We start from the raw sequence: 261,645 nt of genomic DNA, 5'->3' as shown, positions 1-261,645 counted from the left end.
TTTTGTAGTGTTCATTTCGCTGGATGAAATTCATTCTGGCTTACATGAGAATTTTTGGAAGTAAGCTTCTGAATTTTGTGAAAAACAGAGTTTGTCTTCTTTGAACGCACATTTTTCAGCTCCATTTTATGCCATAGTGACCTCTAGTGGTGAATTATTATACACTTTCACTTTTAAAGAAGCTGTGTCAGGCTATGGGCTAGATTAGAATGTTACTCATCTTAGCATACACTACTTAATTGGCCGGGAAACACAATTGGTCTTTTATTAACACAAGTTCAATCAAATTATCTCCAATGAATTGATTATGTAATAGACCACAAAGGTGGTCTGTGCAAGACGGAATTTGAGATGATGATTTTTTTTTTGCCGAGGTAATTAATGTTGTCCCCTTGCCAGCGGCATCTCATTTCAAGCCGGAGGTTAATTTCCTGCTATGCTGGCAATTTAATTAACCTCGGCGTGTTTGACTTGGAACGTCCAAACAAGGTGTCGAGATGCTAATCGTCCACAAGGAGATTTATTTTTTTAATATGCAGCACATTAGAGAGTTGGATAACATAATAGTTTTTTTCTATGGCATCCGCCATGCTGTGATTTTGAAACCCCTGCTTTAAATGCTATTAGTAAAAAAAATCAAAATCTGAAGATTCTTACATGATTCAATGTTTGACAGCTCTTTCTCTCTCTCTCGGTCTGTCTCTCTCTCCCTCTCTCTCTCTTACTTTTACTCTCTCTCTTGCTGTTTCTCTTCCTCTCTTTCACTCTCTCTGTTCCTCTCTCTCTTTTACTCTCTCTATTGCTCTCTCTCTCTCACTCCCTCTTTTTTACTCTTTCTCTCTCCATCACTCTTTCTCTATCTCTATCTCTCTCTTTCTCACACCCACACACTTCATTTTACTCTCTTTCTCCATCTCTCTCTTTCTCTTAGTCTTTTTCCTTCTCTTTCTGTCTTTCTCTGTTTCTCCTTCTCTCCATCTCTGTCTCTCTCTCTCTCTCTGTCTCTCTCTCTGTCTCTCTCTCTATCTATCTCTCCCTTTAACCCCCGTTTACTCCTTTTTACTCTCTTTCTCTTTCTCTTTCACTTTCTCTCTCTATCTCACTTTTTCTGTCTATATTTCTTTATCTTTCAAACTTACTCTCTCTCTCTGTTTCTCTCTCTGTTTCTCTTTTACTCTTTCTCTTTCTCCCTTGTTCACTCTCTCCCTCTCTCTATCCGTCACTTTACTCTCTCTCTCTCCCTCTCGATCTCTCTCTTTCTGTCTCTCTCTCTCTCTCTCTCACTTTCCCTCTGTCTCTCACTTTTGCTTTCACTCTTTTTTTTCAATAAAACTAATTCTCAATACACTTGATACATTTTTAACTTGGTAGATTACTATTTAGCTGCTAATGTCTGCTTTGCAATGCAATATCTACTTAGGTGTAGAGAAACACAGGTGATTAGAAAACCATTGTGTAATGATTATGGCACAGCTGAAAACAGCTTTGCTGGTTAGAGAAGCTGTAACACTGACCTTCCCTTGAGATGGTCAAGTACCTGGAGCATCACATTTGTGGGTGTGATTACATTTTCAAAAGGGCCAGAAAAACGGAACGTTCATGTGAAAGTCAAGAGTTTATTCTTGTTTCAAACAATTAAGAATATTCCAGGGAGCAATGTGACAAGTACATTTAAGCCTCTGGTTTAGGCAATAAACACTTTACAGGTCCTCAACTAGCAAATCGGTTAAATAACCATCCATTATCTGCACCGCTTATCTTCAGTAGGGTTGCAGGGGCGCTTAGCCCATACCAGTTATCTTTGGGCGGTGGGCAGGGGACACCCTGAAGTAGTTGCCAGCCAGTTGCAGGGCAGTTTGGTTAAATATCTTCCGTTGGAGGAATCTTCCACACTAAACTGTGGAAATTTGGAGGCCTGTCTCACTGAGATAAAAGAGTGGATGTCACTCAATTTCTTGCGTCTTAACTCTGAAAAGACCGAAATGTTAGTCATTGGTCCTTCTAAATGCCGGGACTTATTCGCAAAAACTGCTGTGAACATTGACAAATGTCACATCACACAGAGTGACTCAGTTAAAAATTTAGGTGTCATATTTGACCCAGATCTATCCTTTGAGATGCATGTAAAGCAAATTACTAGAACTGCCTTCTTCCATCTTCGCAACATTGCTAAAATCCGTTCAATACTGTCTCAGTCTGATGCGGAAACAATAATTCATGCATTTGTTACCTCCCGTCTCGATTACTGCAATGCACTACTCTCCGGTCTCCCGAAGTCCAGAATCGAGTCTCTTCAGCTAGTACAAAATGCCGCAGCGAGGCTTTTAACTAGGACAAAAAAGTACGATCACATAACACCGATTATGGCTAACCTGCATTGGCTCCCAGTTAGCCAAAGATGTGACTTCAAAGTTCTCTTAGTATTGTACAAAATCATACATGGACTTGCTCCCTCTTATCTTTCAGATCTGATCTGCCACTATGTCCCGGTCCGAAGCCTACGATCTGAGAGTGCTGGTCTTCTGATGATCCCGAGAGCAAAGAAGTCTTCTGCTGGTTCGAGAGCGTTCTCCATCCGGGCACCGGTGCTGTGGAATGCTCTTCCCCCTGAGATTCGATCTGCAACCTCAGTGGAAATGTTTAAATCTAAACTTAAAACTCACTTCTACTCCATTGCATACGAATAACCTACTCCTCTTGTCGGTTGAAAATAGTTTGTGTAATATAGTGTAACAATCTGTGAAGCCCTTTGAGACTCTTCGTGATTTAGGGCTATACAAATAAAAATGACTTGACTTGAAAAAAATGACTAAATAGTTCCCTTAAAACACAAGTGCCAACATCTTCAGTGAAGAGGTGAGTTGCTGGTCTTCAAGGCATAGAGGACAAAGAAATAGACTTGTCATCCAAAGGAAGATATCAAGTCAGGCAAAAGAACACAGGCATTGGACTACTCATTAGATAGATAAAAGTGTGACTTTTTCATGGAAAACACAAAATATTCTAGGTGACCCCAAACTTTTGAACTGTGGTGTACAGACGGGGCCCTACTTACGAACGACTTGGGTTCCGGACGATCGTTCATAAGTCAAATTCGTTCGTAAGTTGCTTCAGTGCTATATTTTGTATGTTTAAGGTTTATATAAGTATGTTTAAGGCTTGCATAAGTAATCCTGTATTTTTTGTACTAAAATATAAACATTTAATAAAATAATATGCTCTATAGAGATAAATAAAGATGAGTTTAACTTACTTTTGGAAGATGGGCTTCAAGAGTTCCTCCTTCGTGGTAAAAAGTCGCTGAAAAAAAGCGCACCCACTATTTTCTCTACCGCATCAAGCTTTCTTATTCCACTTTCATTTCAAAAGAAACGGCTCGTCTCTTCTTTACACTTTACACCAACCACATTGAATGGATGCATGGGATATTAAACAGTAAAAATGTCAAGGTTCTTAGCGCGCTGGAGATATTATAGACATAGACAGTATAGAATGGTTACACACAAACTAGGAAAAGGAAGCGTATTTGTTTTCTTCCAGGTGGATGCTGGGTGACCTCTCACAGCGCGGCACGTGGTAGCAGCGCAAAGAAGCACTACAGTAATTTCCTGTACTCGGAAAAAGGTGCAAACAATACGAAATCTAACTGACAGCAATGTCCGTATATTTTTCGACATCCTGAAAAATTGTTTTTGCATCTACCGTTTTACGTAAGTCGAATGGTCGTAAGTAGGGGATCGTCTGTTTATACAGTAGTTACTACTTTGCGTGAATTCACTTAAATATGGTAATATGGAACGGATAAACCATGAAAATTGAGGGAATGCTGCATTTTACTGTTTTTTTTCTTGTATTTGAGTATAGAACAAAAATGTGACTCACTTTCACGCCTCAAGCCTTCCTGATGTGCCTGCAGGTTAAGAAAGCAGAACAAATTAAGCACAGGTGCATGCGGTTGTGTTTGTATGAGCAAGAATGGAGTCCATCAAGCAGGTTTGACACCCAGAAGCCGCCCAAGGCAAAACTAATTTGCCTTCTGACGGCCGCCGTGCAAAAGGTGAAAGAGATCTGTCGGAACGAAGCCACGACGGAGACCAAACGATTGACGGTCCGTCTCAGTTGTGACCGGATAGGAAATGACCTCCGTTGTCGATATCTTTATCAGATACTGAAAATGAGTCGAGCGAGTTGTTTGTAGGAACAGGAACTCAAAACCGCTCCGAAAATTCGGAGGATTTTGTGACTTTCGCCGAACGCTACCAGATATATCATATGGAAGACATTGTCACCGTCTTGCGAAATTCCAGATGTCAAAAACGTTGACGTTTGACGGAATGTTGTAAACGTCTCGCCGTTGCTTTTATCATTCGTCAGCCCGCAAAGGAATGTTAATACTTGACACGTGGAGTATTAATTTTAGGGTTTGTGGGTGTTAGGTTTATAGTTTGGGCTGACGATTCGCCACGTCTTGACTCTCATCAATTGATTTATGCTTACACTTCGGGGTCAATCAACCATTTTGACTAATGACTGGGTTAAAAAAAAATCCATCGGTCGATATTGAATCCTTTCATGTGGAGTCAATGAATATTGATAATACCATACATTGATCAATTTAATGTCTTTTCTCATCTAAACTTGTAAAAAATACCTTGTGAAAGGCACCCCTGGTCATTTTCAAGATTTTCCTTTATAAATCATTGGTCGTTCGTATCAGCAATTTCAGTTAAATATATCAAATAGCAGACAAACACAGTGATATCTGAGAAGTGAAATAAGTTCGTAGGATTTACAGAAAATGTGCAATAATTACTTAAACAAAAGTAAACAGTTGCATAAATTTGGGAACCCTTGTTGTTTTATGGATTTAAATACCTTTCACAATAATTATTGGAACACAAAAATTGGTTGTTAACCTCATTGACCCTTGACCTACAGACATGATGAAACCAATCATGAGAAAGGGTATTTAAGGCGGCCAGTTGCAAGTTGTTCTCCTCTTTGCATCTTCTCCAAAGAGTGGCAACATGGGAGCCTCAGAACAACTGTCAAATGACCTGAAAACAAAGATTGTTCAACATCATGGTTTAGGAGAACAATACAAAAAGTTAGCTCGGAGATCTCAGCTGTGTGAGGAACATAGTGAGGAAATGGAAGCCCAAAGGCATAGTTCTAGTGAAGGCCCAGAGTTGCAGGCCAAGAAAAATCTCAGATAAGCAGAGGCAGAGGATGATGGCAACATTCAAATTCAACCCACGGACCAGCTCCAAAGACCTACAACATAATCTTGCTGCAGATGGTGTCATTGTTCATCGTTCAAAAATTCAGCACACTTTGCACAATGAGATGCTGTACGGGAGAGTAATGCGACAGAAGCCTTTTCTGTGCACATGCCACAAACAGAGTCGCTTGAGGTATGCTAAAGCACATTTGGACAAGCCATCTTCATTTTAGAATAAGGTGGACTGATGAAACTAAAATTGAGTTTTTTGGACATAACAAGGGGCGGTATGAATGGCGGAAGAAGAACACAGCATTCCAAGACAAACACTTGCTACCCACAGTAAAATTTGGTGGCGGTTCCTTCATGCTGTGGGGCTGTGTGGCCAGTGCGGGTACTGGCCAATCTTGTTAAAGTTGAAGGTCGCATGGATTCCAGTCAGTATCAGCAGTTTCTTGCGAACAATGTTCTATAATCAGTGACAAAGCTGATGTTGCGCCGTGGCTGAATACTTCAACAAAACAACGACCCCAAACACTGCTCAAATTCTACTATGGCATTCATGCAGAGGAGCTATTACAATGTTTTGGAATGGCCATCTCAGTCCCCAAACCTGAATATTATTGAAAATCTGTGGTGTGATTTAAAGCAGGCTGTCCATGCTCGGAAACCATCAAACCTGACTGAAGTGGAGATGTTTTGTAAATAAGAATGCTCATATTTAGCTAGCCGCAATAGCAGATAGCCTCTCTTTGTGGCTAGCTTCAACACAATAGTTAATACTTAATAATTTAGGAGTTAAGGCTTTAACTGCTATTTCTGTTGTAGACACAGTTGATTGCTGCTAATTTAGTTTATTTTCATCAATGCCTAATGTTAATTTACTTATATATGAATTTAAATAGAACTCAGTAACTAATTATACTAGAGTGGATTTTGTACATAAAACCATTTTCTTCTTTAAACTTTTTGTTCCTTTCTTTTTTTTATCTCCCTTTTCCGTTCATCTTTTCTTTGCAAAAGGCTAGGCAAAAATGGGGGGAAAGTGAGATTTGGTCACTTTGAATCTCCAAAATTTGTACAATTTTTCTTGCACTACACAATGCTGTAACCTCCAGTGGTCACATTTTACACACTGTCTCTTTAAGATTTTTTAGACGGACAATTGTCATCGATTACAACAAAGTGTACACTTCTGCGGTAGCGAGACATCACATCACCTCACGACTGGGCGGAGAGCAGCCGATGATTTTCTGGGTTGTGTTGATGTCTCTCTGCAAGATTTTCCTCAATCGGATACAGATAAAAATAATTTCATAAGAGTATTTTCTGAAGGGTAATGTTCTCTTACCAAAGCGTCTTCCTGTTAATAAATTATGTGATGACATTTTCTGCTTTCCATAACCCCCCTTACCCTCACCCATTTGAATTTACGCCTTGTTTCCTTTTTCTCCCCTCCTTCCTCCCCGATTGCCCTCAGGCCTTCACTGCTGCTAATAGGATAATGGCTGCCATGTTATGCACACTTAAGACTGCCAAAGGCAGAGAATGCCTTTATGAATATGTGCGCTTTCTCCGTAAGCCCCCTCGAAATGCTGAATGTGTTTAAAAGTGAAAGTTCAATTATTTGCAACCATTGCAAATTATTTCAAGTTCTAATCCCCACAAGTGTTTGTGATAAGACTTAAAAATGTAAATGAATAGTTTAACATATTGTAAAACAAGTTTGTTCCCGTAATAAGTTGCAAGATATGTTTTTACAGTTTTGTGCGCTCGTTTAGGGTGGTGACGGCCCTGGGGAAGACGCTGTCTCCGTGCCAGTTTGTCCATGTTTTAGAGGCCTGTAGCAGAGGGCAACAGGTTAAAGAGGTGGTGGTCGGGGAAAGATGAGTCCTTTATAATATTGATAGCTGTGCTGTGGTATTGCTAGCTAGCAATGTCTTCTATGTCTTCACTAATCCGTATCTAGACCACAGGTGTCAAGCAGGCGGCCCGCGGGCCGGATCAGGCTCGCTAAGGGATTGAATCCGGTCCGCGAGACAACACTCAGAGAAGCGCAAGAGAGAAACAGGCTGCAGGTTGAAATATGTCAACTTGATGTTGCCAAAGCCAGGTGCCTCTCACAAAGAGACACTACTTGTATTTCTCTCTCTCTCTCTCTCTCTCTCTCTCTCTCTCTCTCTCTCTCTCTCTCTCTCTCTCTCTCTCTCTCTCTCTCTCTCTCTCTCTCTCTTTCTTTTCCACCCCTTTTCTCCCACTCTGTCTCTTTCACTCTCTGTGTCTCTCTTTTTCTCTTTCTTTGTTGCTCTTCGTCTCTTTCTCTCTCTGTGTCTTTTAACCTCTTTTGCTCTAACTTCCTTTTCCTTTTCTCTCTTTTCTCTTTCTCTCTTCCTACCCTTTGCGCTTTCTTTTCTCTTTTCTCTCCTTCTGTCTTTCCTTAATCATACTTATGTGAATCTTAAACAGACTAAGTATAGCACTGGCGCATCTTACGAAAAAATTCAACTTACGAACGATCGTCCGGAATTTATCTCGTTCGTAAGTAGGGCAGCGTCCGTATCAATAACGACAACAGAAGATTATTACAAACGCTTTTAATGATGGTGATTTGTTGCTGTGTGGTGGAAGAGGTTCTAAGCCTGATTTGGAAAAAAAACCTTTTTGATGAAGACGGAAAATGGCGATGTTTATCTACAAATAGACGAAAAATGACTCATGTTGTGCGGAGGCGCAACACTGGCAGCGCTGAAGTTTTCCAGGATTCGCAGCGATGCTTTTCCGAGTAGGTACGAGTCGCGGAGTTTGTATCTTCTCCCCGTGCTTGCGTGGGTTTCCTCCGGGCACTCCGGTTTCCTCCCACATTCCAAAGACATGCATTTCAGGTAAATTCGCTGGTCCAAATTGTCCCTAGGTGTGACTGAGCGAGTGAGTTGTCCCCGTGTGCCCTGCGATTGGCTGGCAACCAGTTCAGGGTGTCCCCTGCCCACTGCTCGGAGATGGCTGGGATGGGCTGTGACCCTAATAAGGATAAGCGGTACAGCTAATGAGATGAGATGAGATGAGATGAGGGACAAACATTCGTAAGAGAAACATCATTGGGCCAAAATATATATTTTCAACACGCTCAATAGTGATTTCCATTCAAGGTGCTAATGCCTTGTGATTTACTGTTTTATTATATTCCCCAAAACCTAGATACAAATTCGTTTTGGTAATGTCGGCGCAAAGGGAATGCCGGGGGTCCATCTGTCGACATAACGAAGCACAGTTACGCCTATCAGCTACGAAGAACTGGTAAACATCCAGACTTTTATAAGCTTTTAGATCAGCACTTGTGTATTAGGATACTCCGTTTACGATATAATGGGACAGATGGTGTGGACTGAAGTCTGGTAGACTGGACATTTTGTTTAGATGTTTGAATACGTCCGAAGGAAGGTTGTATTGCTTGTTAACTAGCATTGCTAATGCTATCCTCAGTTTCTCTAAATAGCGCCCTTTGTGTTTTCTGACAAGATGAGCCACCTCATCCGACAGCTGCAGAATAGTCTTCGACTAATCATTGCCATAGTCATTGGTGTTGATGTTTGTTGTTGTTGTCTACTGTTTACTGGCCTCACCCACTGATTACCACGGTTTACTGCCGTCTGTCATGGTGTCATGTAGTGGTTAGGTCACGTGTGTGCAAAGGGTCAATAGCCTACCCCTATAGCATCCTGTTTTTGTTGGATCATTAAAAAAATTAAACTCATTGTTGTTGTAATTTAAATAACCCATACATAACTTTCACTTTGGACGGCCCCCATCTACAGTTCACAGCTCCGAAAGCCTCGCCTTTGAACTGCCCCCAAACAATGGGCTCACCAACAGCTTCATTATAACATGCTCATTTCCATGATGATGGATTTAGGTAAGCCGTCGACCCAAAGAGCTGAATACACAGCGGGAGGCATACCAATATGTAATAGTCTTGCCCCTTCTTGGCTTACTCTGTTTGCCTACAATCGCTTTTTTTAACATTCCAATCTTCCAATCTTCCAATCTTTGCTTATTGGCTTTTTATTCAACTCTCCTGTTTAGGCTATTTTCACAAGGTCTCTCTTGAAGCTTTGCACAAGCAGGTGGTCGCTCTTTTCAGGTATAGGTAATTGGTATGAATTAGTTCTTTCCATTTTTTTCTTGCTCTCCCTCAATTTGTTTAAATTTATTTATTCATTTATTTATTCATTTATTTATTCATTTATTTATTCTGCTAGGTTTCCTTCCCCCCAAGCTTTTTACTTTTTCTTGCCTTTTCTTGTGTCTTTCTTGCCTTCTCTCTTTTTTCCTTTTCTATTTTTTCTTCTTCTGATTCTTTTGCTTTTTACTTTTTTTTTTCTTGTTTATTTCTCAATTTCCTTGCTTTTTTCTTTTTCCCCTTTTTTATTATTTGTTAAATATTTGTTTTCTTTATTCTTCTTTATACTTTTGACACTGTACTTCTCAGTACATGTAACTACTTTTTATACTTTTTGTTATGTACATTACTTTTTCATTATTTTACTATATTTTGTGCGTACACATTTTACTTTCGCTTTGTACTTTTCAGTACATTTTGATACTTCTCAGTTAATGTCCTTGTTTTTGTTCTTTTTACACACTTTCTCGTAATTTTTCATCCTTTTTCAAACATTTCAGTGCATTTTTTACATTTCTGTTTTTTTAACATTCTCCAGGAAATTTTCACATTTTTCATGACTTGTATATGTCGAAGTGTCCTTGGGCAAGAAACTGAATCTCTAATGCCCCAATGAGCAGGTAGTTGCCTTGCATGGCTGACACTGCTATCGGTTAAGTTGGTGTGTAAAAGGGAAAAGTGTGAAGCACATTGTAAAGCGCTTTGGGAGGTCTTCATTGACTTGAAAAGCGCTATAGAAATGCAGACGATTTACATTTACATTTTTATTTATCCTCTTTTTTCCCCATTTGTCATGATTACCAATTGAGAGAACCTGCGACTACTCAATTGGCGCCAACAGCATGGACAGCTGATTGGCTGATGCTCTCTTTTTAAACACCCTGCTTTCTCTTGGAAGCCGTCAGATCGTTATGCGAACTGTTGCCACCAGCTCAGTAAGCCTTTTCGTCCGACTCTGTTCCTGCCCTGCTTTTCTCTGCCTGATCTTCGTTGCCAACCTGTTTCCGGACCTGACTTCGCCCCGTTCTGCCTGCCTGTTACCTGACCGTTTTGCCCCGTTACCTGCCGGCCTCCTGTTATCAACCTCCTTTCCGAACTTGACACCGTCTTTGGTCTCCAGTCCCGGCCAACGACTTGTAATTCCTGTTTGTCTCCGATCCTCCCTGCTAGACACGGAAGTGCCACTTCCGCATCGCCCACTCCCCTTGTCCGTCAGCCATCGGATCGTGCAATCAATCCCTATTCTCCCTCTTTATTAATAAAAACTAAGAAAACGAGCGCTATTGGTTCCTGTGTCCGTTTCTGGTCTGTGACACCATTTTCATTATTATTACTATTAAACTATTTTTGTCGTCTTTATTTTCTTCTTTTCTTTTTCAATTATTATTTTCTTCTTTTGTTTTTTGTTTTTTAAAAATTTTTCTCCTTTTATATGTATTTTCCCCCTTTGAAGCCATTTGGTGCGTAATACTACGTAATAATTGGTAATATATTCTTGCAATATGTAACAGCCTTGCCCCTTAATCACCTGATTCCCATCTATTGCTTTTTTGAACATTCCCCAAGTTCCAATCTCTGCTTACTGGCATCTTATTCAACTCTGCTGTTCAAGTTCCTTTCACAAGGTCTCTATTGAAGCTTTGCACAAGCAGGTGGTCGCTCTTTTCAGGTGTTTTTTTTTCCCGACTCTCTGCATGAGCGAACTCGGCTTCTCCGTCCCTCATTCAGTTCTAGCCTCGGCTATTCAGGGAGGCCCTGTTTTGTCAGGAGCAAAACAACACAGGGGGAAAAAAGGAGGGATCGTCCTTCCCCCACCCGACTCCAACTCCTTTTTTTTGTGATTCACTTCAACATACAAGTGCTCCCAAAGCCTCCACTAACAAGCATGCCTCAGTGGAGAGAGAAGCAGCTTTCTGGAAAAGACAACGTTTGATTAATACGGGCTCTTTTTTCCCTGGCTGATGGAATGTCAGTCTGCCTTCTGAGTGGGTTTGGACCTCCTTTAGAATTGAGAGAGGAAATCCATGATAAATAAAGCATCCATTGAATGTGCAGGTGTGCATGTATAAAACCAGGGCCTCATTTAATCATTGTAGTTGTACATTGATAACCTTGCGTGTATTATATATAGTGACCCGTAGGGATGCAAAAATAATTTATTTGTTTGAGTAAAACCCTTTTGATTCACATAATACGAAAAATAATGTATGTGCTATCTCATAAACATAATTTTCGAAATTTGTAATTACTATTCTCTTTGGAAATGTTTGGCTGCCATCGTACTACTACGGAGGCCTGAATGACCATTTTGAAAAAAATATCCCGTGTACCGGTGGCGCTTTTAGCAATTAACGGCATCGCAACTTTCAGTGCTGACCCTGCATGTGACGTTTGCCCATTTAGGGATTTTAAACTTTTTTAAACTGTTTCCTCCTCTAACCACTCACATTTAGCGGCTATCGTTATTGTTAGCTGCTCTTTGGAGTGAACAACATGAGTTGGCTCCCCAGTCAAAAGCTAAATTTGAATTTGTGTATATCCGACTTAATTTGTTGTGGCACTAAAAAGTAAATATTCCTCATTTACAGTGTTTGTGTTGTGTTTTTCTAGGGATTCTGTTGCTTTGCGTTTTAATGAGGTAAAAGTTTGCTGTAGATTGAAAAAAATAAGGACTTTTAATATATAATAGCATTAAACAGTGTTAAAATTATTTGTTACCAGTCATTTATTTTGTGCACATTCTTTAATTATTATCGGTAATATACTGATTAAAGCAACAAAACAATCTAAAGAGCCTTCTGGAAGACGAAAGAGCCGGCTCATTTTAAAGAGTAAGCCGAAAGACAATTTTCTCTTAAAAGCTGGAATTCCAATCATTAGCAGCGATTGTTATTGTGAGCTACTCAGTCAGAAATGTTTTTATTTTTCATTTATTTGGAAACTTAAAAGGATTAATAATTTGGAACTATATTACACAACTTGAGAAGCCCTTGAAGAAGCTGACATGTTTGGCCACCATCTTAATTCTACGAAAGCCGGAATGACGATTTTGTGATAGCAGATTGTCCCGATGGTGTTCTTACCACTTAACTGCTACCTACCTTAATGGTCACAAAGTGTCATGGTTCAGCATCTGGTGCTATTTCCAGAGTTTCCTTCTCTAGCCCATGCCACACATGTTAGCCAATTGGTATTGAATAAAACAATGAAAATTGTATACACACTCGATGCTCAATACCTGTAAAGCTGAAGTGCGGCACGGTAGCTGAGTGATTCGCGCACAGCCCCACGGTGCAGAGGTTGAGGGTTCAAGTCCAGCTACTGCAACATTTAGTATTTTGTTTTTTGGGGGTGCGGCACGGCTGATGAGTTGTTAGCGTGTCTGCGGCACAGTTCTGAGGTCATGGGATCAAATCCAGTTACCTGCCTTTCTGTGCAGAGTTTGCATCTTCTCTCAGTGCCTGCATGGGTTTTCTCCGCGCACTCCGGTTTCCTCCGACATCCCAAAAACATGCATGTCAGGTTAATTGGCCGGTCCAAATTGTCCATAGGTGTGAATAGGTGAGTTAGTTGTCTCTCTCTGTGTGCCCTGCGAATGGGTGGTTAGCGCACAGCCCCACGGTGCGGAGGTTCAGGGTTCATGTCTACCACAGCCTCCCTGTGTGGAGTTTGCATGTTCTCCCGTGCCTGCGTGGGTTGTTCCAGACACTCGGGTTTCCTCCCACATTCCCAAAAACATACATGTCAGGTTAAATGGCCGGTCCTAATTGTCCTAAAGGTGTAAATGAGCGAGTGAGTTGTCTGTCTCTGTGTGCCCTGCGACTGGCTGGCAACCAGTTCAGCGTGTCCCCTGCCCACTGCCCGAAGATGGCTGGGATGGGCTCCAGGACCTCCGCGACCCTACTGAAGATAAGCGTTGCAGATAATGGATGGATGATTTATTTTCTGGAAAATATTAGAGGTGCTATTGCCCAAAAATATTGCGTAATTCCAAACATGGCAAACTGCATAAATGACAAATGTATCACTTGTATGTATTTATTTATGTGTTGACATTTTGTTATTATTTATTTGAATTGAATTTCTGAATTTTGATATCCATTTTTATTTGTTTTCATTTATTAGTCTTATTTCTTATCTTTTAAACTTATTTTTATGTATACATTTTTTTAGTCCTCCACACCTAGCAGTGAAACTTGTGCAATCAATTAGTATCAATGATAAATTACTTGTTAACAATATGCTACAAATTGGTAGAGAGATACAACCGAAATGTTTCCCATCTTTTCAATTTAATTAATTTACCACTTCTGGCCTGTGGTGTCTTTCAAGTTGTTAATTGAGTTCAGACTAGCAAGCCACTCTGATTTAGCCAGCTGATAAAACCACCCAGTAGACGTCTAATTGTGCTGCGCCTTTGTGTAAACCAACCATGTAATTGGGGGTCAGAGGAACAGCTCATATTATTCAATGTTTGGAATTGAAAGTCAAGGACCTTGTAAGCCTTTTCAATACAGTAAACTCTTGGGATACAGCAACCCCAGCTTAAAACATTTTCACTTTATGATGTGTATTTATTTGGCCCATCGTTACAACATTTTCCCCACTATACGACATCAACGACAAATGATTTCGCATAGCCAAAAACCTCGCGATGTTCGTGCTTATGAAGTTAACTCTCTAAGATGCCCGTTTGTGTGTCTGTAAGTATGGAAAACATTTTTGCTCTGTTGTTTTTTGTTATTTTCGTATGTTTAATGTACACAATAGTTTGTGGGTAACACCAAGCTAACGTTGAGCTAAATTACCTGTAGTGTGACGTGATTGCTAACCATAGCTAGCGCTAAGTGATTGCTATGCTAAGTTAAGCTAACGTTGAAATTTTCTGTGTAAACTATTTTCTTTGTCAGTTGGAACATGGAATTAGGAAGGCATTAGCTAATTAACATAGGTTTCTATCCCCTGCTGCACTATATGGCAATTACACATTGCGATCCCGTCTCAGAACGGATGTAAAGTAGTATACTGGGGTTATACTGTTAAACATCCTCCACTTGAATGAGAAATCAGTTAAGTGAATATCAATGTTATAGTAAACAGTCCTGTAATTATGAGAGCCAAACAAAACCCTGCGTTTGGCCGCTCCAGATGTACAAAGCAGAGGTCACCTTTCAAAGGGTAAAACGAGCACATTCCTCTCCTTGAGCGGAACAAAAAACAGTTCCAGGCCACCGCTCCTTTTATGAAATATTCTATTGACGAGGCTTATTAAAACAAACACGGACTGAATACGCGAGAGTCGTCCACCCATGCTTGGACGTTGTCGGCGCCGTGTTGACATAAGCAAACACCTGCTGAAAGGACGTGGAAATCAAGCGGTGTTTTGCTCGTACTTGCAACAATGCATACCTTTATCGTGCTTGACACCTCGGCTTACGTTGTTAACATAGCAGTGCGGGACATCGTCTCCACCCACGTGATAGAACAGGTCCGGTTAGGGACGTGGAACCATGCGTTTCTCATCACTTTTCAACCGCTGTGCGCGATATGACTAACTAATGACAGGAACTTGGCACTGGGAAGCTTGACAAACACCAAAACAAGTCTTTTCTTCTCTGATTATAATGTTGCAAGCAAAACAGCCCAGCAGGATTGGATTTGGCAGCTTGGAGTGATCGGTGCTCGTGCATGCAGTACCCAATTGGGCCTTTAGAAGGCATAAGTGGCCCAAGGGAAGCAGACCGAATGAAAGATTCAGATTCAGATTCAGATCTACTTTATTGTCATTCTAGTACACGTGTATACAGAACGAAATGTCGATGCATCTGACCCCCACAGTTTCCTTGAATGTACAGATATAAATATAAAAATATAAAAAGCAGATGTTATCAATTTTGTCCGTTTTTATTGCGTGTGCCTTGACCTAAAACCTAGCCAAAGACACTCACGGAAGCTTGAAGTGCAACTGTGTAAAATTTTGACGGAGACTATGAATCACATACAAGCACACGCACACACGCAATTGTTTTAAACTGGTTTTGTTCCTATCTCACAGACCGACATTTCTTTGTAGGTATGGATGCATGTTCCTCCAAAACCTATTAAATTACACGTGGGGTTCCCCAAGATTATATTTTAGGCCCAGTACTTTTTAATCTGTATATGCTTCCCCTTGGGGATGCCATCAGGAGACACGTAGTCAACTTCCATAGTTACGCTGATGACACATAGCTCTACATTGCCATGTCCCCTGATGACATAAGGCCTATAGATATCCTTTTGAAATGCATTTTAGATGTCAAGTGATGGATGGCAGAAAACTTCATACAGCGCAACCGGAACAAACAGAGGTTTTACTCAGTGGTCCTGAAAGTTGGAGAGAGAAACTTTTAGCAAAACTACAAGATTCCACACTTTTAGATTACATTAAAAACTTGAGCTTTATTTTCAACTCAATTTTACTCCACATATCAAAAACATGAATAAAATTGTTTTATTTATCATCTCAAGATTATAGCCAGAGTTCGCCCTTTTCTCTCTCAGGCAAACATGGAGGTAGTGATGCGTGCTTTTATGTACAAAACTCAATTCCAATGAAGTTGGGAAAGTGTGTTAATTGCAAATAAAAATTGATCCAAGTAAATTGCAAATTCTTTTCAACCCATATTTAAATGAATGCACAGCAAAGACAACATATTTATTGTCTTCACTCATAAACTTTATTGTTTTGGGAGAAAATCATCAACTCTGTAATTTGATGACAGCAACACGTGCCAAAATAGTTGGGACAGGTGTCAATAACTACTCAGAAAGTGGATGAATGGAAATCAACCAACTATTTGCAGGTGAACAGATGAATTAGCAACAGGTGAGAGTTGTTACTGGGTATAAAAAAGGGAGACCCGAACAAGCTAAGTCATTCACATGCAAGGATGGGGCGAGGTTCACCTCTTTGTGAACAACTGCGTGAGCAAATTGTTGAACAGTTTAAAAACAACATTCCTCAAAGTACAATTGCAAGGAATTTAGGGATATCATCATCTACAGTCCATAATATTGTGAAAAGGTTCAGGGAATCTGGAGAAATCACTGTGCGTAAACGGCATGGCCGTAAACCATTATTGAATGCCCGTGACCTCCGAGCCCTCAAGCGGTACTGCATTAAGAACCGACATCAATGTGTAAAGGACATCACCACATGGGCTCAGGAACACTTTGGAAAACCACTGTCAGTCAATACAGTTCGACGCTATATCCGTAAGTGTGGGTTAAAACTTTATGTTGCAAAGCGTAAGCCATTCATCAACAACATCCAGAAACGCCGCAGGGTTCTCTGGGCCCGAGCCCATCTAAAATGGACTGATACAAAGTGGAAAAGTGTTCTGTGGTCTGATGAGTCAGTTTTCCAAATTGTGTTTGGAAATTGTGGACGTCGTGTCCTCCGGTCCAAAGAAGAACAGAACCACCCAGACTGTTATGCACGCAAAGTGCAAAAGCCAGCATCTGTGATGGTATGGGGGTGCATGAGTGGCCAAGGAATGGGTAACCTGCACATCTGTGAAGGCACCATTAATGCAGAAAAGTACATTCAGGTTTTGGAACAAAGTATGTTGCCATCCAAACAGAATCTTTACCATGGGCGCCCTTGCTTCTTCCAGCAGGATAATGCCAAGCCACACACTGCACGTCTCACGACAGCGTGGCTTCGTAGTAAGAGGGTGCGGGTGCTTGACTGGCCTGCCTGCAGTCCTGACCTGTCTCCCATTGAAAATGTGTGGCGCATTATAAAGCGCAGAATAAGACAAAGGAGACCCCGGACTGTTGAACAGCTGAAGCTGTACATAAAGCAAGAATGGGAAAGGATTCCACTATCAACGATTCAACAACTAGTCTCCTCACTTCCTAAACGTTTATTGAGTGTTATTAAAAGGAAAGGTGATGTAACACAATGGTGAAGAAGCCCCTTTCCCAACTACTTTGGCACTTGTTGCAATTATAAAATTCTAAGTTTATCATTATTTGCTTATGGAAATAAAGTTTATGAGTTTGAACATGGATAATCTTGTCTTTGTGGTGTATTCATTTAAATATGGGTTAGAAAAGGTTTGCAAGTCATTCTATTCTAATTTTACTGACATTTTAAACTTTTTCCCAACTTCAATGGAATTGACTTTTGTATTTTCGTTTAGATTCTTGTAATGCCCTGCTCTCTGGTCTTCCCAAAAAGAGTATTGCTAGCTTGCAGCTATTACAAAACTTAGCAGCACAGATGCTTACGGGCGGGAGAGGGATCACATTACACCAGTTTTAAAATTGCTGTGTTGGCTCCCTGTGCGTTTTAGGATCAATCTTAAGGTGCTTTTACTAGGTTTGATGTGTCTTGACAGTCTTGGGGCTTCCTATCTGTCTGATTTCCTATTATCATATTAGTCCTTACGGTCCCTGTGGTCCTCTGGCAGTGGCTTGCTGACTGTTCCCAGGTCGAGGACTGAAACCTATGGTGAAGCAGCATTCAGCAACTTTCGTCCGACCAGTCTACCGCAGGATATCAGGTCTGCAAAGACCCTTCCTATTTTTAAGAGGAGGCTCAAGACCCACTTTTTTAATAATCTACATATCCATTTTGTCATATTTTTGTCCCCTTTTTTAAATGGGAATCAATGGTATGGTTATATTTTTGGTAATTGAATTTAGATCTGTTCCAAAATTGTAGCAGTATTCCTTTGTTATTCAACACTAGTGCGTTACTATTGAATTGTATTTTCTATGTGGCTGAGAATTGCTATTGAATGTCAGAGAGTGATGGGCGCCACCACAAGACACCACAAGAAATGGTGCCACTACGACCATAGTGGTTAAGGGATCCAACAAACAAACCACCAACGAACCAACCAACCAACCAACCCACCAACCATGTCAACTAAAGTAAAAATGTGAGTCTTCTTGATTGAAAGCTTGACAGTGCTTGAGTAACTTTTCTTTGGGTGTGAGCGTGTACCCACACTTTAAAAGCACTATAATAGTAAGAGATTGGTGCATCTTTTTTAATGGTTGATTTTCTGATTTTTTTCAAAAGCAGGTTAACAACAAAATAAGAATAGATATGTCCATCTTCACAACGAGTAACCAATGACAGGAACTTGGCACAGGGAAGCTTGACAAAAAACAAAACAAGCGCTACCAGTTATGAAAGGTAGAAAATAAAGACGGCGTGAGAAGAGAGGCCGGCGAACTTTGTGTTTGGACACCTGCGAACGCTGCCGAGGACTTGTTGTCACTTTGGGATCAAGTCAGTCAAGACCAGTTCTCTGAACCAATTGGATTCACGAAAGACCTGTAATAGAACCTTAACATTGGGACAACAATCTCGATGTTTTTCTCCACATCAACATGGAACTATAAACAGGATTCGTACGGGTGCTTGAAATCCTTGAAAATGCTTAAAGTTGTGCTTTCAGCAAAATTCGTGCCATGTTTCTTGTCAGACACTGCATTTAAATAAAAAAATTAAATATAAAGACGGCTTCAAAATTACGCTGACTAGGGAGCCGATATTGCAGTTGTGAAGTGCACCATAACAAGTAAATCACACACAGATGCAGAGAGGTTGGAGTTTGAATGAAGGTTGACTCAAAAAAGAAATACAAACCAGGGTTTAAAACATGGATCACATCCACGCACAACATACAGCAAAGTGTGCACATAAGAGATCCAACTCTTTACAATGGGAGAGTCAGGGCTTTCCAGCCAGGTAACTGAGGAAAATGACGAGCCTGTGTTTGCTACATGCTACACCTAAACAGGGCACTATTAAATGTGTATCAGTGAAAGGATTATGTATCACTGATGGGCATTTCTTATGGGCCATGTAAAAAACTAAGGAAGTGTTTCCCAGTGGTGAATTGTAATAGGAAGAACTTTGTGAAACTGAAAATGTAAGCATCATATTACCGTCATCTTTACCCAACATCTATGTGGGGAGAGATTTATCTCAAAGATATACAGACACGTATTGGTAAAGGGACAGCATGTCATATTTAGTGACTCCTAGTGGTACAAAAAAATTAGAAAAAAGATTTAAATACTACAAAAACATTCATGAACAATTATACCAATGTTAATTTTCATAAAAAAATCATAGACCGTATTTCTTTTACTCCGTGGAATCCATAGCTAGAAGTCACCGTAATGTTTGTCTGGGATCTCACTGCTACGGGAAACCAAAGCAACCAAAACTCGCTATATGTTTTGAATGTTGAGAAAAAAAGCTCCCGATTCATCTGTTCATGTCACACAACAGCAATATCAAGAGCAAACAGTCAAGGATGCCTGGAGGAATTCCTTTATGGTCAGTGTAAAGTAGCGATTACCTCGAGTAGTTTAGCTTTGCGTACAACAACTACAAAGAAAAAAAATTCGACAAAGAATTAAGTAGTATAATATTCAAAAAACGCAAAAAGAAAACCTACTTCTACCAGTGCCATGTCTAATCTCGTTGCATACGTTTCACAATGCTAATATAAATGACAATAATCCATCCATCCATTATCTGCATCGCTTATCCTCAATAGGGTCACAGGGGTGCTGGAGCCCATCCCAGCCATGTTTGGGCAGTGGGCAGGTAACACCCTGAACTGGTTGCCAGCCAGTCGCAGGGCCCACAGGGACAGACAACTCACCCGCTCATTCACACCTAGGGACAATTTGGACCGGCCATTTAACCTGACATGCATGTTTTTGGGAATGTGGGAGGAAACCCGAGTGTCCGGAACAACCCATGCAGGCACGGGGAGAACATGCAAACTCCACACAGGGAGGCTGTGGTAGATGGACTTGAACCCTGAACCTCCGCACCGTGGGTCTGTGCGCTAACAACCCAGCCGCCGTGCCGCCCTTAAATGACAATAATGACTATTCTAATTCCACCAGCTGAAAAAAAACAAGACAAGAGTGCCTATGAGTCCCATTCATTGGGAAGAACAAAGCTAAAAACACGGCTAGCAGTAGCAGTTGGAAAACAATGCTAAAAACATGAGTTGAATAAAACAAGGTGGCACAATATTTTCTTCAAAACACAAATGCACAATATTGTTTACCGTGTGGCGACTCAATGGTTTGAGCAAAGACCCAAAATATTTCTTCGTAGTAGTATCTCCAAGTTGCTGACAAATCGGGAGCTTAACCCCTTCATTTAACATTAAACACATAGCGAGTTTCTGTCACTGTGGGTGCCCGTATCAGTGAGCCTAGAGACAAACATGGCGGCGACTTCTAGACAGGATCCCACGAACCAAAAGAAATACAAATTTCTTGATTCATGACATTTTAATGAAAATTAACATTGTTATAATAGTTCATGTATTTTTGCTTCAATATTTATATAAATCAATATTTTATTGAAGATAGATTGAAAGTTTTATTTGTACCACTAGCAGTCACTTAATATTACATACTGTCCCTTTAAGATTCACAAATATGTTCGTGATTTACTCAAGATCTAAAAATAATATGTGTTTAATATCGCACACGCAAAATTAAAAATCACATATATAAATTTGTGGCTCTGCAAAATACTTGATTCACAATGGATTTTTTTTTTTAATGGTACTGGGAAAGCGGCGTGGTGGTTAGCGCGTGTGCGGCACAGTTCTTAGGTCATGGGTTCAAATCCAGCTACCAACCTTCCTGTGTGGAGTTTGCATGTTCTCCCCGTGCCTGCGTGGGTGTCCTCCGGGCACTCCGGTTTTCCCCCCCACATTCCAAAAACATGCATGCAAATTCTCCCTAGGTGTGAATGAGCGAGCGAATTGTCTGTCCCTGTGTGCCCTGCGACTGGCCTGCAACCAGTTTAGGGTGTCCCCTGCCCACTGCCCGGAGATGGCAGTGATGTGCTCCAGCACCCCCGCGACCCTACTGAGGATAAGCGGTGCAGATAATGGATGGATAGATAATGGATGGTACTGGAAAAATGGAAAATTGGCCTTGACAGTGTTTTATAAGTTCTTGAATTTGAACCCCATACGAATAATTTTAAAAAACACAGTGTCTTGCGATTACACAGTCGCACTCCGTCAACTCGCAATATCGGTCAGATTTGGGTTAATCACGCCGCCCTATTAGGCGGCCTTTCACGCCTCTTTGTTTCACAGCTGACGAATCGTGGAAGCAGATGCTTTATTATCTTTGAAGATTCCACAAAGTCAAGCATGATTAATCCCCGAAAGGCCTCGCTCATCCATCAAGCCTGTACCCGACAGTGCGCACCTGAGTCGCAGACGTTCGTGCCAGTTTTCCACTGCATTAGAGAACGGTACGTCAATTCCAGCTGTGAAAACACCAATACGGTGGCTGTCAAAAACTGCCATAAAGAAAACAGACAAGGGCTCATCTGGCACGGTCATAAACTTTTTGACTGGGCACCGTCATGCAAGACTCTCATCCGTCATAATTTGGCACGGCAGCGCAAAAACCAGGACGAGTGGAGAGCAACAAGTAATGGTAGCAGATGTTGTTAATGCATTCCTTTCCATGACAATTCTTTGCGGCACTCGTGAAGGTCATAAATCTATGGAAGACTGATCCTGGCAGATGTGGAAAGAAATGTATAAATAGAAAAATACCTACAAATGTCATATAAATCCCTGAACACATAAATAAATCACGTAATGCCTAACAATGGAACATAAATGCAATTTATTCATTTATTTATGCATTTTGTCTTTCTTTTCATTTCAGTATTTAATTTGTCATGTATTTCCGCGTTTATTTTGTTGTGTATTTTGTCATTTATTTTTACATGTATTACTTTGTGTATTTTGACGTGTATTTTATTGTGTATTTTGTCGTGTTTAATACGCGACAAAATTTGTCATGTATTTTGTAATTAGTTTTTTTTCATTTATTGTTTTCTGTATTTTGTTGAGTATTTTGTCAAGCATTATGTTTTTATTTTGTCGTTTATTTTGTCATGTATTTTGTTGTGTATTTTGTCATGTATTTTGTCTTCTATTTTGTTTTCTATTTTGTAGTTTTCCTGTACTGTATTATGTCATTTATTTTCTCAGTTATTTGTTTTGTTGTGTACCTCTTCACGTATTGTTTTCTTTTGTTTGTCGTATTGTTTGTCGTATATTATGTCTTTTTTCATTTATTTTTGTTGTTGTGTATTTTTCCGTGCATTAGGTTGTATAGTTTGTCTTGTATTTTGTCATTTGTTTTCTCATGTAATTTTTAGTGTATTTCATTTTTTATTTTGTCGTGTATGTTTTCATGCACTATGTCATTTATATTCTCTGTTATTTATTTTTTTGTGTCTTGTCACGTATTGTTTTCATTTGTTTTGTCGTATTGTTTGTCGTGTATTTCGACATTCATTTCTTCATTTATTTATTTTATTGTGTATTTTTACGTGTATTTTGTATATATCGTCCTGTATTTTGCCATTTGTTTTGTGGTTTATATTTTTGTATTTTATTGCGTAATATGTCATTCATTTTTCATTTATTTATTTTGTTTTAGTTTTTTCGTGTATGGTTGTTTATTCCATTCTGTATTTTGTCATTTCTTTTGTCGGGTCTTTTCTTGTGTATTTTGTTGAATATTATGTTGAGTATTTTGTCGTACATTTCGCCGCTTATTTGTCACAACAAAATATTTTTAAAATGTGAGGACGGGTCAAACAGGCTAAGGTATTCATTCACCCATTGGTTGATTTTTTTATAATGCAACTGAATTATTTGATTGTTTTGGACTCAGAATTACGAAATGTTGAACTTTTGTGGTTCATGCGGTGCGTCCGATCGTAGAGCTCCGTAGTTAAAATACTTGTCACATTTTTAACCCAGTGGCCTGCTAAATGAGTTTGGTTATTTGTGCGCAAGGCAAGTCACCATGCAAATAAATCACACTTGCAGTTTCCTTAAAAATAGATCGCAAAGCACCGGATCCATCTGTTGGAGGCGGGGGGACACCCTACAATTGTGTCAGGCATATTTGGGACAACTGCAAAGGAGGACCACTCATTGCATGTTGCCCATATGGAACTGGGAGACATTTATTTGTAAAATAAGAATAATTGTATCTAATGATTACGATAATGTACTAGACGGTTGGATGTCATATTATGTCATTTTTAAATGTCACGTTTCATTTTCCTAATTACTAAATGTTTGACTTATTTTTCAATAACAAAATTATTACCTACAATTAGCAATGTATACATTTTAGAAAAAAAAACAACCATCTACAAAAGAACAAAACAATATATATTTTTTTTAAAACAGTCACGTTTCCTGCCAATTGTAAAATTTGACAATTTGGCAGTTTTTATAATATTATTTGTTATATTTCAGTTTCCCTTATTTTACTATTATAGTGATTTTTATGCTTGAGTTTATTCTAATAAGACAAGAAAATATACCTGTAACTTAAATGGATCAATATTTTTCTTTTCGAAGAAGTTTTTTTGGGGCTATTATAGAATAATAATATCTTAAAAATCAATGACAAAAAAATATTGAAAACAGAAAAATGTTTTAATACCAATGATTTTTGTTGCGGGGCAGCACGGCGGCGCAGTGGTTAGCGCGTGTGCGGCACAGTTCTGAGGTCGTGGGAACCTCCTACGTGGGTGTTCTCCCCGTGCTTGCGTGGGTTTCCTCCGGGCACTCCGGTTTCCTCCCATATTCCAAAAACATGCATTTCAGGTGAATTGGCTGGTCCAAATTGTCCCTAGGTGGGAATGAGCGAGTGAGTTGTCTGTCCAATTTGTTTATTGTATGGTATTCATTTCTCTTTTTTATTACTACTGTTTCTAATTGTTTGGAGAAGGATTTATTTTCAAAAATAATCATCTTTCAAAAATAAGAATAAAATATCTCTTTTATAAAAACAAGAAAATACTACTTAAGATTTGCATGTTGTCTAAATAAAAAATATACTCTTAAAAAAAGAAAACAAATGCTAATCACAGCCCAAAAGTCATGGTTTACAGCATTCTATTCCCTTATTTAATTCTTATTATTACTTAACTTTACCTATTTTATTGAAACAAAACTTACAATACAAAACACCATAATAGTAACAAAATACAGGATTTTTTTTTCAGAAGCAGAGGGTTGAAACAAAGACACAATAGATCTGTATACACAAGTTATGACATTAAAACACTTTTGATTTATAATCTAATTAATGTTATTTATTTTGCCTCGAATGAAAGCCAAATGACATTTTAAACCGGTTTTGTGATTATGGCTTATTATAAAGCGATTAGCTGGCCCGAGTTTGGCGGCGGCGGCCCCTTTAAGAAAAACAGCGAGAGTGAAAGGGGGCGCGGTCTAAGCTTTCACACCCCGGGGTGGGAAACTAGGGCGGGACTTGACACCGCTGACTGACAGCCGCTCCAAATGCTCCTACTCGGCAGTGCGTCTACAACCTGAACTCACCAATCAGCAAGGCGAACTGCATCCACGTCATATACAATCAACCAATCAAGACCAGCTAAAGGAGCCTCCTGGAATCACTGTTGTGCTTCCAACGTGGGACTAGCAAAGGAGAAAAAAGGAAAAGTAAACCAGAGGACAAAACTCATGGTGGCGGTAGACTCATCAAAAGGAGGAGGACTCTTTCTTAAATATACACAACGACTCAGATTCTTGAGGTTTTGGGAGTTCATCCTGCGAAAGTACCCCTGATCGGGTTCCTCATTGGAGTTTGGGGGCTCTTTTTGAAAGTTGGACTGAGATTGGGAAAGCGATCCTACGCCCGGTTGGAGACTACGCTGGAGATATTTTACCCTGGAAAGAAGTTTTTTCTTCATTTTCTCCCTGCTCCGGACAGTAAATCCCCTAAAAGCGAAGTAAAGTTTGCAACCCGCAAGTTTGCTTGTGAACCGGGTGCACTCTGACCTTTACGCGTCTTTTTGATGCAAATATGTCGTAGCAATTGTGATAATGCAGCGCGAAATGTTACAGCAACGCTTTATAATCTCTAAATTAAGTCAACATTTCAACAAGGTGACTTTTTAAGTTTGTAAAGGAAATCACCTTCCATTCGAAACGCGCGTCGGACACCGACAAGAAAGTTGGGACGCGCGTCTTAAATGACTTTCTATTTTTACCACTTTTTGCAACCGAATTGAATTAAAATCATTTTTTATTATGCTTTAAAGTGTGTCTAACATTCGCTGTGCTGCATTGCTATTCCACTTTTGGAAGGGAGAACTCCGCAGCGGCGTTTAAAAAAAAAACTGGATACAAAATGGCGGCGTCGCCGGGACGTTTTGGATATACTTCACTTTTTGTTTTTTATTTATATTTTTCACTCGAACTTTTTATCGGACATGGGTCGACTTCCGAGTTGAAATGTGCCCAGAACTGTACCTGCGAAGGGGATTCGGTGGACTGCAGTAATGTGGGAGCACTGCCAGAAGATCTGCCTGTCAGGACGATTTCCTTGTAAGTGAATCACTCCATTCCTATTTAATAGTTTAATTCCTTTTATAAACATTCGTATTATACTTGCATTATACATGCTCATTTCCCAAGTATTGCATGTCAAAGTGAGATTTCAATTAAGGAAGAGCACCTGTTATCAAGTTATGGACTAATTTACTCCAACTTTTAAAAACCCAGTTTTAAATATTTTTCAACGTGAGGATGAACGCAATTGTTCACAATAGGAAATTTAGGAGCATATTTAGCACTGCTGGGTATATTCCTCCATTGCATCATCTCGAAATGCTGTCACGTCTGATAAATGATGCAAGTTGCAGGACATGTAATATACCAGGGGTCACCAACGTGGTGCTCGTGAGCACCAGGTAGACCCCAGAGAACCCCCGAGTAGCCTTCAAACTGTTTCTGAAAATTGGGCTCACAAGCGTTGGCGATTTTTCTCAGATATTTGATTTCTTTATATACATGATCCGGCAGCAAGGCGGAGCAGTGGTTAGCGCTAGTGCGGCACAGTTCTGAGGTTATGAGATCGAACCTTCTGTGTAGAGTTTGCATGTTCTCCCCGTGCTTGCGTGGGTTTCCTCCGGGCACTGCGGTTTCCTCCCACATTCCAAAAACATGCATGTCAGGTTAATTGGCTGGTCCAAATTGTCCCTAGGTGTGAATGAGTGAGCGAATTGTCTGTCTCTGTGTTCCCTGCACTGGCTGGCAACCAGTTCAGGGTGTCCCTTGCCCACTGCCCGAAGATAGTAGGGGTGGGCTCCAGCACCCCCGCGACCCTACTGAGGATAAGCGGTGCAAATAATGGATGGATCGATGGATATACATGATTCACTCTTCCAAAAATCTTTTTAAAATTATCTTCCAATTTATATATGTCAATCACTCAGTGGCCTTGATCATGCCGGATGTTTTAGTGGTAGATTCAGTTAATAATTACAAACTGGCAATAACATGAGAGCATACATGTCAATCTTTTGACATAATGCGGTAGATCTTATTAAGCCCTCTATTTCAACATATTGGTTTTCCAAAATACATTTAACAAAAAGGGCAGAAAACCTAACAGAAGTGGCAAAAACGGAAATCTAATGTGATTGTTGGAGCAGTTTATTCACGCTTGAAGACTTTCTTGTTTTGAAATAAAGCAGCCATAGACTAAAATACTCTCTTTCGATTCAAGATTATGTTGTGGCTCTAAATTTGAAATGGGGAGACATTAAACAAACTAAAAGGTAAGTGTTTTTAAGGGGAGAAAGGTGGTAGCCTAACACGTAAAGAGGTAGTGTTGGTGAGTATGTAAGAGTGACAACATAGTAAATCAATTATGGGAAAAAATCAGCTTTAAAAAGATTGATTTACTATACTTGACTCTTCTCCATCGATTTAATTGGCAGCCTTCACTTAAGTTCAGATTCTACAATTAGATTAATTTATTAAACAAGGTACTTCCTATTTAACATCGGAGACTATCGTAACTTGTATTCATTTATCAAATAAAGATCAACAGGTGATAACGTAATATCTTTTTTATGTAAATAGATGGTGAAGCTGCTACGGAGTGTGTAAACTACATTACATGTGTCTTCATCTTTTATTTTATATTCCTGCCTTTACTTCCTGTGTCATCCATTCTGCACACTTGACAGTTTGGAACCATGTTTATGAGTTGGGGCAGGTTGTGAACAGAGTATTTATTCTTAGTTTCACGTGACTTTTTAAGCATCCACTATAACTATATTGGATTTCAAAGGATGATTGAAGAAGATGCAAATACAAATTGTATCACCTTCTTTCCAAGTTTAGATGGGATTTTCGAAGACTAAATATTAGGAAAAGTTGAAGGTGATTAACAATATAGGCCCGCATTTTATGAAAAAGTTGTCATCGGAATCGGCGTTGTACCTGCGATTTCATACCCGGACATTGTAAACTACTTATTCATTAAAGAAGGAAACAGTGACCATTGATCTGAGTTGATTTTGTATGTCTTACTTGGCCATTAAGGAACTGCTTCTATTCATTGAGGCTTTTATTGCATTGAAGGATAAATCAAGAAGTTTACTATGTTGGGGTTTCGGGGTAAAATGCCTAGATTTGACAACTCATTTTTCATTTAATACGGGTCTATGTTGTTAATTACTCTCAACTTATCCTTGTATCAAGTCTTCAAAATCCCATCCAAACTTAAAAAGTACGCAGATCATTTTCTTCTTGTAATCCAATATGGCGGTTGCTTACAAAGTCACGTAACCTTTGGAAGCACCTATAGGGAAGTTCGTAGTTTATTTGACCAGTACTAACGTGCAGGCCCATATGATTTTATTTGCTGTGTAATCAAATGCCATTGTGGTTGTTTTCGATCAAAGTGTTTGTATAAAGCGATTGTTTTTCTGTTTCAAGTGAAACAACATGCTTTTCTCTACACCTAAATTGTAGTTTTGAAACTCAAAGCAATGTGTTTTGCCACTTCAGATTCATCAGGTGTTGATGGACTGCTTAAGAAAATAAGTGTTTCTGTAATTTGTGGAGCTAGCGCTCACTTCACTAGCCCCAGGAGAGTATTGATTGTTTCCAAAAACTGTATGCAAACAGTGAAATAGTTAGTGGAAAATTACATCTTTTAGCATATTAAAACTAGGCTTGCACTAATACTTTAATAATACCAGTTCACATGACACTTTATCTACAATCAATGTAATTACTTTACCTTTACCTTTCTCTATGCTAATTCATATTTTAGACTAGGATAGAAAAAGGTTGTCTTTATTGTTATTGGTTTCAACAAAGTATACATTGTTTTTAATGTGATTAGATGTGGCACTTTGCTGTAACTTGCAATAAAAGACTGAAAAAAAGATAAAACATTAGGAATTATCATATAATGAAGGCCGAATACTTGTCCAGAGATGGATTTTGCCGTCTTACATGAGCAAATGCCCCGTCCTGTAGATACTGTGATTATCTGGATGGAGTCTCGTAAACACGGATTACAGCAGTAACTTCTTGTGTGTCTCCTGCTTTAGGACAAAAGTTCACTAAATGTTAATGGCTGTAAATTCAGTAGCTATGTGGTCTGTGTGCTGTTTTACTCTTAAGTAGTTGGCATGTTTGATCAGAAACCAATATGCAGAGAAAACGAGGCTTAATGTCAAGTTAATCTGATTTTAGATTTTACTTTACAAAAAATGAAGACAACATGAACGAAGGTCACTCCCCCTGTAGTTAAAATGCATCAATTTTTGTACTTTTTCCATCTCAAGACCAGTTAAGACTTATGACAAATGGGACCCCCACCTTTTGTTGCATCAATTTGATGCTATTATGTCATTCAAAGCAGGTTTTCTTTCATGAAGTCACATTTTCTCTCCCGGGAGTGGTGCCTCATTTGATTTTCAGCCACAGTAAAGTGCATAAAAAATAAAAAGCACTTTACCCACAGCGCAACCAAGATAATGGAATTTTTTTCTTCTAAGTAAGAGGATCAAGCACAAGGATTATTAATTTTGGCTGTGATTTCTTTGATGGGCTACTGATAAAGCCAATAGGTGCATTTTTATTGAAGTTTGTAGTGCAACTTAAGTAGCATTTGTATAATACTGATAAAGAAGAATTTTGATGTACAGTATAGTCATATCCTTTCAAGAGTGGTTAACCTCAAGTTTATCTAAAATTTCAACGAGGTTTGCCAGCTGAGTAAGAACCAAAACAGAAAAAAAACTTAAAATAAGGTTACAAACAAAAGACCTAGAACTGGTTGGTGTCGACCTTTTTTTGCAAATACTGTGCTACTTTGTCAGTTTTTGAACAGAAGATGGAGATAATGTTTTATCGTTGTTATACAAAGTCCATAGTCAGTATGTCAGTCAGAACACTGCAAAACAATAATTTCTGTTGTCTTTATGCAGTACAACCTCAATTTTCACGGTTAATCGGTTTCCACATATATAAAACTGCGTAGCACATTCAGTTTACTTATGCACAGTTTTCCTTGTCTTCAATATTTTTATGTCTCGAAGCACTCTAGACTTGTTGTACAGAAACGAATGATTCACGCAAACTCTGTCTTACTCTTGTATTGTTGATTACTCTAGGACATTTTCATTTTTTTTCCGCCACCAGAGCAAAAATACCACAGTTATACCCATCTATATATATATATATAGCGATACCACGGTTGTATACATCTATTTATAGTTTAAGTCTGTGCTATTTATGAGAACACCTTGTAATAAGACAAAATGGAGCAATGGAACACACTTTGGAGTAAACAAGCATGGTACAATGATTTTTTGTTTTTAGTTTTCTTAACTTGAAGGAAATCCATTTACTGTCAACGGTTACATGCGCAATTGAAGTCTATTTGCAAAATCACATCGCTCTTGCTTGCCCCCCGATCAGTTTGCTTGCTCGTATTTTGGGTTATTAGATTCTCACTAATTTTAAAAACTATTCCCTCGGATTGCAAGCGAAAACCAAGAAACAGAAGAATGTTCCCCGATTGGTTTGTTAGGAACGGTGCTTGTAAAGTAACGCAGTAGTTTAGCGAATTATGCATTTTCCTGTAGAATGAAAACAAATCTAGGATGGACAGAGGACGCAAAAGTCGAAGCTCGAAATGGCAAGGGTATACTCCATATTTTAGATTTTATTGTCATATCAAATGGTTTTCAAAAAAATGACTGCTCATTGTGACTTCTGACGCATGCATCTTATCTAAATTAGTCACATGATGCCTGGAATTGCTAAAAAACTGTTTCCAATACAATGTTGCGAAAAAGAAAGTGCGGTGGATTGTGACATTACGTAGTCCTCCATATTCTCTTCTACACAACAGCAACAGCAGCTCAAAGCAAGTCTGGTCCCAAGCCAGCGGAAGCCAACCACTGAATGATCCTCTTTGTAAAGTGGCATTTCCCAAGTGGTTTCCCCAGTTCCCTAATGTGCTTGGCATGCTCTGCTGCTACTTGTCCCATAACCATCGCCACAAACCTCACAGAGTAGACTTATTAGTAAACACCATCCTTAACACTTGGCTTTGGCCTCCGGCCTCAGGAAATAGATTCGTGTCGGTGGTTTCCTGATTGGGGAGAACACTCTAGATTGCCTGGTGTTGGGGAATTTGAGGTAATAGCGGCTGAGGACGCTAGAGGCAGCCTATAAATGTTATTCGTGTGACGTCACCCATATGTACATAGTTGGCCATACTGGATGGGATGTTATTATGGGTCTACAGTCTACTGTTAGGTTGTTGGCTGTTCAAACGAAAGTGGGAGGTGTAAGGCGATGAACATAGTTATTGATGTTTAGTAGAGCAGACCTTACTTAGTCTGTTTGGAACATTTCATAGACTGTAGGTGATCAGGGAACACAGTTATTTAAGCATGAATTACAGGGAAACATGGTCATATTTCTTGTTGACTTTTGGGTAAACTGGTAACTTCATGTAACTTGTCCCCCGAAAGAAAATGTTGTACATTTCTAATTCCAATGGATCGATCTGGTGCACTTTTGGAGCAAAATCAAGAAGCTAGATTTACGATCAATGTGTGCCCCTCCATTAGATTTTTCTATTCTAAGCATTGTCAGTGACGCATTTATTTGTCATTGTAACATGTGAAACGGACAACAAAATTAACATTAATCTCTGGTTATTAGAGTTCAGTGCTCTCACTGCTGCGACCCAGGTTTGACTTCTGTCGCATCCAACAGCAAAGTTTGAGCTGCGAAAAAGTTTGCAACAAAAGTTTATACCAATTTTCTAATAAAAAATGAGTGTGCGTCATACAACTTTAAAAAATGCATATCTAAAAATATTCTATTAAGACAAATAAATACAAGTTTTTGACTCTGGTGGGACCAATTAAACCCTGGTGGCCCGCCAGATTTTTCCTATTGCATGGCAAACACCGCATACCCATCCAACATGATTGGCACCATTCGGGCTGCTCTGATGTAGATCACGTGATTAGGAACCATCTTTTCAGGCGAGTGTTATGTCAACGTCACGGTTCGGCCCCAATCACGCCTTTAGGCCTGTCTCGCTTGTCGGTGAAAGTCAGCAGTCAGAAACCTCAACTGCTCTCATGCATGTTGTGCAGCTTGAATGCCAGTTTGACAGAAATGGCCCAATTCCCACCCTCATCACATGCTTATTAGTTATCTTGGAACATTTGCCGTCGAGCTCTGCAGACTGGATGACTGCTAAAGGCAGACGCGCTTGAGGAACATTTCGGCAGACGAGCAGCAACAACAGCAGCTCCCAGCAGGTTTATAGCGCTTGCGGTTTCATGGCAATTTCACACTGCGCCACTTTGTAATCCTGCGGTATTTAGAGTGATTATATACCAAGTTTGTTTATTGCCATAGTTTCCCTAGCTGTGTGCCTTTGCATGTTCCCTGGCAGAGGTTTTAAAGTCGCATTTTGAGCATGCACGGTGGGTCCTGGGTGATGTTTTACTTGGCGTTGAGGTTTATCAGCTGTTCTTCATGTAGTCTTTCCATAAGAGGTTATTTGATGTGAGGTTTCACTGTCAAACTTGCAGTCATTCCAATTTTAAAATTGGTCAAGAGGGAGATGAGTGTGGTAGCAGCAACTACCGATTAACTGCCAACTAATCGGGTAACCGATTCATGATTCGGAAATATTTTGGAATAGAATTTCTCAAAGTTCCTGAAATATCTGCTTCAAAATAATCCATCTACTCTGGTCATATCCCTCGAGTGGGGTGATTGACAGCAAGATAAAACACATACACAAAAACAAAGAAACAAAGCTTTTTGCTTTTTCCTTTTTTCTTTCAATATAATAAAAACGGTAAACCCTCCCTTCTAACTCTCTTCACTCATTACGTTCTTGCTACTTCACCGATTTGCACCGTGCATTGTGTTCTGCATTTTCTTTGGGCTAAACAGTCTCTCCTCTTTTTACATTTTGACGGTGAAGTAGTTATTTGTAAAAATAAATTAAAAAAATAAATGTATAATGAAGTATTATATTGCAAAATAATTGTAAAAATAACATTTAAAGTTTCTACCCAACATAGTCCGCCTATTACTGGTTCCTCTACGTTAAATGAGGGTTAATTGTATTGGCCAATTTTCTTATTGCATTTCAAGATAGAAAACCAATTACTTATGCGTCTGATCCAAAAAAATGGTGATCTTGGTACCAAAAGTTTTTTGTTAAAATTGTAAATCAAATGTTGTTTTAGAAATGCATATCAACCTGGTAGATCTCTGCGCCAATCGATAACAAAAAAAAGTAACTCTTAACTTCAAAAAGGTCGATGACCCTGCTCTAGGCCAAGTGCTATTTAAATATGGAGTTCCACAGCTATAAGGGCCTGCTGTGCCTCTTGCTACTGCAGACCCCTTTCAACCAATAGATTCGGTTGTCCTGAGTTTTCTGTCCTCAGAGGACCCTTTGCACTTGGCCCCAAGATGTGCCTTAACATCCCTTATGAAATAACCTAAGAAACTCACTCGCTCTCCCAGTTGGAATGATCTCATGACTTGAGCAACTCGTCCATGCAATGGGTTAACAATGAGCACTTGATTCCGTACAACCTCACAACAGAGAATTTATGATTTATTCGAGAGAAAACACTATATTCCAAACTATTACAAAAAGAAGAAAAGTAATGTGTCGTCCCCAATTCATTGGCAGATCACTAATAATACACAATTAGGCAAAACGGGGTGATAAATTAGACGACTGATAATTCGGTGCACTCTACTTTATCGGATTTTTGAGTCTGAAAAATGTCTTGACCACCCAAATAGTTTTATCCTGATAAACCGTTTAGATTTTTCAAAGAGTTATCTTCGCATCACAATAAATGTTCGCTTAACCACGATAGTTTCAAAAGACAGCATGTTCCTATGAATTTATGACCTCATTTTTCAGTCATCATAATTTGTTACAGAAATGAAGATTAATGAGCTTCCCTGAAAATAATATATGCAACATCAAGCTTTTTCCACCGTATTTTACAGATGAGTCTAAATGTTAACAATTCAATCAAGTTAATAGTCTGGTCAATTCTTAACATTTCTTTGTTTTTTTAAGGCTTGAATTCCGTCTTTGCCATTTCCAGTTTGATGTTTTTCTAATCATCTCATGCTAGGGCGTAGGTTTGGTGTTGGCATTGGTGGGGACATTGCGCATTGTGCAAGTGATGTTGTAATATTGGTGAGGACATAAAAATGACTGCTCGATAAGAGTGGGCATGCATCCCTTCCTTCCAACTTATGGTATAGTCCAGATCTTTGAAAACTTAAAACAATCTAGAATATAAGTGCATACGATTTGATAACATTACCAGTATGTACACATGTAAAGGATAAATGAAATTGTCCTTGCCTTTGGTATGACGTCACTTGAGCTGGTACATTGGAGTAGCAGTTGGATGTAAGGAAGGGTAAAAGATGGTGACAGCGGTTTAAAACTGACTAGAAGATATCCCTTCTTTTTTCGCCTCCATGTCTACCATGTTTTTCCTTGCCCTTTTTGCGTCAGTGCTATCTTTGGAAACTAAAAAGCAAAGCACAAAAATAGAGCATTGTATGCGATAATTCGCGAACTCTTTACGAAGCACACTGTATTTTGAACTGAATAAAAAGAAAGGCGGCGTGGGCGGTAGTTAAGCCAATAGCATATCAGCATTTCCTTGATGCCGTGAAGCAAACCAACATTTGCTCAGCATTTCATTGGACGTCAACCAACAGTTGTCGGACATCTCAGACACGTAGATTGTCATATGCACAATCACTGCAAAGTCCGAGGTTTTTTTTTTTTTTTTGTCATGCAAAATTATTTGTGTTTGATGTTGTACAGTGGACAAAATGCCATTAAGGGATTGTGTTCCACACCGCAAAGTAAAAATGTCAAAAGGGGGAAATGCCATAGTCCAGGGGGTCTACTTTTTTGCAATGACCTTTTTTTTTCGTCCAACTCGCAGCATCCTAGATGGTATCCAGGAGCTCGGCTAGTTTTTGTGTACGACCTCGATGGTGTTACCTGGCTGTAAAACTGACTCTGATGACCGAAATAATTGTGTTTGCATTCATTTCTGCATGTAACCGTCTGACACTCTGGCTATTTGACAAGATTTATGGCGCTATGAATTGACGTTTGAGGGCTCTTTATATCTGTGTGGAACATCACTGACATCACTTAACAGCTAACACTCTGGATGAGCATCGTTCAGACGACGTCGTGTCATGAATGATATCATCTCTAGGGCAAATTTTTATTTGGTCCATTTGCACAAATGCAAATCGAAGCTATGCTGTTTTTTCTAATGTGTTTAAATGTCAATGAACAGGCATTTGGTGAGCTCCATTTTTCTTATTCTTTTTGCTTTGTCAGACTGTTTTTTGACTTATAATTTTACTCTTAAGAGGGTTACCTAGTGGGCAAATGTTCGATTAGCCACATATCCTTCCAGCAGTTGGGCCACTTAAAATGACAAATTGCGACCTGCACTGTGAGATGAACTTGACTATAACCAACCTTCTGTACACGTCATGAGTCACAAGCAATAACTTAAAGTTGTCTTTCGAAAGACTTATAGGTTTTAACTATCAAGGTGGTTGTAATCAATGAGCTGTTTTACGAACCGTAATTTTCAAACCACAACACACCTAATTACAACCAGTAAATGCTAAATTTAGCGATTCAAAACATGTGTACTTATCTTCCACCTGAAAATCTTGTTCTGTTGGTGTATGATTTGTGCTCATTTGTAATTGTTTTTTTTTCTCATTGTACTGTATTATTTTAGAATGTATTTTTTTTTTCAATTTCAAACTGGACCTTACCTGTTAATACAAGATTACCAACATTATCCTTCATCTGAATTTATTGTTATGTTGGCCTTTATTTTCTGCTCGTTTTAATTATCATACTATTCATTTTATACTTCATGAATTTTCAATATTTTACCTCCTGTATTTTACTTTCTGTATTAAACATGACCTATGTAAAATGTCTTCCACCTAAAATCTTCTGTTGGTATGTATTTCTTTCTCCTTTTATAATATTTTATTAATTACTTTCAGTATTTACCTTGTTTTACTGGACTTTCAGTTCTCAAAAACAAAGTTCCGTCATTATCTTCCACCTAAAAATCTTGTTCTGCGAGCGTATGAGTTTGCTGATATTTATTTGTATGTTTTCATTTTATGACACTTAAATCATACTTTTAACCAGGGGTCTCCAATGTGGTGCCCACAGGCACCAGGGTGCCCCTTAAGGACAACTGAGGAGCCCGAGGACTTGTTCTGGGTCATTGGTTTTTTTTTTTTTCGAGTAAAATTGTGTATTCAGTGGTTGACTGAGTTTATTTAACCCTACTTCCAATAATCGATGTGGTAATAACATAGTAATAAGTTAATTTGTTATTTTAGGAATTTTTATACAACAGGGTTCTGTTTGCACCATTTACTATTAAAAGGTAGCTCTTAGCTTAAACAGTTGGAGACCTCTTGCTTTCAAACCGTATTTTACTTTATTTTTCTCTTGTTAACATAGCCTACTACATTGTAGGGTTGCAATCATTTGAGTAAAAATATTGTAAGATACTATATTTTTTTGTGTCAGAATAAGATAACACTTCAAAAGAGCAAAAATACAAATTATTTTACCTTGATTTTTTTTTTCCGTGTTTGTTTCCTCTTTTCTACAGTTTTGCAAAGTAACCACTTTTTACTGTTTGGACAAAAGGGGCTGTATGCAAAGTAATATGTAACATAAAGTTGTCATTAAATGATTAACTGTCAGTTGGATACGTTTTTGTACGCTAGGCAAACTAAACCGCTAAAAACCAAGAACCAAATAACTTTGCAATTTGTAGTGTAAATATTTCATTTCCATTCGTTCCTGACTGCTTATCCCTTATAAAGCGGAACAACACCCGGAATCCGTTTTTCTATCCCGTGAATCATTCAGAAATGACTCGTAGGCATCTGATCTGTGCACTGCAAATTCCTCTGGGAAGAATTGCTAGGTCACTATCTGGAAAGCATTAACCACGCTTAGTGCTGGATTCCCCCTTTTCACTCCTCAGTGGAGGAGGTAGGGAAGATAAACTACTTTAATCTAAATTCTCATACAGTAGGTGTTAAATTGCCAAAAACCTTATCTGACAGGCGAAAATAAATCAATCTGTAAAAAGCGGGGAAATTCACTGTTAAGTATGTACAGTAGAACCAAGGATACAACATTAATCCGTTCTGAGTTGTGGATCGCAAAGTAAAATGACCGTATAACGGGATAGAACCTATGGTAATGCGTAGCTAATGCGTTACGAACCCTGGTACCCCAGCTAAAAACATTCAAGTCACAAAATAGTACATAATGAGAGAACTACTTATGTGTACACAAACGAGTATAACGATGAATACATATGCACGGTGTTACCAGAAATGTGATATCCTTTTTGAGATGAAAATATAACAGAAATTACATGATTCAGGCAAATGAAATTAAAAAGTTTTCATTTTGAAGATAAAAATATTTTTTTCCTTCTAAATTTGAGTGAGGAATTCAAAACCATGTGGATTATGTGAGCAAGTTCACTAATGTTCAATATGCGCAAAGCCTGGGACACTGCATACGTCAAGTCGGTAATTCAGCACTTGCCAAATACACTGATGCATATAATGGGTCAGTTTCTAGCAAGTTAAAAATTTTTTCTTTTTACAAGCAAATTATCTGCTCCTGAGTTAAAATGGAGGAATACATATTTTTATCATAATTTATTAATATTCAAATGATATCACATTTTTGAAATACCCTGCGCAGTTACAAATATAACTTGTTCTCGGAGTAGCTTCGTAAGCCAAAAACTTTGAGTAGAGAAGGATTGCAAATGCTAATCTGTTCCATGCCCTGCAAAAGTACGGTATGGTATTTAAAAAAGAAAATTCAGAACATGAAACAAATTTACTATATATATATATATATATATATATATATATATATATATATATACCACAGCCATATCTCCCTAGTGGGAGGTGGCTAGAGTCATTTCTGACTCTTTTTGGGAGATTGATTCAGAGGAGGGGATCCCCAGCCCCCTCGCTCAACCCAACTGAGGTGTTGGGAGTCATTAGGTGACCAAACCCCCCAATTCCAACCCCTAATGCTGAACGCCAAGCAGGGAGGCAACGGGTACCAATGTCTTAGGTATGACTCGGCCGTGGCTTGAACCACAACCTCCCAGTCTCGGGGCGGGCGCCATACCCCCAAGGCCACCGAGCTTGCCATGAAACAAATGCATGTTAAAAATAGATTAGCGCACAATTAACCTAAAACGAGAGGAACGCAATATAAAAAGAAAGAACAAAGGAAATAATAAAAATGTTACCTTTTTGCGTCACATTTCATAAAAAAAAAAAAATTATCCAGTGACGTCAGCTTTTGGCAGCTTTTGACCATGCCCGAGGCAAACCTAGCGATAGCCTTTTCACAAATTCAGACACTGCATGGACTTTAGCTAAAATGTCCCATTTGGCCTGATTGAATGATTGCTGCGTCCTCCCTGCTATCTTGCCGGAACCCCTCCTAGTCAACTCTGAACAATTTTTTACTTGGTATTTAAAAACACCTTTGTTACTAGAGGCAATATTTTCCCGTTCAGGTACTTTGTAACCTGAAATTTTCGTATGTAGAGACTTTTGGAAGTTGTACATTTGAAGGAAAAATTATCCTATTTTCCTATGGTGTGGCATTACTTGAGCTGGTCCAGTGAAAGAACAGGTCGATGCAGAGAAGAGAAAAGATGACAACAGACGATTAAAAATAAAAACTGACTTAAAAAACGTTTTTGTCGTGCCCTTAGAAAATGTCACTGCTTTAACCGCCTCTTTAGTTTTATTAATATTCCCAATCATTGATTGATAAAAGCCATGCAGCTCAGTGAGAACAGTGACTCGTGTGCCTTCTTTGTATTTTTTCATAATCTCAAGCTTCACTCTCATAGTTATCATATTTTGCGTCCTTTAACATTGCTACAAGCCCTGGATCCCATAGCTTTTAAATACAGTATAAAAAATACCTTATCGCCCAATTGCAAAGTCTTTACAAAGTACAGGAGCTTATGAACAGAATGAATAAAGAGAAAGGCATTGTGGGAGGTAATTCAGCCAATAGCACATCAGTGTTCAGTAATCAATGACGCAAACCAATAGCAGAATAGGATTTTATATGACGTTGACAAAGAGCAGACATGCTTCTTAAAAACGTAACTCATTATAGGCAGAAACACAGCAAAGTTTCAATTTAATAACTTTCTAGGCATGACAAACTCTTTATTGTTGGTGTCGTATTGTTGGGAAAATGCTGTAGAGTGGGGTAAAAAATCCATCTCATTTCACACCATAAAGTGAAAATGTCATAAAGTGGGTATGCTGTATCCCAGACGCCTACTGTACCAGAAAGATGGTGCCAGGTGGCTGTAAATGTTGCATCAAGGAAAGAGTCCTAATTTTTTCCCTTTCTTTTTACAAGTGGCGTAACACTAACGATGTAATTCCCTCCTGTTGCCGCGGACGACAATTCCGTGACGAGAATTGGAGGTTCCCCATTAAACTATCATAATATAGACGCACATGTTCACCTCCCGTCAGGGTTCTGCCTTTAGGGCAGACAACTGCTCGCCTATTACCTCGTCACCCCCTTCGAAACGGAGAAAGACATGTGGAGGGAAGTGGTCATTATCTGTAATCAGACACAAAAGGAAAACCCTTCAAGGAAAGTACCGTATTTTCCGCACCATAAGGCGCACCGGGTTATAGGGCGCACCCCGAAAAAATAGTTTTTGGTCCTATTTTTGACATAGATAAGACTCACCGGATTATAAGGCGCTACAATGGGAACGTGGACAAAACAGTCAGATAGTTAAGTCCAACTTATTACCCCCTTAACATTCCGAAAGCTTGCAAAGACGCAAATACGTGTCGAGAACACGTGCGGATGCGGTGTCCGTAAGATGTCACTCAAATGCATCGTTCCATCATTCGGAAGGTTAAAGTCTTGGGATTCAAGAAATGCTAACCATTCCTTAGTATCTATTTTCTTTTTCGCTCGCAACTTTACTGTGCATATGACAATAAACACTTGGAATTTAAAAATAGACCCTCCATTCCATCCATTATCTGCACCGCTTATCACAGAAACATCGAGTTCAGTCTGAAACAAGATACAGGGACAATATAAAACCCGAAGTAGCTCACCGAAGTCGTTGTGTTCATAATAATGTGCAGCCAATGTCCTCTTATATCCGTGAGGGTAGTAAATCCATGAGAATAAAATAATTTCAAATACAGAATAGAAAAAAATGCTTTCTCTATGCCGTCAGCCACGTGCCATAAACATTCATCTTTTTTGGCCAATTGCAGGCTTTGTTTCACCCCTTTAACCTATGCGAGCCTGTAAATGATAAAAAGGATCCGCCCCTTGACCTCTGAATAACTTTAGCCAATAGTGATCGATTCAAATGATGATTGACACATTGGTTAGCCAATGAAACGCCGGTAAATAAATCCCAGCACACACCGCATACTACTTGGCGTTCGGGGGAAAATCTAGTCGGCGGCTGCAAGTTAGTTGGAAAACTTTGCAATTTTAAAATTGATCCATAAATAAGGCGCATGGTCAGCTTTTGAAAAAAATAAAGGCTTTTAGGTGCGCCTTATAGTGCGGAAAATACGGTAAATGCTGGATTATGTATTAAACGGCAGTAACTGAATAAAGTATACTGATGGAGAAGGTCGTCTTTTATTTTATTGTGACCGGTTTCGAAAATAGCTCACCAGTGATGCATTATTGTGATTAAAAAAAAAAAAAAAAAAAAAAAAAAAAATATATATATATATATATATATATATATATATATTGATAGTATGTTTTTTCTAATTTGAATTATTCCGTGCAATAAATCAAATTTGATGAGTCATTTTGCAAATCGATTTGAAAATTTGTCTAATCGAGAGCCCACATTCAACAGATTTAACGAGTTGAACTTGTCCAAACATTTAGCACCAAAATAAATGTTTTTTTTTTTTTTTTTTTTTAAATAAAATTCGGTTTAAAATGTGTGCGTGTGGCGGGGATATAGTTTAAATCCAATATAAATACGAATCGTCTGGACAGATTTCTTTTTGTCTTTAACGCCAATCCCAATAAAACACTATTTAGATTTTTGATACACCTGTTTGTACAATGTCATTAACTTGGAGACTTGCATATATTTGTATTTCCTTTAAAACTTTACTCTCTAGCATCTAGCCTAATTAAAGGTCAACAGTAGCAACATGTTTCCATTTCTCATGTGACGGGATGAAGAATGTGGTGCATCATGTAAAAAATTGTCCCTGAACAAGAACTCATCTCTCGGCAAGCCTGCAAAACATTCCTGCTCAGTCTCTCACGTCTGGACAGAGGGACTGGCTGTTGTGGGGGTAGGCTGGGATCTGTGGATTCCCTTTGTCTCACCCAGCCTAACCCCACCGGCAAACACAAATCCTGCTCTCATTGCGGCCCTCCCTCTGCCAAGAGGCTGCGAGCCAGCAAAGCGGGAGTTCTGTGCGACATACTATACGTTGGACTCGTTTATGCGTGAAATTAACTCTATGAATTTGACTTGTAAAGCTTATTGTTAAAAGCAGATGTTTGGCCAGCAGAATAGCTTGTCCTCCCCCTTCCATGTCGTCTGAGAGGACTATACTCCTGAACAAGTCAATCGAGTGTCACCGATTAAATCTGATGCTTGACTCAAGTGCAAATTGACTGCGCCAGTGAATGGCACTTTCACTTTGTTGTCATTGCGAGCAAAGGAAGAGCATTACTCTGTCCATATTATTGATTTTGACCGGCTTGCGTCCAACCGGATGATTTAAATCACAGGTGCTTAAACTGTGTGTGTACACTCATGCACTCTGGTACAGATCTTCATAGAACTTTGGCCATTCCCACATATATTCGATTTCTAGCAGGCTCATGTTGTCAGGAAACCGAAAGAGGTAAAATACTCCACATCAACTCAGCTTTGTGAAAAAGGCATAAATAAAACCCGGAAACCAGAATCTATCATCCGAACTACATATGTCAAAGTTTAGGCCCATGGGCCACATCCAGCCCCTGAGATAATCTTGATTCATTATTATATTTTACCCAAGGAATCCGCGTGTATTCATTTTGGCTGTACGTCACTTCTCTTTGCACTTTTTTTATTGCAGTTTAGCAAATGATAGAAATTTAGTATTTTTTCTCTGGAGTGATTTAAGACCACTTTTGCTGAAATATAAAATATAGGCTACGGATCGTGTGTGAATAATAAGTTTCTTTCATTTAATGTTTATGCAACAGTTATTTTTATATCAAGGGATTTAATTTTGTGCCTGTTGAAAGTCAAAGATTATTGACAGTCATAAGAAAGTTTATTTATTTATCTGATTGTATTGGAATATATACATTAGCTTTCCAGTATATTTATTTAGATATATGCATCATTTTAAAGATCAGTCCGGTCCTTGGTTAGTTCTTTTTCTCTTTCTCAGTTTGCTTTTTTGGCAGTGATTCTGTATCTTATGCCCAATAACGGCCTGAAACTGGTGCTCCATGTTTCCTTTTTTGGTATTCCCTATGAAAGGTCTGTATTTTTTTTTTTGTTTTATTAACTTTATTGCACAGTTAAATATGCTGGTAACTAGGCTGCGAAGAGTCCCTAATAGTTTTCTGCTGTGGACTGGGCAGAGGGAAGCCAATGATTTTTTTTTTTTTCTGTAAGGTTATCCTGTCTGCTGGCGTGCACCCAGCATACCACACTGTGATGCCTTTGCGCTTTTGTCATTGCTTAATTGATCACCTGAATGTCAAATTCCTTTGCATCCGATTGGGTACCCAACATATCAAAGTGGCAGGATGAATGATTGGCCAATGTTGTTTTATGTTAAAATGGTAGAATTAAATAGATAGATAGATAGATACTTTGTTCATCCCCGAAGTGAAATTCACATTTCGGGAGCTGCTGGAGTGGCTGCCATTCGTGACGGCGCCGGAAGAAAAGATTCAATTTGAATCATTTACAAACAAACAAACAATTGAATCATGTACAAACAAACAAACAAAATATTCATGTTTCAATAAGTGGAGTGTTAATAAAATGAACCGTCTTATTCTATAACTTCATGATCTTCTTTTCCAGAAACCTTGGCCACAACAAACTGACCGCTGTCGGCATTGAAGTGATTGCCAACCTACCCAATTTGCGAGAATTGTAAGTATTCATCTGCAGTCTTTCCATGCCGAGTGTTTATTCGTTCCCACGCTCCTATCAAGGATAAAGATGCTTTAGCAGGGCAGTCTTGGCAATTGTTTATGATTGTGGTTGACACTTAGTAGCAGCTTCTTCGTAAGTGTTACCTTGAACTCAGTCCGATTGAGAATAAGTGGTGGTTTTCTATATTAAGCCTCCCCCCTGCACCACCTGATACTGTGGCCAACACCGGCCTTGTTAATATTTTATACTGCGAGAAAAGAACTTGGCTGAGTTTCACAAGACACGTTCACAGTCATAGGGAAGGAAATGCTTCCATTTCCAACATTGTCAGTCCAACCAGCTAGTGTTTTTTATTTTTTTATTTTTCATTTTTTTAGTTTTAAAATGTATTTCTAACCAACCTACCCACTTTTTCAGGCGGCTGGACCACAATGAACTGACCTCCATACCGGATATAGGACAGGCAGCTTCCAAGATTGTAGCACTCTACCTGTGAGTACAGCCCCCTCCCAGAATGATCAGCCTCTTGGTGACTGTATTCTTAGGCCGTTGGCCTCTTTAAAATGCTCTTGAAATAGTCGCGTGGCATCTGTCAAGGATGCAAATGCTTTTACGGGTCCGTTTTAGAACGACTTATTCATCGGACTGCCTGCAAAAGAAGAATGTTACAAGACAAAAGCACGTTTCTGTCTGAAGTATTTTGGTGTTGGTCTAAAAATTGATAAAGAAAAATAGCCCTTGTGTTATATGAGCACGATGCCTGCTTATGTAAAAGTTTGAGTGGTGAATCTGCGCCTGCGGGCACTGCCTGCTATGGCAACTAAATGGAGATTTATTGCCTTATATGGGAGCGAATCTATGTATGTGCTCATGCCCCGCAGTCAATCTGCTGTTGAAATTATGATTGGAAAGTAGTTGCACTCTCTAATTCATATTGTGTGTTCTGGCAATGGCCGTGCTTGCATATTTGAAATGTAAAACCGACTTCTACTAAACTGCAACATTGCATGATGGTCTATAAACATGTGACCTAATTATTCAACATTGCCTGATTCCATTCAGCTCATATTAAAAATCTTTTAAATATTTTTAGTTTCTTCTCAATAATTCGTCAAGTTATGTACTCTGCTCAAAGCAAATCAACAATTCTGTGACTATAAACAAGAACATTGTGGATTTAGAGCAAGAGGCTGAAATTTGCGCCCGTGGGACCATAGTTTGAAGGTTTCACATTAATGCGCCCATACAAAAGTTTGGTATGGATGCTGCCTCTTTGCCAATTAGTTTTTCAGATTTCGATTTTCTTTTACACAGTATTTTTAAGGGACAATAGATGTCATTTGACCACCGTGCTTAGGTGTATTGTGTCTAATAACCCAAAAGGGGTTCTACAAAGCACAAGGAAAAAATTCCACAATTTTTTGGGCCCAGCCCTTTGTGTGGTTTTGGGTTTTCCGGGTACCTTTAGCACCTAATTGGCAGACAATGATTTCAGCCCCCTCAACATAAAGCTCATGACATGTAAAATAAATGCAGATTTCTGAACCTTTTGAGCATATAAAAAATTCACTTTTTATATGATGGTTCATGTATTTTTGCTTATTATTTAAAATACATATTTTTAGTCAGGTATTTTTACGATTCGGAGGAGCTAAATAATCAAGTGAATAGAAAATTTAAAAAAATTGAACTATAACGCACTGTCCCTTTATGTGTTCCTTTATTTGTTGTATACCTATAAATTCTTGCTGTTTTCGTGTAAATATAACAGGAGGATTTTTGAGTACAGTGAGGTTAATGAAAGCTATTTAGGCAAAACCGATGTGGCCCAATTGTACACAAGACTGAGGGTTTTTTTTGTCTCCTCTGACCTCAATTCTGGCTTACAACTCATAAAGTCCAAATTCTCCAGTTTGTCTTTTCTCTACACGTTCAATTTTCTTTACACCTTGCTTGTGCTCAAACCAGTTGGCTGATGGCTTGCAGCTGCTGGTTTCTGCAACCCTCGTGATCGTCACTTCTTTTTTTTTTTCATGCCGAGCATTGCAAGAGTCACACCTTAGACTTCTTGTCATGTGCTTGCTTCTCAGAACTGATCCTGACACATTTTTGTGGTCAGTTTTCTTGCCTTATACAGGAAGGGAGGGGGGTATTATTGACATCGTCACATGCATATTATTCAAATTTCAATATGTTTTTTGACTCAACTTTAAACTGATATGTTTTTCTCTTTTGCTGCAAGATATCAATCCCTCTTTCAGTTCTCTGTACCACTTTCTATATCCTCTCTGCATAAAACTTTTATTTGCTCCAACCATTAAGCACACCCCTCCAAATAAGCAGGAGCTGGCTTTTTTTGGCCTGCCTTGAATCCAGTTACCAGGGAAGAGAGCACGGGTCTGACAGGAGAAATAGGCTAGAGGGCGGGTGGAATAGTTACAAAGCCACACAGCTGAAGTGAAGGTCCACTGAAGCACTTGCAGCTGTAGCTGTCCGTCACGTAGTTTACAGTAAAATGGGGAGGATGGGAGGGAGGAATTGGGAGTGGGAGCATGCGTCAGATTAGAGTGACATCTCTGTGTTTCGTGAAGTTTACTGATAGAGTACGTTGTCAGAGGGTCATGCAGGAAAAGGGAAGTTTTCAAAGAGAAAAGAAAGTTGACACTGTCTTGTGTAATATCAGCAGTGTCTATCTGGGCATGCAAAACCTTCTTTGCTGGCCTGAAAAAAAATCAGAATCATGAGATGTTATTGTATTTCGTCCAAAAATACTCGAAGAATTTCAAATTGTCTCAGCTTCTTTTTGTTGCTGCTTCTCAATGTGCTTTGATATTCAATTACTTAATCTATTTCAGCCATTACTTGTTGCCAGGGTCAGAGATCTACCCGGGGGCCTTCACAATCAAATCTGCAAGCCCTGAGGAATAACATAAGTGACTATAAAACTGTGGATTTAGCCCAGGGATAGGCAACCCGCATGCGGCTTTTTAGCGCTGCCTAGTTGGTTCCCCTCTATTGAAAAAGATCGAGGAGGATATATGTTTTTTTTTTTAAATATGGTTTCTGTAGGAGGGCAAACATATTACACAAACACTTTTACTGTTTTCCAATGCGTAAAGTAAATATCAAATTTCAACCATGGTTACTATAAGAAGGAGGGAAGTTGGTAGGTGCGCATTTCTCTTTCGTTTGTTTTCCTTTCCCGGGTATGGCCTGTGCAAGTGCCAAGCTCTTCGGCCCAAGCCCCGCCCTTTCAAAGGAACAGCGTCACTAACGGGCTGTTTTATAACAAACCCTGAGGTGAAGAGAAAAATTAATTGCACAGAAATCATACTTAAACTGCATTAATGTGATATTATTTACTTTACTTTTTCAAAATGCAGCTATTTTATTTTGATCAATGCATGCATTGTTTAATTGCACTTTTTGTTGCCCACTCAATGGGCATGTTTTGCACGTTTAATTTTGTTAATTTTCGAATCCTTAAACCCAAAATGACATCACAGATTGTATTTCTTTATTGCATTTCTTTAACTTTATCAAAGCAATAAAACATACTATTATTCATTAATATTGTAATTAAGTTAAATTTGAGGCTATATCCTTCGACAGAGTAGTCACTTCGTGCATTATTCTCCACAGGATGCGTTGCACCCAATTTAGTCATTTTGATTGAAGGCTAATATAGATACATACATGCTGTGTTACATTCATTATAAGGCTTAAATAAGGCTTTTTATTTTTTGCGGCTCCAGACATTTTTTTTGCTTCCAATTTGGCTCGTTCAACATTTTGGGTGGCCGACCCCTGGTTTAGTTTACCAGATTCCAAATTGGCCAGTCAGCACCTGCTAGCTGGCCTTCGGAAATGTCACCGATATCACAAACCATGATTGGTTAGGGGCGGTAACTGAAGTATCACAATGTAGAGGTAAAGAAAAAGCTCTCCAAGCCCACTCTTTCTGTCGAACGGAAATTTTCAGCCATAATTTGGATAAAAACTTATGCCAGAAATACGTCAGGACGGGCTTTACTTTCGGCTGTAGTTTTGATGGCGATAGTAAAGAACTTCTTGATGGAACGGAAACGCACCCAATTTTGGTGAGTAAAATATGGCTATTTCACATTGTAATGCTGAGAGAGACTGGCCCAAGTTATAAGAATAGTGCAATGAAGAAATTGTGCATCATAACAACAGCGCAATGAAAAGCACTGCAATAAAATTTTGCAGCAAACAATAAATCCAAAGTAAGTCACAAGTTATATTTTTTAGTTTAGCGTGCTTGTTTAGGGTGGTGATGGCCTTAAGGGAATAAACGCTCTCTGAGCCTGTTTGTCCTCAATGCAAGGGACCTGTTTGAAATACTTTTCTAGTGCCAGTGACCTTAAAACACCTAAACTTCTCTACTGTACAGATCGTCCACCGTGTCAACATCGAAGGGAGATTGTAATAGAACTTGAGAAGGGCTGTGTTACAAGATTTACAAATAACTCTCCTTGCGCCGTGACAGTCGGCGTCCATTGTGAAACGACTCACTAATTGCCTTCGAAGATGTAACTGGAAACTAGAGAATGTTCTTGTTAGTGTAAATTGCTGAAGCGTTGCACACATCAAAAGACGTGTCAGAGAGACCCGGGCTCATGCTAATCAAATGGTCGACGGGCCATGGTAATGAGATTTAAAATTTACCATGAATAAAGCTCCTCCACATCAAAGCCTGCAAGCACCTCTTTATCAGCCTTGTCACTGGCTGCAGGACTATAATGGCCGCCAGTAAAGTTTTCATAAACGCCGCTATTGTACACCCCCACTTCAAACACGCCGAGAGCTCCTTCGCTCTCACACACAGCTGGATTCTTGGCCGTGGGAGGGGGCAAGCCGGGGCGGTAGATGTGGAACGGGCTAAAGGGTCAATCTCTTCCACCAGTCTGAGGCTGATCTGTTTTTCCCAGAAGAGGTCACCAGCTGTTGACCTTCCCGCACTTCTTAACTATCCCCTATTTTTTCTCCTCCCCCGTCATTGCCGTGTGCTCAAAGTAGCCACTGTGTGTTGTGTTATTTCTGTTTGTGTGCTCATCCGGTTCATCCTTAAAGGTATTCAACTAGGCACAGAAAGTGTATGTGTAGTGTTCCTCCCAACAATTATGCAAATATGTTGCGAAATATTCTATACGCTGGGGGACTCGAAAATTTGTTTCAAAGTTGACCCATCTGGCTTGTTTCCTCTGGAACTGTGAAATCATTGAAGGAACACAACTCTGTCAAAAGGGCAATTCCCATTAACACAACATGTGAGGCAGCTCCAAAATAGATGGTGATTGTAGTGAACACCGATAAGATGCCGCTCATTTCTGCTTGTAGAAAATTGAAACTTTGCTTACCTTGTTGCTGGGGGTCTTGTGATTGTTTTGTCAAAGTTGTGTGCTTGGACCTCCAGAAGCTGCGTGGGTTAAGTTGACCTGCCACTGTTAGAGTGGGGGGGGATCCTTGTTTACCTTCGCCTCCTTTAAGGTAAGCGATTATGGCTTTTAGGCTGTGTTTTTTACGGCGTGTATCACGGTTGGTATAATTTTTGTCCGGCTAGTGCCCCGTTAGCGTCGGGGCTCTCAAAGGCTTGCCTGTTTCATTGCTCCCAGTTGGTACTCGTTGGCTTATCCACCTTTTGTTGTTTAGTCGGCTAGCCTGCTGTTGGCCCCAATTTTTTCCTTGTTTCTTGGTTTGTTTATTCTTGGCCGGCTTTGCGTTTATCCCCATAGCCATTGCTTCGTTTCACTTTTGGTTCCCGGTTTGCCTGGTTGCTCACTGCACATTTATTGGTCGAGCTGCCTCTTGTTTTTCCATTGAGGCTCTGGCCAACTCCCGTTAATCGTTCCCAGTTAGCTCTGTGTGTGTTATTTTTGCCTGTTAGTCGCTTTTTGGCTCCTTGCCCTTTGTTGCACCATTTCTGCACCCACCTGTGACACAACGGCCAGGCATTCTCCACCAAAACTACTATAAGCTCGCTTTGAAAACTCGTAACCTTTTTAACTAAGTAACACGTAACACAATATGGCGAGTGGCTTGCAAGCATGAATGACGGTGATCCTTCACTGACATCACAGCTGAGGATGACAGAGACAAGACATGCTGTCTTCAAAATGCATTATATCGTAAAACAATTGGAATATACCTGTGAAATATATATAGCTTTTATGCACAAAAACATCTACTTTTTCCTCACAATTTGCATGTTTAAGAACTTGAGTACCTTTTACTATCCCCTGTTATTCTCTTCCCACACATTGCCGTGTGCTCAAAGTAGCCACTGTGTGTTGTGTTATTTGTGTTTTTGTGCAGCTCCGGTTCATCCTTAACCATTTCTGCCTGTGTTGATTCAGGTGGGCACTGTGCTGTGACCCATTTATGCCCCCACCCCCCTGTTCTCTCCTCTCACCAATAAATGACTGTGTGTGTGTCCGTCTTAGCTGAAGGCTAGAAAGGAATGGAGGGACTGACCTTGTTTGGATAGTTCGACTGGTGGAACACCTGCTTTCTTTTGCTGTCTTTGGCTCTTTTGGTGCATACGATCAAGGGACTATATAGGCGCAAAATTTTGATTTGAATATGACAATGGGTTGGATGAACTTTCTGCATGTTTGTTTTCCCATGCCGGAAAATATGCATGATAGGGTAATGAGTTTGTTCATTGCCAGATGAGTTAAAGGAGGTTTGTTGTTTGTAGTCGTTAGAGACGATGTTAGGTGTTACTGGAAAAGTTTGCCTGTTTAATATTTACATCATAACACGATGGTACCTCTCTATGGAAGTAATTCATTCGGAAAGCCTAATCTACATTTATCAACTTGTGGCCTGCAAATATGGCCCACCACATCATTTGGGGTCCACAAGAGCTTAAACGTTTTGAACATCTCAAAATAAACCGGTCAGAAACCACGCTATTGCGTTCCAAATCCCCAATACACCAGATAAAAACATTAAAATAACAAAATTGTATATAGCAATTACTACTTATGTGTGATACACATGTATATAATTACATGACATTATGAATAAATATACATGTATGGGAAAAATTAAATCTCGTTTACTTCTGATGTAAAATCACTTGAGCTGGTCTGGTTGGGTTGCTGGTGGGTGCAGATGGGGTGGGGGAAATAGATGGCAGTAGCCGATTAAACATGAAACTGATTTCAAACCTTACCCCTGTGAGCATTGTCATACCCTTTTTTGCTTCAATCGCCTCCGTATCTTTAATGATAGTCCGATCGTCAATTGGTTACAGCCATGCTACTTCGCTGGGGTAGTAATTCCTGTGTCTTCTTTGCATTTCTTGATAATGGCAAGATTCCTTTCCATGGTTATCATGTTTTGTGTCTTCATTGAATCATCTCTGCAAGCCTTGGTTTAAAAATAGCTTTGTATCATTGGCTTGATTCTGCACTAAAATGATATAAAGTTATTGTGCGGGAGGTAATTAACCAATGGCATTTAAAGGATTTCATGATCCCAAGATGCAAACCAATGGCAGACAAGTGTTTTTACAAATAATATGTTGACCAATAGCAGACAGGTATCTTGGAGAGATACATGCAAATCTTGGTAAGTTTTTGGGCATGTACAATAGTTGTTGTTTTTTAAATTCACCTTATATTGGAGAAATTACAGAAAGATGGTCTGAAAAAAATATCCCACATTATAAATTGAAAATTTCGTTAGGCAAGAAGCTGCATCCCGCGGGTTTACGGTATTATGAAAAATGTCACCTTTGGATGTGAATGAGTGTGCTATTTTTCCAAAGAGTCCTTTTGTTTGCTTGAAATTTTGTTCATAAATACATTTGTTAGACGTACCACTGTATACATTTTGGTCAAACTTTTTTGTTTTGCAATCCCCAGACATCATAACAAAATCCGTACGATTGAGGCCATAAGAATCACACACTTTGCTTCCTTGGAAACCTTGGACCTGAGCAACAATGACATCACCGAACTACGAGGACACTCCTTTCCTGCAGGACTCCAGATTAAAGATTTGTAAGAATTAGCGAGATATTGAAGTAGGTGCTAAAGCAAAGACCATGTAGTCAGTTTGCTGCTATGTTTTGTCATACTCAGGTACTTAAGCAACAACAAGATCAGTACATTAGAGTTGGGAGCTCTGGACCATCTCGGCTCAAGCCTCCAGGTCCTGAGATTGAGCCGAAACCGAATCGGTCAGATTCCCGTGAGGGCATTTCAACTCCCGAGGCTCACACAGCTGTGAGTATTTTTGGTAAAAAGAAAAAAAAAACAGGCACTTAAAAAGTCCCCCAAAATGTTAGCAATAGTTCTTGATGTTTTCCCACTGAGATAAAGTGTTGTTTGTTCACCCGAACTGTAAAGGAGCTCTTGGAATTAAGGTCTAACCTGTTTTGGCCTGCTCAGGTTTGGCGGATCCCTTTTGTTGGCTCACTAATATTCTGACACAAATGTATAAGCCAATTTGCATATTTTCATGAGAAAAACAGCCCATGCTTACATGACACAGATGTCATTTATGAATCCGTGTATGGAAGTTCAATAATTCCCCTCATTTTATGTTTGTGTCTGCCCAACCCGCAGCGACCTCAACAGGAATCGTATTCGCCAGGTTGAAGGTTTAACTTTCCAAGGTCTGTCCAGCTTGGAGGTGCTGAAGCTTCAACGAAATAGCATCAGCAAGCTAACTGACGGGGCATTCTGGGATCTCGCCAAGATGAAAGTCCTGTAAGTATCTGCAGAAAGATTTGAGACACAAAGAAAACGCAAAACCGGATTGTTTTTGATGAATATAATCCCTACTGACATTTACTTTAACATTTCAAACGATCATATTGTAATCATAAACTTGAGAATATAGTATTCCCTCAATTTCCATGGTTAAATCTATTACATATCCACCTGTTCTAACCATAAAATAAAAAACATAGCCACTTTCTCTCATCGTAGGTATTTTGAAGCTGCCAATAATTCTCTGGTTTACTCGGTAAAAAAGCGTCTTGTTTATTGGTTGATTTCTCAAGAATATTTCAATTTTACTTCCTCCCTTAACAAATGCCACAGTTTTTAAGTGTATGCTTTAGACCAGCCACGTACAAGCACAGCTTGACGGGATGCACCAATGGAGCAGATTTTTTAAGAGAGCCAAACAAGTACAATACTTTGTTGATTTTCGTGAGGGACATAAATGTAATCTCCAATAATACAGAAAATGACTACTGCCTACCTCTCTGATCACATTGCTCTTAAACAGCCTGTATAAGGGGGTTATTTGTATTTCACAAGAGATGTAAACAATTTAGATTGATACAATCAGTGTCCAGGAAATAGAATGCAGTGTTTGATTGGTTAGAGTATAATTGTGCCCGTAAAGTGATGCCGTAATTCTTTGAAAGTACGTATTTATCAATAGCACAGTGAAATTTGAAGCGCCAAGTGGCGCAGGAATACGGTATCAAGCACTCCGGTAGACTTAAATCATCTCTAAGGTTTAAAATACATGATAAGACATTTGACAGCATCAATAATCTACTTTGGCAGTATTTCTGTAATTGATTCCTTCTAATCCAGACACCTGGAGTACAACAGCCTGAGCGAGGTGAACAGCGGCTCCCTGTACGGTCTGACTTCTCTCCAGCAGCTTTTCCTCAGTAACAACTCAATCACCCGCATCAATCCGGACGGCTGGAAGTTCTGCCAGAAGCTGAGGGAATTGTAAGTGTCAGCAATCAAATCAGTTTGTAAACAAAAATACTAAGGTTGTAATATAAGATTTGGCCACGAAACCAAAAATGTGAAACAGCAGCCTCTTATACTGAAACAGCAACAAGTCAAGTCACATTTATTGATATAACCCTTAATCCCAAAACTTTCTTAAAGGACTGACTGCACAGGATTATAACTACACCATTACCTGATCTTAAACCAACATGCGGACAAAGAAAAACTCAAAACCTTAGCATGAGGAAAAAAGAAACCTGGAGAAGGGGCCCCACAAGTGGTAATCCCCTTTCCAGGATGACCAGGGCGAATATATTTAGCATTGAGTTACAGTACACAAACATAGTAAACATCAATAAAAGAGAACACTAGGTAACATGTTGAAATTTGTCCGGAAAGTGCATGACACCAACAACGCCCCAAGCCTATAAACCAGAAAGTCCATAACAGCAAGACCGAAATAAATTACAAATAAATACATTTATTATGCACTGACTTGCCAAAAGGGATAATTAGTAACTCACTGGCATACTGCTGATTTATATAAAACAACAAAACACAAGGCATTAAAGTTCTTTAAAAAAAAAAAAATCTGTCTGATAACAAAGTTTAGAAGATGATGTAAAACTTTTGAGGGATGTAAAATGCAAATAACATAAGAACGTTTGTTTTAACTTAAATAATTAAATCACTTGAGGCAGTCTTTACCTTTCTTTTTTTTAAATACATACATATTTTGGTATTTTAGGTTTTAATAGTTAATGGTAACGAGAAAATAGAAGTAAAATTGATTTGATGATTATGCAGCAGTCAGCGCGGTAAACGGGTTACACTCTCATATTGGCTAAAGTAAAATAATGATAAAAGTAAATTAAACTCTTCTGCCGCATAACTTGTTGTTACCCAATGGACATTGGGAACACACACATTGAATGCCACACAAAATGTACGTGTTTAAGAAGGAAAACTGCTGAACTGTAAAATGTAAGTTCAGTGGTGTTAGCATGTAAACATTACCCAAATTCCGGCTAGCGGCTGACACAAACCTGGAAGCAAAAAGACATAAGAACGCTTGAGAAAATATCTTAGTAAAAGCTTGGGCAAAAGTCCCATTTTGACAGCTTCCTCAATTTTCTTCTAGTCTCAACCTGACTTAAAGCTAGCTTTACACAGCTCGTTCCATGTTAGACGTGGCCAATATATTGTGTATTTTCTCTTCGGGCTGTAACTGAAAATGCACATTCACTCATTTTAGACTGATATATTTTGAAGCAATAACTTGACTGAAATGAAAAATGATAGCTGAGCAACTATTTTCTCCACCAGACAGTTATCATCCGACAGGAAAGGTATTTTTAACATTTTCATTGTCAGGCTCGCCTTTCAGGCACACTCCAGCAATATCATATTTCTCCCTTACAAGGGTTACATGACATCGGGCTTTTACACCCAACATGCTATACTATACAAAGGATAATCCTGTTTATCCCATAATTAGACTCGAGCTCAGCAGCCTTTGAAACGGTCTCATACAAGCTCCCTGTACCCATACACTGTGGCCGTGTTTTTTTTCACTCCGTGTGTGTAAATGAGATCCTCCGCTAGCTCTGTTGTGGTAATTGCACTGAAGGATCACGTTTTGCCCCATTGTCAAATGAAGGGCAAGGTATTACCTGAGAGCCTTCCCTTTTTCTGTTGACATGACAGTCATTTCACTGCTATAAAGTACTCGGCTCAACTGAAGCGTTCCTAAATGCGAGGTAGGCCGGCGTTTCCGTGTTTGGCGATGTGTAACAGTTTGACAAGATTACGAGGGCGATGGCTAGGCTGTCGGTTTGCTGTTCATATCTCGGGACCATATTCTGTAAACACGGCGGTGAATAATAGGTTGCGACTTGGTTGTCTTAACAAATTGTTAAGAGTTATAGCAGTCCGGCAGTTTGTATGTCTAGCATAGATTTTTAATTCAATCAACAAGTGCAGTCAACACGAAGGCTTTCAACAAGAGTGCGAACCGTAATACGAATGAATGTATTGATTTTTCCGTTTTAGATATCTCTCCCGTGGTTAAAATGCTACAAAACTATCTCGGGTTTCTAAGCTACTGTAATTTTTGCATTGTTTGCTCTTGTGCAACGAACATGTTTAGTTGATGGTACAGCCATAGGTTTAGTGGCACCCTTGTTTTGCTTAATAGTTATTTCATAGAAAAAAAATGTATGTAACTGCTTACAAAACATGACATTTACTTTGTATAGTAGACCCCCGGGTTACGTCATTACAACTAATCTGAGGTGGTAATCGCAAAGTGAAATTGTGGTATGGTGAAGGAAAAAAAACAAGGTAATTAACTAATGTGTTTCGAAACTCAAGTACCCCAGATAAAAACAATAAAATAACTAAAGGGTGTCGATTAAATACTTGTTATATGTAATGTATGTTTCCAAAGGTTTTTCATAGATGTTTTTCATAGATGATGTAATGGGCTGCTGTTGACCATTCTCCATGCTCATTGGCTATTGAACCTTTGCGGGTAACATAACGTTGTTCTCCCTGATAGAAAGAGAGCCATGACGGACGGCAAGAGGCACCCTAGCGGACAGCACTTGAATAAGCATTTGAGTTGAAAAAAATACCAATAAGACGGCGATGTTTATCTTGCAAATCAATCGGGGGGACTGGCAGTCCCAAATTATTTAAGAATTTGCAGCGAGTATTATTAACAAGGTATGTTTGATGTTTTGCCGATCAATTTTATGTTAAGTAGGAACAAGTGTTGTGGCAAACTTAGACTATTCTGCAATCTCACTCCCCTTAACGCGAACATGCACTCGTTTTTTCCCTATGCTCCTCAGTGCTGCATTTCTGACTGAACAAATGTCAAGATCGTATTCCAAATAAAGTATTTACTAAGGAATAATAATTTGTGAGATTAAAACAAAAAGAAGAGGGTGTGCCTGCGTGAAGACGGGTGAGATTCTGCAGGGAGGTTGAAATTGGACACAACAAGTCAGGCCAAATACACTCTATCGGTTACAGTCGATATGAGATTTGATTGCACCCCGGATAAAACTCATCAGCATACACAGCTAACGTTAGTGTCTTACCTTTGAAACAATGAGGTGCCTCCCCCCGTCAGTGAGGAATGTGTACCGGTAACCTAAACAGCTACAAAATGGTAAACATTCAGACTTTCATAGGCTTTTAGATCAGCACTGGTGTATGGGGATACTCCATTTACAATATGGCACAGATGGGTGTAGACTGAAGTCAAGCATACTGTATGATTTGTTCAGATGTGTGAATATGTGAGGAGGAAAACTGTATAGGTCGGTAGCTACCCCTGGTAATGCTATCCTCAGTTTCTCTGAGTAGCGCTCTTTGTGATTTCCGACAAGGCGAAGCCACCTCATGCGACAGCTGAGCAATATTCGTTTGACTATTCATTGTCAATAGTGGGTTCATATCCAGCTCCAGACTTCCTGTGCGGAGTTTGTATGTTCTCCCCGTGCTTGCGTGGGTTTCCTCCGGGACTCCGGTTTCCTCCCACATTCCAAAAACATGCATTTCAGGTGAATTGGCCGGTCCAAATTGTCCCTAGGTGTGAATGAGCGAGTGAGTTGTCTGTCCCTGTGTGCCCTGCGATTGGCTGGCAACCAGTTCAGGGTGTCCCCTGCCCACTGCCCGATGATTGCTGGGATGGGCTCCAGCACCCCCGCGACCCTACTGAGGATAAGCGGTGCAGCTAATGAGATGAGATGAGAATAGCTTTTTTTGATGTCTACAGTTTACTGGGCTCACATACTGTTTACTACAATTTACTGCCATCTGTCATTTGCACATGTGTGCAAAGGGTCACTGAGTGCAAAAGTTTTGGTTTGATTCATCCTTCTGTATCTTCGGGGAATGGGAATCATTGTTTCCAACGTGACTGTCGCACAGCCTGTCAGGCAAATGCTTCCCCCTGTGCGAACCACTCTGATTTTAGTTTAAATGTACCTCCTCAAAGCCCCGGTTCTAGTTTAGTTTAAAACATAGCAGTGTCAGCAAAACGATAGGCAAAAAATTCACAGAACTTATTTTCACTCTGTGCTCCTCGGTACCAAACTACCCACTGCCCGGTACCGGTCCGTGGCCCAGTGGTTGCCGACCACTGCAGTAGACTTCGTAAGGCAAGATGTCATATCCCTAAGGTCTATTGGGTACAGAAAGAACCTTCCGCCAAGGCATGTTTGAAAACAAGTTATCTAAACCTGAATTTTGACCTAAGATGAATATTTACGGCATCAAACGTCATCACAATGGAAGAAGTCAAAATCAAGTGGCAAACTAACTGCTGTGGTGTTTGATTCATCTGTTTTTCTCTCTCACTTCGCAGGAATCTTTCGCACAACAACATTACTCGTCTGGATGAAGGCAGCTTGGCAGTTCTCGGGGACCTGCACGCTCTCCGACTGGGGCACAACTCGATAAGCCACATCGCCGAGGGAGCCTTCAGAGGCCTCAGGGCTGTACGCGTCCTGTAAGTCAACCCGTCCTCTCATCCTCCTAGTTCATCCCGGCACTCTTGTGTCTTTGAGGCAGACCTAATCTAATCAGCCAAGGGGAGAACGGCCGTAGTTTGGACCCGAAAGTTAGCCGGGGGAGCTTTAATTGGGCCCGCTTTGCTGGCTGAGCTGGCTTGGCACCGGAGCCTTTAGCAGGGTGTGAAAGCCCCAAACAAGCCCGCACGTCCCCTTTTTTCGGCCACGGGGGTTGTTGGCCCATCTATGGGCTCTCACCCGCCAATGCTCCTTTGCTCTTCAGCCCCCACCGCCAGTCCTTGCTTTAACAAGCCCGGCAACCATTCACATCCAGCCAGCCAGAAAGAGAAGGAAATTGGCAGCTCCAGTTTGACGGCCAGCGGGGGATGAAAAGAACAAGGGGGCGGGGGCTGCAAGGCCATATTATGTTATTGTGAGGTCGGTGACGGGTGGGCGTGGCAGGACAGTGGCCCTAACGCCTCTTGTTTGAAAGATGATTTAGCATCAATGAGTGTGTGTTGTGTAGTCCAGGGTTTCCCAGCCCTTTTTGAGCTAAAGCACACTTTATTTCCTCAAAATATTTCAAGGCACACATTGTTCTATTTAAAAAAAATTGTTCATGGCACTAGTTTTCATGTTATCGTGTTGCCTCAATTGACAGTATAAAGTTTTCGGGATCAACGTAGTTCAGGGGATAACACCGTTTATTCATTTTGGTTGATAATTTTGCCGGAATCAGGGATTTTTCTATACTTTAAACTTTTTTTTCATGTTTTACTGTATTTTTATTGTGTTTTAGTCTAGAAAGTAACGTAAATAATACTTTAAAGTATAAACATTTTTTATTAACTTTTATGTGATAATTTTTTTTAATGTATACTCTATTTTTATTTCGTTATTTTTATTTGTATTTATTTTTTAAATCTATTTATTTTTAATTTTTGTATTTATTTTAAGATGTATTTTTATTTTTTTATATTTTTTTACTAATACATAAAATTAGCAAATATTTGCCAGTAGAAGAAAAAACGTTTACTGAGTTTTATTTATACATTGGAATAAAATGAAATGATCTGCATTTATATAGCGCTTTTCAAGTCAATGACTTCCCAAAGCGCTTTACAATTCGGCACATTCAATGTTTAACAGTTTTTTTTTTTAGATTTTTATTTTTGAATGCAGTTTATGCTTTATTGTATTTTATTTTTAATTCATATTTTTATACTTTAAATGAGTGTCTATTTTTTAATCTTAATTTTCTTATTTAATCATACATTAATACTTTAAATTAGCAAACATACCTGTGGAGTGGAATAAATAAAATGTTTTACTATATTATTTTCATTTTATTTTTATAAAATCATTTAATAATTTTAATCAGCCAAATCAAGTGATTCTTATTTTATACGATGCATTTTTTGTTGTGCAATCTGAAACAGCTTCATCAAACAATATAAGTTATTTATTATTTTTCCATGACTAGAGCAGATAATTATTATTTAAAGGGAAAAAAAAGTAATCTTCTCCCACTTACCTATATGTACACGCTTATCACTGTAAGAAAAGCAAAGATACAGAATGGTAGCATGCTATTTTGCAAAGATAAAATTAGGTAATTTCCTGAAGCACACTAGACAAGTTCTTCTGGCATGGTCATGTGCCCCGGCAAAACTGTTTGAAAAACACTGCTTTGGTGTATTGTGAGAGAAAAACATTCATCGCATGTCAAGAAGTCCCAAGTTGGCTCAAAAAGAAGCTGTCATTTCACCAAATCCATTCTGTCCTTGGCCAGCCATTGCTAAGTTCGGTCCAAAGGGATTTTTTGGAAATGCTGTACCTGCTGCTTGTAGACAAACAGGCCTTATTTTCTGTCTGAGTACAAAACACACTGCCATGAATTTTGCTTTATAAACACTGACAATGCATGCTCCTTTTCCTCGCTGAGGAAAGAATTTTCTCGCTTGGCAGAGGGTAGCAGCAGAGGGGTTCCTTACTACACCAGGTGTAGAGGGGGGAAGAGACCCGATTCTTGAAGATTTGTCTCTGAAAGAACTCTGAACGTGTTCTGGTCCTCCTTCCTTGCAGTGTTTTGATCCTAACCCGCTTTTCACTCATTCTCTGCAGGGAGTTGGACCATAACGACATTTCGGGCACAATAGAGGATACCAACGGGGCCTTCTCGGGATTGGATAGCCTAAGCAAGCTGTGAGTGGCTCTCATCTTTAATCCTCTTTCAATTTTTGGGGGTATTCCTTTTTTTTTGCTTGGTTGGTTGCTTCTGTTCTCTTTAAACCAAAGCAACCAGTTCATAAACGACACAATTTGGTTTAAGAATGGACTAGTTCATGTTTTTGTTTTTTTTTTGTTTTTTTTTGCAGAAATGACACCTGTTTTGTTCGGAACAATATAAAAAAAGGCGATTTTATTCAAATAACAAAAACAAATTATTACCTACATATTTTTCCTACACTTTACACGGCTACAACTAGCATCGTAGATTGGTTCAAGTAACGTAACCCAAATTAGGTTATCTGGGTAATAGCGCCAAAATGTTTTTTCTTGTTGCTGTAATGTAAAAAAACTGCATCTCAATTTTTCTAATTATCCCCCCTATTTTTAGCCTTTATGGAATATTTAAATTGTAAACAAATACTGTTTACAATTTTGTAAAATTCAAAACAATCCAAGTAGCCAACATAGGAAAAAATACAAATATCATGATTATTTTGTTTTTTGTCATTTTATGTTTTGATAAAATTGCTGTTAACAATTTCATAAAATTGTCAAAATTCCAGAAAATCCAAAAAGGAAAGAAATTATTGTCATTTTAACTTTTTTCATTTTGTAAAATTTTTACAATTCCATAAGTAAAAAACAGAAATGTTTTTGTCATTTTTGGGGGTCATTATTCCTCCTATTTTTCAAGAATATTTTTATTATAAAGATTTGTGGTTTACAACAATTGCATATAGGAAATAACTGAGAAAGTGGCGGATTGGGAGTTACATCTTTTGGGGCATTTTTATCATTTATTATTATTATTTTTTTTTAACCGTAAATATCCATGCAGGCAAAAAAGGTAACATTTTAAATCACAAATGTTTACTTTTAGTCTCTTTTGGGGGGCGCTTTGTGATATTTTTATCATAATTACAATTGTGTAGTAATTTAAGCAATACATGTAGGTCAGGGGTGTCTCGGGGGCCACACGATAGAACAAAACATTCTCTCGGGGGCCGGACTAGTATATTAGAGAAAAAGAGAGAAGGGGAAAGTGAGAGAAAGAGAGAGTGGTAAGCGAGAGGGGAAGGCGATAGAGAGAGAGCGAGAGAGAGGGGTAAGCGAAAGAGGGAGCGAAAATGAAGAGTTAAGAGTGAGAGTGAAAACAAGAGAGGGAGAGAGCCAGTGAGAGCGAGAGAAAAGCAAAGAGAGAGGGAAGGGCGAGAGAGGGAAAAGCAAGAAAGTAGAGAGGGAGAGGGAGAGAGAGAGACAGACAGAGAGAGAGAGAGAGACAGAGAGACCTGGCTTTGGCAACATCAAGTGGACATATTTCAACCTGCAGCTCGGTTTTCTCTTGCGCTTCCCTCACCATTGTCTCGTGGGCTGGATTCAATCCCCTTGCAGGCCTGATCCGGCCTGCGGGCCACCTGTTTACACCCCTGATGTAGGTAAAAAGATTAAAAATTCAAAAAAATGTAGAAATTATATTTTTGTGATTTTTATCCATTTTATTTTACTTTTTACGCTAATGGAATGTTGTATTAGTTGTCCAAAATGTCCTAAAAATGTAAAAAGATCCAAAAAGCAAATATGTAAAGAAAATGTAAAAAATAACAAAAAAGGAGGTAGTTTTTTTTTTTTTTCTCTTAATGGCGTTGACATTTTGTATGAATAAATAAAAAGAAAATTGAGTCTTACAGAGAAACAACCTGCTCCTAAATATAGGGCATGTTTTACTGAATAACAAAAATACGGTATCTTTTTTTTTTGGATGGGAGACATGATTATTCCAAACAAAACAGACGGTAATCTGGATCAAATTGTGCCAAGCAGTAAATTCATCCATTTATTTTTGACAACCAGCCGATTCATAAAATCGACAACTTCAAAGTTGAGGAAGTAGAGCTAAGAAAGGATTTCGATTCAATGCTGGCTTTGCGCAGTAATGCCCCATAATCAAGCGTAGGGAATGAAAAGATGATGTCCAGCCAAGATGGTTCCCAGTGTGTGCCCCACTAAAAGAAGAAGAGCATAAGAAAAGAGCTTTTCTTCACATTGGCGGGGGTCCACTCCCCCAATAGGCTTAGTTCCATTTCTCCTCCGTGCCCGGGCTCTGTTTGACCCCTGCTTTCACGCTCTCTGTTGTTGGGAGCCGAAAGAGGGTGAAATTGAGGGCCGCATTCACTCATCGGAATCAAACACCTCACACGCCCCTCAATCTGACCCCTGCCTCTCTTGTCCAGTCTCCATATAAGTGGCTCACCGCATCCGGAGCTTGCTTGCTTAGCTGGGGATACAGAAATGGGAAGGGAATAGTATTTGTTGTCACTGATTACAGTGTTACTTTATGTCAGGAATGGACAATTGCACTCAGGCCACATGCGTCCTCTCAGGCTTTTTAAATCAGCAAGCCAAACAGAAATGTTAAAATAGCATTAAGATGTGTATAGAACATTATATATAAAGTGTTAATATTGTAATATAATTTTTTGGTGCACTCAGTGCCCCTTTGATTACTCTCCTGAAGTAAAAAAGTTTTTTCAGAAAGCAATAATATCAAGGTTCGTAATCCCTGAACTTAGTGATGTGTTTTCAAGGATTGAAAATTGCTTAAATTGCAGGTGAAGTACTTTTACATGCTTGAAATTATTGCCATGTTGGCATGACGCTGACACTACTCTCTCGTGGCCTCGATGTGCCGTTGCACCTCTTTTTTCCTTGTGATTAACGGCAGCTAGCATTAGTTTGCATTGCAATAACCATGTGAAGCATCATCGCCTCTTTCGGGTCGTGCCTAAGAGGACTTGTGCATTCTAGACCTATACAGTGCACTATGACATGTTTATTAGTGCATAGATTATGTATCAATTATGGACATATATTTTGGGACATTCAAAAAAAAAATAGGTGAATCATAATGGGAAGAACTCTCTGTATTTGAAAATGTATGCTACATTACTGTCATTGTTATCCAACACCTACATTAAAAGACATTTGTCCCCAAAACAAATAGATTAGCTATTTACCCAAGATCTAAAAATCAAATGTTTTGACAAATGCACACTCGAGATTAAAAATCGCTGATACATTTTTAGGCTCTGCAAAATACACAATTTCACACCAGATTTGTTTTATTTTATTGATACTGGAGAGATTGGAAAATGGGCTTCGAACGTGCTTGAATTTAGGCGTACAAAGCCTGTTTTATGTACTACGCTCAAGGCCAAAATTCAAATCACTGGCGATAAACAAGTCATAAAAGACATACAAGATAAAAATAAGAGTTACAGGGTAGATTTTCCTAAATTATTAATCCATCAGAAAATAGTGCAATGACATTAGTAAGGACATTGTGCAAACATAAGAGAGAAAAAACCCCAAAATAAAATATTAATTTAAGATTTTTTGTACACAGTTAACTGTTTAGGACAATGATGGCTCTGGAGACAAAATTGAGGCTTTTGTTTTTTAAAGGAACAGTGTGTGTTATGTGACCACAAAATGTCACTGTGTAGTGTAGTGGAATGGAAAATAAGTGCTAAATAGTACAAAGAAGAATAAAAACTACAAAGACTCAAAGTGACCAAAATTTGCCATTTTATTTCTCTATTTTGTTGCCCTGCCTTTTCTAGGTTTTTGGGTATCTGTAGCAGCAAGGTGGCAGACAATTATGTCGGCTACCATTTGATGACGGGTGTGTTGTGTAAAAAAAATGCTAAATAAGTATTTAAAAAATGGCATGCTAGGTCATGTATTTTTGCTTTTTATTAAAATTAATAAGGCGCCGCAATCGGCTTTTGAGCGTGTGTGCGAATGGGTGAGTGTGAAGCACGGTGTAAAGCACTTTGGGAGGTCCTTAGTGACTTGAAAAGCGCTCTATAAACGCTAACCATATACCATTCAATAAATGTAGATTCTTTTAACCACTAGAAGGCAATAAATTGTATACACTGTCCCTTTAAAGCCAGGAGATCAAAGAGGTGCTTGTAGGGGTGAGAGGAGTCCTTGACAATGTTGTCGGCTATGCACCAACAACATCCACCTGACTGGGGAGAGAACAGCTAATGATTTTCTGGGCCGTGTTTATTACCCGTAGTAAAAATAGAATGACAAAGGCTTGCCGGCATCGAAATATCAGCTGTGTGGAATGACAAATGAGTCACATGATCTGTTCGATCATCGTTAAATCATAGTCTGTGGTGAAGGTGAGGATTAGTACATAAGATCAGAAACTAAATGAATGAGCATCTAGCTTGAATAGCACAGTTGATGTAATGCCAATAAAGATGAAAGGAAGTCTCTCCTTTGTTTTTTTTTTTTGTCTACTACCTCCAAGCTCTTATCAAATTCTGTTTCGATAATTGTTCTCCCGACCTCGAACGCTAATGATATTTTTAATGTTTCAAAATGGCAGAACTCTGTTTGGGAACAAGATCAAGTCCGTGGCGAAGAAAGCATTCGCCGGCCTAGAGAACCTGGAGCACTTGTGAGTATTTCACGATGCTTTTATTTCTGTGTCAAAATATGTCGCTGTCAAAGAAACGTTGATGTCAATATTTATTTACCTGGTTGTGGTGGTAAACACAATTTGGTTTCCTGTTAAATTGTTTTTCCAACTTTGAGGAGGCAAACAATCGAAATGTAAAAAGGTTGATTGCTGTGCTTTTGCTGCAAAGCTTGTTTTGAAGTATTCTTCAAATATATTTTTTTAAGGTTTATAAAGAATTTCAATTTTAATTTAGTCTCTTCCATTGACAACTATTCGTGTCATTAGATTTAAAACGGTCAGTGGCGGCTATAAGCGTCAACGGCAGTGAATGAATTAAATTGGGTTTTGTGTTTGTCAACCCTCAATTCAAACTTAGCAAATGATCGCATTGGAATTTTTGTATATCCGTGCAATCTGTATAAAAAATATCCACTAACAGTTATGGTCATTTAATATTTTTTTTCTATTTTTTATTTTTTTTCCAACTATTTTTTTTTTGTAAAAAGAAATGATAAAAATACTTAATATAAATAGGATTTTATAACAATAAAACCATCCATTTAAAATGATTACAGTATTTTCACAACCATAGGGCGCTCCGTGTTAGAAGGTGCAGTCTCTGTAGCGGGTTCTATCTCTATATTCAACACATACATAGAGCGGACCTGATTATTGGTTGCGGGTGCCCTCTGTCGCGGCGGCCTTACAACAGTGCTATGTTTTGTATGTTTATGGTTTATATAATTATGTTTAAAGTGTGTATAAGTAACCTGTTTTGTACTAAAAAATGAACATTTCATAAAATAATATGCTCTATAAAGATAAACAAAGTGAGGTTTAACTTACTTTTGGAGGATGCGCTTCAAGAGGTCCTCCTCCGTGGTAAAAAGTGTCTGGGGAAAAAAAGCGTTCCGACCAATTTCTCAACCGCATTAAGCTTTCTTATTTCACTTTTGTTTCAAAAGAAAAGGCTCGCCTCTTCTTTACACTTTACACCAACCATATTGAATGGATGCACTAGATATTAAACAAAAGAAATCTCAAACTTCTTGTAGCACTAGCGATACAGTACACGTTGTTATGATTACACACGAACCAGGAAATAGAAGCCGCATTTCTTCTACGGGGTGGATGGTGGGTGACCTCTCACAGCGCCATGCGGTAGAAAGAAGCATTACATTGATGTCCTGTACTCGGAAAAAAGGTGCACTCAATACAAAATCCAACTTAGAGCAATGTCTGGATATTTTTCGACGTCCCGAAACAAATGTCCGTATCTTCCGTTTTACGTAAGTCGAATGTTCGTAAGTAGGGGAGCGTCTGTATCTGTATAAAACTGTGCTAAATCTCTATGGTTTGCTTTCTTCCCTGTCAATCTTTTTCTCTGCGGCTCCTTGGCAATGAGGCCGGCCTTTGCGAAGTTTCAAGCAACAGGTAGACACGTTAGCTACGAGCTCGATTTTTAGCTTTCTCCTCTTGCGAACCATCTATTTATCGTCTAGTCTCTTACTTATGCTTGGTTTCCATGTTCCTCAGCGTATCCGAATGTCGTCAGTTTAAATTGTGCTTCACAAGCGTGTCTCTTTGCCACTTTCAGGGTTGTTAAAACATGTTCTGCATAACGCACGAGCTTGTTCTATAAACCGGTACACGCCCACACTTCACCTCACTTCACTCTTTAGGTGTCTCATTTACGTCCGCCTTGCAACACTCGTAGGGTGCGCTGTAAGGAATGTTGCGCTGCACAATTTGAAGAAAATCTGGGATTTTTCGTAAAAATAAGTTCATAGTTAAATAACAAAATACTTTTTAAATATTGATATTTTAAGTTCTTAATCTTTGATGTTACACGATAATTAGATATTATTTGTTCCTTTCAAAGGAATATTGGAATATTTCTTAAAATGAGCAAAAGAATTGGCAAAGTGATCTGACAGTGGTATTTTGTTTAAGGTACGCTAAATATTTAACGGGTTTGTTTAGAAAAATTTCGACGTATTGCCATCCTGCCCCAGTTCAAGATAAAGAATTCAGTTTAAGGCTTCCAGTTTAATATGCTTTTCTTAAAATAACAACTTATCATGTTATTGCTATGTTTTTACTGTGTTATATTACTAGGTTGTGATTTATAGAAGTAGAGTTAAAATACTCAATTAAATGTGCTTAAAAATTGCAATGATCCATCACTGATGATTGATTTCAGAACCAGTCGTGGGCTACTTAAGTGTTTTGGGGGGTAGCAGGCACTACATTGGTGACTCCTGCCTTAGAACAAATTGTGTATCATATGGGGCCTTCAAAACCTGCAATGTAAAAGCAGCACACAGCTGCCGCTTTCTGGTCACCCCCCTCAACTTCAACTATGACCCCCGGTTTCCTGCCGCCTCAAAAGAACAAAGTCATAGAACATGTGGCTGTTCCTATAGGAGCATTTCCAATTCCCATAAGCTTTTTCACAGTCATCTTCAGGCGCACACCTGGACAGACTTGGAAATGCTCGACTAGGTCGAAAAAACGTGTCTGAAGATGATTGTTGACTCGTTGCCGTCTCCCCTCAGGAACTTGGGAGCAAACGCCATCCGCTCCATCCAACCCGACGCCTTCAGCAAGATGAAGAACCTCAAAACCCTGTGAGCGCTTCCCACCCTGAAACATATTTGAATCTATTGCTATTGCGCACGAGAGTAAACATCTCGTTCTCGCTTGTTCCTCAGTGTGATCCAGAGCGACAGCTTCTTGTGCGACTGCCAACTCCGCTGGCTGTCTGAGTTTTTGGTGAGCCGCGGCCTGCAGACGGGTGTTGACGCCACATGTGCCCACCCAGAAAGTCTTAAGGGGACTGGCGTGCTGGAGGCTCCGCTTAGCAGCTTTGTTTGTGGTGAGTCTTTTTTCTTGTTTGTTAGCTCTGTGGCAACAGGCATGCTTGAGGATGTTTTTCTTTGTGTTTTGGAAATTGACATTTTGGTTTGCTCCTAGCAGTTCTTGTAATCATTTTGGCAAATATTCGAATATGAAAAAGTGTATCGGTCACATGTTATAATTCCACCCCAAAACCTGGGGTGCCTTATGTATTGGTTGTGGTTGCGCTTAGTCCTATAAGACTGTTTTTGGTTGGACAAAGGACTCTAGAATATGTCAAAATTATATTTGATACAATTTCTTTGACCAAACTGCTCACTGACAGCTTCTGACTGAAGTGGAATAATAACTTATTTTCATACTGATAAAGTACCGTATTTTCCGCACTATAAGGCGCACCTAAAAGTCTTAATTTTTTTCAAAAGCTGACCATGCGCCTTATAATACAGTGCGTCTTATTTATGGATCAACATTAAATCACAAGGTCTTGCAACTTACGCCACAGCCGCCGACTCGATTTTCCCCCGAACGTGGAGTAGTCCGCGGTGTATGCTGGGATTTGTATACCGGCGTTTCATTGGCTAACCAATGTGTCAATCATCATTTGAATCGATCACTATTGGCTGAAGTTATTCGGAGCCTCGGGTTGGCTAGAGCGCCAAAACAAACCCTGCAATTGGCCGAAAAAGATGTATCAATCATCCGTTGAATCGATCGCTATTGGCTGAAGTTATTCAGAGCCTCGGATTGGCTAGAGGGCCAAAACAAACCCTGCAATTGGCCGAAAAAGATGTGTCAATCATCCGTTAAATCGTTCGCTATTGGCTGAAGTTATTCGGAGCCTCGGATTCACTAGATGGCCAAAACAAACCCTGCAATTGGCCGAGTTTAGCAATGGCGTAGCAAGCTTAGCAAGCTTGCTAAAGTACACCATAAAGAAACATCTTTTATTAGTCTGTATTTGCAAATAATTTACTCTCCTGGATTTACTTCACTCACGGTTGTAAGAAGACCATGATTGCGTATCATTATTGAACGTGAGAACTTAGGTGAGCTATGCGGCTTTATATTTTCCCGGTATCTTGTTTTAGAACGATCTTGATGTTGCTGTGATGAGTTGAGTGAATTAAACTCAATTCCAAGTGTTTATTGTCATATGCACAGTAAAGTTGCGAGCGAAAAAGAAAATAGAAACTAAGAAATGTTTGGCATTTCTTGAATCCCAAGACTTGAACCTTCCAAATGATATTTGAAATGATGCATTTGAGTGACATCGTACGGACACCGCATCCGCACGTGTCTACGACACGTATTTGCTTCTTTGCAAGCTTTGGGAATGTTAAGGGGGTAATCAGTTGGACCGAATCATCTGACTGTTTTGTTGACGTTCCCATTGTAGCGCCTTATAATCCGGTGCGCCTTATCTATGGAAGATATAGGACCAAAAACTATTTTTTGGGGGTGCGCCCTATAGTGCGGAAAATACGGTACTACCTCCAGAGACCAGTACTGATAGGGAGCGACTAGAGAAAGAAACAGCGGAAGAAAATTAAGATAATTGTAACTAAATTTACATGCAAAATCCAAAAGAATGTGTCATAAAGTGGCGATAGCTGCTACTTACTGTAATCCCTTGCTACTTTGCATTTTGTAATTCACAGTCTCAGTACATCGTAGTCTGAAAAGTATCCTGCCATCCATTATCTCTGATGCATATTGCTGCAAGCGGGGGTGCATTTTTGTTGGACTTGGTGGTTTCTTTTTGCTGTTATTTCCCCCTGCAATGAACTGCTTCTGTGCAGCCACTATCCATTATCCCTCATCGTGTATTGCAAGCGGCAAACCAGAGCGCAGTTTTGTTGGGTCTGGCGTCTTTTTCTTTTTTTTCTCTTGCTGTATTTCTTCCTAAATTATTTATGAATCGCTGTGAGCTAGGCCCAGCATAATGCTTCTTTGTCAAACCAGGCAGCTTTTTTTCATAGTTACTGTATTCCTGCCGAAAAAAAACTGCACTTGTGCAGCCTAGATCCATTATCCCAAATCCCATATTGCTGCAAGCAAGGTCCAGCAGAAAGCACTTTAGTCAAGGGGCGTGGCTTTCTGGCCCACTCAAAATGAACTGCACACTTGGGTCTGTAACACATTATCCCTGGTCGACTATAGTTGAGAGTGGGGGCCAAAATAGCAAATTTTGTTGTGTTGCCGTTTTTCACGTTCATTCCTTCCAAAATGAACAGCACCTGTGTGGCTGTTGATGATTACCCTAAGTCTACTATTGCTGTGAGCAGGGACAGGCAGAAAGCACTTTTGTCAGAGTTCTGGCCTGCTTGAAATAAAATGCATGATTGTGGCTGGGGTCCATCTTCTCCGGTTCAACTATTGCTTAGAGCAGGGGTTGGCAGAGTACTTTTTTGTTGTCTCGGTTCACTGAATTGTGCCATTGTGAGCTGCCTCAAATTAATTGCATTGTTTTGTCAGATATCTATTATTCCCAGTCAACCATTGCTGAGAGCAGGTTAAGAGAGTGAAATTGTTATGTGTGGTGCCTTTTTCCCCCTGTTCTTTCTGTCTAAAATAAACAGCACCGAGCAGTGGCCACAATCCATTATCCCCGGTCGACTATTGCTGCGAGCACATGTTACGAATAAGAGGTGCTACTTCACGGACTTAACCGCAATATTCAAGGGATTACAGTAATGTCTAAAAATAAAGAAAGCAAAGAAAAATTGGATTTATTTCTGAAATCTTAAATGCAACCTTCTTGTAATATTTAGTTAGAATTTTTTTATGTGAATCAAAATACTAATCTGGTTTTCACCTTCAGACGACCTTCCCAAACCCCAAATCACGGTGCAGCCGGAAACCAGCATAGCGGTCCTGGGCAGTAATGTGCGCCTGACCTGCACAGCCGCCAGCAGCAGTTCCTCTCCCGTCACTTTCGTCTGGCGCAAAGACCAGGAGCCGCTCCGGCACGCAGAGACCGAAAACTACGTGCGGGGAGCGCCACAAGATGGCACGTCCGACCGGACGGGCGGCGTGATGGAGTATACGACCATTTTGCACCTCCGGCACGTCACCTTCGCTCACGAGGGCCGCTACCAGTGCATCATCAGCAACCATTTTGGCTCCACATACTCCAGCAAGGCTCGCATCATCGTCAACGGTAGGATTTGACTTATATGCTCAAAAGTGCCAAAATAAATAAATAAATGGTTGAAACAAGAAACTTTTTACTCTGTCTGACATTTTTTTTTAAATTGAGTATCATGATTTTTGAACCATGTACTTATTGTTCTTTGAAATATTTCATGATAAAAGTGAATAGCTACATTACAGAACTGCCTACTATTTATCAAAATGTTTCTATTTCAAAAGGCAGTTTCTGTTTCTTGCACCTTGGCACTTTTGCGTTTCTACATTTCATTGTGTGTTTGTTATTATTTACAAGGAAACAGAAGCCAGCTATCTGTTAGTTGTCCAAGTATTTTACCCTGGTGGTCACACACAGTAAATTTAAAGATACAAGGGCTACAGCATATGGGCCATTTTCTTTCTCCAATAACTTACCAAGCATAATTTATAAATACATATACACATATAACATAGTACTCTTTTACTATTTTCTATGTATTATCTATTTTGATATATTTGATAATACTACTATTTTTATTAGTATATTTTTTCAATTATTATACTATTCTTATACTTTATAATTAAATATTTTTTGGGAAAAAGAAAGTGTTTTATATCCATTATATTATTTTTAAATTATTGTCATATATAAATATATATAAACGTGTACCGTAAATAAATATTATATATATATATATATATATATATATATATATATATATTTAAAATTACACTGTATACACACGCTACCGTTAAAGTTTTGGGGTCTACCATTAAAATTTACACTTTTGTATTAATCAAATGGATTTTAAAATAGATAAAAAGTACAATCAAGACATTGAAAACGTTAAATTATTTTATGGTCAACAAATGGAAATTTCGAAGCAACCCGAAACTTTTGGAATGCTATTGTGTATGTAACGTTAATCATAATACAGAAAGACCGCAAGAATTCAAATAAGAATATCATTATAAATCCAATACCTGATTTATTTATATATATATATATATATATATATATATATATGTTTATATATATATATTATATATATATATGTTTATATATATATGTTTATATTATGAATATGTTTATATTATGAATATAAATTATTTTTGCATCACAGCTAAATTTCAAATGTTGTTTTGAGTATATGCTATAAGGTGCTGCTAAAAGATCAGAGGGCCATAAATGGCCCCTGGGCTGTAGTATAGACACTTTGCGTTAACTCGTTTAATGCCATTGACGACTTACGGCATCCAATATTTTGACGGATTTTATGGTGAAAGAGTTAATACGTGTGCAATCACTTCACTTCCCCAAAATAAAACGCTCTTTGACATCGGAAAGATAGTCTTTTCACCGTCTCCGTGTGACCGAGGCGCAATTGACTTCATTTCGACACGCTGTTTTTTTTTCGTCTTTCACCCGCCCAAACAAAAGTCTTCTCTCTTTTGGCACTTTGTAACAAATTGATTTGACTCCATGACAGAAGCCATTTCTCCCACGCCGCCCCGCTTTGTCTATTCTTTGGGACTTTTCCGCTGACACTGAATTATTCTTCCATCCGTCATGCCGGTTTCATGCGTTAAAAACTATGGAGTAGCAATCATTCCAAGTGTAGAAATAAATACCTCTGCATATATAAATACACAAACATATACATAAATCACATTATACCTAAATGACATAAATGCCATTTTTTTCATATATGTAAGCATTTTGTCATTTATATTTTCCCGACGAAATGTAATTCAAATGAGGAGGCAGGTCCACTTGCCTAAACCTTTGATCTATTGGTTGATCAGTGATGAACAAATCAGCTATTGGTGAAAAGCTCAACCAGTTTGACCCACCCCCTCATTTGAATAACATTTTGTTGTAACAAAATTCACGAAGATTACACGATGACATACGTGACAAAATATGTGACGAAATACATGATTAATATACGCAACAAAATACACTGAATCACGCACAAAATATGTGATAGAAACACGCGGCGAATTATTTGACCAAATGCGCGACAAATTCACGCGACAAATTATGCAACATCATACGTGATGAATTACTCGAGGACATACACGAAAAAATGCGTGATGAAATAAATATGTTGTTAATCACACTACAACATGCATGACATAACGCACGACGAAATATGCAACACATTGGATGACATATTACACAAGATACACGACAAAATTCGCGACGAAACACGATGAGAAAAACACAACAAGACACAACAAATTAGGCGACAACATTCGAGATGAAATATGCGACGATATACACGACAAAATATACAACAGAATACGCGACAAATATCAAAATGTATAAATGACAAATACACATTGAAACACATGACAAAATGAAAAAATAAATGAATAGATTGCATTAATGTGTTTTTTGTCCTTAGTGCTGCCGTCTTTCGTCAAGACTCCTCGGGACAGCACCGTCCGAACGGGCCACACGGCCCGGCTGGAGTGCGCGGCCGAGGGTCACCCGGCACCCCAGATCGCCTGGCAGAAAGACGGAGGCACGGATTTCCCAGCCGCCCGCGAACGTCGCATGCACGTCATGCCCGACGACGACGTTTTCTTCATCATGGACGTCAAACCCGACGACATGGGGGTCTACAGCTGCACCGCCAAAAACACGGCCGGCACCGTCTCCGCAAACGCTACGCTCACCGTGCTAGGTAAGGATGATGATATGTTTATAAGTTTAAACTTTAGTAGAGACGGCAATTGATTTTGAAATTTCAAGGAGGACAGGGATAGAAGCCCTCAGATAAGAAAATCCCGTTCTAAAGGCCCTGCAACGTAAATTGGATATGATAGTCAAAACAACAAACAACAGTGCGCAATAACAGTCAAATTAATAAACTAGCATGTAATGTTCTTGGCAGGTGACCAAAATTCAAAACAGAATCAACTTATCAGTTGATTTTTTACTCATCTTTGGCCCCAAAACAAACTATTATATTATTATCTCATTAGTTTTTCGATTACTTATCTGATTAATCAAAGAATGGAGATTTAAAATGCTTTGATTTCAATCCTTGCATTTAAATTTCAAATTACCACTCCAGAAAACGTATTAATTAGGTTCATGATGCATTATAAAATTGGCAAAAACACTTTTATATAAACTTCATACCACCAAAATGGTGCACAAAACGTTTGCTCTGACTCACCAGAACAATATTTTATTTACAATCTGCATTTTTGGGGGAAAAAAAAAAAAAATGCAATCTGTCCAGTTTAAAATGTAAATGGTCTGCATTTCTATAGCGCTTTTCAAGTCAATGAAGACCTCCCAAAGCGCTTTACAATGTGCTTCACAATACCCATTCACACACACACACCCTCGTTTCGTATCATAAGTAACCGTTCCGAAAACAAATATGTATCAATTGTGACGTACTATTCAGTTTTTCCCCGACATTAGCAGAACGTTTTATTTTGACAGTCATCCTCGACTGTCATAGGAATGGGTGCAGAGGGGTTGTGAAAGGATATCGGAATGTTTGGACGCTTTCCAAGGGAAGGGCAGAGCACCTGTATGATGCGGCAGGGGTAAACCAGTGAAAGCTGTCACCCTGACCCGAGTGACACGTACGCTTTCTTGTGTCCCGTTTCATTTGGAGAGACGAAAGCATGACCAACTTGGGTGCTTAACTTCTTTGGGTGTTTAGGCATTTTGGATGTCCATGGTCCAAAAATTATATTTCTTTGCTATTTTTTTAAAAATTTTATTTGTTATTGTATGTGTTTGTCTTGTTGTCGGTCACCCCTCTTGAGTCAAGTCAAGTCAAGTCATTTTTATTTGTATAGCCCTAAATCACGAAGAGTCTCAAAGGGCTTCACAGATTATTACACTATATTACACAGAGTATTTTTCAGCCGACGAGAAGAGTAGGTTATTCATATGCTATGGAGTAGAAGTGAGTTTTAAGTTTAGATTTAAACATTTCCACTGAGGTTGAGGGATATGAACAGGGTAGATATAATATATATATATATATATATATAGATATATAGATATATAGATATATAGATATATAGATATATAGATATATATATATAGATATATATATAGATAGATAGCTGTCAATGTTTACTGTCAAGAAACTGAAATTGTGATTTTAAGATTTTCTAATCCGAAAGGTATTCTAAAAGTCAATTTTAGTAACTTTTGGCGATTAATTTGAGTTAATCGAATATGAACGTTATCATTTGTTGGCTCTGGTATCAGCAAATGTTTGCTGTTGAGAAACAAAAAAAATCGGATAAATATGTTGTTTTAACCCTTTGACTATCTTAAAATAAAGCAACTTTTGTTATATTGGGCAATTAAATGATTTTCTATTAATCGATTTGTTGTTGTCGAACCAAAGTTGATTTCCCTCCACCCCACTTCTTATAAATAACTCACAGACGGTAAGCCTTAGAATGGCCGTCTTTATATTTTTCTTTTCCTCTGCAGCTGCGGCCTTGCTGCGGGTCAGAGGCAAAGGTCGGCGTGGGGGGAGGTCAAAGGGCACAGTTGGGCGAGCCACAGAGGGACGTTTGTTGCGCGGTCCCGAACCATCCCCCCAAACGCACCTTGGACGCTGTTAACCCGAACGCTTCGAAAACCAACCGAGCTCACGGAAAATGGGCAAGAAAACCTAAGATAATATTGATAGTGCGACGCTTCACTCGGGCGGGTTAAGTGAGATCTTTTAATCTGCGGGTTTCTCACTGTGAGAGGAAGTTCTCAGCGGCCTGAGAAACGCTTGCGTTGGTGCGCTCGAACCACTGGCACGCATCGTTGCTGCGGAAACGCTTGAATTATCGCTCTCCGGAGGCTTTTTGTCTGGAGAGGAATCCTCTTAGTGACAAATGAGAGTGTGATCTTAACAATGGTTGTGCGATACCAGGTCTTTTTCACACCGATCCTAGTGCGAGTATTCCCCTTTTTCTGAAAACGAATGGTAGTTTGAGTTTTTCCTCCTTTGCTGGCAAAACCAATACAAACTGATACTGGTATCGGGCATCTTTACAAGTAACTTTAACACCGGGCTGTTTACAACTGCTTTAATTAAAAGCAATAAATGTTTTAAAATATCGGAATAATCTTTTCCAATGACATTTTCTCGTTCCACTTGCAGCACATTGTTCTCATTTCATAAAAAACAGGACTATTGTAAGAATATTTAAAGGGGATTTAAGATGAACATTTTGGATTCTAATAAAAATATTTTTGGAAATAATGACTGGAAAATTAATTTAAACAGGTTATTTTTGTATCAGCAATATATTTGGAATACATTTTTAAATAAAATCGTTTTGTATTGTAATAAAAATTATTCCTCAAATAATCACCTAAATGATTCAAATACACCATGAAAATATTTTCAGTTATAAAAATTATTTTGGCCATAAACTGTAAAATAATTAGAAAATGATCATTAGAAGACATGTTTAAATTATTCAAACTCTCAAAAGACAAAATTCTTCAAATAGTTATATTTAATAGTTTGTGATAAAAATTATGTATGGAAAAACAATGATGAAATATAAAACTATTTTAATTGATACTGTATTTAAATGTTTAAAATCATTATTGTAGAATATCACCTTAAATTTGGGTTTATTTTGATAAATGTTCTTGGAATAAATTCAAAAATAATTATTAAATGATAATGAATAAGAAATGATTAATAAGCATAATTATGAAATATTTAAATGACTAGAATCATTCTAAAGATGCATCGTAACATGACATTTTTTAATGCTTTCAAATATTTTTCGGATAAATTGTCAAAATAATTATAAACAAATGGAAATACAATAATGGAAAATAATTACAAAATGATAATTATGAAATATTTTTTTAAATGATTAATCTAATTATTAAAACATTTAGATTATAAAAATATTTCTCGAAATTAATCGTAATTTTGAATATTCAAATAGTTCAATTACCTGCAATAGTTTTTTTCTTATTTTAAGTGTTTTTATTCATCAAACTGAGACGACCTAGTATTAAACTTCACTATTTTTCCGCTAGAACTTTTATATTTTAGCTTAAGTTAAAGAGAATGTATAATAAATTGGAAAATAATAATTGCAATGCTCTATGTTATCACTCCGTTCTGCACACTCAAGGATCTTGTGAGTGGGCGTGACCACGTTTACTAAGTGCAGCGCGATGAAAATGGAACACATGAAAGGAGAACTGCTTCTGATGGTGACCTTTCTATGAATGTCTCTATTCCCTGTAGAAACCCCCCACTTGGCTCAAGACCTGGAGGACCGCAACGTGGTAGTGGGCGACACGGTGGCCCTTCAGTGCAAAGCGCTAGGGAGTCCCCCTCCCCGCGTGACCTGGTTGCACGACGACCAGCCCCTGGGGCCCTCGGAGCGCCATCATTTCACACCCGGCAACCAACTTCTGGTGATCGGGGCCGCCACCTTAGAAGACGCCGGCCGCTACACTTGCCTCATGTCCAACACGCTAGGCACCGAGCGGGCGCACAGCCAGCTGCTGGTCACCCGGCGCCGAAGCCCCTGCGCCCCCGCCGCCGGCCTCAGCACCGTCACCGTGGGCATCGTGGTCATCGCCGTGGTGACCAGCATCGTGGTCACATCTCTGGTGTGGGTGTGCATCATCTACCAGACCAGGAAGAAGAGCGAGGACTGCAGCGTCACCAACACAGGTAGGACGACGATCCGGAGGGTTCGGGATGGAACAGGAAGTACGTTGGCGGGGTTTGGACGGGTGCTTGAAATCCTTCATATTGTTTTTTTAAGGAAAATGCTTGAAATTGTTGCCATTGCCAGATTTCATGGCGGTCTTACTATAAAGACCACGGAATAAAGGAAGTATTTTTTTTGGTGGGCTGTCATTATGGTGTTGTAATAGCTTCTTAATCACTTAAAAAATGGCTTTCAGCTCCTCAGATTTTTGTTCTCTAATAATGTATTATCAATAATCATAAAGTAATTATTTAGTAATTAATAATTTCATGTTTTGCAGGGGATCCCTGCAAAACACATGAAATGTACATTAAGATATTTACCAAAAAAATGGTAAAATACAAAACAATTTTAGCTTTTCACACTGAACCGATTTAAAGTCGAACAACAACACAAAATCACTGAAAATGCAAAACAATAAAATGAAAAAATATAAATATTCAGTGCCATAAATAAAAAGGAACCATATACAATTCTATTTTAACCACTTTAGAGACAGATCATCGGAAAAACAAGAACAGCAGTCTCTAAGATTACAAGATTGAACGCACTCTGCTTCGGAGCAATCAAGATCTTTAAAATGAGTCCAAAATGGGCTCATTTTTCTGCCTTTTATTATTACAGTACTTTTTTGTTTTGTTTCCTGTATTGTACACAATTTTTACCCATAGAGCCCTTTCTGTGTTTGTAAACAATTGTAATGTAGCCAAGCTGCGCGTTCATTGTTAAAGCATAACGGCAGAATTCATGTCAGTTTACAGCAGCCCATTGACAAAAAATATTGTTGGTTATAGATAGGAAGAGCTCAAAATAGCCCAGAATATGTGCTTAGGACAAAGTTAGGGATTTTATTTTAGTCATCAAAGCCAGAAAAGAACATTCTTTTTGATCTGTGCTGGATACCTTCATTTGAAGGTACTGGAAAAATTGGCCTTGAAAGAAAAAAAGTGCTTGAATTTGGCCAGGAAAAAGGTATACTAACCTTGCATTCTTTTAGGGACCTGAAACTGTGATTTGAGGATGGGTTTTATCAAAAAAAGTATGTAGGATTCATTTACTTTAAAAACGTCCAGTGATTAATTTCAGTTCATCAAATATCAACTTGTCAATTTGTTACACCTCCAATAATTATTGGTGAATGATTTCCGCTAAAGACGGAAACTGATTTGAAGAATTCTGTTATCACAAGGTATCAGAAAGATGAATCAACTTTAATTAATAGCGTCTTGTGATTAATTTCAAATCAAATATTAACTGCCGCTTCATCAACACAGGCAAAGCTACACAATATCTTGTTCAGAAATCGAACATGGAATCCATTTGACGACGTCAACATTTGGTCAATGTTTGTGAAATATTCATCGACTTTAATCAAATATGAACTTCATTGTTATAGCTTTAAAAGTTAGCGAAAAATGTGGACTGTTTTTTTGTGGTGCGAATAATTTGAGTTAATCAAATATGAACTACGTTTGATCCAGATTCAATAACTCTTGGCGAATGTTTTCTGTTAAGAATTTTTAATCCAAAAGGTAACCATAAAGCTTAATCGTCTTCAAAAACATCTGGCAATTTTTTTGAGTTAATCAAATATTAACTTAAATGATTACCGGCAAATGCTGCCCGGTAAAAAACTTGTATTATGATTTAACATTTTTTTTAATCCAAAAGTATTCAAAACAATAATCCTATTAAATAACGTTTGGCAATTTGAGTTAATCAAATATTAACTTTTTTTTTGTTTTTTTACGGCTCTAAAAACGATTAGCAAATGTTTACTGTCAAGAAACTCAAATTGTGATTCAAATTGTTTTGAATCAAAAAGTATCCAAAAAGAATAATTGTCTTTACTAACGTCTGGTGACTAATTTGAGTTAATCAAATATTACCTCGATTATTTATTACGGCCCTAATAATTACTGGCAAATATTTTAGGGTGAGGAACTGAAAATCGGATTTAAATATTTTTTAAAAGTATTCAAAAAAATGAACCCACTGGCGATTCATTTGAGCTAATCAAATGTTAACGGCGACGTCACGTATGTTTCGACAAGTTCGGGAATCGAACGTGGATCCATATTGACGCCCACTCTCCCCGACAGATGAAACCATCGTCCCCCCCGACGTTCCGAGCTACCTTTCCTCCCAGGGAACCTTGTCCGAGCGCCAGGACGTGTGTATTCGAGTGGAGACCGCCGGCGGGCCTCAGGCCAACGGGCACATCGGCAGCTCTACAGGTAGGGTGACTCGTCAGACCGCAATATCAATAGTCCAGAGAATGTTTCCATTTTTAAAGTAGTCTTATTGATTCGAAGGGCTGCACAGAACATTTGCAGCAAATTGGTATCATTGTTGACTAGAGGTCGACCGGTTATCGGCACCCAAATTTGGGAGATATTGTTATCGCGATATTAGGAAGCTGATAACAAGCGAAACAGTGGAGCTGAGCCTATTTTTTTTAGAATAGAAGAGAATATACTTTTATTGTCATTGTTACAAAATGGGTTGAACATATTGTGACAACGAAATTGGACGTGGCACTCCAGTTTACATTTTACAGTGAGGATAAAAGTAAACAAAGAAGATAAAGGAACAAAGAATATGTTTGTATTCTTCTTGTTGCAGGCTTTGTTTTTCTCCGGGAGGGGGTGAGGGACAGACAGAGATGGCTGGATCCAACTAGGTGGGGGGAGGGGGGAAGCTCTGTACGCATGTTTGATGTTACTGTACACACGGTCCAGCGTTTTTTTCCCCTGGCTGCTCAGTCCACGTATTAAATGAATTTGGGAAGTACAGTCCTTAAGCATGCCTGATTGAAGTCGCCGGCGACGATAAAAGCTCCGTCGGGGTGTGCAAGCTGCTGTTTATTGATGGCAGCGGGCAGGAAATGTAGCGCTATGCTAATGTTAGCATCTGGTGGAACGTAAACCACAATCACAATGACCAGTTAGGTCTCTCTGTAGATAGAAGGGTCTACACGATACTGCTAGAAATTCTATATCGAGTAAGCAGTGTGTGTCAATGATTCGGCTGTTATTACAGCGCATAGTCCCCCACCCGTTTTTACCGGAGTCTCAGTCGTGCCGGTGTAGCGTGCGTCCTGCTAGTTGGACTGCGGCGTCGGGGAAGCCTAGACTCCGTGATGACAAAAATACTGCAATTTCTGACGAAGCTGTTGTTGGCGATCCGCAGCTCGAATTCACTCATTTTGTTGACGATGGATCTGGCATTGGTCAAGAACATGCTCTGAAGCGCTGGTCTGTTGTGGTAGCCTTTTTAGCCTAGGCCCGACCGGCAGCTTCGCTTTTACTTTTGCTCCCTCCTCCGTCTCAGTTGTTGTCGGAAGGCAGATCACCCAGGGAGATCCCAGTGGTCTCTGTATATCCCTCGGGATGTTGTGGATGTTATTGTAGTCGTGAAAGGAGTCGAAGGGAAAATATGAGGGATAAAAGAACACTGAAAACAAAAAGTTTTCTTCTCCTGCTTCTGTCTATGACGCCTTCTGAAAGAAACTGGGGAGGAGCCTCTGTCGCAGAAGCCCTTACTCTGCACTGTCTGCAGTCACAGGCTGAAGTGAAAATTAAGTCTGTCACGAATATATTCATATCTGCAAATAATTATCACATTCGCAATTAGCGTCTTTATTTTCTCCACCCCCCTTGTAATCACCGTTGAATAAAATGTCAAGAAACTATCGACGTGTAGCACAAACAGCAAAACATTGGGTTTGCCTAATTTCCCTAAATAATCTGAGGTAAGATCGGGCCTAAAAACATTCAGCCCGACTCGACCCGAGTCGCGGGTATATAAACCAAACACGAAGCTTTACTTCGGCTGTGTGTACTTTAGCGCCGAACCGTGCGTTTCATAATCTGCAGATTCTATGCTGCAAGTAGTGAAAAATTTGCCCAAAAACCAGAAAGTTTGTAAAGCTTTTAAGCTATTGGCAAGAATTAGAAACGACTTCTGACGTGAGGGAGGTGGAAGGAGGAAGCCGCGCGTCATTCACCCCAACACAGAGGAGGAATATTTATTTGGATTTAGTGATTTGGAGTTAAACTGATAGTTTAGTAAGAATTTTCTTTACCTGAATAATTACTTGGGTAAAAGTAAGAACGTGCTGTGCAGATTCTCCTCAAAGGGAAAAACAAAAAACAAATGCGAGAGACAGAGAGAACCCTGACTTAATGATTGACATTTTAAGGGCCCAAGCTCTAATCTAATTCCCCTTCAAACTCAGACTTTCCTGCCCTTCCTATAGAACAAGAGTCGTGATCGTAGTCTGTATAACAAGTTTATTAAAAATATGATTGGCGAGGTTAAAACAAAAAAGCCATCATCGCCAACACTGGAGGCAACCCAATGTAGCCAAACGCGACTCGTTTCACAGCTTTGGGGTGATAATATCGCTTTCCTTTTCCACAGACAACCGCACACAAACATCTTCCAGTCGTTAAACACATTAATTCAGTCATTTAACTATGTAATGACTAATAAAACGATAAACAATCGACCTCCGTGTTCTCAAACACAAGCTGTTTTATCACCAAGAAGATAAAAATTCAGTATCACAAAAATCAGTTTCCATTAATAATTGTTTTAATGGTTTATAGATAATTCATCAAAATATGACAAGAAGCAAATACATAATTATCAAAATACATGATAATGTGGTTCCAGGAATCAAATGGACTGAACCATTTCGAGGCAATGGAGTTTCTCCGACACTGCGTTGTTCACAATTTTTGATTTCAGCTCGCGTTTATCATATTTAAGTTTATCCCGATCTATATTAAGGAAAAGAGTTTAAAAAATGCTCTCATTTTGGGGTGCTTGAGTCTCCCAAAAACGGGCTGGTTACGCTAACATTCACAACCATGACTAGTAGTACACAAGTAGGCAATAAATAGGGTACTATATTAGCCATGTGCTATGATTTATTGCGGGGGTGTCAAACTCATTTTAACTCAGGGGGCCACACGTTAGAACAAACATTCTGTCGGGGGCCTGACTAGTAGATTCAAGGGAAAGAAATAAGAGAGAGAGGGAGGGAAAAGGAGAGAGGGCGGGACAAAGAAAGAAAAAGGGAGAGGGAGAGAGCGTGAGAAACAGAAGATAAAAAGTCGTGAGAGAGGGGGAAAGGAAAGGAAGAAAGAAATCCAAAGAGAAATGGAAAGACAGAAGGAGAGAAAAGAGAAAAGAAAGCACAAAGGGTATGAAGAGAGAAAGAGAAAAGAAAGAAAAGGAAAAAAGGAAGTTCGAGCAAAAAAGGGTTAAAAGACACAGAGAGAAAGAGACAAAGAGCAACAAAAGAAGAGAAAGAGGGACACAGAGTGAAAGAGACAGAGTGGGAGAAAAGGGGTGGAAAAGAAAGAGAGAGAGAGAGAAATACAAGTACAGTGACTTTGTTCGAGGCACCTGGCTTTGGCAACATCAAGTTGACATATTTCAACCTGCAGCTTGTTTTTCTCTTGCGCTTCTCTGAGTGTTGTCTCGTGGGCCAGATACAATCCCTTAGCGGGCCTGATCCGGCCCGCGGGCCGCCTGTTTGACACCTGTGCCTCATTGTAATGCAGGCTTATTGTATGAAGTTGTTGACTAATGGCTGTAACCAGGGCACCTTTGTGACAGAGAGCCTGGTTTTATTGGATTTCCCCGAGTAAACCACCACACCTATTACTCATGTTAGTTAGTTAGTGTTGAAAGTCTAATGTATTTAGAACAAATGTTCTTTGTTTATTTTTGTATTCTTGAAAATTTCTTAAGCCAATTTTTTAGCTTGTACAACAAATGGACATCGACTCCAAATATTGATTATCGGCCTCCTCCGAATACTAATAATCGCTATCGGCATTGAAAAACCCGTAATGGCCGATCCTTATTATTGACTGCCAGCACCTTTTAGAATCATCATTTGTCACTTTTTTGTGATGTACTTTAACTTGTTTATAAACAAAATCAGCATGAAACGTGCAATTTTCGGACACGCAAGCAAATGACATTCAATTTGAACATTTTAATAAAATAAATTTAATTGCCTTATTTGTTTTACATTATATATATTTTTTTAAAAATAAATATTTCAAGAAATTCCATCTTAATTTTTTTTTCTTCAGTGTGAAAATATAGTAACGATTTTTTTTTTTTAACTATTTTTCTTATTTATGAAAAATATACATTAATAAAAATACTGTATATAGTTAAATAACAATCCATAAAATATTTAAGTGAAATGTAGGAAAATAATAATTCGATTTCCATTTAAGTCTTATTTTTTATATTTATGAATACAATTGATGAAAAATATGGTAAAGTGCTAAAAATAATCCTTAAAATGTTAATGATAAATATTACACTTACATTTTAAGGATGATCTTTTCCCCATGATTAAAAACATGTTTATTAATGTGTTGTAAATTTATCAAGTCCGCATTAAAATATTTACGTAAAAATGTAGATATATAGATATAGATGTATAGATAGATGGATATATATATATATATATATTTTAAGGATGATCTTTTCCCCATATTATTAAAAACATGTTTATTAATGTATTGTTAATATATCAGGTCATCCTTAAAATATTAAAACTGATGTTTACATTTTCCCCATTTACAATTTATTTTTCTAAATATAGTAAAAGACATTTTTTATTGAACTATAATACAGTAAAACTAATGGGTGAGATTGTATTGGATTCTTTCATGTATTTTTCTATAAAAAAAAAAAGCTTGTTTTTAAGTTAAGAATATTGTAAAGAATTACTTAAAATGAGCAAGATGATATCATTAGATTTTTTTGTTTACACTGCCTTTATTTTCCAAACCGAACTCCCAACGGACTTTGCAATTTCCTCCCAGGTTTCGAAGGTCCCGTCATGTGCTCGGAGTGCATGGACCCCGGCGATCACTACTCCAAAGACCCGGACTACCAGGTCCAGGCCTTTGCCCCGGGGGTCCTCACCGAGTACCACCAGCACCCGGCCCCCCCGCCTTACTCGCGCTGCCACCCGGAAGAAACCATTCCCGTCCGCAACGGGAAACTTCACGAGGAGCGCCGCGCGCCGCCAGAGAATCCGTTCCACCGGGAAGGTAAATTCCATCCCCGGATTTCTCGCTTACGCGTGGAGGCGGATGCCGGATCTCGGATTCGTTGATCGCTCGCCTCGACTTGTCCTGCTCGCTACAGAAATGCTTTACACTGACTTTTCCACCGTTAGCAATGTCGTTTTTTTTGTGGCAGTACAGCGTGACCACATTAAGAGGTGTACTGTTGTTTTCTTGCAACCATATATATTTATTTTTATTTAATTTTTTTTTTTTTGCTAGAATAAACAGTAAATTTCACTACAATTGCGAGTAATTTAGTTGCAGTTTCAATCCCTCTACTTTTGTTATTAGTACAGAGGAAAGTTACAGGTAATGGACTCAGATTGTGATAGTAAATTTATCCATTTTTAACCAGCATCAATTTTAAATCCGACCGCTTTTGCGAGTAAAAAAGTCGCATGTTCAATCTCCATGCGAATTTCGATTTTGTTCGTGCCGAAGGAAGTTACACGTTGTGCGACCAGATTGATTTCTTTTTGAATAAGCATATACTGTATATTTAGCTGCATTTGCGGGTAATTGAGTCGCATTGTACAGGCCTATACTAAATATTAGTTTTTGCAGAGGGAAGTCACAGGAAATGCAATCACATTGTGTTTTACTGGCATGAAGTATAAATTGGCTGCATTTGCGAGTAAATAATTAAGATTGTGTGGCATGTATAAATATATCGTTATTACAGGCATGTATTGTTCATTTGGCAGCATTTGTGTGTAAATGAGTCACATCATTCAGACCTAGACCAAATTTGGTTTTGCTTATTGTTGGCATTAGGGGTTCGGTGTCTTTTCCCAAGGACACTTTGACATTTGACTCTTGATGAATCAAATCTTAGACCTCACTGGATATCTATCTATCTAGCTATCTCTCTCTCTCTATATATATATATCTCTCAATCTACATATCTCTATATCTCTCTATATATCTATCTCTCTATCCATCTCTCTATATATCTATTTATAGATATATCTATCTATAGATATAGATATATCTATATCTATAGATATATCTATAGATATAGATATATCTATATCTATAGATATCTATAGATATATCTATATCTATAGATATATCTATATCTATAGATATATCTATATCTAGATAAATTTTTCTTTTAACAAGTATAAGATAAATTTAGATGCATTTGCGGGTCAATTAGTCACATTTTCCAGGCCTACACCAGATCTAACTTATCGTTTCTACAAAAGGAATTTACGGGTAATGCACCTCCATTGTGTGGCCTATAAATTTGGCTGCATTTGCGAGTAAACAAATCGGTTTTGACCCTTATTCTCAATACTAATTTTTGTTTTAGGAATGAACTGAAATGCATTGTGTCACCAGATTTATTTATATTCGATTTAGTACAATTTGTAAATTTGAGTTAATATGCAGGTAAATCAGTCGCATTGTCGATAATCCATTTTTTCAAAACTGCAGATGGAAGTTACATGTAATGCAGTCATATTGTGTGAGTAGATAAATATATGATGAATTTGCAAATGACTCGCCGATGGAGCTTCGTTTTGAATCTCGATCCCTGACCCATCTCATTTTTCCATCTTCCTCCCAGCCAACACGACGGTAGAAACGTCCGAAACGTACACGTCGCAAGAGGATTCTTTCCACCCTCCGGTCAAGCTGGCAAGCCGAGGACATCTAGACAAAGTCTCCGAACCTGAACTCAGACAGACTCTGCTTTCTAACGGGCACGCCGTTCGGGACGAGAGCGCCCCCTATGAGGAGAACCGCCAACTCTCACTGGACTCCTTGTAGCTGCATGGACCTTTTTTTTTTTTTTAGTTTTGAATAGTTTGCACTGGGAAACAAACTGCTACCTCATATCGAGGCCAATCGTGGTGGATCTTGGGGGGGCCCGGAGGATTCGGACTTTGAAGGCGGAGCTTGAGTGGGTGGCGTCCCATCTGAGCGTATGTGCTGTACATAGATTAAAAGAAAACCTTCTGTTAGGAGGTAAAGAATTCTAGCTCTGAAAAATGTGACTTGCATTTGAAGCAAATACAGTGCAGTGAAAAAGTGCGTGAACTGTGAGGATTTTTATTTTTCTACCTTTTTTTATAATCATACAGGCCAAGTATTCAATTCTCAAGTAAACAAAGGAAACAAACATTAATACAATTTGTACTTTGAGTTCTTAATCAAAAGTGGGCCAAATGAATAGGAACGTCAATCTCTTCTGTTAAATAATCTTAATTTAATTGCAGGTAATATTAAACATTTTTTGGAGAAGATCTTGAACGGGTGGCAGTTTTATCATTCCTGTCCATGGCATGGAGATGTAAAGCAGCCCCAGATGATTTCTCCTAAAAATTACTCTCCCCCAAAAAAAAAAAAAAAAAAAAAGGGGCATGGTTCCGTCCTCACATGGGTCGTCAGGGAATCACCTCCTGTGATGTGTCTAGGGGGAGTAAAACCTGACCCATCCCTATCAACACTGGTTTTCGATAAAACAACAGATACCGGTACCAGATTACATGGTATAAAGTACCAGGAAAAGCTTTCTAATCTTACTCCGATACAGCATTTTCATAATCTGGTCACCGTTAGTTTTCGTTGTAAAGCGTCATCCTGCTAAACCATACTTCAAACTAGATCCTAAACCACTGGGAAAAACCATTTTGTCTCAGGATTTTGAGTATAACATACAGTACATGCAACCACTTTTTCACGGCACTGTGGACGTAGGAAAGCATGTACAGTACGTGCACGTGCGGGGGACATTAAGACTGTACATAAGAGTTTTCTTATATATCTTTTACAAAAGAATATTTGGATTGATGTGCATGGCAACAAAGGAGTGATATTTTTATTCAAAAGACAAAAACAACAAAAATTGTATTTCAGCATTTACCAACCGTCAGCTGTGGTGCCTTATTGTGTGCTCAAAGAAAACAAACTATAATAATTATGCTCACTTTCACTGACACTGGTACACGATTGCAAACACTCGATTGCACTTGAATGTTTCCTTTCCTCTGAAACGATTTCACCTGTCCAATGATTGACAACTTTTCTTACCCACTGATGTTGTTGTACGAAGGATGATCTTTGTGTCGAGGAGATTGGCGCCAGCCAACGTAAAAGCATGCTAGCTTTCTCCGCGTGCAGCAGTTACGTTGTCACTGCTGTAAAGCGGATTTACAAAAGACCGAGATTGCAAGTTGTGAACTTCAACTGTTAGGGTCACAAATAAAGAAGCGAAGAGTGCCAAAATGTAACAAAATCTTGCTACGCATCTTGTTAAAGGATTTTCCCATTTTTTTTTAGAATAAGGTGTCATCATTTGTGCCAACTATTCCTTAAACAACATTTTCATAATTTAATATTCTATAATCTGAAATTTGGGGGCATCAGAATATACTAATGATTATTTTTCATCTTTTTATTTAAAAAAAAAATTAAAGTTGGGTTGGATGGACGGTGTGATTCTAAAGATCAATTCATCATGTCTGCCCTTTAGTCCCGCCTCCATTTTTGAGAAACATTTCCAAAGTTCTAAATTCAATGGATTCGTACATTATGATACAATGTCATTCCCATGGTTTTATTTACAAGGTGTACGCGTGATCCTGAACATCGATTTGTCATGTCTGTCCTTCAGCCCCACCTTGTTTTAGTAATTAAATATTTTATATTTTAGGGTGTCGTAATTAATAATTTAAATTTCATTCCCCTGGTTTAGTTTTAATTATACATTAAAATTGGTGGGTTGGTCCTGTGCTTGATTTATAAAGCTGATTAGTCATGCCTGTCCTGTAGCCCCACCTCTTGTGCTAATTTCATTTGCACGTTTAAAAAATAGATAAATCATCACAGTTGATGGATTACTCATGTCTGTCCTGTAGACCCCTATTTTTCTTTTGAATTTTTTAGCGCATCATACGTATCAACGACATTAATTTCATTTTATGGTAATTCAAAATAAAAATGTGTGGGGCCCGTAGCTTGATCTTTAAAATCCATTAGTCATGTCTGTCCTATATACCAGCCTCTTAACGTTTGATCGACAGGAGTCATTTTTCCGTAAACCAAATAAAGACGCCATTAAGGATGAAACGGTACATAAAAGTAATGATGTATTAAATACAAATTATTTTGTCATTAAACATTTATAAAAATAGATTTCAAGTACATATTTCATTATAAGGTTTTATGAAGTATTATCTGTATATTAGGCAAATGTTTTTGTTGCGTTTTGTCACTCTTGGGCTTCCGTACGAAACAACCACAGGTGTCGTTCAACGTTAATTTATTTGAAAACACATTGAATGTCCGTCTTACTGCCATGCTATTGAAGTGTCCAATAAAATCTCTTTGGCTTCACCGACGCGATTCCTCGTTTCGTTTTGAGTCCCGGCAGCCGAGTTAGCCTTTGAGTCTTGCCGGTGACGGTGAATTCATCGAACCAAATGGAGCGTAAACGGCATGCCGAGAACGGAAGGCCTTGATCTCGGAGGCGCACACGTAGCGTAATTTCCAAACAGGAATCTTTCCCCATGCCGCAGAGACGTTTTAGCCCCTATGCGGGCCTTTTTTTCGAATCCGAGCGACGGGGTCGGTCGACTCGGGCTCGGTTGACGTGAGGTCCTGCAGGCGGCGGCCATTGTTGTCGGACAACCTGGTGACAAGCGGCGTGACAAACAATCGCACCTGTGCGGTATCGGTCTACAGCAGTGCTGGGAACGTTACTTTGAAAATGTAATCGAGTGACTCACTACTTCTTCCAAAAAGTAACTAGTTTACCAGGTAAAGTGACCATTTCCCTCACTTTTAAAATAAGTGGTTAAATGTCAAAGAATTTTGAAATTTACCGAACAAATACAAAACACCGCAGTGACGTCTTTGACCAGGGTTTGCTTATAAAGATTCATACTACTTTTAGAAACATTTTTTTTTGGCCCGGCTCTTTTGGGTCCCAAACATCTCTTCAAGTTGTTTTTGTTGCTTTAATCCATACCAATTATTTTGTTACAATGCACGGAATGACTGAAAAAGGGAGAACTAAAGCCGAAAAGACAAAAATGTGAATCAAAGTTACAAAAACAAGTGAGATAAAAGAAAAAAAACTCACATTTTCGTGACTCAGCCCTCATTTATTTGCCTTTCTTTTCGGTGCATGAGTAAATACCATCCTCAATCGCCATCAAACTATCGTATAAACTATATATGGTGACCTTATCCGAAAAGATGTCACGTAAACAACTCTGAGGAGAGCGGGAAACTGTTTGTGGGAGCAGCCACCGTGGGCAATCTGCGCCCAAAGTAACTCACCGCTTTTGACCGCTAGTAATGGTGGAAAAACTCATTAGTCAGATTACCCTGATACTGATAAAATAAAGGCATTATTTATAACGCCGTTATTGCCAATAATGTTCTATAGAACAATTGGCTCACTCAACCATTAAAACACTCCAGTTAAAAATGACTCATCACTGGTTAACTATTTTCAGAACCGGTGCTAGGTTGACTAAAAGTGTACTAAAGGGCTACTTGATGACCAAGTACCACGTTGGTGTTCTACAATTAATTTTTTCGATCCCTGGCAGCTTTTTGTTGCCGTTTTCGTGTGGCCGCGTTCCAATACATTATCTCTAATCGTATGTTACTACGGCTGGGGACCGGCAGAGCAGACTTGTCAGGCCTGGCGGCTGTTTTTTTGCTGTTATTGCCATCTAAAATGAAGTGCACCCGTGGAACCACAATCCAATTTCCCTGATGACTTGTTGCTGCTAGTAGGGACTAGCAGAAGGCACTTTTATCAGAGGTGTGCCGGGCGACTCTAGCTGAACACATTTGTCTATTAATAGCCGCAGAGTGTGCCATTGTGGCCTGCCTAAAATGAACTGCACTGTTTTGGCAGTGATCTTTTATCCCCAGTCAACTATTGCTAAGAATGCGGGACCGATAGAGCAAGGGTCTTTTTTCATTCTTTCTTCCTAAAATGAACAGCACCTGGGCAGCTGTGATCCATTATCCCCAAGCGAGTATTGCTGAGAGCAGGGGCTGTCAGACCATATTTTTATTTTTCCGTTCGGGCTTCTATTGCAAGTCTTTGGCTCGCCTAAAATGGGCTGCATTGTTTTGATAGCAATATATAATATCCCCAGTCGACTATTGCTGAATGTAAGGGCCGAGATAACAGATTTGTGTCAACCGTTGCAGCTCTTTTCCCCTTTTTCTTTTTGTCTAAAATGAACTTCACCAGTGTGGCCGCGATATATTACTCCTGGTCAACTATTGCTGCAAAAAGGAGCATGCGTTACAACTGGGGATAATCATGGATTTTTACATATCAAAGAAAGGTTTAGGACACCATTAACAGCAATAAACATGGCAATACAGTTGATATTTTATCAAGTTGGCTCACGTGCCAAAAATATTCAAATAAATAACGCACATGTGCACAAAAATAAGTTGAATAAGCACAACAATTGCTTATTTAAAAACCCTTCCCAAAAAGACACGCGATTTTCGTCGGAATTAGAAAAAGGCCTTCCTGCTAAGAACAGTCCTTGGGTACAAAAAGGTCTGGGGTCGATCCTCAGGACAGGATGGTTTGCCGCACTTTCTCGTAAGCTCCCAAGAAAATGAAACCCCCCAAGCTGATGAAGGTCATCCTCGGGATGCTTCCTGCAAAAAGCCTGAAAATAATGAAAACAAATATAAAATCAAAAATGGACAATAGCGAAAAAGTTGACCTGAATTATGAACAGTTGTTTGATTTTTGTTTTTTTGTTTTTCATCTATCCATCCATTATCTGCACCGCTTATACTCGTTAGGGTCGCGGGGGTGCTGGAGCCCATCCCAGCTATTTTTGGGCAGTAGGCAGGGGACACCCTGAACTGGTTGCCAGCCAGTCGCAGGGCACGGGGACAAGACAACTCACTCTCTCATTCACACCTAGGGACAATTTGGACCGCCCATTTAACCTGACACGCATGTTTTTGGAAATGGGAGGTAACCGAAGAGCCCAGAGGAAACCCACGCAAGCACGGGGAGGACATGCAAACTCCACACAGGAAGGTTCGATCTCAAGTGTGCCGCGGACGCGCTAACCACTCAGCTGCCGAGCCGCGCCATTTTGATTTTAAGATAAATCAATTCTGTGCTCTCAAGCCTGTCCTGGTTACTTGGAGCAGTTTTCCAGAAGACAACATCCCCCAACCACCACCCGCCATAGAACACAAATCTCCTCCCACAATTCCCTCACACCCAATTTTTAGGGGATTTTTCCTATTTTTCTTGTGGTGTCATTCAAAATCTCAGCGGGCTGTCTTGATGCATCCTGGCTCATTTCTATTTTTATTTCATCATTCCATGTCCCCCAGCCACCCAAAACATAATTTGCTTACATTACAGGCTCTCAATATTGATATTTTCTCATCATTTTCGGTCAATTTTCCTGGATTATATTTTTGTAGAAATAAAGACAAATTGTACCATAAAATTCGGACTATAAGCCGCGACTTTTTTCCTAAACTTTCAACTTGTTATGTTGCAGCTAATTTATGCATTTTTTTCTCTATTTTTTTCTAGGACTTTTTCATGCATATGGTATTTTTCTATTTTGATTGGTAAAATATAGTAAAATTCAAAAAATAAAACAAATAGTAAAATCAGCAAAAATAATAAATTTTAGCCACTTTTTCTAAATAGAATCTCATAATTATCTTTAAACATGAAAAATCCTTTTGAAAATACACAGAAATGTCCAATATGGCATAATTTTCTTATGAATCATTTATGCTAATTTCCATATCTTAGTAATTATATAGATATATATGTATGTATTTTGTTTATTGAAAAGCATTTTAATTTAGCAGAATTAATTTTCTTGTTTTGGGTAATATTTTCTTATTTTTCAACAAAATGCATTATCTCCAGACAGAAGAGCAGTTTCAGCGACAGACTGCTGTCACTGTCTTGTACTACGGACAGACTGAAGAGATCTTTTCTTCCTCATGCCATGAGGCTCTTTAACTCCACCCGGCAGAGTTAAGGCCCACATTAAACCACACCACCTACATTGGATATTACCGAATCTTACTGCAATATGTATTCTGTGTAGCACTATTTAGTTACTCTATATAACACGCTACGGTGGGCATTTGCACGTCACACTGGGTATTTGTATATTGTACTCTTTTGGCTTATTATTGTACCGTTCTCAGCTCAGGGATGCTGCTGGAAATGTGAATTTCCCTTCGGGGATGAATAAAGTATCTATCTATCTATCTATCTAAATAGATAATGAATGTTTTTTTTCCCCTTATTTAGTTTTAGCAAAATTAACTGTTTATCCAATACTCTTAGACAAGACTTATTTGTCTTATATTGCAAATATAGATTTCAATTTTTCATATTTTACTACAAATAAAATGGTTTATAGAATCATTTTGTAAGTATCTATTCTCATATTATAAAACGAAATATAACACATTTAACAATATAATGAACGTATGTAATTTGTTTCCCTATTTCAAACTTTTTTTTGCAGATTACACCAATAACAATGGAATTAGCTTTGTTTTTAGTTCATTCGCTTAACACGCGAAAGGTCCCCGATTTGAAGCATATGAGAGGGGATGGGCGCCACCAGGCTGTACTTTCCCAAGACACACCACATGAAATGGTGCACCTACGGCCCGTGTGGTTAAGGGATACAACCAACCAACCAACAAAAATCAAAACAAGAGGAGTGGCGGCAATATTAGAGACAATATTGCAACAGTGCCCCACCCTCCCAAAACTGCTAGGTTTGTGTCCCCTCGGAATTTTCACTTGTTTACATCGATGTCTGTATAACAACAAGCTAGCTATTGAGTTTTTGGTGAGTGTCCCTGCTCGCCCGGAGTTTCCCCCGGGAAGGCGCACATGGAAGCAGTTTGGAGCTTCGCTGCACTGCAATTGGGCCTATTATGATAATTACGGCTTTAAAACCACGGCAATTTGTACAAGCTATCCCCAAGGGTTACCACAAGACTTTTGGCCCTGTGGTACAACGGCGACCCCTACAGTGTACCGCACGTTTCTTTTTTTTGACATAGTTTTTATATTTTTATGTTGTCATTTTATAAGTATTCATGTATTTTCTTAAATACTGAAAACAAAAGATTTTTCTCCCACTAACGTGGTTTCTCATCTCTACAGAAAGCTCATATTTTATTCTACGGCGGGAACTAACACGGCTTCTTCAAAAACTAGCTTTTTTTTAAGCTAGCCTAAATGAGCAGTGCGCTCTGTGTGTGATGTAAAGAGGCAGACATAGCTAAGGACACCATTAGGCTGCTCAAGGGTAAAGTGTGAACATGACCACTAAACGGTGAGAAATGGGCGTCTATATAAGGCTAGGTTCACACTCCAGAGTTCTGCTCAATTCAGATTTTTTTTGTGAGAGTTCACATTTCCAAATAAATGCGATTTGTATGCGATCTCCTGTGTACACACCACCATTTCCCACTTTCGCAGAAGAGAACGCGACGTCACATGCAAAGCGTTTTTAGCGGAAGTGCTCATGGATGCTAATGCCGTAGCGTATCTAGCAATTTGAAAGTTATTGTGCTACCGGAGGCTGAGTTTTCCCCTCAAAACTATCAATTTTATCCAAAACCTCACTTTTCCTCCATAGAATGCTTTCCATGTTTTCATATTTTATGGTGTGTTGATTGCTACGCAACGCGGAATAACACGGAAACCAAGCAGCGGTGAGAGAATTGAACGTTTATTCATAGATGGTTCGCAAGTGGAGGAAGTTGAAAAACAAACTGACAAGTTCTTATCCGTGTGTTTTACTTTGTAATCAAGACTTAAATAAACCACAGCCAAACTCACCTTTGCACCCGCTGTCATTTTTAAACACGCACTCTTGTAATTCTTGTCTATATTGTTTAAAGGCCACTGCAGCGATGGGCGACCCCCTACAGTCTACGGCGCGTCCTTTCCATAAAGTTTTAATACTTTTATTTGAAGATTATGTTGTTATGTATTCATGTATTTTTCTTCTATACTGAAAACAAAAGACTTTTCTTCCACTAGCGTAGTTTTCATCCGTACTGAAAGTTCATATTGGCAAGAACTAGCATGGCAATCTTTTTAGTTGAAACTAGATTCTCCTTATTGTCTTCTGCACAGAAAACTAGCAATGTATTCTAGGTCAAAAATTGCGTCCTCTTCTGTGCGGAAAACTAAAATCAGCTTCTTCCATGCCAAAGATTAGCATCCTCTTTTCCAAAAACTTTAATTTATATAAAAAATAGCCTCATTCTCTTTTGCTTAAAAAATAGCTTTATCCTTTACGCCAGAAACTGCAGTTGTCTTTTCCTGCTCCCCAAAAAAACGTAGTCTACTGTGAATATCCTGCGCCCTATCCTCCGGTTTCCCCAATGTATGTGTTGAATACAGAAAAAGAACCAGCTAAGGAGAATGCGCCTCCTAACACAGTGCACCGTATGGTCGTGAAAAGACAGTAGTCATTTCTGGCAAAAACTAGCGCCGTCTTTGTGAGGAAAGCTAGCTTAGTCATTTCTCTGCTGTAAGGCTGGCCGCACCTTCTTTTTCGCTTCTAGTTTTTAGTCAGATAACTTGAAAAAAATGTGACTTATACTCAAATGTGACTTATTTCCGGTGATATAACCATTTATTTTTCAGTTTAATTATGCATTTTTTTGCTTTGTGTGACTTGTTTACCATTGCAACATATAGGAACCAATCGGAATATGAATGAAAATATTTGTTTTCATGCATTTCCCAAGGGAGGCCATGATATTTCGAAAGGGGTTTCAGACAAACTCACCCGGTGAGGCCTCCACTCTTCCACACGTCCAAAAGCACCAGCGGGATGTTGCCGTTTGCAGTGCTTGACCCGGCCTACAGAAAACGAGGCAGACAATTTTAAAAACAAAACAAAAAAAAGTCTGCTTAATTTCCTGCTCAGTCTCCATCCGGCCTTCTCATCAGCCAGGTGACAATTCGAACACACCGCCAGACAAGCCGCTAGGCCATTTGCCCGACCAAACACGCAAGCTTATGTCGGTGTACACAAACGCAGACGCCTACAGTCTGCTGCTTCTTATTTACACAATAAAACTAAGCCGGCTGCTCGGTTTGGGATCCGTGACTGCGGGGTGGCAGAAAACCCGCAGAGGGGATAGAAGGAGGGAGGTAGGCACACATGGCAAAGAGACAGAAAGTGAAGTCTGTGTTTGGCTCGTGGAGCATGAAGGAAACAGTGGGAAACGTCTGCGTTGGATTCCCGATGAGTAGTATTTGTATTAACTGCTTATTTTAATGTATTTGCACAAAGGCGGGTGAAAACAACAACTAGAAAGTTGTACTTAAAGACACTTTTATTTAAAAGATTTCAGAAAACAATGCTATACAGACGCTGCCTTACTTAGAAACGGATGGTCGTTCGTAAGTTGAATTTGTTGCTTCAGTGCTATATTTTGTATTTTCAAGGTTTTAATACGTATGTTTAAGGCTTGTATAATTAAGTAACTTTTATTGTTTTGTACTAAAAAAATCATAAAATAATATGCTCTATAAAGATAAATAAAGTTAAGTGTAACTTATTTTTGGAAGACGCGCTTCAAGAGGTCTTCCCCAGTGATAAAAAAGGCATTTAGACCATTTTCTCAACCGCATCAAGCTTTTTTATTTCACTTATTTCAAAAGAAACAGCTCTCCTCTTCTTTACACCTTACACCAACCATATTGAATGGATGCATTAAATATTAAACAATGAAAATGTCAAAGTTCTTAGCGCACTGGAGATAGTATCGACAGTATAGAATGTTTACACACGAACTAGGAAGTAGAAGCCGAATTTTTTCTTCGGGGGTATGCTGGGTGACCTCTCACAGTGCCACCACAAGCCGCTAGCGGCGGAAAGAAGCACTACAGTAATGTGTTGTACTCTGAAAAAGGTGCACACAATTCACAATCTAACTTACAGCAATGTTCGGGTATTTTTCGACATCCTGAAAAAAATGTTTGTATCTGCCGTTATAGCAAGTTGAATGGTCATGAGTAGGGGAGGGTCTGTATTATTCTTTTTTTTCAAATGATCTGTATCAAAATAATACAACGGATTACTGTATTTATTCCTGTATTACGCGCACTCCAGTGTAACGTATTTTTTTTATCAAAAAAAATCAGTATACAATCTAGTTTCACTTCACCTCATCTAAAACCTGCTTTGCAGCGGTGAGAACACCCAATACAAAAAGGCTTATATACATAAAACATAAAAGGCATTATATTTTATCTCATCATTGCACTATTATTATTCACAGTACTAGAAACAAATTTCTATTTTGTTGTGCATTTCTTATGTGACATGACAAGAAATTCTATTATTTTAGTCTACTCTAAGCTTTGTAAGTGACAAATGTTGAATACATGCAGCCATGATCAAAATCATTTATTAAGAACGTAAACTATGGACAACATACCAACTTAAAACTGACTATGTATTCATTTAATGTCCTTCAAAGTCTGATTCATCATCTGATACACCAAAGAGTTCTTTCCCTAGTCACGTTTTTTTGCTTTTATTAATACCTTTGTTTTCTACACACTAGGACTCTTACCGCCGCACCGGGGTTTGATTCCTGTTGCAGCCAACATTTTGCGATTGTGGCCAGCGATATTTTTCGACTGATCAATCGCAAATACAGTAATATACTACCATAAAACCTCATGTATAACGCGCACACAAACTGAATTAGTTTTTTTCCAGGTAAAAAGGTGCGTTGTACACGAAAGGAAACGGTAGATAGAACACCATTACAGTAGTTTGGCTTTAAACATGATCATGTGTGTGTGTGTGTGTGTGTGTGTGATCTAAAACCCGACTACCAACTCCGATACCATTCAAATTGCTGCGCTGGCTACAAACGGGATGCAGATCATCTTGACGGCACTACGCTGAAAAATTCAAAGGAAGCCAGCCAAGGCCAGAAAAAGAGCAAGGACGTCCTGCGAAAACTCTCCCAGACGAGCAGCCTCGAGATGGAAAATGTTCTGGTCCTCCCCCACTGACACAAACCATGCACTCACAAACACGTCTTCCCAGCACTGTCCGCAGTCCAGATGGGATGACACATGTGTTTCTTCTGTATCCTAGTTCCACATCGTTCAGTTTGCGGCCTGTGCGGCTTCACCTGACATGATTGTTTAGAAAGAGCGAGAAACAGAGCGGGACATTTTCATACCTTTGCCAGCATAATCCGGGTTTTGGCCACGTCGAGAGGAGTAGTGACCAGCGCTGCAACCGCACCTAAAGTGAGACATAAATATTAATCAAAGTGCAGAGTTCGATAAAAAAAATAAGCTGGGTGGGCGGTGATATATGAAAGCAGCTATAAACGCCGAAGCGTCGTCAGGTGAGAATATTAGCCAACTGGGAGATCCTCTATGAGGTTAGAGGAAAACACGCTTTAATCCGACTGAGTCATTCCTCCCTTGAGCAACAGAAGGTGACACATACTGAAGGTGATGAGATAGTGGTGGAAGTGACTGGAGGGGGGAAAGATCTTTGTCATTTAGAGTATTTGTCTTATTTCAATGTTTATTTGCCAGTGCATTTTTACGGGGAAAATGATAAGTATTGTGATTTTGCAGATGTTTATGTTCTTTATAAGTATAACTTTAACAAAAAAAATCCCTACTAAAACCAGAAATGTCCAACATTTTTGCAAATCCGTTTTTTCCCCAAAATGTTTTTCTCTTATGTTACATATGCAGAATTAACTTAATCCAATATTTTCCTTTTTTCATCATTTTTCTCAAATGTTTTCCTTTGGTAAATAATAAATATCCAATAATTTTGCTGAGATTTTTAAATAATTAAAACTTTTTTTCAGACATGCTTTTCCTTTGAAAAATATTATACGTTTGCTGAATGTATTTTTCTTATATTCTTTCTGATAAAGTGATAGTATTGCAATTATCTTTTTTATTTTCCATTTTTTAAAACCGATTTCCCTAATAAAAAATATTAATAATTTTGCAGAGTAATAGTTTTATAATATTTTTCCTGAGATTTACTAAGATATGTTTGCATGTTTTTTTCTAAGGGTTGCAGTTTCACATTGAAAATAATCCATTAAGTACATTTGAATAAAATAAGATAAAATAGGGAAAAAAATAAATACTTAGTGATTTACATTATAAGCCACAATGAAATTAAATGAAGAAAATAGATTATTTTCTAATGTTGTGTGAGAGATGTGATCATGCAATAAAAACTGTAAAAATACATGCGGCTCGTCTGCGTCGGCCTCCCAGCCACCTTTTCACCTATCCCAACTTCCCCTCTCCCCCTTTTTCTTTGCCAAAAGCGGCACCCATAATCCTCTGCACCTGCAAAAGCTCCGCACAGTGCAGCCTGCCAAGAGTGGAGCGTGTGACCTCGTCTCTGGGACCATCGAGTCTGCAACAGAGAGAAAAGTAGCCAGACAATAAAAAAAAAACCGTTGATGAGGAAGAGCGATAAGAAACGAGTCGGGAAATGGAAACATTGGGATTGCAGAAAAATACCGTATTTGTGATAAGGAACATTTAACTAACAAAACTGCAGACATAAAGAACAGCGTGTTTTGGCGTAACTCATTCACAACCAAGTAAAACTAAACTTTGATTTATTAGGCTATCTAAGGCTGTGAATGGGACTCATTCACTTTGTCATATACAACTGTGTATGGTAACAAATGACATTCATTTACTGTAATTGAAAAAAAATTACTAAATCTTATGCAGGTTTGGGGAGTAACGGAATACATGGAACGGCAAAAATGATGTTGGCAAGCTGTTTGGATTTATTTTCATTTTGTTTCTGTCGCATTTTATGTTAGTTTTGCCGGAGATCAAAGAGATCAAAGCCAGGAGAGAAAGCTTACCACGTGTTGTGAGTCATCATTTTAGATAGATAGATAGATAGATACTTTATTCATCCCCGAAGGAAGGGAAATTCACATTTCCAGCAGCAGCATCCCTGAGCTGAGAACAGTACAATAATAAAGCCAAAAGCCAAAAGAATTCATATTTAGTTTCTTTTGTCTTTTATTAGCATATTTGGTATTGGAGTAATCCAAAAGTAATTGAAATAATCAAGTTAAAGTAACCCCACTCAACCCTGCTTATAGTTATCTGACAACTTGACTGTGCATAAGGGAAAATTCCCAAATGTAATATTAACCGGAATATGATGTTAAAGTGACAATGTGTAAGAATTCACCAATTGAGGTCATTGTAGTTTAGAATGCATTCAAAGAATACACTTGATGGAATCCCGATTAATATCACTTCACAAATTCCAGAAACCTTCTCCTATATTTTCTTGCGTGAACAAGGATGAGTTTTTGCTAGCGAACTCAAAAGCCTGTGTTAATCCCCACTAGACCCAACTAAAGATCCAACAAGCTAGATACACTCCAAGCGGCTGTGAAGATCGAAAAGCTTGAGTTGGTGTAGGTGTCGGGACATTTTCATACCTTTGCCAGCGGTAGGAGCTGCTAAAAAGGGCAGTAAAGGATTACATTTGTAAAACGTTGGACTTCTTAATTATGGAACCCTGTGGAACACGAGTGACAATGAAGCCGCTAAAAATAACAAAAGAACAAGCGGGGAGCCCCAGCCAGCAGCCAAGTGGCTAACATCAGTGGCTAAAGAATGAAACAGTGGGGAAAAAATACCGAGATGCCTAAATTATTGTACTCTGCGATTGTAACATACAGGGTTTTGCTGTGGATATTAGCAGCAGTTAATTGCTAAAAGGCCAAAAGAGGAGGGGTCGGTGGATCAATCCAAATATCGATATTAATGATACTGGTTGTAGGATCAATACTTCGATCCTCAACTAGTTTTCCTAAAGCGCCGCTTCTATGGCTAGATAACGCAGCCCTTTTATTTCTTGGCCACTTTCCTTAGCCACTCTTAAAGTCAAAGCATGAGCAAATGACAACGGGCTCACTTTGAGCACCTCTCCCTACAAGGCCTGCTGCTGAATCCTGATCTCCAGGCAGACAAGATGGACAAATCTATGCGCCCACACCTACCAGAAACTAAAAATGGCAGAAGCAAGCAGGAAAAGCGATGAGGACTTTTTATTCAATTACAGAAAAGTACAACTCCAGGTTCGCGTGGTAGTAAGCTTTTGTGGCAACACAACAAACTTACATAAACACATGAAAAAAGAAAGCAAGCAGAAAAACAATGTTATATAGTATTTTGTTTCATTGCTGCTTTTTTTGGTTTGACTCTCCTGGCTTTTATTTCGAAACTGTTGTAAAAGAAATATTTCTTTTTTTTTTTTAAATGTTAAAGTTTGCAATATTGTTATTTAATAAAAATATGACTCATTTTTAGAGCCTAAAATATTTGTGTTGTGTTTATGGTAATTATAAAGTAATTAAGGGAGCAAAGGTTCAATTGTTCAATGATCATAACATTTCCAAGAAAAATAAGACGGTATTGGATCAGTATCAATCGATACTACGTTGTATTTAATTGGATCAGATCGATAAAAAAAACTTCCCGGTACACTCCTGCCCGCAGGACAAGCTAGCTTCGCAAAATGGTCATTCGGGCTTCCGTAGTATTATTCAGTATTTTTACACCACTAGAGGTTGCCATAAAATTCAGACTGGCGCTTTAAAAAAGTGGAGTAAAGTGTTTTAAGTCTGAGGATGTGGTTCGCTTAACAAAGGTTTGTTGTGAAGGAAATAAATAAGAAATGACTCAGTATTAAGCAATTGCCTTCTTTGTAATTATAAAGCCTCCCTGTCTTCTTTCCTTTTGAAAGCACCTGAGGCCCCATGAGGTCGTCATTCCTCATTCCGCTCACGTCCCCTGATACTCATCCAGGTTGAGACAGCACAGGGCCATAAAGTTTGATCTTTTCATTGGCTGACATTTTCTCCCTTGACGACGGCGCAAAATCGCTGTACCGCAGATTTCAAATTTAATGCTCCAATCCTGGCTCTGGTCTTTCTGTTTGGAGTTTGGTCGTACCCGTTTAAAAGTTTTTCAGATACTGTTCACTTCTCCGCACATTACAATCAACTGTAAACGGGTGAGATTGTGTGTGGCTTATGTACCGTATTTTCCGCACTATAAGGCGCACCGGGTTATAGGGCGCACCCCGAAAAAATGGTTTTTGGTCCTATATTTGACATACATAAGACGCACCGGATTATAAGGCGCTACAATGGGAACGTGGACAAAACAGTCAGATAGTTCAGTCCAACTTATTACCCCCTTAACATTCCCAAAGCTTGCAAAGACGCAAATACGTGTCGAGAACACGTGCGGATGCGGTGTCCATACGATGTCACTCAAATGCATCGTTCCATCATTCGGAAGGTTAAAGTCTTGGGATTCAAGAAATGCCAACCATTCCTTAGTTTCTATTTTCGCTCGCAACTTTACTGTGCATATGACAATAAACACTTGGAGTTGAGTTTAATTTAAAAATAGACACTCCATTCCATCCATTATCTGCACCGCTTATCACAGAAACATCGAGTTCAGTCAGAAACAAGATACAGGGAAAATATATAGCCGAAGTAGCTCACCGAAGTCGTTGTGTTCAATAATAATGTGCAGCCATGGTCCTCTTATATCCGTGAGTTTAGTAAATCCAGGAGAATAAAATATTTACAAATACAGAATAGTAAAAAAATGCTTTCTGTATGCCGTCAACCATGTGCTATACGCATTCATCTTTTTCGGCCAATTGCAGGCTTTGTTTTGCCGCTTCAGCCAATGCCAGCCTGTAAATGATAAAAAGGATCCGCCCCTTGACCTCCGAATAACTTTAGCCAATAGTGATCGATTCAAATGACACATTGGTTAGCCAATGAAACGTCGGTAAATAAATCCCAGCATACACCGCGGACTACTTGGCTTTTGGGTAAAATCTAGTTGGCGGCTGCAAGTTAGTTGGAAGACTTTGCGATTTAATATTGATCCATAAATAAGGCGCACTGTATTATAAGGCGCATGGTCAGCTTTTGAAAAAAATTAAGACTTTTAGGTGCGCCTTATAGTGCGGAAAATACGGTAAGTAGAATCCAAACACCTTAAATAACGGGATCCCCAACCTCTTTGAAGCTGAGAGCTACTTTTTTCTTACAGATTAACAAGAAGGACTTCAAGGCTTACAAGTTTGATATGGATTTCTAAAATAACACATTGTCATGTTATTACTATAGTTTTACTATGTTGTTATTATGTTACTACAGGTTTGCAATTACTAGAAGCAGTCAGTGGTTCCTATACATCCTAGAGGGCCGACAGGTTTTAATTGCTCCTGCCAGACTCTCAAACTTGTGAATATAATATTTTTGAATATATGCGAAGTTAATCAAAATAACGTTTAGATTTCTTATTATATTAATGATTGCAAGCACCGTGGTGAGTAAAAAACCTAAATGCGATTATTCAAACGCGTATTGCAATTTTGATGCGACTTTCGATTTTAAAAGAAAAATGCAACTTTTTTGTGAGTACTTAATTATAGTGAGCAGTGTTTCCCAAAGAATTTTGTGAGAAGTCGGTGAGTGGACAGTCTATGGCAGGGGTCTCTAACATGCACACCGAGGGCCAATTGCGGCCCGCGGGGTGATCGTTTGACACCCCCACCTAAATATAAAAGTTTAAAGTGACAATACACATTGTCCCTTTAATGTAAGTAAAGCCCATGCAAATTACGGATTCAGTCATTCTCTTTCAAATTAATTCATTTATAGTTTCACCCTAATTCTTAATTGTATTTTAGATCTTATTTTGTGTAACAAATCCAAAAATATATTTGAGAACAGTGGAAAGTTTTAATCAGAAGTTTTCTTGTGGAAAACCTGACTTGGCCAGGTTCAACTCGGAAACTAGCTCCAGAGCAGTGCAAGGAGTTTTTCAGACACTGCGTTGTTCACATTGTTGTTCTCCTTTTTTAATGTAGCGGTTTTCAAACGTTAGGGGGTGCTTGAGCACACCTAAAAACAGGCTGGGTAAAAGTTTGCAATAGGTTGAAAGAAAACGCCATCAAGAGTGCATCATCATTCAAGTCCCCTGCCCCCACCCTACCAATCCAGGAAACGTAGGAGCGCAATGGCGCGACAAAACCATTTTTATCATCCAATCAACAATACATAAACATGTTCATTAACCAATTAACCCAAAGTAGCGAGTGAGAAGACAAAAACAGAGCCAGCAAGCAAAAACACCAGTATGTTTGCTCTCTTGTATAGGGCATTTCAAGTTGGCCAAACACTCCACCAATCAAATAACAAACTATAAATCCTTGAAAAAACGCTGTGTTTTATGATTACACAATTGCACTACGTAACATTATGATAACAGGTAGATTTCGGTTATTCGTGCAGCCCTAGTATTTGTGCTACGTATCTGTCAGTCAGTTCTACGCCCGTGCCAGAAGCGCACTCTCTCACTGACTGTTGCCGTGTTTGTCCCGCCCCGCCAGCACTGTGGTTAGATAACTGGGTAAAATGTGACATTGACAAGTGTCATGTTTTCCCCAAATTGAACATTTTTCAACTGTTGGGGACCAATAACAAAGGTTGAGCACGCAGCGTTTCACGCAAAAGACCTGCCTAGCGCCTCTTCGCACTGTTTCTGTTTTAACAAAGTCTAAAACGCAATGCTGCCATTGCAAGCAATTACAAAAATTTGCTCAGGAAAATCCTTTGGTGGACACAGACTAACTCTACCTCTTTAATTGCACATTACAACAACTTCCTGAAAACCATCATAAAATAACCGACATACTGCCATAGCAAACAACGAGGCAGTACTGATATTTTACTGTAATCTAACTAATCACTGATGCGAGTTTTACATTTATTTAAATTCAAAACTCAAATGACTTGCCTGTATGATACCTTAAAATAGTACAGCATTGGCATGGGAACAACACTAGTTATTTTTAGTCTCATTAGATGACAAGCAGATTTTTTTTGCATAGAACTCTCATTTATCATGCTTGTTTGCTGTGTCTTTCCCTTTCATAACTGGTGTATTTGTGATTCAATTAGTTTCGAAGGCACACATTAATTATAGCTTCTTGATTTTGCTAAAAATTCACCAGATTGATGCGTTTGAATTTAAAATGTACAACATAAGCACTGAGTTGCAAATATTTTTGCCCATTTATCCAGTCTTATCCATATCAATAAAAACGAATTAATTCCAATTCAATTCTGTAGATTTTTGTAATATTTTCCTTTCCCTATAAAAAACACTTTGTTTGCCACGGACGAAAAATCTCGCCTTTGACATTTTTGCTTATGGTGACATTTCATTTTCCACTGCAAAATATTAATAAAATGAAAATACGTTGTTTTTACTCATACCTGGCCACTGATGAGTATATTGTCATGGAAAATACTAACCTTGTAAGACAAGAATTCTTGGCATCAAACTTTTAACTTTTTCCTGGAGGCAATATTGCATGATTTACTGCTCATTATCTGATGATCATTCTTGAAAAATAAGGTGCTGCTCAACCGTGACTAAAGTGCGAAAAATTAGGACACGTGAGCATATTTTAGGGGGAAAGAAATCTTCCATTTCAGAAGACGTGAGAATTTTTATTATCACTCATGCCTTGCCTCTGATACATATTTCTTTATTGACTCATACCTTGCCAACGATGCATATTTTTGTTTTGGAAAATCATGACCTTGTTTGCCAATGACAAAAATCTAGATTTTGGAAATACTAAATTTTGATGCCCAATACAAGAATTTTCGAGAATAATCGGTTCAGAAGTTTATGGGCATGTGAGCAAAATTTAGGAAAATAAATCTCATATTTTAGAAACAAAGAGCATGTATGTTTTTGATTTTTTTTTGTTTTGTTCCGTTTTATTACTTATACCTTGCCACTAACTCATATTTTCGTCTTGGAAAAATGTTACCTTGTTTGCCCAAGGTGAGAATTCTGGTCACTTATTTTTCAAGTAACAACTATATACTGCTCAATAGTAAAAACAAAAAAATAGCACATTAAAAATAATTTGTACAAGATATGGAGGATGGATACGATTCTTTTCTTTTTTTTGAGGAGAAATACCTCCTATTAAAAAAAAAATGAACATGTGTTTGTTTTACTCGTACCTTGCTAAAATTGTTTATTCTCACGTTGGAAAATACTTCTACTGAATGCTCATGATAAGAATTCTTATCGATGTATTTTTACTAAGGTTTGGCAGGGTTCAAACACCTTTTTTAATGGCCAAATTAAAGCATTTTTAAGGACTTTCAAAGCCAATTTTAAATGTATCCATTACAATCTAAAGAAAAAAAATCAGGTGAGAATCATTTAATTTTGCAGAGCCAAAAAATTATATTTGATTCACATATGCAATTTTTAATTTTGCGTGTGCATTTTTCAAGACCCATTATTCCAGATCTTGAGTATATTGCAAATATATTTGTGTTTGAGACACATTTCTCCCCATATAGGTCTTGGGTAAAATAAAAGTAATATAAAGCCTACATTCTAAGTTGCAGGGAATTCTTTCTATTACAATTTACCACTGGGAAAGGCTACCTTAATGTTTTGCACAACCCATAAGAATTGTTCATAATTCATATTTAATCCATGCACTTACACACATTTTATCGTGCCCTGTTTAGATGGATGCACCTGTCCTCTTTGGCACGACCCATAGGGGGCTATGACGCTTCATAGGACAAAGTCGTAAAAACTAATGCCAGCTGTTGTTAATCACGAGGGAAGAAGAAATACAATGGCAAAGCAAAACCACAAGAGACCAGGGTGGGGGCCATTTTTAAGAAGACTTGGCGAGAAAAATAGCAACCATTTCACTTCACCCAAAAATCAAGCATTTTTAATCCTTGAAAACACAACATTAAAATTCAAGCATTTTCAAGGATTACAGGCACCTATACGAATCCTGGTTTGCCTACTTGGCACTGATATATTTCAAGTAAATAAGCATGTGATATGAAAGAGGGAGAAAAGGATATAGCATTAGAAAGTAGGAGAGGCTGCAGTCATAGGTCCAAAGACTCCAGATTGACTGTGGGTCACAGACTAAAATCCCACCGTCAGAAACAGACACACACGCTCACACCACAGATGTGCAGGATATTGTGCATCTTAACTGAGCCATTAGCCCCCAACAATGATGGAATGTTTGACTGTCCGCCTCCCCGTGCCCCTCGAGACATGATGTCACCCCCAACACAACGCCGCCTTTTCAAAAGGGAAACGGCTTTTAATGTGTTCGGGGCCGTGCAATTAAAGGGGAGGAGGGCCAAAACGAGGGTTAGAGAACACATTATAAGGTACAATTGACAACGGAGAGCAGAGGAGAGAATGACACGAGTGGATTTGCGCAACAATTGCGATGATTTGCAGGCCAAAATGACGGCGGGTGAGGAACCCATTAAAGCAGGACGGAACAATCCGTCTTTGAGATGCTACAAAGGGGTTTTCACCTGGCCTGCAAATACAGTATGTCAGCTTTAATTACACCAATGCGTGTTATTTAGTGGCTATCAATAAAGTAAATGATATCGATATTGTATTACATGGGATAGAAAATGAAACAAAAGTTCTCATTGAAAATGAAGGATGCTGTACGTACCTTTAAATATTCCCAAAGTGGAAACTGTACCAGAGAGAATGGAATCTGAAAAAGACAAGATTGGAAGATTTAAAAAAGGGGTCGCCAACCTTTTTGAAGCTGCAAGCTCCTTTTTTGTTATGAATTACTGCAGAGTGCTTCCAGTTTGATACGCAGTTGTAGCAATTGATGTTATGACTATATTATTATGTTATTACCAGTCAAACTATTTGCAGGGTTAAAATAGGCTCAGAAAACCACTAAAAATTCTACATTGTATGGACACCGAGTGATTTTTGTAGATAAATTATAGGTTAATTAAAAAAAATTGGGAATGATTAATCGTGTGTTTAAAGCCACTCCAGTGTCAATGACTTCCCATTCCAGATACAAATCACAATTCCTAGAAATCACAATGACATTACTTTAGCATCTGGAGCAGCATTAAAAATCCAAGAGATTCTTGTTTTTTTGTGGTTTGGAAATGTTGACAACATACGAATGAACCATTTTTAGATGAAGGGAATCTGATTATATCAAAGATTGTATGTGTTACAGAGAATACATTAAATAATTTTGTACGAAATTTTCGATTTTTAATGATTCCAAAGCAGCTGGCATATGAAGCATTTGAGGGAATTCCATTCCTATACTAGCGATGTAACTTAGGTTTTTGATTGTCAGATTTTAACGCTGATATAGAAATATTAGAATATTGACCATAGATAGGTAAAAGTCTTACAAGTGGGGAAAAACACACATAAATAGCACTTGAGTTTAACACATTTGGATCACTGTTTGAAAAATATAAAAAAAAATAGTCAAACAAATGGCAGGATTTTTTAAATATACCTTTTACGCAGAACACCATGACTAATTTACAGCAAAGAGGAAAGGACGCCTACTCCAGCGTTATAATGATTGTACTCATTTCCAAAAGAGAACGCGAGATTTCGGTATGCTCGTAACACAACATATGATGGTAGATTACAAAAAAATACTCGTAGTGAGGAAATTAAATGTGATGATTTAAAGTATTATATTCAATTTTAGTTATTTCTTTGTAAAATAAGACAAAAAATCTAAGCATAAAATGAGTATCATCATCTAAATATAGCTGATGTCATTTATTTTTCATAATACAACAATTATATTTAATAGTATTAAAAAAGGACTTTAAATGAGCATAGTTGATATTATGTACCACATGAGACAATTTTACGTGTTAATTTTCTTATGTAACGGAATAAATACGTAAAGTGGTGATAAATAAGTGAAAAAACATTTAAATTAGTGGACACCCAGTTTACCGGTATATGCCTCATTTCCTAAATGTTGGTGGATCTGTGATTGGCCCAATCCCTTCTAAAATTAACGAAATTTCTTTACTAATGTCTTCTCAATTCTGTTTGGTCCAAGAAGATCTAACTGTCATGTTATTAATATTTTTATCTCTCTTTAAAAGCATTTGATCAACTGTGTCAATATCAGGAATTGGTTGGAAATTTCTAGCCAGAGGTAAGGATGTTTTTCCACAGTTTACAGACCACAAGAAGCATGAGAGTAGAAAACAAAAAGGTTATGTTGATTTTAAAACAATCAGTGTTTGCATGCGTCGACTGACCAACTACACAGTCGTGTTTATGCCATTTAATGAGCTAATCAAAAACTCGGCCCAAAACAAATTGACCTCATATAAACAGTCCATCTGGACATAGTCAAACTCAAAGCATTATCTACAACATCTGCTCCCGCTTAGCAAAGAGGAATAATCGCCAGTAAACATTTTCAACTCATTGAGCCTTTATCTGGACTGAGTTTGAGACAAAATTGGGAATATTAATTGCCAATTTAGTACAACTGCTCTCAATGAGATTCAGACAGAGACGAGTTCAGGAGTAGGTCAGCAATGCTTTTGTGAGCTCAACAAAAAGGTTCGCTCTCTAATCAGTAAAATAAATGTCTGTCTCGAGGAATTGTAGCCTTCAGTTGAAAAACTTTGAGCGTGATTCTTAATACGCTAGAGGCAAGGTGATCGAATGTCTTTTTTTGCCTCGCCTGCATTTTTACATCCTGTTCAGGGGTTCAGGGAACGTAGGATATATTAAGGCTGGATAAACGTGAGAAAATGTCATTGTTTTTCGCTCAACACAATGAGTTTGCGGGGAAAATGGAGGGCGGAGGACACTGTGATTATGTAAATTGCAGAGAACATTAGGAGGAAAAAATGCGCCTTAAGCAGAGTGGCTAACAAGAGTGGATAGAGAAGGAATTAGTGGGGAAAGAAGTTCAAGGGCTCAGCTGTGGAAGGCAAGTGTCTGTCAAGCACCACCAGATAAATTTGCAAAATCCTTATTAGGGCTTCGTAACAACTATACAAGTATTTTTACACAAGGGGTCATTTAGAAAAGTCGAATCAAATTAAAATAATTTTTCAGGGGTGACATAGTGTGTATCACTTGACTAAAGAGAGTTGTCGCTAAATAATACTTAGGAAAAAAAAAATGCTTCCCAGTGGAAGCAATTTGGAGGAATAAAATCTGGGTGGTTTTACCAGTGAGAAAAAAAGGAAAACATTTTTACTTTTAAATAAACCACAATACATGCATTTTGACCACATTTATGATTTATTTGCTCTACAGGATTAAGAATTTCAATATAGTGATAAAGTTCCTATTTTTCTGTAAAGCAATTTAAAAAACGGTCATATGTCATATATATATTTGATTCATTATTAATCAAAACAAATATAGTAAGTGTTGTATTGTTTTAATATTGCGACGGTTAAGATTCAAATATCCCATCCCAAAATAATAAATGGAAAAAAAATACTAAAAGTATGCTATTAATTGCTTGAGAATGAATCCCGAATGTATGACATTTTTGTTTTTTTGTAATTGCATTACAGAAAACGAATCACTTATATCACAATATTGGAATTTTCTGAGGCAGTCCTGTATTCTTTAAACAACTAATACTTTATTTTGGCACAAAAAAAAGGTTAAATCAATTCATCTTCCTGTCCTTAAAATTGGCCATATGCGAAGCTCCTCCGCCCTCACCAGGCAGACAGAAGAAAATTCCCTCCTCAGAGAGGATCTGCAATGTTATTACACGTAGGTCTGTTGGTGTGGAGCCAGCGCAATATGAGGAATAAGACCCTCTCCTACTTTCCAGCTGTGAGCAGATGAGAACAATCTTTTCAAAAGAATAAAAGTGCACCTGTACTTTATTACCCCACACCCAAACAAGGTTTGTGACATTCTGATCCAAGGACAAAAAAGAGTAAGTGTTAAAGATATATGCACAATTGGAATTAGAATTCTATATCATGTAACTAGTTCTAATTGCTTTATAAACTTTTAATAGTACTAACTATAACAGTACGCAGGTACAAATACAAGGTATGTGCCAAAAAAGCTTTTTTTGAGATATCAGTACATTTAGGATCTGGTATCAGAATTGTCCCACGTATACCGGAAGTCTTTGGGGCCAAGCAGGGACCGCTGCTCTTCAATGCCAAGTTATGCCTCATCTCTGAAGAGTGGGATGATGCGTTACATTAAAAAACAGCCACCAGATGCTGTATCCAAGTCAGATCAGGAGGCTTCTCCTGCTACTGGTAAACATGGAAACCAGTACTAAACGTTTCCTGTGGGGAAGAAAATCCCAACCCCAAAAACTGGCTGGGAGAGGGATGGTACCACCATGCAGTACTTGGCCAAGAAACAATACAGGAAGTGATGCTCAGACAATCTAGGTGGTTAACAGATCCGTGAACTGTGAAGGGTAGCCCATACCAGTATTGTCTGGCTTCTAGGGGGCATTTAACACTCGGGTTCTTGGAATTAAAGGAATGGTAAATCACCATTAAATAAATTCAATATGATGTTGGGTTTTGAAATATTTCCTTTAGAGGGAAGGGAATTGTGTGTAATGAAAGTGTTGGTATGTTATCAAAGACTTAAGATGTGGGTATTGTACCAAAATTGGTCAGAAAAAATGAGGTATACGACTTCTCTAACAAATATAATGACAAAAAATAAAACAGGTGAAGTGAAGATACGATGGAGTTGGTGCATATTTTTTGAATATGGATCTGGTGCTCGAACCTTCCTGTGTGGAGTTTGCATGTTCTCACTGTGCTTGCGTGGATTTCCTCCGGGTACTCCAGTTTCCTCCCGCATTCAAAAACATGCTTGTCAGGTTAATTGGTTAGTCCAAATTGTCCTTGTGTGAATGAGCGAGTGAGTTGTCTGTCTGTGTGCCCTGCGATTGGCTGGCAACCAGTTCAGGGCGTCCCTTGCCCACTGCCCGAAGATAGCTGGGATGAGCTCCAGCACCCCCGCGACCCTACTGAGGATAAGCGGTGCAGATAATAGATGGATCTGGTGCTTTAAAATGTGTGTTTGTATTAGTTAATGACAATTGAATTGTGGTTAGACACATGTTAGAAATAGCAATGTTTGATATGAATGTTAAGTTTACACAAAAACTGATTAAAATTGTTATTATTATTTTCTTTTTGCAAAAGATGTAGAGCTTTTGATTATTGTATTCAAATAGATTTTTGTTTGATTTATTATTGTTGTCCTTTTTAAAATTACCTTAACTTGTAATCAATCACAAAGACTAGAGAAATAAAAATTAAGAAATAAAAAAATAGAGATTTTAAAATTGGTGCATGTCGCAATTTCGGGAAATAAGGTCAGAATGCAGCATAAACCTAAAAGGAATGTGCATTGTGTCCAATAAGGTGTGTACAACTACATTGTCAAAACTTGATTTGTTACACTGTTGAGACATTTACAGTACGATTTTCTTGTACTCCAAAATCTTTTTCTGGATATTTCCAAATCCCCAAAAAAGATCAGTCTAGATAACATTACCTCATCCATTATCTGAACGAGGAGTGAGGTAAAATGCTTCACCTCAACTATTTCATTCGTCTTTTGTTAGCAAAGATCGTAATAATATTGCTTTGACAATGAGTAATATTCTACAGTTGAAAGATCAGAACCCAATGAACCTCAACAGATATGGTTTAAAAAACGGACTGGATCCAATTCAAACGTAGTGCCTTGGCATGGACTACAATAAAAACAGATCATCTTTAAATGTGGCGCATTTATATCAGGCCGAGTATATCCTGGCAAGATTCATGCCAAAATAAAGCTCCGCATTTTGGCGTCATAGTGAGGATTTTGTTCCAGGAGCTCAGAGGCATCTGCCCCTAAAGCCTTCAAACATCTGTGTTATCCGGACGGGAAATAGAAGAACAACCCTCCAACAATCCTGCTTTTCCTCAATAGACCCTGGGATATGAAATTAATGCAGTCTGAGGTGGGGATCACAAGGTGAAATTGCTGTATGGTGGGATAGAGAAGCCTATTGTATTTAAACAGGAGTACTTAAACAGTGGGAAAAAAATAGTATATAGTAATTCCTCGCAGTTTTCTTTTCGTGGTTTCGATACTTGCATTGCATTCTGCAGCAGACAACACATGGCAAATGCTATCACGGGGGTAAGTTGCAGAGGGCTGTGTGATTTTGTGTTGGTTGGGTGTGACTGTGGGTCTGACTGTGACAGGCTAGTGTATACTGTCAAACAATCGGGTGGGCGCACAAGTCAATGTGTCCACCCAAAACAGCGGACAGCAAGTATTTTTAGGGGCTCGTTACATTGAAAATAAATTAATTATATCAGACTCTGAGGAAAGTCAGAAGAGCGAGGGTAACAATGCAGGCGCCTTCTTTGGATTATTTTATAAGTGTTAACTTTGTTACAATTGTAATAATCTAGCACTGTGATTTTCAACCACTATGCTGCAGCATACTAGTGTGCCGTGAGAAATTATCCAATGTCACTTTTGAAATTTTATAAAACATTATCGAATCATATTCTGCAAATATGATGTCATTGTCAAGTGTATGTGCTGCAAAAACTGGGGGTATTATACATTATATTGTAATTAAACATACTGTTCAGTGTCATTTTATAACTTTTTGCTTCGTGGAGTGCCGCAAAATTTTTCCAACGTAAAAACATGCCCTGGCTCAAAAAAGGTTGAAAAACACTGCTCTCGCCCAATCGTGGCCATGTTAATTCCAAAAGGTAAGTAGTTATAGTTACTCACTATTTCTTCCAAAAGTAACTAATTATCAGGGAATGTAACTATGTTACATTAAAAATAAATTGTTGTATATCAAAGAATTTGTAATTTTCTGAGCAGTATTCGAGTCAGTTGAATAGATAAGAAAAGTAGTGGTAATATAGAATATAGAACCTCGTAATGTATTGGAACTCACCAGCAACAGATTTATCCTACACTTGTAGTGCAACAAAGAGAAACAATTTAATAAAATAACTATCAGCAGTAAACAATATAAAAGGGCCATTTAAGCTGTTTAATCCATATATTACCATTTATTATGTATTTTATGAATAGCTTCAGATGAGAAAAATAAAACAAAATTAACACTCAAAATAATGCACACGAAACATAAATTACAATAATTATGAATTAACCAAGAAAAAGATAAACTACATCTTCATGATGCCCTGACCCAAACTAATAGCAGACTAGCATCTTATATGGAGCAGACCAATAGCAGACAGGCATCTTAGAAACGTAACTCACTTTATGCAGAAACACCACAATTTTTAAATTTTGGGCGTGCAAAATAATTGGTTGTCTATAATGTATAGTGGGGGAAATGTCTTAACAGGGGGCAGAAAAACATCTTTTAAGTAAAAATATAAGATGGGGATGCCGTAAACAGAGGGTGTACTGTACTACACCTCTTTTGCTGTCCGACTTGAACGCATTTCATCCGATACTATCACACATAAGATGAAATGTCACATGTGCTAGCTGACGCGTTTAGCAACCGATCGAAGGTGACAGTGCCGCTTAACCTTACTGTCAGGTCCACTTTTCTACTGCCACAAAAAAAAAAAAGATTGTGTCACTATGCTAACAAAAACCCAAGTTGTGTGTTTTTGTGTACAAAGCGGAGTTGCCAACTGTATTAGCGGGTAACTCATTAGTATTCCGAGAGGTTCTGGCCTGTCACTGGCCCTTAAACACTCGGCGGAGGGGCAGAAAAACACATGTCAAAATATATCCCGCCAGAGCCGGAATGGAGGACAAGCCAGTTGGCTGCGATTTGACAAACGACTTTTAATAGGTCATACAGAAGTGTGTGCATACTAATGAGGTTGGAGAGGACACTCTTAGCCATGTGAACGGTTTATTGTAATCGTTCCAGACATTGTAATTCTTACTTTAAAGTAAATATAACCTGTATGTCAACGTCAGGTGTTTATTCATTAAAAATACACGCAAAAAAATTTGATATAATTTTTACTTGAATGTGTTTCATTAAAGAGTGTTTAGCTTCCAGAGGATAAAGATGAAAGTGTAGCAGATAGCCACAAAGAAGAAACAGAAGAAGGCAACAAAATATTCATAGTCGTGGGCACGAACACAACAACAGACTAGCGCTAAATCATTTGCCATTCCTCAATATTTTCACACTAACTTTGCTTGCGCCTTCTGTTGCTGCTTTGCTTTTTAAACAGAAGACAAATATATTAATTAATTGTTCTAATGCAAAATCTATAGTCCCTACGTAATTAGCTGTGTTTGTGTAGATATATTTCTTTTTAATTTTTTATTTTATAATTGACACATTTTACACTGCAAAAAAACCCCACCATTGATAGAAAAACATCCTCCATCCAATATCTGCACTGTTTATTCTCAGTAGGGTCACAGAATGCTGGAGTCCATCCCAGCTTTTGTTATTTTAAGATATTTTATCATCTTTCTCTTATGAAATCTGAAACATTATCCTTAAAATAAGCTAAATTATCTCAGCTGTAAGGCAGCACGGCCTCTGAGTGGTTAACGGATCCGCGGCACAGTTCTGAGGTCATGGTATCGAAACTTCCTGTGTGAAGTTTGCATGTTCTCCCCATACTTCCGTGGGTTTACTCAAGGCACTCCGGCTACCTCCCAAAAATTCTAAAAACATGCATGTCAGGTTAATTGGCCGGTTCAAATTGTCCCCTGCCCACTACCCGAAGACAGCTGGGATGGGCTCCAGCACCTTGTGACCCTACTGAGGAAAAGCGGTACAGATAATGGATGGATCTTAGCTTTAGAAAATAGATTTTTTATTTAAAAAAATGTTTCCTATCCACATTAGAAAACATTACTTAAAAAGATCAAAATGATCCAACCAAAGCATGATAGATGTGCTCAGTTTAAGTACCATATTTTCCGGACTATAAATCGCTCCGGAGTATTAGTCGCACCAGACAAAAAATGCAGGAAAACACATAACAAAGTCATACCTGGAGTAGACGTTGCATTTTGGGGGGGGGGGAAATGTGTTGGATAAAATCCAGCACCAAAAACACACATGTCATCTTGAAAGGCTGTTTAAAATATTTTTTTTTTTAAAAAAGGCCCCGGAATATGAAACATTAAGTTGAAAATATTTTTTTTGTCAAAATGACGCCTTTATCTTCTGAACATTTGTGTCCCGATTGGTGAGAAACGGTGGTGCCTTTTTGCCAAAGTAAATAGTTTCAACTTGCTCAAAAGTTATTTCTATACAAAGTGCAGATGCACTGTGCTTTACTGTTCTATTACATTTCCCAATAAAAAAAACAAAAACAAAGTCATTTTAGTGACATTTGCGCAAGTGACGATTGGGTTTTCGACATAACAAGGCAAGGTGGAAATTTTTAACACGGGTTTAGGGTACCCTCTTGCGGTTTTCTGTGAAAATAACACGTGAAATGATAAACTGGTAATAGAAAATGTAAAACTCAATAATAATGTGTTAATAATTTCACATATAAGTGGCGCCACAGTATAAGTCGCACCCATGGCCAAACTGTGAAAAAGCCTCCGAAAAATACTGCGGGCATTGTCTTATTTTACTAAGATAGGTAAAACATCTTGAAATAAAACAAATTAGACTTAAAATGAGAATAGTATTCTGGCAAGCCGGTAAAAATGACGGTGCTGGTGACTTTTAACACCAGATGTCATCGGATTTGGTCACATGAATAATGGAATTGCGGAAAAAGTCTTGAAGTTTTACGAAAGTTATTTTAGACAAAAACCTTCAAGAGCGTTAAAAAAAATAATTAAAAAAAAAATGATTCAAGAGGGTTTCTTTACCTAAATGTATTTGTTTCCTTTAGCAGTTTGCTTTTGCATAAAACTAAGGGCAATGGAAATGCAATTATAGTCACTGACAATCACCAGTCACACTACACCAAAAGCGAAGAAAACCTTGAAAACAGATCACGAACAAGTATTCGCTGAGTCTGCTCGGGGCTTGCCACCAGATGTGGAGCAAATGATTCATGAGCTGGAGAATGCAGCTGGATCCCATGTTAGTACCTTATACCCGGCGATGACCGCTGCGAATCCATCTGTCAAAAATGTCCTCAAAAGCCTTGGATTTAGAATCCGTCACGTGAATTAGACAGCATTAAGAATTTCAAATTCAAATCTTAAACTGAGCTGGTAAAAACTTGGTTGGAAACAATCCTGGATTGATTAAACTTTGGGATAAATGTTCTGCTGGCACAGCTCATTTAGATACGTCACTTTTTTGACACAGCTTTCCAGTTATATCATGTTAGAAATTTCACAAACTGGGGCTCTTTCCTCACTTATTAATTGTTTAACAGAGGGATAAACTATGAACATGTCATATGAACTAATCGAATATCAGAAATATAATTTTGAAACAATGGTTTCTAAAAACAACAGACAATTGTCATAAGGCAGCAGTGTCCGAACTTTTGAGAAGGCGTGCCAGATTGGTAAGCCAAAACTGTGTGAGGGCCGACTATTCAGCCTGGCATTCTTTGAACAGTCTTTAAGAAAGTCACCCTCTGTCATAGGTTTGCAGTGCTTGGCGATCAGCGCCGCAACCTCGTAGCTCGCCTTTGTAGAGCTTTTATTTGACTCTCGTGAAAAAGCACCACTTTGCCGTAAGAACGGCTTTCTGTTGCATCACCTTTTCACAGCATTCAGTTTCAGCTTATCGTAGTCAGCATGTTTTGTTTGGCAGTGCCTCTTGATATTATATTCTTTGTAAACAGCCACAGTCTCCTAGCAAATAAGGCAGGCGCAGTTGTTTTGGATTTCGATGAAAAAATACTCAATATTTCCACTTGTCTTGGAAGCAGTTGCCCTTACAATCAAATAACAGTTTTTATTTAGTCGCCGTGACAGTGCTAAAATTCTTACAGAAAGCCAAGGGCCAGGTGACCAAAGAGCTACTGCGATAATCAAGTGAAATGGTGATTTTCTCTTTTTTTTTGCTACACATTTATTTTATACTGCTGTCAACATTACTGGTGGGCCACATATTATAATTTTATGACAGAGGCTGGGGGCCATTAAAAATGTGGTCGCAGGCCGTTACTGGCCCTCGGGCCAGAGTTTAGACATGCCTATCATAAGGAAACAAGATCTGCTGCAATCATTGTCCAAATTGAATGAATGTAGGTCAGGAGATGCCAGATTACGTAATTCTCAATTTCATGTTTACAAGGATAAAATATATTTCAAGCACTTTTTAAAGACTGTAAAATATTTTCAATTTTTCGAACTCAATTAAAAGAAAAAAATCCGGTATGAATCATGTATTTTGCAGATCCTCAAATATATTGACAATTTACAAATGAGATTTCTAATTTTGCATGTGCATTTATCAAGACATGATTTTAAGTAAATTGCGAATACATTTGTGGGTCTGAACAATAGGTGTGGAAATATTTTTGGGACAAATTCTTCCCATATTCTGTAGGTGTTCATAGGACAATGCCGTATAAACTAATGCCACTGCAGTTATTCACAAAGCGAAGCCACCATAGAGTTCAAGTACTTTTTAATCCTTGAAAAAAACCCTCCATCTATAGGCTGTCCTTTACGCTAAACACAAACAGGAGCGAAATTATTTTTAATATACACTGCACGGATTGCAAACACACCCGGCTGGATAATACTGACGCAACCACATTCCGGTCTACGGTGTGTCATTTACAGTCCGATGATGGACTGACTGCTTGATAACAAACAGATTGACGATGCGATGAAAGGGGATGGATATCGTAAATAAAGCAAAAGAAACACAGGAAGTGTTTTGTGCACCTTCGTGTCTGAGCTCAAAGAGACGTTTTTAAATTGATGACAAACATGACAAAGCTAAAGCTCAGGAAAGTTCTAGCTTCTCCCTAGCCACAACCCCTTAGCATTTTCAAACAGCCGGCAGAAAGTGTGGGAGGGAAGGAAGAAATCATAAACCAATTATGTGTTAATGTTGTGTTGTGGTATGGAATGTAAATTCCTACAAAGGGCACTGTGAGACAAGGTAAAACAATGGCGCAGAAGAGGTGGTTGCTGCAAAGACGAGGAAGAAAAAACAAGAGTCAAGCGTAGTGCTTGTCTGACATTATACTTGTTTATTATTCAAGTTAAACACTATAGTTAATTGTTGTAACTAGTTCCAATATTACTGTTTTGAAGTGAGTTTGATTAAAATATAAAAAGGAAATGAACGATTGTTGCATATATTACGTCACAACAAAAGACGTAGCTTGAAGTCATACGTAATAAAGAGGAAGTTTGTTCATGATTACTTGAGGATTTTTTTTTTCATTTCCCACACTGAAAAAGTGGAAGGGGAAGAGAAAGAGGATGTAATGCTATTGAACCTTAAAGTACAGAAATTATGGTACGAAGTGATTACAAGTTTCTGGGATCCAATTAGAAAGTTGAACAACCTCAGAGTTATTATGGTCAAATTATTTTGATTTCATTCAACTAACTAGATCCAATTTGTGAGGTTTTGGAAATTTCACTACACCACATTCTTTTAATGTAACTTTTTGAAGTTGTTTTTACACTTACAAGTTATTCACTTGCCTTGAAAAGAGTGAAAACATCGTCCATTTGTGTTCACAGATATTTTAATTTGGTTTAAATAAAAATAAAAAAACATCAATAAAGTAGCTCTGAACTTTGTGCAAAAAACAAATTAGTCATAAAACAGTTACGGTGACTCTTTGAAGACAAGCAACTGGTCATTTTCAAAACAGTAAGGAGTGTGTTACGCTTTATGCGTTTGAGAATCACTCTTTCATCTGAGCTTCTCTAACTCCCTTGCGCTGTACAAACTAGACGGTGTGCGACTGCACTTGTTGAAGAATTCCACCTGACGGTGTTGCATGCCAAAAGTGTGTGGTCGTGGGTTCGTTTTTGTGTGGGCGTTTGCGTTTAAACAAGCCGAACTGGGGAAGACGTCTGAAAGGAGAAACCTACCCGGCTGCATCGTCTCACAAACGTCAATCTTAACTGGCAACAGATTAGGACTTGTTTTAGGGGAAACAAGGAGACAAGGGAGCTAATTAAAAGAATGTGAGATAATAAAATCAGTAATTGCAGAAAACTGAGGGAAAGGTTTTTCTCCACATTCCTCTGTATCCTTTATCTGGACAAAAAATAGGCAAAGTATTAGATTCTACCAAAGAAGCTGTGTAGGTCAAAAAGACTAAATTATAAATGTATATTTAACTACACGCAATTAATCTCAACTAAACCACCTAAAGCTTTTCGGTGTCAAACCAGATGAATTCTGAACATGCTTTCGTGGTCTACGGCTCGTAAATCAACCTAATCCAAAACATATACCGTGTCGAAGGCCATCAATAGCACGAAGATTGTATCAGTGGTGCCATGTGTGTTCAATGCAAGTCTAAAGGGAAGGAGGAAGCCGCAGGGTAAACCAACAAAGCTTCTGGAAGGTTGAGAGATAATAACATTGGTCTAGCAAAAGTGCCCGAAAAGGGTAGATGGGGTTCGTACAACTTTTTCATGATCAAGAACTTTTCAGGGAGTTTCCAAGTAAATTTTCCAATTTCTACAGTACCATGAAAAAAAAGGTGTGTAAATATTTTTGAGACAATTCTCACCCCATATACTGTAGGTGTTGGGTAAAATGTAGCTTACAATTTCAGTTGCAGGAAGTTCTACCCATTACAATTTACCACTGTGAAATGCTACGTTAATTTTTTACGTGGCCCATAATAAATGTCCATAATTGATATGTAATCCTTGTACTAATACACATTTCATAGTGTCTTGTTTAGGTATAGCATGCACCTGTTCTCTTAGGCCCGACCTATAGGGGTGCTCGTTGAACAAATAAGAGTGTTTTACACAAATGTGGTAAAAGCAAGTCAATCATTGTGGAGTATTAGTGTCGTTTTGGTGAAAGTATGTAAAATGTCTCCGAATCACCAATTAGCAGAATATCGTCAATTGCTTTTTCTATTTGCGCTGCTTTTGTACAGAATTACTTAGCAAAATTATTGAACCGTAAAAACACAACCACCATAGCTATTGACTCCTCTTCAAGACACTGTTGATAACATTTGTTATTGTATGCTGTACATTGGAGCTGATTGTAAAAACATAATGGCTAAAAAGTTTAAACTACATGCAACTTTTAAACATTTTATACGGGCGGGCCCAAGATATTTTATCATTACATACTATTTACTTCGACTCAAAAATGCAGAGAAACAAGGGACCAATGGATGTAATTTTTAAATGACCCAACAAAAAAGACAAATGGGCAAGTACAAGTGTATCCATCCATCCCAAACAGTAAAAACCAGTAAAACCAGTTGTACAAACTCTTGTTGGCTGCACTGCTGCACAGCGGTTGAGTGATTTTTAATATTTTGAATATTAACTGTAAATGCAAAACTATTCCTTCAAGTATTTACATACAAGCTAGGTGGTTTGGTTCACAGGAAATTTTGTATACACGTCACAAAACAATAACTGCTGAAGAGTTTGCCTGCAATGTGACCAACAGATGCTATAAAATGGATGCACTACACACAATAATATCTTTCAGAGCATTGCCCATATAAATTTAGCTGAAAAAAAATGGTCTAACAATTACTGTCTAAAGGCAAACTGAAATGTTTTGAGGGGAAAATTCATAATTCACGCATATCAAATCAAAGGAAAACTGAATTAACATATTCTGGAAAAACAAACCTGGTGAGAGGATTGTATATTTGGTAGCATAGAATGAAGTTTAGACACACATAAGCACCAGTCAAAAAATAAAAACATGTATGGGCTTAAATTATTTGTAAGTCTCAAACAACGAGAAAAGGACAGACAAAAATAGAAGCGTTAAAAAAGGAAAAAAAAAACAATTGGTCAAGACTAGAGGTGTTCATTATGGAGATCGTGATCTACCAGTAGATCGCAGAGGCAGTACTGGTAGGTCACGGGAAAGGGATTCAGTTATTGTATTTGTTGAAACACTGCCATCTAGCGATCAAATGCAATAAGTCAGCATTACACTGCTACTTATTTCTTAAAATCATTGGACAAGATATTGGCTATTTAAAAAAGACCGTCTTAAATTGAGTCCCGCTGTTGACACTTTTTACAATTTGATGATTGTAATTTATTTTCATTACATATACTGCATATGATTTAATTAGGGTTATATTCAGAAATATTGCCAACATCCAAACACATTATTTATGAGGTTTCAAATACCCTTACATTCATATTCATTTGAGATTTTGGCCTAAACGAATGTACATTTTAAGAAACAGGTTGATCATTTTGGGTTGCTGATTTTGTAAGTAGCTGGCTTGCTGCAAAAGTGTACGCAACCCTGGCTAATATATAATCGTCAACTATTCCCTTAAAACCCCCCAAAAAAGTCAAAATAAAATATAAAAAAATGAAATAATTCCATAAAACATCACATTCCACAATTAATCATTAAGAACTTGTGTTTAAATTAGTATGCTGAAGATTAGGGATTCGTTTATTTTGCAGTGATTTAAAATGAAAATGCATTTTTTAAAGCATGTGCAGCAGCTACAGTAACTTTATATACTTGTGCCTGTGTTCTCATTTTACCATTAAGAAACAATTATACTGTAAAAGTATTAAACCAAAGCTACAACCATTAAAATGATGCCACCTCTAGAACATTTCACTGCAAAATAAGAACAATGCATTAGTACTATACACAGCAAACCGCCAGTAGTCTGACAACTACTCAGCCTGTGCCTGGGAAAGAAAATGAATTGCTTTGAACTGCTAACCTTAGCCGTGGCTGACACAGATAATGCTCGCTGCAGCCACTGACACTTTATATTTCTTTCCTCCGTTGCACATTAGGCAGTGACATCACAGCATGCCCCTTGACTTGCAGACGTTTTGTTCCAGATACTCTGGGGTCTTTACCGCCGCTGAGAGGCGGCGGTAAAGGGTGGGATTAGGGCTTAGCGGAGGTAAAACCAAGACAGAGGAACCCATTAGGTCGGCAGGGCAGGTGCTTTTTCAAGGCATTCTAAAACCCCTTATTACAGAGGGTGCCTTATGTACCGCAGAAAAGGGGGTGATATGATTGGAAATGCATACAGTATTTTTAGGTGAGCATTACTATACGAGGGCTTACCCTTACTGTAAAGATTGAACAATCGACAAACATTGTTGGTCAAAATCGCAAGACTATTGTATGCAAAAGGACGTGACGGTTACACTTTATCACGAGACCACCAGTGGTATAGATGACATATGAAAAGACATAAAACCCTTCTCATTTTCACACTATTTTTACTCGCTGTGCCATGTCAGCGAATGGAGAAAATTGAGATTCTTGAAAAAAATATTATACAGGTTTTTTTACGTTCGTATACATATGAAACCGCAACAATATTGACGCACAGTCAAAGAGGTAACTTTTTAACTTATCAGACTGCAGAACAAAATTCATATGCAAACCACTGTTTCTAGTGCCATGAGTACAAATTGTGTGAAACTGGGATAAAATCCAATAATAAAAGACCTGTATCAACTGATCAATCATTGCACTATTATATACCATGAGTGTATGAGCTTGCTCTGTCCACTCCACGCATCGGCCCGGTATTGCAGTACCTCCGGGAACGGTGCATTCGCAATGATCGCAGCAAGGCTTTAGGGCTAGGACCTTAGCTTGGCCTTTTGGCTGAGAGTAAGTGTCCCGGCTCCTAGGCTTTGTAGCGTATTATGAACTGACCGATAACGGATAATGGATAATGAATAACGAAGATAGATCAATAACCCTTAAAACCCCCCCCCCGTATAAGAGGCTAACATCCATCCATACATCCATCCATTATCTGCACCGCTTATCCTCAGTAAGGTCTCGGGGGTGCTGGAGCCCATCCCAGGCATCTTCGGGCAGTGGGAAGGGGACACCCTGAACTGGTTGCCAGCCAGTCGCAGGGCACACAGAGACAGACAACTCACTCGCTCATTCACACCTAAGGACAATTTGGACCGGCCAATTAACCTGACATGCATGTTTTTGGGATGTGGGAGGAAAACCGGAGTGCCCGGGGGAAACCCACGCAAGCACGGGGAGATCTCATGATCTCAGAACCGTGCCATGGACGCGCAAACCACTGTGCTGCCGTGCTGCCCAAGTGCCTAACAGTTATGCCCAAATAAACAATAATAGCCCATGGGAAAAAATGCTTGTGACTAACTTGCTGAAATTACACAATGAATGAGTTGGTAATATTATTTTCTATTAAAAGTGTGCTTTAGAAAAGTCCAGTTCACCTAATAAATTCCAACTAGTTACTTATTCATCAAGTTGTCAAATTCTCAATTTTTACAGTAACTCCTGGTAATGAATTAGAATTATTATCTAGTCAATTATTCTCATAACAACACTCCAGATGTCTTGGACTCTCTAGTGTGTATTGTTTGTAGTCAAGTGGCACAAATGGACTGCACGTGTCTCCAGATCTTAAGTAGAACAGACATACTTTCCTAGCATTATTTTTGCATATTAGTGTCGAGGGGATTGCGGATCACCATCAATTGAGTTTAAGGGGCACTAAATCCCAAACAATAAGGGCAGATTGTTGAAAGTAATTTCCTTTGACGTCTGATTCACTCCTGGTCTGGTTTCCTCCATTTCGAAACCAGAGGACACAATCCACCTACCACGAATCTCTTGCGACAGATGATTAAAAACACATGCAGGGTGCTGGAGGTTTTCCGCATGAATTGAAGAAAAGAAAGTTGTGGCAAGACAATAAAATATCAAGCTTTTAAAGGAAAACCGTACCTGAGTGTTAATACACCCAATAACCAACAATCATTGACAAAAGTGACAAATGTTATTAAATACATGTGGCCATGCTTTTATTTATATATTTCAGGACGACCAAATTACTTCTAACTGACAATTTTATCAGCTCACAATATTCTCGCAGACCCGCCCGATAATTCCATCAACAAGTTCACAAGTACCGCGATTAAAAATTTTGGGACTTTGACATAAAACCTAATGCCTCTTCGTGTGTTGCCTGTATCACTAGTAGTCTAGTGGATAAGATCCGGCACTCCCTCAGCCGCAGTCTGGGTTTGATTCCTGTTGCAATTGTGATCAGCAATATATTTTAACTGATCAATCGATGCACAAATATTGTACTTACTAATATTTAATGCAACCCTAAGCCTTACTCTAGTTTTAGTTCTATGCGCCAAATGCTTTCTGCTAGATGTTTTTCACATGAATTGAAGCAATAAAGGTTGCGGAAAGAAAGTAAAAACTCAGGCTTCTAAGGAAAACAATACTTGAGTGTTAATACACCCAATAACCAACAATCATTATTAAAAAATGACCAATGGGTGTTAGAGCGATTTAGAGAAAACCTAAATCGACCAGATACTGGAACGTCAGCATTACAAACTCTCTCCGTAAATAATAAATTGTCAATTGTGTGTTCGAGTGTGATCCATAAGTCTCTGGAGCAAAGCCTTCGAATGCATAATCCAGAACAGTTTTGCACTCTTCCAGAGCCAATTCGGCACCATGCAGAGCACACATGTGCGGGCCTGACAGCATTACAGTTTCAACTCTTGCGCATCTGCCTGAAAAATTCTCTGGCAATGTTGCTGTCCCCATTTGGTGGTCAAACAGGCCAAAATGTAGGCGCCAAATGCAGTTCTAGAGATTATAATGTGGCTATGTAAAGACTAAGAAAAATGTGGAGACAGCATTCTAACCCCAGCAACAATAATAAATTATGCATGTGGGAAACAATTTATCTGGGAAGTGGAAATACCATTGAGAAAATCAACAGTGACAGTTATGTACGATCGAGTTTCATGGAAGGGAAAGCGCTGACATTTTAAAGCAGATTCACAAATTTAACGTGTTAACCTATCTAAGTGTATTTGCCGTCAAATTAGTAGTAGTATGACACTGATTATTGCAAAACTAACTTTTTTGTATCAACTAGACTACAGGTGTCAAATATTTTCTTCTAGCGACTAAGAATAAAAATATGGATACAAGGCCCATATATTTGTTTTATTATTACAACTAGCAAATCAATATCCACATTTTTTTCTTCTGTTTTGGTTTTGTTTGTAAACAGAAATCATATTATCTTACAGTGAGGTCAGTTTAGAAATTAAAAAAAAGATAAAAGAAACATATATTAATAATAAATAATGTAAATATTGGAATATCTAAAACATATGTCGAACGTAAATAATTAATCTTTTTGGAGCAAAGACTTTTTAACCAATGCTGCAGGCCTCTAAAAACAGTTAGAGGGCCAAAAATGGCCACCAAACTGTAGTCTGGAAAACCTTGGAATCTTGTCTTGGGGGTTTACTCAGGAAAAAGGGATATTTCTTTCCTAGTTTGATATAGAATTAGCAAGTGCCACAGGTTGACAATTGCATAACCATTTTGTTAATATTGTAGACTGAAGTTTTCTAAACAAATTTCCTCTAGGAACAACAAAAAGAAGAAATAAAGAAACAAAGGCAGTATATTTGCTTCAAAGTAAATTATTCAAGGAGCTGTACTGAATTTGGAACTTTTTCACCCGCTGCCACCATCTCCTGGCTTGTGTCATCATTGCAGCCTCTGTCAAGCTCTAATGGTTCAAGCCACACTAACAAATAGAAGGGGGAAAAAAACGGTGGGACAAGCATGAAGTTACTCTCCTGACGAACCCATCCCCCTACCTAACACGTTCTGTCCCAGATAGCTTTGATAAAAGTAAGATAGTGGGTAAAAAATGAGTTAGTTCACACTTATGCTCGTTGTGTACTTTTATTCTCGGATGAAAATGGTAAAAGTGAGAAAAGGATTGTTTCAAATGCAGTCAAAATCCCAACCCAAATCCCCAAAAAGATTTAAAAAAAAAAAAAAGAGAGTTTATTCAAGCATATCTAAGAAAGACACATGCATGCACACGCCACCCAAGCAGCCTGACAGAGCCTGCAATGATGATTTCAGCCAGAAAATGGCGCCAGCAGCAAGTATAATATTTAATAAGTTATGGACACCACCTTTATATATTAAATACAAATCTGTAAAACGTACAAAACATTTGTTGGGGAGCAAATATTTTTGCATCTGCTGTGAGTTGCTAAAAACATTTGCTGGGCAAAGAATAGTCAGTGGTTTGGAAACCCATGTAAGAATTCTGTAGACCTTTTTTGAAGGCTCACACTTAAGAGATTTAAAAAAAAAGAAAAGACAATCAGGTTATTTATTTCCTGATTTTGACCCTTCTGGAGCAAGGACGCTACATAGAAGACACAAATTTATCAACGGTGCAGATCCCAGAAGGGCGCCCAAGCACACTTTGTCAGGTCAAGGGCCTTATCACTTAAAGTCAACAGGTCATCCTACCACAAGATCAAATAACTGAACTAAAGCAGTAGCATGTCCTACTTTTTAAATGCACTTCCAATTTATGTTTCCATAACTCTTCTGATGAAACTGGAAAATTGAATTTAAAATGAGCTTCTGTGTGTGATATTTGTTACAATGTGACTGTACAAAACAGTTTAAAAATGTATTAAGGGGGATTAAAGAAAAGAGCACTACAGTATTTTCACTCAATGTCTTAGCTCTGTTCATGACATAATAGTTTTCTAGGTTCAACACAAATGTTTATGACTAATGATAGGTATCAAAAATTTGTAGCCTGCTGTTGTCTTCATTCAGGTATTAAATTAGCACAATTGTCCGTATGGCGTCGCCATAAATCGACAAAAACCTCCCCCAATTCGGTAACTAACGTTTATCAACCAGAGAACATTTGGGGAAACAAACCACACTGATGTAATTTAACTTTAAGTCACAGGCGCGCTGTTATGCAATATAAAAAAGACAACATTTAAAAAAAAAAAGAACCTGTCTGTATTTGCAGAAGTTAGAATAATATTATAAGCTATTGATAGGTATCAAATCTAACAGCGGAATTCCCATATTCAGGTTAATATTTTCATTAAAAAAAACAAAAATAAAAAGCAGTAAGACTTTTATATCGTGAAATAAACAATTTAAACCAGTGATTGTATGCTATTTTTGTCACTTTCCAGTCTGCAAGAGTTTCCCATAGTTAAATAAAATCTAGTGGATATGAAGACAATTGCTGTTTTCCTGTTTCTGTTCAGTACTATACACAGTTGATAAACAAAATAACATATTAAATCTTACCGAAGGAAAAATACTGATGGAATAAACATCAATAATTCCTTTATAATCATTGCTGAATCATAGTTTACTATAAGCCTCCAAAAGGACCCCCAGCCCTGCAGCAAAGGCACACTTTATTCTATTAATTTACTAATCCAGCCCCCATGAGTTTTTGTTTCTTACCGCATGGCCCCCTGAGCTAAACACCGCTGCATTATGGTAATGAGTACATGTACTGGAGTTTCTGAATTCTGAATAAGGTTGGGAGCTACCTTTTTAATGATTAGTGAGAGGGGTGACCAGTTTGATATGCATTTCCAAAATAGCAACTTATAATATTATTAATGTTACTACCAGGCTGTTAATACTAGTAGTAGGGTTTAAATCGACAGAACCACTAAAATATTGGCCTTATATAAGGGCACTGAACGATTTACAAATATAAATTACAGGCTAATTTTAAAATATAATTTTGGAAGAATTGATCACATCAATAAATTCTCATGCCAATAACAAATCAAATTTTCTAGATCACGGTAAGGTATTTTCAAAATCGGTCCGTGAGACACTTCGCTATTTTTCAGGGGCTACTTGGTACCTAGGGCACCACGTTGGTGACCCCTGAATTAGGTAATTATAATTTATTTGTCCCGTACTGAATTACCAGGCCAAAGATACTCTAATTACCAAATACTTCAGGACAAATTTTCCTATTTTAATGAGTCATGGACCCGCTATGGAGTTCTTAGTCCGCGGTTTTATAAAAAGTGAGATCCCATGTTAATAAGACACTCATTAAAGATTCATCAGAGATCTGATAAAAACGGGATACATTATACAAAAAATTAACAAGGTGAAGAATACATGAATATGTAATTTGCTGAATTGTCTGTCTATGTCTAATAGTCTAAAAGGTTGATAAATAGAGTGAAGCGACTGCCTTCCTAGTCAATCAATCGGGGCTCAGGGTGCCTCAGAATGTCAGTTTCACTTACGGACGCTCATTGTACGCCAATAAAGTATTTTAATAGCTCATCTCGGACTCATTACGTATTTCAAATTGGCTCAGTTTATGTCAAATTGAACGTCATCTTACAGAGATATTCAGAAAAAGCTGGGGGCACATTTTCAAAACTGAAGTGTTAGTGCAGGGATATGAGAGATGTGGGAGGGAAAAAAGAAGAGACAAGAAAGGTGATGAGCTTGAATCTAAATGGACAACTCTCCGGGCAAAAATGATCTTAGCCTGTCCTCTACTGGTATAGTAAAGTAATACAATTTTTTAAAAAAAATCTAGTTCTCTACTCATCTTGGAGATTTTAACAGGTGAAAGTGTTTGGTATCTTTCAAAATCATCATATTTAAAAAATTATTTTTATTTTAAGCCTTACATACACTATTATTTTAATCTGCTATTTTAAGAATTTTTGATTTAGCAAGTAATATTGATACAATTTTTTTCTGGGCAATACCAGTACTCAATGATAAATAGTTCCATAAGTACATTTTTTTCATGAAGTTCTTAAAGCAAAGACCTCAGTGATAGAAAATAGCAATATTCCTTGACATGATCTGAAATACATGCCAATCTTCTACAATTTTCCCTATAATTATTTATATAAGTATAGAATACACTATAGAATATTTGTGATCAAAACTTAATTTCAGTTTTACATGCGTTCAGTTTTTGATCATACGGGGGATATCACCATCTATAATCGTCTAGAGAACCTCAATATATAGGTTAATATAAGCCTGATATTGATCAGTATCAGTATATCGTACACATATCATACAACCACAAATATATAATGCTCATTATATTAATCCAACTTTACATTGAATGGAATGAAGCAAATGGTATCAGCCCGTTACAATATGTGATATCTGTATGAGTACATAACAAATTCTTCAAACAGCAGTGATAAAAATTTAAACACACATAAATCCCATAACAGTACTTTTCATAAAGTGAATTTTTCACACTAAGGTGCACCAGATTATAAGGGGCACCTTACGTAATGGTTAACGGACTATAATGCAAAATCTTTTATGCAACCTGAATCAAACCCGAACGGTAGCGCTAAGAGCGCCGATACTTTACCATTGGACCACCAGGGGTAAAAATGGCATAGGAAAAGGCATTAGTTTAGCTCATTATTACACTATTTTATATTTTTATAGTGCAATCTGATAGATTAAACGGTCTCTCATCACCACTAATCTGGTTTGATTCCTGTAGCATACTATATATATATATAAATATATGAAAAATATTAATCGACTAGTTATTCAGTCATTGCATGATTATTGCTCATATTAGATTATAAAGTACCACTTACCTACAATTACTGTATGCATTGCGTATTCTGGGTATATAGGGCGCACTCAAATTTCTGGCCAAATAGGGGGTTTTAGGTGTGCCTTGTAGTCCAGAAAATACTGCATATGAAATTAATTTAACTGCCGTTAATTTATCTCTTTGTTTATGTTTCTAGTTTAATAAGTGGAGCGGAGACCTTCGCGAGTACTGATACTTTAAAATCAGGCCTGGAATCTGCCCCATATCAGGTACTCGCTTGCTTTTGAATATAAACAGAGCAATCATTGAAACTCGTTTGTTGATAACAAAACTTAAATGAGAGTCTTGAAAACAAATAACACATTTCATCTTAGGTCTTGCTTATATTCCCCGCCTAATGCTGTATCATGCCCATCAAGTATGTCTTCTGAAAGCTAAGTAATGAATATATATCTCAGGTAGGACCCCGATTAGTCGGCGGGCAGAGTGGTAGGCGGCATGTAAACAGACTTGACAGAGTTGCCGGGCCAAAGACGAGAGATGGGAGACTGGCGAAGGGGGCAGCGAGAAAAAGGATTACCTTCCCTGACAAACGTCAAAGCCAATCAACGCCCGGGATCCTTTGCCGTTTCTGCAGGGCGCATCCCTCCTGCCACTGCTGCGATTCATCTGCTTGCGTTAGTATGCACGCAGGTCGTGCGCCTGGCTACAAATGTATTCATTTATTCCGAGTCCCTCTGAGAAATCACAGTGTCTTGTTGTTCACCCCCTACTCCTCCCGCACCCCAAGCTGTCCAGATGGAATTTGCGTGAATAACATCAGTTTAGTGAGGTGGAAAATAAGTACAGGCTAGCACAGCGGAGGGGACTAGATTACGCTCTCCCTCACCTCCAAAAAGAAAAAAAAATACAAAAAAAGACAAGTGTCACCTTCAACTTACAAATATTTTCCTGTACTGTAGTATAATAAGTTCACGGTTCATGGATCTGTTAATGGCCTGGGTCGTCGGGGCACCACTTCCTGTGTGGACGTTTTATTTTGGGTTAGAGTTTGCTCCTCCAGATGAAACAGTACCGTTTTCCATGATAGCAAGAGAAGCCTCTTAAACTCCTTCAGATACAGCCCCTTCTATAACTGGTCACAGTTGTCACAGCACTCAGATTTCATTCAGTTAACTTAAATCACAAATAAAAATACTCTATATTAAAACATATCAACCCAAAAAAAAATCACTTCAAAAAACTCAAAGACATGATACAAATTTAGAGTTATTTTACGCTTGTCACTGCAGTTTTTTTGTCAATGTAGCCTGTAAATAGTAAAAGTAAAAACTTACCATCTGTTACAAGTAGTCCAAACGCCAACCCAATCAAAAATTGGCAAGTAGGCAAAAACTATGCGAACACAAAAATCTACCCAAAAAAAAAAAAGGAAAAATCTCCCAAGATAAGTCTTAAAGTTGAGGGTTTAATTCAAGTTAACTTGAAGCCACTTTTAAGTTCCATCTCACCAATGGTAAATAAATTTCCCAGGTCGACTCAAAGCAAGTTTAAAGCTTTAACTCAAGTTAATTTGGGGTAACTCAAGGTAAAGCTTTAGCTTTGAAATCAATCATGTAAAACTAATCGATTCATCATTTCATGGACCGATCTAGGGTTATAAAATATAAATTGGTAAAAAATAAATAAATAATCAAAATACAGCCTTAAAAATAATTTTCATTAATAACTTTAATTACCAACAGAAAATGTCAAAGTTAAACCAGTTTAAACAAAGTTTTAAAGAATTTTCTTTATTTCAAAAGGAGCTTCTTGTAATATAAAAGTAAGTAAAATATTTAAACACAATTCAGATAGATAGATAGATAGATAGATAGATACTTTATTCATCCCCTAAGGGAAATTCACATTTCCAGCAGCATCCCTGAGCTGAGAACAGTACAATAATAAAGCCAAAAGAATACAATATACAAATACCCAGTGTGACGTGCAAATGCCCACTTTAGCATGTTATATAGAGTAACCAAATATTGCTACACAGAACACATAATGCAGTAAGATTCAGTAATATCCAATGTAGGTGGTGTGGTTTAATGTGGGCCTTTACTCTGCCGGGTGGAGTTAAAGAGCCTCATGGCATGAGGAAGAAAAGATCTCTTCAGTCTGTCCGTAGTACAAGACAGTGACAGCAGTCTGTCACTGAAACTGCTCTTCTGTCCGGAGATAATGCTGTGAAGCGGATGCGATGGATTGTCCATGATTGACCTCAGCTTTTTCAGTGCCTGTCTCTCAGCTACTGTTGTTAGGCTGTCCAGCTCTTTGCCCACAACAGAGCTCGCTTTCCTAGCCAGTTTATTGAGACGAGAGGCATCCTTCTTCTTGACGCTGCCTCCCCAACACGCTGCCGCATAGAAGAGGGCGCTTGCCACTACTGTCTCATAGAATATTTTCAGGAGCTTTTTGCAGATGTTGAAGGAGGCCAGCCTTCTGAGGAAGTAAAGTCGGCTTTGCCCTTTCCTACATAGAGCTTCTGTGTTGGCAGTCCAGTCCAGTTTGTTGTCCAGCTGCACACCCAGGTATTTGTAGGTCTGGACAAATTCTACACATTCTCCCTTGATGGTTACAGGAACCGGATGAGTTCTGGTTCTCCTGAAGTCCACCACCATCTCTCTGGTCTTGGTGGTGTTTAGGTGCAGGTGGTTTGCGTCGCTCCATCGGACAAAGTCCTGAATCAATTTCCTGTACTCCTCCTCCTGCCCGTTTCTGATACATCCCACGATCGCAGTGTCATCTGCAAACTTTTGCACATGGCAGGACTCAGAGTTGTACTTAAAGTCCGATGTATATAGAATGAATAGGAACGGAGAGAGAACGGTCCCCTGCGGAGATCCTGTGCTGCTAACCACGGTGTCCGATGTACAGCCCCCCTGTTTCACATACTGCGGTCTGCCTGTCAGGTAGTCAGTAATCCATTCTACAAGGTGTGAGCTAACTCCCATCTCTGTCAATTTCCTACTCAGTAGCAGAGGCTGTATGGTATTGAAGGCACTAGAGAAGTCCAAAAATGTAATCCTCACAGCCCCCTTCGCCCTATCCAGGTGAGAGAGGGATCGGTGTAACATGTATAATATAGCATCCTCCACTCCCACCTTCTCCTGGTAAGCAAATTGCAGTGGGTCGATGGCGTGACGGACCTGTAGCCTCAGGTGGTGCAGCAGCAGCCGCTCCATGGTCTTCATCACATGTGATGTCAGGGCGACTGGCCTGAAGTCGTTGAGTTCCTCTGGTCTTGATTTCTTTGGGACTGGGATGATGCAGGATGTTTTCCACAGCTGAGGGACCCTCCCCTGTTCAAGGCTCAGGTTGAAGATGCGCTGTAGAGGGTCTCCCAGCTCATATCATCTTATAGAAGCCCTCAGATTGATAACTACTTGTCCTAAAGTAAACATAAGCAACAAAAAGAGAAATGACTCTTACCTCTCGCAGAACGGTACTGCCAAAGCCTCTGTACAAGCCTCGAACACCCTGTTTAATCAGATTGGAAAAACAAACAAAGATTACAAACAAAACTGAAGATTGAAAAATGGTAATCTGAGTGAATCAACAACAGACTTCTGCAGGTTACCAAGAAAACAGCTGACTTTATTTTGAAAGGATTTCAAAGCCGCACAACTAGTAAAAAGATCATTAGGGGAGATCGGTGAATGTTTGATTCACAGTAAATGTTACATTATTTAGAATGATTCTGAAAATAATAAATAATTATTTAAAAAACATTATTTGGAATATCAAACTGACTCATATTTGGTTCCGTTTATTCTTCAAAATAGTACATATATTCCTGGATATAAAAAACAATCAACATACCATACTTTGAGGACCATAGGGTGCACTGAAAAACCGCAAATTGGCCAGAAATTTTAAATCGGGCCTTATATCCCAGTGCCTGTATATCCCAGTATATAACACCACATGTGAATAAGATTGGAAAGGCATACAGTATTTATATGTGTGTTTTACAACACCAAGTTTTACGCAATGATTAATCAATCGAAAGACACCGCTGACTAAAATGGCAATGCGTTGTCTGCAACAAGAGTCGAACCCGCCGACACTAGACTACTAGACCACCAGTTATTCAGATTAGAGGTAAGATTTATGGCCCGAGCCCGAACCCGAACCCGAACCCGAGGCAATTTCGGGCCGGGTCGGGCCCTGAAATGTCAGTCATACGGTCGGGTCGGGTCGGGTTCGGTCCTGCTTTTTTTTTTTTTTTTTTTTTTTTTAAATTAATTAATAATGTGTTAAATGTTCATTAAAAATATATACTTAAACTATGTATGGATACTACACCAAGGAATACTTGTTATAAAATAAATAATTTGGATAAAACGGAGAAGGAGCTGTAATCGCTATTTTTCCGACTCCTATGGAAATTCCTCCCCCCCTCCGATTTTAAATGAAAAAAACAACAATTTGTTTACACCGCGGGATCCAATGCAACCAGGGTTTCATTCACAATAAAAAAGACATTACATACGGATATTATAGTAAATCAAATCAATATTATTTGTGTACAATTAGTTGTGGTTGCGGAAATCATAGCGTACAGTGACGTTGGTGACTTTTCCATCCGCGTTAAAAAAACGCATTTTGTAAAATACGATCGCGCTTTATTGTTTAAATAAACGCGATCTCCCAATGATTATAATTAGCTCGCTTTATTTTGTTTTAAAGCGTATTATATAGAATACGATCGCTTTTGTCGGAAGCGTACATTGACGTTGGTGAGATTTTCATCCGCGTTAAAAAACGCAATCTGTAGAATACGATCGCGCTTTATTGTTTAAATAAACGCGTTATATAGACTAGGATCTCCCAATGATTATAATTAGCTCGCTTTATTGTTTTAATAAGCGTTTTATATAGAATACGATCGGGGGGGGGGGTTGCATAGGAGTCGGCACAACACGTCAACATCCCCTCTCAATGAAAGTGCTGCGCTAAAATCTTAAAGGCGTACTACTACTGCTGCTGTGGATTATGGCCCAATGATCAAGTCGTCAAAATGACGGACGCCTTTAAATGTTTTCGTTACCTCAAAAAAAAAAAACGTCAATGACAGATTGCAGTGCAGACACAGAAATATAAAAGATGTAAATGTTTATACAGTTTTATTTAACTTAGGCCTAGATGTTGTAACAAAAGGCAGAGTTTAATTTGTTATCATAAATCACCCCTCCTTATAAATAAAATATGTAATTTCGGGCCCCCTCGGGCCGGGCCAGCAAATCCAGTTAATTAGTCGGGCCGGGTCCGGGTCGGGTTTAATACCCCCCGGGCCTGCGTCGGGTTCGGGTGCTTTTTTTGGGCCCGATCTTACCTCTAATTCAGATGTCATTCGAAAAGGCATTCAATTTTATCTTTTTATCACACTATTTTTACCCACAATGCCAGAAACAAGAATTGAGAAAACAGATGGAGGTCCTAAAAGATGTAAAGATGTCAATAAAAGAAAAGTCAGATTAATTATCAGATCAAAAGATGAAATAGTTGTTTCCTCTAATTGTGCTTTTTTGCGTTTGTTTATGTTTCAGGACGACTTTTGGTTTTATAGATTCTTTGACATTCGTCTCTTGCAGCATGAGTATAAACAGTGTGATAATGAAACAAAATCTAAAGCCTCTTCATATCAGTAGCCTAGATGGTAAGGCGCCCGCTTTGAGACTGGGAGGTCGGTGGTTCGCGCCCCGGCCGAGTCATTCCTAAGACTTAAAAAGTGGTCGGCGGCGCCCTCTGTTGGCTGCGGCTGCATCGGCTCGCTACAACGGGTCAGGTGCAATCGACATTTCGTTCTGTGTACATTGTTACACAGAATGACAATACAAGGAAATTATTATTATTATTATTATTATTATTATAAGGGATCGCCCAATGTGGGTTTTTCATGGACGATTATTAGTATGAAGAGAAGGCCGATAACCGATATTTGGAGCAGATATTTTTATGCAGTACAAGCCTAAAAATTGGTGTAAGAACATTTTAACAATGCAAAAATAAACAAAGAATAATCACAGTGGCTTGGGAAACTATTTGGCCCCCTTGAACTTTGTGACCTTTTGCCACATTTCAGACTTCAAACATAAAGATATAAAACTGTAATTTCTTGTGAAGCATCAACAATAAGTGGGACACAATCATGAAGTGGTACACACTTTATTGGATATTTTAAACTTTTTTTAACAATTAAAAAACGAAAAAGTGGATGTGCAAAATTATTCAGCTCCATTGAGTTAATACTTTGTAGCGCCACCTTTTGCTGCGATTACAGCTGCAAGTCGCTTGTCTCTATCAGTTTTGCAGATCAAGAAACTGATATTTTTGATTGACAAACTAATGTTATGATAAGAGCTCAATTATAAGGCTCCAAAATTCAATGTTTTGCGATTTGGGTCAGCGACATTTAGTGACTGATCAATCATTGCAATAACATATGCCGTAAGTGTAAAATATGTGCAACGATTATACACGAACAAATATGGAAGCTCTTCGGAAGTCTTAATTCTATGCACCTTATAGTTGAGTGTGCTTAAAGAAGAAAAATCTATGACAAAAGACTATTTTTGGGGGGGTGCCTTGCCTTATTAGGGGTCTAATTTTTAGCTTAATACTGTGAGAGGAAAGTAAAAAAGATCAGATGAAGGTCAGCGATCAAAATAATGGTAAAGAAAGAAACACATATAAAAAATATATACTTATATATAATTCCTACACAGTTGTACCTCTTCCTTGAGAGCAAATACAAGCATGCGGTACGTGTTGGATGAAGGAGAAACTTGTGTCCTTTGCTTCACCACCTCCGTGGGCACCCGGATGAGACATGCCACCTACAAAATGGAAGAACAAATGATTTGGTTGATCTTGTTTGCTCAACAAAGATTCCATGTTAGAAGCTTTGCGGAGTGATGGAAAGACAAAGATTGATATCTGTTCATGTTTGTTCGGCTCTTGGTTGTTAAGCTCAAACTATCACAAACATTTCTCCAATTTCAAATGAGGAGAGGTCCCGAAAATCTATTTTATATACTGCATTAAAACGAAGTGGGATTACACTTCCATTACTGTTGGTGTCATTGTTTTTTTATGTCAGAGAATGATAGTATTATTTTGCATAGCGTCCTAAAAAAAACTTAATAGACAAATTACACTAATTACAGTTGGGACAGAAAAATGAGAAAAAGCACAAAACACTGTAGTTACTTTAAAAAATTAGTTAAAAAGTTAGAAAAAAACATCAAAAAAGTGAAATAATCATCTTGATGAGAAAAAAAATCATGTTTCCTAGCAGTAATTGTTACCACAATTATACATTATTTTCGACTAAGAATTATTTTACATTAAAGAATAAAAATTACAAAAATGATCTGCTATATTTTACCCATTTACTAAAATATCAAGTGAAAAATATAGTAAAAAAAAAAAAAAAAAAAAATTAACGGGGGGAAATTATCTGCCAAATGGAATATTTGTTCTTATTTTACAAAAAAAGTTTAACATTTTCATTTAAAAAAAACATGCAGTAAGTAGCCAGGATAACCGGGAGCCAACAATAACAAAAAAAATATTACACCAACAAACACAAACAAAGCCAGGGCCAATAAGCAAATAAATAAATAAATAAATAAAAATAGAAATAAAAAAAATCAAAAAGGGGGGAGGGTCATTTGACCTGAAACATGCAGTTACGGCAAAAAACACGATCCCAGTCTGGGGGGAAAAAAATTAGCACAACAGGCTAGCCAGCTAGCCTACTGCTTATGGGGCAAACATGGAAGCCTTCAGGAACCTGCACACCAATGGAGGGGGGCTATCAGGACAAAAATATATTTATTGCAAGACACGCGGTGAAAAACAAAAAAAGAAAGGTCACAATCATATACCTAAAAGGAGGCAAAGACAAAAAAGGAACATACTGTACAGGGCAGCAGGTAAACTTACTGCACGCAGCTTTTGCTGATCAAAGCACGCAACTCTGACAAAATAGTCAGAAGTACCCCAGTGACACGGTAAGCAAAGTTCCAATTACTCCAAGCAAAAACCGAGCGATATGAATTTGTTGATTACTACAATCGCATTGTGTTTTTCAACAGGACCAGCCATTGTTTTGATTTATTTATTTTTCTCTTCCGGTGACATCATAGCTCTAGGGGATATGAAGTCAAACTGTCTACTTTGAAAATTAATTTCTTGAGATCTATGGCAGGTGGAATATTATGGAACATATCTGCATGATTGTGGGGAGGAACACTACATGTTTTGTGTCAATTGACAAAAAAATTTTTAATGACTTGAAAGTTTCAGTATAAAAATTAAAATGAAAAAAAAACATTGATTTGAATACTCGGCAAAAATACATTATCAATCATACCAATTTTAAGTTGTAATTTTAAGTTTATAAATGGGAATTCCTACCAATGTTTTTCTGGCATCTTGTTGCTACGCTAGGCTTTTGGCACTGATTTTAGTTTAAATATATGGAAAATTGGAAAAAAATTTAAAATAAGAAAAATAAACTCCAAAGACTAAAAGAAGAGATTGGGTTTTGGCAAAGAGCGGCTCTTGCGCTCCATAGTGGCTCCCTGTCTTAATTTAAAAAAACGTTTGATCATGGAAAATTTTCTGGTTTCTGTAAGGGAACAAATAGGACACAAACATTCTAAAAATGTTCCATTGGAGATATGTATATATATATATATATATATATATATATATGTATATATTATGCTGCAAAGATGTTTTGGGATTTTAACATTTCGAGTCGCCAACCTCTTTTCTAGAATAATTTAGTAATTAAAATTGAAAACAATTCTTTTCAAGAGTAACAACCTTTTTTGTGCAAAGAAGCACTCTAAAAAAATGCTGATTTAATCAGTATATTTCTTATTGTTAGGTCAAAGTGTATTTTTAATACCAGTTGATATTGACCATGATGGTAAGTCTAGCAAAAAATATCAAATTATATCATGGAGCAGTAGCGCCACCAAGTGGTTCAACGTCCACATGTCAGCCTTTCTTCTGTCAGTTGCATTCAGATCTCATTCCCAAGCCTCACTTTGGTCAACTAACCATTTATAATACATCGAGTGCAGTGTTTTTCCTGAACCAATTCTCCATGAACTCAAAGTAAGGAGGCTTAATAGAAATAAAGTGTCCATGACAAGCAATTACTAATAAAATTGGAGCAAGGGCCTTCAGTCCAAGTATCTCTCCTTCTCCTGTCACTGCAGATGTGAAGTCAGAAATTGCCAAGGATTAAATCAAATTGTTTAGGGACACGTTTTATTTAGGAGGTTGTTTGGAGTCAAAGCTAGATTGCTAAATTACTAAACGCCTAAACGTCTCGGATATGATAATGAAGGTCACGGATTTTGTGAGGAAGAAAAAATTAATTGCCAAAATGTGCTGTGGCTTTGCATTGCAAAAAGTCTCATTACAAAAACATAGTAGAAATGTAGAAGAAATATCATTCAAGTAAAACTACCAAAACATATTTTTGCAAAACTTTATTCAAAAACTAACTTTTTCTAACCCAAAATAATTCAAAATACATAAAAAGAGTGAAATTATCTGCCTTATCATATTATTTTCTCAAATACCATTTTGCTTATTTTACTATAAAAACAAATACAAAAAGTAATATTAATTAAAAATTACAAAAAAGTCGAATTATCTTCTATATATATTTTGCCCAAATGACATTTTTTCTTATTTTAAAATGTATTTTAAACTACAATTTTAGTGAGAGGAAAGCAATGAGGAGCCCCAATTATAGATAAATACTGTTTAATAAGCATAAAAATTAGCAAAATGATCTGCCTTATCAGATATGATCATTTTTACACATTATTAATCTTATCTGATAATTAATCATATTTTTCTCATTTTATAATGTATTTTAGATAATCGTTTCAGTGACTTAGAAAATGAATACAACTTATCTTCATTATTTTTACCACAATCATATTTTTGATAAATATGTAAAATAAAACTGGGGATGAGCCAATTCATCTGCCAGAGGAACAAGACTGAATTGTGTGGAAAATGTGGAAATTTTCCTTTTTTCACATCAAGGAAAAAAAAAAATCCTGGGCAGCACGGCAGCGCAGTGGTTAGCGCGTGTGCGGCACAGTTTTGAGGTCATGAGATTGAACTTCCTGTGTGGAGTTTGCATGTTCTCCCCGTGCTTGTGTGGGTTTCCTCTGGGCACTTCGGTTTACTCCCACATTCCAAAGACATGCATGTTAGGTGAATTGGCCGGTCCAAATTGTCCCTAGGTTTGAATGAGCGAGCGAATTGTCCGTCCCTGTGTGCCCTGCGACTGGCTGGCAACCAGTTCAGGGTGTCCCCTGTCCACTGCCCGAAGATAGCAGGGATGGGCTCCGGCACCCCCGCGACCCTACTGATGATAAGCGGTGCAGATAATGGATGGATGATGGAAAAATATCCATTATTTTGGGATGTTTATTGTTAATATAATGATGCCAGAGATGTACAGTGACAGGTTGATTTAAAACAATTATTGGACATGTATATTGAACAAAAAGGAACATCTGTAATAACATTTGACTGTTTCGTATAATTAATAAATAAATAATAATCTAATTATAAAATATATTCGTTGATGCCGACAAGCCGTATGGGTTAAATCAGAAATCAGCAACCATTTTAAAGCCGAGAGCTATTTTTTTTACTGATTAGTGCAGCGCTTCTCGTTTGATCTGCATTCCTAAAATAACTACAAGAGGTTAATATGTCGTTATCAGGGTGTAATGATTACGAGTAAGGTTGAAATCGGCTCAGTTAATCCCTAAAACATCTTCTTTGGGGCACTTAGTGATTTACATTTATAAATTATAGGCTTATTGTTAAAATAATTTGGGAATAATTGATCATGTATTTAAAAACAAGTATTTCAGACTTATGTTTCAGATCAGAGGATGTTGTAATTGTTGCCTGTGCAGTCCTTTTGATAAAGGGCTATACGAATACATTCGACTTGATCATGACAATGATTTCTCATGCCAGTTAAAAATCACATTTCCAAGATAATCATAATGACCCATCACAGGTTTGGTATTTTTTAGAACCAGCCCGCGGCCTAATCAGCTTTTTGAGGAGGTTATTTGAAGCCTGCGGGCAGTGTATGTGAGCCGAGTTAAAGAATTGTAGGACAGTATCCATTTACACAATGATTTTTTTTCATGCAAGGAAGAAAAGGGGGGCATGAAAAAAGGCAAAGTATGAGGTCACTCCAGACGTGACCAACTTTTTAAACAACAGCCAACAAATCACAAAACGCAAGCGTGGATTATTTCTCAGTGCCAACTTCAAGTAGCTGCCAGCATTGCCATGGACTCAGAGCAGCACTTTATTTTCTTGTACACCCTTCCACAAGTGTAGGCTACGGCAAAGCGGGTGGATGGGGACACGAGGATGCCGGAGAAGGCCGCCCCCCGTCTTTGACAAATGAGCTTTCATGCCAGATGTCGAGCAAATGGGAATGAAGATAAATCTGATCTAATGGCTGGATAACAGCCTTCTAGAGCCTGACAGCCACCATCATCTTACACATTCTTTACGGGAACGCACCACCACACCCTCAGGCAAACGCCAGGACAAACAGGTTTTTACATAGAATGTTATTTTTGATTTTCATCATGAAAAAAGGCACATTGTTTTTTTTTTCCACACATCTTTTGGACAATTGTTTTTAATAATAATTTTCGTATTGTACTGTATTTTCCGCACTTTATTATATTATCATTTATTATAGTATACATTTTTAATGTATAAGGCGCATGGAATTACAACTACAGTAAGAGCTATGCCAATGCATTTAAAAATCAATTGTATCGATTCGTTATTGCAGCCTGTTGAAAAATTTAAATGGGCCAAATACTTTCACAAGGCACTGTATTCCATATGGTCTGCAAAGTTGCCTTATTAGGATCTTCTCCAGCTGAAGTTTCCATGTCAGATCTTACTTCTAAAGGTCAAGTCTCTTTCTTTACATTCAGCAGGTGCTACTTCAGATAGAGTTAGTGTTCCATCATAAACGTTGCTGTGCGGCTCATCTCTGAAGAACGGTATAACTGTTGACACCGAAAAACAGCGACCAGAGGATGAATGTGCTGTATCTGAGTCCAATCAGGAGGTTCTTCCTGCTACTGGTAACCATGGAATCCATTATTATCTGTTTCATTATGGGGAAGCGAACGCCTACCCAAAAAAAACATCTCTTTGGATTATCTGATGATCAATTCGACTTTGCATTGATTTATTTCTTTCACGACGACTTTTTATTTCCTCTGTAGGGATTTTGAAAAGCCTCAACAGGAACTCACTGGTCGACGGACCCGCCTCCGGCGACCGTGACCTCATCTCCCTTCAAAAGCAGACACGAGAACAGCTATCCTCTCTCTTTTCTTTTCTTTTCCGTTGTCACACGGGCCTGGATCAAGACGGCTGACCGGGTTCTCCGGGCTTGGACTCCGGTTACACCAAAAACCTGAGGCTGCGAGATTCTGACACTTTCATTTTGATATATTTAAAAAGCATCAATTGTTATGGCCTTCCTTTTTAGAACCTCTGACCATCCCTATACTTAGAAAACACTTTTTTTGCTTTAGCAAAAAACATTTCTTTGGATGCTGTGGTCCACTGAAAAACAGACACCAATGACCAATAGAGCCCAATTTGGTTTTCCTGATCTATTCTTTGTTTTTTGTTTTTTTAATCAGGAATTTTTTAGATGTGGAAAATGTATAGTTATAATTTGCAAAGTTACATGCCAACAGAACAAAATGAATGTACTTAAAATTATGATTATTTTCCTTATTTCACAATTCCATACATTTTTGTAGTGCAATAGTTCACAATTTTCAGTTTTTCAAATTTAGAATGTCCACATTTAACATTTTACACTTTCCCATACTTTTCAAACTTGCTATGGGACTGCAACCATTTACTTGCTTCACCCACAGATGTTCGACTAACACTTTCATGATTGCTTTCATCACATTCACACCAGTTCAAGTTCATCAAGCTGTCATACTTAAAACAGCCGTTCAGTGCAATCACTTTAAAAACAGCTCAATAATGAAGACTCAAGAGACAATTATGTGTCTGGGATTGCATCACAATGCCAACATTTAGACCCGGGATACAACTAAGCAGTAAGGTAGTCTTTATACAGCCTAGCCCTAAGATTACTCTCTTTGAAGAGAACCCCGTGCAAAAGCCAGACTCAAGTGGGATACAGAAAGTGCTCAGCTCCACATTGAGGATTGGAATCTTTGATGTGCGTAAATCCAGAACAGCGGGAATTGGGTCTACGTTAGTAACAAACTGGGCCTCACCCTTCACATTTATCTGTCTTTATCCACAAACGAAGAGTTGAAACTAAGGTGATCATCCACCCTTGCCGTGATGGCTCTCTTATAGAGGAAGGGCAATAAATAAAATTAATTCAACAAAATAAAAATTTGCCCAGTTCTGAAATTAATATTAATTTGCATTTTTTAAAAGGTGGTACTGATTATTAAATAATAGTTACAAACTAGCATATTGTGGCATTTAAGCAAGTTTAACACAAACAAAGAGTGAAAATCAAATTTTACGAGCAGATTACTGTTCTCTTTTATACTTCTTGTATAAAATAAATCTACCATTTGCTCGTGTAATGTGACAAAATAGCAGGGTTTTTCAACCTATTTGAGGCACACTTCTTTGGGGTTAAAAAATGTCACTCAGTCTGTTTAGAAATTCATTCCCTGCACCAGTTTCTTTTTTTTTTTTAATCTTGAATTATAAGGTCACCTATAAATAGAGTATATCGTTTATCTTCATTTAGATGATTACTTTATTTTAGATTTTACTATATTTTACAATATTTTTAACAAACATACAATGAGAAAAAAAAATTATCTGCCAGGGGAACAAACATTTTTTTTTTACAATATTCCAACTATTTTCAGATTTTTTTCAAGTAAATTAACAGTAACTAGATCAGCATGATTCCATGCAAGATCTTTGACTTCGTCATTTTTTCAGTGAACCATGTAGTTGAAAATCGCCATAACACGAACTATATACCCAAAAATATATAAACAGGAAGACATCCTTTTTTTTTGCAGTATTTTGTGACATTTTAACTAAAGAATTTGTTTGCGCCAAGTTTTAAAAGTGAAACCGTTATTTAGGACAAAAATGACAGTCAAAATGAGGCCAACACTCTTAAGTAACTGGGGGAGGGAGAAAAATTGAGGGCGATTTTATATATAACATATGTATGTATGTGACACAGGCTCTGACATTATAATTTTTACATAGATTTGATCAAATCATCAAATGACATATAGTAAAAATATAATGTGCTGAAGTGTTTGTCTGAAGAGATTTAGCGGTTTTGTTGAATTTTGTCTTGAATTATATGGCGTGGCTCTCTCATTTTTTCTTTTTAAATATTTTTGCCTTTATGGCTCTTTGGGTGTATAAGGTCCCAGAACCTTGCTTTATAGTTAACGATTTGGACAGCACGTGGGGCATTTCTACTGCCAGACCCGTTTGTTTGTTTTTGTCCGTTTTTTGTTTTGTTTAGACCGTTTGTTAGACGTTTTTTGACCCCATGGTTTGTCCTTTACTTAGTTACTTGCGTCTCAATTTCCAGCTGGGTCTTTTTTCCTGGTTTGGATCATGTCAGGTTTTGTTTCGTTTGGACATTTTTTTGGGGTGATTCCTTGTTTGTTACTTTGTTCCTAACATTTTCATCATAGGTTTTGTCTTTGTTTCTGGTTTTGACATTGTCAGGTGTGACTTTGTTTGGAAATGTTATGTAGTTTTGTGACCCTTGTTTGTTACATTTTTCCTGGTTTTGTTAAATAAATAAAATACTTGTTTTCAGCATCACTGCCTCCATTCTGGAATCTCTGAATTTGGGCCCAAACCCACAACACCTAACACTATTTTTTGTGTACCTCATATAATGTCCAGTTTTGGTTTCTGAAAATTAGTTTTAAAGTGTCCTTTCAAAGCCTAGAAAAGGTTTTTATTTTCAAGCTTTCACTTTTCGACTTTATATAGATGTGTTTGGATGAAACCTGGAACTATTAAAATCTTTTCAATGTCCTTTTTTCAACGTTCACTTTTTAACTAAATAGTGATGTGAGTTGGATGGATTCTTTGCTTTGTCTATATCTTTGAAATGTTGTTTCAACCAGTTTTTGCTGGGTGGAAAAAATCGGTGGTTTCTTGCATTAAAATCAAAATGGTCCAGGACTTGTACAGAATTAGTAATTTTTTGGTCCTGTTATAATGACATCTCTGAATGAATTTTGCACCAACGCGCTTGGCAACAGAATGAGACGCAACAGGGAACGGCCCCATTTCATAAACATGCAAAACTTGGGTAAATGACATCGATCTAAAATCCATGAATACAAAAAAAACCCTATAGTAATGTTCTAGGAGGGGGGCATCCTGTTTTCTGTACCCCCTGTCTCTCTACTTCCATGCTTCATGCCAATCTGAATACCAGTCGCCCACTGAGTACAACTGGGAGGGGATGGATCGAAGAAATGACACTCCACGATTTTTTTATATGGGGCGGGGCTCTCGGACCGGATCCAGTCAATTAGTGAATGAGATTATTTTTTACCCAGCAGGGGAAGTAAAAAATGGGACACCCACAGAGAGCCTGTTTAACTTACTGACCTGGACGTTATAGCTCATACCCACACAAATACAAAGTAAAAGACTAACACAATAGTGGGAACAAAATGGGGAAGAGTCTTTCTTACCATTTCACCCAAAGAGGCTGCAAGCATGTGCGTGACTGAAGTCATTGACGTTTTCTTTAGCACCCCGACAGAACCTAGCAGGGACTTGGCTGAGTCGTAGGTGACAAAAAAGGCAGCCGCTGAAATCAAGGGGAAAAAAAAAACACAATTACCATTTGAGAAGAGAACAAAAATATAGTTTGTACATGTCCCGGAAGTGGTAAAAAAATATTCAATTGGAAATATTTTTAAAAAATCAATCAAATAATCACTTTCAGAGTAAATCGTTCTTGTTGGGTGTCAGATAGTTTTGTTATATTTAAACTACGTGAGGCCAAAAGGCCAAAATAAATTGTGAACGACTATTACATGATAGTGACCTAAAGAACTTAATAATTACATCATGATGTTTTTGCCCCATTGCCAAACCTCATTTTAAATGAAAAAAATTGTTTTTATTTTTAAATCAACATACAAATATAATTTTTAAACCTCATCTCATCTCATCAGCCGTACCGCTTATCCTCATTAGGGTCGCGGGGGGGGTGGAGCCCATCCCAGCCATCTCCAGGCAGTGGGCAGGGGACACCCTGAACTGGTTGCCAGCCAATCGCAGGGCACACAGGGACAGACAACTCATTCGCTCATTCACACCTAGGGACAATTTGGACCGGCCAATTCACCTGAAATGCATGTTTTTGGAATGTGGGAGGAAACCGGAGTGCCCGGAGGAAACCCACGCAAGCACGGGGAGAACGTACAAACTCCGCACAGGAAGTCTGGAGCTGGATTTGAACCCACGACAGGTTCCCATGACATGAACTGTGCCGCACAAGCGCTAACCACTGCGCCGCCGTGCTGCCTAATTTTTAAACGCAAAAATATGCAAAAACAGAAGATTATCTGCCATCTTTTGTCATAAAATGCATTTATTCATTCGTACATAGTTTTTATTTTACAAGAAATACAAAAAAACATTAAAACATAAAATGTCTACATGTTCTTGTTATATTAATCTTTTTTTCCCAAAATGTATTATAAAAAATACCTTTCTTCTAACCCGAAATAAGAACAATACTTAAAATAAGCAAAAATTATACATCATACATTTCTATTTTTTTAAGTATTCTTTTCCTTATTTCACAATGAAAACAAAATAAAAATATAGTAAAATGACAAAATACCTCAAATATGCCCATATTTACCATTATAAATAATGTTTTTCTAAATATCTAAATGTATTCAAAATTTTGAAACAACAATTTTAGTGAAAGAGGTAAAAATGAGTAATATCAATATACGTCGATATCGATGATAATCACATTAAGTATGATATATTTTTTGTTTCATAAGTCTTATTTTTGGTAAAAGTTGAAAGGAAAAGAACAGATGCCGATTTAACCAATTTTTGATGTCAGAAGAAAGGCGGATGGTGACAATCTTCTACAGAATTTAACAAATATAAGCAATATTAAACAAAATTAGGTTATCAAAAACTGCAGAACATTGCACATAACCTGAAGTAGACCTGCAAGCTGCGACCCCCCCAAATCAACGGTCTTTGACTCCATCAGTGAGTGTGTTATCCTTTGGGTGTATTTCGCTCATTTTGACCGTGCTGACGTTATTTCCTATTCACTCTGAAAGACAGGCGCCATTGCCATTCCTGCGAAAAGATTGGGTTTCGGGTGGTGTAATTACAGTTAAAATTTATCGACTTTTATCAAATGTTTTCATGATTAATTATCGTGGTAAAAATTATATCACAATTATTGTTATCGTTTTATTGCCCGGACCTAATACTACTTTTTGGCAAAATATTAATCTAATATTTCCCCCCCCCCCATTGCCAACCCTCATTTTAAAGATAGATTTTAATTTTATTTCTAACCAACATACACGAGTACCATAATTTCACGACCATGGGGCGCACCGTGTAAAAGAGCGCAGTGTCCGTAGCTGATTCTATTTCTTTAGTCAACACATACACAAGGAGAACACCCCACAATAGGGCGTGGGAGCTCTCTGCTTGGGGCCGTGTTACAAAAACACAGACAAGCTTACAAGAGTGCGTATTTAAAAATAAAACAGAAGCAAAACTGAGTTTTGTTGTGGTTTATTTAAGTATTGATTACAAAGTAAAAGACGGATAAAACTAAATTTCAACAAAATTTGAAAACAGAAAAATGACCTGCCATCTTTTGTCATAAAATTCATTTATTCAATTATTCGTTATTTTTTAATGGGAATACAAGTTAAAAAATTGCTAAAAAAAATGTATTTTTATCATTACTGATATTTTATCTCCATTATCATCATTATTTTACAAGAGGAAGGCCGTGATTAATGTGGATGGATGGTGTTATGAGTGCTCTGCAGGAAAGAAGGAAATTAAATGTTTTTGGGATGAAGTGTTTGAGGAGTATGTTAGGAGTGACAAGATTAGATAGATTGAGAAATGAAATTGTTAAAGACAGAACTGGAGTGGTAGTGGAACTGAGCAAGCGTGTGGATAAGAGAGTACTCGGTTGGTTTGGACACATGGAGAGGATGGATGAGTAGCGAATGTTAAAGAGGATCTACAGAGCAGAAGTTAATGGAATGAGACCAAGCGGAAGGCTGCGATTGACGTGGATGGGTTGTGTTATGAGTGCTCTCCAGGAAAGAAGTCTAAATATATTGGAAGCTAGAGCTCTTGTTGGTGATAGGAATGAGTGGAGAGGTGTTGTGAAAGGATAGTGGGATGTTTGGACGCGTTCTAAGGGATGGGCAGGCCACCTGTATGATGCGGCAAGGTTAAACCAGTGAAAACTGTCGGGCCCTGCTTGAACAGAAGAGTGTGTTGTGTCACCCTGACCAGAGTAGCATGGCCGCTTTCTTGTGTCCCGTTTCATCTGGAGGGACGAAAGCATGGTGTCGAGGTGCTTAATTTGTTTGGGTGTTTGGGCATTTGGGTTGGCCATGGTCCAACAATTTTGGTGTGGTTTTTGCTACTTCTTGCCTTTTTTATTTTCTTTGTTTTTGTATGTGTTTGTCTTGCTGTCGGTAACCCCTCCCGAGGGATATCACCAGGGTAGATAGATAGATCATTATTATTGATCATGATCCTACAAATAATAAAATATATGAGCAAAAGATTTTTGCCAGTGAAAATCTTTTTTTTTCCAATATGTTTTATTTTTCTTTACCAAACCCTCAATACTAGATATTGGCCATAGAGGTTTAGACAATTACAGTCATGCAGCAAGGGGTGTATTTAGATTCAGAAACTCTTAATGATACCTATAATGACCAAAGGTCACCAAAGTAGCATGTTTGTATTTCTCAATCTGCCCAAGTGAGTTTTCATGTCATCTTCCTATGAATTGTAACATCCTACAAAGATAGTATTAAAGCCCAGAAGAAAGATTGATCCCTCAAATGTGAATTGAACAATACAGTACTTGCAACAATCTTTCATGTCTTACCACTAGGAAATGAGCCGAGTGCAGCAGATGGGACTCCTGCATAAATTCCCCTGAAGCCCCCGGTCTTGGAGAAACCTTGCTGGCTCTGCAGCCTGGTCTTAATGGTGTCCAACGGGAAAAGAGTAAGATCCACGCACATTCCAGCACACCCTCCAGCCTGGACAACATAAGACACTGTTAAATATTATTTTATGTAATATTACATGTGCCACAGCAGTCAAATTTTACCGAAATTCCTTATGGGATTCCTCCCATATTTTCTCTATATTCAAGTCTGGCTAAAAATGTCCACACAGTCAGTGTTCATGACAGGCTGTGGCTGCCTAGTCACAGAAGCCAAACCGTACTTCCTTCCCTTTCACTTTCCTTTCTATGTCCACTTCTGACCGTGAAGTGATGGTTACCTATCTACTCTTAAGCAAGCTATCTACTTGTCACTCTTTGTAAATATTCATTTTGTTTTATGAATTGCCTTGTTGCAAGTCAAGGCAGAGTACGCAACCTCGGGGTAAGGAGGGTCTTTAGAAACCCATAACACACACAATTACCAGATTTTTAGCATAGTATAGTTTTGCTTTAAGTATTTTGGGGTGAGGATGTCAGACATAAAATAGAAGAAACATTACAACTATTTGTAAATTATGGAGCTCTGTAACTTTTTATTTGGTAAAAAATAAAGGACAGAGATGACAATGACAACAGGAGCGAAATCATGAATGTATTTTAAAATAATACTACTACTAATAATAATATATATTATACTTTGACGATCATAACGTACAAAAAATGGTATACCCATGTCAATCAGTGTGCAATTGAAGCTACTGTAATGCTATCCATAATTGATATATAAATCTTGTTTTTTAATTTACTGTGAAAAAAACATGAGGTTTTTTGAAATCTCGTCTCAACATAAGCGCTATCAACAACGCACCAACTAGATTTTAGCTACTGATCAATAAGAATATGCATCACTAAATAAACTTAGATTAAAGAAGTTGTCACAAAAATATACGATTAGCTGCTGCAAACAGTTCTCTCCGAATTGTTGTTTTGATTTTTTTGGAACTTAATAACATTGAGTGGACAATAATCAACGTAATTAAGTATTCTTACGAATGGACAACAAAACCACACAATATATAAGACAAAGAACGAAGAAAAAGGCACAGAAAAAGAGACTGCATCATAATAATAAGGTGAATTATTTATTTCCGTGTTTAAAAGTTGCGTCCAAGTCGGTTGAATGAAGTCAAGTTAAACCATGTTTATTTGTATAGTCCTTAATAACAAGGAGTCTCAAAAGGGCTGAACAGACCTGAGACTACTGTCAAAATTATATACTTAATGACAAAAAATCGTTTCGTACCATAAGTGACGCGACGAATTCTCGTCTCTCCATAATCCGCTTTTAATGCCTCTTCCTGTCGTCTCACTCACAAACCAGTAAAATATTCAAATATGTGACACTCATGTTTGGTTTGACATAGTATTAAACACGCGCGTCAAGGGCGCTGCCATATTGGATGCATTAATTCCGGTTTGGTGATGACGTGTTTATCACGTGATGCCAAACACAAAGCTATTGCGACCATACACTTTTTAACGCTTTTAAAAAATTGAACATTGCATGAACATAAACAAAATTGGCATGCAACAGTCAAACAAGGTTGAACATTTTCAAAGAAACTGAGAGTGCCGCAGAAATACAGAGAAAAAAAACGGAAAATAATTAAATTAGACAAATAAAGTAAAAAGAATAATAATAATAATAATAATAATGTCATGTTCTACCAAATAGAGACATTATTATATTATAAGATTGTATAATTTGCACATTGGTATGTTCATTATATTCAAAGATTTAAACAAACCACAACAAAAAAAATATTTGACAAAATTTTGAAGAGTGGCTTTTCTTGTGGATACATTTTTTTCTATGCTGAAAATGAGATGTATTGTTCTTTCATTGTTCTTGTTTTGTATGAAGTCTAAATGTCATATAATCTCTGGATAACTTGGTAGGAAAATTGGAGATGACAGGAGTGATCCAGAGCTGAATACATACCTGTCAACCTGTACATTCTTGCCGTACAAAGTACGTTTATTATGCATTCTAAGATGTGTACGACGTACAAGAAAATCTGTACGGAAAAACGCAAATTTGTCAATTATGGGTACCATCAGGTATACACCGACTATTACGAATCGGCAAATCAATCAAGTCAAACGAGTTTGGCGCGGTAGCCTTTATTTTGGTATCGGTTTTTTCGTTGAAAACAAAGGAAGCGTTTGATGCTACTGTACGCATGCGTCTGCCTCTGTAGTGCCTAATATCGACTGCCCTGCCAAATCCTCTTCCCCTCGCGTGAACGCGCATTCTGCTGCGCTTCAGACGTCAGTAATCGTATTCTATATGAGCTTATTAAAACAAAAAAGCTATTCTCGGAAGCGCAGCAGAATGCGCGTTCACGTGAGGGGGGAGGATTTTGCAGGGGAGTCGAAATTAGGCACTACACATCAATGGTTGAAAATGTAGTTTGGTTTACAAAATAGAAATGCCAACTATTTTTTTCCTCCAAAAATATATTTATTTACAAATTTAAATGTAATGTGTTATTAATGGATATTTTAGTTACGCTGATAATAATTGTTATTCATTTTTTTTATGATTAAGAATATGTACTGAATGATTTAACGAAACACATGTACAATATAACATGTTAAACTACATAAATAAACATGTTTGAAAAAAAATATGGTGTAAGATTTTTTTGTATTTTGTAAGGGAAAATACGACAGTTTGTAAGGGCATGGAGCTGTGGAGCTTGACAGGTATGTAAATAGCTTGCCAGAACTTTGATGTGATGAGACATGTAAAGAACAAATGGTCAATTGTTACAAATGACCATTTGGCAGCATGGCAGCGCAGTGGTTAGCGCGTGTGCGACACAGTTCTGAAGTCAAGGGATTAAACCTTCCTGTGTGTAGTATGCATGTTCTTCCCGTGCTTGCGTGGGTTTCCTCTAGGCACTCCGGTTCCCTCCCACATTCCCAAAACATTAATGGCAAGTAAATTGACCGGTATAAGCATAGAGTCGCCACACCATAAACAGTATTGTGCGTTTATGTCTTGAAAAAAAGGATATTCCACTTTGTTTTATTAAACTCATGTTTTTAGCATTGTTTTCCAACTGCTACTGCTAGCTATGTGTTTAGCTTTGTTCTTCCCGATAAAGCCACTCTTATCCTATATTTTTTCTGCTCGTGAAATTAGAATTGTCATTATTGTCATTTAAGGGTGTCACGTCGGCTGAGTTGTTAGTGCGCTGCCCCATGGTGCGGAGGTTCAGGGTTCAAGTCCAGCTACCGCAGCCTCTCCATGTGGAGTTTACATGTTCTCCCTGTCCATGCATGGGTTTCCTCCGGGCACTTTGGTTTCCTCCCACATTCCAAAAACATCCACGTCAGGTTGATTGGCCGGTCCAAATTGTCCCTAGGTGGGAGTGAGCGAGTGAGTTGTCTGTCTCTGCGTGCCCTGCGACTGGCTGGCAACCAGTTTGGGGTGTCCTCTGTCCACGGCCTGAAGATAACTGGGATGACCCTGCTGAGGATAAGCGTTGCAGATAATGGATAGATAAAAATGATATCGTCAATTTTTAAATGATATTTTAATTATTTTTTTGATAGATAACTATTTTTCATAATCTTAGATTATGTTTCTTTAACTTTGGGGGCTGTATGTACTCATAGTTCTCAATCTATTTATCTGTCTCATCAAATTTAAAAGAAATTCCGTTGTTTTGTTTTTTTTTGTTAAGTATTGTCTTATAAAGTCATTATTACATTTGCTGTCAAGGATTGACATTCCCAGTCAAAGAGGTGCATGTGTGGTTTTTGTCGATATTTCTGAATTTCAGCTGTTATAGAGACAAAAGGAGTCGATTTTTGATAGTGTACAGTGTACACTCACCTTTCTAAAATAACTTGTTATTTGAAATACTCACTTTGAAAATATATTTGTCATGAAATAATGTTGAAATAATAAGATATATGTTTTCAAATGTTTTCAAGTTATATTCCTGCAAATGAGCGATATATTTTACAGTTACAAAATAATGTAAATCTAAATTTTATGGAAATGTATTGTGGATCAATAATAATTACAACAAATAATCCTGCTCTACACCTCCATGGCCATTCATAACCTTGCCACTCCGTACCTTTCCGACTACCTTCACACTGCTCCGCCATCTCGCACCCTTAGATCATCTTCCTCCCTCCATCTCACTATACCCCCTGCCGCCTCAGCTCCATGGGGAAAGGAGCTTTCAGCCGCTCTGCTCCCCAGCTCTGGAACTCACTTGTGCCTGACTTCCAAAATTCTGCGTCACACATTACCCCGATTTTAGCTAACGTGCATTGGCTCCCCGTTAGCTTAAGATGTGATTTTAAGTTTCATGCATGGACTTGCTCCCTCATATCTTTCAGATTCAATTTCCCCCTATGTTCCGGTCCGGAGCCTTCGCTCTGAAAATGCTGATCTACTAGTGATCCCAAGCGCCAAGAAGAGATCCGCAGGTTTGAGAGCGTTCTGCATCAGGTCCCCTGTGCTGTGGAATGCTCTTCCCCCTGAGACTCGATCTGCAACCTCAGTGGAAATGTTTAAATCTAAGCTCAAAACACACTTCTATTCTATAGCATATGAATAACCTGTATTTTATGTTGACAATATCTGTGTATTCTTTGCCGTCATGTAGGTTTTAGATCAGGGGATGGTGTCATGATAGTCTGTGGTTTGCAATAATCTGTGGTTTGTGCAGCCTTTTGAGACTTTTTGTGATTAAGGGCTATACAAATAAACATGACTTGACTTGACTTGATAATAAAGGCTGTCCACTCATTTGTTCATTCATTTCAATGGTAAATGGAATGCATATGTATAGCTCTTTTAATCAGTCACTAAAGACATCAAAAGCACTTCAGAATGTACTTCCCAAATTCTCCATTCGCACACACACTCACACACTCTTAGCCAGTGTCATGAACCAGAACGGACTCTCGGATCCAATAGCGTTAGTTTCAGAAGAGTTTTTATTTGAAAGAGTTGTTGGAGCTGGCTTGGGATGTCGGCGCTTGTTGGTCGTCAGCGTCTTCGGGCGGAATGGCAGCTCCGTGACGGGTAGACGGAAGGTGCAGCTTTGCGGGTAAGTCGATGGCCGGGGCGGGAGAGTAGGTGGCAAAACGTGGAACGGAAACAGGTCAAAAACGGAAGGCAGGCATGAATCAGGCACGAGGAGTCGTGGGTACCTTGTAGTCTGGAGAAACACTGAGGGATACAAAGAGTACACTCGGACGACCCTCTCTGGACGCTGACCGCTTAAGTGGAGAACGTCAGCCAATCAGGAAGTGTGCTCCAGCGCGCCAAACGGATTGCCCCAGGTGACTTCACTTGGGCAATCACGACAGCCAGGGGCAGACATGCATCATTTATTACATGTTTACCCAGGAGTGTCATGGATAATCTCATTGCGTACAATGTTTCAACACATTGATAATAATGACAATTAATCTCAATTACTGGTGATACTGCTTTATAATTAGAATAGAATAGAATAGAATAGAATACACATAGTGTACATTTACATTGAGATAAAATGTGCCAGTTATTTATGGGCTACTGTCAGCCTGGCAGTGTCTTTTATTAAGGTGGAGCAGTCAAGGGGCCGCCACCTCTTTATTCAGACCGGACCCAATGATGTCTGGGCTGAGTGCACCCAGTTTGAATCTGTGCCCACGATCCATCTTGTTGAAACAGGTCTCGGTGGGAATCCGTCCGAAAGCGAGCCTCAGCTGGATGTGAACTCGGCTCCTGCCTCATTCTCCTGACATATAATGAGCCTGAGGAAAGCAAAGCCAGACTCACTTACATTCTCCTCTTCACCTGTTTGCTGTGTCTACAAGACAGTACGGATGTGGATGGACTTTGAAATACTGTGCATTAATTATAATCTACATTTTGTCACTGGTCATTGGTTTGTAGAATATTTGTAGGAATTCAACACGATGGGAAACAAAGGAACCAATTGCAAGTATAGTGGCAAAGAGCTGCTCTGATTTGCTAACAATATTTATTTCTAGTAGTTATAGCAGTTAACAAAAACTACAAGTAATTTAAACCAACCATACTTAATACATTACAAAAAAAACAGAATAAATAAATATACATAAGTTAATGATACTGTTACATCACAAACTAGATTTTTCCACAAGAAAGAACGTTTTTTTTCGTCTACATCATAAAGGAGAAGTGAGAGGAAAATCTATGCATTAAGTAATTTTTTCAGATGCTCTTTTGTTTAAAGCATGAATATTTATGTCCTTTAAACTATATTAATTTAGAACATTGAACGAGATGTTTATTTTTGAAAAAAATTGCAAAAATATATATGTTCTATTGGCTGTTAATTCTGATCAGTTTAGGTATGCTTTTAATATTTTTGAAAAGGAAATATGAAAATAAATATCAAATACAAATAATCGTAAATAATACATTTTTTAATCATATCCAAGTAAAAATAAACAAAAACTTAACTGATGATCTATTATTCTAATTATTATTGTTATTATTTTCTTTATTATTATTATTATTGATTTCACTTTTAAATAAAAACTTTTTTGTAAAAGATTTTTTTTTAAATAAACAAAATTAATATCTTACATGAATCTTACTTAAATCGTACAATGCAGAGGATAGCTATTTTTTAAGGAGTTGATTGTTTAAATGAGAAAGAGTGTCTACTAAGTGACGAAGAGCATTTACTTGTTTGATGACATTTTGCAGATTTTTATCATTCGGCATTGGTAAATATTAAAAAAGATTTATTATCATTTTTAATCTCCAATTAAAAAAGCTTGCGTTATTCATGGGTACCTAGCTGACAAATATTTTTAAAAGGGGACATTAGTATAAAAAGATAGAGAACTTGATTAGAGGTAAAAATACTTTTATGAACATAAACAAAGGCAGCACGGCAGCGCAGTGGTTAGCGCATGTGCGGCACAGTTTTGAGGTCATCAGATCGAACCTTCCTGTGCGGAGTTTGCATTTTCTCCCCGTGCTTGCGTGGGTTTCCTCTGGACACTCCGGTTTCCTCCCACATCCCAAAAACATGCATGTCAGGTTAATTGGCCGGTCCAAATTGTCACTAGGTATGAATGAGCAAGTGAGTTGTTTGTCTCCGTGTGCCCTGCAACTGGCTGGCAACCAGTTAAGGGTGTCCCCTGCCTACTGCCCGAAGATAGCTAGGATGAGCTCCAGCACCCCCGCGACCCTACTAAGGATAAGCAGTGCAGATAATGGATAAATGGATGAACAAAAATCCGTTTCGACAGAAAATAAGAGCAATTTAGTGCAATTATTTGTGTGCATGTGATAGTGTGATAACTAACTCCTGATTCTTCCACATTAAAAAAATGTGAACTTTAGCAACGCTACCCATGTGTCAAAAATAATACTTGGCAATATGACAAAATTGTTGGAACACTACCAATTGTGTTGCCTTCCTTGTAAAACACAGTGGGAATTTCTGAAATGTTGTGAAACAAGCTTTTAAGATGGGACAAATGACTGGTTGGGTTACCTAACTGGGGGTTGTTTTTAAAACATATTAGCGATATGCTAATTAAATTGAACAGATAGATGTTTATAGTTGTTGAAAACCCATAGAGTTATGAAATGAAATTAAATTAAATGAAATGATCTGCATTTATATAGCGCTTTTCAAGTCAAGACTTCCCAAAGCGCATTACAGTGTGCTTCACATTTCCCAATAGCGGCCGTGCAGCCATGTAAGGCGCTAACCTGCATGTATTAGGGGTTCAGTGTCTTACCCAAGGACACTTTGACATGTAACACAGAGGAGCCGGGATTCGAACTGCGATCTCTTGATCCCAAGCCGAGCGCTCTACCTCCTGAGCCACTGCCGCCCTTTCAAGGTTAGAGGATTTTCTAATGCCAGACTCATCTCCAAAACAAAACTCAAAGGTCGCCTGCACCAGAAAAGGTGCGTTCTGTCGCTAGGTTAATGAGAAGCACCCGGTGTCGGTGCAGATTTGCAGTGAACGCCATTGATCTGGCCCCAGTTGGAGCATGATCTCAGAGATAATACAGAGTGCACGGGAGAGGAGCTGATTCGCTGTAAGCCACAAGTCAGCGAAGGGCAAATCTGGCCCGCAGGCCGTTTTTTGAAAAACTGAAGGGCAAAGCGCGATGGGAATTATCTGCAAAATGGGGAGGGAGCGACCAGCTGTACCGCAAGTGTTATTGTGCTAAGTAAACGCACAGGGTTGATGGTTCACTCATTCTTTTCTGTGAGGATAAACTCTCAAGGTAAAAGTTAAAATGACTTGTTCTGTGTTTGCTTCTACAGGGAGTGCAGAATTATTAGGCAAGTTGTATTTTTGAGGATTAATTTTATTATTGAACAACAACCATGTTCTTAATGAACCCAAAAGTCTCATTAATATCAAAGCTGAATATTTTGGAAGTTGGAGTGGGGCTTTTTTAGTTTTAGCTATTTTAGGAGGATATCTGTGTGTGCAGGTGACTATTACTGTGCATAATTATTAGGCAACTTAACAAAAAACAAATGTGTACCCATTTCAATTATTTATTTTCATCAGGAAAACCAATATAACAGCTCAACATTCACAAAAATATATTTTTGACATTCAAAAACAAAACAAAAACAAATCAGTGACCAATATAGCCACCTTTCTTTGCAAGGACACTCAAAAGCCTGCCATCCATGGATTCTGTCAGTGCTTTGATCTGTTCATGATCAACATTGCGTGCAGCAGCAACCACAGCGTCCCAGACACTGTTCAGAGAGGTGTACTGTTTTCCCTCCTTGTAAATCTCACATTTGATGAGGGACCACAGGTTCTCTATGGGGTTCAGATCAGGTGAACAAGGAGGCCATGTCATTAGTTTTTCTTCTTTTAGACCCTTTCTTGCCAGCCACGCTGTGGAGTACTTGGATGCGTGTGATGGAGCGTTGTCCTGCATGAAAATCATGTTTTTCTTGAAGGATGCGGACTTCTTCCTGTACCACTGCTTGAAGAAGGTGTCTTCCAGAAACTGGCAGTAGGACTGGGAGTTGAGCTTGAGTCCATCCTCAACCCGAAAAGGCCCCACAAGCTCATCTTTGATGATACCAGCCCATACCAGTACCCCACCTCCACCTTGCTGGCGTCTGAGGCGGACTGGAGCTCTCTGCCCTTTACCGATCCAGCCACGGGCCCATCCATCTGGCCCATCAAGACTCACTCTCATTTCATCAGTCCATAAAACCTTAGAAAAATCCGTCTTGAGATTTTTCTTGGCCCAGTCTTGACGTTTCAGCTTGTGTGTCTTGTTCAGTGGTGGTCGTTTTTCAGCCTTTCTTACCTTGGCCATGTCTCTGAGTATTGCACACCTTGTGCTTTTGGGCACTCCAGTGATGTTGCAGCTCTGAAATATGGCAAAACTGGTGGCAAGTGGCATCTTGGCAGCTGTACGCTTGACTTTTCTCAGTTCACGGGCAGTTATTTTGCGCCTTGGTTTTTCTACACGCTTCTTGCGACCCTGTTGACTATTTTGAATGTAACGCTTGATTGTTCGATGATCACGCTTCAGAAGCTTGGCAATTTTAAGAGTGCTGCATCCCTCTGCAAGATATCTCACTATTTTTGACTTTTCAGAGCCTGTCAAGTCCCTCTTCTGACCCATTTTGCCAAAGGAAAGGAAGTTGCCTAATAATTATGCACACCTGATATAGGGTGTTGATGTCATTAGACCACACCCCTTCTCATTACAGAGATGCACATCACCTGATATGCTTAATTGGTAGTAGGCTTTCGAGCCTATACAGCTTGGAGTAAGACAACATGCATAAAGAGGATGATGTGGTCAAAATACTCATTTGCCTAATAATTCTGCACTCCCTGTATAGTCTTTGCACTCATTGACCAGAGGGAGCAATGTTACAGGCCTCAGATCTTTTGTTTTACCTTAAATCAGAGTTTTTCCACCAGTATGCTGGGGCACACTAGCGTGGCTCGAAACCTTGTCTAGTGTGCTTGCAGGAAATTGCCCAAGTTCATATTTTCAAATAAAGCATTCCATCCTTATGGATCTTTTTCTGTTTTCCAGTGATCAGGTAACTGTAACATTCATCCATATCAAAGGTGGCAGCAGATTGTTATTTTTTCTTATTATATACAAAATATCTGCTCATGAGATACAGAAAAAATATATCTAATAATGTGTTTTGTTTCATTAAGCTATTTAATAATAACAATGATACATCAAATTGGGTAAAAATGTAACACTTAATTTTTCTGGGTAAATTTTTTTTCTTATTTTCCGGAAAAACATGATCAAAATAATGCGTAACAAGTTAAAAGAATTAATCGCCAGTATTACCATCACAGCGAACACAAATGATCATAAAATCGTATACTGCCCATTAGGCAACATGCAAATGTAAGCTTTAAAAAAAACAAACAAAACATGAATTTCATTTTTAAATATTTTTGACAGATGATGTGCTTTAAGAAAAAAAGCTTAGCTTTTCTCAAAAAAGGTTGAACAACTCTGCCAATAAAGTCCGGTTCTGGAAGAAAACCCTTTACATCAGTGTAGACACTAAATAAGAAATTAGAAATAATTTATTCACAAAAAATCAACTCAGTATTGGATAGTATTCAGAAACAGAAGAAGGAAGTTTACTAGGATCTTCAGATAACAAAGACATCAAAACTACTTTAACACATGTTTAACTATGCATCCCTGCTACATAATTTTAATATGCTAACTTGATAATTAATGAACAAGAAAGAAAAATATCAACATGTTCTTAATGAAAAAAACACAAAAGCATGAGGATGCAGGGAACATTGTTCACTCATGGATTGAATGACTGGACAATGATCAACACCAACTAGCTCAAAACAAAGCATGAAAGGAAGAAAATGTAGGAACACTATTTCTAACAAACAAAAACATGAGAGTTAGCCCCATAAAAACCCCTAACCGTGGACAGGTTCTGAAAATAGCTCAACAGTAATTGGTCGTTGCGGTTTTCTAGGAAATTAAATTTCGAATGCAGCATGGCGGAGCAGTGGTTAGCACGTGTGCGGCACAGTTCTGAGGTCATGAGATCAAAACTTCATGTGTGAAGTTTGCATGTTCTCCCTGTGCTTGCATGGGTTTCCTCCGGGCACTCCGGTTTCCACCCACATTCCCAAAACATGCATGTCAGGTTAATTGGCCAGTCCAAATTGTCCCTTGGTATGAATGAGCAAGTAAGTTGTCTGTGTCTGTGTGCCCTGCGACTGGCTGGCAGTTCAGGGTGTCCCCTGCCCAATGCCCGAGAAGAACTGGGATGGGCTCCAGCACCCCCGCGACCCTATTGCAGATAATGGATGGATGGATGGATGGATGGATGGCTGGATGGATGGATGGATACAGTTCTAAGTGGCTTGAGGAATCACTGACATGAACAGCTTAGTTCCAAAATATTTGTTTAAATGATCCTACAATTATTTGTAATTCAATTAGTGCCCTTATACAATGCAGATGTTTTAGTGCAGGGGTGTCAAACTCATTTTAACTCGGGGGCCACACAATAGAACAAACATTCTGTCGGGGGCCGGACTAGTAGATTAGAGAGAAAGAAAAAGAGAGAGAAAGAAATAAGAGAAAAAGGGGGGGAAAGGAGAAAGGGTGGGACAAAGAAAGAGAGAGAGGGACAGAGCGTGAGAAACAAAAGAAAGAAAGGGAGAGGAAGAAAGAAATCCAAAGAGAAATAGAAATACAGAAGGAGAGAAAAGAGAAAAGAAAGCACGAAGGGGAGGAAGAGAGAAAGAGAAAAGAGAAAAACGAAAAAAATAAATTAGAGCAAAATAAGTTAAAAAGACACGGAGAGTGAAAGAGACAGAGACAGAGAGACAGAGAGACAGAGAGACAGAGAGACAGAGAGACAGAGCTAGAGAGAGAGACAGACAGAGCCAGAGACAGAGACAGAGAGACAGACAGCGAGAGAGACGGAGGCAGAGAGACAGAGACAAACAGAGAGACAGAGACAGACAAAGAGACAAACAAAGAGACAGAGAGAGACAGAGAGACAGAGAGAGACAGAGAGAGACAGAGAGGGAGAGAGACAGAGAGACAGAGAGAGAGAGAGAGAGAGAGAGAGAGAGAGAGAGAGAGAGAGAGAGAGAGAGAGAGAGAGAGAGAGAGAGAGAGAGAGAGAGAGAGAGGGAGAGAGAGAAATAAATACAAGTACATTGTCTTTGTGAGAGGCACCTGGCTTTGGCAACATCAAGTTGACATATTTCAACCTGCAGCTTGTTTTTCTCTGGCACTTCTCTGAGTGTTGTCTTGCGGGCCGGATTCAATCTCTTAGCGGGCCTGATTTGGCCCGCGGGCCGCCTGTTTGACACCTGTGTTTAAGTGGTTGACTAAGCCTATTTTTTCTGATCTACAGATCATTCTATTATTAAAATACTATCTTTTGCAGTTCTTCTGTATTAGCATCTTTAATAATATTATCTGTCCCTGTTGACTCAAGTCATTTTCAAAGTTGAGGTAAGGGTTCGAGGAATTTTCCTCGAGAACACTTTGTCACACCAACAAACATTACCACAGAAATGTAGATTTATTGAAATGCGGTGGCTGAATTTCCCCTTTATGACAACCTTGTTGATCAATTAACTTTTTTTTTCTTTTTACATATGCCAGCGAGCGCCACCTGCGATTGCAGTCAGGTATGAGTTCAGAGACACTTCACATCTTAAATCTGACAACGTGACCGGACAATGAGAAGAACTCGGCCCCAGAAAAAAACGCCACTCATTAGGCAGCCGAATATTTGCATCATTAGGAGGAGAAGGCACAGATGCAGCTAAAGCCACTTGCACATAAATCTTTTGTTTGCGCTCCCGGGCTGATGGGCTACAAGGGTCTGTGACAGGGAAGGAGAGCAAAAGGCGGGGATCCTTAAAGGGAAGGTGACAGCAAGGAAGGAGAAACAAAAAAGAGCCCGCGGGGGTAAAAGAAAAGAGAAAGGTTAGAAAGAATGATGAGACTAGAAGAAGATTCATTATGAATTCACGGAATTGACAAGCTGTCACTGTGCTGTGCAAAAACGTCCCTACTACCGTACCATTGTCAAACAATCCAAAACTTTTGTTTATCTTTTATTGTTTACATCACAAAATACAACAAAAAGTATGTAAAATCCTGTAATAATTGTGTTTTCACATTTTTCCCCATGTTCCCTACTTTTGAAGGCCGTCCCAGAGGTGTTGCACCGGGCTGGTTCTCTGGCTGGCGCTCCTGCTGGGACTGGGATTGGCATGCCTGGGTGCTTCAGGGGTTTGGGGGAGTTGGTTGGTCTGGGAATGGGAGGAGATGCTGTCATGTTGGGGGCCTACAGCCTTTCGAAATGAGATTCTTACATGTTTGGCTTTTCCACCACACCAGCACCCATGATTCGAAGATAATAAATAATAGGATCGGATGCGACAATCATACGGCCCTTGATATATATATAGGATATATGGGGTACTATTGGTCATAAAACCTCACTCACCTACTCACACCTAGGGACAATTTGGACTGACCAATTAACCCGACATGCTTGGTTTTGGAATGTGGGAGGAAACCGGAGCACCTGGAAGAAACCCACGCAAGCACGGGGAGAACATGCAAACTCTGCACAGGAAGGCTGGTAGCTGTATTTGATCCCATGAGTTGTCTGGTCGGGCTCTTGTGGTACACTCATGGTGCACGTCCAATCCCAATTTAAAAATTTAACATTTTAAACAAGACAATGCATGTTTGTCACAAGTTTTAAACACTAGATTTTTGTTGGAGAGTGAGGAGAATGAATAATTTTTCAGAAACTGTAAAATACTGTATATACTGTGATTCAATAATGTGGTCATTTTTTAATGGATTTTAAATTATTGTTATAATGATGGAAGATATGATAGTTTGTTCATATGATTGATTGAAGTAGTGTCCAAACTTGGTTTGGGGATGGATCTCTTATAAGCCTCGGCCTGTAACCTGTCATCCTTTTTTTTATTTTCAGGTGATTTGTTCATTCTGTGATGTGATGTTTGTTGCAACATGACTAAACAGATAGAAATAAAAGAAATACAATAATGGCAAATGTGTAATAACCTGTGCAGCCCTTTGAGACTCTGTGTGGTTAAGGGCTATACAAATAAAAATGACTTGACAAAGCATAGAAAGTCTTGCCCTGACCCAGAGCAAAACCACATTTGAAATCCCTAACTTAGATGATAGATACTGATGTTTGTGGTGAAACATCTGCCTCTGCCGACCTTAATCCTCTTTTAGTTTTCGAAGATAGGCACTAATCTTGCATTTGGTAAAGGAAAATAATCTGTTCCGCCAGAACAAGACTGTATGCTTGCCTGACCCACCACCTCAGCCACCCCTCAAATGATGTTGTCTTCTGTTCTTCAGAATGCAGAGATAATGAGGATGGAGTCTAATATCACACTGCTACATCTATTCACCATTGCAGGTTTTCTGACTACTTGATTCAGCTAGGAGTGGAGAATACACGGGAATGGCCAAAATCCAATGAAGAATTTTACTGAACAGCATGTATACAGTGGGACCTCGCTACTTCGCGGTTCCACGTTCACGGGTTCAGAGCTTCGCGGGTCTAAAAAAATAATAATAATAAAATAAAATAATTTAATCATTTTTGAAGGGGCGTCGCTACTTCGCAGATTTTCACTTTTTGCGGGTGGTTTTGGTCCTTTAACCGGGTCTAAAAAATAATAATAATAAAATAGAATTAAAAACCCCAAAAAAGTAATTAAAACATTTTTTTTTTTAAGCATTTTTGAAGGGGCGTCGCTACTTCCGGATTTTCACTTTTCACGGGTGGTTTTGGTCCCCATCAACCGGGTCTAAAAAACAATAAGAATTTAAAAAAAAACAAAAAAGAAACAATTAAAGCATTTTTGAAGGGGAGTCGCTACTTCGCGGATTTTCACTTTTCGTGGGTGGTTTTGGTCCCCATTAACCGCGATAACCGAGGGATTACTGTACTGTACACACATGAGCACACATAAAAAAAGGAGTTGACAATATGATGAATGGTCTGTGATCAGATAAACCAAGCTCCAAAAAAAAGAAAGATGAAAATAAAAGACCATTCATTATAAATTCACGGAATTGACAAGCTGTCACACTGCTGTGTTGTGCAAAAATGTCCCTGCTACCGTGCCTTTTGTCAATCCACCTAAAACTTTACCTGGGGTTTCTTTTTATCACATCGTGCTCCACAGAATACGACCCGAAGAATCTAAAATCCTGTCGTAATCATGTTTTCACATTTTTCCTACAGTTTCACACTTTTGAAGGCATCCGTAAAATAGGAGCAGCGTGCACCGTATCGATTGTGTGCTCCGAAGATGGATTGATAAGAGCCCAAGCCGAGTGATGGGGACGGGTTTCCGTCCCGCCGTGGAACCAGCTCAGATGGTTTTGATGCTTGTTATCGACCCTTCAAATGAATTGAGCCGTGACGCAAAACGTTGGATTTTGCGATTTCACATCAAGCAGGTGCGGTCGGGGAGATATGTCGCCCACACCTGCGTCTTCCAATCCATCCATTTTCTGGAGCAGTTATAATCAAGGGTGTGCTGGGGACTATTGTAGCCAAATTGGTTGTCAGCCAGTCGTAAATATTGGCCAACAATGTTTCTTAATGTGTACTATCACATAGTCCTAACTGGTTTAGGATAGTTGAAACTATGGGCAGCACTGTACAGCAAAAAAAAAAAAAAAAAGAAAATCTCAATCGTATCAGTGAGTCTGGACCAGTGTTTCTGTACCTTTTTAAGCTAGGGAAAATGATTTTCCATCCATCCATCCATTATCTGCACCGCTTATCCTCAGTAGGGTCGCGGGGATGCTGGAGCCCATCCCAGTGGGCAGGGGACACCCTTAACTGGTTGCCAGCCAGTTGCAGGGCACACAGGGACAGACAATCCGCTCGCTCAATCACACCTAGGGACAATTTGGACAGGCCAATTAACCTGACATGCATGTTTTGGAATGTGGGAGGAAACCGGAGTGCCCGGAAGAAACCCACACAAGCACGGGGAGAACATGCAAACTCCTCCCGGGAGGTTTGATCTCATGACCTCAGAACTGTGCCACACACGTGCTAACCACTGTGCCGCCGTGCTGCGGAAAATGATTTTCATTTGAAAAATATTGAGGCACATGTAATTCCAAATAAGTCACAGCTGTCAAGACAAGAACGAAGACAGGACCCACTCGCGTTGCGTTTCTCTCAAGTTTTTTTGGAAGAAAGAGAAAGGGTTACGATCCGGTGATTGCTGGACGCGGGAAGCAGGTCCCTCTGAACGCAAAAGTGGATCTTCCGTGTCGAGCGATGGCGGTGTCGGGAACAGAAAAACAGGTCAGCAGTGGACAGGAGAGCAAAAACGTAGTCGGGGACAAAAAAGGTCGAAAGCCGGGACGGTAGAGCAGACGTGGTCACGATCAAAAACGGGTCAAAGCCAGGGGACAGACAGGAGGAAAAAAGAACAAATTTGTTATTTGTATTTAGTTTTCTATCTTAAAAATTTGTATATTTTAGGTTTTTCTAATAAAATGAGGACGATTTTATGCAAAATGAGCAAAATTGTCTACATTTGACATGAGCTCAGACGTTCAAACCAAATTCGTTACAGAAACAATGTAATGGTCCCTTACAGCAATAGGAAACTCAGATATTAGTGATCTTCTGCCACATGTAGATGTAAAAATTAATACAGCAACGACAACTGTAAGCGTTTGGTGAAAAATTATATATTTACTTCTGACAAATTTAGAATACATTGAACAATTATTTGCGGCGCACCATACAAGCACACTGATATAAGAACATTATATTGAACGATTCCAATTTCAATTAATTTTATACACTAAGACTCCCTGGATACACATTAAATTGAAGGAAAACTACTAAATTTAACGGGAAAACTAAGAGGAGCCGCCTCATTTGGCAGGCAATTGGCTGCATTCCTCCCATAATGGCACCACCAAGCAAAGGCCCAGTAGTATTAGTGATAAATGGGACACAAATTGACATTGTGACACAAGGTCAGGGGTGCAAAGTCCTCTCCAATTTATAATTCGTGTGGTCAAATACTGTGCATCATCCAAAACTGGATATATCTTTACAATTCCTAAGATTACAAACTCAGTGCAGCAAACCCCTGCATGGACGGACTCCAGCGCTTTAATGCATCTTCATCTGCTATATTTAACTGGATCAAGAGGGGGAGCCGCTCCAGGTGGCAGGGAGTCTGCTGCATTCCTCCTGTGGTACTTTATAAAATGTCAAAAGAAAGCAACCTCCAATGTGCTTTGGGCTTACAAATCAATACAATGGCAAAACGCCTTTATCTTCGGAATGCATTTATTCAAAACTATACTTGAATATGATAAAGTCCTGTCAGGAAGCACCAATTAAGTCGATTGTAGGCAAATAGTATCACCTCCCACCTGGAAAACTGCAAATACTCAAATTTTTATGTGCACCATATATACTTTTTCTTACAAGGTCAGTGAACAAGTACAACAGTCTCATCTGTACAGGCGGTTGTCCTTTTTTTCAAGATGGATCAATATCACTGGTCGCCTGTTTCGCTCAAATTGAGAACTCTTAAGTGGCTTTTCTGACAAAAAACAGATTTGCCACGGGAATCGATTCAAGCCATGAACATTTAATCGAAAAAGAAGAGCAGGGTAATATTCTCATGTATGTGTTTTTTGAGCATGCAAGTCCATATTTGTGAATCAACCCCTTGGAGATATACACCCGACCAACATATCTCTCCTGTTAAATGAAGCCCGGGAAGCTCTACCACAGTAAAATATGCACAAACATGCTCGGCAATCTCTTCGTATCTGGTCTGAACGTGTCCTCTAATAAAATTATGGATCCGTTCATGTGTAGAAGGGGGCACATTTGATTTCATGAGCTGATCCAGTGGCCTCAATTCGACGACTGTGACACTGAGTCACAAGAGAACTCTCGACAAATGGTAAACATGTGAGCAAGAAATGTTTTAACGCATTTGGGAATACCTTGCCGGATAGGGGACCACTGCAGTAGAAAAATAAGTTATTCCCTCAAAAGTTTACCTTTGGGTGGCGTCAGAAAACTTTGGAAAGGGAGCACAAGCTTTTGATAGTGATCACCTCACACCCAGCGAGAGACAATGAATATGATTCCGAAACATAAATGTTACATCAGATTGTCCTCTGCTTCGAATGATGACCTTTCAAATAGCAAAGAGTGAGAACAGAGGGTGAAGCTAACCTTTAAAATTTAAATAACAGCTGGATCACAAAGGCTGGTTTTGGCGTGGTGTCACATTGCCACCAAGTGGCTGATTGATACACTTCAAAAGTCTCATTTATTTTTTTGTGCACCCACACTAAGATTGTAAATTATCCGAAATTAACTTTTAATTACGAATAATTGATTCCAGAAAAATAAATGTTTTATGTGGTTTCCATGATTTAGATATTTAACTTTTCTGCCGATTTCCTGAACAGAATTAAATGTAAAATAAAGTTGCGCTGAAAACTACCTTATTTCACTTGCATATACTGCACCACTAACGTGAACATGCCCTGAATTTTAAAATGTTCCCCTTAATTCAAACGTGCAATACTTAAGGCGAACAACATGAGATAAAATATTGCCTTGTTTTGAGGTGAAACAGCAACAAAAATGACTGTACAGCATATGGAAATACACACGTTTATTCAATTTAAACAGCTTGCATTGGACGTTCCTCCTTTTAAACGAAATCTGTATATTTTTATATCGGCAATATTAAAAAAAAGAATACATACAAAACAATTTTGCCTTGATAAAATAGCATTTTTTATTAGCAATAGTAACATAAAAATAACTCTATTTTTTCTTTTGTGAGATATATGTCTTATGCAAGGTGCACTTGGCTTTTAGGCGCATGCAATCAAAACTACCGTAATAGCTAAGGTTGCATGACAAATAAATGAAGAAATCAATACTGTACATTTGATTTAAAATAATTTATTTCACAGAACATAAACTAACATTATGACATCTGGTTTTACTACTTAAAATGAATGAATTTATTCATAAATGGTTATTGTCCTGTAGTCACTCCGAAGTAAGTAACATTTAACATGTTAACCAGAAAAGGGCACTCAAAGATCACTTTATGTTTCTCAAAGGCAGAACAGTTACAATCTGCAGTGTCATTTAATTATAAGTAAACATTTCCAATTGTATCCACTGTATTTCCTTCTACAGTGTTTAGGGCACACTGGATTATAGGATTTGGAGTTTTTGGTTGCTCCGTATGTGTGCTGTAGTCCAGACAATTCGGTAACCCTTCTTGGCCCATATTCATGAGAAAATGGAATTAACATGAATAAGATAAATAAACCTTCCCTCATTGTCTATAACCCTTAAAGAAAATGTAAAAAATTAACTTGAAGATTGTATTTTGCCCTGTCTGCCAACAACCGCGGAGTTCAGTTACTTAATTTATGTTTTTAGATAGAATTCATTTTGTTGGAGCTGTATGAAAATGAGACAGCCTTTTTAACGTCAGAATGAACAACCCCATTAGTCCGGCATGCATAATTGATATTTTTCAAATTCAGATGTCATGTAATAACTAAATCATGTTCTCTTTCAGCATATGGGACTGTTTCCATCAAGCAAATCACCCAGCGAATGCCTGATGGGACTAGGAAATTTGATTGTGTGATAATAACCAATTAATGTGCTAATTTCCCAATTGTTCTCTCCAATAATTGCTGCTATCAATTTCAAGTGAACTGGGAGATTGTTACCCCAATTTCCAAAAACATAGCTCAAAACCTTTTTAATACCTTGCTTATGTGATTTTGAATAGATGGCCCAAACAGACAAAAAAGCACAACTATGAATAATATGAATGGATCTATTTGGTAGTGATAATTTCAGACACATTAATAATAATGCATCCATGAGATGTGATTAGCAAATTTGCACATTTTTAAAATTTCCGATTCTATACTATTTTCTCTCTCATACTATTTTATTGTTCTTGTGAAAGGCAAATGATAGTTCAGAATGACTGATATTGACACAGCTCAAACTGGCTGACCTGGGCTCCCCAGTGGCCTGCTTGGGACAGTAGGGGGGCCAAGGTGGGATAGAACCATATGATGCGGACGGGGTAAACCAGTGTATGCTGCCAGGCCTCTCTGCTGATGAAAGGTTGCATGTCACAGAAACTCACCTCTTTTTGTGCTGTGGGCTTAATGTTCGGTGTCGGGTTGGGAAGAGCGAAATGGAATGAATGTTTGGTGAAAGTGTTCTTGACTCTAGCCACCTCCCACTAGGGGGATAATATTTTGTTTGTTCGTTAGTTTGGTAGGTACTGTAGGTAGGTAGGTTGGTAGGTGGGTACAAAGGATGGACAGACAGACCGACAGACACCTTGTTAGAAAATTAAATAAAAAATAAAACTGTTACAACTTATCCAATGTCAATGAGGGTTAAAGCCCACACGAACAAAAGTAAAACATTTTTTCTTTGGTTGTTTTTTTTTTGGGCAACCTAAATATAATTTGCTTTTTGTGATAAATTAAAATTAGACAACCTGTTTTTATTTTTTACAAATGTATTTTGTGTTTACTGAAATACTTCCAAATGCAGTGTAGGTTTAAAAAATGATACCTTACAATATTATTGTCATCGAAAGTAATTAAGTTTTAATTGTCCACATCAACCAACAATGAAACTACTTACAATCAGAGGCATAAGTTTGAACTTGGCATTAGTGGAGACATAGCACATTTTTTCAAGACCCAACCTCACCCGGATCAGAGCTTTGGCGCCCCACAACTCAATTGAGTTTGAGATCCCGGACGTAAAGGTACATTGTGACCACTAGACGGCACTGAATTGTCTTATGTGAATGAAAACCAGTGCTTAATGCGCACAGTGCAACAGCAAGATCCATTATTTAGCATAGCACTTGTTTTGACTATTTTTCAGGGATTCTATCTATCTATCTATCTATCTATCTATCTACCCTGGTCATACCCCTCGAGAGGGGTGGCCGACAGCAAGACAACACATACAAAAATAAAGAAAGTAAAAGAAAATAAAAGAATAAAAAGATAAGAGAAAAAGTAGCAAAAAAAATAAAAATAAAAAAAAAACACACGCACACAAAAATCTTTAGACCATGGCCAACCCAAATGCCCAAACACCCAAACAAGTTTAGCACCTCGGCACCCAAGTCGGTCCTGTCTTTCCTGCTTTTTCCCCTATTTTTTTTTCTTTTATTCCGTCTTCTTTTGTTTACCCCTTAATTTTTTTCCTTCTTTTTCTCACTTTTTTCTTATTTTATTATTTTTTTCTTGCTTTTTCCTAATTTTATTTTTTTCCTGCTTGCTTTCCTTTACTTCTTACTTTCCTTGTACTTTTCCTATTCTTTTGTTGCTTTCTTTCCCTAGGCTTTACTTTTTTCTTTCTTTGTGTTTTCTTCTTTTCACCTATTACATTTGTTTTTTGTTCTACTTATTTCTTTTTCTAGTGTTTTCTTTTTTTGCCTTTTCCTATTTTTAATAGTTCCTGCTTTTCTTCTTTTTTCCTCAGCTTTTTTCCTCTTTTTTCTTGCGTTATAGATTTTTCTTCTTCTTTCCTCTTTTCTTTTTTTTAACTGCACCTCTCTTGGTGGACACATACGCAACAATTAAGATAGGCTGATCATTGATGAATTTGGTTCAATGCAACTAAAATGGGTATTAATATCTGCTAAAATAGTTTTATTTAACATAACTACTGTATAACTTGCTGGGAGACCGGAGCCTCCAAAGACGGCTGCCGCAAGTGACGCAAGCCGAGCAAAAGAGGAGCAGGGAGGCAGGCAAGAACCGCGTTGGAAACCACGTGGACAGTACCATTTCGAGGCAGTAGAGTATTCCGACCCTGTGTTGTTCGCACTTTTGTTTTGTTTTACATTTTTGATTAAATAATCTAGTTTTTCAACGTGTTTTAGTCCATCTCATCCTCCAATAGGGAAATGAGAGTCTTGAAATGCCATAATTTTTAGAGGTGCTTGGGTTGAATTTGGTTTGGGGGTTGGGCTTGAGCGATTTTACCTCGACAGCAGGGGTAGGGAACCTATGGCGCGGGAGCCATACAGGTATATGGCTCTTTTCATGAGTACATATGGCTCAGAAATAAAATGTAACTATTGCACATCTCTCTGTGGTGTTCCAAAGTCAAGTGATTTCATCCCGATTTTGGTCCATATAAACCCGAAGCAACTTAATGCAGAATTTCGATAAGAAACCATTTAAACTGATGAATAAAAACGCTGGCAAACGTCTTTGATTGGGTGAGCAGTACAGGTGGGCGGATCCCTGCACACAGCACAAGGGAATTCCTTCTCTCTCTCTCAGTGCAGTCTACACCGAAAGTGAATATGACGTTTTGCTTATCGTTTGCAGTCATCTGTGACATTTTTACAAAAGAACTTTGCATGCACATTGTTTTGAAACCGTTATTAATGACAAATTTCATGAAAAAAAAATTGCCTCAACACTCTTAACTGAATGTGGAAGACAAATTGTACATGGCATATTTACATTGATTTGGGACACATGATTTAGCATTATTATCATTTCAAACATTTGATTAGATCATCAAATGACACACAGTGAGATAAAATGTGCTGAAGAATTAGCTTTGTTCTAGAGAGCGTGTTTGGCCGTTTTTTCAGGTTTGTCTGAAAATATGTAATGTGGCTCGCTCAGTTTCTTTTTAAAACTTTTTTTGCTTTTATGGCTCTTTGGGTCAAAAGGGTTCCTGACCCCTGCAGTAGAGGAATTTCCGACCCTGTGTTGTTCGCACTTTTCAATTAAATAATCTAGTTTTCCAACGTATTTTAGTCTGTCTCGTCCTCCAATAGGGAAAAGAGAAATGCTATAATTTTTAGAGGTGCTTGGGTTGAATTTGGTTTGGGGCTTGAGCGATTTTACCTCTACAGGTATTTCGAATAAACAATTTTCTAACCCGCCAGGTCCACAGGGGGCGATAGTGATCTAGGCCTCCGCCTGCCCCGTGTATGGTCAGTCAGGTCAGCCATCTGGCGCAGTCAGCTAGCTTCAGCAGGATTTGGGAAAATGGAGGCACGGCCGAAGAATCAACGAAGGCAAGTCTGTATATCCGTCGCGTAGGTGGGTAAATTATGTTCACTTGTATTTGAAACTCCACTTTCCATATTTGTTGCTTACATGTGACGCTTTCACAATCTTGCGAGTTGCAGTATTTTCCTCCCTTCAGTCGACGCCTACTGCGGTAACGACGTGCGACATTGATCGCGCTCGCTACTTCTCGCCTCCATTTTATAAAAAAATATATAACTGATACTAAATTTGTTTTCTTTTTTTGCGTTTTTTTTACTTATGAGGAATCTGCGACTCGAAACAGGCCTTATGATACATCACCCGGTTAGCTAGCTAGCTAGCTAGTTGTGCGTGTGGTGGGCGGTCGCTCCGATGAGGCTATATGGAAACATGTAATTGAACTACTACCAAAGCTTCAATTGTAACAACAACTAAAAGCCACTGATGGACGAAACTACGATGCTAATGCGCAACCACTTACCACATTAGCATGGATGCCCGTTTTATTGGCATCGTTGTTGGCTAACGCGATTATCAAATGAGGCTTTGCGGCCATTACATGTCGTCGTGTGCGTGGTCCCGTTGATTCAAATTGTTTTGCAGTTCAACACGATCCCTCTCGCTGTTTTGTGACATTCGGATGGATTGTTTATTCCTTCAAGGCCGCGTGATGCCCCGTTTCAAAGTGATGACGTAATGTCGTCGTCTAGCGTGCCACTGCTGTTCACTATTTTTGTTTTCGTGTGTTTTCACGCTATATGGCGACGCAATCGGCGAGGTTATCTAGATCGATGTTGCAGTGTTAGCACTTTGTAATGTATGTCTTGTTTTGGGCCGTCCTTCCATTTTGTTAACACACCCAGTCACGTGGCACGTTGCAGGTTCTGTGAAGGAGAATCAATGGTGGCTCTGTTTAGTTCTACAATGAAATAAACAGTTGCATGAAGTTGCCTTATACCCCCGACCCACGATATCAAATTCAATATTGCATGTAAAGGCCTTTTCTGTGCTGTACCATTAATTGATAATCACGTCTGATTGAACTTGACTATCGCTCTATATTCTAGCACATTTGATTCAACTTGTGTAGTTTAACATTTTAAAAGCTCCTTACAATTATTTAATCATAAACTTTCAGGGCAAACTCTCTGATGTTTAATTGACACTTTTTGAAGGTAAACAAAATTATCTAGGGGATCTCCATACTGCGGAGCATTTTCTTTACTCATATAAGATTGTCTAAACTTTGAGATTTTAGTTGGGATGCTTTTCATTTTAACTTGGATTTTTGGGTGCATTTTTTACAGGCATAGTCATTTTTTTTCAACTTATCAGCTTTAACCGGGTTGGTGGAATGTTTATAAATAAGTAGGAACATAAAATGGTTCATTGTTGATTTGAAAAATATTACAGTGTAAGTAGTAAAGCACCCTTTTTTATTGAAATTGTTGTTCACTAATTCAATTATTTTTTTGGGGGGCCCTATCTGGAAAATAATTTAGAGGCCTGGGTCATGTTTACCTTCGAATATGCTTGTGTGCTGATTTCCAATGATAAAAACATCCGATGTTAAAGCCTAAAATATCTAACAAACAGAAATGTTTCCTTAAACTTTGAGTTTCAGGGTTACTTTACATTAGTTATTTTAAAAGGTACTGAAATAAGTTGTTAAACAAATTCTAGTAAGTCTTTCAATGGTTACAAAAAATAGACCAAGCATCCTTTAATTGCTGTAAGCATTCTCAAATATAAAAATAAACTTTCATAGAAGGTATTTTACAGAATGTCGCTTGCGCTTAAACTTTAAAATCGATTGAAAGCAAGATGGTGCTTTCTCTTAAGCTGGAGAGAGTTGTACATTGGTGGACTTGAGCAACTACAGACATCGGTACGTCTTAGCATTGAGTGGGTGGTCCTACATCAGGTTGAATAATGCAAAAATTTGAGATTGAATTATTGTAAATGAACACATTACGACACGCATTTCCAAATTTGTTTTCAATCCATCCATCATAATTTGCTGTCTGTATCTCTTTTGAGCTTTGTTAGTGACCATTGTGCTCTTTTCCTAAATAGTGATTCAGTTTCAAAGTAGTGCTTGACTCCATCCATGGAGGAGAATATTACCCCTGAGCTGTCTGAAGCTCAGGAGCCAAAAATGACCCGAGGCCATATGCATAGCTGTTCTCAAGGTACTTTAAATGCGCCTTCCCTCCTTTACGAAGGGTGGCATTATCCACATGTTAATGGGTGATATTTTGGTGTGGTGTCAAACTCAAGGCACTTGGGTGGAAATGGAAAGGACGCAAACACAATTTGAGCACATAAGTAGTTCACCAAGAAATAATACATTCTTTAAATTATTTTGGTTGCTCTTTAACCGTGCTATTAATTTTACATTCATCTTACTTTGACATGTTTACAGGTAATGGCAAAGTGGGGTCCAGTGAGCAAAAGCACACTTTACAAACAGAACGTGAAAAAGTGGTAGAGGAGACCGTAGCGAAATCGGGCAAATCTTCAAAAGCCAACAGAAAATTAGAGAAAACGTGGGCATTCCGTCGGTCCACAGTTGCCCAAAGAGAGATGCCAGTTGAAGCAGCAACCGACAACGCAGACAACCGCTGTCCCGTGCGTCGTAGTGGCAGACAGCCGAAGCGTACCGATAAGCTAGAGGAATTTCTTTCGGCAGCAAAAAGAGTGCTCCGAAAGAGCGCACCCCCATCCTTGGAAGGTGGAGATCCTCCTTCACAAACCCCAACTGATGCAGAAACCGCTTCAGAGGCCAGCTATGACGGTAACATAGACACAAAGACAGCCGAGGACAAGCCTGAGTCATCTGAAAGGGTGACAAGACGCAGCACAAGAGGGCAGGTACAGAAGTCAATGCAACTTGGCAGGACGACGCGTCAAAGCAGAAGCGCTGCAGTCAAGGATGAAGAAAGCTCTGAGAATGAAGACAACGAAGATGGCGGTGAGCTGCTCGACAAAAATGTAGATAATTCAAGCAAAGGGGCTGCCAGCTCTAAAATGGAGGAGGGAAGCTCCAATAAGGATAAACAACAGCCTGAGCCAGAGAAAAAAGATGAAAAGCTCAATGTTAAAGGGGATGAAGCAAAGGAGGACAAAAACAATCCTAGAATGACCACAAACAAGCCAGCACCGGTGCCTAAGCGTGGCCCAATCAGAACGTACATTAATAAGAAAAGGGTGGCTAAGGTGAACAGTGCCCCTGCTAGGACAGCCACATCTGCGCAAGCTGCTGGTAAGCCTCTGGAAGAGGATGAGAGCGACGACGACGGTTCTTCATCATCTTCGTCATCCAGTGATTCTGATAGCGGATATGATCCCAATGCACTTTATTGCATCTGCCGGCAGAAACACAACAAAAGGTTCGTTTTGAACGCTTCATTGGGTGGCCATTCTACAAATGCTTTTGTGATTCTGAATGTAAATATATTAAAAGGGTCCTTCTGTAAAAATTAATAAAATTAAAATATTGTTAACATAGCTACTAATACAGATTGTAAGTTAAACAGTGATTATTGAATCACAGTGAATTGTCCATTTGTCAATCTGTCTAAATATGCACAGGTATTTTGTTTGATTGCAAAATCTTAGTCAAGTTTGAAAAAACCTTTGAAATTGCATTTTAGTTCAGATTCATTCTTAATGGAATATATAATTTTTCCCCAAACGGAACATCTTACTGTAAACATGGGCCAAACTACCATTATTTTACATTTAAAATGGGCGGGACCTGGTATACGTCTGTTATAACTAAATTTTGTTGTTGTTGTTTTTTCTCTCCCTCAAACCCATACTATTTGGAAGTCTCGTATTTTTGGAAACTTAACTCATTGATCAATCAGATGTGAAAAACGTGCAATGCTCTCTTTTTGCCCCGAATGTTGATGGCACAATATACTTTTTGGCTACCTGTAACGTGAGGTATTTTTTTCCCCTCCGAAAATGACTGCATGCACAGGACAAAAAAATCCAGTAAACACAGCATAAATATGAGCCAGTTTCGATTTTGGGGATTGAAATTTCTAATTGTTGTAGACGTACATTTAGCTAGAATGGTTATAAGGCAGTAGCTTTTAAAGAAAATCCCTCCCAGACGCCCATGTCAGTCATTCTTTTTATCTTGGTCAATCTACATGCGTTCCAGAGTGCCCCAGGAGCTATTCAGAAATTCTGTGTGTCATAATTTGGCCCTTCCCTCCCTGGTCATTTTCTCGAACACTACATCAGATTTTGTAAAATGACTATGACAACCAAAAAGATAAGTGATTTAACTATTTAATTCTCAGCTACGCATCCATTTGCAAGGACTTCAGCATGTTTAATAAGATGCTGCTACCGAGCTACCCTCATGAGTTTCGAAGAATAAAAGCAAAATTTGTGTGCCGAACACACTTAGAAACTGCTCATCCACACCCTTTACATATATCATGCAATTAATATGTAACTAGTTTTCTTTTGGTCACAAATCAACAATGTTAAGCAACTATAAGTGGGAATGCATTTAGGTTACTATTAAAAATGTCCTTGCTCACTAGGTTCATGATCTGCTGCGATCGCTGTGAAGAATGGTTCCATGGGGACTGTGTGGGCATAACAGAGGCCCGAGGGCGTCTGATGGAGAGAAATGGCGAGGATTACATCTGCCCTAATTGCACGGTTAAAAAAAGCCAGGTGATCAGGCCCGCCACCTCCATGCTGACTCTGAGCTCAGATGCAGCCAAGAACCGGTCTTCCATCGACCTTCCACTTTCTGCTGCCACTGTTCTTGCAATTGTTAACTCAACTCCAGCACCAACTTTAGTGGCGCCGCCGCAACTGCCGTCAGCAATCCCCGCCCTTACCATCGATAAAGTGCCAGAGGACATTGGGATTAAAGGCAGGATTGAGAAGGCCACAAATCCAACAGGAAAGAAGAAGATAAAAATATTTCAGCCGGTATGTGCTTTTAAAATATGTATACAGCGTATTTTCCGGAATATAAAATGCACCAATAAATCCCAAATAGGCCAGTAGATTGAGAAGATGCCTTACAACCCGGCGTAAAAAAAAAAATGGAAATGCATACCGATGTGTTATAATAGTACAATTATTGATCTGCCCATATTTATTGTGATCACAATTGCATTTGGCGATGGTAAGAATACCAAATCCAAACCACCAGGCCAATAGCGACATAGAAAAGGGCAGCAGGTCTTCTCAGTATCACATTATATTTTAGGACAAATGTTGGATAAATGAAAAAAAAAACAGATGGTGATTAAAATTCGGTATTAGAATTTTGTTTCACTCTTATTTAGTTCAAACTAAGCATTGTAAGTGACAAACATGGTTGAATATGCGGGGCCATGCGTTTACATCTTTCAGGACGGCCAAATTACTTTCCGCATTATCTTTCCCGTCATTCATTTCTGAATCTCGTGCGCGTCGTGGACTTAGCAAATCGGTAATGCATTACTGTATTGCAATGGTCCCCAACCTTTTGTGTACCTCAGACCAATTCTTGCGGACCGGCCCAATAATATCAACATGGTATTGTGACTAAAACTAGTGATCATGACAAAACCTAATGCCTTTCCGCGTGTCCTCTGTATCCCTAGTAGGCTAGTAGATGGGATCTGTCGCTCTCCCCGCCCCAATCCGGGTTCGATTTCCCCCCTGTGATCAGCGACTGATTAATCAATGTACAAATATGGTACTTTTTAGTGCAAACCTACTGTACTTTTAATTTCATGCCCCTTATAGTCTGTCAGTTACATATGAAAAATAATGTATATAACATTATTCAAAGACTGGTTTTTAGGGGTGCGTCTAAAGTGCACAAAATACAGTGTCCATGTATATTTTTAAACCATGCATAATCTGGTCTTAAATTGATGTGCTAATTCTAAAACGAAATGTGTTTTGTTGCTCATTTGTTATGCACTCAAAAAAACAAATTTGACATGATTAGTGTTTGAAAATGATAAAAAAATTGTATCTAATTTTTGTCATTTTTAACTCTGTAACACTTGCCATCACGTAAAACATTACTAGATATTGTGTACTGGTTGTGAGCAGACTCTACAGCAGGCTACACCATCTAAAGATGACCAGAAGGGGGCGCCTGTGCCAGAAAAGCCTGCCTGCACATCATCAGAGCCTAAAGCTGCACCAGAGATGGAGCAGGAGAAGGTGGCGTCAAACGTAGAGGTGAAAACATCGGAAGTGGGAGAAGTAAAGTTGGCGGCGTCGAAGGATGAGTCTCTTCCTAAATGCATCGGTCCCGGTTGCGAGAGCAACGCCCTGCCAGACTCTGTGTACTGCGGACACGACTGCATCTTGAAACATGCTGCTGCTACTATGAAGTCATTCAATGAAGTCAAAGAGCCTAAGAGCAAAGCTCAGCAATCCTCCACTACTTCTAAGGTAATTTGGACCATCTTTAGTTGTGAAAAGAAATGCACTAAAGCTTCCTTCAAAAGTACAAGTTTAACTAAGTTGTCTTTAGGGAATATGAAATGGACGACTTCCTGTTACAGCATTGGTGTTGTGTTCAACAATGTTATTTTCTAAATGTCAGTGCCAACTTTAAATATTCAGATGTCAATTTCCATAATTTTTATGTGCAATAACAAGTCATCTACATGTTTCTAGAAAAACTAAGGTTTGCATCGGCGTGGGTGTGTTTGCTGTATTTTGCCATTTTTTTCTATTGTAATTTTAGTGCCTTGAACATAAACACTTTGTGATGAAGAATGTACTTTGATAGGGGGATAAATGTCTTGCAAATGTGAGTGTAGATCAGGCATTAAATGTTTATGGTGCTGTTTTACTAATTATGGGTAAATGATCTAGTTTAAAGGTGCCACGAACGTTTGGTCCGCCTTAATAAACCACCAATGCAGTCAAGCAGAAAAGGAGAAAACTACTAAAATGGGAGATTTGCATTTATAAAGTTGATTCAAGAAATTAATGAACGTACTATGTGGACATTTCTTACTAAATGGTCTGAACTCGTATTTCTGCGCTTGACAATTGCATGACATAACTTTCATCCGTTCATTTACAAACTTGTGGTCATCTGCTGCCAAGTCCTACTGGTAGTAGATTTTCGTCTTTCTGAGGGATATAGCTGAGAACCGATCCAGAATCTTTTGCTTTGAATGTTGAACTCACTCTGGTTGAAAACAATTTTTTTGATGTTTTTTTTCTCAGTATGATCAATTTTTGATTGCATCTGTCAACAGTGAATGTTTGACAATTTTCTATTTAGTTTCCAATATCTGTTCATAAATTAGCCACAAGAGGGCAGTCATTACCCGTAACAGCCACTGTTAACGATATTGTAAGAATAATCGGTATGCATATAGTCTCAGAGTCACTTGCTTACTCCTTGAATATAGACCCTTGATTGGCTGCCAGCATGATCAGGGTAAACACTCTGCTTTTTATAAAAGTCAACCTTGATAGGATCCTGTTCACTCACAACTCTGTTGGTGTTTAACAAATTGGATGGTTAAGTATGCTCATATCATTTTTGCATAATTGTTTGTTTTAGTGGCTTTTTATTTAGGCACAGAACATAAAAACAACACAGAGCAAAGGAAAATAAACTATTTGCACAAAAAAACAGCTGTATAAAGCAATCATACAATATATAAACATATGCCCAAAGGGAATATAAGCTTTTGCTGCTATGAAGTCATATATACTATAAGCAAAAACATACCTGTATTTCATTTTTTTCCCCATAAGCAAAAACATATAAAATAAAAACAAGAAAACAACAATGCAACAAAGAAAAATTAAGCAAAAAAATGCCAATTCAAACTTTTAATAGTATCTCTTGTGACTCTCACAACATTTTACCCAAAGTCTAGACGTGTTTTTTTTGTATAAATCTTAATCACAATAAGTCTCAAAGGGCTGTACATACTTCCATTACACCAACACCTGATGTAAGACCTACACGAGGGCAGGGAAAAACTCAAAAGAGGTAATCCCCCATTCCAGGATGATAAGATTGCAATATAAATTGCAAGGGCATCAATAAACAATCCAGGTACAAAAACAAAAGATATAAGTTAGTCAGGTTGACTGCTTCCTGTTCCAAACACTTGACCGATGCAGCAGCTTCTAGATGATAGCGTCCATCAGTTGCAAGTGTCGGTACCTTGGCTCAAAATGCATGCATCATGCGAAAGCCATGCTCATCCAAGGAAACTTGATATGTTCATATTTAGTATATTTATATAAAATAGGTATTGTGTGTGATTTTTTTTTTCCTTTAAATTGATGTAAATTGTGGTCATTTTTAAAGTCCTAAATCAGGGGTGGGCAACTATTTGCATCGTATCGGGTCAAAAATGATAGGATCCAATTTATTTCATTTATATAAAAATACACATGTAGACATCTACCTGTTTCACAGTATTTTTATCTGTTTTTACATAGATTAGGTTTATCAAATTGGTTTTGAAACACGGACAATTATAGCAAAATAACACTAGGTCAAGGTTTTTAAGCACCTGATTTAATATTTAGTTTTGAAGTATTAATGTATTTGCTGTTTTTTTTTTGAGTAGTATTTCTGCAGTCAAATGTTTTTTTACTATTTCAATAGAATTTTTAATAGTATTAATGTACTTGTATGTTAGTAGTGTATATATGTCATAATGCTTTTGTAGCAGTGTCATATTACTTTAGCCATGTTTCTATTATAGTACTTTATTATAATACTAGTATTACTGTAATTTTGCAATATTTGTTTAGAGGTGTCTTTGAAGTATATAAATTGTAAAAAAAAAAATGTAGGATTTTTGAATTTTTTTGTAGTATTAACATTTTAGCATTTTTTTTTTTAGTATTTGTTGTAATCCTTTTGTAGTAGTATTTTGCATTCTAGGATTACTGTTGTATTATGTTTGTGGTATTTGTTTAGTATTTTTATTTTTTCAAAATGAAACCAATAGTATATGAGTCATTTGTTTTTCGCACTAAATTTGATGTTAAACTTTTTAGTTATTTTGTATTCTTTTTTTGTATTTCTGTGTTAGTGTTTTTTTTGTAGACGCACAAAGAGACAATGGGGACCCTTTGCAAGTGTAAAAATGCTGTTTTGGGTTTATGGCCTCGCATAATTGAAATGTGGCAAAAAGGTTTGTTGCCTAACCGGACAATACATGTTAAAATATTCAATAAATCAGGACTACACCAATGGAATGATCTGTTACCATTTAAGACCTGTAGCTGGTAAGACGCTGTAATTAACCTGCATCGCTCTCATCCATGCAGAAAGTAGCTGCCCGGCAGATGAGGTCCCAGAAGGACGGCAAGAAGGAATCTGAGAGCGAAGGGGGGGACGGCGATGACGGCGATGCAGATTACATTCCGGATGAGGATGATGAAGATGCGCACGCCGTGGAGCAGCCACCACCGCCCTCCACGGCATCCTGGTGCAGCGACCATAATTACATTGCAGTACCTGCAGAAAAGACTACACCCATATCAACAACAGTGTTAAACAAAAAGTGTATGTATCTCTTTGAGGGTCTTTTTGTTCAACTAGTTCATTTGGATCTTTATACAGGTTTCCTCAATGCTAGTGTAACCTAAAACAATTGTTATAGTTTTCTGTTGGATGAAATCATGACTATTTGAAGTGTGATTTGTTTATTTATTTATTTCAATGGCACATGTCTATTGATGGCAGCGGCTAGAAAGGTAAGTGTGTCATCTGACTTTTTGGTCAGCATTAACTTTTCAACAGAAGCACGGCGGAAATGCGCGACATCAGAACCACATGAACATTTTACAGCAGTTGTCTGTAGCATCTGGATGGTTCATGTTTGAGAACATTATGCATTGTAGTATGGTTAGTGGCGTCCTTAGTTGGGCTAATGAATCGGGCAGTCTATGTAAATGTACTGCTGAATTGTCCTGTGGGATTTAAAGGATCTATTTAGTGACAAATTAGGGGAGCTTTAATTTATGTGGCATCATTTTGCTGTTTTGTAGAAAGGAACATCTCCATATGTCGCAAATTGGACCTTAAATTTAATTTTATAACAATCCTAGTTTTTGGGAAGTACGTTTTTAAAAGTAATTTTATAAGTCTCATTTATGAGGATCAACCTTTTGAGCAGGCAATTTCTCCAGCAGTTATGGCTCCTAACTTTGTTACCACACATCTGCCCAGTAATATAGTCAGTTAATATGTTGCAGTTAAATAACAGTCTTCCAAGTTAACAAGTACCTTTTTTATAATGCAAAAAATGATGCATCTTTTACAGTGAGAAACACGTAAAATAAAAAATTGTGACAGATTTTTGGATCCTTTCATTTATTGATTTTTCTGAGCGTCGTTGTCTTGCTATTACCTCTAAGATCGGCAATACAACAATTTACATCTACAAGTCAAAATCCTTGGAGATTTTGCTGACAAGGTCCCAGATGAAACACAGGCAAAACTGAAACTACCAGGGTGTTCCTATCCCCAAGTGGCCAAGAGGAGGAGAGACTGGAGTGAAGTTCAGAGCTGGTGCTGGAAGGATGAAGCTGAGTTTACCTGCACAACAGGTTTCCAACCGAGGCTCCCTGCAGTGAAGCCATTTTGACATAAGTGTTTCACAACGCTGAATGGTTGTGTATGTTGTCCCTTTGATGTCACCCAAGATGCAACTGGCCTTTTACTGCAAGCACATGTTGCACCTAGGAACAATTGTGACAAAAAATGAGTTAGTTTTTTCTTGTGTGTGCAATTGCATAAATATCCTGCACACTTAAAAATGCATGACAGAATATATTTGTCAGGTAACTGCCGTGATTGCTGAAAAATGGTAACTCTTTTGACTAGAATATGGTGGATGATTTCTCTTTAAACCTTTTTCAAAAAATAATTTACCAAATTATATTGAATACTGGTCTATTTCCAGACTACATTTGACCGGTGCTGAAGTTATGACATCATGTGGGCGGAGTATATTGCCAGTGAATGGCGGTAGATTTAAATGGACTCCAATAAAATTTTTCTCCGAATTTTAGGTGAAAATAATATAGGAATTGATGCTAAATGGAAACAAAAATTCACGCAGACAGGGCATGAAGCAGGACTGCTGATTCAGCAAATTTAACATTTGTGGGTATTATTCATTGCTGTACTATATTTTTAAAAGGTGCAACTGTTTGACTGATTCCATGGTCATCTAAGTCTTTTCTTTCTTTCTTTTTGAAAAAAAAATTACAGCCCCTACTAAAGAAGAGAAGCAGACTAAAAAACAGGCCCCGGCTCGAGTAAAAACACTCCCTGATACCAAGTCCCTTGCCAAAGGGAAAACGAAAATGACCACACGGGCGTCCAAGCAATCTCCAAAGGGCAAAAAGTCAACTCCCGTCTCCAGCAGTTCTAAGGCCTCAAAGAGGCCCGCTACTCCTCCCCAAAAATCCGAAGCAAAGTCCAAGAAGCTGAAAACAACGCCTCCACCTGCCCCGCCACCATCTCCTTACCCTCCCGGCCCCATCCACGCCACAGGAGCCCTGCGAGTTACAAAGACGAACTTTACCATTCCGAAAAAGCAGCCTCAGCAAAAAATTTCGCCGGCCCAGCATCATTCCTCAGCGTCATCGAAAGTCCCGTCGTCTCCGGTTTCCTCGGCTCTACCAAGTAATTCTACATCTCAGAGGTCTCAGCATCAGGTAGCAGCATCCTCGACCCCTGTGCCACCGCCGACCAACCACCAGATGAGGACAAACATTCGGCGCTCTCTTACAGACATTCTCTACAAGAGGTAAGTCATGAAAGCCGGGGTTGAGAACCTGTGTCCGCGAGCCAGCTATGGCTCCCCTCATGAGTACATTTAGCGCGGAGATAAAAGCTGGCTCCGTCAGATATTCAATGATCATTCCGTTTTCGTAAGGGACACACCGGCTTAAGCATTAAGCATTATTATTTCAATTGTTTTATCAAATCATTAAACTTCACAGAGTTAAATCAAATGCGCTGAAGAATGGGTTTGGAGGTTTTTTTAATTTTGTATTCAAATATATGTGTGCAATCACTGTTCACTACGATCTGTTTCGGAGCTGCCTGATATGTTGTGTTAATGGGACTTGCCATGTTGTTAGGGATAGGCTCCTTTCACTGACATCACAGCTCTAGTTTCGTGCACCAAAAAAATATGTACCGTATTTATGTATTTTTTATTGAGTCTGATCCTCTCCTATAGGGTGAGTGACAGCGATGACCTGAAAATGACAGAGAGCGAGGTCGCTCGGCTGTCCATCGCCATTGAAAAAGAGATGTATAACCTTTGCCTCAGCACTGATAGCAAGTACAAAAACAAGTACCGGTTACTCATGTTTAACCTCAAGGACCCGAAAAACAAAGTGAGTAAACTTGGTGAAATTTCCCATCATTAAACAAGTATAAAAATAAAAGAAAGCACATCTAAATCAGTCAATGGCAATCAATATGTTGACCAAATCTGATTTCACAATGTTTTTTTTTTCTTCTAGGGCCTATTCTACAGGGTCATTGGAGGTGATATTTCACCTTTCAGATTGGTGAGGCTGAGTGCAGAAGAAATGACTTCCAAAGAGATTTCTGAATGGAAAAAGCCTGATAGACACCATGTAAATATATCTTCATTCTGGTTCAGGGGTGTAAAACTCATTTTAGTTTGGACAGGGTCACATAATACAAGAAACATTCTCATGGAGGACTGACTAGTAAATGTATGGCATAAAAAGTGTGCTTTAGCTGGAGAGCTGCGTGTCTTATCTGAGGCTCACAATTATGATTTAATAACGAAGTGGTTTTTGCTTAATATTATTTCCTTCACTAAGATTGAATCTCTTGTAGTGTTTAGCAATTGTGCATTTGTAATAAAACAACAACAATTGAATTAATTTCCATGATAGTTTATTTAACTCTGACTTTGCTGTAAGATTTTATATCTAATACAGAAAATAAGTAAAGCTTCTTTAAATCTCTGCAGACACCCAGGTGCTATTAAAAAAGGATATATATATATATATATATATATATATATATATATATATATATATATATTGAGTAAAATAACATCAGGATGGTTTTCTATGAAGACTTCTGGTTGATTAATAGGAGTTAGCAAATACAGCTACAGTTAGTGCTTTTGGTGTGGCGCCTGTCTTTGGTGACACCCAGTGGACATATTTAAAACTGCAGGAAAGTTTTCAGCTCATTTTCCTTTTTGTACTTCTCTTAGCATTGTCTGGCCACATTTGGCCTGCAGACCATGAGTTTGACACATGTAAATGTTTTGTCTATTGGCTGAGCTTTTTATTTAATTTTCTCTTTTTGAACCACAGTCCAAGTCCTCAAGTGGAAAGTCCCATTCCGGTCATTCCAAAACAAGCAATAAGTATGACTCCCATAGCATGGATGTGGAGGATGCCCCGCCCCCATCTGATGCAGATGTATGTATCTCTGCCAAAGCTTCATCTTCTCGCATGGCTTCTGCTGTAGTAAGTGGTGGCTTGCTGTCTTTCTATTTTTACTCTTTCTTCACCTCTGCTCGTTAATGAGTAATCTAGAAAAATTGTCTTTTTCCACTTTTTGGTCTTCCCCTTTATACCACTTAAAACATCAAGCTTCTTGCACTTATTTTGCAATAAATTTTGGCTTTCAATTGAGTTTTGTATTATCTTCAACCAATTTTCTTTTGTTAGGATGCAGAGGAGCCTAATCTTACCGCTTCAGCTGCACCCCTGTCATCCGCTACAGAAGGGGGCAGTATGCCAGATATTTTCAGTAGCATGCTGAAAGATACAACAGCAGAACACAAGACTCATCTGTTTGACCTCAACTGTAAAATATGCACAGGTAAATGAGACAGGTTGGAAGGGAAGGGCATTTTTTGATGGGGAGCGGGAATAATTGGTGCAGTAAATACCTGAATAGATGATGGTATTCATTTATCAGTGTTTTGTTGCTTTAAAATTTTTTCAATGTTTACAAATTATAGAATTCCACTATGTCCGAACCATTCATATTCATTTGAACTAAGACAGCAGAAACATTTATATAACTTTTTAGTTATTGCACTACATTTTTTAATTTAATAAGACTATAGATTTAATTCAACTATTGACTCGGATCCACACGATTTATTTTTTCTTCAGGTCATCAAACTAAAATGTAATCTAGTACTACAACTAATTTTAATAATGCATTGTTTTGAAATCAAGGCAGCACGGCAGCGCAGTGGGTAGCGCGTGTGGGCACAGTTAGGAGGTCATGAGATCGAACCTTCCTGTGTGGAGTTGGCATGTTCTCCCCGTGCTTGTGTGGGTTTCCTCGGGCACTACGGTTTCCTCCCACATCCCAAAAACGTGCATGTCAGGTTTATCGGCTGGTCTAAATTGTCCCTAGGCGTGAATGAGCGAGTGAGTTGTCTGCCTCTGTGTGCCTTGCGACTGGCTGGCAACCAGTTCAGGGTGTCCCCTGCCCACTGCCCGAGGATAGCTGGGATGGGCTCCAAGACCTCCACGTCTCTACTGAGGATAAGCGGTGCAGATAGTGGATGGATAGATGTTTTGAATAATTCTTTCAGTGTTTTCAGATTTTTTTCACCATAAAGCATTTCTCTTGTTGACATCGAAAATTATTTACCTTAATTAATAAGGTATTGTCAACACCAAAGCTTGAGCTCAGATTAATTAATATGTGTGCCGCTGAATACATCAAAACAGCTACTCCAGCTATTGATGTGATTAGTTGATAGTCAGACAACACAATACTGCAATCACACTACACTGGTATATCTTGTAATAAAACTACCAATTTTGTTCCAGATAATATCTCTTACATTTTCCATTTAGGTCAGAAGACCGAAGAGGAGCTCGCATCCAAGAAAAACAAACAGCCGAAGAAAATCGACGAATCCCGACCACAATCTCATTCGGCCACTGCAGTCAGCCAACAGCAATCAACCACGGCCTACCAACAGCTCATTCCTCCGCCTTACCAGCCTAGCATGGACCCAGTTATCCTAGATTCCCAGGCACAACTTTACCAAGAGGACCCCAACAAACTAGTCCCACCCATGCTGACTCCCCAGGTTGTCATTCCCACCGTGTCCGCCGTCAGCAACACACGAAGAGACCCACGAATGGCCAGACACAGCTCCGGTGTCACGGTCTCTTACACTGCTCCGGAAAAGCCCATCAATGCCATGGTTGAAGTACTCCCTGCTCTTGTCCTTGCTCCTTTGGATGTTGGAGCCAAGGCTCTCCTTCCGATGCCACCTCCTCCACCCTCATTGGCTTTACCTAAACATTCTAAAACAAGGTATCGACCTAGAATAAACTATTATATGGTTCACCTAATTTTTACTTGTTAAAATGTTCTTTTGAATGATTGTTGTTATCCTATTGATACTAACGTACGTAATATCAAAATGACACTAACTTCTTTCAAACAGAGGTGGAATGTATTTTTGTTTTTATTTCTAGTACTACTGAACCTCCTTTGGAGGGAGAGACTGCAATTTTCCTCCATGGTCAAGAAAAGATTTGGAAAGGGTTCATCAATATGCAATCTGTGGCCAAATTTGTAACCAAAGCGTACCTGGTTTCAGGCTCTTTTGAGTACCTAAAAGAGGTCAGTAAATTGTACATGTGTGTGATTAACTTAAAAAAAACAACAACTAAAAAACTTATGTTTGTCCACAGGATTTGCCGGATACAATTCACGTTGGGGGACGTATTTCTCCAAACACGGTGTGGGACTATGTTGGGAAGTTGAAAACATCGTTGTCCAAGGTTGGTTTCTCTAAATGTTTAATTTAATTGTTGGAAAGCTGACCAAATGATTGATGTTTTTCACTCTTTGATCACAGGAGTTGTGTCTGATCCGATTCCAGCCAGCCACAGAGGAAGAGGAAGTAGCTTATGTGTCCCTCTTCTGTTACTTTAGTAGCAGGAAAAGATTTGGCGTCGTAGCTAATAGCAACCGGCGAATTAAAGACCTGTATCTGATTCCTTTGAGTGCAAAGGACCCTTTACCATCCAAACTATTACCATTTGATGGACCAGGTATATTATTTAGTTTTCTACATGAGTCATACTTTTATTATGAATTGCTTACAAAAAGTACAATATATATGAAATGATTTGATTGGACAATCCTATTTATTAATAAAAATACGTGTCCGTTATTTTTGCAGGACTGGAGCCGTCTCGACCCAACCTTCTACTCGGACTATTAATCTGCCAGAAGGATCGAAAGCGTTCTGGGGCTCTCTTAGAAACGGACGAAAAACGATCTAAAATGCAGATTAAAGATATTGATGACACTGGTCTGCCAAAGCCACCTATCTCAGTCAAAGCAGAGCGAAGCACGCGCCAAAGTTTCGAAACTTCCATCAGGACAACACCTCCGAGATCACCCCCGGCCAGTTCTTCCGGGACACCAAGTGTCCCTCTGGCAACTTCATCTGTCTTATCTCTCCTGTCGACGGTCAAAGCAGCTACCACCCCTTCCGTCACAGGTCTGGAATCCCCGTCCTCTTCCAGTATGGTTCCTCCTGCTGCATCAAATGCCACTCCTCTTCAGACCATCCTTAATACACTATTTGGAAAGAAAAAACACGATTCCGATGCTTCCAACTCGCCATCAGATCAGGGTTTGGAATCTACCACGTCTCATTCTACAATACTAGATCCAATTGTTAAGCAGTTTTCAGAGATTCCTAAAGAAAAGCCAGTAGAGGAGGATGAAGATGACAGACCTTATGACCCAGAGGAAGAGTATGACCCAAGCATGAGTTACAATGTGCCTATTAAACCGGTTGTACAAAAACCTGTGGTGGTGCCAAGTGAAGGTGATGATATTGCTTATGATCCTGAAGATGACTCAATATTTGACGATGTTAAAACAATTGCACCAGGCAAAACTGAGAAGTCTGCAGGTGAAGACAGAACAGATCGTGAAAAGATCCTGTCTAGCCTTAAACCGAAAGGAAATCAAAAGTCCAAAAAACAGGAAGATGTTTCCACGCCATCCATAGATTCAATTGGGGCGTTACAGAATCCTCCAAATGTATTGAGCAGTAGCCAGTTACCGGAGCTAGGTAAAAAAGTTGATGGGCTTGTGAAAACTCCATCGGCCACACCCACCATCAACCTGAAGCGGGATCCTCGGCAGAGCCGAGATTCTGCCCAGGTGGAAGGTAGCGCACTAAAGACAAAAAATGAGGTACCCAATATAGAGGAGTCCTCATCCGATGGGTCTTCTCCACCGCAGTCAGCTAATGAGCCTCAGTTTCCTTCAGATGCTCAGCTACCCGAATCTACACAGGAGGAGAAGACGCAGTTACCCACGAAGGAAGAGAAAGCTGAACCATTACCCTTCATGGAGACCAGAAAGGAAGACGTTTTAATTCCTTTACTAGGAGAAACATTGGATCCCGATGTGGAGTTTAACCACCCTGAAGCAAAAGAATCAAAAGAGGAGCAAGCTGAAAAGGCTGAGCCGAAAATGGAAACAGACAAATTTAGTCTTTGGCCAAATGTTACAAGTCTTTTAAAAAGATCAGCAAGTTCGGACTCAGAAGACAACAGCCAGGACGCAGTATTTAATAGCTCCGACAGTGAGGCCCAGAAACCAGCAATTGTTCCTTCCGTTATCCCAGTTCTCAGTGACACTCACTCTCACTATTCGCAACATCAGATGGAAACATCAGAATATCACACTGATTACAGAACACAAAATGACATCCCCCAGCCATCTAGTTACCACCCTCATCAACCAATCCATGTGCAGAGTCACATGATAAGACCTCCACCGGTGTCTGTAGCACCACACATAACAGGTCATGCTTCAATGTCTGTCCCACAGTCTGTGCAAGGAACCCCACCAGGTATTCACGGTCCTCCCCCAGTGCTCGCTCCTCCAATTCAAGCTGACAACACCCGACCATATGGCATCCCTCCGTCTCCATTCCCCCCCTATCAAAACCAGTGGACACATAACCAGCTGCCCCCACCGCAGCAGCAACCTCTCCCTATGCCGCCACCTCAGAACCTGATACCGCCCTCAGCACCACCACCTTACACACAGATTGGTCAGAGGCCTCCTCCACCTCAGATTTTCGATCCACATATCCGTCCTCCGCAAGGCCCGCCTCCAGGCTTTCCCCTCCAACCTGCGTTTGATGGACAGAATCGACTGCCTCCTCCACGGTTTACCGGTCCACCGCCGCCATTTAATTTTCCTGCAACCCGAGGTCCTCCACCACCATTTGCAAGCCCGCCCCCGGGACATTTTGATAACAGGCTTCCACCTCCATCTCCCTTTTCAGGTCCTAGGCCTCACCCGCCTTCTCAGTATGTTGATCACACAAATCATGCGCCTGTTCCAATCCGACCACAAATGCTTGACCAAAATCGTGACACTAGGGAGCAGTATAGTAAAGATAACCGCCCATTCACACATGCCGACCAGCATCCAAACCATCCTCAGAATATTTTCAAAGACAGTCCTGGTATGTCTTATCGGGGTCTGCCACCGAGCCAGTATGGTGAACGTCTGGGCCCGCCTTTAAATGTGGACATTGGTGGACAATACAATAATCCACATAACAGGTTTGGAGTTCCCAGGCCAAACTCTCCGACACATCGTGGACCTTTAAATGAACACTTGGCTATTCCTCAAGACCCTATGAACAATTTCGCTGTTCCCAGGATACACTCACCGCCCCATCGAGGAAACTTAAACGAGCACAGAACTCTTCCTCCTCCTATCCAGGAAAATAGAGACAACTGTTCTAGGATGCACTCGCCACCACGCAGAGGAGCTTTGAATGAGCATATAGCTCATCTCCAGGAGAACAGAGCATTAAGAGGTCAGACTCGAGGATTTGCTGGACCTGAACATTATCGCTTTGATAGGTTTTCGGACGAGGTGAGAACTGGTCATCACCCTGGCCCTCTCTTACCAACCCCCGCAGATTCTGGTCCCCAAAGTCGGAGATTGGGAGATAAGAGCCCAGATCAGCGACGAGAGGACTACTGGCGCCGACATTCCCCTGAAAGTGGGAGGAGGACCAGCACCAGTCGAGAGGGCGAAGAACCACAAAGCAAAGAACCCTTTAGTCAATTTGAAGTGGGGCTAAGAGAACCAGCTTCCAGTTCTTCCAAACTGGAAGAAAGACTTAAAGGACTCTCTTCTGAATCCTTAGGCGAACCCATTAGGTCATTGTGGGACAGGAGCCAGGGCAGGCGCTGGAGCAGCAGAGAAAGAGAGCAGGACAGAAGCAGAGAGCGGGACATCGATCGTGAATCCAGCAAAGAACAGGAGCGCAGCAAAGGCAAAGAAGGCGAGAAACACAAGGAGGCAGAGGTCGAGCGGCACCGGGCTCAAGAGAGCGACATCAGGAGAGACCGTGACAGAGAACGTGAAAAGGACCGAGCCAGGGACACTGACAGAAGGGACTTCAATCGCGAAAGAGCAAGACATCGAGATAATGAGCGGGAGCGGGACCGCGAGCGAGACAAGAGACTCGACAGATCCCGGAGCAGGGATCGGGACCGAGGGAAGGACAGGGGTAGAGACAGAGAAAAAGACAGTGAACAGGACAAGGAAAGGGAGAGGGACAAAGAGAGGGTGCGGGAGAGAGACAGGGAAAAAGACAAGGACAGAGATCTAGACCGAGAACGAGAGAAAGACCGAGGTCGAGAGAAAGACAGACCTCGTGACAGGGATCGCGAGAGAGACAGGGATCGCGAGAGAGACAGGGATCGCGAGAGAGACAGGGAGCGCGAGAGAGACAGGGAGCGCGAGAGAGACCGAGAGCGCGAGAAAGATCGAGAGCGCGAGAAAGACAGGGGTAGGGATAAAGACCGTGAAAAAGACCGCGCCCGGGACCGTCAGGAATCAAGCAGAACTAAGGAGAGGAAAGACGAAAAAAATGGCAAACCTGAAAAACCGAGAGAGAAAGAAAAGACAGAAAAATCATAAAATGTCTCTTTCAACTGCTCTCGCTGGAAATAAATCATTTATAACCACTTAAAATCATTGTGAATGACGGCGGCAGTATTTTGTTTTCTCGCCTTTGTTTTTCCTGTTCCCAGATTGTTAAGACTATTTGCAACACAATTTAGAAACCGTTAAAGTGCTCATTTTTAAAGTGTGGATTACGTGAGGTATGTCGAAACCAGTTAAAAAAAAAAAACAACTGTCAAGTCACACACACACAAACTACAAATGTAAATATGAATGTATTCGTGTACATAATGTTTTTAATACTTTTCTAAGTAGGCAAAGTAAAGCCATACACCCTGGAGGGATTATTTGAAGAAAAAATAACTGCCTACAACTGTGGTTACTGAACAAAAATGGGGAAAATCTTTCATTTATCTACAGTACAATACCTAATCATGCGTCAATGCTCTAATAAAAATATTTCATCACAAGTGTATTTGGCTTTGTACTTGTTTTTCATTATTTGTATGACTGACTTGAAAATGTGTCATCTGCATCTTTTCCAAAACAGACAATTTTAGGCAATTGAATTCTTAGGCAGTGTTCATCCCTCACGTGAAATCCAGACAAAAATAGATACTTTTTTCTGATGACCTTGCAAAAAAAAGAAAAAGTACGTGGTCTGCATTTTTACACTATTATTGACTATGCTTCACCAGCCTCCTCTGTTCCTGTAGTGTCCAAACTACGGCCCTGGTGTCGTTTTCGGTTTGCCATTTTTAAAAGACATTTCTTAAAGTATTGTGATACAAACACTTGGTTGTCGGTGGAAAATATAGCCTTTTCCCCCTGTTGTGTGTTGGGGTCTTATATGAGAAATTTAAAGTGTTTAAAATTATATCCTCTTTCCTTCTGTTTGTTCCCAATGTACAAATGAGGCAAGACATTTTTTAAAATCTTAAAATATCTCAACAAAAACGCTTTTTTTAACAGGTGATTTAATTTGGATTTGTGTTTGGATGCCAGTTGCATTTGCAACTTTGTTTTTATTTTGCAGGCCTCAATTGAAAAAAATAGCGCAGCTCCGGAGACAATATTTGACGTTCTTTTTTTATGGCGACATTCACGAACGCTGAGGAAGATGACTTTTTATTCACCTTTTAAATTGTTTTCCTCAAACTTTTGATATGAACTAAAAAAAATGTCTAGTATTTATACTGTCCAACATCTAGCGTCAATTGGAAGATTCAATAACAAATTGAATGCTTTTACTTTGGTTTGTTAAAATGTTCATTTATTCCTATGATTTAATATGTATGAAGGGCATAAACTTGCAATTTTGAGTGTAAATTAACAAGTCTGAAGAGTAATGTTAACTAGCTATCTACAAGCACTGCCATGTGTACCATGACATGGTTAGCTAACCAATTTTCTAATGGCAAAAGTGCAGGACATCTTTTACAATTATAATCACAGATAACAAGCTAAAAGTTTTTTCGTTTCCATCATATATTCTCAACCTGTTATTTGAAGTCCAAATAAACTTCTGTTGCTGTATTATGCCTAGCTAGCTACAAGCTCTAGCATGTCACATTGTTAGCTTGTCGATTTTGTATTGGCAAAGGACTATGACCAAGCTACTTCATTTTTTAACCTGTTTTATGATAAACCTCATTCATGTCGAGCAACTCCGTATCTCACAACAAAATGTTAATTAACAATATATATGATATAACGAAACACATGTACAATACAACATGTTAAACTACATAGATAAACACGTTTGAAAAAAAATATGGTGTAAAATTATTTTGTAAGGGCATGGAGCCGCTGAGGTTGACAGGTATGGACTTGAGTAAAAGTAAGTGCACGAAGGGGAAAAAGAAAAAAACGGAGAGAGAGAATATTGACATTTTAAGGGTTGGGGCCCGGGCCCTAGATCATACCCCTAAATTACAGAAACTTTGCATCAGAAAGCAATTTCCAATAAATTCAAGCCTAGCAACAAATACTTCATTGTACAATCTCCCAAGAGTCGCGTTTTGTTTTCTAGACAAATATACTCTACGTGCCATATAAAAGCAATATAGCCCTATAACCACCTGCTCTTATCTGCGTAAAAATAGCCTAGTGTTTGCAGAGTCTCATTTTCTGAGAGAAAAGCACTCGGATAGACGGGAATCTCCAGTCATGATTGTGGACATCCCCATCTTAATTTCTTGCCCTGCAGATAAACAGATGCTTGTGTTGTCCTGCAAAACTACACATTGGAGATTTATTGCAACATGTTCGGACCTTGTGACCGCTATCGAGGTTCTTTTTCATTCACTCACAAGGATGATAATGGCCATCACTGGAATTTCTGTCCGCATGCTTCTTTGTTAATTCAAGATTGTCCCTCTAATTTTCCAGGGTCTGAGTGTTCACACAAAGTCGGTAAGCAACCTTTGAAACAACAGTGAGCAACAGCAATCCCAAGTGTGGCAACTAAGTCATTATCAAACATGTCCAAAACTTGACATCAAGTTACATTTTGCTGAGTTTCCGGCAATGCAAAATTATTTTTCGCTTTTGAATGAATTGACTAATGTACAATTGCAAAGGTTGCAGGTGTAGCGACCCTCTTTCATGCACGACACAAGGTTTCACAATCTCTGGGTTTATTGCCTGCATTCAATAAACAAAACAATACAAAAGTCAGGGGCCTCTGTTCACGACTGCAATTATCTTCAACGCTTACTAATTCACTTAAGCTACGGCAAGCGCTGAAGCCCATAAAATGCCAAACGAAAAAAACAGTCGCAGACGCCCATGACTTAACAACTGAATGAGGTACCGGAATATTAACAGTAATACAACAAAAACACAGATTTTGTGAGAATTCAAAAAAACATTCAAAACAATCAAATTTCAACTCTGTTACACCGGGCTTACAAACGTCATTTGTTTTTACAATTCTTTCACAAGATTTCCATTTCTTTTATTCCTGGTGTCTTTTGTCGCATAATACTAACATTTTTGGGGGCTTATGTCGGTTGCAAGATGCAGATCTGTATTTGATCACATTTTGTGGTGGAAGTACAATGTTGGCAACAATATTGGCTTGATATAATAGGAAATTATTTAAATGCAACACCAACCTTTCCTTCTTTTTCCCTGTTTTTTTCTACTTTTTAAAAAAAAATCCTTTTTAAAAAAATCTCTCGTGTTTATTTTTCCTAACTGTTACTTTTTTTCTTGCTTTTTTGTTCTCTATTAGCCTTTTTCCTTTATTTGTCTTTCTTCTGGCTTTTTTCTATTTTTTCCCTGTTCTTTTTTCTCTTTTTTTCTCCTTTTGTTTCTTCTTTTCTCAGCTTTTCACTACTTTTTCATTTTGGTATTTTTTTCTTTTTTTGCTCTATTTCCCCCCTTCCCGCATAATTTTACATAATATTTGGTCAAGTAGGGATTAAAGAAGCAAAAATAACCTGAAGAGCCGTTTGGGACCTGAAAGTGCCGGTTCTTTTTAGTGAGCCAAGCCGAAGAAGCCGGTTCTCGAAAACCTCTACTGACTTTACTCAACTTCTACTTCGACTTTGACTTCAAAATACCACATTTAGAACACAGCGTCAGGGGAACACGTGTATTTTTACCTTCATGCACAGTAACTTTGACTTAATTAGCTTCTTAATTAGCAATTTCGAGACCTGGTTTTTGTGAGCTGGCTAGATTTTCTTGTGCGCGGAAAAGGTCTGGGCGGTGCGCAATTGCGCACACATGCAGCTTAGGGGGAACATTGGTCATGATAATGCTCAACTCAGAATGCAATATTTTGAATTTTTTTTTTACAATGCAAAACTAAATATTTATATCAAGATAAAACGTATTGGAATAACAAATGCAACAATCTTTACATGTGGAGTGTTCTTGTTTTGGCAAATAAATTGACTCAAAGTGTAATTTTTCACAATCGACAGGAAGAATGATTATTACAAAAAAGAAAATAAAAAAATATTACAAAACATGTCTGCTGTTAGAGAATTTTGACAAAGATATTTTTTTATTAAATAAAACAAAATCACAATTTAATATCAGATAATTTTTCTTATTGGTAGGATGAAAATACTTTTCTTAAAATGATAATTAAAATCAGAGATTTACCAGTTTTTTTCATTTTATTGCAAATTTTACGAGTAAAGGGTTGCAAAGTATTACTTTTTTTCCGGTAGATAACTTTGCTCATTTTATCTCTTTTAAAATTCTTAAAAAATAATTTAAAAAAACTTTCTTTCTTTCTTTCTTTCTTTCTTTCTTTCTTTCTTTCTTTCTTTCTTTCTTTCTTTCTTTTTTTCTTTTCTTGATTCTTCCATCTTGATTAACAGCAGCTGGCATTAGTATGTATGGCATCGTCCTATAAAACGTCATCGCCACCTACGGTTCGTGCCCAGGAGGACTGGTGAATGCTACACCTAAACATGGCACTATGAAATGCGTATTACTGCAAGGATTACACATCAAATTAGGACATTTATTATGGCCCATGCAAAAAATGAAGGTCCCGTTTTCCCGTGGTAAATTAAAAGGGGAAGAAATTCATGCGACTGAAAATGTAGACTACATGTTACCGTTTTTTTACCCAACTCCTTTTGAATATGGGCAGAAATAGGTCACAAAAATGTTTACCCACGTGTTGTTCAGATCCACTAATATATTCGCGATTTACTCAAAGTAGAAATCATATGTCTTGCTAAATGCGCACGCAATATTAAAAATCTCATATGTAAATGGGGGCAGCACGGCGGCGCAGTGGTTAGCGCGTGTGCGGCACAGTTCTAAGATCTTGGGAACCTCCTGTGTGGGTTCAAATCCAGCTACCGGACTTCCTGTGCGGAGTTTGTATGTTCTCCCCGTTCCAAAGACATGCATTTCAGGTGGATTGGCCGGTTCAAATTGTCCCTAGGTGTGAATGAGCGAGCGAGTTGTCTGTCCCCGTGTGCCCTGCGATTGGCTGGCAACCAGTTCAGGGTGTCCCCTGCCCACTGCCCGATGATTGCTGGGATGGGCTCCAGCACCCCCGCGACCCTACTGAGGATAAGCGGTGCAGCTAATGAGATGAGATGAGATGAGACATATGTAAATGGCCGATATATTAGTGGATCTTCAAAATACGTTACTCACACAGTGATGCTGTAGAAGTTGAAAAAGTCCTTAAGAAGTGCTTGACTTTGACCACAAAAAAGGTGTACAAACCCTGAGATGTACATGCCATTGAGAAGAAAATGAGAAAAAGATGTGACAACAGTTTAATTTTAAACATGTCATTGGGGGCGGCAGTAGCTCAGGAGGTAGAGCGCTCGTCTTGGGATCAAGGGATCCCAGTTTGAATCCCGGCTCCTCCGTGTTACATGTCGAAGTGTCCTTGGGTAAGACACTGAACCCCTACTACCCCCAATAAGCAGGTTAGCGCCTTACATGGCTGCAAGGCCGCTATTGGGAAATGTGGAGCACATTGTAAAGCGCTTTGGGAAGTCATTGACTTGAAAAGCGCTATATAAAATGCAGATCATTTCATTGTCATAAAGACTTTCTTCTCAGCTGATATCCAAAAGCCTGAGCTCTGCTAGAGGACTCATAGGTCTGCTCTACCATGTAGGAAATGGAATTACAAAAAACAGCGTTGCCTTGGACACTCTCCTGCTCACTGAGGTACAGAGATGGGCTGCTTTTAACATCTGGGCTACTGCGCAGGCAGCAGAGCAGCACACACTTCATAGCTCGCTTTGAGATCTTCCCGGGTTCTTCTACATTGGTCGGGATGAGGCTCACGCAACTGTTATCCAGGTCACCAAGGCCATCACGGCATCCAAGCCTGTCAGACGTTTCCACCTCTCCTTGTATCCCGTCATCCTCTGATCCCACTCCCGAAGCCACTTGAGGGTTCTCCAGAAATCTCAGTACTACCAGGTTGAGAAAAGCTCCGATAACCGTTAACCCGAGCAGGATGTACACGAAGCTGAAGGACGCGTACGGGCGGCGCTTCCCGAGGTCGTCCTTCTTCTGCAGGGCCACGAAATCCCCCAGCCCGACGGTGGTGAGCGTGATAAAGCAGTAATAGAAAGCGGTAAAGAAAGTCCAGCCCTCGAAGTGAGCGAAGGCGGCCGCTCCGATGCACAACGTGACAATGCAGGCCAGCACACCCACCGGAACCGTGTCGCTTACCGTCACGTTTGTGTTCCGGAAGTTCAATCTTCGCTTGGCTCGGTGCAGGAAAACGCGAACTAGGGTGTTTAGCCGTTCACCGAGGCACTGGAACATGATGAGCGTCAGGGGGATACCCAAGGCGGCGTAAACCACGCAGAAAGCTTTGCCCCCATCGGTTCGGGGAGCGGCGTGACCGTAGCCTGCATTGCAAAAGCACACCAGTGATTAGTAAATGTTAAAGGTACAGAGATCCCTCGGTTATTGTGGTTAATGGGGACCAGAACCATCCACAAAAAGTGAAAATCTGTGAAGTGATGTAACACATTCATAAACAGGGTTGAATAGGGTTACTTTAACTGGATTACTTTCAATTACTTTTGGATTACTCCAACTCCAAATATGCTAATAAGAGATAAAAGAAACTAAATATGAATAAAATTACTAAATTCTGCACAGGCTTGGGGCGTAACGGAATACATAAACGGCAAAAATGATGTTGGCAAGCTGTTTGGATTTATTTTCATTTTGTTTCTGTCGCATTTTATGTCAGTTTTGCCGGAGATCAAAGAGATCAAAGCCAGGAGAGAAAGCTTACCATGTGTTGTGAGTCATAATTTTATCAAAATTTAGTTTCTTTTGTCTTTTATTAGCATGAAATCACAATATTACTTTTAAAGTTGTAATTTAACAGTACAGAAGTTATTTGTAAAAGAAAAAATAAAACGTTTATAAAGTACAGTACTTTTATTTGTTAAATAAATGCATGAGCCTGTAAATAGATTTTTGTTTATTTTTTAACATTGCTATACATTTATACCAAGGACATTATTTTTTATTTTAATATATATACTTACTCTATTATTTTTGTTACCTTTTTTAACGTGGACGTGGTGGAGCTGCAAAAGGTAAGAACTAGTTATATAAGTAATATAAATAAATGTTATAATAATTCTAAAAATAATAAAATAATACAATCTCACTCTTTTATTTTACAGCATTTGTTTGAGTCCTTTGAGTCAACAGATAAATAATATTTTACACATACAAAATTTTCCAGAGAGGGTAGTCAAGTCAAGTCAAGTCATTTTTATTTGTATAGCCCTTAATCACAACGAGTCTCAAAGGGCTGCACAGGTTATTGCAAACCACAGACTATTATTACAGGCTATTATTATACCATCCCCTGATCCAAAACCTACATGAGGGCAAGGGAAAACTCAAAAACCTCAACATGAGGAAAATGAAGAAACCTTGAGAAGGGACCGCACATGTGGTAATCCCCCTTTCAGGATGACCAGGCTGCAATAACAAATAATACTCAGATATTGTCAACATAAGTATATAAGTTATTCAAATGCTATAGAGTAGAAGTGTGTTTTAAGCTTAGATTTAAAGATTTCCACTGTGGTTGCGGATCGGATATTAGGGGGAAGAGCATTACACAGCACTTTCTTGTCTTAGTTAAAAGCCTCGCTGCAGCATTTTGTACCAGCTGAAGGCTCTTGATTTTGGACTTCGGGAGACCGGAGAGTAGTGCATTACCGTAATCGAGACGGGAAGTAACAAACGCGTGAATTATAATCCCCGCATCCGACGGAGACAGCATAGGACGAATTTTAGCAATGTTGCGAAGATGGAAGAAAGCTGTTTTAGTAATATTCTTCACGTGTGTTTGAAAGGACAGATTGGGGTTAAATATGACACCTAAATTTTTACTGAGTCACTCTGGGTGATGGCAGCGCAGCAGCGCAGTGGTTAGCGCGTGTGCGGAACAGTTCTAAGGTCTTGGGAACCTCCTGTGTGGGTTCAAATCCAGCTACCGGACTTCCTGTGCGGAGTTTGTATGTTCTCTCCGTGCTTGCGTGGGTTTCCTCCGGGCACTCCGGTTTCCTCCCACCTTCCAAAAGGATGCATTTCAGGTGGATTGGCCGGTCCAAAATTGTCCCTAGGTGTGAATGAGCGAGCGAGTTGTCTGTCCCTGTGTGCCCTTGATTGGCTGGCAACCAGTTCAGGGTGTCCCCTGCCCACTGCCCGATGATTGCTGGGATAGGCTCCAGAACCCCCGCGACCCTACTGAGGATAAGCGGTGCAGCTAATGAGATGAGATGAGATGAGATGAGACTCTGGGTGATATGACATTTGTCAATGTGCACAGCAGTTTTTGAGAACAAGTCACGGCATTTAGATGGACCAATGACAATTTAATATTTCAAACGAATGCGCCCCAAGAAGTTTCTCTTCTCAACACCTTTATTTTTGTGTTTACAAAAACAAACAACCACAGTGTTATATTTCCAATTAACAGGGTTGGGTAGGGTTACTTTAACTTGATTACTTTCAATTACTTTTGGATTACTCCAATACCAAATATGCTAATAAAAGACAAAAGAAACTAAATATGAATAAAATTACTAAATTTTGTGCAGGCTTGGGGAGTAACGGAATACATGGAACGGCAAAAATGATGTTGGCAAGCTGTTTGGATTTATTTTCATTTTGTTCCTGTCGCATTTTATGTTAGTTTTGCCGGAGATCAAAGAGATCTAAGCCAGGAGAGAAAGCTTACCACGTGTTATGAGTCATAATTTTATTTATATTTAGTTTCTTTTGTCTTTTATTAGCATATTTGGTATTGGAGTAATCCAAAAGTAATTGAAAGTAATCCAGTTAAAGTAACCCTACCCAACCCTGCCAATTAACAAGACATTCGAACCGACTCACCAATGGTGGTGATGACAGTGATGGCAAAATAGAAGGCGCCGGTGAACTCCCACTGCGTGCCCGCTCGGTGGGGTCCTGCACGCACCAGGACCCCCTGGATATGCATCAAACCGTCCTCGGTCAAGCGGAACTCCACTTTCAGCTTCTCCAGCCTCTCGACCAGCATCTTCTTACGGGCCTGTTCGCTTTCTGACTCCAGGGCATCGAAAACTGCGGCTCCAAACAGCAAGTAGAGCAACATAGAAACGATGAGGAGGATTGCCCTGACGTCTTGCGCCCTCATCCTCCACTCTGCCATCTGTCATCCGGTGAGTTAGAAATGTTTCGTATGCGTGGTGTCAATATGGGTTAGGCAAGGGTGGGCAAACTACAGCCCGTGGGCCATATACGGCCCGTCAGCCTTTTTAATGCGCCCTCCAAACAAAAATGGCAAATATATAAAGATAACATATCATCACACAAATAACAATATTTTGCATAGTGTAACCTGAACGCTGAACCTGTCAAAAATCCCCTAGACATGAGGTGAAAAATGTCAAACTCAATCATGAAGGAATGCATTTATCTCGCTAACCGTAAGGGCTCAAACCAAAAATCCTGCTGATCGTGCGGGGCATTTAATGTCCTAAAGATACTTCCAGCAGATATATGTTGGAAAAAGTTCTCATTTTTAAATTTCAAGCTATTTTGCACAGTGAAATCTGGATGCCAAAATCGTGAAAAACTCCCCAGACATGAGCTAAATAAGCTAAAACAAAATCATGTAAGAAACAATTTTTCTCCCGAACTGGAAGGCATACCTGTCAACCTCCAAGTCTCCATGCCCTTACAAAACTATCGGATTTTACCTTACAAAATACAAAATAATCTTATTTATGTAGTTTAACATGTTATATTGTACATGTGTTTCGTCATATCATATATATTTTCATTCAACATTTTGTTGTGAGATACCGAGTTGCTCGACATGAATGAGGTTTATTATGAAAAAAGTTCAAAAATGAAGTAGCTTGGACGCTCACTGTAGAAGGAAAGAATACATGCAAATATAATTAAGTAGAATAATACATTTTCTTATTCAAATTATTAATTCATTTTCTGCATTAAATTATTGTTGGTAATATACTGATAAAAGGGATAACCACAGACCTGTCTTTTTTCATTTTCTCCTTTTATACTTCCTTTTTTTCTTAACTTCTTTATACAACATAATAATTCGTAATATAATGAATCAAAGAGAGTGAGCCGTTTGAGAGCCGACTCTTTTTAATGAGTTGAGCCGAAAAAGCCGGTTCTCTAAAAAGAGACGGACTTCCTTTCACTACACAACTCGAACTCGTTTGACTTGATTGATTTGCCGTTTCGTGATGGTCGGTGTATACCGGATGGTACCCATAATTGACAAATTTGCCTTTTTCCGTACAGATTTTCTTGTACGTCGTACACGTCTTAAGATCCATAATAAACGTACTTTGTACGGCAAAAACGTACAGGTTGACAGGTATGGGAAGGGTTCAAACCAAAAATCTTGCTGCCCTGAGGGGTATTTAATGTCCCGAAGCTAATTCCAGCAGAAATATGTTGGAAAACGGTATCAGTTTCCAGTTTTAAGCCGTTTTCCATTGTGTAACCCATATGCCAAAACTGTCAAAAATTCCTTTGGTATGAGCTTGAAAAAGCTGAAACGCAATCATGAGGGAACACATTCCACGTGTCCTAAAGATACTTTCAGCAGATATGTATTGGAAAAAATTCTCATTTTTTAGTTTTTTTGCATAGTGAAATCTGGATGCCAAAACTGTCAATAATTCCCTAGGCATGTGCTTAATAAATCATGTAAGAGAGCCTTTTTCTCCAGAACTATAAGGCCTCAAACCAAAAATCTTGCTGTCCTGCGTTGCATTTCATGTGGAGGAGCAAATCCCTTCCCCAAAAACCGTCCTGGAAAGGGATGAGCGCGACCAGGCCGTACTTGCCCAAGACACACCATAGGAAGTGGTTGCAATACGACCCTGGCGTTTAAGGAATCAGTATACTGTTTTAATAGTTGACAGAGGTAAGATCATAAGCCCGCCCCAGGTCAGGCCTAAAGTGTTAATCATTACTTTAGGTTCGGGCTGGGTTTCTCTTTTGCTGATTTTTTTGAATGTATTTTAAATTTATTTTTTATTTTAGTGCTAATAGCGTGGTCCATGCTGTGCAAGAAATCTTGACTCCTTACCCACCTTGATGGGCTGGTGACCTTGACATACAGTAATTAATAAAAATATGCTGTATTTTCCTCAAATGACTACAAGAATTTAAGTAAAATATACCAGTATCAAGTTTGCAATGTAGCACTGACTTAAATGAAGTACACTTTACCAAGTGACACACGAAGCCCTCCTTGTTAACATCACACCATGTTTGTGTTATTTCCCAGTGTCATTCGTTGGATTTTCGACAAGTTCACGCCAGTGCAAACAGATTGCTGCATGCAGGATATAATTTAACTGTATGTAACTTAGTTTTGCTCCCCAAAAAACAACCCCCCACCCCAATAATAATTTCATGTTTATTTTCTCTCCTTTTATTTTATTTTCGAATTGTTTTGCATTGGCAAATACTGGAAAAACACGTTATTTATAATCATATGAGAAAAAATGTCAGCAGGAATTTTTACTTGTGAGGCACTCATATTTATATTTTCTTCTGCTAATGTTAATTTGATGAATTGTATTGTATTTAATTTATTCCAGGGTTTTCATTTTTTTATATAAATTATTGAATCCTCCCAAAATACATCTCTAGTGAGGCATATGTTATCAGTTCAATCATTTGTCCTTAAATCTAACGTATGTTTAATAGTTTAGCTAAACAAAAAAAAAATCCAGTTTTTCACTCTAGTTGACTTGTTTTAATATCCATGACTATTATTACCACGAGAGGGCAGCATCGCTACATGTAAAACTTGTGGGACTCTAGTTTAAGGATGCTGAGTAAGAAATGGCAAAGCTGAATTTATCTATATCCATCATCAATCCATCCATCCATCCATCCATCCATCCATCCATCCATCCATCCATCCATCCATCCATCCATCCATCCATCCATCCATCCATCCATCCATCCATCCATCCATCCATCCATCCATCCATCCAGATGTTTCTGTATATCTTACTCATTTTGCAACTGGAAGCACAATCTTTATAAAAAACACAGAAAGCTACTCAATATATATGGTTAATACAGATGCTCCCCTACTTACGACCATTTGACCTACGTTAAACGGTAGGTACGAATTTTTCTTGGGGGATATCGAAAAATATCCGGACATTGCACTGTTAGATTTTGTATTGTGTGCACCTTTTTCCGAGTACAGGACATTACTGTAGTGTTTTTTTCTGCCGCGTGGCACTGTGAGGGGGTCACCTCGTATCCACCCCGAAGGATAAAGCCGCTTCCTCTTCCTAGTATGTGTGTAAACATTCTATACTGTATCTCCAGTGCGCTAAGAACTTTTACATTCAATATGGTTGGTGTAAAGTGTAAAGAAGAGGCGAGCCGTTTCTTTTGAAATGAAAGTGGAATAAGAAAGCTTGATGCGGTTGAGAAAATGGTCGGAAGGCTTTTTTTCGGGCACTATTAACCGCGGAGGAGGTTCTCTTGAAGAGCATCTTCAAAAAGTAAGTTAAACTCAACTTTATTTATCTTAATAGAGCATATTATTTCATGAAATGTTTATCTTTTAGTACAAAATAATACAGGTTACTTATACTCACTGTTAAATGTGGCTCTGGAGTGCCACGTCCAATTTCGTTGTCACAATATGTTCAACCCGTTTTGTAACTATGACAATAAAGGTATAGTCTATTCTATTTTACAAGCCTTAAACATACTTATATAAACCTTAAACATAGAAAATATAGCACTGAAGCAACTTATGAACAAATTCAACTTACGAACAATCTGGTTTGTAAGTAGGGCAGCGTCTTTAGTTTTTTTATACTACAATGCCAATATACATAAACAATGGAATAGTACAAAGTCTCTAATAGAGGAAGAAGACAACCATTAAACAAATAAAATGAACAAGAGGAGACTGCTAATGCAAAAATGACAACGGAATAATGTATGTTCTCTCATGCTGCCACTATTGAGGCTTAATTAACCTAATTGGGCTTATTAACCCCCCTCCTATGTCGTTCTGTTTTCTGAAATATGTCAAATTGAGAAGAATAATAACGCTGTTTTTGCTAGAGAAAAAAACAATATCTAACTCGGTTGGCAGATAATTTTTATCATTTAATATATTTTTCCCTTATTGGTATGGATATTGTTTTGATATATTTTTTGGACTTGTTATAAGTATAATGAGAAAAACACAAACCAAAATATGAGCACAATTACCTACCAATAGAAACATATTAAAATATATATTTTCAACAGCATTTTTAGGAGAAAAGTAATACTAAAGTAATAGTAAGCAATTTTTAACAATCTACCCAATTTAGGTATTTATTTATTTATTTTAATTTGAACACAAATAAGTCTTTAAATGATAGGCTGCCGGGACCCTATTGGGGATAAGCGGTGCAGATAAAGGATGGATGGATGATAAACAGTAAAGTGACCTTTTTATGTTTAAATGAAATAATTCATTTTTTGGAACAAATTTCACCAAAACATGAACATTTTCCTCGAGAAAAAATAAGAATTAAGTTACTTTTTTCATGTCAAAAGTGTTTGATAGAAATGTTTTTATTTTTAAAGGTGCCGTCCGGAATTTCAAAATGTTCTACTTTCTGATGCCATCTTCTGGCCTAAATCATCATTGCAGCCTCTGTCCCTTTGTGCCTTCTTCGAGAAACCGAAAGCAAAACAAATCGCAATGGAGTCAACAGAAACGGCAAATATTTAGTGTTCCCACATCTCATAATAAGCGTTGTTAACTTATTCAATGCCAGACATTTTTCTTGAATGGGAAGTTCCGGTGCATGCTAATTTTGGCCATTTTGACTCCTTTAAGAAGTCCAAAAGCATCTTTAGTTCTGTAGCTATATAATCGTAAGACATATTCAAAGAAAGCTTCAATCCTCATCTTTCATTAGAACAGGGGTGTCGAACTCATTTTAACTTGGGGGCCACACCATAGAACAGACTAGTAGATAAAAGAGAAAGAAAAAGAGAGATAAAGAAATAAGAGAAAGAGGGAGGGAAAGGAGAGAGGGTGGGACAAAGAAAGAAAAAGAGAGAGAGAGGGAGAGAGCGTGAGAAACAAAAGATAAAAAGTCGTGAGAGAGGGGGAAAAGAAAGGGAGAGGAATAAAGAAATCCAAAGAGAAATACAAAGACAGAAGGAGGGAAAAGAAAAAAGAAAGCGCGAAAGGTATGAAGAGAGAAAGAGAAAAGAGAGAAAAGGAAAAAAATAAGTTAGAGCATAAGAGGTTAAAAGACACAGAGAGTGAAAAAGACAAAGAGCAACAAAGGAAGAGAAAAAGAGAGACAACTCTCTGTGAAAGAGACAGAGACAGAGTGGGAGAAAAGGGGTGGAAAAGAAAGAGAGAGCGAGAGAGAGAGAGAGAGAGAGAGAGAGAGGCAGAGAAAGAAATACAAGTACAGTGTCTTTGTGAGAGGCACCTGGCTACAGCAACATCAAGTTGACATATTTCAACCTGCAGCTTGTTTTTCTCTTGCGCTTCTCTGAGTGTTGTCTCACGGGCCAGATTCAATCCCTTAGTGGGCCCGATCTGGCCCGCGGGCCGCCTGTTTGACACCTGTGCATTAGAAGAAAAAGTATGTTTCCAGCTTTTACCATTTTTTAGTAGACAACAGCTGAACGTTTCCTGAAAATACTTGTTCCCTAGAAAACTTATGAGAAAATCCCTTTTGTGAAAGGACACATTTTAAGCAGAACTTTCACTTCAATGCTTTTTTTTCCTGCAATTGCGATACTTCCAATATCTAAACAATACTCCCTATAAATACAAGGGCACTTTGCTTGCAAAATAACATTTTATTGCAAGAATGCTGAACTTATGCATGAACAATGCAGGAACCTTGCAAGAACTTTTCAGTACCCGATGTTCCCGGTGCTCACCATGGTGTCGGTGAACTTCATTCCTCTCTACCCCAACAATGACAACGGGACTTTGTCGGATTTTTCTGAAAGAAAAAAAGCTTTCAAGTGTTACATGTTGTTATATCTTTACTTTTCTCACCGCACTGCTTTATCGCGCCTACTCAAGATTTGGGCCAACAAAACACTGTTATTCACTGGATACAGGAAGCAACACAAGGAAGTGGGTGCTTGTCATTTTTAATTGTACAGACCTTAATCACCTCAAACGGATCCACAGACCACAGACTGTTGCAAACTACAGACTATTATTACACCATTCCATGATCTAAAACCTAGATGAGGGCAAGGAAAAACTCAAAAACCTCAGCATGAGGAAAATGAAGAAACCTTGAGAGGGGACCGCACATGATGACCAGGCCGACCAGGCTGGAATGGATGTTGCATTGCAAAACATTCTATCAGAGCCACTCCTGCCATCTAACGGTTATTTTTCATACTGAAATAATTCCCAATGGCTTGATACTTAATAATTCAGATTTAGAATATTTATTGTCATTGTTATAGACCACTGAAATTTTGTTTGAAGCATCTATTTATTTGTGATAAAAAAAAAAATCACAAAATAGATATCCATAAATCACAATACCCATAAATAACTCAATATAAACCCTAAAAGTGCTGACATGGAACCGTAAAAACATGATAGCTGCATAATTAAATAAGTTGTGTCGGACAGTCATAATTCTTTACTCAGGAAAAAGAGTAATGATGAAGATATACTGCAGCAATGCAACCAGTTCAGTTATTGTTAGTCAGTGACGAGCTGCGCCAAAGCCTTTAAAACTCGATTAAAAAAAAATATATGTGTATATATATATATATATACATATCTATCTATCTATCTATCTATCTATATATATATATATATATATATATATATATATATATATATATATATATATATATATATATAGAGAGAGAGAGAGAGAGAGAGAGAGATTTCGGGCAGCACGGTGGCGCAGTAGTTATTGCGTGTGCGGCACAGTTCTCTGGTCTTGGGAACCTCTTGTGTGGGTTTAAATCCAGCTACCGCACTTCCTGTACGGAGTTTGTATGTTTTCCCCCGTGCTTGCGTGGGTTTCCTCCGGGCACTCCAGTTTCCTCCCACATTCCAAAGACATGCATTTCAGGTGAATTGGCCGGTCCAAATTGTCCCTAGGTGTGAATGAGCGAGAGAGTTGTCTGTCCCTGTGTGCCCTGCGATTGGCTGGCAACCAGTTTAGGGTGTCCCCTGCCCACTTCCCGATGATTGCTGGGATGGGCTCCAGCTCCCCCGCGACCCTACTGAGGATAAGCGGTGCAGCTAATGAGATGAGATGAGATATATATATTTCCAGGGTTGGGTAGGGTTACTTTAACTGGATTACTTTCAATTACTTTTGGATTACTCCAATACCAAATATGCTAATAAAAGACAAAAGAAACTAAATATGAATAAAATTATGACTCACAACACCTGGTAAGCTTTCTCTCCTGGCTTTGATCTCTTTGATCTCCGGCAAAACTAAAATAAAATGCGACAGAAACAAAATGAAAATAAATCCAAACAGCTTGCCGACATCATTTTTGTATTCCGTTACTCCCCAAGCCTGCACAAAATTTAGTAATTTTATTCATATTTAGTTTCTTTTGTCTTTAATTAGTATATTTGTTATTGGAGTAATCCAAAAGTAATTGAAAGTAATCCAGTTAAAGTAACTTTACCCAACCCTGTATATTTCTGTTTTGGCACTTAAGGACAATGCTTATGAAAACGTATTTATATGTTATGCCACTGAATGCCACATTCTGATCTGTAGGGGGTGGTAGAGATACGTTACTTTAACTAGCGGCACACAAGCTCGTTCTAAAATGCGCCGCCATCATTCACGAGTGAGTGAATAATTGATTAGTTACTTGGATATTTCTTTTTGTGAACACATTCAGTTATTACTGTCCGTCGCTGAAGGCTCTTTGATGTGCCCTCGCACAGTCGGCAATGCTAGATTCAATTAGCAAAGAGCAGACTGTTCAAACGGAGGCCAACAAGTACTTTGCAAAGGGTAACTATCAATGACCTGGTAGAAAAACGCACACCGGCGGTGTAACAGAAGAAACACCGATGCTTATTATTTCATGTTTTACAATTTTCCCTGCATGAAAAGATTTGCATTCCCAGACTTGGCCATCGTGTTGCTGCGATCCCAGGAATAAATGAAGCAAGTTTCCTTTTTGATTCCGAGCAATCAAGCGGGATAACGAAGGGATTTAGGGAAGAGCGTTGGGAAAACTGTTCGGACTGGAAGTTCATCAGCGAGGTAATTGCTCATTACCTTTCATTTCCAGCCAATTTCGTGCGTCCGTGGAGCAGATTTAAAAAATCTCCGTCCTAGTTTGCAGGAGTCGACGGAATAATTGCGCTCGGGCTCCCGTTTCAAAGACGCGTCGACTGATTATGCACAGATCCACGAAAAAGACAGTCGAACCCTTTCTGTGTTTTATACTGGGTCTGTACGGGTGCTTGAAATTGTTGAATTTTATTTTTATGTTTTCGAGGATAGAAAAGTGCTTGAATTTTGGGGAAAGTCCTTGTAAATACTTGAATTGTTGTCGACTTGAAAATGACGCTGATACTACTCACTGGTGGCTTCATTTACCATTGAAAAGCGACTTTATGCTCAACATCGCAGTTTTTGTTAGTGTAGCATAAAAATGGTCAAAGTAAGAAAAGGCCTGTTTCAAATACATTCTTAAACACCAACCCAAACCCCCCAAAAATGAAGAAAGAAGAGTTTATTTAACCGTGTCTAAGAAGTGCATTAATGGAATGAGGCCACTTTCATGCTTTTAAGCCAGGAGATGGCGGCAGAGAGTGACAAAGTTTCAAATTCCGGACAGCATCTTTAATGTAAATATATATATATCTATATCTATATCTATATATATACACCAGAGCAATATCCCCCTAGTGGGAGGTGGCTAGAGTCAAGAACACATTCACATTTCTGACTCTTTCTGGGAGATTGATACAGAAGAGGGGAGTAGTTAGGTGACCAAAACCACCCAATTCCAACCCCTAATGCCGAGCGCCAAGCAGGGAGGCAATGAATACCAATGTTATGAGTCTTAGGTATGACCCGGCCGAGGCTTGAACCAGCAACCTCCCAGTCTTGGGGCGGGCGCCCTACCCCCAAGGCCACCGAGCTGGTTAATGTAAACATGAATGTATAATTTGTAATTTATATACATAATCAACAAATACATCTATTTGCAAATAAATGCGCTGAGTCCCGTGGTTGATTGTTCCGTTGATTTACGATTTTTTGGTTTCGTTAAGCAAGCTTTTGTTTTTTTAGTAGCTTTTCCGCTAACCTCTAAAGCCTGCTCTAGCTCTTACCTACTCCAGTGAGCTGAACCTTTTAAAAACTCCTGGTATTATGTTTTTCTAAATGTTTTGACCCCAAATGCAGAAAAATATGATAGCAGATTAACAGTTTATTTAGTCTATTTACAACTTGGGAATGGTAGTTGAGGCAGAATCAGAATACCAGGACGACAATAGAATTGCTCCAGATAAATGAGGAGCAGGTTAGCACAAAACATACCGAGAGAGAAAATATTGGTAAGAGGTTGTGGTCCAAGGCAGATATTTTCAATGCCGGTCAAGACAGAATTCCCCTGTGACAATCAAGCTTATATAGTCTGTTGATCAGCTGACGAGAGAGAGAGAGGCTGGGTAGTCTCATCACAGCAGCAGCAGCCACACCCCCTGCCACACACTACGTGCAGGTAGTAATGGGCAAAGTTAAGCCCCGTGAAACAATCAGACCTTGGGTGACATGTGTGACACATTGGTGCAATACACGATGTTTGATTTGTTTCTTATTGACCTCTGCTGCAGTAGTTCAGAATTGCAGCTGTTTTATTGTGATGTTGCAATGAAGTCCTGAAGAAACAATATTAGATCTTGGTAACTTGTTTTTACTGAACAAATTACAAGTCTCTCAATCCCTTTCGTCGCATCCCTCACCCGAGGGATTGGGAAAAGGAGAACTATGGCTTGGCTTTGCCATGTTTCTTGGTTGGGGAGGTGGGGGCTGTGGCTTTCGGTTTTGTTGGCCGCCATTGTCCCCAGGCGACCTCGGTGAGGCATTCCACCCCCTTCGAGCATATGTGAAGTCAGGAGGAAGAAGAAGAGGCAGTTTGGAGTTTTGTGTCCTTCTTTTATGAGTGAAGGAAGTCTCGGTCAAGAGGTGCGGTCTTAATCACTGTTTTTCAAATAAAATTCTCCAACTGGTTGATTATAATTATTAGAATAATTATAACTGTTGATAATAAGCAAAATTTCACTTTGACACTAATACCTGGGATGAACATGACACACAGATGATTAATCTTTTTATTATGTATGAACACTTTGGGGTTTCGAATCTTTATTATACAGCTGGAGAGTCTGGTCACTTCCTGTGCATGTCACGGACCAAAAACAGAGACAGGACCCAATTTTGTTCGTTTACTCAGCTTTATTTAGAAGGAGGAAAGGGCTTGCACTCACGATCCGGTGATCGTCAGTCACGGGTAGCACATGGCTTGTAACGCGGAAACGGCACTTCCGTGTCGAGCGAAGGCAGTGTCGAGAGCGAGGAAAAAACAGGTCGATGGCCGGTACGGAGGAGCAAAAACGTGAACGGGTTCAGAAAAGAGGTCGGCACCGGGAATCAGACGGGAAACAGGGCAGGATTGAGTGAGGAGTCAAAAAGGGCTTGCCTAGTGTAGAGCTAAGGTTCGCAGACGAACTGACAATCGTTGCCAGGAAGACGGGGGTTTGAAAAGGGATCACCAGCCAATTAGCTTCCGTGGCCGTTGGCGCGAAAGCAGCAGACTCAGGTTCCCTGCATCGGTAATCATGACAGTGCATGGCCATTTGTGGATGGTGTCGTCAGCTGAGGGCATAGTCTTTACAACATAAACTGTTTAATTCACAAAGTCATTATCATTCCTCCCAAAATATATATTTTTTCAATTCATGGGTTTTACTTTTATGTTTGCAATGTTGTCCCAGTGCTCAGCTTTAATCTTTAAGTTCTTTTTGCAGCCTCTCCATGTACAATGTTTGAGGTTCATTGAATGCTGCAAATGTGGTGTGAAAGTTAGCGTAAATGGGTGTCTGTCTACCACTCCTATTGGAACCACAATCCACCTCTCTGTGACCCTGAACTCAGCAAGGTGTTAAAAAAATGACCATGAACATTAGGCAGACGAAGTTTCATCATTCCAGGTTTTGGCTGGACATGCATTTCATGGACATCCCAGTTTTTTTTTAATTCTGTGCAGTCTTTTTCTACGGTCATGAGCAGATCACAAGGCGATTTAAAATAAGACTGCCCTTAAGAATCCAAAGGGACGGGAGAGGATTTTTAAATGGTAAGTTTAACTGAGACTGTTATCAAACTTTTATGAGTTTTAATCACACAATTAAATTCATAGCAAACCTTTGAAAAGACTCTCCCAAGTCCCACCACCTGATCATATTGCCATCATGACTCGCCAACATGGCAAAATGACTGCCCCCTAAAATGACTAAAATTGCTGGATTGTAGGCACATTAGACCTATTATTGTAAAGAAATCATTTTAAAAATGCTGTTGTCTAGTAATACAGCCTCCCTGTTTACAAGGTTTTCACTCAAAAAATGTTTTTTCGGCCCTTCGTTATGGATTTCCCCCCTCTTATATGACATCAACAACAAATTCTTTGTAAAGAGTTTGTAAAGAGTCTTAAAGAGCTAGTGTGATACAATACGTTATTTATTTATACTGCATTTTTTCACTACGGGTCCCAAGGCTTGCAAGTGATGCTAAACGGAGAAACAAGAATATGATAACCATGAAATTGAAGCTTCTTATTATTAAGAATAATGAAGAATCACTTCCCTTTTTAAGTTGCATGGCCCTAAATAATGGATAAGTGGGACACTTAGTCAGAATAACGAGACGATTAAAGTAACACACTATTCTTAGGGGATGGCAATCCTCACAAGTGGCCATTTTATCATTTTTTTTGAATCCACAGTCAAACTTTTTTAATTTTTATCATGCTTTGAGTTCTGCATTCTGATTGGCTAAACAGAGGAACAAATTTGGACATCTCCACATGTTAAACTTGCTCCGGAGCCACATGCAAGTCTTTGGCTCTCCCTAGTGGCTCCCTACCACTTTTTCAATAGCGTTTGATAATGGAGAAACATATGGTTTCTGTAAGAAAGGAAAATGTAGTTTTCCAAGACTTCCACATGACTGCAGCAAAGTATCATGTAAAGTTAAGTGGATTGTGTCTTTAATCCATACAGTTTGGCCATAAAAGTCAAAAGTTAAAATTAGAGTTTGAGAGCACATAAGTTATTTGTACAAATAAGCGTTTATTAAGTGCAGTACTTTTATTTGTTAAACAAATACTTGAAATAAATAAATAAAGGTTTCTACTTCGCTAGTTTTGACTATTGCGGGACGTTTTTGGAACGCAACCCCTGCGATAGACGAGGGATAACTGTATCATGACTCTTTAGGGGACAGGATGGATGGCTGGTAAAGAAAGATCCTGGATTCTGATCTAGTCTTTCGTGTGTTCATTGAGTTTCGGGTGAGGAGAATCTTGGTAAATTAAGAGCCTGGAGATCAACTGCTTCTCGAGAACTTTTTAATTGGCAGAAAAAAAATCTGAAAATCTTAGCAATAGTCTCTCTATGACATTTTGAACGAAGATTTTTACTTTTTTGAGGTGTTGCATAGGTCAGAGGTTCTCAAACTTTCTTCAGTGAGGTACCCCCTTAAAAATACCTTTTTAGTCAAGTACCCCCTGACACGGGCAAAACATTTTTGAAAATAAAAAGAGCTACAGAGCTGTAAGGTCAGATTTATTTAAGCCAAACAACAGTGTACCTGGCAACAAAATTCCTACAAACAAAAAAGAAAAACAGAAGACGTTGACCACCAGAAGGCAAAAAAACAGTCGAAACTCAAATGCTGCTAATAATGAATTAAATCGAACAATATACATAAATAACAAAAATCTGTTTGCAGAAATAAATCTATATCTTCATTATAACTAAATAATATTTAGTCTACAAAATGAATTAACCTTATAAATAAAGATTTAATAATGATTAACGTTAATTCTTGTAATTTCATTACATGTGAATCATGTAATGAAATGAAATAATCTGCATTTATATAGCGCTTTTCAAGTCAATGACTTCCCAAAGCACTTTACATTGTGCTTCACATTTCCCAATAGCGGCCTTGCAGCCATGTAAGGCGCTAACCTGCTTATTGGGGGTATTAGGGGTTCAGTGTCTTACCCAAGGACAATTCGACATGTAACACGGACGAGTCGGGATTCGAACTGGGATCTCTTGATCCCAAGACGAGCGCTCTACCTCCTGAGCTACTGCCGCCCACTTTACATTGTACATTTGACTTGAATTGAACAGCAATGTAACAGGCAATGATTTATGAACAGGAAAAAAAATTACTCAATACATTTCAACGAGAAATATGAGCTTGAACCTCACTGAGGATCTGTGTCATTCTTGGTGGCAAGGCGACAACTGCAGGGATCAAGCTCTTCTCCAGGCACAGTCTGTTTTTTAGCTTTGTTTTGATCAGCATCATAGCGGAGAAGGAAGACTCACATAATTATGTGGATGCGAACGGTAGCAGCTGTTCCAAAGCTTTCTGTCCCAGCTCAGGGTGCTCCTGCCTCACTGACATAGAGTCGATGCACCAAACTTCATCTGCAGGCTACGGTCAGATGCTACTTCCATCAGTTTTTTCTGACGAGTGACAAGAAGCTTGGTTCTGTTTGCTTCAGACAAGATAAATTGTTTTTTCACCCAATCCAGCAGCATAGATTTCTCATCCATGTCAGTAAAGTAGGAGTGAAAACCACTGATCAAGTCAGGCAAGTGTCCCATTACGACTAACTTCTCCGGAGCTGTCGCCACCTCCGCATTGGAGAGAAACACATCCAATTGAGGAAACCAGGTGAAATCCTCCTGGTCACATGCCCTTTTCCACATCTCTGCTTTGTTCATGAAACCACCTACATTGTCATATGGATCAGGATGTTTGTGTCCTTGCCCTGCAGGGGCATGTCCAGTCCATTCAGTTTTTCAAATATATCTGCCACATAGCAAAGCTTTGCAAGCCAGTCCGTGTTTTCAAACATGGTAGCATGGGGAGATCTGTGCTCTGTCTGGAAGGTGTACACTTCAGCTTGCAACTCAAACAGCCTACTCAGGACTCTTCCACGGGACAGTGTGCAGGAGCAGTTCTGAAACAATGTCTTTTGGGATTCCATGGAGGCGAAAGACATGCAGCTGGACCACCTGCGCCGTCTCCTTGGCGGACGGAAGTTTGGGCAAGGCCACGAAGTGGACCATTTTGCTGAACCGGTCCACTATCGTCAAAATGGTTGTCACAAAGGCTGCGGAAAAAAACGTTTGATAAGTGGCCTTGACTTGATATAGTTTGTAACTTTAAGGCTGCCGTTCAAAACATCGTGCAACACAGGGCTAATTTTTTTGGACGCTAGTGCTTTCTTGTGTATCACGCAGTGCGTGCACTTGATGTCGGGATTTTCTTTTTTAACATGTGCTATTAGCACTCGCACTCTGCGCGTCATTGATGCAGCCGCATCTATGCAGACGCTGTTGCAGGATTTCCAGCTGATAGCGTTTGTGGTGAAAAACATTAAAAATGTCCTCTCCGGTTGTTCGCCCCTCAGTTTCTTTGCAGAATAGAATGTGTTCACAGATGTTGTCTGTGACAATGTACCTCTGTGGATTCATCCAGCTGCAAAGAAAATGAGTCTGCAAGTTTCCCCACAACTTGTTCGACAATGTCTGTGCCCATGATATCTGTTCTGCGGAAAACGGTGTCATTAGACAGAGGCACAGTTTTTAATGTATCAGCTGATTTTTTGTCGAGCATAGTTTCGAACAATACCACAGCGGAGGGGAGAAGTAGGTTTTCCGCGATGGTAAATGTTTTTTTGGCTTCAGCAACAAGAAAAGAAAAAGCATGAGAAGCCTCCAGGGCTTTGGCTAATGTAATGGAGGCTTTTCGCATTGTGGCTTGGGATGACATGAAGTCAGATGGTTTTCTCCTGAAGAACTCTGGTGCCTTCCCAACATGACATCCATGTTTGGTGGTGAGATGCCGCTGGAGGTTTGCCTGGTTCATACTAGCGTTGGCTAACTTCTCTCACAAAAAAAAGAAAATTCCAATTAAAACATAGTCCTCCATGTACATTCTGAACTTTGTCGCGAATGGTTTTGTCTTCTTCTTCACTTGTCCATCCATACTTTCAGCAGCATGGCTGCTGCGCTTTAGCAACATCTCTATAGTTAGTGTTATGGTAACAACAGGTCGTTGATGAGTGTGTCAGTGGGTCAAACTAACTTGGTGTGATGGGGGGGTGGCAGTTTTATTTCAAAGGGTATTGAAACTAAATACTGAATGTAAAATTCAGTGCATGAACACATATTTATATTTTAACAAATCTTTAACAAAATATTTTTCTCAATATTTATTATTAGGACGAGCCTACTGATTTATATAGATATTTTGAAAAGCTTTACGTAACCCCTGCAGTACCGCCATGTACCACCAGGGGTATGCGTACCCCAATTTAAGAACCACTGGTATCGGTCAACAGGAAAACGCAATTTCAGTTTTTTGCTTGCCACCTGTTCCCACATTTTTATGTTATCAGGCAATCCTAAAAGTTTCAGTTTTTTTTCTTTGCACTTTGGTCTCACGCTTTTTGGACATCAGGCTGAACTTTATTCTTTCGCTAGAAGTTCCTGACATTAGTTTTAACTTGTTGTTTGCATTGAAAATATCTTTTATGATAAAAGCTTGTATACTTCATGTACAATAGGTCTACACTGGTTAGCTTCTTCACCTTACAGTTCCGATTTCGGGTTCAATTCCAGCTAATGGCATCCTCTGTGGGGAGTTTACATGTTCTCCCCCTGCTTCTCGCACTCCAATTTCATCCCATGTCCCAGGAGCATGCATGGCAGGTTCATTGGCAGGTCTGTCTCCATGTTTCTTGAGACTGGCAACCAGTCCAACGTGTCCCCTGCTCACTGTCTGAAGGCGGGAAGGATGGGCTTCAACACCCCTGAAATCCTAGTGAAGATGAATGGCCAGAAAATGAATGATTCTTAAAACAAGAGCTTTTATACTCACCACTGCCACCTTGCACCTGAATCGTAACTGCAGCTTCAACGCTGATGATTGCGGTTATGAATTTCCTCTTATCTCGGACAAGGATCTTGCCAACTGCACAGAAGACACCCTCTCCGCTGGTCGCCTTTATATTCATAAGCACCGAATGTGCGCGAGGGACGTCAGAAAGAAAGGTAGAAGAGGTCGCGCTTCCCGTTCTCCTTGGCTTGTATATCAGCGGCCGTGAGGCAAGGCTGTGGCCTGCGGCAGATTAATGGCTGTGAAGGTGTCTTCATCCAGTGTATGGGCTCCTATGGTAAATGGCGGGCTGTAAAATGTGTGACAGTCGGGAGTAAAATGGGAACGCAGGTTTAAAAAAAGAAGAAAAGCAAGCATCGAATTAATTTTTTGCAAGACCAAAGTGCAAAAAAAAGTAAATTAGAGTGTAGTGTTGGGCGATACTGAGAATATAGGTATCGTTCCAATCCAAGTAAATGAATAGTAGTATTGATCAATTCCAATACTTTTTGCTTGGAAATGTCATGATCGTTGAATAAATGAACCCTCACTCTTGAGTTCATTTATATTTACAATAAACACAGCAAAAAGATTTTAGGCACTAAAATGTTCAACTTTTTTTTAAAAGAACTACAATTCAAACCTAGTTTGATATGCATTTCTGAAATAACGACTTATCATGTTATTAGTATGTGTTTATTATGTTATTACCAGGTTAAAGTAAGGTTAAATAGACTAAATTTTTTTTTACTAGAAAATCATAATGACCCAACACCGGTGAGCTATTTTCAAAACAGTTCCGCAGGCAGCTCAGTTGTTCTTAGGAGGATGCATCACATTAGAGACCCCTGGTGTAAACAATACAATCTAAATACAAAAATAAATATACTTCTACCACAGCAAATGTTACAGAGCAAAAGCCAGGAGAGTCAAGCCCCCCCAAAAATCAGCATTGTAACAAACAAGCCCTTTTGGCTGAGCCATAGTGACAACAGATTTGCAGATTTTTGTTCAGGAAAAGTAACATGTTTACATTTGCAGCTTCTTGCTCTTTGTAAGTTGAACTTATTTAATTTATTTATGTAAATTTGCTATAGTGGTGGACAACTTTACCACACAAAAGACATCGAGCATTATCCTTTTTGAAATGAAAAAAAAAAAAAAAGTCCATACCGCGCTGTGCTTCCCGTTTGCCTCAGACATATTTTGCTTCTTACAAGGGTGTGCCCTCTTTTTGGCCTGGCAGTCAAGATGCACCAGCAGGCCAGGTAGGGATAGGTGCTTAAAGTGTGCCTGTCAGTCACATGAACAGGCAACTTACAGTGGCCAAGCGCGCTAGGTTAGAGAGAGAAGGACTGCGCTATCTACATAGAGAGCTAAGTATTGATCCCAGGACAATAATATTGATCCATTCAAAATACTTGCTTAGTATAACATCAATATTTTGGTTCATCCGCTCACAGCTAGCGTGAGGCATAGTGTTGGGAGCAACACATTAAAAAGGTTCCTGTAACGCAATTACTTTCCTTGGTAACGAGTACTGTAACGCGTCATAAATAATATTCTGTAACGCAAGTGTGGTTACAGTATAGTGCGTCACTCCGCTACTTTTTAAAAGTAGAAAGTGGATTGTCTTGTATTAATAACCATTCTTTCTTATCTCACAAAACATCGTATAAAACGTATTCTGCCAGCAACACAATATTAGAATTTAGCAAGGTGGGCGTGTTTATATCTACCTACAAAATTCAACTGAATGCAGTTACAGTGGCGCTGTCTCAAGCATAGCGAACAAGGAGGTGCATAATTTCTACCCAACAATATTCTGATACTCTCACTACCATATACTTATTTCCAAGCTGTATTTACAACTATAAAATAAAATACTGGAATCGGGGGATCGGATTTTGTGTGCATATTTGGTTTTGTGTCACTAGTATCGAATGATAGGCAGTGCATGGGGAGGGAGCGAGGTTTTTACAGGAACAACAAAATCAATGGGGCAAACTTGAGCATAGAATTTACAATAAAAGAGTGCTGAATTTTTTTCTTGTGAATTATTTTTGCAATACACATGCCTGAAGAAAAAATAATTAAAAGACAAAATGAATATAGATTCTCTTGACAAAATGTTGGTTTTCAAGCTCTCAAGATTGCAGAAGACAAGACATCTAGTGTGTTACCTGCTTCCACAGGTTGTTTTTTTTTTTTCATTTACTAAGTGGCTATTTTAAAACTATTTTAGGGGTCGGCTTCAATGGGTGTACATACATAATTTGTAACGAGATAGTTACTTTCAGATAAACACGATACTTTTGGGTGCCAGTAATCTGGGGGACAAATCAATTAATTTTCAGATGAAGTTGTCACGTTTGTGGATCGGACCCAAATTGCAGTAAAGGAACAACAGACGATTTAGTTAGTTTAATTGCACCACTTTTGGCATTTATGACAGCTCATAGACATGGACTTGATGAGTGACGAACAGTATTCTTCATCAATCTGGTGCCAACTCTCTTTGAATGCCGTTGCCAGATCATCTTTGCAATTTTCAATTTCCACCACTAGCTATTTGCAGGCCATGACATTGACTCAATGCGTCTTTCTCCAAGGAATACTTTCAAGTCAAGTAAAGTCAAGTCATTTCTATTTGTATAGCTCTTAATCACAAAGAGTCTCAAAGGGCTGCACAGACCACAGATTATTGGAAACTACAGACTATTATTACACCATCCCCTGATATAAAATGAGGGCAAGGAAAAACTAAAAAACCTCAACATGAGGAAAATGAAGAAACCTTGAGAAGGGACCGCACATGAGGTAATCACCCTACCAAGATGACCAGGCTGCAATGGATGTTGTAATAACAATTATTACACAGATATCATCAACAGGAAATATAAGTCATTCATAAGCTATAGAATAGAAGTATCTTTTAAGCCTAGATTCAAACAGTTCTACTGAGGTTGCAGATCGAATCTCAGGGGGAAGAGCATTCCACAACATGCGGTTCTCTTCTTGGCTCTTGGGATCACTAGTAGACCAGCATTTTCAGAACAAGGGCTCCGGACCGGAACATAGAGGAAATTCAATCCGAAAGATATGAGGGAGCAAGTCCATGCATGTATAATACCAACAGAACCTTAAAATCACATCTTAAGCTAGGGACCCAATTCAGGTTAGCTAAAATGGGGTAGTATGATCAAACTTTCTTGTCGCTGAAGCACTTTGAACCAGCTGCAGGCTCTTGATTTTGCACTTCGCGAGACTGGAGAGTAATGCATTACAGTAATCAAGACGGGAGGTCAAAAACGCATGAATTATAATCCCCGCATTGGACTGGGACAGCATAGGGCAAATTTTAGCAATGTTGCGAAGATGGAAAAATGCTGTTCTAGTAATATTTTTAACGTGTGTTTGGAAGGACAGATTGGGGTCAAATGTGACACCTACATTTTTGACTGAGTCACTCTGGGTGGTATTACATTTGTCAATGTAATATTGAGTTGAGAACAAGTCACGGCATTTAGATGGACCAATAACTAACATTTTGGTCTTTTCAGAGTAAAGGCGCAAGAAGTTAAGTGACATCCATTCTTTTATCTCAGTGAGGCAGGCCTCCAAATTTCCACAGTCTAGTGTGGCAGATTCCTCCATCGGAAGATATAGTTGCGTGTCTTTTGCATAGCAATGGGAACTGATATTATATTTGTGAATAATATCATCAAATGAAAGCTTGTAAATGCTGAAAAGAGGGGGCCAAGTACTAAACCCTGCGGAACACCAAAGGTAATACTAAAAGGCTTTGATGTTATTTCACCATATTAAACACAGTAAGTCCTATATGAGTGGTGGAATCTGAACCATAAGAGGACGGTTCCTGAGAGAACAATCCATTTTTCCAACAAGTCTAGTAAGATATTATGGTCCACAGTTTTTGCTCTGTGGCATGATACATTGTCATCTTGGAAAATGAGTTCATCATCCCCAAACAGTTTTTCATTTGAAGGAATAAGAAAGCTGTCCAAAACGTCAATGTCAACTTGTGCATTTATTGCAAATTTGATCACAGCCATCCCCCTTGTGCCTTTGCCTGACATGTAGCCCCATATCAGGACGGTGTGGATTTCGATGTTTTCTCTAGGCAGTCCTCTTTGCAAATCTCAACGGAACGCCACCAAAAAAGTTCCAGCATCATCACTTTATCCAATGCAGATTTGTGACTCATCACTGAAGATAACCTTCAACCAGTCATCCACAGACCATTAACTTTTCTCAGCCTAATGTAATATTGTTCTTATGCGTTTAAGCATCAACAATGGTTTCCTTTCAGCTTTCTTATTTGAAAATCCTTTAGGTGATTTTTTGTTTTCAAGACACATGGTCTTTAGTTGTTTGTCTTGAAGCCTACATGTCTTCCTTGGCCTACCAGTACCAGTAGCCTATTACTGGTGATTCCATACTTTTTTTGGGGGTTGTAGAAGTGACCGAGGGACTATCTCATCGCCAGGACAGGAAATTTCTCGCCACCAGGTCAGGATACAAAGGTGGCAGAAGGACAATTCACTCACCGCCGGGACAGGATACAGAATCAATGACCCGACCCCGTGTGCTGTCCAAGCAGTAATCATAAAGGGTCACGGTAATCATCATTAGGTGTGGGGAGATTGGGCACACCTTCACCAATTTCTACACCCCCTGGTTGGCGCGCTCCAGTGAAGGTGGTGTGCCAGATCCTGACATAAGTAACCAGTAACTGTAACCAATTACTTTTATCAGTGACACGCCTACCACTGGTGAGGCGTTATAAAAAACAAATTCATTTCGAGATGAGGTGACAAATAACGTATGACTCCCGCCACAGAGGGAGCATTGTCCCTTAACGTCACTTTTGAATACGAAAGAATGAGATAAGGCCACGCTGGCAAACACAAACACAGAGCCATCAACTCTGCCGGAGATGAAATCCATCCTGAAAAAAGGAAAAAAAGAAAAACCTCAGATGTACTGTCCAAAGAAAAAAAAAACTAAACAGGGACGAATAGTTCCCTGTCGAGAAATGAAACCCAATTTATTCATAGTCCTTTAGTGGCGAAGTGGGAAGATTGACAAGCGAATGATTTGCCACAACTGTTAATCTTCTAAAATGAGCAAGCAGTCAGATCTTTGCTCCGGCGCCCACACTAAATAATTCAGCGCTCTGTGCTTCAGTTTCATTCCATTTATAACTTTTTACCCCCTGTCAGCTATACGGATTCGCGCGGTTGTCATTGTCTCGTGTAGCACTTTGTTCTGCTCAAAGCCGGCAACCGATAGGCGCCATCTCAAAGAAATGAAAAGCATCTCTTCAGCCTTTTAATAACACGGAGAACCATTGCATGCAACACAACGGTGAAATATTATGTATATCATCGCTGTCATGACGATAAAAAGCATATTCCTCAAATATATTTCTTTACCAGGAAGATGAAGAAACACTTAAAAAAATAATTTAGGAGATACAGTCATCCCTCGCTATAATGCGGTTTGGTGCTTCACAGATTTTCATCATGCATTGTGGTCTGCATTTTTATTGGCTTAACAGTCCCAAAGAGAGTTGGTATGGGTACAAATCCATAGACGTGTACAGGTACACTATACAGTACAGCAGTGTCTCTTAACTAATGGGTTGGGACACAAAAATGGGTCAGAAACCGATTATCATTGGGGTGTGCGCGCCTTTACTTTGGTAAAGTAATGCAAACAAAAAAAACTGAGGGTCATTAAAACTCATTGACAGTAGATGGCACTATTTCCCTGCAAGTTGACACATTTGCCATTTTACACCAAAGAAAAAGACGTTTCCTTACACGTGTTGAGAATGGCCAAAAACAGATAGAGCGGAGAATATATGAGATATGAGTTATATATTTTGGAAGACAAAGCCACTGAAGTGAAGCGCTTTGGATTTCATTAAAATGCTGCGAATCGAGCATCGAGGGGAAGATTACTACTTGATTTTGATATGATTTTACTCATAATCAAAAAAAAGGAAGTATATTATATTATCTGTGGTTTAAACTGCACAATCCTTTCATTCAATACACTTGAGAAGTGGAATTTTCTTTTTGATTTTGGTCCAGATTGTGAACAGAGTGCGACGGTGGTTTCTGAAGTCAGACCAGTTGAGAACCACTGTTACACAGTACATTTATTTTTTTTAACGCATTCTTGGGCTTGTTAAAACATTTTATTCTTTGTTTGTAATTGAATAGTATTTCATTGTATAGTAATTAGGGCGGCACAGCAGCTGAGCGGTTAACGCGTCCGCGGCACAATTCTGAGGTCTTCCTGTGCGGAGTTTGCATGTTCTCCCGGTGCTTGTGTAGGTGTCCTCAGGCACTCCAGTTTACTCCCACATTCCAAAACATGCATGTCAGGTTAATTGGCCGGACCAAATTGTCCCTAGGTCTGAATGAGGGACAACCAGTTCAGGGTGTCCCCTGCCCACTGCCTGAAGACTTCCGGGATGGGCTCCAGCACCCCTGCGACCCTACTGAGGATAAGCAGTGCAGATAATGGATGGATGCAGAGTAATTGTGAAAAAAGGTTACTATTTCACAGATTCCACGTATCATCAAAAGGCAAGCAATGATCCAACAGCTTCTGCTGTTCACACAGTCCTTAAATACCCCTCTCCTCAGAGTCAGGTGAAGCAAAGGAATAACAGGTGTGGGGTCCTGAAGTCTGTGTGTCTGTTGGCACCTTTTGGAGTTAGGCGGCAACCCAGATCCTATCATTTGCAAACTCGAGCATTCAAATTCATATCCCCACTTATTTGGGCTCAGATAAATGCATGTGAGTACTTTATCCATAAATAAATCCTTTAAATCTCATTAGCTTAGAAGGTGCTGTGGCTAGGAAGTAGGAATAGCAAAACAACTTTTAGTCAGGCAAAATGATTCCTACTTTGTTTGCCGCGACTCTATTTTTGCCAGGCAACACTTGAAAAAGACTTTATTTATCCTTCGCTGATATAACAATTTTGATATTCCGTGGAGTGTCTTTGCTGGTCGGCTGAGCAGGAAGCAGACGTTTCCATCAGCAGAGGGGCGCCTGGCATTCATCATCAAAAGTGAAAGCAAAAGCTTCTGCTGATCAACATCTGCTTGGTATGCCAACCGTGCGAACATCCTCTTCATCCTACCCGCACGCTTATTTATTATTGCACTATGGCTTTGCCGCTTACTCGTTAGGTACACAGAGATAAAACCGCCACTTGCAATTAGGACTTCCTCATTTATGGGTAATTGCATGAACATTGGGGTGAAAGTACTTGGATGAAATGTTAACTCGCTTGGATAATGGCGGTATTGAGGAAAAAAAACAAAAAAACAAAGTTGTAAGTGATTGAAATCGTTTCATAAATACCCTAGAAAGAGACAAAGTAGTGCTGAAAAAAATAATAATAGTACAAATATTATGTCTTGTGTTTTTTTGAATTGTAATTGTCATTTATTCATTTATTTATGTTAGTTGATTTAATTGTTTATTCATATTAATTTTCACTAGTTCATGCGTGTACTTATTTATTCAATTATTTCATGAAACAATTGTATCTTATAAATGGTACTATGTAATCATATATACAAAATATTAAAAAAACTGAATAAATGTCTTCACTGAATGATTATGTTGTGATTTTTTTTCACATGTAAGCCAAAATGCATATTTTATCGACAGATTTTAAAAGCAATTAAAAAAAGGAAATTTATATCTATACTTCGATCTATCCAAACATCCACCCAATCATTAATTGATTAATTAATTCTTGCGTTCATACATTGATCTATCCATCAATCAAATATTCCATACTTTTGTTCATCCATCCATTCATTCATTCATCCATCAATTCTTACATCAATCCATTCATTCTTCCACCAGTTCCTGCATCCATCTATCCATCCATCCATCCATCCATCCATCCATCCATCCATCCATCCATCCATCCATCCATCCATCCATCCATCCATCCATTAATTTTCCCATTCATTCATTGTTTTTCCTATCAATTAATTAATTCATTCATCCATTAAATCTTACATCCACTCATCCATCTATTCATTCATTCATTCATTCATTCATTCATTCATTCATTCATTCATTCATCACCCATCCATTCATTCATTCATTCATCCATTCATTCATTCATGTATCCTTCTATTTTTCCATTCATTGATCATTTTTCCTATTAATTCATTAAATCATTCATCCATCAATTCTAAAACCAATCCATCCGTCCATACGTTCATTCATTCATTCATTCAATCATTCATTCATTCATTCATTCATCAATCTCCCTCTTAATTAATTCATTCATCCATCCATAAATTCTTCCATCCATCCATCCATCCATCCATCCATCCATCCATCCATCCATCCATTCATCCACTAATTAATTAATTAATTAATTAATTAATCAATCAATTAATTAATTTATCCGTCTATTTTCAGATTCATTCATCGTTTTTCCTATTAATTAATTTAATCATTCATCCCTCAATTCTAACACCCATCCGTCCATCATTCATTCATTCATTCATTCATTCATTCATCAATCTCCCCATTAATTAATTTATTCATCCATCTATCAATTATTCCATCCCTCATCCATCCATCCATCAACCATCCATCTGTCCATCCATCCATCCATCCATCCATCCATCCATCCATCCATCCATCCATCCATCCATCCATCCAACCATCCATCCATCCATCCATCCATCCATCCATCCATCCATCCATCCATCCATCCATCCATCCATCCATCCATCCATCCATCCATCCATCATCTATCCATACGTTAATTAATCAATCAATTAATTTTCACATTCATTCATCATGTTTCCTATTAATTCATTTAATCATTCATCTATCAATTCTAACACCCATCTGTCCATCCATACATTCATTTATTCATCAATCCTCCTCTTAATTATTTAATTCATTCATCCATCCATCAATTCTTCCATCATCCATCCAAACGCTAATTAATTAATTAAATCATTCATTCATTCATCAATTTTCTCATTCATCTACCAATCTATGTATTGACATTTTTCTTTTCTAACTTTTTATTGATCTCATTTTGAAACAGTTTTATTAATGTGCTGAACTTTCTGTGCTAAAAGCAATTCCTGTTTTATGCAGCCATCCATGAGGACGTAATGTTTTATGTGGTGAAATCAAAGCATAGAAAAGAAAAAAAAAGGAGGCATGTCTTCCAGATCCACCTATAACTCTCTTTGAAATTTTTTTCCAGTCATGTAAGTAATTCATTTATAACGTTTGAGCGGTTAATTGCAGGTTAATAAGGACTTTAGGCAAGGCTGTCGCTTTCACTATGTTGCTCTTTTTCTTATTGTAATGGCGAAGGAGGCGCTGCGCGGCATGTAATTATAGGCAAGCGCTTTGTGTATGTGATTTGGAGATGAGATGTTCTGTGCTAAAACACCCGCAATCATTTTATTCCACGTTTTTTTTTTGGATGGTGTGACAGTGGTGCCTCTCGGGAACCGGGAAGGCAGCATCTCTCGTTTTTTTTTGCCCGTGTTTCCATGGCTGTTTGCAAAATTCCGAACCCCTGGGGGGATCCTGGTCTGTTTTGACTGCAAAATGGAAGGATGTCTGGTTCTTGCGACATTCGAGCACGTTGCACATCTAAAAAAAAACTTGTGTTTAAAACTTAGTGCAGTGTTTTAAAAAACAATACCCAAAACTGAAATACTTTTTGCTTGTGTCATTTTTAGATGCTCACAGATATCAACCAGTTACCACATTTTCCACAATAGAATTTGAACTACTGAAATCCCTTTGATACTTTGAGCTTTTGTAAATCGCAGGTTGAAAAATATTCTGCGATCCATTATCCCTGATAGCATATTTCTGTGGTTGGGGGCCAGCAGAGCACATTTTTGTGAAGCTTGGCGCCCTTTTTTTGCTGTTCTGTTCATCAGGAAGTGAACTGAAATCATGCGGCCGCGTTCTGTTTTCCCCGATCACTAGTGCTGCGAACGGAGGCCGGAAGAGTGCACTTTTGTCGGGCCTGGCAGCTTTTTTTTGCCGTTACTGTATTTCCGACTAAAAATAGCGAGTCTTGTATGGCAGTAATCCATTATCTACAATCTCAGTTTGCTGTGAACAGGGACCGGCAGAAGGCAGTTTTGTTGGGAGGCTTGTCGTTCTGGGTAGACTAAAATGACCTGCACTGTTTTGGCTGCGATCCCTTATCCCAAATTGACTATTGCTTAGACTAAGGGGCCAAGACAGCTAACTGTATTGTGGTTGCTTTTTCCCCATTTTCTCTCAACCTAAAATGAAGAGCACCTATGCGATCACAATCCCAAATCCCCATTTAATTTTTGCTGTGAGTGGGGCACGGTAGAGTGCATGTAGAAAATATTAGGCTACATTTTAGATTTTTGCATATTGCTAGGGATTACAGTATTTATTTTTTCTAAGATGTTTACTTGGCTGAATGAATACATGGAAAATTATATACGGTATATAATTTCATAGACAACCACAATAGGGCAACCAATTGTTACCAATGTCGTTTACTCCTTAACATTTAACAATGAAACGAAATACACTGTTTAGAAAAAGTGTGTTAGATATCGCTAAATATGACATACAGTAACATTGTATGTTTATTTGTCATGACAAAAAATAGGGTGTTTTTCGTTTGTTGCCTTCAAAATTCAAAGTGAATGTTTTATAGATTCGATGTGAAGACAGAGGACTTTAAAGTTCACTGCTACGGGAGGTAATAGGATTTCCAGATGCCTTTCTTGAATAATTCAAGAACAGATATGGGGACGGCAATTTATGTATTTCCTATTTATGCAGAACCTGGAGTCAATCAATAAAAACCTTAAACTAATATATATATATATATATATATATATATATATATATATATATATATATATGTATTTGGTATTGTGTGTATATGTGTGCAGTTCCAAAAGCTTTTTTGTAAAGGTTTTTGTGCAGATTCAAATAAACCTTGGAAAGCTTTGAGAACTTGTGATAAACTGAAGCTAAAGAGACGTAAGGGACCTTGGTCTTTTTTCTTTGAAAAGCTTGCTTTGTGCCAGTCACAGGATTAATTAGCTGCAGGGGAAGATCTGAACGTGATTTCATCCAGGGTCATAGTGGTAGCGCTCGTCTATAGAACAACATAGAAAATATATCGGCGATTATACGTTTGCAGAAATCAGGGAGCTCGCTCAGCCTGTTTGATGCATATAGAATGCAGGCTTTGAATAGGTGAGCTCGTTACGGATTTAACTTGACAGTGTAAAGAAGTTGTTTTCCTCAAAGGGGAGAGGCAGAAAAATCCAGGTGTTTACTCTCAAATTTGGATATCAGCACTCAATGTCATACCTCACAATCTTGTGCAGAGGTGTCAAACTCATTTTAACTTGGGGGTCACACGATAGAACAAACATTCTCTCAGGGGCCGGACTAGTAGATTAGAGAGAAAGAAAAAGGGAGAGAAATAAATAAGAAAGGGAGAGAAAAAGAGAGTGGGTGGGACAAAGAAAGAGAGAAATGCAGAAAGAGAGAAAGAGAGGGAGAGAGAGAGAACGTGAGAAACAAAAGAGATAAAAAGAGAAATACTGAGAGAAGGGGTAAGAAAGAGAGAGAGAAAGAAAGAAATCCAAATAGAAATAGTAAGAGAGAAAGAGAGAATGCGAGAAAAGGAAAAAGGAATAAAGGGGAAAAGAAGGAAAAAAGAAAAAGACACAGTGAGTGAAAGAGACAAAGAAGAACAAAGAAAGAGACAAAGAGGAACAAAGAAAGAGAAAAAGAGAGACAGAGAGAGAGAGTGAAAGAGAGTGCGAGTGAGAGAAAAAGATAGGAAGAGAGAGAGAGAGAGAGAGAGAGAGAGAGAGAGAAAAATATAAATAATTATAGCGTCTTTGTGAGCGGCCCCTGGCTTTGGCAACATCAAGTAAACATATTTCAACCTGCAGCTTGTTTTTCTCTTGCGCTTCCCTCTCTGTCTCGTGTCCCGGATTTCATCCCTTAGCGGGCCTGACTTGGCCCACGGACCGCCCATTTGACGCCCCTGATTTTGAGTGAATAAAATGTGAGCCTGTCTACCTAAGGACGTCATATATTTTCCTAAATGGCGTTTTTTTTCCTTTGGGGATTTTATTATACAAGTGTACAGAATGTACAACAGCACAAGTGGTTTTAAATACGTCTTCACTCCTTTAGTGTGCAGGTCGAGGATCCTTGCTTTGGTTTCATTATTTATGTCAAGTATTCTTACTGGGACTGTAAAGCGCTTGTTTCATTTCCTGTCATTTGTATGACACGATTCCCTCATCGCTTTGTTTCTAAGAGACACTTGTGTCTTGCATGATGTACAGTAATCCCTCGTCTTTCGCGGTTAATGGGGACCAAGACCACCCGCGAAAACTGAAAATCTGCAAAGTAGCGGCGCCCCTTCAAAAATGCTTGAAAAAACGTATACAGGTATACAGTATACCCCCCTCTGTATACAGTACACCATATACAATACGGGTAGAGAGAGAGAGAGAGAGAGAGAGAGTGAAATTATGTTATAGCAAAAAAAACTGTAAAATATGTTGTATGTACACGGAATAGGACTGCGGCGAAACCACCACGAACCATTCAGTATGATTGTATTAACCGCTCTCAACCACACGCAGCCATCGCAGCTTTCGCTTGTTAACACTACCGGTTACATATTGAAAATAAAAACTGTGAAAATGTGATATTTAATGAGTGTTTGTGGAGCGTTTTGGGGAACAACAGTTAAAAAAATCTGTCTGTGTTAATTTCAATGAAAGTGAAAGAGCTACCTTCTGACAATAACAACATACTTTAGCTAGCGGCATCGAACGGCTTTTACAACAAATACACGGAATGACACACAATTAGCTGTGTTTAGGTAGTACAAACAACCGCTCGCTTTTGGTATAATAAAGTCAAACTGGAGATGAAATGTGACGGAAGAGAATATACTTACGTCGCGTCGCCGAGTTCCCTCTTTGATAAACTGAGCGCCACATAAGAAGGGGGTGTGGTAGGGGGAGTTGGGGGGGTGAGCGAAGCGACAATGACTAAGCATTGTCAGTTGACATAAGCTCGCGCTCAATGGCGCCAAGTCAATAAATGCTTTTATTGAGAAGGTAAGGCATATTTTTTAGACCCGCGAAGCTCTGAACCCGCAAAAGTGGAACCGCGAACTAGCGAGGTTCCACTGTAGATCTATGAGTTGTCTTTTTATTCCACTCGAAACTTTAAGAGCGAATGTTGAAATTCAGCGCTAGAAGCAATCAAGTGTCATAGAACTGATGCCCAAACGTGGGTTGAAACAGAGAAAACAGAGAAAGGCGGGCTGTCGGGCCTTTTTTTCTTGGACCTTGTCTGATCCAGAACAACAAAGACAATGTACATTCAGTCTTGATAATAATAATAATAATAATAATTTCCTTGTATTGTCATTCTGTGTAACAATGTACACAGAACGAAATGTCGATTGCACCTGACCCGTTGTAGCGAGCCGATGCAGCCGCAGCCAACAGAGGGCGCCGCCGACCACTTTTTAAGTCTTAGGAATGACTCGGCCGGGGCGCGAACCACCGACCTTCCAGTCTCAAAGATTGCGGGAGGAGCGGAATCATGCACTTACACTCTCTCAATTATTTGTAGCTACCCCTGGCATTTGTTTGATGCACATTAACATGATCATAATCCACCCCTTAATAGGGAATTTACCAAGCTGTATCATACACCCTGCATCTCTTGTGAAATCAGGGGCATGTGACATTCAGAGAATGATAAAAAAACTATGAAGCCGAAAGTAATGCTGGTAAATTAGTCAATGCATGATAACTTTACGCGCACACTGTAGTGTCACTATGAGGAAGCTGAAAAGAATGGACCCGACTTCAAACAGTAAACATAAGTATTAAATGAGTAACTATATAACTATATAAAACCGTTGACATCACGGAATTGAATCAATGCACGAGCGTGTGAAATCTTGCGTGGTTATGTTTACCCAAATCAAAAAAATTTCACTTTGAGAGGGCAAAAAAATTGTACATGAATTCAAAATTATATTTATTTTGGAATCGGATCGTATTGAAAAGGTTTGATTAAAATACAAAAAATACATTAAAATCTTATTGGTGTTCTGGTAAGTAGGGGGAATTTACTCGACACACGTGTTAATCATAAATACTTGAGGTGAGATTTAAAGCCCCGGACCGACCTGATATTCCGGTTGAGTCGGGGCAAAAATGTCAATCATTACGTTTGGGTTGGACTGGGGTTCGCTTGCACTTGATTTTTTTTTTTTTTTTTATCATTCACCCATCATTGTTCTTCTTGGTCTCTCTACCTCTCTCTCTCTAAGGGCCTCACTGCTTAAAGACGTATTGCTGCTGTGGTTTATCATCGAATTTTCAAACTATCCAACTGATGGACGGACCTAAACTTTTACGACAATCCTCAAACATATATTGTCAGAGATGGAAAATTGTCAGTTTTGGTCTGGTTTTAAATGTCGCACGGCGGAGACCGGCAAAAAGAATGAAATTTGGGGTCTGCTTCGGCCTCGGTACTGCAATTTTTTAGGCTCGATCTTACCTCTAATCATAGAGGCTGGGGATGGGGCATATGAAATCATTTCGACCACTGGAGGGCTGCACAACAATAACTTAAAGAGACAGTGTGTAATGTTTAGTGCCCCCTAGTTGTATGGAAAACCTTTGTTCAGTAAAAGAAAACAATGCTTTGAATATTAGGAAAAAATACAAAATAATGAGGGTTGGGTAGGGTTACTTTAACTTGATTACTTTCAATTACTTTTGGATTACTCCAATACCAAATATGCCAATAAAAGACAAAATAAACTAAATATTAATAAAATTATGACTCACAACACGTGGTAAGCTTTCTCTCCTGGCTTTGATCTCTTTGATCTCCGGCAAAACTAACATAAAATGCGACAGAAAAAAAAAGAAAATAAATCCAAACAGCTTGCCAGCATCATTTTTGCCGTTCCATATATTCTGTTACTCCCCAAGCCTGTCATGTCCTGCACGGTTGTCATGGCGCCCAGCTGGCCCCGCCCTTTGACACCGGCTGAGACGTGTTGGACTGATTGCTTTTGGAGAACTTAAACGCTCCTTTTGGGACTGCCGGTTGGCAGACCATTGTTTAACCTTCGTTGAAACCCCGTTCATGCCTGTTTGATCTGAGTAATGCTTAGTTTGTAATTTTGATTGCCTTTGAACCTGTTTTGTCTTCTTGTCCGTTTGTGTGAACAACTTTTATTTCTTGATTAAAGTGACAAATCGGCTACGCAAATGAGTTCCGACTTCCTGCTTCCCGGCCCGTTTCCTGACAAAGCCTGCAAAAAAAGTTAGTAATTTTATTCATAGATTTTTTTCTTGTCTTTTATTAGCATATTTGGTATTGGAGTAATCCAAAAGTAATTGAAAGTAATTAAGTTAAAGTAACCCTACCCAACCCTGAAAATAATACATGTATTACAAAGACATAGTTAAACAAATTTGTCTTTCTTTTACATAGTGGAATCCCTACCAAGAAGTTGCCACCATGTTTGTCTGGCATCTCGCTACTAGGCTGTGCTCTTGGCTTTTTTATTGGTTTTTGTTTGCATGAGACAACACAGTGCCAGCTAGTGGTTAAATATTACACACTGGGGCATTAAAGACATCTCCAAAAGGCAGACGAAAAAGAGTGTAGTCAATAATTTGTCTCATTTATCACAAATTACGTTCTAGTAAAAAAATCCTGATATAAAAAGGTTTATAAGTAAGAAATAAAACATCTCTGGCACCTGATCCCCTCAATACATATCCAAAGATTAATCTCATTAAATGCCACTGATGGCTTTTCCCAGTACTTCGGCTGGTCTAAAGTGAGTTTATATCTCAAAAAGTATCACAATACTTATAAGAATTCCACCATGTATTAAGATCCAGTTCAGATTGTGTTTTAAACGCGGCAGCCTAACCCCAGATAAACTATTATAGAGTTGCAATAAATGACGAGACGAGGAGAGACGAGCGAGTCTCTCTATTCTCCACATCAAAACAAACAAGGCAAGCTATTCTCTTTCAACCCGTCTCGTCTTTGAGCCCCGATACACTTCACGCTCCCTTCTAAAAGTCCCCGGTGAACGTCTCTCCCTTGCAGGTGGGTTCAGCTCACTGGTAGCATTCGTCGTCACTGTATATAATCGCGGTGGAGCGAATAGTGGAGTTGTACTGGAAAATATTGACATGTTGGTTGTTGGATCTTTGACGTATAGAGTTGTCAATTCCAGAAAACATGTACCATATTTTCTGCACTATAAGGCGCACCGGGTTATAGGGCGCACCCCCAAAATAGTTTTTGGTCCTATATTTTCCATACATAAGGCGCACCGGATTATAAGGCGCTTTTTCATCTTTTTCGGCCAATTGCAGGCTTTGTTTCGCCCCTTTAGCCCATGCGAGCCTGTAAATGATAAATAGGATCATTTCAAATCAATCCCCAGGAAATGTTTTAATTCTCCCAGATCTTTCATTTTGATTTTTTTTTTGCGTAATGACGTCACTCAATAGAAAACGTCTTACCGCAATTTCAAGAGTAAGAGCACTATAAAATTGACAAATCTTAACACATAGAGACCATGTAGGGCGGAGTTGCTCTATCCTTCCAATCTGCTGCACTTTTAACAAAACAGTAAAAACTAAATGTTGAAATGCAATCACATATTTTATGTATCTCTAAAGAAGGAGTACAACATCAAGACTAAGGAATACGGCTCCTATCTAAATCAGCGGGCGAAAGGTGCTTTTGGTAACCGCAGGTTGCTGTGCACCCGCGAGTGTGTATTGCTTTTTGTGCAGGGACGTGTCCTGCCTGGAGCTAACTTGGCTCCGTGGGACTCCGTATCCCTCCGAGAGGTGATTAAACAAAAAGAAGCGGTAGGCTTCGCGTTTGCCTGTGTTGGAGCCAAGCTAAACGTGAACGTTTTCGTGGCCCTTCCCGTGACCCAATCTGACACGCTACGTGGGCCTACATGATCAAACTCTGAATCAAATCCGAGCAAATACACAGTAAATGATGACGGTTCGGATCATATTTTTGTTTAGTTCTCACAGGACCATACGGGATATATTTCAATTTGTATCCAGAGAGCATTATTTTGTACTTTTCATGTAGAATATTTCATATCTCTTCTTTGTCTTCAAATTCAAGAATATAGATTTATAAGGTTCAGGGTGTCCCCTGCCCACTGCCCGAAGATAACTGGGATGGGCTCCAGCACCCCCGCGACCCTCCTAAGGATAAGCGGTACAGATAATGGATGGATGAAAGGTAGGGTAACAAAAATATTTGAAAGACTGAATCGAATGTGTTCATTATGAATTGATTGATATTTATTCGATAGTCTTTTTGGGAGAAATGATCTGCATTTATATAGCGCTTTTCAAGTCAATGACTTCCCAAAGCGCTTTACAATGTGCTCCACATTTCCCAATAGCGGCCTTGCAGCCATGTAAGGCGCTAACCTGCATATTGGGGGTATTAGGGGTTCAGTGTCTTACCCAAGGACACTTCGACATGTAACGCGGACGAGCCGGGATTCGAACTGGGATCCCTTGATCCCAAGACGAGCGCTCTACCTCCTGAGCTACTGCCGACATCTTTGAGTAGTATGTCATCTTTACAGTACGACCAAAATGAAAATGAAAACAAAACTGATATGGGCAAAAAATTCAACTCATGTTAAGTTTTTTAAAATATTTTAGGAAAAAATAACAAAACCCTAAACATATTATTAAAATAAAATTATTGGAGCTAGCAGGTGATTTAAAATTTGAATTAAATTTAAATTTAATTTAAATTTAATTTAAATTTAATTTAAATTTAATTTAAATTTAATTTAAATTTAATTTAAATTTAATTTAAATTTAATTTAAATTTAATTTAAATTTAATTTAAATTTAATTTAAATTTAATTTAAACATAAGCAAGACGATCTAACATTTGCTTATTTAAGTTTGTTTAAGTAAAGGAAAAAGTAAGCGAAAAAACCGCAGTTCATACTCCACCCCTCTATTTGTAACATATACTCTGCCACCCCTGCAGCAGCAACAGTCGACCGAGCATAATGGATCCTGGCCGCACGGGTTCTGTTCATTTTAGGTGGAATGAACAGTAAAAAAGCCGCCACGCATGACACCAATTTCTCCTTTCAGCCCCACTCTCAACAATATTTTCGGATGGGGAGAATGGATCATGGCCAAAACAGTGCAGTTCAACAAGCCACGATGGTTCAGTGGCAAGAATTGAAAAATATAAAAGTGTTCTGCTGGACGCGGGTCTCCACAATAGTCAACGGGGGAAGAGGGTTCGCGGCCACAACTGTGCATATCATTGTAGGTGGGCACAACAGCACGTATACCACCAAAAGTGCTGGCAACTATATGAAATTGAAGAGAATAGATTGCGGGAACGGAGAGAGCACACAGCCAAGTCTGCGCGATGATTAAAATATGAGAGTCCAGAATGTAGCAATTTCCCACAAGTTGTAGCTCCAAGTCACCAGTTTCATGGGTAATGGATCTGGCGTTGCTGAAATACAGGCTCCGCAGTAGCTTGTTAGGCTTGCTACGTACCTTAGCCATAGCAAGAGGCCAGACCAGCAACCCCGCTCCTGCTTTTTCGTTTAATAATCCACAGAGCACCCCCGTGTGATAACTATTTCTTTGCGCTTTTCAGATTTCACTCAAAATCCAATTAAATTGACGAATTTCTCGTAACGAGCTGCTAAAAGCTGGCGGTCGCTATGCTCCCCAGTTTGTTTTGAGAGTCAGCCACTCTTGCCCCCGCCCGCTGCTTGACTGACAGCATACCCCAGCCTGTCACAGTCGCATACACGGAGTCACACGCACCCAACACAGAGCCCCCTCCCTAATCTGTCCCTACTATCTGCTGTTTATCTGTGAGAACACAATGCACAATACAATTATATAAATGACCATAAGGACAAAATCAATTCAATTCAAAATCTATGAAAGTGTGAACCAGTGATAAACAAAGTGCTAAGTACCGAAGGGTCTCTGTATTACCTTACAGTAACTTGTATTACCTTTAGTTCACAGAGTTCTTCCCGCCTTTTTGTCACTGCGATGGCGTCTGCTCCCTGAAAGACACTAAGTCAATTATTTTTTATTCCACATAGGTCTGACAGTGGCAAGCAATGTTGACAGTCATTAAAATAATTATGTTTTGTTTTTGCTTTTGCAATCAGACGACAAGCAGGCACGATGCTCCGGTAATTGTCTTTTGATTTGGCGGATGTTTGTTAGTCCAGCTGTCAGATGCGAGCCCTTGAAAAATGGAACTCCATGTGCTTGCATTAAAGTCAGATTCCAAATTGAAATGCCGCCTATTACAAAGTCATCTAGAAAATGAATGCTAATTATGTTAACATCTTCAACTTTTCTCAGACTGAGAAAAAAGTAGACAATCATTTTATGCAAAACTTGTATGATTAACTAACAAATACCGTATTTTCCAGACTCTAAGGCGCGCGTAAGAACCAAAAATTGGCCGGAAATTTGAAGATGCGCCATTGTTGCGATAAAATGATACTGAACATGGTAACTGTTCTGTCTTTGAGAAACATAGAGAATGATATTTGTCGGACCTCTTGTAGTTAACATGTTAATTGTTTGTTGCTAACAGGAAACGAAAAAAACAAGTGCAGAACCTTGAGGGTAGCTCATTCAGCAAATTTCGAACGCTCATTGCGAAATTTTTGAAGTTGTTGCGTTGAACTATAATTATCCGTAAGTATGAAGAGTTTTGTTTTTGGCAAACATTTCGGACCAAATTCTGATCTCTTGCTTGAATTGTTGTTAAATGATACTGCAACTGTAACTGTTCTGCCTTTGAGAAACAAATAGTGGTCTTTAGTGCCCTGTAGTGGTTAACTAATAGTTTGTTGCTAAAATTAGTTTAAATGGTGAAACTAAATGTCATGATTATAATTTATGTTCTAAAAAATTGATTGTTTGAATTAAAATGTTTTTATTTTTTAACAACCCTAGCTCTTACTGTAGTGCACCTTATATAAGAAAATAATATGACAAATTACTAATCCAGTTGGCCATATTGTTCGGACAATACAGTAATTAGCATTCATGCAAGTAATATCATGACTGCCGAAATGTGTTTTTGTTTGTTCCTCCTCTTGATCAGGGTTCACCAACCTGGCACCAGGTAGGCCCTTAGGAACACCTGAGCAGTTCACGAACCTACTATAAAAATAGCTTACTAGTGATGGGCCATTGTGATTTTCTAGGACATTTGTTTTGCATGGGAAATCATTGATATAATTCATGTCTTCAAATAGATGGTCAATCCTTCCAAAATCTCCCTCGAATTTAGCCAGTAATCTATACATGTAAACCCCTCCTTTCAACCTTAAACCAGGGGTAGCAGTGGTGGGCCGTGAGGGACTGCGAGGCCTTCTACGCTGGCGTTAAAAATGTTGAATCATGTTTCTTTCATTATTTTTTTTCCTGTTTGCGCTGCTTCCAGATGTATGCTTTCATATTCACGCATTTAGTCAATCACATTTCAGCCATTACTTGCTGCAAGGCTCACAAATCTACAATGAGTCCTGCAGCTAAGGATCTGAAAATTTAAATTATGGAAGGCGTAGAGAAACATAACAGCTTTCACAAACATAGGGGGTTATAATACACCAAAACTATCGTGCCCACAGCAGACCGTTTAAACATTCATGTTTAACTTGGCTTTAGTTACGAAGGACAGCCTTTGTAAGTTCCTTGGCATGCCACTGTATTCTAAAAACGCATATCAAACTAGAAGCTCTTTGTACTAATCAATAACAAAGACTAGCTCTCAGCTTTAAACGGTTGGTCATTCGTAATTTAAAGTTATTTAAAGAACAATAGCCATCTTAATCCGTCTGTATTAAATGCATCATTACTTTAGTATAAAATAAAAGTAAACAAAACAAATCTCCTGAATTAATTTGGGGGGAAGAGTTTCATTCTTCTAAAAAAATTGTAGTGGAGATAAGTTCTTCACATGACAGGAACTATGTAACATTTTAAAGGCTTACAAGGTCATTTTAATGACATTTGTATGTACAGTATGTATTGTATATCCCATATCCCCTAATGCGAGGTGGCTAGAGTCAAGAACACATTCACATTCTTGACTCCTTCTGGGAGATTGATACAGAGGAGGGGATTCCCAGCCCCTTCGCGCAAACCAACCGATGTTTCGCAACACCTGTGGTTCGAAGTCATAAGGTGACCAACCCCCCCCCGAATCCAAGCCTCAAAGCCATGCAGGGAGGCAACGGGTACCAATGTTGAAAGTCTTAAGTATGACTCGGCCGAGGCTCGAACAAGCAACCTCCTAACCAAGCTGGTTAAATGAGATTTGATGAGATTTAAGTTGAAAAAATACAAGTGAAACGGAAACAGAATCATCCGAGAGCCCTCTAGGAATATCAAATAATCGATCTACCGTACATGCACTGTATATGTAAAAACAGAGAAATACTGTATTCAATGGTGTAACTAGTACCCGCAAAGAAATAAAACACGAATAATTGAAAAATCAGTTTAATGGAGAGAAAAAAGTGACACTGAGCATCTGTTTAATCAAATAAATGAAGCTAATGAAGATACATTTATTTTCCTATGCTCCCTTTGAAAAGAAACCCCACTGATTTCAATTACTTTATCTTTAGAAACTGAAAAGAAACCTCCAAAATGGAGAAAAATGTGGGAAGATTTTAGTTTGTTTCGTTAGCACTGTCAAGTTGCCCTCCAGCACATTTTGACATCTCTGCGCTCCCTTTATGTGATGTGCAAAAAGTGTGAGAGTGTGATGCAGGCTGCACAAATATCCAGCCGAGTGAAAATTTGATTTCTCCAAGGATTGACATAACGGGCAAAGCTCAGGATGTTGTGCAAAATATTTACGTTTGGATAACGTAGTTGGGACACGAGAGCCCATAGGAGACACGTATTCCAAAAATAAAAAAATACCTTTGTTAAGGTGGGGTATTTTTTTACATATTCACACATTTCCGATTTAATAAAGTGAAAAAAATTACAGTGAAGAAAATAAGTATTTAAATACGCTGCTGTTTTGCTATTTCGCCCACTTAGAAATCATGGAGGGGTCTGAAATTTGTCCACTGTGAGAGAGATAAACTAAAAAGAAAAATCCAGAAATCACAATGCATGATTTTTCAAGTATTTGAACACCTGAGAAAATGAATGTTAATATTTGGTACAGTAGCCTTTGTTTGCTATTACAGAGGTCAAACGTTTCCGGTAGTCTTTCACCAGGTTTGCACACACTGCAGGAGGGATCCTGGCCCACTCCTCCACACAGATCTTCTCTAGATCAGTCAGGTTTCTGGGCTGTTACTGAAAAAACACTGGGTTTGAGCTCCCAACAAATATTTTCGATTGGGTTAAGGTCTGGAGACTGGCTGGGTCATGCTAGAACCTCGATATGCTTCTTACGGAGCCACCCCTTGGTTTTCCTGGCTGTGTGCTTCGGGTCGTTGTCGTGTTGAAAGACCCAGCCACGACCCTTCTTCAATGCTTTGACTGAGGGAAGGAGGTTGTTCCCCAAAATCTCACAATTCACAGTCCCAGTCATTCTCTCTTTAAAGCAGTGCACTCATCCTGTCCCATGTGCAGAAAAACACCCTCAAGGCATGATGCTACCACCCCAATGCTTCAAGGTAGGTATAGTGCTCTTCCAATTGTACTCTTCATTCTTTTTCCTCCAATCACGCTTAGGGAATTACGACCAAAATGTTCTATTTTGGTCTCATCTGGCCACAAAACTTTCTGCCATTACTCTTCTGTATCATCCAAATGGTTATATGCAAACTTAAGACGAGGCTTGACATGTGCTGGTTTAAGCAGGGGAACCTTTCGTGCCGTGCATAGTTTAAAACCATGACGTCTTGGTGTATTACCTAGAGTAATCCTGGAAACGGTGGTCACAGCTCTTTTCAGGTCATTGACATCTCTTGTTGTGTAGTTCCGGGCTGACTCCTCACCTTTTTTGGAATCATTTAGACCCCACGATATGGTATCTTGCATGGCGCTCCACTCCGATTGAAATTGACCGTCATGTTTAGCTTCTTCCATTTTTTAATGGTTGCTCCTACAGTGGACCTTTTTCACATAGCTGTTTGGCAATTCCAGCCTTGTGGAGGAGTACAATTTTGTCTCTGGTGTCTTTGGACAGCTCTTTCGTCTTTGCCATGTTTCAAGTTAAAGTCTTACTGATTGTATGGGGTGGACAGGCGTCTTTATGCAGCTAACAACCTCAAACAGGTGAATCTGATTCAGGATGATACATGGAGTGCAGGTGGACTTCTAATGGGCGGACTAACAGGTCTTTCAGGGTAAGAATTCTAGATTATACTCAGGTCTTATTTGCAGCTGTATCACACAACCAAACTTAAAAAAGCATGCATTGCGAATTCTGTATTTTTTTCTTTAGTTTATCTCTCTCACAGTGGACATGCACCTGCGATGAACATTTCAGACTCCTCTGTTATTTCTAAGTGGGAGGAATAGCAAAATAGCAGGGCGTTCCAATATTCATTTTCTTCACTGTACGAGTTGGGAACATTGCGAGAAAAAAGCTTAGAAATGTATGAAAAATGGAAGATAAAATTCACGGCCAAATGTGAAGAAACAGACAGAAATGTATGAGATATACATTTGCAAAGTTGCCACTGTGACAGTTGCAGATTGTTTGCAAAATTAACATGTATATACAAAAAATAGATTAGAAAAATCTCAATTTATAAATAGCAAATCATTTGAGAAAAACACAAACTTGCCACTTTTAAAATTGGAAAAATAACATGTATTGAGGAGAAATAAATTGGCGAATTTACCATTTTATTAAATGGTGACATTTTGAGAACCCCCCCAAAAGTTTATGAAAAAATTATTAATTGGCAAAATTTGAGAAATTAACATATAATTACAAGAAATAAATTGGCAAAATCTCCAATATATAAAATTATAATATTTTAAATGACGAGATACGCGACATAATTGACACTATGCACATGACGTCAAGTTGCCTTCACTGGCAGCATAAAAACCATGAAAGACGGCAGGAGGCGATTGAGTGTACGGCAGTTGAATAAGCAGTTGAGTTTATTCCTGTGCAGTGGACAAGCTTCTAAACCCTATGGCCGATGGGCTCCAAAGGTACATTTTTAGAATGTGGCCTTAGCACACGAGTCAATAATTTAACAATAGCTCATTAAAACAACCTGGGTTCTCTCATATCAAAGTAAAAGCTTTAAAGCATTAACCCTGAGCTAATTACATGGCAAGTGAAGCTCGTAAATACATGAACTTCCAATGTGATTCTGATATTTGCATGTGGTCCAAAAGTTCAATATCCAATGTCAGCCTTAAAAAAAGTTCTACCAATTTTCTATAAAAAAAAAAAAAAAAAAGATAAACACACATTACACGCACTTTACAGAAATGCCATGTAAGCTCTAACATGAAATAGGAACCAGCTGGTCCCAAAACAACAGCTTTCAGAATGTTTATATTGGACATTAATCTAAAAAAAAAAAAAAAAAAAAAAAAAACTTACAATAACAAAATGCCTGCAAAACACAGCAGGAGTGCATCTGTCGCCTTTAATGCCTCATGGTCACACGTGACATATCACTGCTATACTTGCCATACAGCACATTTTTTTTTTATGTACACAACAGATAAATTACTATGGTAAATATCCTGAAAAGGAGCTCCCACTGAGGTTTCTTGTTTGTAACGTTAGGGAGATGCTAAGTAAGCTGGAAAAATAACCCCACTGTGACTGGCACGACAGACGTAGAAAACGCTGATGGGTGGGCCCCCTCTCGGAAGCGTTTCAAAAGCGGCGACGGAGCGCAACAAAATAATATCCGTCTGCATCCAGCCAAGCATGTGTACCATCAGCCAGCGCAATTTTAAGTTCTGAAAGCACGGCACCCTTCCTCGCCGCACCCGCAACGTTGCGGTTGTCTGATGATGAAGTAGCTAGATCGTCGTAGCTACGCTTAAGTGAAAACGGGCCTGGGAATTTTGAGAAAGGAAGGAGTAGAAGAAATGGGGAGCGTTTTTTTTCCGGCCTTTCTTGTGTGTGTCTCTGTGTGTGTAAATGCTACACAATTTAGCAGTACCTATAACTCTTCTAAAAATAAAGCGCTGGGTTAAGATTAGCATCCAAGACCCACTTTAACCAGTACAGAAACTTGTAATGAAAATACTGTTAGTCATACTCCACACCACAATCAACAGAAACATGTTGGAATAATATACATAAGTTATTCAACTTTACCATGTGTATTATATGTTTGCTTGAAATATTGTGCTTACAAAATAGGATGATTCTCACGGCAAAAATTTTCCACTGCACCCTTGCAAGAACTAACGGTATGAATCAGTTACAGATTTGACTGCAGGCCAAGGTTCTTTCCTGAAGATAGCGTGAATAGAGTTAATCAGTCACATTTCAAATAACAAGTTGTTGTGCAAGAACTGGTTTCAACTGGAACATTTAACCTTTAAACGCACCCCTTCCGTTTGGCAGTTGAAACCACATTGTAACTAGGACGTTCCTTTTCTAAATAAAAGGCAAGCTGAGGGAAGACTGCTTCGGAGTGAGTTGGAGGATTGTAACTGAAGCAGTTTTCCGTTCACTTCCCTTGCAAGTAAAACCATACACAATTCTCTGTCTTTTTGCATGCATGTTTTTGTTACAAGTGTTGGGTTGAACCTGACAAAATCTCAATGCAGTAAGCATCCATTATCTGCACCGCTTATCCTCAGTAGGGTTGCGGAGATGCTGGAGACCATCCCAATTATCTTTCGGCAGTCACAGGGCACGAAGCAAGCAATGTCAGTAAAATAATCAAAAATATCAATTCACAAATTAATATGAAATGAAATGAAATGAAATGAAATGAAATGAAATGAAATGATCTGCATTTATATAGCGCTTTTCAAGTCAAGACTTCCCAAAGCGCTTTACAGCGTGCTTCACATTTCCCAATAGCGGCCGTGCAGCCATGTAAGGCGCTAACCTGCTTATTGGGGGTATTAGGGGTTCAGTGTCTTACCCAAGGACACTTCGACATGTAACCCGAGGAGCTGGGATTCGAACTGCGATCTCTTGATCCCAAGACGAGCGCTCTACCTCCTGAGCCACTGCCTCCCCCAAGAAAAGAAATGTCGATACACCTGACCCGTTGTAGCGAGCCGATGCAGCCGCAGCCAACAGAGGGCGCCGCCATTTTACCAATGTTATAAGTCTTAGGTATGACTCGGCCGAGGCGCGAACCAGCGACCTCCCAGTCTCAAAGCGGGCGCCCTACCATCTAGGCTACTGAGCTGACCTTTCTTCCCTTTCTAACCGCCAAGATCCTAAACTTTCATATAAACAAATTTAATAAGGATTGTTTAAGACGGCAAGATGGAGAATATTATATACAATATTATTGTATATTGTTCCATACATGAGAAAATAGTACAGATCCTGATTTGCACCTATATGTATCAAGTGTTTTCCCATAGAAAATTGGCTTTGAAAGTCCTTAAAAAGTGATTCAATTTGGCCATGAAAAAGGTGTAAAAACCCAGTTTTGGACTTTCTAGTTCAATTCATGACGATAGGGTTTCCAGTACTTACAAAACAAATAATCATTTATATCAATCAATGAGACAATAATATGCCTTTTATAACCCAAATCCAATAAAAAACAACACTTGGAAAAAACTTGCAAATCAATACAAACGTAAACCTAAACGGAATGGGACAAAATGAAAAATCCAGTCTCGTCTTTAAGTTGTCACCTCTCATGAAACAATGAAACGTTTTGTGGTCTTCGCTCGGGTAATTTTACACGTCTGTTCGCTGATAAAACGAATTTCTCGTGCGGGAGAGAGCAATAATCCTTTGTAATCAACGCTCGGATCTGGAGGGCCAAACGTAAAAGGGGATATTTTTCTTCTGAGGAATGATAGCTCTGAAGACTCGGTTTCACCCTGAGCTGGTCTAAAGTGCCCCCATGCCAACACTATGGAGGACCGATCCTGCTATATGTAGGAATATATGTACTGTATAAATAATAAATGGCTACATATATATGGCATGTAAATAAATGAACACATAGATAAATCTCCTAATACCTAATCAATACATGACATAATTTTTTGTCATTCAAAATTTTGTTCAGTATTTATGGTGTTGTCTCTTTTGTTGTGTATTTTCTAGTGTTTTTGTCGTGTTGTTTGTCATGTATTTTGTCTTTTATTTTTCTGGGAATTTTATTGTGTATTGTGTATTTTATCATGTTTTTTGTTGTGTAATGTGTTGCGCATTTTGTCATGGTTATTTCCATATGGTTTTTGTCATTTATCTTATCCTGTATTTTGTTGTATTTTTTGTTTTGTATATTCGTAAGAATATGTTTTGAATCCCTGGTTAATCACAATAAAGGACGATCATTTGCATAGTAGGAAATAATAACGGTAACAGTTTTCTCGTTTCCCCGCGTCCCTGAGTCCTAGACGCATCAATTTTGCTGGGGACGCTTTGGGTCAAATCAACGTGCGTCCCCGGGACGCAACGTTTTTGACACCAAATTGTCATTATTTCCCAATTACTTTTTGTTTTTTTTAACAAAGATTTACCGCACTCCAAACTTATCGTCAGGCAGATCTGCCATTGTTGTTTTGGTCTTGCGCCGATCTGGGCAAACAAGATCTCGTTGCTTCGAGATGACGTCATTGTTGTGTTGTCGAGTGAAAGAGAAGTATGCCTCTGTAAAAACAGTTGGTACTAGGTGCAAATCAACAAAGAATTGGTAATTTCTTCAGTGTCGATAATAAGTCAAAACGTAACACAGAAAGTGGTAACAACGGCAATAATTCCGGCACAAAAAAATGGCGGAGAAATTCTTCAGAAGACTGCGAAGGCAAGGAAAACACGTGTTTTGAAGTGAACAATTCGACGAAAGACAATAAACAAAAGAATACTAGCAAGAAAAATACTTTTCTGCCCAAATGGACTAAATTATATTCCTGGTTACGCTATGAGGAGGATGATAATGGATTGGACCTTGAGAATGCATTACAACTATGGCGGGACAGCAAAAACAAAGAATATATGAACTGAAAAATTTGAAGTGATAACTCCTCTTTATTACCAATTAAATATGATTAATAAAACACGAATATATAAATATTTCAGCAATATTATTTTGTATAGTGTACAATATTGTGAACTGAAAAAATTCAAGTGATACTGTTTTGTATTACCAATTAACTGTGATGATTAAAACTGAATGAAAATATAGATTAATGTAATTATTTCAGCAATAATATTTTGTATAATGTACAATATTGTCGTGAACTGAAAAATCTTGAAGTGATAACTGATTTGTATTACCAATAAACTGTTATGATTGAAACTTAATGAATATATAGATTTATATTATATATCTGTCTCCGATTTACAATTTCAACCGCGATAACACTAAATTTTGGGGACCCATAGATCTATGTTGGAACCCATAGATTTTTGAGCATGCGAGTCCCTGGGACCCACCACTTTTCAGAGGTAAAATGAAAACTGAACGGTAATCTAACGCAGCTAGTTAGCACTAGCTTACTCATTTTGTTGAGTGTAACTTTGAAGTAACTCGTACCTACTTAACATAAAATTGCTCTGAAATACATAAAACGTACCTTGTAAAAAAGGTTCGCTGCAAATCCTGGAATATTTGAGCCTGCCAGTGTTGTGCCTGATGACACCAATCCCTTCGTTTGGCTGCAGATAAACATTTCCGTCTTCCGTCTTTATCAAAAGGGATACAATTCCAAATCGGGTTTAGAAGCTTGTCCACTGCACAGGAATAAATCGGTCATGGTTATTGGTATTTGTTTCAACTCAACTGCTTATTCAACTGCCGTGCACACAACTGCTTCCTGCGGTCTGTCATGGTTCTTATGCTGCCAGAGAAGGCACATGCTTAGAATCAATTGAAACCCATATTTTGGCATTTATTTTGTCATGTATTTAGTTTGATATTTATTTTGGCATTTATTTTGTAGTTTATTTTGTTGTGTCCCATCGTGTATTTTACCGTATATTGTCATTTGTTTTTTGGTCCTGTATTTTGTAATGTAATCATTGCGTTATTATTTTTTGTCATTTGTTTTATTATGTATTTTGTCATGTATTTTGTCATGTATCCAGTGAATTATTTTGTTATGTATTTTTCATGAATTTTGTCTAATGCTTTTCAAATGAGTGGGTGGGTCCAACTGATTGACTAATGGTTGATAGGTGTAGTAGCCAATTCGTTCATGTGCCGCCCCCTAAGACAAAATCTCATCTCATGTCATTAGCTATACCGCTTATCCTCAGTAGGGTCGCGGGGGTGCTGGAGCCCATCCCAGCCAGTGGGGACACCCTGAACTGGTTGCCAGCCAATTGCAGGGCACACAGGGACAGACAACTCGCTCGCTCATTCACACCTAGGGACAATTTGGACCGGCCAATCCACCTGAAATGCATGTCTTTGGAATGTGGGAGGAAACCGGAGTGCCCGGAGGAAACCCCCGCAAGCACGGGGAGAACATACAAACTCCGCACAGGAAGTCCGGTAGCTGGATTTGAACCCACACAGCAGGTTCCCAAGACCTTAGAACTGTGCCTGCACACGCGCTAACCACTGCGCCGCCATGCTGCCCCCTAAGACAAAATGAACGACAAAAAACAAAATACACAACAAAATAGACCACATTATAATTGACGGAGTACACGACAAAATACATGAAAAAATAAATAAATGACAAAATGCATCCATTTGTGAATAAATTGCATTTATTTATTTCGTAATTTATTCGTATTTATTGATTGATATGGCATGTATTGGTGGCATTTATTTATAAATCTATCTCTACAAATGGCAGTATTGGTCCTCCAAAAATCGTTTCTGTCACCCCTCCGAATTACAGTTGAAGCAAACAATTCCAACATCCCCCCGAGTGTGCACGGCACTTAAAGGTAACACAACACCAACAGAAGGCCGCCCGAGTGGCAAAGAGCCTCCCGGCTTTGTTTTTGAACTATTTGAATTACTCATAGCTGCAGTTAAAAGGAAGTTATGCCCACTTCAATTATGCAAGCGGCTCATTTTAATTAATGCGGCGCTTTGTCTTTGCGAGATTGTTTTTTTTTTTCTATTTTGAGTTTCACGGCGCATCCTTATCTACTCGTGCGCAAACGGAGTTATGAAAAAGCGTGTAATGTGTAAACACAAGAGCGCCTATTGAGACGACGCTTCTAAATGTGTCTTCGGGGACTGGGGCTGCTTTGTGAAGGGGAATTTAAACAAAAACCGGCTGAAACATTTAGAGATAATACTTCAACTGATATGCTAATGATGAGTTTAAAGGGAGTTGTTTCTAAAATGTCAGTTTTAGGTTAACTTGTGTATAAAAAAAAAAAAACTCACTTTGCCCCTGAGCGAAAATAATACTTTATCGTATCCTTATTTAGCTGTTAAATGTGAATGGAGCAGGTAGCACCGCAGCTGAGTGGGAAGCACGTCTGCGGCACAGCTCTGAGGTCATGGGATAAAATCATCCTGTGCGGAGTTTGCATGTTCTCCCCGTGCTTGTGTTTCATCCATGTTTCCTCCCACATTCCAAAAACATGCATATCAGGTTAATTGGCCTCGTAAATTGTCCCTAGATGTGAATGAGCGAGTTAATTGTCTGTCTCTGTGTGCCCTGCGACTGGCTGGCAACCAGTTCAGGGTGTCCCCTGGCCACTGTTCGAGGACAGCTGGATTGGGCTCCAGCACCCCTGCAACCCTACTGAGGATAAGCGGTACAGATAATGCATGGATGCGAATAGAGCACCAACCTTTCGTTGTTTTACTTCCGAATTACATGTATGGTAAACATACTAACATTTCTGATAGCTAAAATTTGATAGTTTAACTAAAGCGTTAAACCTTCTACTGGGTTCATTTCTAGAGTCAAGCATCTTTAAAGCTTTTACTTAAAGTTAAAACCACTTTTTACTTGAGAGTTAAACCGTCTTTAATAGAAATACAAAGATTTGTAATTAAAGTTAATGTTTTCTTCAAAAGTTAAAGCTGCTTCAAAGCCTAAACTTGAGTGTAGGTTTCTTTACAGCCTTAATTCAACCGTTAAATAATCTTTAAAGCTTTAACGTAAAAGTCACCTCTTTAAAGCTCTGGCTCGAGAGTTAAAGCATTTTCAAAGCTTTGGCTTAAGAGTTGAAGCATCGTTAAATCTTTAACTAGAGCGTTAACGTGTCTTTAAAGCTTTAAATTCAGCTATCTTCTGAAGCTTCAATTTGAGTTAATGCATCTTCAGAACTTTGCCTAGGAAGTTAAAACTCCTTTAAAGCCTTAAATCAAGAGTTAAATGCTCTGTAAAGCTATTTTAAGGTGAAGCATCGTTTGAATCTTTAAATCTTTAACTACAGTGTTAACTCACCTTTAAACCTTTAAATTGAAAGTTAATGTTTCTTTTAGCTTAATCAAGAGTTAAAGTGTCTCCCGAGCTTTAACATGAGAGTTAAAGCTTCTTTAAAGCCTCAATCGAAGAATTGAAGCATCTTTGAATTTTTAACTAGAAAGCTACCTCATCTTTAAGTGTTTAACCAGAGTTACCACATCATTAAAACTTTACATTGAGAGTTAACTTTTTTAGGCTTTATTTCAAGTGTTAAAGCGTTTTCAGAGTTGTAAATTGAGAAGTCAAGCTTTTTCAACCCTAATTGAAGAGTTTACAAATCGTTTAACTTGAAAGTTCAGGCATCTCTTAATCTTTGACTAGAATTTATCATATCTTTAACGCTGTCAGGACCAGAACGGAAAAAGGACCCAATTTCTCACAACTTTTATTAAAGGAAGGAGGATGGGCTGCGCCCACGATCCGGCGTTCGCTAGCGAGCGATGGAGGTGTCAAGGACGGAAAAAACGGTCGATAGCCGGGACAGTAGAGCAAAAAAAACGTGTTAGGGGTCAGAACTGGGTCGTAAGCCAGAACGGGAGAGCAGACGTGGTTGGGATCAAAAATGGGTCGTTAGTCGGGACGGGAGAGTAGACGTGGTTAGAATCAAAACGGGTCGTTGCCGGAGACAGACGGGAGCAAACATGGGACAGGTGGGAGACAGGGCTTGCCTATTGTTAACTGAGGTTCGCAGACAGACTGACAAAAGGCGACAAACAGGAGTGGGTTTAAATAGGGACAGGGAGCCAATCAGAGTCCTAGGCAGTTGCCGCCAAAGGAGCGGGCACAGGAGATTCACATTGGTAATCATGACAAATGCTTTAAATTGACAGTTTACGTTTTTTAAGCTTAATACAAAAGTGAAAGCGTCTTCAGAACTTTAACTTGAGAGTTTAAGTGTCTTTAAAGCCTTAAATCAAGATTTAAAGTTTTTTTAAATCCTTAACTCAAGAGTTGAAGGATTGTTTAACTTGAGAGTTGAAACATCTTTAGATCTTTAAATGAAGTTATCACTCTTCATAGCTTTTAATTGGGATTTAACGTTTTTAAGCTTGACTTTGAGAGTTAGCTACTTTAAAACCTTTAAGATTTAAATTATTTTTAAAGCTTTAACTCAAAAGTTGAAGTATCTTTAAAGCTGAGAGTTAAAAAAAATATTTAAACTTGACAGTTTCATTAGAGAGGGCAGCACGGCGGCGCAGTGGTTAGCGCTTGTGCGGCACAGTTCATGTCATGGGAACCTGTCGTGGGTTCAAATCCAGCTCCAGACTTTCTGTGCGGAGTTTGTATGTTCTCCCCGTGCTTGCGTGGGTTTCCTCCGGGCACTCCGGTTTCCTCCCACATTCCAAAAACATGCATTTCAGGTGAATTGGCCGGTCCAAATTGTCCCTAGGTGTGAATGAGCGAATGAGTTGTCTGTCCCCGTGTGCCCTGCGATTGGCTGGCAACCAGTTCAGGGTGTCCCCTGCCCACTGCCCGAAGATGGCTGGGATGGGCTCCAGCCCCCCGCGACCCTAATGAGGACAAGCGGTAACGCTAATGAGAGTTTCATTAGAGCTTTGATTCTGAATTTAACACATCTTTAAAACTATAACTCAAGAGTTAAGTCCCCTTTAAATCTTTAACTTATTATTTAAAGTACCATAGTTTGAAAGCATCAACCCAGGAGGTTAACGTTACCTTTTGAGATAGAGCTTGAAACTGTATCTTTGACATTACTTTTACCAACAATTGTGTACCTTGAGTTTGAGCAAAAATGGAATTTTGATCTTGTAGAGTCAAATAATTTAGTCAACCTGTTTTCGCCTTCCAGTCTTAAATCGGAACTACTAGACCAAACCTGTAGATGTAATTCTTGTAATCTCTTCCCCACAAATGTGTTTTCTATCTGTCTAATTTAAATGCCGCACATTTCTGACATCGCAATTTCACAGCTCACAGATTCTTCAGGTTTTTTTTTTGTGGTGCGTAAATTATATTAAAACTGCAATATGTCCCGAGTGTTTGTTAGTTGGTATTCGAAAAAAACGCCACAGGCTAGAAGAGCATCGGCCGTTGTCAAGAGTTTAATTCTTCTGCTAAATCTTTTCCCTTAATTGCCCTTACGGGTCACGCTTAATCTATCGAATGCATCATTGTAACCACTTCATATACTTACCAATGTGAACAAAGTCGGGACTTAGCGGCTGTCGGGTGGAACGAAAAAGAGAAAGCAATCACTTCTGTTTTTGGCAGGGTTGCTGACAGCTTGAGAAGGGAAACATCAAGACTGGGCCCAAACCTTCCGGGGGTATTTCTGAGTTAAAATGCCCCGATTTCCATAGATTTTTGTGAAACCCCACTGGGTGGACGGTCTAGGGGGTCTTGAGGGCTATAAGAAACTTTTAACAATTTACCATTCAACTTTGAACCAATGTTGGCTGAAACAACATAGAACCTCTGAAAAACACGCAAATATATAAATTAAAATGTCTCATCTCATCTCATTAGCTGCACCGCTCATCCTCAGTAGGGTCGCGGGGGTGCTGGAACTCATCCCAGCAATCATCAGGCAGTGGTCAGGGGACACCCTGAACTGGTTGCCAGCCAATCGCAGGGCACACAGGGACAGACAACTCGCTCGCTCATTCACACCTAGGGACAATTTGGACCGGCCAATCCACCTGAAATGCATGTCTTTGGAATGTGGGAGGAAACCGAAGTGCCCGGAGGAAACCCACGCAAGCACGGGGAGAACATACAAACTCCGCACAGTGAGTCCTGTAGCTGGATTTGAACCCACACAGGAGATTCCCAAGACCTTAGAACTGTGCCGCACACGCGCTAACCACTGCGCCTCCGTGCTGCCCCTAAATTAAAATGTGTAAAACAAAAAGAAAAAAATCATCAGTCTCTTCTGAATTTTCACATTTTGGGACATTTTGCTTAAGAGCCATTAATATAGTTAAAATTAGTCCAAATTAGGATTATTTTTCCTTTATAGACCAGTTCCTATTCTCAATGCGCTGCTCCCCCCACACCCCGGTCTCATCCCCCTCTGCTTAGTGAACAAATGAGAGAGATGAAAACATGCTTATCAACCAATTCACCAAAAGTGAGTGAGAGGACAAGCGAGCACACTGTTTCGTCTATGACCGTTTTAAAATGAGATATCTATTTTGATTAACTTCGCATCAATATTTATCAAAAATATCATTATTTAAAAATGTTGTTGTATTTTTATTTTATTTCTTAATAAGAAACGTTAATGATACCCTGGCGGGACTAATTAGGCGCTGGTGGCCCGCTAGAGACTTTATATGGTATGAGAAACAGTGGAGTAAATCGGGACTTAGCAACTGTCGGTCGGGACGAAGACGAAAAAGCAAGCGCTTCTGTTCTTGGCAGGGGTGGCTGACGATTTGAGAAGGAAAGTGACGATCGAGCTCCAAACCTTCAGGGGGTATCTCGGAGATTAAAGTGCCCAGCTCTCGTGTTCTCATATCACATTCAATATTATCGAGAGGGGATTTCATTTACTCACACCGAAAGACGGGAGAGTCGACTGTCAAGAAAGCTTTGGAGAACCGAAAGCCGTCAAAAGTCTCCGAGGTGGGAGCCTGCGGTTTCTCTGCAAGATGGCCAATGGAGACGGGAGAAACCGAAGAGGGGTTTGATTAATCATTTTCAGTTTTGACAAATATGCATTGAGGGACAGATGGAAGAAGCTGAGCGTGTTCAGGCTATTGCACAACCGTATGGACTTTGAATGAATACGTACTGACTATGAAAAATGTGCAACGCAATTTTTGGCAGCAGATGCTAATACTATTAAATTGTGTTTTCTTACATTAAAGCAGGAGCTAAATATAAGCCTACCGACGGTATTTCCCGCCTTATAAGGTGCACAGGAAATGAAATGAAATGATCTGCATTTATATAGCGCTTTTCAAGTCATTGACTTCCCAAAGCGCTTTACATTGTGCTTCACATTTCCCAATAGCGGCCGTGATCTGTGCAGCCATGTAAGGCGCTAACCTGCCCTTTGGGGGTAATTGGGGGTTCAATGTCTTACCCAAGGACACTTCGACATGTAACATGGACAAGCCGGGATTCGAACTGGGATCCCTTAATCCTAAGACGATCGCTTTTTTTTTTTTTTTCCCAACATGGCGGCGCGACTACACGCAGCGGCTGATGTCCCTCCAGTAAATCTTTTTACTTTAAGTGTTCTTTTTTCTCTCATCTTTTCTTTTATAAATACCTGTTCGGCAACTATCACCTTAAGTCGCCAGGAACTTATTAACCTGGGTCAAAGATTAGATTTCGACTCATTTCACGATTACAACACCAACAACAACATCCCAAAGGACATACGAAGACCACCGGGATCTCCCTGGGTTACCTGCCCGCCCATCAAGCGACGGAGACGGCGGAGGGAACGTAAACAAAAACGAGGCTCTCGGGGAGGCCTAGCGAAGAAGCTAAAAAGACGACCACACCGACAAGCGCTTCCGAGTATCTTCCTGACCAACGCCAGATCCATCGTACACAAAATCAGTGAGCTTGAGCTGCGGATAGCTACCAACAACTTCGTACGGAATAGCAACATTTTTGTGATTACGGAGTCATGGCTTGACCCGCGGATCCCCGACGCTGCAGTTCAGCTAGCAGGACGCACGCTACACCGATACGACCGCAACGAAGACTCCGGCAAAAAAAGAGGTGGGGGACTATGCATTTACGTACATAATGCGTGGTGCAATAACAGCAGAATTATTGATGCACACTGCTCGCCCGATCTAGAGTTTCTGGCGGTATCGTGTAGACCATTCTATATACCGCGAGAGATAACCGTGCTCATTGTGATAGCTGTTTACATTCCTCCGGATGCTAACGCTAGCACAGCGCTAAACCTTCTACTCGCCGCTATAAACATCCAACAGCTTGCACACCCCGACGGAGCTTTCATTATCGCTGGCGACTTTAATAAGGCATGTTTAAGGACTGTTCTTCCAAAATTCCATCAATATGTGAACTGTGCAACAAGGGGTGAAAAAACTTTGGACCGCGTTTACAGCAACCTCAGAAACGCATACAAAGCTTCCCCCCTCCCCCACCTAGTAAATTCGGATCACCTATGCCTATCCCTTACCCCCTCATACACCCCCATCCGAAGGAAAACAAAACCTGTAACGAGGACAATACAAACGTGGCCTGAGGGAGCCCTCTCCAAGCTGCAGGACTGTTTTGATCAAACTTGCTGGGAGGTATTTGAACACCATGACCTCCAGAAATTCACTGACACGGTTTTATCCTACATCCGTTACTGCACGGATGAAGTCACAGTATATAAAAAAATCAAAAACTACCCAAATCAAAAACCCTGGATGTCCAGCGAGGTGCGCACCCTCCTCAAACACCGCAACACCGCCTTCAGGTCTGGAGACAAGGCTCTTTACGGGGTGGCCAGGGCTGACCTGAAGAGAGGCATCAAGGAAGCAAAAGCAGCCTACACAAGGAGGATCGAGCACCTCTTCGCTGGAAATGACCCGAGGAGGATGTGGCAGGGCCTCCAACACATCACCAACTTCAGAGGCCACAACCTGGCAGCTGTTGAGGCTGAGGCTTCACTAGCTGAGGACCTTAATCAGTTCTTCGCTCGCTTTGAAGCTGGTAGGCCACAAACAGCCACATCACACCTACCAACAACCAGCAGCAACTCTCTCACATTTCAGGAGCACGAAGTTAGGCGTGCGCTGAATACCATAAACCCCAGGAAGGCAACTGGCCCGGATGGAGTACCAGGGAGGGTACTCAGGGACTGTTCCAATCCGCTGGCTGGGGTCTTCACCACCATCTTCAACCGGTCCCTGTCACAGGCGACCGTCCCACCTTGCCTCAAAACCTCCACCATCATTCCCATCCCCAAAAAGTCAGCAGTGGAAAGCCTCAACGACTACAGGCCTGTAGCTCTTACGCCTGTGGTCATGAAGTGCTTCGAGAGGTTAGTGTCCCGGCACATCAAAAACTCCCTGCCACTCACACTGGACCCCCACCAGTTTGCCTACAGGGCAAACCGCTCCACTGACGACGCCATAAACACAGCACTTCACACCGTGCTGAAACACCTGGACCACCGGGGGAGCTACGTCAGAATGCTCTTTCTGGACTTCAGCTCAGCCTTCAACACCATTATCCCGGAGATCCTGGTGGAGAAACTTGCACACCTAGGACTCTCTCCCTCCATCTGCCACTGGATAATGGACTTCCTCTCCAACCGCCCACAGTCGGTGAAACTCGGTACCCACGTCTCTCCCACCCTAACACTGAACACTGGCTCCCCCCAAGGTTGTGCACTGAGCCCCCTGCTTTTCACCCTCTACAGCTCCGACTGCTCACCGACCCACCCCACAAACACTATAATTAAGTTCGCTGACGATACCACCTTGATCGGCCTCATCTCTGAAGGGGACGAGGCGGCATACAGGGATGAGGTGGAGTCACTTTCAACGTGGTGTTCGGAAAACCACCTCATATTGAACACCACAAAAACAAAAGAACTGATTCTGGATTTCAGAAGGAATGGCAGGAATCCAGCACCACTCACCATAAAAGGAGACTGTGTAGAGAGAGTCCACTCTTTCAAATTTCTGGGTGTGCACATATCCGACGACCTCTCCTGGTCTGCAAACACCAGAGCGGTGGTAGGGAAGGCCCAGCAGCGACTGCACTTCCTGAGATTGCTCAGGAAAAATAACCTAAAACAGCAGTTGCAGGTGTCCTTCTACAAAGCCACAGTGGAGAGCATCCTAACATACTGCATCACGGTGTGGTATGCTGGGTGCACAGCAGCAGACAGGAAAAAGCTCCAGAGGATCATCAAAACAGCCCAGAGAATCGTCGGCTGCTCTCTGCCCAGTCTGGAGGACATTGCCTGCTCTCGCTACCTCAGCAGAGCAGAAAACATCATCATGGACTTTTCTCACCCCGGCCACCACCTCTTCGACCTGCTGCCTTCCGGCAAGCGCTACAGGTCACACAAAGCAAAAACAAACAGACTCAGAGACAGCTTCTTCCCCACAGCCATTACCACCCTAAACAGACACCGCACAAAAAAACTGAAAACTGTTGCAAAAAACTACCTCACACGAATGTAAAATGGTACTCACGTACATGCTGTCTGCACTATGTTTGTTCACTGCTCAAAACAGACACAGCACAAAAACCTGAAAACTTGTGCCAACACTACCTCATACGAATATAATGGTACTAATGTCTATGTTCTTGCACATGTCGACTGCACTACGTTTACTGCTCACCTTGCACAATGTCTGATCATTTCCTTTTTTCTGCACTATGTTGTCTATGTTTGCACCAATGCATATGCTGACTATTTTTTGCACTATGATGACTTTGCACCAAATGCAATATTGCACAACCCTTACGATACCAACGGTATCACGACAACACTGTATGTAACATCCCACATGCCGACATTTCTTGTGTAAATACCATGTAAATTATAACTATAGCCTTATCCCCCTTGTTTTATAACCTTATCTTCTCTGTTCCTTTATCTTCTTGGCTCATACCTCATTGTGAATGTGTAAAACTGGAGTGTCATGCCCAATTTCGTTGTCACAATATGTTAACCCATTTTGTAACAATGACAATAAAGGTATATTCTATTCTATTCTATTCTTCTATTCTACCTCCTGAGCTACTGCCGCCCCCGACGCACCCCCTAAAACTGTCTTAGTCATATGTTTCATATATAAGGGAAACTCGACTATAAGGCTTATGGATATAAAATTTCAGTAAGAACTAGAGTTAAATAAATAATAAATACATTTACATTAAATCAAGTTTTAAAACTAAAATTAATGAATTCATTCATAAATGGCTACTGTGCTGTCTTCACTCCGAAGCATCCTCTTTTCCCCAGCTAGACAGCTAGCGTACAATGTCCCGAATAGCCACACCATTTTCTTTAGTCACGGTTTATTCTGACAATGGCCTAAACAATTACCCTAATAAGGTCACCTCAAACCTAAAAACAATATGAAAAGCTGGTTACCTTGCTAACCATACAGATACAGTCTAAGCTAATCTAAGACATGCTAAAACCATTTCAAAGTACGTAGTTTTGTACGAAACGTTACAAAAGCAAAAATCTTCAATTTAAAAAAAGTAAACACGGAACCTTTTATACGTTTAACAAAAATAGGATTTGCAATAAGCATTCTAGGTTCTCCGCTTTTCTTTTGTTTGTTTTTAGCAACAAACAATTAACATGTAAACCACAAGACCTATCTATTTGGTACTCAAAGGCAGAATGGTTACCTTATGAGGGGCGATGCGTCTCTGTATTTCTAATTTGATCCACAGAATTTTGCAGAATTTTAAGGTACGGAAAATACACGATTAACAATATGTTATATGTAGCCCGGCTAGTGACAAAATATTTTTTCTGATGAGGATACTGGATACTACTATTTTCTTTCTGATACCAATACTGACACCGTGTGGATTTTGTTCTGAAAATAATACATTTGGATATGACTCGATTCCTATCTCATGATTATGCTCTGGCTATCTCTAATTTTCATGAATTGACAGTTTGTAGAATATAAGCTCAAGATGGATGAAAATGGGTGGATTTTGCTTTTTAAATATTACACAAATACACAGGAAAAAATCCTTTCAGGCAGATGTTTGGTCTTATTTTAAAGATCACATTTTTTGTTTTAATGTGTTAACTAAAAACGTTTTTAACCAATGTTTATACATTTTTATTTTCCTCATGAAAACATGAATTATATATAAGAAGTATGTAATATCCAATAATATTTCCCAGTTTAAGGATAATTTGCTTTACTGATTTCAATAAATGTTGAATGTATTTTTCGACAAAACAATTTTTATTATTTTATTATCAAAATAAAACTAATAATCTTTGATTGTGTCATTTTAATACACCCAGAAAATAGATACAATCAATGTCATAACTTGTTTCATTGCCACTTCATATGTGTTGTGGTTTGGGAACAGAAAGTTTGCCGAATAATGTAATCACTGAGCTCCCCAAAAGCAAGTTTTTGTGATGAAAGTATTTATGAAAGTTGAACCATGCTGACGTTTGCAGCTCATATGTTAGAAAAGAAGTCAACTGGTTAGAAGCACGTATCTACCTACCTACCTACCTACCTACCTACCTACCTACCTACCTACCTACCTACCTACCTACCTACCTACCTACCTACTTACCTACCTACCTACCTACCAACCTGCATGCCTGCCTGCCTGCCTATCTACATACTATTATCAAACTTTATACTTCTCACTGATAATTTCCAAATGTGGGCATACTGGCAACCTGTAATCTGGCATAGCTGTCCGACTTTCACACTTGGAAAGTGCATTATGAAAGGTGTGTCAACCTGTATTCAGTCATCCTCTCCAGAAATAGTGAGGAAAAAATATCTACTGAGAATATACATCTCAAAGTTCATGATGTTTTCCCCCTGACTTATGTCCTGTAGCGTTGGAGTTAGCTATCACTAGCACCAACTTGGGTTCTTCTCACGCACATAAACCAAGAGCTGGCAGTCAGAGGGCATGCCCGCTAATGATCCACTCTCTTAATTAGATGAAGCAGCGCTTTGTAATTTGCACTCTGCCTCGCGAGGACAGTAGATCGAGGCACGCACACTGGTACTCGCTGCCAAAGCTGCAATTTAGATTAGACCAGTCTTCTTCTATCGTCTGGACACTAAACAACACAAATCCCATGCAGAGTTTTTGTCAGGAAAGAGTCCACTATAGCAATAATGAGAAGGGATTGCATGCTAAAAATGGTTTTGCTTTTTTGCACAAAGGACAATCATGCATTAAAAAAACAACAACCCCTCTTGGCAATATATCCTTAGAAGCATGAATAATTGCCTCTCTCCAATGTGAAATTTGATTTCGACAGGAGGAAGTGTATACGATTATGAGTCTAGGATGTTTTAATTGTAGGGATGCAACAGTCCTGGAAATATTTCCATTCTTTGAAATTTACAACCATGATTCTCAAATGGGGGCATGTTATATCACCATTGGGAGTAAGTATGATTAAGCAAAACCGTCCATATAAAAACGATTTAAAAGCAAAGAACATGATCACAGTTTCCTGGTTGAAACAACAACCTCCTGATATAAAATGATGGAGAGACAAATTAAAGCAAATGGACAATATGGAAAAACATCACTGCAAGACATCAACTGAAATTAAATCCATTTGAGAAAAGATGGAAGCCTTCAACACAATTTCTACTTGATGTCTAAACACCTCACCTAAATTTCATTTCTTTTATTATCACTTTTGGTCATTGATTCTTTTATCTGTTATGGGAATGCCAAATGTATATATTTCTTGTTGGTGCTGTTATATGGTGGGTGACTCAACTCTGTTGAATTGTGTGTAAAATAAAAAGTTACAAAAAAAAAGCATACACGAAAAATGTCATTATTTCAGAAATATCACACATAAAACAAATCACAAATTCAAAAGGCTTCTGTCAGAAAATAAACCAATTCTGGTCAAGAGCGACCGGTCATCCACTTGGATTAAATTGTTCGAAATTGGGTTGTTTTATGCAGAACAACTGCCTCAAATTCATGTTACGTTATTCTAAAATCAAAACATTGTGACCTTGGTTCATGAGAAACAACTCAATTACAGAAACAATCCAACATTTTATTTAATTTTATTATCCATATAACCGAAAAAGTTTAATCAAATTGAGTGAAGTCATGCATTGGTATTTATTTTATTTTTTTTGCCCAACCAAAATGTTTTATATTTTTTTAAGTTAGTACATCATTTTAAGAAAAAAAATACTTAAACCAATCATTTATTCAAAAGACTACAATCTGAGGAACAAAGGAACCGGACAGATCCTCCACTTGGATCAAATTTTCCGATATTGGGTCATTTTATGCAAAACAACCACCTGAAATTTGAGTGATGTTGTATTACAACCAAAATATTGGATAAAAACGTGTCACCTATATTCATGAGAACCTAAAAAGTGTGATATTGTCTGAAACAACTCAGCATTTTAATTTTTGTGAATAATAAGCAAGAATGTTTGATCAAATTGAGCAAAGCAGTGTGTTTGATAAATGCTTGATCAAATTGGGTTATTTTATCACTATTATTTTTTTTAAATTTACGTCATACTTTAAAAAAACATATAACTAATCAAATATTCGAAAGTATACACTCCAAGGAAAAAAAAGTTTTGAAAAGAGAAGAACCATTCTCTACTTGGATTGATTTCTCCAAAACTGGGTCATTTTATTTGAAACGACCACCCTTAAAAGTCTTTTTTTCAACCAAAATATTGGGTCAAATGTGTTGTGTCATACGTTCATGACATCCTAAAAATGTAACACTCTGTCTATATCAACACAACTTTCGTTTGTACAGAAAAATCAGAAAGTTATATTAAATAGAGCATTGTTCGATTTTGGACCACTTAAAAAAACAACAACACATTTTAATGTTCTTAGGATATAGCAAATGATTTCCAGAAAAATATACATAAAACAATGAAATACTCAAAAGTATAAAATCTTAGGGACAAAAATAACTCACTTTGGGTCAAATTCACTTGGTAGCCTAGATGGTAGGGCGCCCGCTCCGAGACTGGGAGGTCGCTGGTTCAAGCATCGGCCGAGTCATACCTAAGACTTACAACATTGGTGGTACTCATTGCCTCCCTGCTTGGCGCTTGGCATTAAGGGTTGGAATTGGGGGGTTTGCTCACCTAATGACTCCCAACACAGCAGTTGGGTCTAAAATGGCGGCGCCCTGTTTGGCTGCGGCTGCATCGGTTCGTTACAGTTTCACTGTACAGATCATTTCGTTCTGTGTGCATGGTTACAAAGAATGACAATAAAAAGCAAATTCTATTCTTGTATTAAATTGTCCGGAATTGAGTCATTTTATGAAAAACAAGAACATCAAATTTGGGTCATGATGTTTCAGGATAAAAATATTGGGTCAACACCTAAATAATGTGTGACATGGTCGGAAACAACACAACTTATTTTATTGTTTTTGTGCAGCGCAACAGAGAAAAGGTTCAGTCGCATCAAGTGAAGTAGTAATATGCTACATTTTAGACCAAATGTGGGTTATTGTTTCAACTAAGGGGTTGTTCTCATAAAAGTTTAAAAAAAAACATTTTGTCCTTTTTTAAATGTAAAAATTGTAGATACAACTAATCAATTATTCAAAAATATGAGTAAAATATTTAGATATGTGACTTCGTCCTGAAACAACCCAGCTTTTTTTGGATTATATGTAACGCATTGGTTAATTTTTGACCAAATTTGGGTTTCTTTTTATTTATTCGTTTATTTATTTATTTATTTGTTAATGTGTTTAGAATTTAGTTCATGATTTTTAGGGGACATTTTGTACATAAAACCAAATATTCAAAAAGGCTATGGTCTAAAGAAAGACACAAAATGTATAAATGATTAAAAAAATAAAATAACCCAATTTGGGTCAAAAGATAACCCATCCTCAACCCGGATTCATTTTTCAAATAATGGGGTTGTTTTTGTCACAAAGGTTGGGTCGAAAAAA

General features: G+C 38.9%; 4 protein-coding genes and 1 pseudogene across 8 annotated transcripts; 2 read left to right on the top strand and 3 right to left on the bottom strand.

Annotated features, from left to right (window-relative positions):
* Window positions 1-24,927: 24,927 nt before the first annotated feature.
* On the top strand, window positions 24,928-88,309 carry lrig1 (leucine-rich repeats and immunoglobulin-like domains 1). The gene is made up of 18 exons (XM_088338697.1): window positions 24,928-25,852; window positions 43,069-43,140; window positions 43,561-43,635; window positions 51,039-51,176; window positions 51,258-51,401; window positions 51,744-51,887; window positions 52,731-52,874; window positions 57,259-57,402; window positions 59,528-59,608; window positions 64,038-64,109; window positions 66,671-66,742; window positions 66,827-66,990; window positions 69,796-70,134; window positions 72,515-72,796; window positions 76,370-76,804; window positions 78,947-79,081; window positions 83,708-83,938; window positions 85,530-88,309. The coding sequence occupies exons 1-18, from the start codon at window positions 25,656-25,658 to the stop codon at window positions 85,730-85,732; spliced, it is 3,072 nt and encodes a 1,023-aa protein (XP_088194823.1). The 5' UTR covers window positions 24,928-25,655; the 3' UTR covers window positions 85,733-88,309.
* A 1,999-nt stretch (window positions 88,310-90,308) lies between these two features.
* Window positions 90,309-150,338, bottom strand: slc25a26 (solute carrier family 25 member 26). Its single transcript, XM_088338698.1, has 10 exons — window positions 150,157-150,338; window positions 148,788-148,944; window positions 145,342-145,460; window positions 136,267-136,371; window positions 132,962-133,009; window positions 106,615-106,659; window positions 98,343-98,412; window positions 97,193-97,257; window positions 94,771-94,844; window positions 90,309-90,618 (listed from the first exon to the last, which is right to left on the bottom strand). Exons 1-10 carry the CDS (start codon window positions 150,187-150,189, stop codon window positions 90,519-90,521), a joined length of 816 nt encoding a protein of 271 aa, XP_088194824.1. The 5' UTR covers window positions 150,190-150,338; the 3' UTR covers window positions 90,309-90,518.
* A 21,651-nt stretch (window positions 150,339-171,989) lies between these two features.
* On the top strand, window positions 171,990-192,560 carry LOC148364546 (death-inducer obliterator 1-like). 5 transcript variants are annotated; one of them, XM_088338692.1, is made up of 16 exons: window positions 172,001-172,140; window positions 174,166-174,281; window positions 174,515-175,481; window positions 176,655-177,054; window positions 178,177-178,524; window positions 181,393-181,630; window positions 183,344-183,884; window positions 184,323-184,482; window positions 184,612-184,728; window positions 185,449-185,604; window positions 185,809-185,962; window positions 186,961-187,429; window positions 187,594-187,741; window positions 187,813-187,902; window positions 187,980-188,175; window positions 188,307-192,560. In XM_088338692.1, exons 2-16 carry the CDS (start codon window positions 174,200-174,202, stop codon window positions 192,098-192,100), a joined length of 7,860 nt encoding a protein of 2,619 aa, XP_088194818.1. In that variant the 5' UTR covers window positions 172,001-172,140; window positions 174,166-174,199; the 3' UTR covers window positions 192,101-192,560. The 5 variants fall into 5 exon arrangements, with proteins under 5 accessions (XP_088194820.1, XP_088194817.1, XP_088194818.1 ...); XM_088338693.1 differs by having other exon boundaries at window positions 172,020-172,115; XM_088338694.1 differs by lacking the exon at window positions 174,166-174,281 and having other exon boundaries at window positions 171,990-172,140; window positions 185,449-185,556.
* Window positions 192,561-197,617: 5,057 nt separating this feature from the next.
* LOC148364545 (potassium channel subfamily K member 15-like) lies at window positions 197,618-201,248 on the bottom strand. Its single transcript, XM_088337359.1, has 2 exons — window positions 200,966-201,248; window positions 197,618-198,444 (listed from the first exon to the last, which is right to left on the bottom strand). The coding sequence occupies exons 1-2, from the start codon at window positions 201,246-201,248 to the stop codon at window positions 197,618-197,620; spliced, it is 1,110 nt and encodes a 369-aa protein (XP_088193485.1).
* Window positions 201,249-214,823: 13,575 nt separating this feature from the next.
* Window positions 214,824-217,456, bottom strand: LOC148364544 (protein ZBED11-like; annotated as a pseudogene).
* Window positions 217,457-261,645: the final 44,189 nt, after the last annotated feature.

This window comes from Urocampus carinirostris, chromosome 6 (assembly GCF_059441175.1).
Source record: "Urocampus carinirostris isolate Australia breed hairy pipefish chromosome 6, RoL_Ucar_1.0, whole genome shotgun sequence".
Lineage (NCBI taxonomy): Eukaryota > Metazoa > Chordata > Actinopteri > Syngnathiformes > Syngnathidae > Urocampus > Urocampus carinirostris.
Note: the sequence above shows the minus strand (reverse complement) of the source record. Positions and strands in the feature narration are given on the sequence as shown.

Excerpts from the sequence above, each read along its gene's own strand:
- LOC148364545 (XM_088337359.1), bottom strand. The coding sequence starts at position 201,248 with ATGAGGGCGCAAGACGTCAGGGCAATCCTCCTCATCGTTTCTATGTTG. Across the intron at positions 198,445-200,965 it reads CACTGTCATCACCACCATTG|GCTACGGTCACGCCGCTCCC; the intron begins GTGAGTCGGTTC and ends TTTGCAATGCAG.
- slc25a26 (XM_088338698.1), bottom strand. The coding sequence starts at position 150,189 with ATGGAGAGACGAGAATTCGTCGCGTCACTTATG. Across the intron at positions 148,945-150,156 it reads AATTCGTCGCGTCACTTATG|GCTGGAGGGTGTGCTGGAAT; the intron begins GTACGAAACGAT and ends TATGTTGTCCAG. Across the intron at positions 97,258-98,342 it reads ACTGTGCGGAGCTTTTGCAG|GTGCGGTTGCAGCGCTGGTC; the intron begins GTGCAGAGGATT and ends GTCTCACTTTAG.
- LOC148364546 (XM_088338691.1), top strand. The coding sequence starts at position 172,029 with ATGGTCAGTCAGGTCAGCCATCTGGCGCAGTCAGCTAGCTTCAGCAGG. Across the intron at positions 181,631-183,343 it reads AACAGTGTTAAACAAAAAGT|CCCCTACTAAAGAAGAGAAG; the intron begins GTATGTATCTCT and ends AAAAAATTACAG. Across the intron at positions 185,605-185,808 it reads CTCGCATGGCTTCTGCTGTA|GATGCAGAGGAGCCTAATCT; the intron begins GTAAGTGGTGGC and ends TTCTTTTGTTAG.
- lrig1 (XM_088338697.1), top strand. The coding sequence starts at position 25,656 with ATGGCGGCGTCGCCGGGACGTTTTGGATATACTTCACTTTTTGTTTTT. Across the intron at positions 51,888-52,730 it reads CTCGCCAAGATGAAAGTCCT|ACACCTGGAGTACAACAGCC; the intron begins GTAAGTATCTGC and ends CTTCTAATCCAG. Across the intron at positions 64,110-66,670 it reads CTAGAGAACCTGGAGCACTT|GAACTTGGGAGCAAACGCCA; the intron begins GTGAGTATTTCA and ends GTCTCCCCTCAG.